Here is a 253,762-nt window from a genome sequence, read left to right as displayed (position 1 = left end):
ACCCTCCAGCCTAGACATTCCTGCCCAGACTTTCCAGCCTAGAACCTCCAGCCCAGACCCTCCAGCCTTGACTTACAGCCTAGACCCTCCAGCCACACCCTCCAGCCCAGACCCTCCAGCCCAGATCCTCCAGCCCACACCCTCTAGCCTAGACCATCCCGACCAGATCTTCCAGCCCAGACCCTCCAACCCACACCCTCCAGCCCACACCCTCCAGCCGAGACCCTCCAGCCCAGACCCCCAGCCCACACCCTCCAGCCCACACCCTCCAGCCCACACCCTCCAGCCCACACCCTCCAGCTCAGACACTCCAGCTCAGACACTGCAGTTCAGAACCTCCAGCCCTGACCCTCCAGCCCAGATCCTCCAGCCCACACCCTCCAGCCTAGACCATCCCAACCAGATCCTCCTGCCCAGACCCTCCAGCCCACATACTCCCCCAGACCATCCAGCCCAGACTCTCCAACCCAGACCCTCCAGCCCAAACCCTCCAACACAGACCCTACAGCTCAGACCCTCCAGCCTACACCCTCCCCCTGACCCTCCCCTGACCCTTCAGCCCAGACATTCCAGCCCAGACCCTCCAGTACTGACCCTCCAGCTCAGACCCTACAGCCCAGATCCTCCAGCCTAGACATTCCTGCCCAGACTTTCTAGCCTAGAACCTCCAGCAAAGACCATTCAGCTCAGACCCTTCAGTCCAGACTCTCAGCTCAGACCCTCCAGCCTACACCTTCCCCAGACCATCCTCCGACCCTTCAGTCCAGACCTTCCAGCCCAGACCCTCCAGCTCAGACCCTCCAGCCCAGACCCTTCAGCCCAGACCCTCCAGCCCAGACCCTCCAGCTCAAACACTCCAGCTCAGACACTCCAGTTCAGAACCTCCAGCCCTGACCCTCCAGCCCAGACCCTCCAGCTGAGACCCTCAAGCCCAGAACATCCAGTTCAGATTCTCCATCCCGTACCCTCTAGCCCAAACCCTCCAGCCCACATCCCCAAGCCCAGACTCTCCAGCCCTGACCCTCCAGCCCAGACCCTTCAGCTCAGACCCTCCAGCCCAGATCCTCCAGCCCACACCCTCCAGCCTACACCCTCCAACCCACATCATCCCCCAGACCCTCCGGCCCAGTCACTACAGCCCACACCCTCCAGCTCAGACCCTCCAGCCCAGACCCTTCAGCTCAGGCCCTCCAGCCCAGACCTTACAGCTCAGACCCTCCAGCCGAAACCCGACAGCCCAGACCATCCAGCTCAGACCATTCAGCTCAGACCCTCCAGCCCACACCCTCCCCCACACCCTCCCCAAGACCATCCAGCTCAGACTCTCCAGCCCAGACTCTCCAGCCCAGACCCACTCCCAGACCCTCCAGCTCAGACTCTCCAGCCCAGACGCCCCAGCCCAGACCCTACAGACCAGACCCTCCCGCTCACACCCTCCAGCTCAGACACTCCAGCCCAGACCTCCATCCCAGACACTCCAGCTCAGACCCTGCAGCCCAGACTCTCCAGCCTAGACCCACCAGCCCAGACCCTCACGCTCAGACACTCCAGCCCAGACCCTCCAGCCCAGACCCTCCAGCCCAGACTCTCCAGCCCTGACCCTCCAGCCCAGACCCTTCAGCACAGACCCTCCAGTCCAGATCCTCCAGCCCACAACCTCCAGCCTACACCCTCCAACCCACATCATCCCCCAGACCCTCCAGCCCAGTCACTACAGCCCACACCCTCCAGCTCAGACCCTCCAGCCCAGACCCTTCAGCTCAGGCCCTCCAGCCCAGACCTTACAGCTCAGACCCTCCAGCCTAAACCCGACAGCCCAGACCATCCAGCTCAGACCATTCAGCTCAGACCCTCCAGCCCACACCCTCCCCCACACCCTCCCCCAGACCCTCCAGCTCAGACTCTCCAGCCCAGACTCTCCAGCCCAGACCCACTCCCAGACCCTCCAACTCAGACTCTCCAGCCCAAACCCTCCAGCTCAGACAATCCAGCCCAGACCTCCATCCCAGACACTCCAGCTCAGACCCTGCAGCCCAGACTCTCCAGCCTAGACCCACCAGCCCAGACCCTCACGCTCAGACACTCCAGCCCAGACCCTCCAGTCCAGACCATGCAGCTCAGACCCTCCAGCCCACACCCTCCAGCCCACACCTTCCATCCCAGACACTCCAACTCAGACCCTCACGCTCAGACACTCCAGCCCAGACCCTCCAGCCCAGATCATGCAGCTCAGACCCTCCAGCCCACACCCTCCAGCCCACACCTTCCATCCCAGACCCTCCAGCTCAGATTCTCCAGCCCAGACCCTCCAGCCTAGACACCTCAGCCCAGACTCTCCAGCACAGACCCTCCAGCTCAGACCCTCTAGCCCAGACCCTCCAGCCTAGACATTCCTGCCCAGACTTTCCAGCCTAGAACCTCCAGCCCAGACCCTCCAACCCACACCCTCCAGCCCACACCCTCCAGCCGAGACCCTCCAGCCCAGACCCCCAGCCCACACCCTCCAGCCCACACCCTCCAGCCCACACCCTCCAGCCCACACCCTCCAGCTCAGACACTCCAGCTCAGACACTGCAGTTCAGAACCTCCAGCCCTGACCCTCCAGCCCAGATCCTCCAGCCCACACCCTCCAGCCTAGACCATCCCAACCAGATCCTCCTGCCCAGACCCTCCAGCCCACATACTCCCCCAGACCATCCAGCCCAGACTCTCCAACCCAGACCCTCCAGCCCAAACCCTCCAACACAGACCCTACAGCTCAGACCCTCCAGCCTACACCCTCCCCCTGACCCTCCCCTGACCCTTCAGCCCAGACATTCCAGCCCAGACCCTCCAGTACTGACCCTCCAGCTCAGACCCTACAGCCCAGATCCTCCAGCCTAGACATTCCTGCCCAGACTTTCTAGCCTAGAACCTCCAGCAAAGACCATTCAGCTCAGACCCTTCAGTCCAGACTCTCAGCTCAGACCCTCCAGCCTACACCTTCCCCAGACCATCCTCCGACCCTTCAGTCCAGACCTTCCAGCCCAGACCCTCCAGCTCAGACCCTCCAGCCCAGACCCTTCAGCCCAGACCCTCCAGCCCAGACCCTCCAGCTCAAACACTCCAGCTCAGACACTCCAGTTCAGAACCTCCAGCCCTGACCCTCCAGCCCAGACCCTCCAGCTGAGACCCTCAAGCCCAGAACATCCAGTTCAGATTCTCCATCCCGTACCCTCTAGCCCAAACCCTCCAGCCCACATCCCCAAGCCCAGACTCTCCAGCCCTGACCCTCCAGCCCAGACCCTTCAGCTCAGACCCTCCAGCCCAGATCCTCCAGCCCACACCCTCCAGCCTACACCCTCCAACCCACATCATCCCCCAGACCCTCCGGCCCAGTCACTACAGCCCACACCCTCCAGCTCAGACCCTCCAGCCCAGACCCTTCAGCTCAGGCCCTCCAGCCCAGACCTTACAGCTCAGACCCTCCAGCCGAAACCCGACAGCCCAGACCATCCAGCTCAGACCATTCAGCTCAGACCCTCCAGCCCACACCCTCCCCCACACCCACCCCAAGACCATCCAGCTCAGACTCTCCAGCCCAGACTCTTCAGCCCAGACCCACTCCCAGACCCTCCAGCTCAGACTCTCCAGCCCAGACGCCCCAGCCCAGACCCTACAGACCAGACCCTCCCGCTCACACCCTCCAGCTCAGACACTCCAGCCCAGACCTCCATCCCAGACACTCCAGCTCAGACCCTGCAGCCCAGACTCTCCAGCCTAGACCCACCAGCCCAGACCCTCACGCTCAGACACTCCAGCCCAGACCCTCCAGCCCAGACCCTCCAGTCCAGACTCTCCAGCCCTGACCCTCCAGCCCAGACCCTTCAGCACAGACCCTCCAGTCCAGATCCTCCAGCCCACAACCTCCAGCCTACACCCTCCAACCCACATCATCCCCCAGACCCTCCAGCCCAGTCACTACAGCCCACACCCTCCAGCTCAGACCCTCCAGCCCAGACCCTTCAGCTCAGGCCCTCCAGCCCAGACCTTACAGCTCAGACCCTCCAGCCTAAACCCGACAGCCCAGACCATCCAGCTCAGACCATTCAGCTCAGACCCTCCAGCCCACACCCTCCCCCACACCCTCCCCCAGACCCTCCAGCTCAGACTCTCCAGCCCAGACTCTCCAGCCCAGACCCACTCCCAGACCCTCCAACTCAGACTCTCCAGCCCAAACCCTCCAGCTCAGACAATCCAGCCCAGACCTCCATCCCAGACACTCCAGCTCAGACCCTGCAGCCCAGACTCTCCAGCCTAGACCCACCAGCCCAGACCCTCACGCTCAGACACTCCAGCCCAGACCCTCCAGTCCAGACCATGCAGCTCAGACCCTCCAGCCCACACCCTCCAGCCCACACCTTCCATCCCAGACACTCCAACTCAGACCCTCACACTCAGACACTCCAGCCCAGACCCTCCAGCCCAGATCATGCAGCTCAGACCCTCCAGCCCACACCCTCCAGCCCACACCTTCCATCCCAGACCCTCCAGCTCAGATTCTCCAGCCCAGACCCTCCAGCCTAGACACCTCAGCCCAGACTCTCCAGCACAGACCCTCCAGCTCAGACCCTCTAGCCCAGACCCTCCAGCCTAGACATTCCTGCCCAGACTTTCCAGCCTAGAACCTCCAGCCCAGACCCTCAGCCTTGACTTACAGCGTAGACCCTCCAGCCCAGACCCTCCAGGTCAGACCCTCCAGCTCACACCCTCCAGCCCAGACCCTCCAGCCCAGACCCTCCAGCTCACACCCTCCAGCATAGACCATCCCGACCAGACTCTTCAGCCCAGGCCCTCCAGCTCAGACCATCTACCTCAGACCCTCCAGCCCACACCCTCCAGCCCAGACCCTCCAGCCAGACTCTCCAGCACAGACCCTCCAGCTCAGAACTTCTAGTCCAGACCCTCCAGCTCAGACCCTCTTCAGCCCAGACCCTCCAACTCAGACCATCTACCTCAGACCCTCCAGCCCACACCCTCCAGCTCAGACCCTCCAGCCAGACTCTCCAGCACAGACCCTCCAGCTCAGACCCTCTAGCCCAGACCCTCCAGCCTAGACATTCCTGCCCAGACTTTCCAGCCTAGACCCTCCAGCCACACCCTCCAGCCTAGACCCTCCAGCCCAGACTCTTCAGACCAGACCCTCCAGCTCAGACCATCTACCTCAGACCCTACAGCCCACACCCTCCAGCCTAGACCATCCCGACCAGATCTTCCAGCCCCGACCCTCCAACCCACACCCTCCAGCCCACACCCTCCAGCCTAGACCCTCCAGCCCAGACCCCCAGCCCACACCCTCCAGCCCACACCCTCCAGTCCACACCCTCCAGCCCAGACACTCCAGCTCACACCCTCTAGCCTAGACCATCCCGAACAGATCTTCCAGCCCAGACCCTCCAGCCCAGACCCTCCAGCCCACACCCTCCAGCCTAGACCCTCCAGCCCAGACTCTTCAGCTCAGACTATCTACCTCAGACCCTCCAGCCCAGACCCTCCAGCCCAGACCCTCCAGCTCACACCCTCCAGCCTAGACCATCCCGACCAGACTCTTCAGCCCAGACCCTCCAGCTCAGACCATCTACCTCAGACCCTCCAGCCCACACCCTCCAGCCCAGACCCTCCAGCCAGACTCTCCAGCACAGACCCTCCAGCTCAGAACTTCTAGTCCAGACCCTCCAGCTCAGACCCTCTTCAGCCCAGACCCTCCAGCTCAGACCATCTACCTCAGACCCTCCAGCCCACACCCTCCAGCTCAGACCCTCCAGCCAGACTCTCCAGCACAGACCCTCCAGCTCAGACCCTCTAGCCCAGACCCTCCAGCCTAGACATTCCTGCCCAGACTTTCCAGCCTAGACCCTCCAGCCACACCCTCCAGCCTAGACCCTCCAGCCCAGACTCTTCAGACCAGACCCTCCAGCTCAGACCATCTACCTCAGACCCTCCAGCCCACACCCTCCAGCCTAGACCATCCCGACCAGATCTTCCAGCCCCGACCCTCCAACCCACACCCTCCAGCCCACACCCTCCAGCCTAGACCCTCCAGCCCAGACCCCCAGCCCACACCCTCCAGCCCACACCCTCCAGCCCACACCCTCCAGCCTAGACCATCCCAACCAGATCCTCCAGCCCAGACCCTCCAGCCCACATACTCTCCCAGACCATCCAGCCCAGACCCTCCAACACAGACCATACAGCTCAGACCCTCCAGCCTACACCCTCCCCCTGACCCTCCCCTGACCCTTCAGCCCAGACATTCCAGCCCAGACCCTCCAGTACTGACCCTCCAGCTCAGACCCTACAGCCCAGATCCTCCAGCCTAGACATTCCTGCCCAGACTTTCCAGCCTAGAACCTCCAGCCCAGACCATTCAGCTCAGACCCTCCAGCACAGACCCTATAGCCAAGACCGTCCAGATCAGACATTGCAGCCCAGACTATGCAGTTCAGACCCTCCAGCTCAGTCTCTCCAGCTCAGACCCTCTAGCCCACACCCTCCAGCCCTGACCCTCCAGCCCAGACCCTCTAGCCCACACCCTACAGCCCTGACCCTGCAGCCCAGACCCTGCAGCACCAGACCCTCCAGCCCAGACACTCAAGCTCAAACCATGCAGTTCAGACCCTCCGACCCAGACCCTCCAGCCCAGACCCTCCTGCTCAGACCCTCCTGCCCAGACCCTCCAGCGCAGACCCTCCAGCCCAGACCCTCCAGCCCAGACCCTCCAGCTCAGACCCTCCTGCCCAGACCCTCCAGCACAGACCCTCCAGTCCAGACCCTCCAGCGCAGATCCTCCAGCTCAGACCTCCTGCCCAGACCCTCCAGCCCACATCCTCCCCCAGACCCTCCAGCCCAGACCATCTAGCCCAGAACATCCAGTTCAGATGCTCCAACCCGTACTCTCTAGCCCAAACCCTCCAGCCCAGACCCTTCAGCCAGGACTCTCCAGCCCAGACCCTACAGCCCAGACCCTTCAGCTCAGACCCTCCAGCCCAGATCCTCCAACCCACACCCTCCAGCCTACACCCTCCAACCCACATCCTCCCCTAGACCCTCCAGCCCAGTCACTACAGCCCACGCCCTCCAGCTCAGACCCTCCAGCCCAGACCCTTCAGCTCAGGCCCACCAGCCCAGACCTTACAGCTCAGACCCTCCAGCCTAAACCCTACAGCCCAGACCATCCAGCTCAGACCATTCAGCTCAGACCCTCCAGCCCAGACCTTCAAGCCCAGACCTTACAGCTCAGACCCTCCAGCCCAGACCCTCCAGTCCAGACCCTCCAGCTCAGACCCTCCAGCTGGACACCCTCCCCTGGACCTTCAGTTCTGACCCTCCAGCTCAGACCCTCCACCCACACCCTACCCCACACCCTCCCCCAGACCCTCCAGCTCAGACTCTCCAGCCCAGACCCTCCCGCTCACACCCTCCCGCTCAGACCCTCCAGCCCAGACTCTCCCGCTCACACCCTCACGCTCAGACCCTCCAGCCCAGACCCTCCAGCTCAGACCCTCCAGCCCACACCCTCCAGCCCACACCTTCCATCCCAGAACCTCCAGCCGAGATTCTCCAGCCCAGACCCTCCAGCCTAGACACCTCAGCCCAGACTCTCCAGCACAGACCCTCCAGCTCAGACCCTCTAGCCCAGACCCTCCAGCCTAGACATTCCTGCCCAGACTTTCCAGCCTAGAACCTCCAGCCTTGACTTACAGCCTAGACCCTCCAGCCACACCCTCCAGCCTAGACCCTCCAACCCAGACCCTCCAGCCCAGACCCTCCAGCCCAGACCCTCCAGCTCACATCCTCCAGCCTAGACCATCCCGACCAGATCTTCCAGCCCACACCCTCCAGCCTAGACCCTCCAGCCCATACTCTTCAGCCCAGACCCTCCAGCTCAGACCCTCCAGCCCACACCCTCCAGCCCACACCCTCCAGCCTAGACCATCCCGACCAGATCTTCCAGCCCAGACCCTTCAGCCCAGACCCTCCAGCCCAGACCCTCCAGCCCACACCCTCCAGGCTAGACCCTCCAGCCCAGACCCTCCAGCTCAGACCATCTACCTCAGACTCTCCAGCACAGACCCTCCAGCCTAGACAATCCCGACCAGACCCTCTTGCCCAGACCCTCCAGCCCACATCCTCCCCCAGACCATCCAGCCCAGACTCTCCAACCCAGACCCTCCAGCCCAGACATTCCAGCCCGGACCCTCCAGTACAGTCCCTCCAGCTCAGACCCTACAGCCCAGATCCTCCAGCCTAGACATTCCTGCCCAGACTTTCCAGCCTAGAACCTCCAGCCCACACCCTCCAACCCAGACCATTCAGCTCAGACCCTCCAGCCTACACCCTCCCCCAGACCCTCCCCCGACCCTCCAGCCCAGACCCTCCAGCTCAGACCCTCTAGCCCAGACCCTCCAGCCTAGACATTCCTGCCCAGACTTTCCAGCCTAGACCCTCCAGCCTAGACCCTCCAGCCCAGACCCTCCAGCCCAGACCCTCCAGCTCACATCCTCCAGCCTAGACCATCCCGACCAGATCTTCCAGCCCAGACCCTCCAGCCCACACCCTCCAGCCCACACCCTCCAGCCTAGACCCTCCAGCCCACACTCTTCAGCCCAGACCCTCCAGCTCAGACCATCTACCTCAGACCCTCCAGCCCAGACCCTCCAGCACAGACCCTCCAGCCCACACCCTCCAGCCTAGACCCTCCAGCCCAGACCCTCCAGCCTAGACCATCCCGACCAGACCATCCCGACCAGACCCTCCTGCCCAGACCATCCAGCCCAGACCCTCCAACACAGACCCGACAGCTCAGACCCTCCAGGCCAGGCCTTCCAGCCCAGACCCTACAGCTCTGACCCTCCAGCCCAGACCCTCCAGCTCAGACCCTCCAGCCGGACACCCTCCCCTGGACCTTCAGTTCTGACCCTCCAGCTCAGACCCTCCAGCCCACACCCTCCCCCACACCCTCCAGCTCAGACTCTCCAGCCCAGACCCTCCCGCTCACACCCTCCCGCTCAGACACTCCAGCCCAGACCTCCATCCCAGACACTCCAGCTCAGACCCTCCAGCCCAGACTCTCCAGCCTAGACCCACCAGCCCAGACCGTCACGCTCAGACACTCCAGCCCAGACCCTCCAGTCCAGACCATGCAGCTCAGACCGTCCAGCCCACACCCTCCAGCCCACACCTTCCATCCCAGACCCTCCAGCTCAGATTCTCCAGCCCAGACCCTCCAGCCTAGACACCTCAGCCCAGACTCTCCAGCACAGCCCCTCCAGCTCAGACCCTCTAGCCCAGACCCTCCAACCTAGACATTCCTGCCCACACCCTCCAGCCTAGAACCTCCAGCCCAGACTCTTCAGCCCAGACCCTCCAGCTCAGACTATCTACTTCAGACCCTCCAGCCCAGACCCTCCAACCCAGACCCTCCAGCTCACACCCTACAGCCTAGACCATCCCGACCAGACTCTTCAGCCCAGACTCTCCAGCTCAGACCATCTACCTCAGACCCTCCAGCCCACACCCTCCAGCCCAGACCCTCCAGCCAGACTCTCCAGCACAGACCCTCCAGCTCAGACCCTCTTCAGCCCAGACCCTCCAGCTCAGACCATCTACCTCAGACCCTCCAGCCCACACCCTCCAGCTCAGACCCTCCAGCCAGACTCTCCAGCACAGACCCTCCAGCTCAGACCCTCTAGCCCAGACCCTCCAGCCTAGACATTCCTGCCCAGACTTTCCAGCCTAGACCCTCCAGCCACACCCTCCAGCCTAGACCCTCCAGCCCAGACTCTTCAGACCAGACCCTCCAGCTCAGACCATCTACCTCAGACCCTCCAGCCCACACCCTCCAGCCTAGACCATCCCGACCAGATCTTCCAGCCCCGACCCTCCAACCCACACCCTCCAGCCCACACCCTCCAGCCTAGACCCTCCAGCCCAGACCCCCAGCCCACACCCTCCAGCCCACACCCTCCAGTCCACACCCTCCAGCCTAGACCATCCCAACCAGATCCTCCTGCCCAGACCCTCCAGCCCACACCCTCCAGCCCACATACTCTCCCAGACCATCCAGCCCAGACCCTCCAACACAGACCATACAGCTCAGACCCTCCAGCCTACACCCTCCCCCTGACCCTCCCCTGACCCTTCAGCCCAGACATTCCAGCCCAGACCCTCCAGTACTGACCCTCCAGCTCAGACCCTACAGCCCAGATCCTCCAGCCTAGACATTCCTGCCCAGACTTTCCAGCCTAGAACCTCCAGCCCAGACCATTCAGCTCAGACCCTCCAGCACAGACCCTACAGCCAAGACCGTCCAGATCAGACATTGCAGCCCAGACTATGCAGTTCAGACCCTCCAGCTCAGTCTCTCCAGCTCAGACCCTCTAGCCCACACCCTCCAGCCCTGACCCTCCAGCCCAGACCCTCTAGCCCACACCCTACAGCCCAGACCCTGCAGCCCAGACCCTGCAGCACCAGACCCTCCAGCCCAGACACTCAAGCTCAAACCATGCAGTTCAGACCCTCCGACCCAGACCCTCCAGCCCAGACCCTCCAGCTCAGACCCTCCTGCCCAGACCCTCCAGCGCAGACCCTCCAGCCCAGACCCTCCAGCCCAGACCCTCCAGCTCAGACCCTCCTGCCCAGACCCTCCAGCACAGACCCTCCAGTCCAGACCCTCCAGCGCAGATCCTCCAGCTCAGACCTCCTGCCCAGACCCTCCAGCCCACATCCTCCCCCAGACCCTCCAGCCCAGACCATCTAGCCCAGAACATCCAGTTCAGATGCTCCAACCCGTACTCTCTAGCCCAAACCCTCCAGCCCAGACCCTTCAGCCAGGACTCTCCAGCCCAGACCCTACAGCCCAGACCCTTCAGCTCAGACCCTCCAGCCCAGATCCTCCAGCCCACACCCTCCAGCCTACACCCTCCAACCCACATCCTCCCCTAGACCCTCCAGCCCAGTCACTACAGCCCACGCCCTCCAGCTCAGACCCTCCAGCCCAGACCCTTCAGCTCAGGCCCACCAGCCCAGACCTTACAGCTCAGACCCTCCAGCCTAAACCCTACAGCCCAGACCATCCAGTTCAGACCATTCAGCTCAGACCCTCCAGCCCAGACCTTCAAGCCCAGACCTTACAGCTCAGACCCTCCAGCCCATACCCTCCAGTCCAGACCCTCCAGCTCAGACCCTCCAGCTGGACACCCTCCCCTGGACCTTCAGTTCTGACCCTCCAGCTCAGACCCTCCAGCCCACACCCTACCCCACACCCTCCCCCAGACCCTCCAGCTCAGACTCTCCAGCCCAGACCCTCCCGCTCACACCCTCCCGCTCAGACACTCCAGCCCAGACCTCCATCTCAGACACTCCAGCTCAGACCCTCCAGCCCAGACCCTCCCGCTCACACCCTCACGCTCAGACCCTCCAGCCCAGACCCTCCCGCTCACACCCTCACGCTCAGACCCTCCATCCCAGACACTCCAGCTCAGACCCTCCAGCCCAGACCCTCCCGCTCACACCCTCACGCTCACACCCTCACGCTCAGACCCTCCAGCCCAGACCCTCCAGCCCAGACCCTCCAGCTCAGACCCTCCAGCCCACACCCTCCAGCCCACACCTTCCATCCCAGAACCTCCAGCCGAGTTTCTCCAGCCCAGACCCTCCAGCCTAGACACCTCAGCCCAGACTCTCCAGCACAGACCCTCCAGCTCAGACCCTCTAGCCCAGACCCTCCAGCCTAGACATTCCTGCCCAGACTTTCCAGCCTAGAACCTCCAGCCCAGACCCTCCAGCCTTGACTTACAGCCTAGACCCTCCAGCCACACGCTCCAGCCTAGACCCTCCAGCCCAGACCCTCCAGCCCAGACCCTCCAGCCCAGACCCTCCAGCTCACATCCTCCAGCCTAGACCATCCCGACCAGATCTTCCAGCCCACACCCTCCAGCCTAGACCCTCCAGCCCATACTCTTCAGCCCAGACCCTCCAGCTCAGACCCTCCAGCCCACACCCTCCAGCCCACACCCTCCAGCCTAGACCATCCCGACCAGATCTTCCAGCCCAGACCCTTCAGCCCAGACCCTCCAGCCCAGACCCTCCAGCCCACACCCTCCAGGCTGGACCCTCCAGCCCAGACCCTCCAGCTCAGACCATCTACCTCAGACTCTCCAGCCCAGACCCTCCAGCCTAGACCATCCCGACCAGACCCTCCTGCCCAGACTCTCCAGCCCACATCCTCCCCCAGACCATCCAGCCCAGACTCTCCAACCCAGACCCTCCAGCCCAGACATTCCAGCCCGGACCCTCCAGTACAGTCCCTCCAGCTCAGACCCTACAGTCCAGATCCTCCAGCCTAGACATTCCTGCCCAGACTTTCCAGCCTAGAACCTCCAGCCCACACCCTCCAACCCAGACCATTCAGCTCAGACCCTCCAGCCTACACCCTCCCCCAGACCCTCCCCCGACCCTCCAGCCCAGACCCTCCAGCTCAGACCCTCTAGCCCAGACCCTCCAGCCTAGACATTCCTGCCCAGACTTTCCAGCCTAGACCCTCCAGCCCAGACCCTCCAGCCCAGACCCTCCAGCTCACATCCTCCAGCCTAGACCATCCCGACCAGATCTTCCAGCCCAGACCCTCCAGCCCACATCCTCCAGCCCACACCCTCCAGCCTAGACCCTCCAGCCCACACTCTTCAGCCCAGACCCTCCAGCTCAGACCATCTACCTCAGACCCTCCAGCCCAGACCCTCCAGCACAGACCCTCCAGCCCACACCCTCCAGCCTAGACCCTCCAGCCCAGACCCTCCAGCTCAGACCATCTACCTCAGACCCTCCAGCCCAGACCCTCCAGCCTAGACCATCCCGACCAGACCATCCCGACCAGACCCTCCTGCCCAGACCATCCAGCCCAGACCCTCCAACACAGACCCTACAGCTCAGACCCTCCAGGCCAGGCCTTCCAGCCCAGACCCTACAGCTCTGACCCTCCAGCCCAGACCCTCCAGCTCAGACCCTCCAGCCGGACACCCTCCCCTGGACCTTCAGTTCTGACCCTCCAGCTCAGACCCTCCAGCCCACACCCTCCCCCACACCCTCCCGCTCAGACACTCCAGCCCAGACCTCCATCCCAGACACTCCAGCTCAGACCCTGCAGCCCAGACTCTCCAGCCTAGACCCACCAGCCCAGACCCTCACGCTCAGACACTCCAGCCCAGACCTTCCCGCTCACACCCTCAAGCTCAGACCCTCCAGCCCAGACCCTGCAGCCCAGACCCTCCAGCTCAGACCCTCCAGCCCACACCCTCCAGCCCACACCTTCCATCCCAGAACCTCCAGCCGAGATTCTCCAGCCCAGACCCTCCAGCCTAGACACCTCAGCCCAGACTCTCCAGCACAGACCCTCCAGCTCAGACCCTCTAGCCCAGACCCTCCAGCCTAGACATTCCTGCCCAGACTTTCCAGCCCAGAACCTCCAGCCCAGATCCTCCAGCCTTGACTTACAGCCTAGACCCTCCAGCCACACGCTCCAGCCTAGACCCTACAGCCCAGACTCTCCAGCCCCGACCCTCCAGCCCAGACCCTCCAGCTCACATCCTCCAGCCTAGACCATCCCGACCAGATCTTCCAGCCCAGACCCTCCAGCCCAGACCCTCCAGCCCAGACCCTCCAGCCCACACCCTCCAGGCTAGACCCTCCAGCCCAGACCCTCCAGCTCAGACCATCTACCTCAGACTCTCCAGCCCAGACCCTCCAGCCTAGACCATCCCGACCAGACCCTCCTGCCCAGACCCTCCAGCCCACATCCTCCCCCAGACCATCCAGCCCAGACTCTCCAACCCAGACCCTCCAGCCCAGACATTCCAGCCCGGACCCTCCAGTACAGTCCCTCCAGCTCAGACCCTACAGCCCAGATCCTCCAGCCTAGACATTCCTGCCCAGACTTTCCAGCCTAGAACCTCCAGCCTACACCCTCCAACCCAGACCATTCAGCTCAGACCCTCCAGCCTACACCCTCCCCCAGACCCTCCCCCGACCCTCCAGCCCAGACCCTCCAGCTCAGACCCTCTAGCCCAGACCCTCCAGCCTAGACATTCCTGCCCAGACTTTCCAGCCTAGACCCTCCAGCCCAGACCCTCCAGCCTAGACCCTCCAGCCCACACTCTTCAGCCCAGACCCTCCAGCTCAGACCATCTACCTCAGACCCTCCAGCCCAGACCCTCCAGCCCACACCCTCCAGGCTAGACCCTCCAGCCCAGACCCTCCAGCTCAGACCATCCACCTCAGACTCTCCAGCCCAGATCCCCATCCCAGACCCTCCAGCCCACACCCTCCAGCCTAGACCATCCAGACCAGACCCTGCAGCCCAGAATCTCCAGCCTACACCCTCCATTCCAGACCCTCTAGCTCAGACCATCCACCTCAGACCCTCCAGCCCAGACCCTCCCATCCCAGACCCTCCAGCCCACCCCCTCCAGCCTAGACAATCCCGACCAGACCTTAAAGCCCAGACGCTACAGCCCAGACCCTCCAGCCTAGCCCCTCCAGCCTACACCCTCCAGCCCAGAGAATCTAGCCCAGACCCTCCAGCTCAGACCCTCCAGCCTAGACCTTCCAGCCTAGACCCTCCAACCTCCACCCTGCAGCCTAGACCATCCAGCCCAGACTCTACAGCCCACACCCTCCAGCCCACACCCTCCAGCCCAGACCTTCCAGCCCTGACCCTCCAGCCTAGACCCTCCAGCCCAGACCCTTCAGCCCAGACCCTCCAGCCTAGACCCTCCAGCCCAGACCCTCCAGCCCAGACCATCCATCTCAGACCCTGCAGCCCAGACCCTCCAGCCTAGACCATCCATCCCAGACCCTGCAGCCCAGACCCTCCATCTCAGACTCTCCAGCACCGACCCACCCACTCAGACCCTCCAGCCCAGACCCTCCTGCTCAGATCCTCCAGCGCAGACCCTTCAGGCCAGACCATGCAGCTCTGGCCCTCCAGCCCACACCCTCCCCCAGACCCTACAGCCCAGACTCTTTAGCCCAGACCCTCCAGCCCAGACCCTCCAGCCCAGACCCTTCAGCCCAGACCCCCAGCCCAGACCCTCCCGCCCAGACCCTTCAGCCCAGACCCCCAGCCCAGACCCTCCCGCTCAGACCCTCCAGCTCAGACCCACCAACCCAGCCTTTCCAGCGTAGACCCTCCAGCCCCGACCCTCCAGCACAGACCCTCCAGATGAGACCCTACAGCCGAGACCCTACAGCGCAGACCCTCCCACTCGGACCCTCCAGCCTAGACGCACCAGCCTACATCCTCCAGCCCATACCCTCTGGCTCACACCTTCTAGCCCAGACCCTCCAGCATAGACCCTCCAGCCCAGTCCCTCCAGTCCACCCCCACTAGCTCACACCCTCCAACTCAGAACCTCCAGCCCAGACCCTCCAGTCGACCCTTTCCAGCCCAGATCCTCCAGCCCAGACCCTCTATTGCAGACCCTCCAGCCCTGACCCTCTAGCCCAGACCCTCCAGTCCAGGCCGCATTCTGGTACTTTGCACCCATCTCTAATTAGTTACAATCTTCCTATAATGTGGTGACCAGGAAGTGCATGCAGTACTCCTGTTGTAGCCAACCAACATTCTAGTCAGTCCTGACATAACACCTCTGCTCTCGTATACCATGCCCCACTAGTATAAGCAAGTATCCCATTTGCCACTGCTCTGCCCACCTGAGCAGTTCATTGATATCCTCTTGCAGTTCACGTTATTCTCCTCACTATTTAGCACCCCAACCAACTTTTGTGTCATCCATGAACTTCTTGATCATATCACCTACATTTTAGTCCAAAGCATTTATATATGCTAAATACAGCAGGGGCGGGGCAGCACCAAGCCCTGTGGAACCCGACTGCAAACACACTTGCACTTACAGGAACATACATCAACATCACCCTCTCCCTCCTGCCTCTCAGCCAATTTTGTCTTGGATTGCAAGGGCTTTTACTTTCTTGACCAGTCTTCCATGAGGAACCTTATCAAATGTCTTGCTAAACTACATATAGAGCATATCAAATGCATCATCCTCATCAATAGTCCTAGTTCCTTCTCAAAAGATTCAATCAAATTTGTCAAACATGACATTCCCTTAACAAATTAATGCTGACTATCCTTGACTAATCCATGTCTCTCCTAGTACAGATATATTCTGTCATAGAGTCATAGAGATGTACAGCATGGAAACAGACCCTTCGGTCCAACCTGCCCATGCCGACCAGATATCCCAACCCAATCTCGTCCCACCTGTCAGCACCCGGCCCATATCCCTCCAACCTGTCACTTGAAATTATTTCTAATAACTTACCCAATATTGAGGTTAGACTGACTGGCCTGTAATTTCCTAATGTATTATTTTCTCTCTTTTTTAACAGAATGACAACATTAGCAGTGCTCCAGTCCTCTAACGCTTCACCTGTGGCATATATAAATGCTTTAGACTAAAATGTAGGTGATATGATCAAGAGGTTCATGGATGACACAAAATTATCGCTAAGGCCCTTGACATGTCCCTTGCCTCCCTAGACAGCCTACTGATTTATTCACTTTGCACACAATTGTACCTCCTCACTCTAATGTTCACAGTCCTACACCCTTATGTTTACTCCTGCGTCATCCTTTTCCATTGCGAAGACAAATGCAAAGTATCCATCGAGGACTGTGCCCACTTCCTCCAGGTCCACCTCTTTTTTTCTAATGGACCTTACTCTTTCCCTAGTTATTATATATATGAAGAAAAAGCTCTATTGGATTGTCCTTTATTCTACCCACCAATATCTTAGTTTTCCTAATTTTGAGCTGTTTAAGCCTCCTTGCATTTTTCACATTCATCTAGGAACATGGCATCTACAATAAGCTTCTCGTTCTCTCCTAATCCGAACCTTTATGGCCCTGACACCCAGGGTTCTCCACTCTTGGGCTCACCTTTTATCCACATGGAACATTGTTGCCTGTACTCTTACTACATCCTCTGTGAATGTCTCCCACTGTTCTGACATAATTTTAGCTGCTCCCAGCCCATTTGGGCCAAATTCTACTCTATCTTTGTAAAATTTGCTTTTCCCCAGTTTAGAACTTCTATTCCCAGCCCTCCCATATTTTTTCCATAACTATCCTAAATCTAACTGAGTTATGGTCACTCACCTGCCCAAGTGCATTTCCAAAGATAGTACAGATCAGTTTCCTCCCTTATTGACCTTGAAACGTATTGGATGCAGTTTAAGAATGTTGCTCCCTACCTGACTTGGATACTAAAACCATTCCAGTTAATAGTTGAGTCATTAGCATTCCTTTTTATTACCAGTTTATGGGCAGCACGTTAGCACAGTGGTTAGCACTGCTGCCTCTCAGCGCTAGAGACCTGGGTTCAATTCCCGCCTCAGGCAACTGACTGTGTGGAGTTTGCACGTTCTCCCCGTGTCTGCGTGGGTTTCCTCCAGGTGGTCCGATTTCCTCCCACAGTCCAAAGATGTGCGGGCCATGCTAAATTGCCCGTAGTGTTAGATTAGGGGTATGGGTGGGTTGCGCTTCAGCGGGTTGGTGTGGACTTGTTGGGCCGAAGGGCCTGTTTCTACACTGTAAGTAATCTAATCTATTCAGTTTAGTATTTTTCCATTTCTCTGAAACCTGATTACATATTTGATCTCCTTTCTATCCCTTTTCTATTTGGTGGCCAATAACTCACATCCAATTGTGTGTTTGCTTCTTTTGTGTTTTTTACTTCTACACATATGACCTAATTTGGTGATCTTTCTAAGATATCATCCACCCTTACTGCAATAATTGTTTGATTGATCAATATTGCAAATCCCCTTCTCTTCTAACTGCCTCTCTATCCTGTTTGAAAACTCTATAAACCAAGAATGTTGAAATGCAAATTCTGTCCATCTTTTAGCCAAGTCTTAGTCGTAGCTGTGATATCATTCTTATATGTGCTTATCTGTGCCCTCAGCTCACTTCTTCCTCTTCCTGTCAGATGTGGGAGATCAGGGAGAGTTTAAATGATCCTAGAGACTATGTCTGCAGCAAGTGTGTTTGGTTGTGAATCCTATCAGACCATATAGATCAGTTGGAGGGGCAGTTAGAAGCAATGAAGAGCTTACAAGAGTAAATGGGTCTGATCAAAGGCATTTTCAGGAAGGTGGAGACATCAGACACAGTCAGGTAGATAATTGACAACTAAGAATGGTAGGAGAGGTAGCCAGGTAGTGCAGGAATTTCTTGTGGCTATCCCATCTCAAATCGGAGTAGGAGGATTGAGCAGATTAATGCATGGGAGAGGAGCTGGTGCAAGGGGCAAGAAGTCACATTTTTGGACCATTGGGATCTCTTTGGAGTAGAAATGAACTGTATAAAAGGGAAGGGTTCCACCTGAATTGGAATGGCTTCAATATCCTTATGGGGACATTTGTTAGTGTTATTTGAGAGTCCTTAAACTAGTTAAGGGGCGGTTGCAAACTAAAGTGATAGTGAGAAAGGCTGAGGCTAGTACAGTAGATAAGGAAGCAAGTCTAATAGTGAAGGCAGACAAGAACTTGGCAGAGAACAAGATAAGGCTGATGAGCTAAACTGCATTTACTTCAAGGCAAGAGGCCTGACAGGTAAGGCAGATGAACTTGGGACACGGTTGTGAACATGGGACAGAGATATCATAGCTATTCAAGAAATGTGGGTCAGGGTTGAACAGGACTGGCAGTTCTGGGGTATAGATACTATAGGAAAAATAGAAAGGAAGTAAGAGAGGAGAGGTAGTGGCATTTTTTGGTGAGGGAGAACATTACGGCTGTTCTCAGGGTGATATTCCTGGGAGATCATCAGTGAAGTTATATGGGTGGAACTGAGAAATAAAAAAGAGATGATCACCTTGTGGGGATTGTATTATAGAGCCTCCTGTAGTCACAGAGAAATTAAGAAGCAAATATCTATGAAGATATCAGATGTCGGAGCGCAGAGCCGGTTGGGAAGGTAAGTGATTGTTATTTAAGCAGTTACCTCGACACCAATGGTCTTTTTGCAGCAGAGAGCGGCGGGAGCTGGGCGGAAGTGAAGTCGGAGCGCAAAGCCGATTGGGAAAGTAAGTAATTGGTATTTGAGTGAGTGTGTTCTAGACCCCAGGTCCTACAAAGTGGGGCCTCCCTACCATCCTCCTCCTCTAACCTAAATTAAAAGTCCACAGACTTGCCCCAGAAAGAGAGTCCAAGGAAGTTCCTGTGGATTGAAGAGTGAGGCTTCAGCTCAGGAGTCTTTGACAAGGAGGTTGAGTGAAGTGATTACACCACAGTTGAAGAGGTTGAAGACATGACTGCCCAGCTGGTTCAGTGCGCTACGTGCTTGATGTGGGAGGTCAACGACTCTGGTGTGTCTAGCTCGTATATGTGTGGAAAGTGTGTGCACATTCAGCTATCGAACGAACATATTGCAGCGCTGATGAAAGAACTCAAGGACATTAGGGTCATCCGAGAGAATGAGATCTTTCTGGACAAGACCTTCAGCGAGATTATTACACCGACCATACCAGAAAAGAGCAGAAGCGAGCAGATGATGAGGAAGGCAGAGAGGAGACAGGTGCAAGAGACCCCGGGAGAAGTACCTGTCAGGAACAAGTTGAATCTTTTGGAAACTGTAGGGACAGATGACACTGCCAGTCCGCGAGGCGGCCAGGTCTGTCAATCAGAAGTTGGCGTGGAGGCAGAGTGGAAGAGTTAGACATCGCACAGAGCCGTGGTGATAGGGGACTCCATCGTGAGAGGAACTGAAAGGGGTTTTGTGGTAGCATACGGGACTTAAGGATGGTGTGTTGCCTTCCTGGTGCCAGGGTTAAAGACATCACAGAGTGCAGGAAATCCTCAAGGACGAAGGTGAAGAGCCAAAGGTGGTGGTACATGTCAATTTGTAACAAAGTCAGCATCTGAACGTAAGAACTGTTGAGAGAAATGGTATTATAATATTTTTGGAGGACTTTTTGACTTTACTCCTGTCCTGTGGCAGTCTGCATTCTCTCCCGGTTCCTACAGCTCTCTGTAGCAAACTTCTAAGCTTAGAATCATGGCTTCTCACAGGACGATGATTTGATGTGTGATATTGGCTATTGGTCCACACTGGAGACTGTTGAGTTCAACAAACAGTTTGGCTCATTCATTGTCAGAGTTTCCCAGATGTCCTTAAATAGAAAGGTGTTTGAATTCTCTCTGTGCAAAATGTATTTTGGTGGTCAATCTCTATTCCAACTAAATATGCAGTCATCTCCAGATATATCTGAAGCTCTCAATGTGAAGAATACAAACAGTGCAAGCTATACAGATAATGAATTTTAATACACAAGTAATTACCCTGGATATCTTTATCAGGGTGTGACAGACAGATGAAACACAGTGGCTATTTGAAAACAATAACGGGTCTTTTGCCTTGTTATGTAGAGTTCCTATTAAACGCGACTACCTTCAGGTCAAGTTACTTCGGCAGTCAGTTTAAAGTTTCTCAGATCATTTTAACTGTTTTATCTCAGGTACAAGACACTATGCCAAGGAGATTTAAAGACTGATAGTCCACATTTCACATCATCATAACAACTAGCAGCTGAATAAAGATAATTTAAACTCAGTGTTGAAGGTAGAAGGAGCACCAATTCTACTGGATTGCAGTTCCTCCACCAAATGCCCAAGAAACTCCACACAAAAAATGCCTCAATAGTTACAATGAGGGCAGAATGTTTATATATGAATTTTTTTATTCACATGGCTGAGGATGCAATTATAGGTCAATGTCAATATTAACAATCTCATCAAATAGTTTCAGCGGTGAATGGATGTGGTGTCACCAGAATGGCTCTGTCAGGACAGCAGCTTTGTACGTGCATAATGGATTGACTTGGATGGCCACAGCCACAGTTTGAGTTATCTTCATGTTCCACTTATGGAGCAAATGGTCACAGCTTCCCGCCTGTCCTCAAGCAATTGAAGATTGTCCTGCTTTTGTGCAGCAAGTTGAATCTGAGATGCCACTGCTTAAGTTACCAGGTTAATTCTTAGATATTCAAAACAAGTTGTACGCACATTGGCTATTGTATTACTGTCCGAAATTTGTTATTTAAAGTTGCAGTTAGCCAATGTTTGAAGCCAATCAGGATGTGCAACATTAAGAGTTGGGGCAGTTATTACTTTGTAGGTTGTGAACTGTATTCTATAGGGACTAAGGCATTTTAAAAGAGTACATGGGCTTGCTCTTTAAGGTCTCTGTTAATGGTAGTGCTTAGTTAGCTATCAGCCTGCAGTGTTCTTGAAGGAAGACGTTTTCCCTGTGGACTTCATGAAAGGTTCCATTCAAACTGTGCTGGTCTCAACTACAGAAGTGAAATGAATAATTGAGATCTTACACTTAGCTAATTCTTAAGTGAAACATATTTAAAATTATAATTCTGTTCATCTCAAGGCTTTTGTTTGCATTTTAAGTTGAAATTATGTTTTGATTATGGACTAGACTGCCAATTTTAAGTTACAATTTGGCTTGGGACCAATAATTTTTTTAAAGTTGATGAAATATGAGATCCCAGGTACTTACTCAGAGCATAAGTAACACAAAATTACAAGGTTTTGAACAAAGAACAATTAACTTTAAATAACAAAGTTTGAACAGTAATACAATAGAAAACGTGCATACAATTTGTTTCGAACATCTAAGAATTAACTTGTGGTAAATATGGGTAACAGACAAATTTTGATTGAACATCCCACAAAGCATTTCAAATAAAAATTGCAGTCATGATAGATTCCAGAGATTACTCAACAACCTTTGCAAGTGTTAGTACTGCTGTGGGTCACCTCATTTCACTGAACTTTACAAGGGATTCTAATTTCTTCTCTCTGCAAGTTTTAACTTCAGAACTCTTTTTGTATACCCCCTTACTCCTTGGATTTCCTCTGAGCCCTAATGGCTCAGAGCCGAGTATTAAAGCCCCTTATCTGGATGGAGTCCCTTTTTCCTGTTCCAAAGTACCTAACTGATCAGCTGCCTGAAGGTAACACTCTGACTGGCTCCCTCTGACTGAATAAACTGACTGTTTTGTAACCCTTGAACTGATCTGAGTACTTGACTGAAAATCTCACAACAAGCACCACCCCTGATCTTTGGCTGCACTGAATGTAACTGGTATTTTGGAACAGTCAAATGGAACAGATCCTTGGACCTGTCTGTTCCCTGAATGTTACCACTTTCATAGATTGCTGGTCTACGTAGTAGAAATTACATTCAACAAAATGTTTTTTATTGCAACTACTATTGGCGGCAATATTTCAATTGTAGAAATATTGTTATGATTTTGGTTACTTTGTTCTGACAAGGATGCAAAGGTATACTTGTTAGTTTTAATTGTGTTGTTGCTTTAAAATAGTTGCTAGCGTGTTATACTTATGATTTCTGATATGATAAAAAAATTCCCAGCTGTGATACACCAAGAACCAGAAAAAGAACCACTACCTGCAGAATGGGATTGATGACGTTTGGACTGTACTAATAAAGAAACTGTTATATATAGCACCAAGGTGCAGCAAGTCAATGAGTAGCTTGCAATGTGTAGCATTCTGATACTTTGGAGATTATTGTTTTGCCAAAATCATTTTCTTTTAAGGAGCGTTCATGTGCATTTGAATGAATGATCTAAAAGCATCAACTGGAAGGTGGGAATGTAGAATTTACGTAGATTAGTTTTCCTAACACTTCGAATATCAAGTTCAATGCTCATAAATTCATAAGATATAGGAGCAGAATTAGGCCATTCGGCCCATCGAGTCCACTCTGCCATTCAATCATGGCTGATATGTTCCTCACCTCCATTTTTCTGCCCTCTCTCCATATCCCTTCAACCCAATACCAATTAAAAATCTGTCTAACTCCTCTTTAAATTTACTCACTGTCCCAGCATCCACCCATGTCACTTTAGGGTAGCAAATTCCACAGATTCATAACCCTTTGCGAGAAATAGTTTCTCCTCAAGTTTGTTTTAAATTTGCTTCCCCTTATCCTAAGACTATGACCTCTCATTCAAGAATGCCCCACAAGAGAAAACATCCATTCCACGTCTATTTTATCCACACCTCTTATTAACTTGAAGACCTCAATTTGATCTCCCCTCATTCTTCTAAATTCCAGAGAGCATAGGCCTAAACTGTTCAGTCTCTCTTCATATGACAAATCCCTCACCTCTGGGATCAATCTAGTGAACCTTCTCTGAACTGCCTCCAACGACACTCCATCTTTCTTCAAATAAGAGGACCAAAACTGTGCACAATACTCCAGGTGCAGTCTCATCAATGCCTTACCTTTATATTCTATTCCTTGAGATACACAAACCAACATTCCATTCACTTTCTTTGTTATCTACCGTACCTGCATACTAGTTTTCTGTGACTCATGAACTCATGTATACATCTGGAGAGAGGATTGATACCAAGTCAACATGGATTTCTGGAGGTTTCCTTGGACAGAACTAGGGGTGGCACAATGGCTCAGTGGTTAGCACTGCTGTCTCACAGCGTCAGGGACCCAGGTTTAATTCCAGCCTCAGGTGACTGTCTGTGTGGCGTTTGCGCACTCTCCCCCGTGTCTGCACGGGTTTCCTCTAGGTGCTCTGGTTTCCTCCCACAGTCCAAAAAAATTGCCCATAGAGTTAGGTGCATTAGTCAGAGGAAAATAGGTCTGGGTGGGTTACTCTTCGGAGGGTCAGTGTGGACTTGTTGGGCCAAATGGCTGTTTCCACACTGTAGGGAATCTAATCTAACTCAATCTAAAATTTAGATTAGATTCCCTACAGTGTGGAAACAGGCCCTTCAGTCCAACCAGCCCATACTGACCCTCCGAAGAATAACCCACCCAGACCCATTTCTGATTAATGCACCTATCACTACGGGCAATTTAGCATGGCCAATTCACCTGACCTGCACATCTGTGGACTCTGGGAGGAAACCAGAGTACCCAGAGGAAACCCACGCAGACACGGGGAGAAACTCCACACAGGCAGTTGCCTGAGGCTGGAATCTGGGACCCTGGCGCTGTGAGGCAGCAGTGCTAACCATTGAGCCAATGTGCTGCCCCAAGTTAAGACTTGCTTCTCCGTTTGGAGAGGGTAATTAGCTCAAATGGCAGTGTGCTCAATTTGTACATTAGAGATAGCAGGATCCATGCTTCTATTCTCCTCAGGGAAGGTGATGGCCTAGTGATATTATTGCTAGATTATTATTCCAGAACCCCAACTAATACTCTGGGTTCAAATCCCGCCATAGCAGATCATGGAATTTAAAAAATACAAAAATCAACCCACAGACTCCCATGAATGTATTTGCCTGAAGCTTTCATTGGGTTCAATAAGCAATCCCTTGACCAGACTGACCAGACCCCAGATCGCTGTGCTTGCTACTCCCTGACTGACAGTACATGACTCCGCTGACTGCTTGTGATGCTCCTAAAGGACTGATCATTATCACTCTCCGGATTGTAGTTGAACATATCCCCAGATCGTGACCAGCATGAGCAGTTCGACTGACTGCAGCCATGCCCTGGGCCTGTAGGCAGATTGCACCTATATCTGATGGTACAGTAACACCCTGATGGACAGTGGATTCCCTCAAATGGACTGAAAACCAACCCTCACCTACTTTCTAACAAGGTGATTTGGTTGAATAAATGTACAGTGTGTAGGCAGCTGGTACCTGTTGTAAGTTTTAGATTTATAACTTGGTGTGTAGCACAGCAAGATGCTCTTCTCCTCCTTGGACAGATCCCTGCAGACAGTGCAGCTTGTCTGAGTGCTGCATAAAAAATGTGCATCAGTCCTGATAGTCTTTAGACTCAGACTGAAGTGATAACATACTAACAAGCCTAGCACAATGAGACATGGGTGCTGTGAGCTTGCAAGTAGACACTAAGAGAACACGGGAGCAGTTCTGAGATGCAGTTTGGACCAACTCGTGAGCTGAGAACCTATCCTTGTCAATGACGGTTGTTGATGTGCTCCACAATGCATCAACACCTGCATTTTGGAGCATCCTACATATGGATGGGGGACGTACCAGGAGGATCCTGAGAAACAGGCAATTCTCAGATGTCAACTTCCACAGATGAGCAGCATCCGTGGATAGTACTCTGAGATGCTGTTATGTGTTGAACAATATGCAAGCGCTTCACAGTCAGTGACAAGCTACAGTCACTAGATATCTCCTCTGATTCCGATGGTGTGAGTTCTGAGCGTCCAGTTTGCAGGAGGTGAGATTGGAAGCTGCATATTAATGAGGTGAGATGTGAAATCAATAAAGTTGATAGCAAGCAATTCGTTGTTGTCCTGCCGTAATCTGACCACGCTGTCCGGCAGTTGCATATAAGATCCAGCAAGCTGTTCCCAACGGCGAGTCAGGTCTCAGCAGAGTTCTCATGTGAGTCTGCTACAAATCTCATCCTAGCCCATGTTATTCAGGCCTCAACAGTTAGTCCCCCAATGTGTCAATTACAGTCAGTCACACAGTGTGCCTGTTCCAGTCACTTTGTCAGTTTGCATAGTTACAGTCTGTACCATGAGGTGCATTATGCTGTCCTGGGATGAAAATAATATTGTGAAGGAAGCTGGAAGAAATTGAAGTATTTGGATAATTTCTGTGTTGAGCAAAGGTTACTGTGTGACTTCTTGAAACTGAAAAGTCAAAAGTTAAAGTGTGTTGTGATTCACCTGCTGTTTACAAAAAAGCCAAATTGCTTTGTGGAGAGGAGGCTGGAGACAGATGAGAGCAGAGTTCAAGGGTTTTATTTCTTGGTCAAACTGGATTAGAACAGCTCTACTGCTGAAGGTGCCTGTGGACTGGAGTTGTCAGTTTTCCAGTTCACCTGTTTGGGTCAGTTGAAGAACTGGAAAGAGTCTGCCTGTCTGGAGAGGTAAGCAGAAAACCCTAAAATGGAACCAGTTAAAAAAGGCCTCTTTCTCTCAACTGAATTAATGTGAAGTCTCGATAAAGTTGAATATCAGGATTTGTAATGGGTTCTTAACTAATCTCAAGCCTGATTCAAAGATCCTGTTGATTCCATGGCAATCAGCATTTTGAACACACCAACATGGGGCCCACAGTGACTCAGTAGTTAATACTGCTTACTCACGGTGCCCAGGACTGGGTTTGAGTCCAGTCTCGGATGATTGTGTAGAGTTTGCATGTTCTCCCCACCTCTGCGGGGTTTGCAACAGGGATTCTGGTTTCCTCCCACAGTCCAAAGATGTGCAGGTTAGGTGGATTTGTCATGCTAAACTGCTCCAGAGTGTCCAGGGATGTGCAGGCTAGGTAGGTTAGCCATGGGAAATGTTAAGTTATGGGGAAAGGGTGGGGGTCTGGGTGGGATGCACTTCAAAACGTTGGTGCAGACTTGATGAGCTGATTGGTCTCTCTCTGCACTGCAGGGATTCTATGACATGGCAGCCACTGAACTATGAGAATTCTTCCCATTTTATTCTTTGAGTTTGAAATATTGGCTCATTGTGGTGTTTTCCTTTGTTTAAGCAAATATCATCTCTACAGAGCTATGTTATATTGTCTGTCGTGTCAATGTGTGTATTTAGGATTAACGGGACATTGTTCAATTCAATGAAGTAGCTCAGTTGTTAACCAGTTTTACCACAAATTGGAAGAATAAATTTGCTTCTATTTAATGAGTTATGTTTGAGATGATTGAAGAAACTTGCTGGTTAATAGTACAGATGCACAATCCTGTATCTGAAATGCTCGGGACAAGTTAGTGTTTGGAATTCAGAATTTTTCGAATTTCAGAATAAGTGACAGTTTGATGGTGAATTTTTTAAAAACCTTACCAGAGGAGCAGACATTGAGTAAAATGGGCCTTGAGAGAGAGTTGAGGCCTGCCAGTGCTGAGCCACGATCCCCCACACGTCGCAACTGAGTGACACGCATCGAATGGGTATTGACCTGGGTTAACTGTTTGAATGCCAAACAACCTTATTAATGAGAAAAAACACTTCACAAAAAAAACCTTCAGACTTTGGAGCTTTTTGGATGTGGGGATTTTGGATAAAGGATTGTCTACTTGTACCAAACTAGTACAATTGACAATTTTGATGATTACATCAACACATTTACATGACATCACAGCAATAGAATCAGGAGGAATATCTCAACTGCAGGAGAGAGGCTAAGGCTGGAATAAGGTAGCATGAGGAAAGGATGGTGGTGTGGGCTAAAACATGTGTTAAAATGTTCTTCAAACATATTTATAGGCAAACATTAGTGATGGATAGAGTGGGGCCGATTAGGAAGAAATAGAGTAAGCTGTTCACTCAAGCAAAGGATGTTGCAGGAGTATGAAGTGAATATTTTGCTTCTGTCTTTACCAACTTGGAAGATGGTGACAATGACCTATTTGAAAGGGTGGGTGTTGAGCAACTGAGCAATACAAAAGGCTGACATCATTGCAGAGAGGTAATGGAGCAAATCGTGGAGCCGTTGACAGAAATTCTCCAGGCCTCTCTGACATAGGATTAGTCAGAGGAGACTGGAGGTTTATAAATGTGACACTGTTGTTTAAGAAAGTGGTAAAGGTTAACCTCGGAATCTGTAGATCTATCGGTATGACCTCATTAGTGAAAGGATTGATGGAGGATAAGATAAATATACACTTAGAGAAAAATAAATTAATACTGGGCAGTCAGTTGTCTGACAAATGTAATTGAGTTATTTGATGAGGTGATGCAGGCAGTGGATGAGGGTAGCATTGAGGATGTAATATTTCACCAATCATGTGATACTGTGCCACATACTAAGTTGGTTGGCACATTAGTGTAGTGCTGGAAAAACACAGCAGGTCAGGCAGCATCCGAGGAACAGGAAGGGCTTATGGACAAAACCTCGATTCTCCTGCTCCTCGGAAGCTGCCTGGCCTGCTGTGCTTTTCTAGCACCACACTCTCAACTCTGACCTCCAGCGTCTGCAGTCCTCACTTTCCCCTGATTGGCAAATTAGAAATGTTTGGAATTGATGGGTTCTTGGCAGCATGGATTAGAAGCTGACTAAAAGATAGGAAACAGAGGGTAGGTATAGATGTCATTTTTCAGATTGGAGGAGAGTTGAAAGTGGTGTTCCCCATGTATTGGGGTTGGGACCCTTGCTGGTTCTGATCTTTATTAATAATTTGGAGATGGGCTTTGAGGGCAAAATCTCTAAAGTTGCACATGATACAAAGTTAAGGAGACTAATGAACTGTGAGGATGACACTGAGCAACTTCAGAGACAGTGATAAGTTGTTAAATAAGTAGACATCTGGCAGATGAGTTTCAGAAGAAACACAGAGAGACAATACAGACTCAATAACACAACTTTGAAGGAATACATGAGCAGAGGGACCTCGGGTTCATGTGCATGATTCTCTGAAGGTGGCCAGGTAAGTTGAAATAGTTGTTAAGGAGGTCTATCAGATCCTTGGGTTTATAAATACACGCATAGAGTATAAAAACAAGGAAGTGATGCTGCACCTCTATAAATCATTGATCATACCGTATTTGGATTATTGTGATCAGTCCTAAGCACCTTATTTAAGGAAGGATGTTAAAACTCTGGAAACAGATCAAAGGAGACTCACTGGAATAATACCATGAATGAGGGAATTTAGATACAAGGAAAGATAGAGAAATTGGGCTTATTTCTTTGGAGTAGAGAAGATTAAAAAGTGACCTTTTTGAGGTGTTCAAAATTATGAAGAATTTTGACAGGATAAAGAAGGATATCCTATTTCTACTGACTGGTATGTTAGTAATTAGGAATCACAATACCAAAACTGCCAGCAAGAGAACTAGGTGTGATATGTGGGAGAAAGTTCTTTACTCAGAGAGTTGTTAGGATGTGGAATGTGCTGCCTGGGAGAGTTGTGGAGCCAAATTCTATATGAGGTTTCAGAATACAGCTGGAAATATATTTGAAAGAGTTGAACTTAGAGGGTTACAGAGATAAGGCTGGAAAATGAGACCAGCTGGGTAGCTCTTTCAGGAGCAAGTTCAGACACGATGGGTCAAATGGCCTCCTTCTGTCAGACCTACAAATGAACATGTTACATCCAGTTACACTCAGTTCTAATGGAATTATATTTTTTGGATATCCACAGTAAAATGGGTTGGCAAAAGTATGACAGAAATTAATCATTAAAATTTGGGGAGGTTGAATAAAAGCTAAACTAGTGTGATATTATGATCAAGAAATGGTGTAGAGTCAATTGGCATAGAATCTGTGCAGGTAGAATTGAGGAACGGCAATGGGAAATGACCCTGATGGGAGTTGTATATAGACCTCCGAGCATTCGCCAGGATGTGGGGGGGACAAAATCTCAGGAGATAGACAAGGCGTGTAAAAAAGGCACTATTAGAATAATTATTGGGGGACTTCAATATGGGAAAATCAGGTTAGTAGCAGATGTCAAGAACAGAATTTGTGGATTGTCTACGAGATTTCTTTTGGATTAGCTTGTGATACAGCCCACTAGGGAACCGACAAGTTCTGGATTTGGTGATGTGTAATGAGGCAGACTTGATTAGGGAGCTTCAGGTGACATAATATAAGACCATAAGACATAAGAGTGGATGCAAGGTTACCCCCCCCCCCGGAGTCCTTAAATTCCTTGCGAGATTAAGAATTTATCAATCTCTGTCTTGAAGAAACCCAACGACCCGGCCTCCACTGCGCTCCGTGGCAATGAATTCCACAGGCCACTACTCCCTAGCTGAAGAATATGATAGAATTCTTCCTGCAGTTTGAGGAGGAGATGCTGGACCAAATGTAACAGTATTATAATTGAGTAAAGGTAACTACAAAGACATGAAGGAAGAGCTGGCCAGAGTTGATTGTAAGGGGAGCCTAGCAGGGAAGATGGTAGAACAGCAATGGCAGGAGTTTCTGGTGTAATTTAGGAGACACAGCAGACATTCATCCCAAGAAAGAACAAACATACTAAGGGGAGGATAAAGCAACCATTGCTGACAAGGGAAGACAGGGACATCAGCAAAACAAAAGAAAAAGCATACACTGTGGTGAAGATTAGTGGGAAGCCAGAGGATTGGGAAGCCTTTATAAACCAGCAAAGGACACCTAAAAAGCAGTGTGGGGAGAAGGTAAATATGAGAGTAAATTAGCTAGTGACATAAAAGAAGATTGCAAGAGCTGTTTTAGGTAAGAGAGAGGCAACAACGGACATTGGAAAATGAGGCTGGGGAAATAGTAATGGGGAAGAAGAAAGAAATAGCGGAGGAACTCAGTTGATACTTTATGTCAGGCTTTATGATGTGGGACACCAGGAACATACCAGAACTTTAAGAGAGTTGGTAGTGGTGAATGTAGCTGTCATCATTAAGAAGAAGGTGAAGGACTTGTGCCCAAAACATCGACTCTCCTGCTCCTCGGATGCTGCCTGATCTGCTGTGCTTTTCCAGTATCACACTTTTTGACTCTGATCCCCAATATCTGCAATCCTCATTTTCTCCGACTAAAGAGAAGGTGCCTGGGAAGCTGTAAGTTCTGAAAGTGGATAAATCATCCAGACCAGATGGAGTACCCTGGAGCTCAGAAGGAGCTAGCTGAGGAGATTTTGGAGGCATTTATGGTGGTTTCTCAGGAATCACTGGAGTCAGGGAGGGTCCCAGAGGTCCCGAATGTTAACAGTCCATTTTCAGGAATAAAGTTAAAAACCACACAACACCAGGTTATAGTCCAACAGATTTATTTGGAAGCACTAGCTTTCGGAACACTGCTCCTTCATCAGGTAGTTGTGGAGTATAAGATTCTAAGACACAGAATTTATAGCAAATGGTTACAGTGTGGTGTAACTGAAATTATATATTGAAAAAGACCTGGATTGTTTGTTGAGTCTCTCATCTTTTAGAATGGCCATTTTCATTTCAGTTCTTTCATCTGTAAATCCTAGAACATTTTTTAAAGTTACATTCTCAAGTAAACTTTAACAATAGGTATCATGTCAGATAATGCACTGAAAGTGTACAGTACCCTGTGTGAGGCTGTCTGTGTGCCAATGTTCAAACTGTTCTATTTCCAAAAAAGGGATTTACAGAATCTTACATGGATTCATACAGTTTTCCGAGCAAAAGAAAATGAATTCTGCAAGTACAAATTCAGCCCACAAACTTATGTGTGTGTGTACATATGGGTGTGTGTGTGTGTGTGTAGTGGGGGTGGGGGCGGGGGGTGCGTGGTATGAGTGTCTGAGAGAGAATATATGAATCAGTGTGAATGTAAAGGGGTATATGTCTGAGAGAAGGTGCATGTGTGGGTGTGATGTGTGAGCGTATGAGGGAGAGCTTGTGTATGAGAGAGGATCTGCGTGAGTGTATGTGTATGTGTCTGTGTGAGTGCGTAGTGCAGTCGGGTCACCTTAGTGTGACATGAACCCAAGGTCCCAGTTGAGGCCATCCCCATGGGTAGTGAACCACTCACACAGACCCTCTCTTATACACGAGTTGTCAGCCATGATCGAATGACAGAACAGACTCAATGGGCCAAATGGCCTAATTCTGCACCTGTATCTTATGGTCTTATAATAAAAGACTCCTTTCTCTCTCCCTCTCAGCTGCACATGTCCTGTGTCCTATCAATTGTATGGTTTTGAACCAGTTTTGAGTTAATGAGAACTGGCAGCACATTTCTATCTCCAATGTCTCACAAATTGGGAGTCTTTTCTATCAGTTGGCAGGCAGTCCCATTGGGCTGTCACTTTTTGATGTGGTTGAAGTACAAATAATAAATATAGTGAACACCAGTTTTTTCATCAGTTTTTGCATGTTAATGATTCATATGAATTTATATCAGTTTAAAGAAAGTATTCTGGTCTTAATTAGAATTTAAGCTGCGGCAACAAATTAGCCAAGTAGTTTTATAGTTTTTACATGTTTAGAAGGACAATTTCTGAGCTTGGATGATGGAGAGGGGGGCCTCAATGGCTTGGAGGTTAGAAGAGAGAAATAGCAGATGTTTTCCTTACAATTTTTGATTAATTACTTTTATCAGAATAACAATAACCAGATGGTGGATCAGAGGCACTGAGTGGAAATGATGCACGCAATACTGTAAGTTGCAGACCAGGAGTATTGTTAAGAGGCATGTACAGTAACTGAGTCATCAAATAGTGGCCCTGTAGGAGTCAGGTAACAGTGGGAAGATGGTGCTATTTATCTTTGTCGGGTGCAGAATATCATGAAAGTTCTTCCTGCACTGCTGGACAGCCTGCTTCATCCAGGGTACAGCACTGACCTGGGCTGCAATCAGCGTCCAGGCTGGCTGGGACTCAAGGCACGGCCTCCTGTAGCGGCCTGCAGGAAAATTGACTGCCCTTCTCTCCGACCAGCACCTCCATACCCCTGTCCATGGAGCAAGGAGCAAGTGTTCCTTCCCACTAGACTCTGCCCTCGATGATAATGGTTAAACACCACAGCGTGATAGGCAGCTCCTGGCTTGCTGACTTTGTAATGGTGTGCAGTGCGGCTTTCAATAGAGTTCTGGCAATGTGTATACCAGAAGGTCTGGGGAGTGGTGAGGACTTCCATCTCTCCTGCCACATAATTCCCTGAGAAAGATTGAGTAAGTCATGTGAGCATCTAGTGGGCCAAATACCGTGAACATCACTTGTCAATATACTGAACTGAAAAGTTAAAACTTCCACCCACAATATTCTGATTGAGGTCTAAGCAGGGTCTTGTACGAAAACATTCTTGTTATGAGTCTGAGTTATGCTGCAGAACATCACTTTTTATTAAACTCTAGAAACCTCACAGTCACCCCACAAGCTCAGAAAATCGACTTCTAAATAATTGTACTATAATATACATCCATTGAACTAAAATTGATGCAAGCTTGTAAAAGACAAATTTTATGCTTCTGTACTTAAATCTACACCAGTGCTTCCCAACCTTTTCAGTAGCAAGACACAATTCAATGAGACATACAATTCCACAGCACACCGCTGTTTCAGATGAACTGATTGCTCATAAATGTCACAATTACTTGCATTCACTCTGGTTACAGCCTTACCAGAGAGTGTTGCAACATAGTGCACACAGTAAGGGAAAGAAGGAGCAAAAGTATGAATGCTTTAAATCAAGCAACAAAATAACACTGTCTTCAAACTGCAAGCAAACACATTTTCCAAATCTGATCAACTCAACAATTTCCAACCATTCATGAACAATGGATCAGAGCCAAATGTGGTATTGTGTAAATGGCAAATTACTGCATTCATGGGAAACTGATGGCTCTTGGTGTGCACAGATCCTTCGGACTGGGGAGGAATTGATAAGAGGGTCATCCACAAATTGTGCTCCACTGATAATCACTCTTCCCTCTTGTATTTTGTGCGCGGCCATGTTGAAAATTCTAGCTTGCAAAGGTATGTTTCAGCACACAGAAGAGAACAGCATTAGCATGGTCAGAGATCATTGAATGCTCATGTACGTTAGTCAATCAGAATACTTGCTAGATCACCTCTCCAAACTTCAGTTTTATTGTGCTGCCCATCTGTAACTCTGCATATCGCTCTTTGTAGTGAAACTGAAGTCATCAAGATAAATGGACGATGTCTCCAGTCATAGTCACATTTTTTGAGGGGAAGTAGAACTTAAACTTCTCTTGCAGTGCTTTGAGTTGTTTGACTATGAGGCTGTGATCCTGACACTGACATTACTTGAGGAAACATCTCAGGTGAACTCTCTGCTACTGCCTACTACCAAAGGGCCAGTTTTGACCTGAAACCTTGAAGCTCATCTTTAACGGTCAAGATCATCTTGTTCTTCCCTTGTATTTTAGTATTCAGCTCATTCAGATCATTGTAAATGTCTGCGAGATATGCCAGCTTAGCCCACCAGTAATCATCAGAGAGTAACTTTCTATAACACAGCTCATATATTGTTGAAAACCCTTGTCAATTCCCTCCTGAGCTCATGACCATGGGAAAGAACCTCCCCCTGCGATAACCAATGTAATTACACTACATGGATGGATTTGAGAAACTGCTCTTTTGACAAATTGCTGATAGCTGTTCATTAAAAATGCATTATTTTGTTTTCCTTTTATTTACAGAATGCTCCAATTAATTACAGTCCTCAGTTTTGACGGATCAATTAAACGCTTAACAACATCTTTGAGGCTATTCTCTGTAATAGAGGCTGATGAATGAAAGATTTGAATAGCATTATTGCTTGTATGGTAATTATATGTTTGTACATATGAATAGACTGTGAAGAATCAGGGTAAAGCAGGTCAGAGCATTTGACAAAATGTAGAATCTTCAGGCAAGTATTTTTGTGCCTGAATTCGGCCATCATGGAATGCACTGTTGTGAAAATGGCATGGTGCATTTAGAATTTAGGAGAAAGGGAGGACTGTAAATGCTGGAGATCAGGGTTGAAAGGTGTGGTGCTAGAAAAGCACAGCCAGCGAGGCAGCATCCGAGGAACTGGAGAGTCGATGTTTCTCCTGCTCTTCAGATGCTGCTTGACCTACTGTGCTTTACCAGCACCACGTTTCGACCCACATTTAGAATATAAGTAATCAATAGTTTTATTCATAATGCACTCAGGTTAAAAGAAAATGTAGGTTTGCTGATAGTTCCTGCTTCTGATTCATTTGTTCCCCAATTGTTATTCATCAATTTACACGACCTCAAAATCTTCATCGTTCGGCTTTTTAAAAAAATGGCCTTTTGACTAATGATTTTTTTTCACTCTTAACAATACTTTTGAGCTTTGATGCTCTCAGATGTAATGGTACCTGATATAAGTATGGTTTGTAAATATGTGAGTTTTGAAAACAAGATGATTTTCTTAAAAAACATTGGACTGCATGAAGATAATTTAAGTTTCTGGATGTTTTCAACAAGTATCTTTTTATTTGCTTTATCTTCTATTTTCCTCAGTTTTAATTATTTTCAAGGAGTGAGACAGCTAGGCAGGAAACTCATATGCCAGTTAGTTTAACATCTGTCACAAGGAAGAAGTAGCAGGACATTTAGAAAAGCTTAATGCAATCAGAGTCAACATGCAATAGATGCAAGGTATTTGGATTCTCCGAAGGCATCTGATAAGGTGCCACATAGTTTTGCAGGTAATGTAATAGAATGGATTAAGGTTTGGTTCACACACTGAGGACAGAGTTAGGATTAATGCGTCATTTTCACATTGGAAGGCTGGGCGGCATGATGGCTTAGTGGTTAGCATGGCTGCCTCACAGCACCAAGCACCTGGGTTCCATTCTAGCCTTGGGTGACTGTGTGGAGTTTGCATGTTCTCCCTGTATTTGTGTGGGTTTCTGTCGGGTGTTCTGGTTTCCTCCCACATTACAAAGGTGGAGATTAGGTGGATTGGCCATGCTAAATTACTCAGAGTATCCAGGATTCTGTAGGCCAGATAGATTAGTCATGAGAAATGGGGGCAGAGGTGTTGGTTTGTGTGAGATACTGTTCAGGGGATTGGTGCAGATTCGATGGGCTAAATGGCTTCCTTCTGCACTGTAGGGATTCTATGAATTAATGAAGTGTAACAATAATCAGTTCTAGGACCTCACTTATTTACTATCTATATTAATTTGGAGGAGAGACAAAAGAGTGTAATATATCGAAATTTGCTGATGACACAAAATGAAGTGGGAGGGCATGTTGTGATGAATTGCAAAGGGATATAGATAGCGAGAGTGAATGGACAAAAACTTAACAGATGGAGTTTAATGCAGGAAAATGTGTGGCCATTCACTTTGGTAAGAAGAATCAAAGGGCAGACTATTATATAAATGGAGAGAGATTCCAAAAAAGTGCAGCATGGAGAAATCAGGGTATTCTTGTGCATGAAACATAAAAGGTTAGCATGCAGGCCATTAATTAAGTAGACAACTAGAATTTTGGTCTTCATTAATGGGAAATTGAAGTTTAAAAATAGGTAACTCTTGTTACGACTGTCAGGATGTTGGTGAAGCCACATCTGGAGTTCTGTGTATTGTTTTGGCCCCTATATTTAAGAAAGGATGTACTGCAATTGGAGAAAGTGAGGATAGCAGGTGCTGGAGGTCAGAGTCGGGATTGTGATGCTGGTAGAGCACAGCAGGTCAGGCAGTATCTGAGGAGCAGGAGAATTGATGTTTTGGGCAAGAGCCCTCCGCCAGGAATGAGTGTTGTGAGCCAAGGGGGTGGAGAGATAAATGGGAGGGGGTGGGGCCAGGTGGAAAGTAGCTGAGAGTGTGGTGGGTAGATGGAGGTGGGGGTAATGGTGATAGGTCAGAGAGGAAGGTGGAGCAGATAGTGGGGAATGGAAGATGGATAGGTAGGACAGGTCATGAGGGCGGTGCCAAGTTGGAAAGTTGGGACTGGGATAAGGTAGGGGGAGGGGAAATGAGGAAACTGGTGAAATCTTCATCCGCCCATCGCACTCTCTGCTACCTTCCACCCTGCACCCCCCCACCCTCCCATTTATCGCTCATATCCCTTGGCCCAAAAGCCTCATTCCTGATGAAGGACTCTTGTCCGAAATGTCGATTCTCCTACTCCTCGGATGCTGCCTGACCTGTTGTGCTGTTCCAGTACCATAACTCTCGATATTGGAATTGGAGGCAGTTCAAGTGAGTTTGATTAGGCTAACTTCTGGGATCAAAGTGTTGCTTTATCAGGACAGGTAAAGAAATTAGGCCTTTATTTATTGGAGTTTAGAAGAATGCAAGGTGATCTCATTGGGGAGCACAAGAGATTCTGGGGGTGCTTGACAGAGTAAACATGAAGCTTCCACTAATGGGGAAATCTCAAATTAAGCAACAGAGTTACACAATAAGAAAACACTCACTTAAAACTGAGATGCAGAGGAATTTGGTTTCTCAGAATTCCCTGCTGCAGACAGTTGTGGAAGCTTTATAACTGAAAGTATTTAAAAAAGTAATAGATATTTTGATATATTGGGGAATTAAGGACTATGGTGAACTTTTATGAAAGAGGTGAGGTCTAGGACAGATCAGTCATGATCTTAAAGAAAAGTCAGGCCAAATGGCCTACTCCTCCTAGTTCTTTTGTTCTTGTGGAGTGATTGAGTATCCTCTAGGTTTTGTATAGTTGATATTGTATAGAAATTTGAAATCCAAATACAGTCAAACTGTGTCTTGTTTTGTTTGAAGACTTCATTGCCATCGCGGAGTCAACAGTGAACATAACGTCATGTTTCAATTTGGACTTTATAAGCTGTAACTCCTTTTTAAAGTTTCTGAGATGTCAGCATTTGTATTTCCTTCCTGGATGAATGAGTCTAACTTGGATACATGGGCAGGATTTTACCATAGGCTTTGAGGCCCTGACATTGGAAACACTTGGCATATTGGGACTACCAGTTTGTCAATCCTCCTGAAGGTTTTCTCTAAACTGGCCACCTCTACAATCACCAGCAGGTTTGGAGACATATCAGAGATCATGAGGCCATCTCAACATGGAGATAGATTAACTGGCTACAATATCAACATATATGAAAGCAGCAAATAGAAATGCAATTGAATCACAGGGGAGGATACACTCTATACTTCAGGCTGTGTGCACACCATAATGGTCACAATATATTAGGCATGCAGCCTTTAGAGGCAGCCACCACGTAAGTCAAGGGCTCTGAAGGAATACCAGTGAACCTTGTGGGGACCTAAAAACAACTTCCCTCCTTTATTAAGTGGGCAGTCAATTCATCTCCTGGACTAACCCCATAAGACTTTCCTGCTGATGGGAATGTATCCGAAAGTCGTCCTGACATTGCCCTATACTATTTTGCAGGACTAGTTCCAATCTTGCCACCACATGAATATTCAGCCTTCTTTATTCAAAACCAGCTAATTAGAAAATTAACATTTTCTGACTTTAACTCAATTTCATTTAATCTAGCAAAATGCTGCTGAAAATTAAAATTGAGATCACTTGGATGAACTTTGCAATTATTAGTAATTTTATGAATAGATTATATATCCATCACAGTGCATATAAATATATAGAATACAAACATTACAGATGAGAACTTGAGAAGCAGAATATGAGAACACTCAACTGCTTATTTATTTATTGTGTTTTCTTCATGGGTTCAAGATTTCAATAAAGGTCAGACACCTATTAAATGAAAATCATTCATCATTTACCCATTACTGTATTGACTGCAGACAATTTAATTCTGTAAGTTATGATTGAAAACAAAAACTTCTTTGGTCTTGTAAGGCTGGTTTGGTAACAAATAATGAAGTCTTCAATGTCAGGCAGAAAGAACAAAAAAAAATTATTTTCTCTGAAGCATACAAAGTGTAGAGGAAATTTAGCAGGTCTGCTAGCATCTGTGAAAGAAAGCACAGTTGATGTAAAGGCCCCTCAGTAGAGTACAAACCTCCAGAACCCTGTGGAATCTCAATATCATTGAAATTTTGTTGCTCTTCCATGGTGTACTTACCTGCCTGGGTGTATTCCCATTAATTGCAAAGTTGAAAGCATTTATCTTTTTTTAAATATCTTGCATCTCTTGAAGGCTTCAGACCAATGCACACCCAACATCCTGCTTTGTAAACTCTGCTCACATTTTGACTTTGTAACATTGTCCAACACAGCAACTGAGGCAATTCACAGCATTCGAAAAGAATCAACAATATGGTGAATAAAACAACCTACATTCTTAAGAAAAAAGTCAATTTGTCTAAAAAAGCAATGTTAACAATTTTTTTTTAAAAATCCAGGATCTTAAACCTCTCCAAAATGGAATGGCTCTACCTGTACCAAGTTTTGTTGATGTCTGTCCATTAGCTTGTGCACTGTATTAGATTAGATTAGATTCCCTACAATGTGGAAACAGCCCCTACAGTTCAACAAGTCCCTCTGAAGAGTAACCCACCCATACCCATTTTCCTCTGACTAATGCACATAACACTAAGAACAATTTAGCATGGCCAATTCACCTGACCTGTACATCTTTGGACTGTGGGAGGAAACTGGAGCAAACCCACACAAACACAGGGAGAATGTGCAAACTCCACACAGTGTCACCCAAGGCTGGAAATGAACCTGGGATCTTGCTGCTGTGAGGCAGCAGTGCTAACCACTGAGCCACCATGCAGGAATGAGGATTTTAGATTCCTGGGACACTGGAATTATCTCCAGTGGATTACAACTGAACTGAGCTGGGCTGCATTCCCAGCATGGTGTTTTACTAATGTTCTTGGAAGGACTTGAAACTAATTTGGCAGGAGACTTGAATTGTGAATATTAGACAAGAATACAAAGGGTGACAAGAAGTTTGAAGAGACAGCACTAAGAAAGTGAGAATAGAAAGTTAATATGTGAAGCTGGAGTAAGGGAGAAAATGATGTCTAAATCAGGGTTACTGTTCTTGTATATGAATGCATGGAGTATAGTAAATAAGACTGGGGAATTACAGATTTGCAGAATGTGGAAATATAGTGAGGCAAAACAGAGATCTAGCAGAAGAACATTAAGACTGGGTGTTAAATATTCATGGGTACAAGTTGCAATGATTGTAATGAAGTCATAGACCTCATAAAATATGAGTTCGTTGATTGAGGCTGTTAATCTGATCCAATCAGGGAGCCTGGCTGACAGATAAATACAGGAATGTCAGACTCAGAGTCAGCAGTCTGGCTCTGAGGGAGCTCGATCAGTGTCAAGGACTTCCAATGTGTAAATAAAGGGTGACTTGGTAATGGGATACCGACCTCAGTGGAATTATTTTGTGCTGTGAGAGAAAGGCTGAAGAAATTCAATTGCAACAGTTGTCTTTCAGTTAGGATAAGCATTTCTGGCATCATGCTGTTATTTGAGAAGCTTGACTTGTTCAATCCTGCTGTTGAAGACTGGGCCCAGTATGTGGAAAGGGCAGATGAAAAACACCAAGTAGTTCTCATGGCAGCTTGTGGACCCGTAGCTTTTCTGATCATTTGGAGCCTAACTTTCCCTGAAGTACCAGATACTAAAATCTTTCAAGAATTGATGAATTTAGTAAAGGAATATTATGACCCCAAGCCTCCTCTTATTTCTCAAATGCTATTGGTTTTAATCAGCATTTCGAGAACCGGGGTATTCTGTATAAGGATTTTTGATTAGGTGAAAACAACTGGCAGAAATATGTAACTTTGGTTAACAATTTACGAGATTCGTAGAGACAATTTGATATGTGGGATTAATTATGTAACCTTGCAAAAGGGCTTACTGGCCGAAGCCCAACTGGCCTTCAAACAGGCACTACAACTGACTCTATTATCCGAAAATGCAGCAAGTGAAGCATATGAGTTGTAGGGTATTCCAATGGTAGTGGACACCCTTGCAAATCTGACTGAGCTTGGGGAACAGCTCTTGAGTGAAGGCAGTTGTATAGTCCCATTCACGACGTATCCTGAACAGATGGACTCGAGGTCAGCCCACAACAAAATCCCAAAATAAAGTCAAGCTTTGGCTGCTGCTCCACCAACATGGATGTGTGAAATGGCGTCAGAAATTCCAATGCCAGGCCCAAGACTCAGCCAAACAAGCGAAACAGTTTGATACAGGGGACAAAGTTTGTCATAAGACTTATGGAAATGGCCCCGCATGGCTAACGGGCAAGATCGACGCAAGGTCAGGGCCAATGACACATAAAGTTTGAGTGTGATGGTCCTGAATAAACATGTAAACCATACAAAAGCCGCAAATTCTCAAATGGTGTGGGAGCAAAACGTGCACTGCCACTTGGAATTGTTAGAGATGCTGTCAGAACTCATGGATTCACCTGTCAAACGCTGTTGAGTCCTTCAAGTCAGAGATGGACATGATGGATGTAACCACCTTGATGCCCTTGCTGCTGGAAGAGAGTGAAATTCTACTGAGGTGCTCCTAGTGCAGGAGTCGAGCTCCCATTGCTCATGGCAGATGCAAAATGGGAGTAACCTGACCCAGTGATGAAATGCCACAGGTGGGTCAGAATGCCACAGAAAAAGACCAGCCAATGTCCTCAAACTCAGAGGGAGGTTGATGTAGTGATTGTAATGAGATCAGCAAGCTGGACTTAATAGAATATGAGTTCCCTGACTGAGGCTTTAACCTGGTCCAATCAGGGAGCTCTAGTTGACAGATAAAAAGGATGAATGTCAGAGATACTGACACTCCGATGCCGGACTCTGAATGAGGCAGTACTATAAACAAACACCGTTCTTATGTGAATAAAGAGTGGTAAAAACAATGACTGCAGGTGATGGAAACCAGATTCTGGATTAGTGGTGCTGGAAAAGCACAGCAGTTCAGGCAGCATCCGAGGAGCAGTAAAATCAACATTTCGGGCAAAAGCCCTTCATCAGGACTTGTGGAGGTATCTAAACCAAATGAACTGTGGCAGCTCACCACCAAATGTCTAGGGGTAATTAGGGGTGGGTAATGAATACTGGCCCAGGTAACAATGCTCACATCGCCTGAAAGGATTTGAAAATAAAGCTGAGAACTGGCCAAAAGCAATTCAGTATGTCATGGCAGATAATCTCGGCTGGGAACATGATTCACAAGGCTTATCTTTTTGGGTGAAAGTGACATGCCAAATAACTTTATTACTCTTCCTCATCTCGACACACAGGGTGGTAATTCCATTTCAGAGTCAGATTCCTGTTGTCATGGTTATATTTAATTCCTCAGCTTGTAGTGCTTTTGCAGTGCAGAGATATGTTGCAAGTTCAACATATTAAGAAACGAATTGGCATTGCTGAAGTTGCTGCTGTCGAAAGGTTGAACAGAGATAATACAGAGGCACCCACTTTGCCATGTCTCACTGCAAGTGTTGTGGGAAGGGATGACTGAAGGCAGGAAGGCTTTGTTCCCTGCCAGCGGCAACAGAAAGCCTGCAAAGCTCACTCAGAATACTTAGCTGGAGGTGACTAACAAAGTCAGCAATAGACAAATGGTGAGGAGGAACTGGGAGCAGTGCCGTGAACAGTTCAATGATCTACATGGCTATGGAAACATAAATCCAAACATGGACCAAGATGGCATGCTCTCTGATCAGCAGTCACCAGAATACAAAAGAGAAGAGCATCTTCTGGGTACAGAGTTCTCCAGACCATGGGAGAGATGTGTGCTCAGCAGTTTCTATGATCGACTGACAGAAATCAGATCCCTAGTACTGCTGGACAGATTCTGCATTGTAAACTGCAGCAGTGGATTTGAAAGGCTGAGTGCTGTCCCCGAACAGGATCTTTTTCATCTTGCAGGCCACATGGAAGTTGAACACGAGGGAGAGAAGATACAGAAGCCACAGCTAATGTTTCTGGCAAACTTTCCTAACTGACCTTTCATAAAAGTATCAAGGAGGCTTAGGGAGAAATGGAATTCCATCACAGACTCAGTGAAACCATCTCATCATCTTCAAATTCAGAATTTGCATGGCAATAGTATGGTGCAACAAACTGTCATGGTATAAATTGCCATTTCATTGTGAATGCTATGAAAACAATGTCTTAGTGCTTTGTGCTCATTCAATGAGTGAGCAATCTCATGGGAGAGCCATTTAAGCAGCAGCCCTCAGAATAGATGGAATTCAGGCTCCACCCTGTAGCATTCTCTGGTCAGTCACACTAATGGAGCAACAAAGCAAGGAGTTTGTGCCAGTTTTGCTTTTGCTAATGCTAATGTTTAGAAGGATGAGAGGGGATCTGATTGAGACGTATAAAATTATTAATGGATTGGACACTCTGGAGGCAGGAAGCATGTTTCCACTGATGGGTGAGTCCAGAACCAGAGGACACAGTTTAAAAATAAGGGGTAGGCCATTTAGAACAGAGTTGAGGAGAAACGTCTTCGCCCAGGGAGTGGTGGATATATGGAATGCTCTGCCCCAGAAGGCAGTAGAGGTCAAGTCTCTGGATAATTTCAAGAAAGAGATGGACAGAGTTTTAGAGATAGTGGAATCAAGGGTAATGGGGATAGGCAGGAACAGGATACTGTTTGTGGATGATCAGCCATGATCATAATGAATGGCCTACTCCTGCATCTACTGTCTCTTGTCCCTCTAGTGATCAAGAGAGATGGGAAATGGCTGAGGTAAGAACATATAATGATGAGAGGGCTACTCACTTTGATATCACTCAAACATATGGCTCAGCTACCTATTTAGTGACTGTCCGGTGGGTTGGCTCTCTCAGCTCTTGCAAACCCTTTTTAAACTTGGGACACTCCAGATCCGTGTTACAAAACCAAACACCACTAAGGGCCAGGTATAAGCAACCACACACCTACAATTCCACCAACACTCAAATAAAAATCTCACTACCACAGTGCAGTCTAAAAGACTTGGAGGCTTACCTGAGATGTGCTTTGCCTCATTGCTAATCATAAAAACAAAACTTGGAAACACACACCAGCTACTGCAGCATTTTGGAGGAGAGTTAACATTTTAGGTCTGTGTCCTCACACTGAAGGTTGACATGAAATGTACTGTTTCTCCCTTCTCAGATGCTGCTTGATCTGCTGAACACTTCACGTTTTTATTTCAGAATTCCAGTACAGGTAGTATTTTACTTTTGTTTGACCTCATTAACACTGAGAATTAATTTGGCTGAAAAGAAAAAAAAGTTTCTTAACAAAGGAATGTGAAAATTAGGCTGCAAAGGCATTTTAACTGTCTTGAACACATTCTACGTTTGGCCGCAAGCATAAATACAACAAATTGTCTGGCTGGCTTAGTCTGAATTGAAATTTGAGTTATTTGAGTTAGATAAGACTAAAACTAAACTCTATTGAAGAAAGAAGAATGAGTTCAGGGTTTGGAAGGCTCTCCAGTGATAGGTTGGCTCTGATAATGTACACCCACCTGCTCCATGGGGAACAGGACCTTGTTCCAGGAGACTGCAGATGTCAGAAATGCCTTAAAGTCACATAGCACAGAAAAAAGACCCTTCCTTCCAACTCATTCACACTGAGCGGTTATCCCAATCTGACTTAGTCCTCTTGGCCCATATCCCTCTAACCCTTCCTACTCATATACTCATCCAGATGCCTTTTAAATGTTGCAATTATACTCACCTCTACCACTTCCTCTGGCAGCTCATTCTATTCACGCACTGGCCCCTGCGTGAAAAGGTCACCCTTCAGGTCCTTCTCAAATCTTTCCCCTCTCACCTTAAATCCATGCCCTCTAGTTTTAGATTTCTCTACCCGAGGAGAAAATCCTTAGCTGTCCATGCCCCTCATGATTTTATAAACCTCTTTAAAGGCCACCCCTCAGCCAACACTTCTTTTTCAAAAAAAAGTTAACAATAACTGTATTCATATATCAAGTTATAGGCAGAAGAAAACATCAAATTTAATCCTGAGATCACAGCATAAAATTACAATCTCCAATTGTGCTGGCTTATTCTGTTAAAAGATGTTGCATTTTTTATTGTAGAATTCTCACATTTCCACTGATGTACCTCTGAACTCTAGTTGTTGTAAGTTAGGCAAAACGTAGATATGGAATCGAGCATGCCACATGTATCATTTTAGCAAAATCAGGTATGACAAAACTGTTCAGGCCACAGGGAAGTAGCAGATGGATCTACTGGACAATTCATGATTTCTTTCTGCTAAACTTTAAACCAGAAGGAGCCAGGATTGGTCTTTTTTTTTGGATTATATCCCAAAAAATCCCTTTGATGTCTTAATCTGTGACAAAATGTGACCACACACAGAAATAACCTTGTAGATTTTGCTCTTGCTATATGAATACAGTTATTGTTAACTTTGTTTTGCTAAAGAAATGCACAGATCAATCAGCTATTTAAACTTTACTGTTGTCAAGGAGTACTCCACCTGATGCTGCCTGATCTGAGGGTTTGCATTTTGTTATGTTCGACTGCCAGCAACCACACTCCATTTTGCTTCTGTGTTATCTAAAACTCAATTACCCACATTCTATTCGATATTAAGCCTTGGTTATCTATTGTTACATTAATCTCTACTGGCTCCTCCACAGCTCAGGAAACTGACATAAAATTCTCCTAGTTCACAATCATGATCATATCCAACTGTATAATCTTCTCCAGCACTACACTTCACGTGCATAAAACAAATTTACTCATTGTAGTTGCTCCACAATTAGTGCATGGTGTGTTCATCATAGCTTTGCTTTGCACAATACTTTTCCTAAAATCTTTAACTTTGTTTCAGTACCTTCAATACTGACCACTTTCAGTTATGTTTTCTATCCTTTGTTTAATTTCCATTCTTAGCTTAAGTGTGAGCCTTAGATTCAAATTACACAATCAAATTATTTCATTCATAACATAATTCAAACCAGTTAAATTACAGGATCTTCAAACCTCCACATTGTCAGCGAATATAAACTATGAACTTGTTGTTTATCTGTTTGAACTGTTTTTGTAATAGGTTGATAAGAGTCCAAAGAGCTACTTTCTTAATCCCAAAAACAAAAATCCATATTTCTTTGAAAACATACAGGCTTATTACTGATTTATTTTCTAATCAGGTAAATGCAATTTAGAATAAAACAAAGTTATTTTAAATGCTCAGTAGCATGAGGAAAACAATGAAGTTAAAAACAAAAAGGCACCATGAGAGTCAACATATTATTTCTAACAAAATACAAGTAAAAGAAATACACAGCAGAATGAAGTAGCAACATTATCATCTAATTATCAAATGTCCATGCTTAAATTTGGAGGAAAGTCAATTCTATAAATATGTTGAAATATTTTGCATATTGATATTTTAGAATCGAGATAAACTATTCATATTTTGCATATTCTCTCCAAAAATTATTCAAATACACTTTGTTATAATTCAGTAAATGATGTGCAAACCAAACAATAAACACGACGGAATAACTTTTATTTAAAACATTTTACAGTCATACTTTAAACCACTAGCTTGCATCATTAATCAACCACAAACCAATAAGAACATTTAAAAATTGCTATATGAATTCATAACCAATGCTTTCATTCTTTCCCTGGCCTCAACTAAAATCAGCTTAAAACTAACATTGTTACATTTTATTTCGTTAAATAATTTCAGTAGAAAAGAGTGCTTTGTGTTCAACAATGGCGAAGTCAATAAAGGAATGGAAAATATTTTTAAATAAAAAAGCAAAACCCTTTCATCTATATGAAAATTATTCATGTGCATTTGGTGCAAGCAGTGTTTTAGTGCCTCTCTCTGCTCTGAAGTGCTCATCTAACTTATCTAAACCATTTTTGTGCATTCACAGCTATTAGAAATCCATACACTAGGTGATTTATTTATTCACCTCAGGCTCTTAAAACCATTATGGGCCATTGGCTTAAGGAACTGATTCCAAAGCGATAGAAAAAGAGCTTGTTGTAAAATTAAATGAAAATGAGTCACAATTTGACCATATTGCTCAATCATATTTGACATTTTGAATGATTTATTATTCACAAAATTTAAATATTGAACCCATTATTAAAAACTCTGCCATTAGGCTTTGACTATGAAACAATGCTTTGCTCCTTCTTGGAACTGAAGGGGTCAAAGATCCAATGGGACACAAGTGGCTCATGAATTCAAACAATAGTTTAAATAACCTGAAATACTTATTTGGCTTTTAAGCACTGGCATAATAATTTTGCTTTTGGCAGTCTTTCAACTCAACCAATCAATACTTGAAAGTTATTAACTTTAATATTTCAGAACTGCAGCATCTAAGATGTAATTATGTTAGCCACAAAAATTTGTTAAGGATAAAATGAGCTACCATGTAAAGAATGTTGAATTGTTGGTGTATACAAATGAGGCAGCTAATTCAAGGGGAGGAGATGGCCTTGTGGTGTTATCACTAGACTGTTAACCTAGAGACCCTGGTAATGCTCTGGGGAACTTGTTTCAAATCCTGCCATGGCAGAAGGTAGAATTTGAATTCAGTAAAAATCTAGAATTAAGAGTCTGCTGACTATTGATGGGAGGGGAGGGAAAAATAAACTGGCTTTTTCTTCTGCCTTACCTGGTCTGGCCTACACAGCTATGAGGCCAACTCAGAAATTGCCCTCTAGGCAATAAATGCATTTGTTGCTGGCTTAGCATGTGATGGCCTCAGTCCGCTAATGGCTAAACAAACAAAAGGTTCACGCCATCTCAAATGCCAGAAAACATTCGTATAACTCAGCGCTGGAAAGTTAATAGACCGTAAACTAATAATATTTGCCGAGACAAATTACATTTCATGAATTAAAACCTACTGACTTATTCAAGAACACTTATGCAGCTATGCAAATTAGTCTGAAACAAGTGAAACTGAAATGAGTAGTCTTCTGAACAGTTCTTTCCATTTACCTCTTCTGGTTTAAATTGGTTAGACCACCAAAACAAAACATGTATTCTTCAGGTAATCTCTCACTGATGGTCCAAAAGTAACCAGTGTCAGTCCAGCAATGGCAACATTCAACTTAATAATGTTTGCAAAACAAAAGCAGTATATATAAATAGATGCACATATATCTATAATATATAAAATATATTCCAACTGAATAAGGAGCTACAAATTACATGTTGATCAAATAGAACATAGAACAGTATAGCACAGTATAGGCCCTTTGGCCCACAATTTGTCAATAAATTTTAAAACTTTCCAACCAAAGTAGCTGAAATATAAAATAATGGTTATGTAAAAATCTCATTTAATCTTAAGTGGCCTCAGTTCTCATTTCCTATGAGGCTTTATCACTGTATTTTTTTTCCCATTTCACAATAGCCATAAGAACCAATGTTGACAGTAAGATCCTCCTGCTTATCACTGCTGCATTGCAGCGTTGCTTATAGCCATTTCCCTCTGTATTCTGATTTGTATCCCTGGATGCGACAATAGTTCTTTTATTTGATTAAGTTTGCACAGTACTGTAATGGTTTCTTTCTGCAGAGCATTCCTAATTACGTCAGAATCACGCTTTTTCCCTGAAGAAGAAAAGATAAAAATGTGTTTCATTTAACAAAAGCTGACTTGATTCTACTATTTATGATTCAAATTTTCTAAAAATGTAGAAGAAATGTAGACTATGTCACAAACACAACCATCATTATAAATAAATTCTGGTAGATTCCATGCACATAAACCAACTCAGCTTACATACAGTAGTTTTGTGAAATGAATAAATCCACTTCATCTTTTGCAAGAATTCAAACAGGTTTATATATGGACTATTTTCAATCATTTTAGATTTATTTTGTACTGTGTTTCACTCCCTTTGCTGCTTCAATAAAAAGAACTGTAGTTGTACAAATTAAATCCATGAAATTGGTGACATTAAGAACCAAATCAATATTTCGATATGCGAGACCCTTTTGACACTCGAGGTCCAAACACACGATTTAGCAGACGACCACTCTTTCCTGCTGTTGATTTGAGGAACCTTCTAAGGATAAATGTATTGGTCTTTGTTATTTTCATTTCAATTAAATTTTTCTCCCAGCTTTTTCATCCTCGGCATTCAATGCTTGACATAGTGACCATATGTTTTCATATAAATACTCTTTGCTCACACTAAACATGTGCTTTCAAATGTAACGTTTTCATTTCTTGTTCGCATTGTTTGAGTCAATGTCAGTAAAGGTAATTCTCTTCCCGTTCCAATTTGCTTTAGTTTGTGTTTCCTCTAGGTATTGCTGTACAGCCTTAATCACAGCGGTCTCCACTAGTTGTTTACTCAGACTGACCAGTTCTTCCTCATCAGGTTCTTTCTTTTGTCCTACACACCACAACAAACAAAACAAGTCAGGAACCACCTTCAGAGCAGGGCACACTAAATTCTTACCACATTCAGCTACAACAGTTTGCATTTATACAGCACCTTCAAAGAAAAAACAACACAAGGTGCTTCACAGAAGTACAATATAAGTTCTAACTTATGTTAAAACCTTAGATAATCAACTTCTCTGAGAAAGAGCTAGGACAATATTGCACATTTTGTCATGTCAAGATTTAGTCACTGGACGATGTATTTTTGTTCTTCAAAATTTTGGATCCAATACTAAATGTCACTTTTTTTATAAAGCAGATCAGGGTTAATGGTGAGGGAGGTCAGTATTGAGAAATGAAGATGTTCTCATTTTAGCTGCTAAGTGTTCAGTATCATTCACTCCTTGCTCTGCAACAGAATATTTATCTCCCCAGTTGAGATTATGGGCTGATTATTTCACGCCACCTTCTAATGCGCTTTTTATGTTGAGGCACAATAACTAAGTTAGGTGGCTAGCCTGCCACCTTCTCACCCATGCCCAAACACAACCGCAATGGAAAAGGTGGACAGATGTTGAAGTCAGTAGTCCATCCACCACAGATGAACAAGCTCAAGTGATTCCAATAAAATGCTGCCTGAGACATGGCTGGCATGGTTAGCTTGTTTTTAATGACCTCCATGAACAAAGGCAGGAAGCAAAGAGTTCACTTCATTTGGAGGATGCAATAGGCGCATTAGGGGCTTCCCCTCTTTCTTCCACTCCACCTGCCTGAGAAACCTGTCCCTGGGGTCTATGAACCCTCTTCATCCAAAACTCCAGCACTTATCTTATCAGGGCAGCCACGATCCTCTTCAGGCCTCTCCCTGCAGTCAGGGTAAGGGTAAGGGTAAGAAATCTGTCTAAATGTACTTTTCTGCCCTTTAGGTTTGAGGTGAATGCTTAAGCCTCAATAACAATTGCACTAAGACTGACAAAATTAACTTTATGTCTTACAGGCATTAAAGAAAGATACTTCATCCCATTAGTCTGGACTGGTTTAAACCATGGCAATTGTGTGATTACAGATGGAAGGGGCCACTCTGTAATTGTGCCATTCAGCTTTCCAATAACCTGAGTCTTATGAAAAAGCATACAGCTGAGTTGTCTTCAATGCAGATGTCGAGATTTATAATCTGATATTGTACAAATCTTATGCAATATCACGTAGGGGTTTGAGGTAATCAACAGGAATTTACATTAAGATTCAAGTCCTGGATTCTAAACGTCTTTTTATTGAGCAAACATGATCACATGGATTGTCCTTCACACCATGTAAAATACAGCCTTGCAGGAATTCATCTCTCAATTCTTTTCTTTAAAAATTTCAAATATGTCCTCCATGAAGAACAGGCTGCTAGTCAAGTCGTCTTTTAAAATACATTCTCAAAAATATTTTAAAAGATCATGCAATAAATAAATAAGCACACCTCAATCAGGTTTTATTATCAATAATATAATTCTCAAAAAATTATGTTACAAATTTATCAATCTAAAAATATTAAAACAAAGAAATCTATCAAAAATGTTGCCTTTTCATGCTTACACTTTCAAATAAGAAGCTGGATATGGAAATCCAACAGAATCAAGTACACAATTACCATATAAGAACTGGACCAAAGTGACCAGGACAATATGTATCTAAAGTACAACAGGCATTGAAAAAGGATTTAAACAAAAGGAACAAAGTTATCTAAGCTTACTGGCATCACCTAAGTGAGATATTATGACAATGCAGTATTGATCTGCAATATAGTTGATATCAATATAAATGACAGTGACAAACGTTGAAAAGACAAACTTTTGGTAAATAGACTGTTCTCGATTTGTGACCAGGGTGAGAGATGACTACACTATTCACTCAGTACCACACTTTGAAAACAAATTAGTTCTTCATTGGAGAACTACTCATTTCTCTATACTTACCTAATAACGTGACAAGTTAATCTGAGATAAAACAATTTAGTCACTTCTGAAAACAAGAAATTTAGTAGCATGTGCATTTCAAATTATTAGTTTAGCATACTTCTGTTTCCTACAAAACAATTCACATCAGGACAAACACATTAAAAGCGTGCATGAATATCCTAAATATTGCATCACACTACTTAGGAGTAACTGCAGGTCAGTACAACTATCCTTTATTTAGCATCTTTAGTGTATTCCTAACAAATCACATGCGAATGGAAACATCCTAAACAAAAACCTCTTCCCCATAAAAAGCTTGAAATATGGGTGGGTTACAGTCCTGACCTGTAATGTTTACATGAAGATCTTTTTGATTGCTACAATTTTACTGAATAAAAAATTCTCTTTTTACTACTCTTGCTTAATAACTTACTGCTTTTAGTATCAGACTCTAATTCACTGCTATTAAGTCAGTTGTTTACCATTCCTCTCGCTCCTTCTGGCATGACAGTTCCTATTCAGCACTTTCCACTTCTGATCCTCTCCTGCTCAGTGCCCTTGCTGCTTCTATCTCCCAGCTCCTTTCCACTCACAATTTTTCAGCTACTTCACTCTTCCAAACCATCCCCATTTGCCATTTTCCTCTCCTGACTCCCTCACAGGTTCTGTTTTACCCACCACCTCCTGCCCAAACTCTTGCTTCTGGAGAACAGTAATAAGCAGGAAGCAATGAAAGTCCAGGAGGAGGAAGTGCCACTGAGTTTAAAAAAATACAAACAACCCCGTCTGCATGCTTGAACTAACCACATGAAAAATAAAATAGAGGCAGTTCTATTTGTTTTTTTTGTTTGTGATTTTGTAATTTGCAGATCATGCTAAGACATAAAAAGGCATTATTAGAACATATTTTATATGTATAAGGAGGTTCAAGTCAAAAACTAAAACCAAAGATCATGTTTCTCAAGAGAATCTGGACAGTAAGGTTAGACGAATTTACATATACTTATTGGTAAGTTTATCAATTTTGGTGTTTTTAGAAGAAAATAAACCTAATGTTAGATTTAAAAGTGCTGTTTGAATGAATGAAGACAAGGAGAAAGTAAGGATTTATATAGTGCCTTTTCAGAACATCCCAAATGCCCTTTGCAGCTGACAGTTTAAGCAATTAGAGGCAAATTGTAGGCATAGCTAGAAAATTGGGGGCTTGATAGATGACAAACAGCAGGGGGAGGAGTAGGCTTTAGTTGGAAGGATGTGACTAGTGCGCCCAGTTAGTTAGGACCTCAACAATTGACCATATTCATTAACAGCCAATATTAGCTTTTCAAGGAGAAGTGGAACTGTAAACAATGTAGACAGAAGCACAAAATTAAAAAAATATTAAATGAACTTAGATTAACTGAACAGGCAAAATCGTGGCAAAGAGATTTCAATGTAGACAAGTGTGAGATCATCAACTTTGGATCAAGGAAGGATAGACGAGCAGTTTCTAAACAGTTAGAAATAATGGAGTTTCAAAGTGACTTAATGATCCATAGACTGTTTAACTGTCATAAATTAGTCCAGCAGATAATCAAAAAGGATAATGAAATACTGGCATTTATATTCAGAGAACTTGAATATATTGGGGTAGAAGTCATGATACATCTGTACAAAACCCTGGTTAGCCCATATGTAAAGCAGTACAATGTTCTCTTCTGGTCACAACTTGACTCCATCTGCTCTTCCCTCTGCTTTGGGAAAGCAATCAACATAACCAAAGACCACTCCCACCCTGATTATACTCTCTTCCACCATCGGGCGCAAGATACAAAGGTTTGAAAACACATACCAACAGATTCAAGAACAGCTTCTTCCCCACTGTTATCCGACTTATGAAAAGACCCTGAATATTAGAGTTGATCTTTCTCTGCACCTTCTCTGTAGCTGCAACACGCTCTTCTGCATTTTGTTCTATTTTTCTGATGCACTTATGTAAAATATGATTTGTTTGGTTAGTGCACAAAACAATACTTCTCACTGTATCTTGGAACATGTGACGTATTAAAAAAACATATGTAGAGTTTATTAATGACCCATACAAATGGAATCGTTCATAGTGAAAGTATTTTCCTCAACACAGTATCATTCGATCAAGCTAATCTTACTTTTGGAAGTGTTTATGAGTGAAGATAAGGAGGGTTGGAAGAAGGAAATTGTGCAATCTCATTTAGAAAATCTCAACGTCCCAGCCAACAAAGTAATTTTGATGTATAGTCATATAGGCATGGTAGCAATTAGTTAAAAGCAAGCTCTCACAAACATAAAATAGGTAACTAACCAAACAACCTGTTTGTTATTTTGATTAGGTGTCTGGAAAAGTAACACTTCTTCTTTGTCAGATACCACCATGGCATCTTGAACATGCATCTGATTGAGCAGATAGGGCCTGAGCTTAATGGCTCATCCAAAATTCAGCACATCTGAGTGTGCAAACTCCCTCAGCACTGCAACATGGGTACTCAATGTGGTGTGAACACCCATGACCAAGGACAGTTAAGCTTATCTCTGGCTATATTTATGTTGTCATAATGGAGGAGTATTGTCATAATAGATTAAATTACAGGCAAGACAATTATCTAATAAGTAACATCTAAAAGCTCCCAAAGCTCTCCACAGAAGAGTTATAAAGAAAATCTGATGCTGAACCACATAAGGAGAAGACATCAGAGCAGGCAACCAAGAGGTAGGTTGTCACAATCGTTTTTAAGGAAGAGAAAGACAACAGAGAGCTGGAGACATATTGGGAGGGAGTGCAAGAGCTTATGACCGTGGTAGCTGCAAATGGGTGGAGTGATTAAAATCTATCACAAGTTCAGAATTGGTGAAGTGCAAAGATCACTCAGGGTTACCTGGCTACAGAAGGTTATAGAGATAGCGATGGACAAAGCAAGGGTGAGAATCTTAATATGGAGGCAGTGCTAGACAGTGAACCAACAAATCAACAAACACATTGAGATGTTTGAATAAACGTAGAGTAAGGTTACAAATAGCAGTATTTTTGGATGAAGTTACATTTACAGAACATACAATGGGTAGCAAAATTGCAGTTCTTCAACACTGTCCTTTAATTTACATATGGGTATAGTTTATGAATTTGCTGTTCAGAAACATATGGCAGGAATTCATTAACAGAAACGACCATGCAATGCAAGAACTGTTGGATGCTCTAAGCTCTAATTACTCCATCACAATTCCTCCTATGTATTCTTGCCAGCTGAAAACTCATGTCAGAAACAGAAATTTGAAAACTCCACTTTTTAGACCAGGGGATTACTCATGCAGTTTGTGGTTTGTACTGAGTAAGGCAGTACTAATGAACATTGGTGTTCCTAGGCCAGAGTGGAACATAATTCAGGATTCCCACTCTGTCACTAACCTTTGCTCTAATGTTTGTTTGTGAAACTGTGTGTGCAAGTAAATCTTGCTCTCTGCATATGTGTATGCCTGAATATAAGAAGTGGGAAGGGAGTGGTGACAAATACAATGTAGTGATTGGGAAACCTGTTAAGTACAAATTTCTCTCAGATCGTATCAGAAAGATTGGATTATGTTTGGCATCCGTTTCCTAAGCACAATCAGCCAGGTGAGAGGTTGTGTTGACTAGCTGTAGGATTGGTAAGCTTGTGGTACCAGATTGCTACCAGTGAGACTAGAGGAGGAAAGAGAGAACAGGGAAAACACATTGTTTTGCAGGGATGGGAAAGTGTTCTTGGAAAGGCACAAGAAGACATCCATGTGTTGGGGGAGGTTACCTAGAGAAATTGAGGGGAACAAGAGAATCAAGGGGCAGAGATATCAGAAGGTGGTTGTGGTCTGTGAGACACTGCATGGGAACCATGGAACAGAGTCGAAGATCGTGAATGGCATATCTGGGGGTTTGGAGGAGATCAGAAGAGTAAACAATTGCAGAGAAAGTGCCTTCAGGTGCTAGGAGGTTTATAAGGTAGCCTGCCAGCCTAGTGGTTTCTCATCGTCTGCAAACAGTCCTGAAGGAACCATTCAGCATACTCTGAGATAAAAATATTAGGCATGCACTCTCATTCCAACGGAAGGTTAAATTTTGCCTTGGGACTTCTAAAGGTTTTAAAATGTTAATTTCCCACCTCATCTGAACTCACCCATTGTCCCTAGCATTTAAAATTACTGTATTTTTATCTGTACGGGAGGAACTTTTAAGTTTGACAGTAAGTTTCCTTTATGGTTGAATGATATGATCTATGGTTAGTTTGCTGAGATACACATCAAAGATGAGCATTGGGTGAGGTACAGCAGGCCTGTCTGACACAGAATGAACTAAATTCTAGTAAAAAAAAGTGATACATTCATAACAGGAAATGAAAAAGGAAAACAGCTTGTAATTGAAGATCTACAGAAAAGCATGTGAAAGACTAACAACGGTTAAGGTGAATGAGAGACATTAATGAAACCTTTCATGTCAGACTGCTTAGGAACATATCACATGGTTTAATTACTCATTGTTAGTTCATCACAACAAGGAACCCAATGTAAACAATAGCTTTTCCCCCATAATGCAATGGCACAACAATTCTGATACATTTTATGCTCATTCTAATTTCCCTAGCAACATTCCCATCTCAACATCAAACACAAAATCATTTACAGTGACAGGATAATATGTCCAATTTTACAGATAATTATTTCCAGGCATCAGGAAGTGGAACCATTTTATGCCCAATGTGCACTGTTGAAGAGATCAGTTTAAAGCCAAAGGTCAGACCCAATTCCAATATATAAAGATAAAAAGAGGAGGGCTCTTTTAGTAAAGTCCCTACATCTGGGTAAGAAGGCCTTGATTTCACCTGCTCCAGATATGTATCATATCTGAACAGGTTGATTAAAAATATCTACAAATAAAGCATTTACAGAGATAATGAAAAAAAAATCAAGATTTCAGGGTGGAACTAAATCACTGATACTTTGATTGTTATCAATAATCAAACACTAATAGCTAATGAATTTGAATGTTTTTTTGTTGTAAGTCACCACAAAAGTATTACTGCAAGAGGAGGATATGTAATAATGTTCACTTTTACCAGTGACAAAGTTGATTTATATGCATCTCCCGGCTGCCACATTCAGAATCCTACAAATAACATACTCAATTGTCTCTTTAGTGAGACATATCACTTATAGGTGAGTACAAAAGAATATTGAAATAACTTCACAGACGCTGGTACCCCATCACCATGTTACCCTTTATATATGTCAAGTGTTCGTGATACTGACCCAGCTCTCTCAGAGTGCCAAGATGTCAGTCACTCCTGTTCTTATTTGTCAATCAGATTGACTGCCCCAATCAGGGAACCCATATTCTATGATGTCCACTTGGCTGACCTTGTTACACTCACTACATCCCTCGTCCTCTGAGTCCGAGGACATACGCTGGTTCTTTTTTCTGTCACTCATCCTGAGGCATTTTAGCACTGGGTCAGGTTCCTCCAATTTTGACTCTGGTACAACAGCATGTAAAGCACAGTGTCTCACATCTTGCGCCCAGAGCATCTCTGAAAAAATTCATTCTCTTCTTCAGGCAGAAAAGGCGTTGAGATGGCAATATCCACCACGTCCATCTCACATCCTGAGATATCTTCAAGGCTTGTCGGAAGGGAGAACCCATGGGTTATGGAAGATTCGGAAAAGCTATCGAGGAGTTGAGCACATTTTGCTTTCCTACTATTGGCACATTTGCAGTTTTCATATGGTCCACATGCTTTCTTCAGCACTCTCACACCTACCCCAATTTTATACATCACTGGACCTGACCTCGCAACGACCATGCCACTTACCCATGCAGGGCCATTCCCATGGTTCCTACACCAAACTTTGTCCCCTGAAGTAAACAGTCTCTCTCTCATGCTTAGTGAAGTCTTGTGTCCAGTATTGGCATTCCTGATGCTGTTTCACCCACCCTCCCCCAGGTCTGGGATGATCAGGATTAACCAAATGCGACGTCTTCTCCCCATTGTAACTCTGCTGGAGGTATCCCTGTAGTTGCAAGAGGGGTGGTCTGATAATCAAAAAGGAACCAAGACATTTTGGTATCTAGTGAAACTGCAGGCTGCTCTTTAAGCCTGACTTCAAAGCTTGGATTGCTGTTTCTGCTAGACCATTATGGATGATAGGGAGTTGTCCTTATATAACAAATACCATTCAACTTTAGGAAGTACTCAAATTCTCTGCTGGCGAACAATGGCCAATTATCTGTAACCATCATTTCCAGGAGTTGCGTATTGTAAAAGATGCGCGCAGTTTTTATATCATCATCCCCATGTTTAACGAATGAACTCTATACATGCCCAGCCACTTTGAGTAAGTATCCACAATGACTAAGAACATTGAACTTATGAAAGGACCTGCAGTCAGGTGTAACTGAGTCCAGGGTTTAGCTAATTATTCCCATGTATGTGGAGGAACTGTTGGCGGCAATTAATCTCTTTGTTGGCAATCTGAATACGTTCCCACCAACATGGCTATGCAAGCATCTAATCCTGACAACCAGATATAATGTCTTGCTATCATCTTCATTCTGTAAACCCCTGAATAAAATAGGTGGGGTTCAGCCGGTAACTGGCAGCAACCTTTGCTCGCGACAATTACACTTCCATTCCATATTCAACTGCTGTCCTCTACTGTGATCTGGTCTCTCTGGGTTCGAAAAGGTTTCCAATCTGGTTGCTACAGCCTTTTGGTTTCCCACATCACCACCAGGTGTCTCAGTTTTGAAAGGACTGAACCTTTCTGCATCCTAAGTCTGATACTGTCAGCTGTGACTGGAAGTGTGTTCAGAAAATTTAAAACAATTAAAACCATCCAGTGGTGGTACCATTGGTGTTGCTTCTGCCAGTGGGAGGTGACTCAGTGCATCCATATTCGCTAACTTGGTCTTGTCGACTCTGTAGCACAAGTAAGTCACTTGGGATGCCTGGAACACACATCTTTCCCTTCCAAGTTTCTTGGATGGTGTTCCAAATTGTAATTATACGCAATTAATATTAGAGCCCACCACTGAATCTGGCCTGAAACTATGGGCAGCACTGCCTTGTCCTCTTTAAATAGATTTTAAAGTGGCTCGTGGTCTGTTTAGATTAGATTACTTACAGTGTGGATACAGGCCCTTCGGCCCAACAAGTCCACACCGACCTGCTGAAGCGCAACCCCATACCCTATATTTACCCCTTACCTAACACTACGGGCAATTTAGCATGGCCAATTCACCTGACCCGCACATCTTTGGACTGTGGGAGGAAACCGGAGCACCTGGAGGAAACCCACGCAGACACGGGGAGAACGTGCAAACTCCACACAGTCAGTCGCCTGAGTCGGGAATTGAACCCGGGTCTCAGGCGCTGTGAGACAGCAGTGCTAACCACTGTGCCACCGTGCCGCCCATAATAATGTTATTATTACAAATTTACATCTGCAAAGATATTGGTGGAACTTCCTGACTCCAAATATGACTGGCAAATGTCCTTGTCTATCTGGGTGTATTAACGCACTGCATTAGCCAAAGTCCTAGAAGCATATGCTATTGGGTGTTCCTTTTCATTTGGCCACCTAAGAGCTGGTACTACCCCAACAGGAAGGCATTTCATGTCAATAGCAGATCTCACTTGGGATTATAGCGTGTCAACACCTGAGAGGAGCTGTCATTTTCCTGAAAGCTATGGCTTTGCTGCACAACCATTTCCCAGGCCACAACCATTTTTTAGAGTTGATGCAAAGGTGTTCGGGGGGTGGGGTGGGGTGGGGAGGCAGGTTATGTATGAACATTACATAATAATTCACCGATCCAAGGAAAGATTTGAGGTCCAATACAGATGTGGGAGCTGGGGCACTTTTGACTGTGCTCACTTTACCTTCCAATGGGTGTAACCTGGTCTTGTCCACTCCATAACACAAGTAAGTCACTTGGGATGCCCGGAACACACATCTTTCTCTTCTAAGGCATACGCTCACCTGGGAGAAACCCTCAAGGACTACATCCAAGTTCTCTCAGTACTCATTATTAATTTTTCCTGTTGTTAACACATCATCTAGATAAATGGCTACCTGGGGCAGACCTCGTTAAATGTCATGATATCCGATGACAAATTGCAAAAATTGCAGTCTCGTATATTGATTCAAACTCTTATGGGTATCAATTGTAGCATACCTCTGGGAATCCTTCTCTAACCGCGATTGCAAGTACATGTGGTTCATGTCCAGGTTTGTGAAGGGGTGGGGGTTTGGGTATTCATCCAGCTGTAAAAAGCATTTGTTTAACATTTGTTTAAAATCCCCACAAAGGCAAATTGACCCATCGGCTTCACAGGCTGCCCTTTCTGTAGACTGCACTGGTTTGATGATTCCTGCGCTTTTCAGCCTCCTGATTTCTGCCTGTACATTTGCCTATAAGGCAAATGGAATTGTGCAGGCCTTGCAGAAGTATGTAATTGCTTCCTGGTCAACATGCAAGGTGGCTTTGGCTCCTTTGATAGCCCCTAGACCTTCCTGAAAAATGTCCAGGTATTTAATTCACTCAGCAGCCATTTTCTAATAGAAAAATGTTGAGCCAATTTAGGTGAATTTTTCTCAACCAATTTCCCCACACCAAGATTAGGCCCGAACCTTTTACTATAATCAGTGGTAACTGAACCAGCTGCTTCTCGTATGAAACTGGAACTGAAGTTGTACCCTTAATCTGTACAGGTTCTCTGGTATAGGTTCTCAGTCTAGCTATGGTCTAGTGTAAACTTAAGATTTGGAGGTCAGAGTGAATTTTTTAAGAGACTGGTTCTATGATCACTGATACAGCCATGTCGGTATTGACATCCATTAGAACAGGGTGAACACTTAACCAGGTGTTTATTTAGATTGGTTCTAATTTGGATGTTGCTAAGTAATTTAACTGTTCCAAATCAGATGTAGGTGGTCTTTCCAGGGTGTGCACTCACTTAGACCTAATGGGACTATCTTGCTGTCTTGAGTTCACATACTGGCAACAACTACAATGGCTTGGATTCTGAAGAACATTTTGCCAAGACTTGGCTTTGTTTTGGGGTTTTGCTGTGGGCTGACCTAGAATGCTTCTGTTCAAGATATGTCCTGAGTGAGGCTATGTAATTGCCTTCACTCAAGTGGTGTTCCTTCCAAGCTCAGTCAGCCTGGCAAGGCTATCCACTTGCATCAGAGTACCCTGCAACTCATATGCTCGACTTACTATATTTTCCAATGATAAAGCCAGCTTTATTACAGGTGGGCTTCAGCCAGTTTGCACTTTTACATTGTTGCATCATTAATTCCCCAATACCAAACAGTCTCTTGGCGTCTAATGAAGTGCTAAACCAAAGCCACGTGCCTCTGCCAATCATTTTAACCTTGTCAAAAATCCTGATATGTACTCCCCTGGTTCTTGAATTGCCGAGTAAAACTGATAGCATTTCAGAATCAGAAGAGACTTGGGATTGTAACACTCCTTAACTAAATCCTATCAACTTTTGAAAGGTTTTAGTATCTCATGTCTCAGGAAATGGTAGACTCTTCATAACCAAGAAAGCTGCAAGTCCACAAGCTGTTGGGAGGGTAACTCATTGCTTTTCATCTGCCCTGTCATTTACTCAGAAAAAAAACATTTTTTCCACATACTGCTTCCTGTCTTCAATAGCAGGATCAAACGAGTCAAACTTCCCAAATAATGGCATCATGCCAGAAATGCTTACCTGAACTCAAAGATGACTTCTGTGTGCAAATTTCTTCAGAAGCAAGCTTTTCTCTTGTTGCTAATTCAATAACTGCACAGAGGCCGATATTTCAGAAACAAGTCACACTTTACTTACACATGGAGCGTCTTTGACGTTGATCCAGCAGCCTCTGAGCCAGCTTTCAGCCTGAATGAAAACACTGACACTCCTGCTTTATCTGACAGCAGGGCTTCCTAATTGGACCAGATTAACAGCCCCAATCAGAGAACTCATATTCTCTGTTGTCAACCTGGCTGACTTTATTACAATCACTACAAACATAAAACATAACTTAGGTATTCACCATCATTCCATTCATCTGTGCAGTCCTCCGTTGTGCTCCACATTCAAATCTTTCCAACACACAACCAACTTGGCATATCACTGTCCTTTAACTTCATTATTTAAACTTAACTAGGAAATAACAAATTTTATTTGTATCTTGATTTTTTGTTTGAGGCATTGAACTGAATGACTTTCGGATATTGTTACTTTGTACCACTAACCACAATTTAAAATTTAAGGGCAGCCAATGAAAGTCTGGGTTGAGAGACATAAAGGACACAAGTTTAGAAAACACTGTATGGTGACTAATTAATCACCAAACCATTTGACAGAATAAACTTGCCATGTCAAATGTATTTTCCCATTTTGCAATTATTTTTGACCTTAATACTCAGCATATTTATGGAAAGGAATGTTTTAATAGCTCAATTAACTTGAGCGCTTAGGGACATAAACACAATCTATCATAAATTAATGAAAATAAATTGTTAGTTGTTAGCAAGAGTAGGCAATGAAACATTGTTCTGTTATTCTTATAAAGCGGTCTATCTTGGTCAACAGACAACACCTACCATTGCAGAGCCAAAAAATGCAGCTTGATTTACACAGATGTCAAATAGATTTTCATCATCATCACATGAAAAATGTTGAACTAAACCTCAAAAGTAAGCCATATAAAGTACTCTTCCTGGAAGATTAAACTATAATTGGCAAAAGTTATTTCAGTATGATGAGCTTTATTATTTTAGAAGATATACAATTTTCTAAGGAAATGAACAACTATCAATAAAGTTATGCCAACTTAACAAACTAAATTGCAAGGAAGAGTCATAGAGATGTACAGCACGGAAATAGATCCTTCGACCCAACTTGTCCATGCCTGCCAGATATCCTAACCTAATCCAGTCCCATTTGCCAGGACTTGGCCCATATCCCTCCAAACCCTTCCTATTCATATACCCATCTAGATTCCTTTTAAATGTTGTAATTGTACCAATCTCCACCACGTCCTCTGGCAGCTCATTCCATACACACTGCACCCTTTGTGTGAAAAACTTGCCCCTTAGGTCCCTTTTATATCTTTTCCCTCTCATCCTAAACCTATGCTGTACTGGACACTAGTACTGGACATCCCGACCCCTGGGAAAAGACCTCGCTTATTTACCCTATTGCTTATGATTTTATAAACCTCTATAAGGGCATCTCTCAGCCTCCGACACTCCAGGGAAAATAGCCCCAGCCTATTCAACCTCTCTCTGTAGCTTGCTACGACATGGGTAAACCCCCTGCTTAATTTAATCCAGAAACAGAGAAATGATTATCTTGTGCAGTAATCTGTGAAAATTCAAGAGGCCAAGAACTATCCCAAAGGTCACTATTTAAAATAAATATTAACAACTTATTTCTTAAAATATAATAGAGAGTAATTAACAACTATTACAACTCCTTTCTCTAACCTAGCTTTTACCTTCCTCTTCTCCAATAATAGTCCGATAAAACCCCCGATTAAGATTTACCAAACATTCAAATTTCAAAACCAGACAACTGTTGAATCTTTGTATCTTCCTCTGTCTTCTTATCTTCTTCTTAAGGACTATGTTTCACAGGTGACTGATAGATATAGGTACCTTTAGGAGAGTTATTCTGCTGGCATTCTGCATGCGTTGGTAGCTTGGCAGCTCTCCCCAAACTGTTTAATTTTTCCTGGTCTTATATCCCCAAAGCATTGGATTGTGTCATTGCCTTTCAATATTGTTAATATACTAAATTCAAATTTGAGAATAATTTAAAGTGATTGGCCTAGTTTCAATTTGTTTTTCTGATCTATAGGCAACCAGCTACCCTAGCTGCTGGACCAAAAGGTAAAATTGTATCTTTTTCAGAACACTTGGTGCTGTCAGGTAGTTCTGCGAGCTTTAAACTTTCTTAAAGGTATAGTACACCCACATCTTCATAACACCTCCCCTCTCAAGAAAAAAATGAACCATCATAATGAAAACGTGGCTTATTTTCTTTCTGTGCTTTAAATACATTACCCTAACATGCAGATAACTTTAATACAGGTTCACCTTAACTTCTTCCCATATACCTGCATGCATATAACATTAAATAATTACAAGTATCATATTTGTAATTAAACTTTATCAGTTAAGTCCGCGATAACGCATCTGCGATTACATTTTTACGACCTGCTACATGTACGATTTTTAAATTAAAAGCCTGTAACATAAGACTTCAATGAAATTGTCTCATATTCCTGCCTTCACAGCATTCTAAGGATGTAAATGCATTGTGATCAGTGTATACCACCGTCTCCGACACATTGTGACATACACATTAAAATGCTATAAAGCCAGCAGCAAATCAATAGTTCTTTTTCGATCGTGGAGCATTTCCTCTGGTGAATGTTTATCTTCTTCGAAAAATAACCAACTGGCAGTTCAATCCCATCCTCATCTCCCTGTAAAAATACAGCTCCAACCCCTACATTACAAGCATGAATGGTGACTTTAAAAGGTTTTGAAAGGTCGGTGGTTAACATTGATTTCAAATAGTCAAATGCCTTCTGGCACTGTTCTGTCCAACAAAACTTTGTGTTCTTCTTCAGCAATTTGGCTAACGGTGCCACAACACTGCTGAAGTTTGGAACAAACATCCAATAGAATCCGCTGAGTCCTAAGAATCGAAGCATGTCTTTCTTCGAGGTTGGTCATGGAAACTCCTCGATGGCCTTCGTCTTTGCGTTCCATGGGGTCAACCTTCCATAATCGATGTTATGTCCCAACAACGTTACCTCTGTTTTTGCGAATTCAGTTTTCTTTATGTTTATCACACGGTTTTGCTTCTTGCAGTCGTTCAAAGAGCTCTGCCAACTGCACCATGCAATCTTTCCAGGACTTACTAAGAATTACTTCACCGTTCAAATCCACTGCACAGTTAACCCAGCCACAACTCTATTCATGAGTCTTTGGAATGTCCCGGGTGCCTTCTTCATTCCAAAGGGCATCACTTTAAACTAATATAGCCCATCTGGGATTACAAATGCAGAAATTTCTTTCACCATCTCTGATAAAGGTACCTGCCAGTAACCACGCATTAAGTCCAACTTGTTGATGTAACAGGCTTGCCCAACTTTGTTGATACAGTCCTTCAATCTAGGAATTGGATATGAATCCGATTTGTGACAGCATTGACCTTCTGATAATCCATGCAGAATCGTTGAGTCCCAGCCAGTTTGGGAACTAAGACGATCGGCGAACTCCACTCGCTCTGGCTTGGGTCGATGATGTCCTCATAGAGCACGGCCTCCACCTCCATCTGGACCGGTCTGGCTTTGAAAGGATTTTGCCAATAGGGGTGTTGTTTTGCCGGAGCAGTATTCCCTACGCCTACTTCATGTACAATAGCATTAGTCCTCCCCAGCTGATTCTTACATATGTCCTTGTACTGCAGTAACAAATCTTTCAGTTGTATTCTATGCTCCTGAAGCAGACAGCTTACTAACCTATCCCACTCCTCAAGAACATCTTCATTTTTTAATCTATTTTGAGGCACATAAAATCCACCTCATCTGGATTTGATTCCTCACCCTGCAGGGCAGTAACTAACACCTGTTTCTCCAGTTCTTTCTCTCTAGTATAATACGGTTTCAGCATGTTCACATGACATACCCAATACCTTTTTTTCTATCTGGCATCTTTACTAAATAGCTCACTTGACTCAACCTTTTCTCAATTTGATAGGGGCCACTAAACCTGGCTTTGAAGGGATTTCCTATGACTGGTAACAGCACTAACATGTTTTCCCCTTGGGAAAGTGTCCGAGTCTCAGAGCTTTTATCTGCCACCTTCTTCATTCTGTATGGGGCCTCTTTAGGTGCTGTTTACTTAACTCATCTATTCGATTTAATCTCTCCCTCACCTCCGTTACATGCTCTAAGTGCGAGATCTCTGCCTTTGGTCATGTCAATTTTTCTTTCAGTAATTTCAAACAGCCTCTAACTTCATGCCCGAATATTAACTCGAAGGGAGTGAACTGAGTAGATTTGTTTGGGGCATCTCTAATGGCAAACAATTCGAATGGGATACCATTATCCCAATCATTCTGGTAACCCTGACAGTATGTTCTCAACATTGTCTTCAAGATCTGATGCCATCTTTCTAAAGTTCCCTGGGATTCACAATGATATGCATTGGATTTAAAGTGCCGTATACCTAAGCTATCTATAACCTACTTAAGCTGCCTAGCAGTAAAATTTGACCCTTGGTCTGACTGAATCTCTCTGGGTAGCCCAGACTGTGTGAAGAAAGCTAACAACTCCTCTACCACATTTTTTGCCTTGATACTCTGTAATGGAATTGCCTCTGGAAATCTGGTAGATTATGGTTAGCAAGTACTAGTTCTCACTTTTAGGATTTGGGAGGGGACCTACACAATATTTATAACCCACGTGAAAGGTTCTTCAGATGTGGGAATTGGCAACAAAGGTGCTGGTTTTATTACCGCCTGTGGCTTATCTACCATTTGGCATTTATGATATGTACAGCATCATTGTGCATTCCAGGCCAATAAAAATGTTTTTACTCCTTAGCCTGAGTTTTTCGTATCCAGAGATGACATCCTACATGCAATTCATGTGCTACCCATAACACCTCCTGTCTATATGCTACCGACAACACAATCTGGTGCACTTCGGCCCATTTCTCCTCTGCATTAACCTGCCATGGTCTCCATTTCCATCTTAGGATTCTATCTTTCAGATAGTAACCCTCCAGAATATTCTCTGCCTCCTCTTCGGTGTACACATCCACATATATACCTTTTATTATCTTGTCTTGCTGTTGCAAGTCTCTTAGCCTTTCAGGACTAAACACCTCTGTCTGTTCAGGTTTTTCCTGCACCATTACGTCAAACAGGGTATCCGCTAACTGAATAGGAGAAAGCGAGGACTGCAGATACTGGAGATCAGAGCTGAAAAATGTGTTGCTGGAAAACCGCAGCAGGTCAGGCAGCATCAAAGGAGCAGGAGAATCGACATTTCGGGCATAAGCCCTTCTTCACGAACTGAATCTCAACTCCTTCATCTTTCTCTTTACTTCTCACTTCGTATTGTGACTTATGATAGATACTACACAGTTTGGGAAAAAATAAAACCGGATATTTCTGCTTTAACTCCTCAGTTTCTTAGTCTTCCTTGGGCTTCACCATAAAAAGGGTGTCACTCTCACCTTAGATCCTGCCAAATCATTCCCAAGAACAAACTGAATTCCTGGAACTGACACTTGGTCTATCACTCCCACTGTAACTTCCCCAGACTTGAGTTGGCACTCCAACCTGATCTTACATAGGGGAACGCTAAATTTCTGTCCATCCATCTCACAAATAACCACACTCTCAGGTAACAGATCAGAAAGAGTGCATATTTGCTCATCTCTTACTATCAGCAACTGGTTAGATCCTGTATCTCAAAATTATAACTTTTTGTCCTTATCCCTCTGTTCTTTCTGAATAAACTTTACCCACAGAGGTGAATCCTTTGTAGTGATCAAGTACTAACTCCATACCCACCCCGTGCCTAGGCTGTGCACTCTCTTGCATCTCCTTGGCTCTTGTTGGGGTCTCCCTTACTACCCTCACTAATGCCACTGGCTTAGCTTCTTTTACCACATTGTTTTCCTACAGTACCTTTCTTTGATGACGAGCACGATGACTTTACATGTCCCATTTTACCACAGTGGAAACACCTAAGGCCTTTCACCTCCTTTCCACCCTCTTGGGCTTCTTTTACCTCTGGTAAACTCTTACCAGCACTCTCTACTCGTGGTTTCATGGTGGAGGATCTCCGCTTCACCCAACTTCTATCCCTCACAGGATGAAATTCTGGCCGGAAGCTTCTCTTCTGCACCAACATGTATTCATCTGCTAATTCTGCGGCCCTCCTCACTTCCTGAACTTTCTGTTTCTCTACATGAATCCTTACCATCTCTGAAAGTGAGTTTTTAAACTCCTCCTCAGAATAATCTGTCTTAGGGCCTCAAACGTCCTACCTATTTTCAAAGCATGCACCCATCTATAAAAATGACTGTGTTTAGTTCTTTCGAACTCAACGTAAGTCTGACCTGGTTGCTTCTTTGTGTTTCTGCACAGCTGTCTATATGCGTCTGGTACCAATTCATAAGCACTTAAAATAGCCTGGTTAACCTCATCATAATCTCTTGATTCCTCATCTGACAGTGTGGCAAATACCTCACCAACTCGGCCTATCAGTTTAGTCTTAACTAGCATTACCCATAAATTCTCGGATCACTCCAACTGCCTCGCCAATTTTTCAAAAGAAATAAAGAAAGCTTCAACACCTTTCTCATCAAAATATGCAGAGTGTTGACATATTTGTATATATCACTGCCTTCTCTCTTTTAATCTCTGTCCTGTTAACTTGATTTTGCTGATTAAGTCGCAACTTCTCAAGTTCAAATTCTCTCATTTCGCTCAGCTAAGAACCTTCTTTCTCTTTCTTTTTCCTCTCTCTCTTTCTTCTCTCCCTCTGCTCAGCCAAGAACCTTCTCTCTCTCTTTGTCTTTCCCTCTCCTCTTGTTTATCTTTTGACTCCATTTTTCTCAATTGTAATTTAAGTTTTTCTCCCTCTACTGCACTTGTCTGTTTCTCTGACACATCTACGTGTTTGAGTAACTCCTTTATAATTTCAGCTTTACTTTTCTCCTTGGTTAAACTCAAATCTAACTTATTAGCTAATTCTAAAAGTATGGCCTTTTTCTTTGCTTCTAAACATTCTTGGCAAAGTTGAGAATCATCTTCAAATCCCAGAACCTCTTTAGCAATTTTAAGAGCCATTTTTCTCACCTCTAATTTAACCAATCACAAATCACCGAAATTAAATAAATGGTCTCACCTACATTTTATTTAGGGATCTAGGACACTAACCTGCAAGTGTTTAAATCTACTGGGCTTTTTCATACCCCAAATCTATTCAAATCTGTCTAAACCTGTCACGGCACGGTGACTCAGTGCACGTTCTCCCCGTGTCTGTGTGGGTTTCCTCCCACAGTCCAAAGATGTGCAGGTCAGGTGAACTGGCCATGCTAAATTGCCCATAGTGTTAGGTGCATTAGTCAGAGGGACTCTTTGAAGGGTCGATGTGGACTTGTTGGGCCGAAGGGCCTGTTTCCACACTGTAGGGAATCTAATCTAATCTAAAACCTGTTCAAATCATGAATCCGAGACCCAAACTGTTCAAATCGCAGACAAAAGCCCTCAACCTGTTCAAATCCTGACAACGTGCTCCCGAACTGTTACAAAACAGGTAAACACCCCTGCTTAATTTAAACCAGGAACACAGAAAAGATTATCTCATGGCAGTAATCTGTCAAAATTCAAGAGGCCAAGAACTACCCCAAAGGTCACGATTTGAAGTAAAAAGTAACAACTTTAGTTCATTAAAGTATAACAGAGAGTAATTAACTAACAAGTACTTACAATTCCTTTCTCTACTACAATCATAGAGATGCACAGCACAGAAACAACCCGTCCATGCCGATCAGATATCCCAACCGAATCTAGTCCCACCTGCCAGCACCCGGTCCACATCCCTCCAAATCCTTCCTGTTCATATACCCATGCAAATGCCTTTTAAATGTTGCAATTGTACCAGCCTCCACCACTTCCTCTGCACTCATTCCATACACGTACCACTCTCTGCATGAAAAAGTTGCCCCTTAGGTCTCTTTTATATCATTCCCCTCTCACCCTAAACCAATGCCCTTTTGTTCTGGACTCCCCGACCCCTGGGAAAAGACTTTGCCTATTAACCTTATTCATGCCCCTCATAATTTTGTAAACCTCTATACAGCCTCCGACACTCCAGGGAAAACAGCCCCAGCCTGTTCAGTCTCTCCCAATAGCTCAAATCCTCCAACCCTGGCAACATCCTTGTAAATCTTTTCTGAACCCTTTCAAGTTTCACAACATCTTTCCAATAGGAAGGAGACCAGAATTGCATGCAATATTCCAACAGTGGCCTAACCAATGTCCTGTACAGCCACAACATGACCTCCCTATAGCTCAAATCCTGTTGCTCTGACCAACAAAGGAAAGCTTACCAAACGCCTTCTTCACTATCCTATCTACCCACGACTCCACTTTCAAGGAGCTATGAACCTGCACTCCAAGGTCTCTTTGTTCAGCAACACTCCCTAGGACCTTACCATTAAGTGTATAAGTCCTGCTAACATTTGCTTTCCCAAAAATGCAGCACCTCATTTATCTGAATTAAACCTCATCTGCCACTTCTCAGCCCATTGGCCCATCTGATCAAGATCTTGTTGTAATCTGAGGTAACCTTCTTCGCTGTCCACTACACCTCCAATTTTGGTGTCATCTGCAAACTTACTAACTATACCTCTTATTTTCACATCCAAATCATTTATATAAATGACAAAATGTAGAGGACCCAGCGCCGATCCTTGTGGCACTCCACTGGTCACAGACCTCCAGTATGAAAAACAACCCTCCACCACCACGTTCTGTCTTCTACCTATGAGCCAGTTCTATATCCAAATGGCTAGTTCTCCCTTATTCCTTGAGATATAACTTTGCTAACCAGTCTCCCATCGGGAACATCGTCGAATGCCTTACATCTACCGCTCTGCCCTCATCAATCCTCTTTGTTACTTCTTCAAAAAACTCAATCAAGTTTGTGAGACATGATTTCCCATGTACAAAGTCATGTTGACTATCCCTAATCAGTCCTTGCCTTTCCAAATACATGTACATCTTGTCCCTCAGGATTCCTTTCAACAACTTGCCCACCACCGACGTCAGGCTCACTGGTCTATATTTCCCTGGCTTGTCTTTACCACCCTTTTAGCTGAGATCTCCTTACAAGTTTGTTTCTCAATTTCCCTCTGACTATTAGAGGGTCTTTAATAAAATCCCAATAAGGTGATCATCCCTTTCTTATTTCTCAGTTCCACCCAAATAACTTCCCTGGATGCATTTCTGGGAATATCCTCCCTCAGCACAGCTGTAATGCTATCCCTTATCAAAAATGCCATTCCCCCTCCTCTCTTGCCTCCCTTTCAATCTCTTCTGTAGCCTTTGCATCCTGGAACATTAACCTGCCAATCCTGCCCATCCCTGAGCCATGTTTCTGTAATTGCTATGATATCCCAGTCCCATGTTCCTAACCATGCCCTGAGTTCATCTGCCTTTCCTGTTAGGCCCCTCGCATTGAAATAAACGCAGTTTAATTTATCAGTCCTATCTTGTCCCTGACTGTTTGACTCGCTTCTGTTCTCAACTGTACCAGTCTCAGATTGATCTCTTTTCTCACTATCTCCCTGGGTCCCACCCCGCCACCTTACCAGTTTAAATCCTCCCGAGCAATTCTCCCCTTCCAATTTAGGTGGAATCTGTCCTTCTTGTACAGGTCACTTCTACCCCAAAAGAGATTTCAATGATCCAAAAATGTGAATCCTTCTCCCATACACCAGCTCCTCAGCCATGCATTCATCTGCTCTATCCTCCAATTCCTGCCCTCACTAGCTCGTAGCACCGAGAGTAATCCAGATATTACTATTCTCAAGGACCTCCTTTTTAAATTTCTGCCTAAATCTCTGTAATCTATCTTTTACCTTCACCTTCTACAATACGAGTCTGATAAAAGCCCTGATTAAGGTTTACCAAAAATTCAAATTTCAAAATCAGCCAGCTGTTGAATCTTCTCTTTGTATCTTCCTCTATCTTCTATTCTTCTTCTTCGGGATTATGTTCCACAGGTCACTGATAGATTAAGGTATCTTTAAGAGAGGTATTCCCGGGCAGTCTGCATGTGTTGGTAGCTTGGGCAGCTCTCCTCCAACTGTTCAATTTTCTCCAACCTTATATCCCGAAACCATCAGATTGTCATTGGCGTTGAATATTGTCAATAGACTAGATTCAAACTTGATTAGATTTTGGCATTTTTTGGTGTATAATTTAAACAGATTGGCCTAATACGAATTTTTTTTTGTTCCAGGCAACCAGCTTTATTAGCTGCTGGACCAAAATGTTACATTGTAACTTGTTCAGAAAACATGGTACTGTCAGGCAGTTCTGCTAGCTTTTAACTTTCTGAAAGGTATAGTACACCAACATCTTCATAACAAGCTCAAATCCTCCAAACCCGACAATATCCTTGTAAATCTTTTCTGAATCCTTTCAAGTTTCACAACATCCTTCTGATGGGAAGGAAACCAGATGACATTGTTAACTACAAAACTAAAACTCCGACAGTGTGCAGTACATAAATTTCAGGTCAACTGCATAAGTGTGTTAAGGGTGGGTCTCCACCCCTTATATAGGGTCAAGCACGCTATTGTAGTCTGCCCTGCAATTCAATAAAATCACAGTCGATCTGATAATTTTCAAATCCACTTTCCTGCCTTTTCCCCAAAACTCTTAATTCCCTGATTGATTGAAACATCTGTCTATCTCAGCCTTGAATATACTTAATGACTCAGCCTTGACAGTCCTCTACGGCAAATTATTCCACAGATTCACTACCCTCTGAGAGGACATTTTCCTCATTTCTGTCTTAAATGGGTAACCCCTTATTCTGAGATTATGTTTTCTGGTCCTAGATTCCCACATAAGTAGAAACAATCTATTCACATCTACCTTGTCAAGGTCCCTAACAACCTTGCATGTTTTTCAATAAGGCCGCCTCTAAATCCCAATGAATACAGGCCCAACCTACTCAATCTCTTATCATAAAATAGTCTTCCTTTGCCTAGAATGAGCTTAGTGAACCTTCTCTGTACTGCATCCAATGCCAGTGCAGGTGCACAATCCTTTATCTGAAATGTTCTGGACCAGCTGGTTATTGGAATTCAGAATTTTTCGAATTTCAGAATAAGTGACAGGTAGATGGTGAAATTTTAAAACATCTTATCTAACTGTGAGTGAAACTGGCCCTGAAACAGCTTTGAGGCTTGTCAGTGCGGGGCCATGCACCCCCATGTCACATCTGAGTGACATGCATTGAGTGGGTGTGGAGTTGGGTTAACTGTTTGCATGCCAAACAACCTTGCTAATGAGAAAAAAAATTCACAAAAAAACCCCTTGGATTTCAGAGCTTTTGGATTTTGGAAAAAGGACTGTCTATCCATATCACTTTCCTTAGATGAGGAGACCAAAACTGTTCACAGTATTCCAGCTGTCATCTGACTAGTGTCTTGTCTAGTTTTAGCAAAACCTCTCTTCTTCTACACCTCACTCCCTTTGAAATAAAGACCAACATTTCATTTGGTTTCTCTGATACCCATTAAACTTGGATGCCGTATATTTTTGCAATTTGTGCTTCAGGACTCCCAAATCTCTCTTGTCAGTAGCTTTCTGAAGACATCTCCATTTAAGTATTATCTAGCTCCTCATAATCTGGTGAGTATTTGCAGTTTTATTGCTTCTGAAAGTGCATAATCTCACATTTTCCCATGTTATACTTCATCTGCCAGGATTTTGTCCTAATCACTTAACCTGGTGGCTCAGTGATTAGCACTGCTACCTCACAGCACCGGGGACCTGGTTTCAAGTCCACCCTCGGATGACTGCCTGTGTGGAGTTTGCATATTTGCCCCATGTCTGCGTGGGTTGCCTCCCACAGTCCAAAGTCGTAGAGGTGAACCATGGGAATGCAGGATTACAGGGTTGGGGATGGGATGCTCTTCAGAGGTTGGTGTGAACTCGATGGGCTGAATATCCTGCTTCCACATTGTAGGGATTCTACCTATATCTACGTGCATCTTGTGTCATCCTCGCCTCTTGCTCTCCCACCTACTTTCATGTCAACAATGAACATTTACTACATTCACTTTCCTCATACAAGTCATTAATATATATTGTAATTAAATGCCACCCAGCGACATGTGATACTCCACTCATTACAGGTTTTCATCATGAAAATGCCCAACCCTCTGTCTTCTTAGCCAATACTTTATCCAGGCCAATATACTATCTCCACCACATGTGCTCTTATCTTGTTAAGTAGGTCTAATATGTGATAGCTTATACTTTCTGAAAATCTAACTTTATCTATCCTGCTTGTTACCTCCTCAAACAGTCCCAGTAAATTTGTCAGGTATTATCTTAGAACTTGTAAAAACCGCTGTATTTAAAAAAAATGTTCATTATAATAATATGTTCATGTGTTGCAATCTGTAAGAATCATTCACACAATGAATTACTTGCACATCCTGTGTTTGTTAATTAGATAACATTTTTAAAAATCTGCACCTCCTGGATGTTCCAGAAACAGCAATGATATGAATGAACAGAATTTTTTGGTTTGAAGTTTGGTTACAAAAGAATGTTATTCAGGACAACAAGAGAGCATTTTGCTTTGCTTGGCACAGTACAATGGAATTTTTAACATAAACTGAGACGCTTGAACTAGCACACTGTACCTCAGTTTCCAAATTATCCAAAAGATAGCATCGTTGTTTACATGGTAGAGCACTGGATCACAAGTTTAGACAATAAAGGGTTTGAACCTCAAGTAGCACTTAGCCTTGTAGCCTAAGATACTTCTACAAGTTAATTCCTCCTCAGTCAGGCAATGGTAAAATTAGAGGAATACTGCACTTTAGATATCAGAAGAACTATTCTGCTGTTGTGGCTTTGTTGTTGCAACATTAAAATTTATCATTGAGCTTGTTTAATCAACTCATTCAATTATAATTGCGTCCAATTTCTATATGCAGGACTAGAAAACAGTGTATTATTCAAGCTACCAATCACATTAACTATTTAACATTCATTAAAACTTAATGTCACCCATTTTGCTTAAAAACAAAGTTCAGCTGATGTTGAAGATTTGAAATTAAAAACATAGAAAAAAAACGGGAACCGAGGGAGAATGGTATCGGACTTGAGACATTAACTTAGTTTCTCCTTCTGCAGATACTGTCAGACTAGCTGAATTTCGCCAACCATTTTTATTTCATTGTTTTTGAATTGCTTTGAAATATTTCTGAAGCACAACAAACTGAAATTTCAGTAGACAAACTCCCCACAAAAATGTTCAACTATGTTCTTTTGTGTACTGTTTTCAGATATGCATTAATCCATTAATTTTGCTTCTGGAAAGAGTGCTAACAGAAACATTGCAATCTTGTCAAGCTTTCATATAAACAGCTTCTGTTTTAATAGATGCTCTACATAAATACAAGATCTCTTTCATTTTCATGCATCTCTGAATAACCAAGTAAGCTTCACATCTCTAAGCCTTAGACAAAGTTGAGTCATAACAACTAAAAGGTACAAAATATCAATAAAATAATTTCAATGTACGATCATACTTCAAGAAGATTTATTTAACTTAGTTAGGAATCCAGGTATGCAAGTTTTGTGTATGACACTGAGTATAATCAACAACTCGGTATAAGACTTGCAGCTGTGATTCCTTTCATAGTCATGCAAGAGGTACACTAAGGTTTATGTTTCTGACCCACTTTATGGTTGGTTTTGCAATTGTAAGGTTTGTCATTCCCAAATGTATCACTTATTCAGTCAAGAATTTATAGAAAACTATCAGCTAAGGAAAGGAAAGACTGGGTGCAGGTTATTTAAAAATAAATCCACTTAACAATTAGCTGATGACTTTAAAACCAAATTAAAACAGTATTTTCGTACTTGGAACATTCAGTACTGAGCTAAGCCTTGTGATAAAATGTGTTTAGGGTTGAAGGAATAGGAGTGAGCCTTTGTAGATTTTATTGCTGAAAATGTGTTGCTGGAAAAGCGCAGCAGGTCAGACAGCATCCAAAGAGCAGGAGAATCGACGTTTCGGGCATGAGCCCTTCTTCAGGCTTAAGCTTTGTAGATTTTATTGCCTTGATGGAACAACTTCAATTCAATTAATGCCCCCAATTCAAAATCAATATATGATATTTTATTTAATTTTACTACTTGTTCCAGTCATGAAAGATTGATCTTTATTAGTTCAAGATTTATGACCCCAGTGGCATATTCTAAGCCCTGTGCAGCATAAGGAAATATATATGACACACATTGGGTTCAATTTTTCAAGGAAATCTGGATTGGGAATTTGAGGTGAGGCAACCCATGATTTGACCCCAAAGGACATCATGTTGGTGTGGCACCACAACTCTGAACCTGAGTTGTTTTCTAGGAGCAAGGATCAGATCTTATTAGCTACAAGCAGTGGATTGTCAATTTAAAGCTAATTAGTCTAATTAGAACCCTATGCCTGTGCAGATGAGAATTTCCATTAAGACGGCCCCAACATTGGCTTAAAACTTGAGGCCAATGTAGTTGGGATCATGTCAGAAGTAGGTTGATCGCACTTGAATCCACAAGTAACTGCCATTTTTGCACATTAAATAGCCTTCCAATGGAGTTATTGCCCTCCAAGAAGAAAAACAGTCTTATCTGGGTTTCTCCCGATCTCCCAAATATTATGCCAGCAGCTCTCGCTTCAGCTAGTGGGTTGCTTATCTCTGCGCGCCAAAGGCTTTTGAGCATCAGAAGCCTGCTTTCTGTCTCTAACTGGACAGCAAGCCCACTCCCTGAAATTGAATTGCTCTGATCACTACAGCCAGAACACGTTGTGTAGGGTCTGGTCTCCTCATCAGATTCCCATCCCATAAATGAAAATTCAGTCCATTGTATTGAGTGCAATGAAAGATAGTGAACACATGACTGTTGAAGAGTTATTACCATTTATTTTGTTTGTAGTATAGGGCTAGCCATTTACTATCCTATCACTGCCTCTTGGAACCTGTCACCCATTAATTCTTCAACATCACCCATTTATCCTGAACCTTTGTCAGGTTTTCCACGCTCAAAGTACCCTGACAAAATACCATCCCAATAGAGATATGCTGACTTCCCTCATAAAGAGGAAGGTCCAGCAGCCTCATTTTGTTCAATTGTATGATTTTATTCTCTGTTCTTCCATCTCACTCTTTTAAAAAAAAAGCACGTACTGCAGATTTTCACCTCAGATCTAAAAATAACTCCCTCTTCAAATGGAATGCGGCAATGTTTCAACAATGCATCAGTTTTCCTTTGCTGTTCACTAAATCTGATACTCTATACAGCACCTGCTCTAATTACCAGCATTTAATCACAGAAGTGGAAAACTAGTACATCATTATACCCTTGTAAAAGAAATAGCTGACTTTCACCTTGTTCCCTGTGCTTTTTAAACAATAATTCTTCACCCCCCCCACTTCTCATCCACTGGGTCTTCCAAGCAAGAGCATTCACTGAATTAAGAATATAATTTCTCTCAATTCTTTATCTGCAAACTCACTCAAACAAAGAGAAGAACTGCCTCCGAAATTAGCACTCTTACCGTAACAGAATCGAAAGCAGCACAGCTGGCCCATAGCAGCCTGTGGTTTCCACGTTGTTCTCTTTAACCACTCCAAGCCACTGATCAATGATCTGCACAGCTTTGGAAAAAAGCTTTCCTTCACTTTCACAGGGAGGGAACTCAAGGCAGTGACTTGCAAAGAGCTCCACCTCCCTGTCAAGCTTACTCATGTAATTGCTTTAAGATTGACAGCAAAGCAGCCATCCTCCTTCTCTCTCTCCCCCCATCTCTCTCACTCGCTCTCTGTCTCTCTCCCTGGTCCCACCCTCATGCCAAATATGGTCTCCTTATTAATGATGCAATCTCTCAGTAATTAATTTAAAATTGTGGCACACAGCGAGTAAATGCACTGTAACTTTCTCTTTTAAACAATAAAAATCATTGAGTTTCACTGTATCAGTGCTGGGAATTATGCTTGAATTGGAAAGGTTAATCCAAGGATTAACTCTTCACATCTCAACAGCTCATCCCTTCTAGTCTTCAAAACAGAATTCTGCAAAGTAGCACGTATACATATCTCAGAGATTGAACAAAGAATCAGCAGAAATTGTCAGAATCGTATAGTTTTCTCCACCCAGTTTTGTCCTCTTACACACTTTGCTTGGAGATAGTAAGGCTGATTTTCCTGTGCTTTTGACAGTCATGCTACTTCCGAAGTACAGGGAAAAGGGGTGAAAAGCTATGATATCAGGAGTCTGCTCCTTTTACAGTAAAAGCAGCATAACCCCAAGGTGGAGCACACCTGGAGGAAGATGCACACAAGTCCATTGTTTGCAGATACTAAAGGAAGACTCTAATAACACATACTCTGCCAGACAGGTGACCATTCAGTTTAGAGATGAACTCAAGCAACCCTGATCTGCTGTGGCTCGTCAAAAATGGAACCAACAGAAAGTTAATTACCTTTTCCTTTCAATACCAGAAGAGGCCTGACGATCTTTTGGCTGCTGTTACTTCTTACAGTAACATCTCCTCTGGTTAGATGCACTTGCTAACTGTAGGCGTTTTCATGAAATGTTAGCCTCAATTTCCTTTCTTCAGAAAAAAATGGTGCGGAACTGCATTTTAGCTGTTCTCTATTCATCTCACCATCACATAAGCACAGATGTTTTAGGCAAGTCTCTTTGCAGGAAGATTTTACAAACAGAAATCAATGTCGCAAGGTTGATCTTTGGTAGCTGGTAGTCAGAAGCCATTGCTTACTTTTCTCCCAACTTCCAATTCTGTCAGACTGGAGGTTCTGAACCAGGAAAGCATCAGGTGATCAAATCATGTCAGATGGAGTGTATTTTGCCTGACTAGTGCTGAAGCTATGTATTATATAATTTGAAATTAATGATGGGTTACATAATTAATAAGGACACCATATTTGGTAGAGGGATGGAAAGAGGGTGAGAGGTACAGAGAGCAAGAGAGGTTAGGAGAGAAGGGGAATGGGCATATTTCCTGTTGAATCATAAGTTGATTAAAATGCTTATCAATAGACATCAGAAGATGATGAAATAATAATTCTGCTTCCCAGAAGCAATAAAATTCAGCTTCTCTCACAGGACTTTTGTTGTACCCATTTCCTGAGGTTTGCTAAGGTGATTAAGACCCAGAAAGATTACCCCTTCTTTGTTTGCCTGTGGTAATAATGTGCCCCCATGAAGAACAGGTACTAATACTGCTGTTCCATCAGTGTGTAATTTAGCAACACTGAGATAGTAATAGGTCTTTGGTGCTGGCGCAAAATGGGCAATAACAAATTGACAATTAGCAAAAGGAAACTGGATGGTGTGTAAAACCTGCTCTCAATATATGATCACAAATCTTCACAACTATTCATCACAAATTTCACCCCACAGCCAAACAGCGTCATCTTACTACTTGCCTTATTATGGGGGAGTAGTCTAGTATATTTATATTCATATAGCACTTCTCAGACTCAATGCTTATGAGAAAGAGATATAATACATCTAATATTATTTAGTGTTCGGGATAAGGTCTTTAATTTTAACAATAGCAGCTTAACTTAGACCTCTTTCTCAATGACTTAAAAGAGGTGAGCTAACTATAACATTTAGGTTAAATGTTAACATCTCTAAGAGCATTTCATGCCAGTATTCTTGCTTGTGGATGAAAAGCAGTATCCTTCCTCTCTAGCTGTCGTGAAGACCAACTTCACTTCAGCTCTGATGAAGAGTCAACTAGACTTGAAATATTACCTTGCTCTCTATGTATGAATGCCGCCTGATCTGCAGTGATCTCCAGCATTTTTTGATTTCAGTACAGATTCCAGCATCTGCTGTAATTTGCTCCTTCTTCCTCTTTATACTAGTCTGACACCACCTCTCAAGTACATTTCCTGGAATCTGTTTTCTGCTGTTGCTACTGTAAATTATGGATGTACAACATTTCTGCAGACATAGAAAATCTGCTGACAGCAGTATTCAGCCCCTAAAGAAATAAACACCTGATACCGACAACAGAGTTTGGAAGAAGAGAATTCAATACAAATGCTATTCTGAGGGTAATCCAAGATGGAGGATGGGAAAAATTTCTGGCTATAACAGGCTGCTCCTTTTTCGAGATATTTTATGTTTTGGAGGCAATTGCCTTGAATTCCACGAGCAGCAATTACTGTTTTATATGCTGTTGCATTGCTTTGGAACTTTGGAGAAAAAAATGTCAAAACAACAGCAGTTTTAAAAAGGAGAGGGACAGAAAAAGGCAGGACATGCTGAGGTCAGTGCAGGAGAGAGAGAGAGAGAGAGAGAGAGAGAGAGAGAAAGGAAAAAAAAACTACACTGCTAACTGACACAGCAGTGAACCTGTGCAGTTACTGTCTTTGCTGTTTGAATTCAGGTATCTCTGAACATCGGAATGCATCTGTGAAAATTAACAAAAAGTGAAATTCACAACTGATCTTGGAGGAACCTGTTTGGGAGAGGTCACAGCACAGAGACAGTTAAGTGAATAGTTTTAAGTGTGGCCTTGGGAAGTCTGCAGTAGTGAATAGAGTGGTTCTTTCTTGATTATATGTTTTATTGAGATATGTCTCTTGATTAAACTTAAAAATATAAGCCATAAATATGAAGTTAGCCTGGAGTAGAGGAATAAGACGGGGCTATTGTTTGGGTCTGCAGATTTCAAGAAGCAAAAATGGCCTTACGTAGAGTGATATGCTCTTCTTGTCGGATGTGGGAGCTTAGGGAGAGTTTACGTGTTACGTAGGATTATATCTGCAATAAATGCAATTGGTTGCAAATCTTATCAAATCGAATGGAATGGTTGGAGAGACAGGCAATGAGAATTTACAGGAGCAAAGGGTATGATGGATGGCAGTTATAGGAAGGGTGAAAAGTTGCAGAGATGGTCACATAGATGGGTTAACTCTAGGAAGGGTAAGAGAGGTAGGCAGATAGTCAGGAGTCTTCTACTTTCAAACAAGTGTGCTGTTTGGAAAATAAAAGGGCTGATGGATTATCAGGGGAATGTAGCACAAATGGCCAAGTTTCAGGGATTGAGACTGGCTCTAATGCAATGAGGAGTACGTCGGGTTCCAAAAGATCAACTGTGTTAGGGACTCTCTAGTCCGAAGCACAGACAGACGTTTCTGTGGCCAGCAGCAAAAAATCGGAATGGTGTGTTGCTCCCTGGTACCAGCATGAAGGATGTCTCAGAGAGGGTACAGAGTGCTCTCAAGGGGGAGAGGGACCAGCAAGAGGTCATTGTTCACATTGGAACCAACAACATAGGAAGGGAAAAGGTTGAGATTCTGAAGGGAGAATACAGAGAGTTAGGCAGGAATTTAAAAAGGAGGTCCTCGAGAGTAGTAATATCTGGATTACTCCCAGTGCTACAAGCTACTGAGGATAGGAATAGGAGGATGGAGCAGATGAATTCATGGCTGAGAAGCTGGTGTATGGGAGAAGGATTCACATTTTTGGATCATTGGAATCTCTCTGGAGTAGAAGTGACCTGTACAAGAAGGATAAGTTGCACCTAATATGGAAGGGGACGAATATACTGGCAGGGAAATTTGCTAGAGCTGCTGAGGAGGATTTAAACTAGTAAGGGAGGGGTGAAGGGGTGGGGAGGGGGGGTTGGCACTCAGGGAGATAGAGAGGAAAGAGATCAATCTGAGACTGGTACAGTTGAGAAAAGAAGCGATCCAAACAGTCAGAGCAGGCAGGGACAAAGCAGCGAACAAGGTAGGACTGATAAATTAAACTACATTTATTTCAATGCAAGGGCCCGAACAGGAAAGGCAGATGGGACTGGGATATCACTGCAATGAGAGAAACATAGCTAAGGGCTGGACAGGACTAGCAGCTTAACATTCCAGGATACAAATGCTACAGGAAGGACAGAAAGGAAGGACAGAAAGGAGGGGAAGTGGCATTTTTAAAAAAGGATAGCATTACGACTGCACTGAGGGAGGATATTCCTGGAAATACATCCAGGGAAGTTATTTGGGTGGAATTGAGAAATATGAAAGGGATGATCACCTTATTCGGTTTGTATTTGATTCAAACCTCGATTATCCGAAAGTGAAGGGCGGGCACTATTTCGTTTAGATAATCAATTATTCAGTTAACTGATTTTCTCTGGGGCTCAGAGTTTTTAAAGTCTGCTCCCCGTTTAGGAGATGAGGCAGCAGGACACAGTACGGGAGGCCCCACCCACAACACCACCCCGCCCCAACCCAGTGCAACACCGCCCCCACTCCCAACCCTGTGCAACACCGCTCCGCCCTCAACCCCGTGCAACACCGCCCCCGCCCCCAAACCCGTGCAACCCCACCCCCGCCCCCATGCAACACCGCTTCGCCCTCAACCCCGTGCAACACCGCCCCCACGCCAACCCAGTGCAACACTGCCCCCGCCCCAGTGCAACACCGCCCCGCCCTCAACCCCGTGCAACACCGCCCCCGCGCAACACCGCCCTGCCCACAACCCCGTGCAACACCGCCCCCGCCCCCGTGCAACACCGCACCCGCCCTCAACCCCGTGCAACACCGCCCCCGCCCCCGCGCAACACCGCCCTGCCCACAACCCCGTGCAACACCGCCCCCGCCCCCGTGCAACACTGCACCCGCCCTCAACCCCGTGCAACACCGCCCCCGCCCCCGCGCAACACCGCCCTGCCCACAACCCCGTGCAACACCGCCCCCGCCCCCGTGCAACACCGCACCCGCCCTCAACCCTGTGCAACTCTGCCCCCACGCCCAACCCAGTGCAACACCACCCCCACCACCGTGCAACACCGCCCCCACCCCCAACCCCGTGTAACACCATCCCCGCCCCAACTCAGTGCAACTCTGCCCCGCCCCAACCCCTTGCAACAGCGCCCTCCCCGCCCCCAACCCCGTGCAACACCTTCCCCGCCACCAACCCAGTGCAACATTGCCCCCACCCCCGCCCAAACCCAGTGCAACACCGCCCCCACGCCCAAACCCAGTGCAACACCGCCCCCACGCCCAACCCCAAGCAACACCGCCCCCACGTCCAACCCAGTGCAACACCGCCCCCACGCCCAACCCAGTGCAACACCGCCCCCACGCCCAACCCAGTGCTACACTGCTCCGCCCCAACCCAGTGCAACACCGCCCCCACGCCCAACCCAGTGCAACACTGCTCCGCCCCAACCCAGTGCAACACCGCCCCCACGCCCAACCCCGTGCAACATCGCCCCCACGCCCAACCCCGTGCAACACGCCCACGCCCCCAACCCCGTGCAACACGCCCACGCCCCCAACCCCAAGCAACACCGCCCCCACGCCCAACCCCGTGCAACATCGCCCCCACGCCCAACCCCGTGCAACACGCCCACGCCCACAACCCCGTGCAACACGCCCACGCCCCCAACCCCAAGCAACACCGCCCCCACGCCCAACCCCAAGCAACATCGCCCCCACGCCCAACCCCGTGCAACACTGCCCACGCCCCCAACCCCATGCAACACCGCCCCCACGCCCAACCCAGTGCTACACTGCTCCGCCCCAACCCAGTGCAACACCGCCCCCACGTCCAACCCAGTGCAACACTGCTCCGCCCCAACCCAGTGCAACACCGCCCCCACGCCCAACCCCGTGCAACATCGCCCCCACGCCCAACCCCGTGCAACACGCCCACGCCCCCAACCCCAAGCAACACCGCCCCCACGCCCAACCCCGTGCAACATCGCCCCCACGCCCAACCCCGTGCAACACGCCCACGCCCCCAACCCCGTGCAACACGCCCACGCCCCCAACCCCAAGCAACACCGCCCCCACGCCCAACCCCAAGCAACATCGCCCCCACGCCCAACCCCGTGCAACACTGCCCACGCCCCCAACCCCATGCAACACGCCCACGCCCCCAACCCCGTGCAATACCGCCCACGCCCCCAACCCCGTGCAACTCCGCCTCACGCCCAACTCCGTGCAACACCACACCCACCTCCAACCCCATGCAACATCGCCCCCGCCCCCAACCCCGTGCAACACCGCTCTCCCTGTCCCCAACCCCGTGCAACACCACTCCCGCCCTAACTTAGTGCAACACCGCCCCCAACCCCTTGCAACACCGCCCTCCCTGTCCCCAACCCAGTGCAACACCGCCTCGCCCCCAACCATGTGCAACACCGCCCCCACCCCCAACCCCGTGCAACACCGCCCCTGCCCCCAACCCTGTGCAACACCGCCCCCACCCCCAACCCCATACAAAACCGCCCTCCCTGCCCCCAACCCCGTGTAACACCGCCCCCGCCGCCAACCTCGTACAACACAGCCCTCCCTGCCCCCAACCCCTTGCAACACCGCCCCCGTCCCCAACACCGTGCAACACCACTCCCGCCCTAACCTAGTGCAACATCGCCCCCGCCCCCAACCCCGTGCAACACCGCTATCCCTGCCCCCAACCCAGTGCAACACCGCCCATGCCCCCAACCCCGTGCAACACCGTTCCTGCCCCCAACCCCATGCAACTCCACATCACCAACCCCAACCCCATGCAACACTGCCCCCACACCCCACCCTGTGCAATACTGCCCCCCCCCAACCCCGCCCCCTCTCCGGGACAGCCAGACTGTACACCGACAAGACCGCTGCTGCTGCTGCCTTTGTGAGATAAGTCTCCAAATAGCGCAAACACACACAACTTGTTACTGCAACGTTTTGACAGGTTTCACCTTTGCCCTGTACAGGACAACGTTGGAGAGATTATCTGGGGAACAGGCGGCCGGGCAGGGGTGGCAGTTTAGGGTACGCCACTGTGTAAAACTCCACAGAATGTGTGGGGAGAGAGAGGGGGGCGATACACAGTCATTTGGAGACGGTGCCTGTTTAATCATTGTAAACAAAAGACGCGATCATTGTCGGAAACACGTCTTTGATGTAATATTTCCAAAACTGATCTGGAGATCTTCTTCGGATAATCCGATTTTTGGACAATTGGTATTCGGATAATCAAGGTTCCTCTGTACAGATTGCCTAATATCAGAGAGAAATTGACAGACAAGCATGTAAGGAGATTTCAACTATCTGTAAGAATAATACGGTGGTTATGGTCGGGGATTTTAACTTTCCAAACATAGACAGGGACTACCATCATGTTAAGGGTTTAGATGGACAGGAATTTGTTAAGTATGTACAAGAAAATTTTCTGATTCACGATGTGGATGTACCTGCCAGAGAAGGTGCAAAACTTGACCTACTCTTGGGAAATAAGGCAGGGCAAGTAATTGAGGTGTTGAGGTGTCACTTTGGGGCCAGCAACCATAATTCTATTAGTTTTAAAATAGTGATGGGAAAAGATGGACCAGATTTAAAAGTTGACGTTCTAAATTGGAAGAAGGCCAATTTTGACGTTATTAGGCAAGAACTTTTAAAAGCTGATTGGGGGCAGATGTTTGAAGGTAAAGGGACGGCTGGAAAATGGGAATCCTTCCGAAATCAGATAATGAGAGTGCAGGAACAGTATATTGCTGTTAGGGTGAAATGAAAGGCTGGTATAGAGAATGCTGGATGACTAAAGAAATTGACGGTTTGGTTAAGAAAAAGAAAGAAGCATATGTCAGGTGTAGACAGGATAGATCAAGTGAATCCTTAGAAGAGTGTAAAGGCAGTAGAAGTACATTTAAGAGGGAAATTATTCCTGATGAAGGGCTTTTGCCCAAAGCATCGATTTTCCTGCTCCTCGGATGCTGCCTGACCTGCTGTGCTTTTCCAGTCTAATCTTGACTCTGTCTGCAGTATCTGCAATCCACTTTCCTCCTCAAAGATTATTAAGGAGGCCTTCATGTGGAGCTGCAGTAAATGAGGTGGGATACTAAACAAGTATTTTGCATCAGTGTTTACTGTGGAAAAGGACATGGAAGATATAGAATGTAGGGAAATAGATGACATCTTGAAAAATGAGAACGTTTTTTTAACAGAGGAGGAAGTGCTGAATGTCTTGAAATGATTAAAAGTGGATAAGTCCTCAGGACCTGGTCAGGTGTACCCTTGTACTCTATGGGAAGATAAGGAAGTGGTTGCTGGGACCCTTGCTCAAATATTTGTATCATCGATAATCACAGGTGAGGTGCCAGAAGACTGGAGATTCAGAACGAATACAGAACTAATGTTGTGTAATTATTTAAGAAAGCTGGTAAGGACAAGCCAGGGAACTATAGACCAGTGAGCCTGATGTCGGTGGTGGGCAAGTTGTTGGAGGATGTATATGTATTTGGAAAGGTAAGGACTGATTAGGGATAGTCAACATGCCTTTGTCCATGGGAAATCATGTCTCACAAACTTGATTGGGTTTTCTGAAGCAGTAACAGAGGATTAATGAGGGCAGAGCGGTAGATGTGATCTATATGGACTTCAGTAAGCCATTTGACAAGGTTTCCCATGGGAGACTAGTTAGCAAGTTTAGATCTCATGGAATACAGGGAGAACTAGCCATTTAGATACAGAACTAGCTCAAAGGTAGAAGATAGAAGGTGGTGGTGGAGGGTTGTTTTTCAGACTGGAGGCCTGTGACCAGTGGAGTGCCACAAGGATCGGTGCTGGGTCCACTATGTTTTATCATTTATATAAATGATTTGGATGTGAGCATAAGAGGTATAGTCAGTAAGTTTGCAGATGACACCGAAATTGGAGGTGTAGTGGACAGCGAAGAGGGTTACCTCAGATTACAACAGGATCTGGACCAGATGGGCCAATGGGCTGAGAAGTGGCAGATGGAATTTAATTTAGATAAATGCAAGGTGCTGCATTTTGGGAAAGCAAATCTTAGCAGGACTTATACACGTAATGGTAAGGTCCTAGGGAGTGTTGCTGAACAAAGAGACCTTGGAGTGCAGGTGCATAGCTCCTTGAAAGTGGAGTCACAGGTAGATAGGATAGTGAAGAAGGCGATTGGTATGCTTTCCTTTATTGGTCAGAGTATTGAGTACAAGAGTTAGGAGGTCATGTTGCAGCTGTACAGAACTTTGGCTAGGCCACTTTTGGAATATTGCGTGCAATTCTGGTCTCCTTCCTATTGGAAGGGTGTTGTGAAACTTGTAAGGGTTCAGAAAAGATTTACAAGGATGTTGCCAGTGTTGGAGGATTTGAGGTATAGGGAGAGGTTGAATAAGCTAGGGCTGTTTTCCCTGGAGCGTCTGAGGCCAAGGTTTATAAAATCATGAGGGATATGGATAGGGTCAATAGACATGGTCTTTTTACTGGGGTTGGGGAGTCTAGAACTAGAGGGCATAGGTTTAGGGTGAGAGGGAAAAGATATAAAAGAGACCTAAGGGGTAACATTTTCACGCAGAAGGTGGTGCGCGTGTGGAATGGATTGCCAGAGGAAGTGGTGGAGGCTGGTACAATTGCAACATTTAAAAGACATCTGGATGGGTATATGAATAGGAAGGGTTTGGAGGGATATGGGCCGGGTGCTGGTGGGACTAGACTGGGTTGGGATATCTGGTGGGCATGGACAAGTGGTCCGAAGGCTCTGTTTTCATGCTGTACATCTCTATCACTCTACATTTGGAAGCACACAGCAACACTATATGTCCCCAGTAGCCCATAATTTCTCTGCACAGCTGAACGTATATCAAACAATACGAAGGGCACCCCTCAGCCTGCCTTTCCTCTTCAAAGTCTTTGAACTTGTCGTTATTTTTCCTGAATTTGTGACCACCTTTCTTCAAACTTAATAATTGAACGGAGACAATAGCATATTGGTAATTTTCCTGGATTTGTATTCCAGAGGTTTGTTATTAGTACTCAAGGTCAATCTCACCAAGGCAGCTGAGAAATTTAAATTCAATTAATGAATTTGGAATCAAATTCTCGTCTCATCAATAATGATGGTGGATTGTTGTAAAAACCCATCAGGTTCACTCATTTCTGTGAGGGGAGGAAGTCCTTAGCAAGACTGGCTTACATGTGACTCCAGACCAACAGTGACATGGTTGACTCAACTACCCACAGACATTGTTGCAAGGCAATTCAGATAGGACCATAAAATGCAAGCCTTGCTGGGAATACTCTCCTATTGCAAGATTAAAGAAAGAAAAAATTATTCCTCTGGTTGAGTTTCCACCCCAAAACACAACACCATTAAAGACATTTCATTAAAGCTACAAATTATATTCCATGATGCTGTGACAAAGGTAGACTCACCTCCACTGGACTGTTTGATAGGTTTAAGCATACCACTTCTTCTCATGCCTTTCCACAATCACCCAGCCTCATAAAACTGCAAGAGAATGACTGCATTCTTATCCATCTCATTGCAATCAAAGAATCATCTTCAATGATATCACCTTCCACTCCAGAACTGTCACTTCTGGCAAATATCAGGTTCTATCTTTGGCTCCCCACCGTGTCATCTTGAATTTACAGACTATACATATGTGACATTGTCCAAAAAGCACAGCATCCGTTTCCACAAGTATGCTGATGACACCATCTCCACAATGTCAACCAACCTGTCTGACATATAATTCTGAAAAAGAAAATCTTCCAAATGGGATATTAGGAAAACTAAAATATTTAGTCTGAATTTCATTGCAATGAAGAGTGGCTTCATTGTGACAAAGATGTTAGAAGAAGTCAGGAATATCAAGCCTGGCCATTGAACTTGGCATTTGTCATTTTCACAGGCCAGGTTGTAGTTTGTGCTTGCACAGTTCCCAGAGGCAGGTGGCCATTTAAATGACCAGATTCCTGCCGTCTGGAAATCAGATTACCAAAATTTGGCGAGGCAACAGCAAATCTTTTCTAAGTACTTTTGTTTAGATTTCTGGGGTAACTCTCTGGTGGGGTGGTGTAATATGGACAGGGGTTATCATGGGTCCTACGACGTTAGTGGGGATGGTGAGATCAGGAATCCTTTGGCTTTAGGTGTCAGAGATCCTTTGTAGGGTGGGGGTAGTAGTGGCAAGTCAGGCGCCTTTTGAGACTATGAGCTGCAAAGAAGATTTCACCTAAACTGTGCGTAAACCTTTTCGAACTAACCAACTTGTCAAGGATCGGTGCTACATGACTGATTTCCAAACTAATTTTCACAATGGAGTGACTACTGATAGCTCCAACTGCTATTGAATTGAAATGTTCGTTGACGTAAGTAATAATTGAAATTTTGTTTAGACAAGACATTGAGCACTTAAGTGGGATGCCTGTTTTCAAAAAGGGTTTGTTGAAGCAATTTCAATGTTTTAGATTATTATCTTTCAAGGAGAGCCAGTTTATTTCCCCAACAAACTGATAACTTAGTTCATTGTGAGGATGCTCATGCTGAATAACAAGTAAATTAACATTGAGAGGGAATGACAAAGGTATATGTGTAAGCTGATGCTATGGGACAGATAGATGGGTATGGGCATATTAGTGCCCATAAAGAATTGGTAGATGGGCACTGGATGGCATAGGGTATGAAGGTGTGTGTAGGTCTGTGGGGATGAGTACATGGACATTTCTTGGCATTGAAGGGGCATGGAAGCCAGGACGCTCAGGAGCAAGTCCCACCTACTCCAAATGTGTGTAATAATATTTCTGAATAGGTTGATTATAGAATATCGTGAAGGAGCATGAGGATTAAGGAGTGTGAGGGAGTGACATCAGGAAGGATGTTTTATGTTTCAATCTTTGTGTTTAAAACATTGAACCTGTTGTTGGAACCTGGAGGCAAACATTTCTCCCAGCCTGCCTCAGGAACTGGCAGTCTCCAGGGTGACCCGCTCCAGTTCCCAGGCCAGCCAGGACCCCAGATTTCTCCCGACTCTTCATGTCTGACACAGGAATAAGAATCCAGACCAATTGTGTTTAATTTCTCACAAGAACATCATTCCTGAGGTGCTGGCTCTATCCCTCTCCTTGGCAAATGCCCGATGTTGAACTAGACCATTTCCAATCTTGGTGTCATGTTTCACTTATCGATGAGCTCCCAATTACATGTCCATACATTGCTAACACTGCCTATGTCCAATTTTGGTAAATCACCCAACTTCGTCCTCCTTTTCACTGTACTCTTGTACTCGGTTACACATGAAATCTAATGTACAAAAAAAAATTTGCTGAGATCCTCATGCTTGCCTGTGTTATCTATAGATTGTATGTTTTTCTGTTCATTCACTGAATGTGGCCATTGCTGGCTGGGCCAGCATGCCTCGTTGCCCTTGAGAAGATGATGGTGAGCCATTCTGTACCTCTAGTCAGCACCCGTGATGAACCCTCTATAAACTTTGACGGCATCCAAATTCTACTGCCCGTATCTTAACGAGCAGCAATTCCTGGTCATCTATCACTTCTGTGCTCACTGACCTCCACTGGCTCCCAGTCATGAAACATCTCAAATTTTGTATTTATCATCTACAGACTACTGACTTGCAGAGCAAAAAAATATTCTCCAGCTCTGTCATAAAAGGGAGACCTTTTTTTTGACATGTTCCCAGATTTAGTCTCCCCGACAGGATGAAACATTCTCCTGGATCCATTCTCGTAGACCCCTCAAGATCTTATATTTTTAAGTAACATGACCTGTCATTCTTCTGATTTGTATAATTCTAATCTTTCGACCTTTCTCTATAATCATAAGCCCTCATCATAAGAACGAGTCAAGTGAATATTCTCTCGACAGCTACAGATAACTTTTTCAAATAAGGAGACGAAAACCGCACTGAGTACCTCAGGTTGTCTCACAAAGGACCCAAACAGCTGCAACAAAATATCCTGACTTTCATTTTCCTTTCCTCTTACAACAGAAACTACCTTCCCATTTGCTTTCTTAATCACTTGTACCTGCATATTTACATTTTGTGAATCACATATCAGGATAACCAGATCTTTGGCATCATTATGTCTCGGTGGCTAGCACTACTGCCTCACATTGCAAGGGACCTAGGTTTTATTCCATCATCAGGCGATTGTCTATGTGGAATTTGCACATCCTCCCCATGTCTGCTTTGGTTTCCTCTGGGTGCTCTGGTTTCCTCCCCTAGTAACAGAAGTGTGCAGGTTAGGGGGATAGGCCATGCTAAATTAATTTCCCATAGTGTCCAGGGATGAAAAGGCTAGGTGGATCAGCCAAGGGAAATGGAGGATTAAAATGTAGGAGGGGTGGGTGTGCTCTGTAGAGGGTTAGTGTGGACTCAACGGGTCGAATGGCCTGCTTCCACAATGTTGCAATTCTATGATCTCTCAGTTCTTTAGTGTTCTGTATTCTCTGATCAATATGTTTTCTTTTCTATTCATTCTATTCTTCCTGCTAAAGCAGACAGCTTCATATTTTCCCACATTAAATGCCATCTGCTAAGTATTGTCTACTCACTTAACCTCTCTAAATTCCTTTGTAGGCTCTTTACCTTGGCTCTTGGTAACTTTCTTACCTTTCTTGGTGCTCATTTACAAACTTAGCCACAACATGTTCAGTCCTTCAACCCCTTCACTGAAATAAATCTCAAATAATTGATATCTATGGTACGGTACTAGATACAGCATGCCAACCTGCAAAAAAAACATTTATTGCGACTGTCTACTTCCTGTTAGTTAACAATCCTCATTCTGTTAACATACTAGTCCCTGAAAGATACCTCCCTAATTCTGATCCTCTTCAGTCCGACAACCTTCCAAGATATTACTCCAATTCTTCGTTCTCAAACATTCAAAATTTTAATTGCTCCACCAATGACAGCCATATCTTCAACTACTTAGGCCCTGAGTTCTATGTTTCATCTCACTAAACCATACTGCCTTTCAACCACTTTTTCATTTTCAGAAGTCACCTTAAAATCTACTTTATTGACTGAATGTTTGATCATCTTCCCAAACGCCACCTTATCTGACTGTGTTTTTAATTCTTTTACCTAACCTGTGAAGTCTGAGGACAAAGAGTTCTGCTTCCACTGCTGCCTCCCAATGCCAAGGACCTGGGTTCGATTCCAGTGTCAGGTGACTGCCTGTATGGAGGTTGCACATTCTCCCTGTGTCTGTGTGGGTTTCTTCCAGGTACTCCAGTTTCCACCTACAGTCCAAAGCTGTGCAGGTCAGGTGGAGTGGCCATGCTGAATTGTTGTGTAGTGTCCAGGGATGTATTGGCTAGGTGAATTGGCATAGTTAATGTGGGGCTTCAGGGATACAGCGACAGGAAAAGACGCTCTTCGGAGGTTTGGTACAGACTCAGTGGGCAGATTGTCCTCCATCTGCTCTATAAGGATTCTTTGATTACATCAGGCATCATTTCAATGATATGTTTGCCTGAGATTGTAGTCAACTACAATCAGAATTTGGCAGAAATTAAGGGGAACCATATCTTCAGCTACTTAGGCCCTGAGGTCTGGAATTTACCTCGCTAAACCATGCTGCCTTTCTACAACTTTTCCACTTTAAGATGCTACCTTAAATCTACCTTGTTAACTGATTATTAGATCATCTTCCCAAATAGCACCTTATCTGATACCATGTTTAATTATTTTATCTAACTTCTGAAGTCTGAGGAAAAATTTAAAAAAAATTGAAAAGCATCACTGGAAGGCTCAAGAGTCGAGTCAAAGCAATAACATAATTCAGGACTTTTTAAACTCCAAAACCGGAAATGAAAAAGAAAAAGTTGTGCAGGTAGACAGTGTGGTCTTGATGATGAGAGGTTGTACTTTAAGGTACAATTTTCTCCTGTTACTTTGAATAACCCTTGGAAAATTTGTTTATGAAGTCAGGTCAATATCACATACAGATGGGAGACACAATATACAAATTGTTATCTTGTATGCACCATTAATGTATTAAAAAGTCCAAAAGCACTTCACAGGGGCATCATAAAACAACATTTTCCTAGGATTCAGGTACCTCAGTACTCACAGCTCTGGAGGGGAAGTAAATAATTCTTGAGGAACAGATTAAAAAAAATATGGCTAAATATGTCAAAGGCAATAATCTGGTTGCAAAAATTTAAGAAAATAAATTTCTGTTTGTTACAGGTACATTAGATATAATTTATGATTTTGATATGAACTGGTTACTATGATCAGGGTAGATTTTGAATCAGAGGGTTTCGAACAAGGAGTTTCTGGAAAGATGGGCATGGATTTGAGACACAACCTAACTCATTAATTAGGTTTTAACATCTTTGCTAACAGCCCCTTCTTTGGTTCAGTATCCAATTATGCATCTATACTTTAAAAACCTTCCAAAGAAGTTAATGAAATGGAAAATTGATTTAGGGCTTGAGTGGAGTTAATCCAGTACTGCTATTTGACTCTCTATTAAAATTCAATTTAATTCTATTTTGACTGTCTTGAAAAAACAATCCAAGTCAAGGTATTTACTGCAGACATTTTCTTTTACTGCCTTATAATATCAATTAGATATTTTATAATTCTATGTTAGGAATTTACACGAACACCTACAGCAGGTGAACGTAAGCAAAGAACAAATACTGTATAATGCATTGCGCAAATAATTAAACACACCCTCTGGTTAAAACTGGTAGGACACCTAATTGATCATTGCCAGTTTCCTAGCAAGAATTAAAAAGGGGCAATTCAATCATCAAATGCTCTGTTAAAAATTGCTAAGAATCTACTCAGCAGAGTGATGTCATTGTTAACCAGTCTGTTTCTTCCCTTTCAGACTTTGCACTTGCTGTTAATTACTCAATCAGCTACCTTGAAACTGGTGGCAACAAATTGTGTATGATTCACAGAGACTGGCTTGTCAGTTACTTGTCTGGTTTAAGTACAACAAAGAAGACATATTATGATTGAAGTTGTGCTGATTCATGGATCTTTTGTAAGGGCCGAAAATTCTGAAACAAGTCAATTAGTTGTGTCTAAATTGGACTGAAAATGAATACTTTACACATATTTTGTTTTAATTTAACAGGTTTTATCACAAACAGAGCTGTCCTTTTAACAGGAACTTGGAAATATTGTTTATTCACCTTGAAGTGAGAGGTCAACTTTCACATGTATATTGTCCATACTCTTCTACAACTGTTCATAACACCATAAGCTGTTGGAGTATACGTTGGCCATTCAGCCCATTTAATCTTTTGCACCATTCAATGAGATCAAGGCTGATCTGATATGATAACAATCTCTCCCTCAATATCAGCAAAACAAAAGAGCTTAGGAAGAGTCACTTGACTCGAAACATTAACTCTGATTTCTCTCCAGTAATTTCAATTTTTGTTGCAAATAATCCTCAACTTCACTTTCCTGCTGCTTCACTCTAATGTTTGATTCTAAACATATTAATGACTATCTTCAATGACTAAGACTACACTAACAGCCACTTGCCATAATTGGTGAACAAACCAGAACATTAGCAAATCCAATATTGATAAAGTTGAAGTCTTCCTACCTAATTGGCTCCCACTGAAAAGGTATCTGTCCTACTCTCTGCTGCCACTTACTGCTTCTGCTGTGTACTCAGACAGAACCAGATAGTATATAATTATTTGGCTGTAGATTCATGTTTTATCACAAACAATCCACGTACACTGCTCCAATATCATTGCTTCTAATCTCACTTTACCTTCAGTGTTGCTTTTTCATTTTGAATCTGAAAGCTGGATCTTCTGGCTCAAAGTTAGGAATTGAGAGCATCACTTAATTAAGACAAAGTTAAAAATCACACAACACTAAATTATAGTCCAACAGGTTTATTTGGAAGCACTAGCTTTCGAAGTGCTGCTCCATCGTCAGGTAGCTAGGTGGGGCAGGATCATAGGATACAGAATTTATGCTAAACAAAAAATCAAAGTATCATGTAACTGATGCGATGTATTGAACAAACCTAGATTGCTGTTAAGTCTTTCATCTTTTAGAATGGGTTACAGGTTTCAATTCATTAATATGTAAATCCCAGGACTTCTTTCAAGTTACATTCCTGAAATAAGTTAAGGTTTTAGATATTTCAGCTCAGATAATGCATTAAGGGTGAGGTTAGAGTCTGTCTTTATTCCAACCTTGAGTCAGACCAGTTCTATTTCCAAAGTAGGAATTTATAAAATGTCACATGGACTGACTGCCTACAGATTGTGTACTTTTTAAACAAAATAGAATGGATCTGCAAATACAAATCTGCAAATGCAAATTCACTCCATGTGTGTGTACATGCGTGAGGGAGTGAGAGAGTGACAGCATGTGTGAGAGAGGGAGTGAGAGTGTGTATGTGTGTAGTGTAGTAAGGTCGCCTGTAGTATGACATAAAACTAAGGTCCCGATTGAGGCCATTCTCATGGGTAACAAACTTGGCTATCAGTGTCTGCTAGGCCACTCTGCGTTGTTACATACCCCAAAGCCCCCATTGGAGGATGGTCACCTGAAGATCCAAGGCAAAATGTTCCTGACTGCTGATGTGTACCCCGATACTCAACTCATCAATTGCCAATTCCGAAATCAAGAAAATGTAATGACCTCCTCAGGAGACAGACATGGGAAATGACTGACAGCCTACCCTTCAATGTCCAGAACTGCCCACAAGTGGAGAAACTATGCCATGTTCTTCACAGCCTGCAACACATTATCAATGAAAATTAGCACCCCACCAAGATCATCCCTACGCCTCCACTTCTCGCCTTTAAACAACGCTAAACAGTCCATTGTTCACAGCAAACTGCCCAACCTTGAAGACATCGACCACAGATCATACAACACTGCCATGGCAACCACTGCAATACGTGTCAGAGTGTCAACATGGCTACTACCATTACACATGGGGACATTACCCACCACATGCATGGCAGGTACTCATGTGACTTGGCCAACTTGGTCTATCTCATACACTGCAGGCAGGAATGTCCCGAGGCATGGTACATTGGTGAGACTAAGCAGGCGCTATGACAATGGAGGAATGGACATCGCACAACAATAGCCAGACAAGGATATTTCATCCCAGTAGGGAACATTTCAGCAGTCAAGGACATTTGGTCTCGGATTTTCAGGTGACTGTCTTCCAAGGCAGACTTCCGGATACATAACAATGCAGAATGGCCGAGCTGAGAGCCAAGTTCATTACTCATTAGGATGGCCTCAACCGGGAGCTTGGTTTCATATCACACGACAGGTGACCTTACTACACTATATACACACACACACACACACACAATCATACTCACGCAGACCCTCTCTCATATACTCTCTCTCAGAAACACACACCTCACCCCAACACTCACACTGATGCACACACCCACATTCAGGCATCTACTCCGTCATACTTGCGCGTGTGCGCGCACACACACACACACACACACACACACACACACACACACACACACACACACACACACACACACACACATTCTCTGTCTTGATTTCTCTCCCTCACATGCATATAAGTCTGTGGAGTGAATTTATATTTGCAGATTTGTATTTGCAGATAGATGCACGGTTGGTGTGTTGCCTCCCAGGTGCCAGGGTTCGTGATGTCTCTGATCGTGTTTTTGGGATCCTAAAGGGGAGGGGGAGTAGCCCCAAGTCGCGGTCCACATAGACACCAATGACGTAAGTAGGAAGAGAGATGGGAATTTAAGGTAGAAGTTCAGGGAGCTAGGATGGAAGCTTAGAGCTAGGACGAACAGATTTGTTGTCTCTGGTTTGTTGCCCGTGCCACGTGCTAGTGAGGTGAGGAATAGGGAGAGAGAGGAGTTGAACATGTGGCTACAGGGATGGCGCAAGAGGGAGGGTTTTGGATTCTTGGATAATTGGGGCTCTTTCTGGGGTAGGTGGGACCTCTACAAGCAGGATGGTCTTCATCTGAACCAGAGGGGTACCAATATCCTGGGGGAGGAAATTCGCTAAGGCTATTGGGGTGGGTTTAAACTAATCCAGCAGGGGGAGGGGAACCAAAATTGTAGTTCGAATATAGAAAAGGTTGAGAGTAGGGAGGTCCGAAATCAAGTTTCAGGGACACAAGATGGCAATGGCAAGCAAGATGTTGGTTTGAAGTGTGTTTACGTCAATCCCAGGCGCATCCAGAATAAGGTGGGTGAACTTGCAGCATGGGTTGGTACCTGGGACTTCGATGTTGTGGCCATTTCGGAGACATGGATAGACCAGGATCAGGAATGGTTGTTGCAGGTTCCAGGATTGATGTTTCAGTAAGAACAGAGAAGATGGTAAAAGAGGGGGAGGTGTGGCATTGTTGGTCAAGGACAGTATTACAGTTGCAGAAAGGATTTAGGGACTCGTCAACTGAGATAGTATGGGCTTAAGTTAGAAACAGGAAAGGAGAGGTCACCCTGTTGTGAGTTTTCTATAGGCCTCCGAAAAGTTCCAGAGATGTAGAGGAAAGGAGAGCAAAGATGATTCTCGATAGGAGTGAGGGAGACAGGGTAGTTGCCATAGGGGACTTCAACTTTCCAAATATTGACTGGGAACGCTATAGTATGAGTACTATAGATGGGTCAGTTTTTGTCCAGTGTATGGAGGAGGGCTTCCTGACACAGTATGCAGACAGGCCAATAAGGGACGAAGCCACATTAGATTTGGTACTGGATAATGAGCCCGGCCAGGTGCGAGCACTTTGGTGATAGCGATCACAATTCTGTTATGTTTACTTTAGTGATAGAAAGGGATAGGTGTATACCACTGGGCAAGAGTTACAGCTGGGGGAAATGCAATTACGATGCGATTAGGCAAGATTTAGGAAGCATAGGATGGGGAAGGAAACTGCAGGGGGATGGGAACATTAGAAATGTGGAGCTTATTCAAAGAAAGGCTCCTGATTGTCCTAGATAAGTATGTACCTGTCTGGCAGGGAGGAAGCTGTAGAGCACGGGAGCTGTGGTTTATGAAGGAAGTGGGATCTCTGGTCAAGAGGAAGAAGAAGGCTTATGTTAGGAGGAGATGTGAAGGCACAGTTAGGGCACTTGAGGGTTACAAGGTAGTCAGGAAAGACCTAAAGAGAGAGCTCATAAGAGCCAGGAGGAGACATGAGAAGTTGTTGGCGGATAGGATCAGGGTAAACCCTAAGGCTTTCTATAGGTATTTAAGGAATAAAAGAATGACGAGAGCAAGATTACGGCCAATCAAGGATAGTAGTGGGAAGTTGTGTGTGGAGTCAGAGAAGATAGGGGAAACACTAAATGAATATTTTTCGACAGTATTCACTCTAGAAAATGACAATGTTGTTGAAGAGAATATTGAGATACAGGCTACTGAGTAGGTGGGATTGAGATTCACAAGGAAGAGGCATTAGAAATCCTGCAGAGTGTGAAAATAGATAAGTCCCCTGGGCCAGATGGGATTTATCCTAGGATCCTCTGGGAAGCCAGGGAGGAGATTGCCGAGCCTTTGGCATTGATCTTTAAGTCATCATTGTCTGCAGGAATAGTGGAGGATAGCAAATGTGGTTCCCCTGTTCAAGAAAGGGAGTAGAGACAACCCTGGTAATTATAGACCAGTGAGCCTTACTTCAGTTGTTGGTAAAGTGTTGGAAAAGGTTATAAGAGATAGGATTTATAATCATCTAGAAAATAATAATTTGGTGAGGGATAGTCAGCACAGTTTTGTGAAGGTTGGTCGTGCCCCACAAACCTTATTGAGTTCTTTGAGAAGGTGACCAAACCGGTTGATGTGGTGTATATGAATTTCAGCAAAGCATTCGATAAGGTTCCCCACAGTAGGCTATTGTACAAAATGCAGAGGAATGGGATTGTGGGAGATATAGCAGTTTGGATCAGTAATTGGCTTTCTGAAAGAAGACAGAGGGTGGTGGTTGATGGGAAATGTTCATCCTGGAGTCCAGTTACCAGTGGTGTACTGCAAGGGTTGGTGTTGGGTCCACTGCTGTTCGTTATTTTTATAAATGACCTGGATGAGGGCGGAGAAGGGTGGGTTAGTAAATTTGCAGGCAACACTAAGGTCGGTGGAGTTGTGGATAGTGACGAAGGATGTTGAAGGGTACAGAGAGACATAGATAAGCTGCAGAGCTGGGTTGAGAGGTGGCAAATGGAGTTTAATGTGGACAAGTGTGAGGTGATTCACTTTGGTCAGAGTAACCGGAATGCAAAGTACTGGGCTAATTGTAAGACTCTTGGTAGTGTAGATGAGCAGAGAGATCTCGATGCACAGGTACACAGACCCTTGAAAGGTGCCACCCAGGTTGACAGGGTTGTTTAGAAGACATACAGTGTTTTAGCTTTTATTAATAGAGGGATCGAGTTCCGGAACCATGAGGTTATGCTATAGCTGTACAAAACTCTGGTGCGGCCACACTTGGGAATATTGTGTACAGTTCTGGTCACTGCATTATAAGAAGGACGTGGAAGCTTTAGAAAGGGTGCAGAGGAGATTTACTAGGATGTTGCCTGGTATGGAGGGAAGGTCTTACGAGGAAAGATTGAGGGACTTGAGGCTGTTTTCGTTGGAGAGAAGGAGGTTGAGAGGTGACTTAATAGAGACATATAAGATAATCAGAGGGTTAGATAAGGTGGATAGGGAGAGCCTTTTTCCAAGTAGGGTGATGGTGAGTACAAGGGGGCATAGCTTTAAATTGAGGAGTGATAGATATAGGACAGATGTCAGAGGTAGTTTCTTTACTCAAAGAGTAGGAAGGGTATGGAATGCTTTGCCTGAAACGGTAGTAGATTCGCAAACTTTAAGTACATTTAAGTCGTCATTGGACAAGCATATGGACATACATGGAATAGTGTAGGTTAGATGAGCTTCAGATTGGTATGACAGGTCGGCGCAACATCGAGGGCCAAAGGGCCTGTACTGCACTGTAATGTTCTATTCTATTTTGTTCAAAAAGCACACAATCTGTAGGCAGTCAGTCCATGTGACATTTTATAAATTCCAACTTTGGAAACAAGACCTGTCTGACTCAAGGTTGGAATACAGACAGACTCTAACCTCACACCTTTCATGCATTGTCTGAGCTGAAATATCATTTCTTCTAAAACCTTAAGTTATGTTGGGAATGTGACTTGAAAGATGTTCTGGGATTTATATATTAGTGAATCGAAACCTGCAATCCATTCTAAGTGGTTAAAATTTAACAGCAATCTAGGTTTGTTCAATACATCGTATTAGTTGTATAAAACTCTGATCATTTACAATGAATTCTGGGTCTTATGATCTTGCCCCACAGCTAAATAAACCTGTTGGACAATAATCTGGTGTTGTGTGATTCTTAACCTTGTCCACCCCAGTCTAATACCGGCTCCTCCACAACCTAATTCAGACAGGCACCAATACACATATATACATACACAAGTTGTTGCTGGTTAGGATAACATAATTGTAAACTTTGCATAACATATTTGATAGAGAACTAAACTCCTAATAAATTTACTTTTCATTGTATTAATTTAGAGTGAAAAGTCTTCTGGTTCTTGTGTTTCTTTAAGAAACATAAAGTCACATTATGATGGTTACTTTAGTAGCTGCATTTAAAGGGTCTTCAGAAGTCAAAGAAAATAATACAACAGAAGAAAAACATTAAAACTGAGATAAACCACTGTTTCCATGGATACAGCTTTCTTCTGATGTGATGCCCTGCAGCATGAGCTTTCTGATACATTTATTGGCATTCTCAGTGTGCCTTCAAAACTGCAAGTGCTGCAGATACACTGTGAACCTTCCAACACTGGATTCATTAGATCTCAAGGAGCAATTCTACCTGTGTTCTTTGGTATAAACAATTGCTGCACTTACAAATATTTTACAAACATTTTTCATGGATGCATCTGATTTACACAGTAGATTTTTTTATTAAATGTTGGAGACCCAATGTGTTTTATGTCTGCTCTGAAAACCGTTAAGCACTACAGTATTGGATTAAGTTCAAGCTAACAATAATGTAGAGCAAGATACATTTAGAAAATAAAACAGGAATCCACCCACATGGCCTTTTCTAGAATGTGTAGTTTAGTTTTGTTGCAATGGGAAGACTTTAAGCAAAATATTTTGTGTAGCATATTTCAGCACAATTTATTTTGGAATCGACAGAATTTTTAATTCATGCCATGAAGTTCAAAGCTAGTACTAGCATTACGAAGAAACAAGATTGGATATGATTTGGCCAGATCCTTGTTCTTGTATTCGACTAAGAATCTTCTAGTATAACTTTGACAGATGCTAGAAGAGCCTTTTCAGCAGTGGCTGGGTGAAAGCCATCTATTCAATCATTCCTCAAGATTGTCATTCGTGGTGATTTGCTGTCATTTGTGATTAAATATAATGATCTGCATAATGACAACTGTGACCTTTCCCTTTGTCAGGTCCAATTTACAGTGTCTATCTCCCATCAGTCCGCTGTCACGATGCAGGAGCGGAAAGAGGGTTAAACAGAGGGGATCCCTCACTATGAAGATGCACCATTTTATGTGTCTTGTGCATTCACCAGCAGCTCAGATGCACATGCCTTGGCAGGTAGCTATGTTGTCCCATGGTGAGTCAAACATCACAAGTGTGCAGAAGATTATATTAAAGATGGATGGCAGTGGACAATCCCCTTTGGATGGCACAAAGCACTCCAAGCTCAGATCAGTGGACACAGATGCTGACCCTCAGGCTTCCAGTGAAGCAAACCATTCTGGACGGCCAAGTAAAAAATTGTTAATGGTTCTGGCATGTTCAGAGATACTGCACATGATGACAGAGACATTGGAGGAGTCCATCTCTGCTACTGTCACAGCATTTGTGCTGATGTCCACTACCATGCAAGGGATGGCCACTTGAGTGGACCATCAGACATAGCGTGAATGTTTGCTCACACCAATGACCAGCATACTCAGTCTGTTAGCTTAAATGGGCCAAAGGAAATTCCATACCTTGCTGAAGTTCAACAAAGTGTGCTCTAGCTTCTCATTTTCATTCTTTCCAAAGCTGCAGCACAGTCACTGTACTCTTCAGCACCTCTGGTCCTCTCATATTTACCATGCTATGCAAAACACAGCAAACACACACAATTTGGGGCACCCTTGCAGGTGCACACTGAAAGGTACATCCTCAGACTATTAGCTTGCTCAATAAACACTTGTGCTCATGTGGCTTCTGTGATGGAGCTCTTTACAAGTGCTATCGCATGTCCAGGGGTGATGCTAGCTTCAAAGCTGGTCTCCATTGGCTGTGTTTGAAGCTTGAAAAATCGATGATGCATTGGACAGACCCAGGATGAAGGCATTGTGAAATCTTCCTGGATATCTTATACAGATTGCATGAGTATCTTTCAATGGTTACACTACATCTAAATATTAACAAATTCACTCTCAATTGACTGAATACTCCTAGTTTATTTGAGGCCCCCTTGATTGCCAAATGGATACAACCTCTGATTCTCCAAATATGTGAAGACCCAGCCAATGTTAATTCTGATGGCCCGATTGTTTTGACTGGCCTTATCTGTGTCACAGTGAATGCCAAACGTGGTATCACTCACCTGCAAGATTCATTTGCATTCAGTGAATGGCAAAATCCAACAGATGCGAGTGAGAAATCCCTGGAAGGAGCAGAGGAGGAAACATTCAAGGCTGGAGTGATTTTAATAGATGCCTACATGATCTGCTAGGCAAGAGGTCTTGTTCTAGGAAGGTTGCAGATATTAGCAATAACCAAGCATACCACCACTTCTCAACCAACTCTGTCCTCCACTCCCATGCTAGAGCTGTATCGCCATCCCTTCTGTCCTGTGAAGTGGCAGATGACTGAGCAGACAGCATGTGGTCCTGTTGTAGCTGCTGGTTAGCCTCATCAAAGACTCAAAGTAGAGCTGCATTAGCTGCTTTCATGCCCCTGTGAAGGCTGGCAGCTAGTAAGAACTGATCAAAAACGTAGATGTTGACAGAGATGACCCCCAAAGAACTGCAGTAAAAGTACAGTCTCAGAATAAATCTTACAGACAAAAGCCTGTAAATATGTGTAATGCTGTCAGAATATAAAAGCTTTCAGCTTGCCAATTTCACTGCCCTGTCATAGAACACAGAACAGTACAGCACAGTACAGGCCCATCGGCTCTCAGTGTTGTGCCGGTCTTTTATTTTACTCTAAGTTCAGACTAACCTACATAGCCTTCATTGTACTAGCTTGAACGCACCTATCCAAGAGTTGCTTTAATGTCCTTAATGTATCTGACTCTACTTCCACTGCTGGCAGTGCATTCCAGACAGCCACCACTCTCTCTGTAAAGAACTTCCCTCTCACATCTCCCCTAAATCTTCCTCCAATTACCTAAATATTATGTCCCCTCATGATAGCTATTTCCCTCATGGGAGAAAGCCTCTGTCTATTCACTCTAAGCCTCTCAACATCTTGTACGCCTCTACCAAATCACCTCTCATCCTCCTTCGCTCCAATGAGAAAAGCCCTAGCTCCCTCAACCTTTTTCATAAGACATGCCCTTCAGGTCAGACAGCATCCTGGTAAATCTCGTCTGCACCCTCTCTAAAGCTTCCACATCTTTCCTATAATAAGGTGACCAGAACTGAACACAATATTCCAAGTGTGGTCTAATCAGGGCTCTATACAGATGCAGCATAACCTCGCAGCTCTTAAACTCAATCCCGCTGCTAATGAAAGCCAACACATTATATGCCTTCTTAACAACCCTATCAACTTGGGTAGCAACTTTGAGGGACCTAAGGACACGGACCCCAAGATCCATCTGTTCCTCCACACTGCAAGAATCCTGCCTTTAACCCTGTATTATGCATTCAAATTCGACCTTACAAAGTGAATCAATTCACACTTTTCCAGGTTGAACTCCATCTGCCACAAATCAGCCCAGTTCTGCATCCTGTCAACGTCCCGCTGCAAACTACAACAGCCCTCCACACCATCCACAACTCCACTGACCTTCATGTCGTCGGCAAACTTACTAACCCACCCTTCCACTTCCTCATCCAAGTCATTTATAAATATCACAAACAGCAGAAGTCCCAGAACTGTTCCTTGTGGAACACCACTGGTCACCAAGCTCCAGGCTGAATAGTTTCCATCTACCACCATCTGCTGTCTTCTATGGACCAGCCAATTCTGTATCCAGACAGCCAGATTTCCCTGTATCCCATGCCTCCTTAATTTCTGAATGAGCCTGCCTTGAGGAACCTTACCAAATGATTTGCTAAAATCCATATACAGAGGGACCTCGATTATCCAGACAACATGGTGGGGAGTATTTTGTTCAGCTAAGTGAATGTTCAAATAATCAAACGCTGGATAGCACAGTTTAGCCAAGCATCAGGACTTTGCGATCTTGTTCGGATAATCCGAAATTCAGATAATTGAATGCTGGATAATCAAGGTTCCTCTGTACACCACATTCACTGCTCTGCCTTCATCAATGTGTTTTATCACACCCTCAAAGAATTCAATAAGGTTTGTGAGGCATGACCCGCCCCTCACAAAGCCATGCTGTCTATCTTTAATCAAACTGTGGTTTTCCAAGTAATCATAAATCCTTTCTCTCAGAATCCTCTCTAATACTTTACCCACCACTGACATAAGACTGGCTGGTCTGCAATTTCCAGGATTATCCCTATTCCCTTTCTTGAACAAGGGAATACCAACCTCTGATCATCTGGCACTATTTCAGTGGACAGTGAGAATGCAATGATCATTGCCAAACTCTTCCCTCGCTTCCTGTATGGCGTATCCCATCTGGCCCAGGGGATTTATCTCTCCTTAAATTTTTCAAAATTTTCAGCACATCCTCCTTCCTAACATCAACCTGTACTAGCATAGCAATCTCTTTCATGCTGCCCTCTTAGTAGTGAATACTGAAGTAAAGTATTCATTAAGGACCTCCCCACTTCCTCTGACTCCAGGCATGAGTTCCCCTACGATCCTTGATCAGCCCTATCCTCACTCTAGCCATCATCTTGTTCTTAACGTAAGTGTACAACTCCTTAGGGTTTTCCTTAATCCTACCCACTACAGCTTTTCCATACCCCTTTCTAGCTCTCCTAAGTCCATTCTTCAGTTCCTTCCTGGCTAGCTTGTAACCCACCAAAGCCCTGTCTGATCCTTGCCTCCTCAACCTTAAGCAAGCTTCCTGCTTTCTTTTGACTAGCTGTTCCACATCCCTTATCGCCCAAGGTTCTTTCAAACTACCATCACTTCCTTGCTTCAATGTCTAGCACTGTCAGCACTAAACAACCACCACATTTCTGTTGTGCATTTCCCTGAGAACATCTGTTCCCAATTCAGTCACCCTAGTTCCTTTCTAATAACATTATAATTCCCCATCCCCCAATTAAATACTTTCCCATACTGTCTGATCCTATCCCTGCCCATCATGACCATAGCAGATTTCAGGGAGTTGTGGTCACTATCACCGAAATGCTCTCCCACTGAGAGATCTGACACCTGGCATGGTTTGTTGCCAAGCAGCAAATCCAATATGACCTCCCCTCTAGATGGCCTATCTACATATTGCATCAGGAACCCTTCTTATACATACCTGACAAAACTGCTTCATCCAACATATTTGAACTAAGGAAGTTCAAATCAATATTAGAAAAGTTAAAGTCACCCATGATGACAACCCTATAACTTTCCAAAATCTGCCCCCAATCTGTTTCGCTATTGCTATCAGATCTGTAGAAAACTCCCAATAAAGTGAATGCTCCTTTCCTGTTTCTGACATTTGCCCATACTGACTCTGTAGATAAACCCTCCTTGATGGCCCTTTCTGCAGCTATGACACTATCCTTGATTGGCAATGCCGCTCCTCCACCTCTCTTACCTTCCCCCCCCACCCCCCATTTCCTTTGAAACATCTAAACCCTGGAACATCGAAAAACCATTCCTGCCCCTGTAATATCCAAATCTCTGTAACGGCCACAACATCATAGTTCCAAGTACTGATCTATGTCAATCTCTGTTGTGCTTTTGCCTGATTGAACCTGACAAATTGGGAACAGTTTGGGAAGGGTGTGTACAGGCAGTTAAAGCCAGTTGGTTTTTAGATATTTAAAACCGCCTCGACTGCGTCATGGAGTGTCCTTGTTGGCAAGTTGGTAAAGTCTCAATGCTGCAAAATGCTCTAAAACTCAATGTAATTATGAGCTGACAGCTATTACAAAGCGGGCATAACGGTGGCACAGTGGTTAGCACTGCTGCCTCACTGCGCCAGAGACCTGGTTCAATTTCCATCTCAGGTAACTGACTGTGTGGAGTTTGCACATTCTCCCCATGTCTGCGTGGGTTTCCTCCAGGTGCTCCGGTTTCCTCCCACAGTCCAAAGATGTGCAGATTAGGTGAATTGCCCGCACTGTTAGGTGAAGGGGTAAATGTAGGGGAATGGGTCTGGATGGGTTGCGATTCGGCGGGTCGGTGTGGACTTGTTGGGCCGAAGGGCCTGTTTCCACACTGTAAGTAATCTAATCTAAAAGTACGTGGAATTTGTGTTCAAGTCAAACAATAGAGTTAAAAAAAGTGAATGAAAATTTGAGATTTTAGTTCTTGGCATCCAAGGTTAATCCCAACTTCTAAACATTCTCAGGATTTGTTTAATTCAGACATTTTCACATTTGTCTGTTACATGACAAGTCAGTAGTCTGTCAACATGTAACATGAGACAACTCTGAATGGAGAATCAGAAGTCAGACTCACGGGCCGCTTGGACCAGACAGAGAAAGTATCCCTGGCTGCCAGGAAAGTGTGTGAAAATGAGGTGAATCTGAAGATATAGTTGAAGCACCTGATGCCTATATCTTCATATTCAGCAAATGGCTATAATGAAGGGTGGAACAGAATTTGTGTGGCTTGTGTGGCAGAGAGTTAGAAAGCCTTTTGAAAGACCTTGCGTTGTCATTATTCATCTATTTACAGAAAAAAACTCCAGTGACCAGCTTCACTGAGTGATTCCTCTCAACTTGAAACGAAAATGAAATTATACTTCCACACTTTATTCTAATTAAATAGTTCACTTTGTGTTTCTTTAAATTACTAAAATGAATTACAAGGAATGAAACTAGCACTCATGTTTCATGCACTTATTGTTGTGAGGTTGGACTGTAACTATCTGGTAACTGCCTCTCTCAAATTATATTCACTGACATAGTTGTAAATACTGTTGAACATGTAAGAATCCTATCACTTGTCTCTACAGATATCCTTCTATTTAACACCCAGGAGAACATTATAAACAACTTGTCATTCTGCAGAATGGAATACCTCTAAGATTATTTACAATACCTTAGCGTTACTAATCGCAAAATGTTTTGTTTATCTATCTCGTGTTTAATGACCAGTCAACAAAGCAGTCAGGAGTTTAAGTCTCTAACTTTAATGACTCATGTTTGATTTCAGTTAGAATCAGTTGAAGGCCCAAATAATAATTCCTTAAACATTAAATAAATACACAAATATGGTCAAACATTTTCACCGTTGTAACATATGGGGCCAGAGTTTGAGTATATATCAAATACATTAGACTTACAAAATCAGAATGGTTATAGCAGAGAAGTACAGAAAGAGGCTATTCAGCCTGTTGTATTGTGCCAGCTCTCTGGAAGAGAATTCAGCTTTTCTATTCTCTAAAATAGCTGATTATACTTGTTCTAAAATAAAGACTACAATTTGGTGCAACTGGATGCTAGAGAAAGAAATACCCGTCCCCAAAGTGTTTGATCTCTGTGAATTTAAAGAGAAAGAAAGCTATATTATCTATTTTCTGATCTGCCAAGCTTCAAGGTTATTTTCTGCTCCATGCAGAAGAACTTACAGGCACACGTAAGCTTCTTGTAATTAATGTTATCAGTGATGCTAATGTGAATGTCCCATGTTGTCACAATGAAGGAGATTATTTGGATTATCACAACTCCTAACATGCTTATTTATGAAGCTTCCACAGAGAAAGACATTATGAAACTCTCAGCTAGATAGATCTTCCTCTATCAATAGAATTGGAAATTGGGAAATGCTCCAGCATTGCTAAATCAGTATGCTGCTCACATTTCAGACAGTTGGCAAATTTGTATTTATCTCAGAGTTAACAACCTGGCAAATTCTGCTGGCAACATGATGAATTATTATTTTCTTAGTATAATGTAGTTGCTTTATGACATATGCTTTTACCTCCCTCATCTGAATCTTAATGCAGCAAGATTACAGAAACGTTATACTTTTGGCTGAAAATATGCAGCTTATTTGCTCTCAGTAAATGCCTTTGGCCTTGCATGATGAATATTAACAAAGAAAACTGTGTACTTCAACACATTTAGCATTCTGTACCATGAAAAAATATACTGTATCTGAAAGATAAGTCACTTTATTTAAAAGAAATTGATATGAGATAATAGTTTGCAGATAAAAGTATAGCTCAGTGGTGTGATGAAAAGAGGATATTATTTACTCCATTGTGCTGGAATTAAAGTTGCCTCTGATCCCAAGGTACCAGCGTAGGAAACTGTTAGATATTTTCTGTTGTTTAACCTGTTGCGCCACTTCAGATAGAATGCTGTGGGACATCCTTGAGTACTAATGACTTGAATGTAAGCTTTCAACATGCATACATCTGTTCTTTCTTGAGTTTTGAAATGAAGCATTATTATGATCTCTCTCCCACTCTTAAAGTAGATGTAATTTTAAATTCCAGAGTCCCTTAATAGGAAGTGTAAAAAATTCATATGGTGCTGTGCTGTACCTCATATCGTTGCTAAGCTACATAACTGTTTGTGAATATAAAGTGCCAAGTGCCATTTAATTAAATTAACTTGAAGATTTGATTATTTTCAGATTAACAGCTGAGTTCAGCACTTCCTACTCAACAATCAACCAATCTATTCACCCTGGCTCATTCATAGAAAATAAGTTCCTTGTACGAATTGGTCCCCACACTCCATGTTCCTCAGAACAACTTCCAGCAGAATAATTTCCATTTGTGGTCTATTTGTGGATTAAGCAAAAATGCGTCAAAGATTAAATGGCCATTTCATAAATAAAGGTTCATTGAAGATGTATTTTCACGATGTATAATAAATTACATACATAATAATGTAACTTTTCATTTATGGAAAGCTAAACTTTTATCCTCAGCTGTTTGATTTTATAGAATGAAGCAGATAATTTAAGAAGAAAACAAAATGGCATGAATAAAAGAATGCAACAGTTCTACCATTTCTTATTTCTCTTCCCTTTCACTCCTAAACTGCACTGTGAGCATCAGGTTAAAGAACAGTATGGAGATTGATTCCCTAGTCTACAGCAAACCTGCTCCAGGAATAGTCAAAGGAAGGTATTTAGACTTGCCTCCTTTCTTGTAAGGAAACAGAGTAATAAACTTCTTAAGGAGGAGAGGAATTGAAGTGGGAAAGATATTTCAACTGTTAATCAGCTTTGCTAATCTTGTGGACGATGGAGAGTTGGGAGAGTCTGAGCCCATTAATGACAAAGTGCTAAGTGCAGGTACAGCAGATTAATAAAGAAAATGAATGGAATGTTGGTTTTTATAATTAAAGGAATAAATATAAAGGTAAGGAAGTATTGTTGCAATGATACAAGACATTGATGAGACCGCACCTATTGTACTGTGTGCAGTTTTAGTCCTCTTACTTGAGGAAAGATATAGCAGCATTGGAGGCAGTTCAGAGGAAGTTCACTCGATTGATCGCAGATGAGGGGTTTGCTGTATGAAGAGAGATTGAACAGTTTCAGCCTCTTCTTTCTGGAATTTCGAAGAATTAGGGGAGATCAGATTGAGGTATTCAAGATGATGAAAGGTATGGATAAGGTATGGAGTGGATACTTTGTCCTGTCAAGCATTCTAGGACGAGAAGTCATAGTTTTAGAATAAGGGGTAGCAAATTTAAAACAGAGTTGAGGAGAAACTACTTCTTCCAAAGAGTTGTGAACCTTTGGAATTTGCTACCCCAAAGTACAGTGGATGCTGGGACAGTGAGTAAATTTAAGGTAGAGTTAGATTTTTGATTAGTAATGGATTGAAAGTATATGGAGAGAAGGCAGGAAAGTGGGCGTGAGGTGCGTTTCAGCCATGTTCGAATGGCGGAGCAGACTCGATGGGCCAAATGGCCTAATTCTGCTTGTGTAACTTGCATATATGAACTGAAAGAACTGCAGATGCTGTAAATCAGAAACAGAAACTGCAGGAAAAGCTCAGTATTCTCTGGTAGTATCTCTGTAGAGAAATCAGAGTTAATGTTTTAGGGGAAGAGGAGGGGATTGAGCGACCCTTCCTCACAGCAATGACAAAGTGTTGCTTGTCAAAGCAGCAGGTTAGATTGAGTCGACAGCTGGGGAGGAGGCTGTTCAGTGTTTTGTTGATGCAGACTTGATGGGCTAAAGAGCCTCTTTCTGTGCTGTATGATTCTATGACCGTGTGTCTATGTCAGTTGAAAAGAGCTTTCCAGCGTAGTTTAGTTTCTAACCATTGGTCTGCAGCCTTGTACATTGCACCACCTAATTTCACATCCAACAATATTTTAAATGTAATGGGAGTTTCTGTCCCTATCCAGATCCTGACCAGCCTCTGAGTGAAAACTCCTCAATTTGCCTTGAAATCTTCTATCAATCTCATTTCAGCCTTGCCTTGTCATGCTCAATCAGCTACAGACTACCTAATCTCTCCCTGTAATTAATTCTCCAGTGATGAAAAACTTCCTTGTAACACCCTTATGAATCTCTAATGTGCTCTTAACTAGTGAGATCACATCGAACTGGGTGCAGTACTCCAGCTACAGCCTAATATTTTATAACATAACTTTGTTGATCTTATGACCAAGGTGACATGCCTACGTGATTATAATATTGGATTGAATCAGTCAAGGGTCTGAGCAACATAGACGATCGCAAGATTTGCACAGAAGCAGACAAGACCTGATATGCCTATCTTGATGTCAGAGAATCTCATTCTAGCATTTATGTTTATGATAAGCAAACTGATGAGCTTTTTGATGTGCAAGTTGCCAATTAAGGGGCATTATAGCTTGTTAAACACTTTATTGATGTCCAATTTGCTCATTAATATCCAGCTTTGCAGCTTATAAAGCATGTAAAGGTTGGGACTGAGGTAAGGTGGGGAGAGGGGAAATGAGACAACTGGTGAAATCCGTATTGATCCTGTGTGGTTGGACCATGTGCTCACTTTCTCCTGCAGCTTAGGGTGGCATGGTGGCTCAGTGGCTAGCACTGCTGCCTCACAGCACTAGGGACCCGGGTTCGATTCCAGCCTGGGCAATTGTCTGTGTGGAGCTTGCACATTCTCCCTATGTCTGTGTGGGTTTGATCTGGTTTCCTCCAGCAGGTCAGGTAAGTTAGCCATGCTAAATTGCCCATAGTGTTAGGTGCATTAGTCAGAGGGAAATGAATCTGGGTGGGTTAATCTTCGGAGGGTCGGTGTGGACTTGTTGGGCCGAAGGGCTGATTTCCACACTGTAGGGAATCTAATCTTAGGAATTTGTCCTCTGGTCCTAGATTCTCCCACAGGGGAAATAACTTCAACCCATCAACCCGGTCATGCTCTCTAAGAGCCTTTTATGTTTCAATAACTACCATTCTTCCAAACTCAAATGAGGTCCATACTATTAAACCTTTTTTCATAAGAAAGTCCCACATATCCAAGAACCAACTGAGCAAAACCTTTTGGGTTCCCCAATGCCAGTAATTCCTTCCTTAGATAAAGGGACAAAAACTGTTTACAGTATTATCATTTTAAAAAGGCCTCCCCATTTTTCTACTCCAATCCCTTTGAAATAAAGGCCGACATTTCATTTGCCTTCCCTGCTGAATTCAGATGCTAGCATTTTTTGTGATTCATGCACAAGAACTCCCAAATCTCTCAATGCTGCAGCTTTCTATAGTCTTTATTACCTTAATGAATATTCTTCTTGCTGAAATGCATAACCTCACATTTTACCACATTACACTCCATCCACCAAGTTTTTGTCCATTCACTTGTGTCATCCTCAAGACTTGTCTTCCCATCTGTTTTTGCATCATCTGAAAACTTGGCAACAGACATTCTCTTTCCTCATCCGAGTCATTAATATATATGGTAAATAACTGTGGTCCCACCATTGATCCCTATGGCATTCCACAGGTTGCTATATAAAAATGTCCCTTTTACCACAATCCTCTGTCCTCTATGAGTTAGCCATTCACCTATCCATGCCAGTCTCCATGCCAACACGACCAAGGACTCTTATCTTGTTAGGTAGCCTAAAGTATGGTACCTCATCAAATGCTGTTATCGCATTAATTCATTCTGAGCGCACAAACATGCTCACAGAATCCTTGCCTTGTATTGCACTTGTTTGCCTTGTTTTTGTGAGCTGCGCCCGTCAGCCAAAGCTGTAGGTTCATATTACTTCTGAAACAAACAAAAACAGAAAGTGCAGGAGAAACTCAGTCATGCAAAGAAGCAGTGGAATAGTAATGCTGAGAGAGAGTCACAGAGTCAGAGAGATGTATAGCACGGTCCAACTTGCCAACGCCGACCAGATATCCCAACCCAATATAGTCCCACCTGCCAGCATCCGGCCCGAATCCCTCCAAACCCTTTATATTCATATATCCAACCAGATACCTTTTAAATGTTGTAATTGTACTAGCCTCCACCACTTCCTCTGCCAGCTCATTCCATATGCATACCACCCTCTACGTGAAAACGTTGCCCCTAAGGTCCCTGTTATACCTTTCCCTTCTCACCCTAAACCTATGCCCTCTAGTTCTGGACTCCCTCACCCCTTTTTCTATTTATCCTATCCATGCCCCTCATGATTTTATAAACCTCTGTAAGGTCACCCCCAGCCTCCGACATTCCAGGGAAAACAGCCCTGGCCTATTCAACCTCTCCCTACAGCTTAAATCCTCCAACCCTGGCAATGTCTTCGTAAATCTTTTCTGAACTCTTTGAAATTTCACAACCTCTTTCCAAAAGGAAGGAGACCAGAATTGCACACAATATTCCAACAGTGGCCATACCAATGTCCTGTACAGCTGCAACATCACCTCCCCATTCCTGCACTCAATACTCTGACCAATAAAGGAAAGCATACCAAACGCCTTCTTCACTATCCTATCTACCTGCGACTCCACTTTCAAGGAGCTATGAACCTACACTCCAAGGTCTCTTTATTAAACACTCCCTACCTTATCATTAAGTGTATAAGTCCTGCTAAGATTTGCTTTCCCAAAATGCAACACCTCGCATTTATCTAAATTAAACTCCATTTGCCACGCCTCAGCCCACTGGCCCATCTGATCAAGATCCTTTTATAATTTGAGGTAACCTTCTTCGCTGTCCACTACAGCTCCAATTTTGGTGTCATCTGCAAACTTATTAACTATATCTCTTAAGCTTAATCCAAATCATTTATATAAATGATGAAAAGTAATAGACCCAGTACTGATCCATGTGGCACTCCACTGGTCACAGGCCTACAGTCTGAAAAGCAACCTCCCGCCACCACCCTCTGTCGTCTACCTTTGAGCCAGTTCTGTATCCGAGTGGCTAGTTCCTCCTGTATTTCATGAGAGCTAATCTAACTAACTGGTTTCCCATGGGGAACCTTGTCAAACGCCTTACTGAAGTCCAAATAGATCACATCTACCCCTCTGCCCTCATCAATCCTTTTTGTTACTTCCTCAAAAAACTCAAGATTGTGAGACATGATTTCCCATGGACAAAGTCATGTTAACTATCCCTAATCAGTCATTGCCTTTCCAAATACATCTACATTCTGTCCCTCAGGTTTCCTTCCAACAACCTGTTGACCACTGACATCAGGCTCACTGGTCTATAGTTCCCTGGCTTGTCCTTACCACTTTTCTTAAACAGTGGCACCAGGTTAGCCAAACTCCAGTCTTCTGGCACCTCACCTGTGACTATCAATAATACAAATATCTCAGCAAGAGGCCCAGCAATCACTTCCCCAGCTTCCTACAGAGTTCTACGGAACACCTGATCAGGTCCTTCTTTAATGTGAACTGCTATGTTTCATTGTGCTGTTAGATAGAGGCTTGTAACTTTCCAGTGACATGAGTTAGACCACAAACGTTCACAGAAATTTGTTGGAATTTTGTACTAATGATGCCATCGTGCCTGAGATTAGCACCCACTTACCTTTGCACCTTTCCCTTTTCATGATGTGTTTAAATCATTTTACATATTTCCTCAACTCTAAAAGAATAAAGAGCAGAATATTTATCAGGCAGAAAATGTCTAAATATTCTTTTTGGTTCCAATATCGAACTCTCCCTCCCCTTCTTGCATATATTCATCACATTCACACCCTACCAAATCATCTGAATTTTAGAAGACATTTTTTTTTCCCAAAGCTAAACTTTGTCTTTGCTACAATTAAGAACCATCTGATAATTTTGGAAAATGCACACTTTAATAACTTATATTGGCCTGGTTAAACTTCAGCCAATAAACCTAACTCAGCCATGATTGAGTTTTTTTTTAAGTAACAAAGAGGATTGGTGAGGGCAGAGTGGTATAAGTGATCTATATATACTTCAGTCAGGCATTTGACAAGGGAAGCTGGTTAGCTAGGCATCACGTCATAGCAAAAGTAAATGCTTCATCTTCTGCTGCCTGAAAGTTGCTGTCTTTAGTCATTTCTATAGGATTTTTATACGTTTTTCTTTCATTCATTTCCTTTCTTGCTTTTATCCCTCATTATCTATCAAGCCGCATGAAACATTTCAATTTCCTCTTCTACCACATCCAATTTTTTTTTATTGACTGATCACAGACATCCTTTTACTTTTTTTAGCTGTCTTCAGTCAGTCAATTATTGTGGATTTCTGTCACTTATCTGTTAGAAACAGTAGCAGATGCAAAAACAGGGCAAAGTTAAAAGCAGATAAATGAACAGTTTGGCTTAAAGATGCAGCAGTAGGCAGACTAACTGAAAAGTTGTCAATGCTCCACTCTATGCATAACCGCAAATCTATTTTTACAAACATCGAAGTATTGCCAGTTATGGGTCAGTACAAATCCAATATAATCTATGCTTGCGAAAGCATTCCTAATTATATTAGTATCTATACCTCTGTGCCTTGAGTTTTACATGTTCATTTTCATCTTTAAGTACCTTCCCTTCCCCAAAACTTGGTTGGCTTGCTACATCATCTTGACTCCTCTTCATTCCTCATGACTTCAGCCTCCACTGCACTCACATTTGTTTTGCCTCGCCATTGCTGTGCTGCCTTCGGACAACCAAATCCTGATCTCTGAAGCTCTATTTGCATTTTTTTGGTCTTTTGCTATTAAATTTTGTATCAAAATCCACTTGGTCAAACAAACTATTTGTTGCTACCAAATCTTGCCATGCTCTTCTTTCTTGTCATGGTGGTCACTTTCTGTGTGACTATGTATGAAACACATTCTGTGCTGCATACGATTGCTAGTGCAGGCAGAATATTTTTGTTTTGGAATTTTATGTGCAAGATGGAACATGTAGAAACAAATAGCATATGAAGGAATTAATATGTGATCAAAAATGTTATGCCGACTGTAACATTATTGAGTATGGATGTCAGAGGCAATGCAGTCCCATTGTGGTCAGTGCAATGCTGAAAATGCAACAACTATTTCTAATTGCCATAAAGAAACAGTCCTTCAGGCTAACCAATTTTTGGGAGGCTAATCCCTTTTTCAGGACAACTTATATCAATCCATTAATGCATGCAAGCATCAAGAGGCCTTGATGTGCCATTGTCTGAACTGTCCTTTTCCTTCCTATCACAAAAACACAACATTAATCCACAAGCAGTTTGTGTGGCTCGCCACATTCACCTGAGATCTGGACAGCACTGGATCAGTGGTTAGCACTGCTACCTCACAGTGCCAGGGACCCGGGTTTGATGCTAGCCTCGGGTGACTGTGCAGAGGTTGCACATTCTCCCTGTGCCTGCGTGATTTTCTCAGGGTGCTCTAGTTTCCTCCCACAATCCAAAGATGAACATGTTAGGTGAATTGTCCATGCTAAATTGCCCATGGTATTAGGTGCAGGGGTAAATGTAGGGGAATGGGTCTGGGTGGGTGCGCTTCGGCGGGTCGGTGTGGACGTGTTGGGCCGAAGGGCCTGTTTCCACACTGTAAGTAATCTAATCTAATCTAGTCTTTGTAGAGGACTAGATTAATTAAAATTAATCCCACTGTGTCTGCGTTGATACTGCCTACCACCAAAGCAAATTACATTAATCCCAGTAGTTCCCTGATGTTTGCTCATACTTGTTTCTGAAAGCTGATCTTTTTTCACCAATTGCTACAGGAGAACAGACCATTCTTGTTCATCATTCAGAGATAATCCAGCTATGTATGTTTAATTAACAGGAGAAAGGCTCCAAATAGTTTATGTCACAATTCTTAACCCTTCGCTTCATTAAAAAAAACTAGGTATTCTAGGCAATACTGGTACATTAACTAATGCCTTGTTGTCCATGACTCAGTTGAACAGGTTCTCTTTAGCATTTCCACATACAGTGAAAAGTAATATACTTCAAGAAACCATCTACAAGACAACACTGTCAACATAGTGGAAGCAAAGATGTAAATATACTGACTGGTTCAATAATATTTCCATCTTTGCGTCCGGTGTGTGTTTTCAGAACATCAGATGAGCTACAACTGAAATTTTCTCATCAGTTAGAAGAGAGAAACTGTGAAGAAAGAAGGCTACTTTTTATTGCCTTCATGTCAGCAAATGTGGTCTATAGGTGACTGAATAAAAGTGGTAGCTCACCAAAACTACTCAATGTGATCTCCTCTTTCCATAACAACATAATGGATGAGGTCAGCTATGGCAGAACTCTTTTGGAGTTCTAAAGTTGGGTGAAACTTAAAAAAAGAAACAGGTTAGCCTATTCTTCCTGTGTATATCAGATACTATCTCTTTTTTAAGCTTATTATCTGTGTCCGATGTTGCACCTTTAATTACTTTTTCAGGGTTAGTATACAATAGTCATAATTCTCCTTGGAGGGCTACTGAGCTTCTTCTTTATCTATGATTATCTTTGATTTCTTACATCTGAGAAAGCCTTGTAATTTGGCCTGATCATTTTAATCTAGCTAATTATGTTTTAAACAAACTGTGATAGCTGTGTGCGAAGAAGATGATGAAAATATTTGTTACGACCGACTGAGAGAGGAAAAAGAACAAAAAGATGATTGCCCCTGGTCATAACAAGTGACAAATGTAAAGGGTTTTATCTGAACATGCAACAGGATGACAAACGTCCTGGTCCACAACATTGCCATCTTTCCATCTGTCAGCAGTGTGCTGGTTGTTGATAGCTTCATATTTCTAGGCTTGACAATCACCAGCTAGCTGTCACTAGATACTGAAATCAACACAAACATCACAAAAAACTGCAGCTATTATGCTCAAGCTGAGTAAGAGTGTGGAATAACAGCAACTTGACTGGGAATACCAAACTGTGAGTCTACCTGGTTTATATCCTCAGTACACAGTGCTGAGGCCTGGATAACATACGCAAGACAGGAACAAAGACTGAATAGTTTCCACCTTTGCTGTCTTAGACATATCCTTGGCATCATTTGGAGGAACAAGTGCAGCTTAGAGAGCGCTTTGGATGCCAATGTTATAGCTGAATGGAAACAGCATAGCTAGGGGTGCAGGAGGTTCTGGAGCACATCTTCAGTACTTTTGCTGTAATGTTGCCATAGCCTTAGCCTTAGCCTTTGCAGTGTCCAGTTGTCAACTATTTCTTGATATTATGTGGTGTGAACCAAATTTAAGGGCGGCACGGTGGCACAGTGGTTAGCACTGCTGCCTCACAGCGCCAGAGACCCGGGTTCGATTACTGCCTCAGGCGACTGACTGTGTGGAGTTTGCACATTCTCCCCTGTCTGCGTGGGTTTCCTCCGGGTGCTCCGGTTTCCTCCCACAGTCACAAAGATGTGCAGGTTAGGTGAATTGGCCGTGCTAAATTGCCCGTAGTGTTAGGTGCAGGGGTATGGGTGGGTTGCGCTTCGGCGGGTGGGTGTGGACTTGTTGGGCCGAAGGGCCTCTTTCCACACTGTAGGTAATCTAATCTAAATTGTAATGTTTTCCTTTATATTAATTTCCCAATTCATTTTGCCTGCCATTTCACACAATTATTTTTAATTGCCTTATTATTATTATTCTTTCATTTCCTTCTTTGGTGATAATTCTTGTTCTTCTGTCTTTTCTCACTTTTCTGTCATAAGCTGCACAGTGGCTCAGTGGGTAGCACTGTACTCACAGCGTCAGGGACCCGAGTTCGATCCCACTCTTTGGCAACTGTCTGTGTGGAGTTGGCACATTCTCCCTGTGTCAGCGTGGGTTTCCTCTGGGTACTCTGGTTTCTTCCCACAATCCAAAGATGTGCAGGTCAGGTGAATCGGTCATGCTCAATTGCCCATAATGTTAGACGCGTTAGTCAGGGGTAAATATAGGGGAATGGGTCTGGGTGGGTTACTCTTTGGAGGGTCAGTGTGGACTTGTTCGACCAAAGGGCCTGTTTCAATGCTGTAGGGAATCTAACCTAACAAGCCCCTGTTTAATCTACTATCACCAATAAACATTTTACCTCTTGGTTCCCTAGCAAAACGTTGTTGAGGATGGTCTTCTATCTAAGTCATCAGTCACCCTCATTCAACTGTACACTCTGCCGGCTTGTGTCTCCCAGCTCCTCACTCTTCACATGTGACAAAGTGGTGGTGCCAGCAGCTTAGACATGCGTTACAGCACAGCCAGCTGCATCCTTCTTTCTCTTTTTCTTTCTCCTTTTCTCTTTCACCATCATTGTCTTCATGTTTTTGGTAGCAGAAGGAGGATCAGACAACCTGGGGTGGCTGGTCGTGAGAGTGGGATCAGCCCCTGGGCAGTGAGAGTGGGATCAGGCAGCCCCCGGGCAGTGAGAGTGGGATCAGGCAGCCCCCGGGCAGTGAGAGTGGGATTAGCCCAGGGCAGTGAAAGTGGGATCAGGCAGCCCCCGGGCAGTGAGAGTGGGATCAGCCCAGGGCAGTGAGAGTGGGATCAGGCAGCCCCAGGGCAGTGAGAGTGGGATCAGGCAGCCCCGGGGCAGAGAGAGTGGGATCAGGCAGCCCCCAGGGCAGTGAGAGTGGGATCAGGTAGCCCTGGGACAGTGAGAGTGGGATCAGGCAGCCCCGGGGCAGTGAGAGTGGGATCAGGCAGCCCCAGGGCAGTGAGACTGGGATCAGCCCTGAGGCAGTGAGAGTGGGATCAGGCAGCCCCCGGGCAGTGAGAGTGGGATCAGCCCCGGGCAGTGAGAGTGGGATCAGGCAGCACCAGGGCAGTGAGAGTGGGATCAGGCAGCACCAGGGCAGTGAGAGTGGGATCAGGCAGCCCCGGGGCAGTGAGAGTGGGATCAGGCAGCCCCGGGGCAGAGAGAGTGGGATCAGCCCCGGGCAGTGAGAGTGGGATCAGGCAGCACCAGGGCAGTGAGTTGGGGGATCAGGCAGCCCCGGGGCAGCTACCAAAGTGAAGCCTGAAGCTGGGGAGGTCAAACCCTCATGAGCAGTGTGACTCCAGTATGGTCAGGCACTTCTGAACTGCAGTGTTGAACTATTATCTGTGTTTCTTTACTCTTCTACTTTTTACTAAGAAGGATTGTAAATTTTAACTTTGTTTTCCTTATTTTCTGCTTTGTACTTAGGACTCTTTTATACCTAAGATGGTGCTATAAGTGACAACTTGTAAACTTTTCACTGTACTCCTCTAAGTATATTTGACAATAAACCTGAACCTTCTTGCATCATTTGTCCCCTCAATACAATCCTTTTTCACTTCAATGCTGACCACTGTACCATTCGTTATAAACTAAGGTTTCCAACACTTCCCTCACTAATTTCCTAATTACAGCTGAACTTTCTGTTGAACATTTCAGTAGTTATTCCTTGAGCTCATGCCATTAAAGGTTTCAAAGGGAGAACATGTGATGCACTAGTTTACATCATATCTACTTTATACTGGTTGTGGTCTGCCTTGTAGATAAAAGTAAGTCTCATGTGTGATCATGTGAAAAAGCTATGAAATCTCAGGATCCAATTTCAAACCTGGAGTGATTTCTTATATTAGCACTATAACATTAAACAACATTTTAGCTCACTTCTGAGGGACAGCAACACAATCACGTAATATTGAAAGTAAATCTTCCTTCCTCCCTCAACAGCATCTTTTGCAGCTCACTCTTAATGCCCAAATGCTCATTCTTTTCAATTTCTACAATACTCAATACACCCAACATTTGAATTGTGTTGCAATGACTGAAAATTGCTTCAGTCCTATTCATGCACTGTTTACAGGATACAAGGAAAGTCCATTATCTGACAGTTAATCATCCATCTGTAGCTTGCTGTATCTACATGTGCATCATTAAGTCCCTATCGTTCCCTATGACTTTCTCTGCTGCTCAGTTTCCATCAGTGTCTCTCTTTGGTTGACTCTATCTTGGGCTAACTTTCTCTTCCTATCTATTTCTTATTCTCCCTGTTCCTTTGTTGTCTCTTTACATGTGTATCTCTCTCTCTCTGTCACCCTGCCTGCTTTTATATTATATGGTTGGGGATATTATATATTGATCTTGCACATCTTCATTTGTCATTCTCACTGTAAATGAACCCATGTTCTAGGATGTGCAAGTAGATAGAGAAGAAACAACCAACAGCAAACCACCTACTTTATGTAAATTAAAAGTCATACTCAATTTTATAACATTTTAAGCTACAGAACTGCTGACTTAAATATAACTTGCCCAGAAACCCATCTTATTCATCAATCCCACAAAACAGGGTATCAAGCTGGTAAACATTTTCCTTAGTCCGCTGAGACGAAACGCACAAGTGATAAGAAGTACTATTTCAAAAGTTTTTCGTTAAACAACTTCTTAATGAAGCAGTTTCTATAAAGAGCTCTGACCCATTAGAGATTTAGTAAGCCACAAGATTATCTCTTAATTTAAGAATTAGTGAGTTGGCATGCCTGCAAACCTCATTTTCACTGTTTCTATGAAACAACCATTTCAGTTTTCAATGAGATAGGCATCAAGCAAAAAGGCACTAACAAGGTCAGTTTAGCTGATAAAAACAGATTTAGTTCCTCCAAGATATAGAATTAAAGAATAGCTACACAATGGAAGGAGGTCTTGTTGTTCTGTTTCCATGCCAGGTCTCTACAACATTAAAACAGCGAGACTCACTTCCTGCCCTTTCCTTGCATCTTGAAAGCTTTACTATTCATGTAAATATCCAATTACCTTTCACAGCAACGATTAAATCTGCATCCCTCATATTCTCAGGCAATGCACTTCAGATTCTAATCATTTGCTACATGAGTAGCTTTTCTCTATGCTCGATTGACATAAAGCTTAAAGCAGTATTTCTGATTCTTGAATCTTCCACCAATGATAACGGTTTCCAGATCCCTCATGATTTACAATATCTCTATCAAATCTACTCTAAATCTTCTCATGTCAAATCCCAGCTTTCCTACTCTATCTATCTAAATGAATCCCTAATCCCAAGAACCATCTCTGTACAACTTTTCTCCACTCTCCTATATATTCATATCAAATTTGCACATACAAAGCTCCTACAAAGAATAATGAAATCAATGACCCATTCTCTATTTTAAGTATTGGTTGAAGGAGAAGTATTAGCCAGGGTAAATCTCCTTCTCTTCAACTGTATTATACACAGAGGTGAGGAGGAATTTCATTTCAGCATCGTGAATCCATGGAATTCTTCACTGAAGTGAGTTTCAAGAATATTCAATGCGGAGATAGACATATTTTTAATCAACATGGGAATAAAGAGATATGGGGAAATGGCATTATAATGGGGTTGAGGATTATCAGATCACCTGTGATATCAATGAATGGCAGAGCAACTTGATGGGCCAATGGCCTACTCCTACTCTTACATCTTATGGCATTATGGTGTTATAGGATTTTCACATAGATCTCAGACTGTAGACATGTTTTATGATGTCATAACTATGGATCATAATTCCCATCACTATATCGAGTTTTTAAATTCTAACATGTTTTTTAAAAACAGGCCTGAAACAGCCTAAATGACTTTGATTGTAAATCCAGTGGTCTTCTGGAGAGGAACTTTAGAACCTCACACTTGGTGTCAAAGAAACCAAGTGTAAACTCTCCTGCTTCATTTAAAACCAACAACACACCAAAGCTTTATCCTGTGCAGTAATCTATAAAACTTAAATAGGCCAAGAACTAGTTTAAGCAAAAATTAACAACTTTATTTCTTAAAGGAAATAGAGAATACCATTTGGCATGTATGACATGTATGGCAAATGTTAACCACATCCTTGGGCACTCCAGGCCAATAAAAATGTTTTTGTACCTTAGCCTGAGTCTTTGTTACCCCTAGGAGACCTCTTATTGGTAGTTCATGTGCTACCCATAACACTTCCTGTCTGTATGCTATCGGCAACACAATCTGGTGCACTCCAGCCTATTTTTCTTCTGCAGTAACTTGCCGTGGTCTCCATTTCCGTCTTAGGATTTTATCTTTCAGATAACGGCCCTCTGGAATATTCTCTGCCTCCTTTTCAGAGTATGCACCCACATATGTCTCTTTTATCTTCTTGCCTTGCTGTTGCAAGTCTCTCAGTCTTTCAGGAGTAAATACTTCTGTCTGACCCTCTGTCTGTTCAGGTTTTTCCTGCACCATTACGTCAAACAGGGTTTCCGCTAACTGAACCTCAACACCTTCATCTTTTCCTTTACCTTCACTTTGTGCTGTGACTTATGATCGTGAGATCTGGCTACCACGCTGTCTGTGAAAACACCAGGACATTTCTTTTTTAACTCTTCAGTTTCTTGGTTTTCCTTGGGCTTCTCCACCACAAGGGGTATCACTCGCACCTTGGATGCTGCCAAAATATTCCTAAGAACAAACTGAATTCCTGGAACTGACACTCTGTCAATCACTCCCAATGTAACTTCCCTAGTCTTGAGTTGGCACTCCAACCAACCTTACATAGGGGAACGCTAAATTTCTGTCCATCTATCTCACAAATTACCACACTTGGGTAACAGATCAGAAAGAGTGCATATTCGCTCATCCCTTAAGGGACTGGTTAGATCCTGTATCTCTCAAAATTATAACTTGTTGCCCTTCTCCCCTGCCCCTGTGAGTAAACATTACTCACAGAGGTGAATTCTTTGTAGAGGTCAGATACTAACTCCATACCCAGCCTCTGCCCTGGTTGTGCACTCTCCTTCAGCTCCTCGGCTTTTCTTGGGGTCTCCTTTACTACCTTCACGAATGTTGCTGGCTTAGCTTCTTATATCACATTTTTTCCACAGAGCCTTTCTATCACGACCAGCACTGTGTTTTTACATGTCCCACCTTCAGGCTGTGAAAACAGCGTTTCCCAGTGCCCTTCTGAAACGACCGGCACTGTAATTTTCTGTGTACCACTCCATTACAGCGAAAACACCCGAGGCTGTTTACCTCCTGTCCACCCTCTTGGGTTTCTTTAACATGTGGTAAATTATTACAAGCGCTCTCCACTCTTGGCTTTGTAGTGTAGGATCTCCCCTTCTCCCAACGTCTATCCCTCACAGAACAAAATTCTGGCCAGAAGCTTGTCAACATGTACTCATCCACCAACATGTACTCATCCACTAATTCTGCTACACTTCCTGAACTTTCTGTTCCTCCATGTGAATTCTTACCATCTCTAGAATTGAGTTTTTAAACTCCTCCAGCAGAATAATCTCTCTTACAGCCTCAAAAGTCTTATCTATTTTCAAAGCATGTACCCATCGATCAAAATGACTATGTTCAATTCTTTTGAACTCAACACAAGTCTGACCTGGTTCCTACTTTATGTTTCTGAACCGCTGTCTATATGCTTCTGGTGCCAATTCGTAAGCACTTAAAATAGCCTGGTTAACCTCTTCACAATCTCTTGATACTTCATCTGACCGTGCAGCAAGTACCTCACTAGCTCTGCCGACCAGTTTAGTCTGAACTAGCATTACCCAAAAATCTTCAGGCTATTCCATCTGCCTAGCCAATTTTTCAGTGAAATAAAGAAGGCTTCAACATCATTCTCATCAAAATATGGCAGAGTCTTGACCTATTTTTATATATCATTACCTTCCCTTTTAATCTCTATCCTGTTTACCTTGCTCACGCAATTTCTCAAGTTCAAATTCTCTCTCTTTTTGTCTCTCCCTTTGTTCTCTCTCTCTTTGCTCAGCTAAGAACCTTCTCTCTATTTTTTTCTTCTCTGTTTTTTCCTCTCTCTCTTTTCTCTCCCTTCGTTTATCTTCTAACTCCATTTTCCTCAATTGTAATTTAAGTTTTTCTACTTCAACTGCATTTGTCTGTTTCTCTGATACACCTAAGTGTTTGAGTAATTCCCTTACAATTTCAGTTTTACTTTTGTCTTTAATTAAACCCAAATTTAATGTATTTGCTATTTCTAAAAGTATGGCCTTTTTCATTCCTTTTAAACTTTCTTGGCAAATTTGAGAAACATCTTCAAATCCCAGAACCTTTTTTTAGCAATTTTAAGAGTAATTTCTCTCACTTTTAATTTAATCAACCAGAAGTCACCAAAATTGAACAAGTTGCTTCACTTACGTTTTATTTAAAGATCTAGGACACTAACCTGCAAGTGTTTAAATCTGCTGGGACTTTTCATACCCCCAAATCTATTCAAATCTGTCTAAACCTATTCAAATCATGGACCCGAGCCCCCAGACAGTTACACCACGGTGTAAACTTTCCTGCTTAATTTAAAACCAGCAATACAGTAAAGATTTATCCCATGCAGTAATCTGTAAAATTCTGAAATAAAAATTAACAACTTTATTTCTTAAGGTATGATAGAGAATAATTAACTAGCAACTATTTACCATTCCTTACTCTAACCAATCTATTACTTTCCCTTCTATAATACTAAACTCCCAATTATAATTTACAAAACTAAACTTCTTATCTCAAAACCAGGCAGCTTTCGTTTTCTCTGAATTCTGGTCTTCTTTTCTTCTTCTTAAGGATTTCTGCTTCACTGATCGATAAAGGTACCTTTTAAGAGAGCTATTTCTTGGGCAGTCTGTTTACATGCTGGGCTTGGCAGTTCTCCTCCCAATTGTTCAATTTTCCCTGGTCTTAAACCCCCAAAGCATTGAATTGTGTCACTGGCTTTTAAGATCATCAATATACTAAATTCAAACTGGATTGGAGTTTGGTATTTTTCGGGGTATAATTTAAACTGATTGGCCAAATTCGAATCTATTTTGTCGCTTCCAGGCAAACAGCTAATCGAGTTGTTCGACCAAATGTTATATTATATTTAGCTTCAGAACACTTAGTTCTGTCAGGTTGCTCTGTTGCTTTTAACTTTCTTAAAGGTACAGTACACCCACATCTTCATATCAAACTTCAAGCGGAGAAATGCACTACAAGCTGAACTTTCAAGCCCTCTGGGTATTTCAGACTACCAACAATATGGGTGAAGAACATATTTGTATTTTCCCTTTTCAAGAATACACGGACAGGAATTAAAAGCAGACTGCAGCCCAGGTTTACATGTGTTAGTGACATGATGCCCCGGTCCAATATGAACTGGATTGCAATGAAGTTCACAGCTTTGTGAAAATCCATTAAATACCCCTGTTTGGCAGAGAAGTCTCTCTCGCTCTGCATGACAGAAGTCAGCAAGTCAGTCAAAAGAATTTTAATCACCTACAACGTCAAGAATCTTTAAGTGGAGGAGCAGGTATTGGACTGGGGTGGACAAAGTTAAAAATCACACAGGTTACAGTCCAATAGATTTATTTGGAACTACTAGTTTTTGGAGTACTGCTCCTTCAGCTACCTAATGAAGCTCCAAAAGTTAGTGCTTTCAAATAAATCATTGGACTATAACCTGGTGTCGCGTGATTTTTAACTAAAAGAACCTTGAAAACGGAAGAGACCTGGAGAGCAGCTCAGTGATTCTCCAATTTAAAATAAAATCCCAAAACATACCTGCAACCCGGAGAAAGATTTCTAGAAAATGAGTTCCTTCAAAGGGATCATTCAAATTAATTCAACAGATATGTATGTGCACAAATGACAGGATTACTTACGTTGTACACCATCTACAAAAGACTCATGCAAACATCACATTACATCTGCATAGTTACATCAGTAAAAGAGCAGAGAAATAAGATGTAAATAACAGAGAAGGAAGAAAAACAGGCATAATGTTTGTGGAAACAAGCCTCATCCAAAAATTTGACCTGTGAAACCAATATTACACTCATTTCATAAAAAAACAATGTGATTTTCTGGCCCTATACTACATGCAAAAAAGAACAAAGAGGCAAAAGTCATCCATTACAACGCATTCAGTCAATGTCATTTAAATAACTGTGGCACCTCCTTGCCCCACAACATTGTTTGAAATGATTGTCATCAAAACCTGAAAATAATGTATAAATTTTAGTTTACTTCCTCAAGATAATTAATGAGTAACATTGAGAGGCATAGATTTTTCTGTTGATGTAGATCAATTTGGAGTTTAAATCAATACATAAACACAAGCTGCAGGGAAAATGACTCTCAAAATGTCTTCGGTCTGAAACCTAAAAGTCAAACAATAAAATGCATTATTCACAGTTTAAGGGGTATGTGGTTACTTTGAGTGGCTTATTTTATATAGCTCCCTTCTGCTACTCCACCAGTTGCCTCTCTCTACACTACCCCACCCCCAGTCACTAATCTCAAACAGTTTAAAAGGTTTGTTTAATTTTACAGTGCCTGGGAGACCAGAAAGAATGCATCAATAAAAATCCAAAGCTGCTGCTTGAACACATGTCTTATATTCACTAAAGACAAGCAATTGGCAGAAGAATGCAAACAAAAGCAGCAAAACTTTTACAATCAAAGGACTGAGGAAAGCCTGGACCCAAGATGGTGGTAGCCTGGAGATAGAAGTTCAAAAAATGTCATCCCATATATTGAAGTACCAATGTTTTTATTAAAAATAACAGTTGACAAGCAAATAGATGCAGTGCCTCTTGGGTATGAAAAGAGCTAAGCTCTACATAGCGTGAATAAAACTCATCAAATACAAATCTCAGAAGAATTCCAGTTTGCAGCTGGCAGTCATACGGAATGCACTTCAGGAAATTGCAAGACTGTAGCCCATCGTTTCCCATCCAATTTTACTGGTTTCTTATTAATTGTGAAATTTTCTCTGAACCGTGGGTCTTGATGACAACATATGCCAAAAGAGTAAAACATAAAACATGCATAGTTTCACCAAAGCCCAGAAATCACATCAGTATCCTACAGTACAAATTCCAAATGTTTGTAAAAAAAAGTGAAATATTAACTATTTTCTACAGTTCAGTTATTTGATGACATTAAGTGATTGCTTTCCAACAATATGGATAAAGCAAGTGACTTGGTTCTGAAATGAACATAAGAAACAAGAGATGAATAGGCCATACAAACTGAGCCAGTTGTACTGTTCAATAAGGCCAAGGCTAAACTTTTATATCATTCCACTTTTCTGCCCTTTACCCATATCTCTTAACTCTCTTATCCCCAAATTTAAATATTAATTTGACTACTGAATATACTCAATGACTGATCATCCACAGTCCTCTGGAGTAACAAAATTCAAAGCCTCAAAATCCTCTAATTAAAGGAATTCCTTTCCATCATTGCTGTAAATGTAAGCCTCCTGTTCTGATACCATAACTTGAAATATAGACTCTCCAGTCAGGGAAACAGACGTTTAGCACCTATCCTGTCAAATTACACTGAGAATGTAATATATTTCAGTGAGATTATATCCTAATCTCTCACAAATATCCCTCATCCCAGGAATCAAACTAGTGAACTATTCTTGCATTTTAGTGGGAAATATGTTCACCATCAAAGGAGGATAAAGACCTCCATGTCCTCTACACTGAGCATGCCAGAAACATAATATTGCAATGCAACAATGGGTGAGGGAATTTTTACGTGTTTTAACCAACCAAGAATTTTGTTTGCTGAATAAATTTTCAAAACCATCTGCAAAATAGCAAAGTCACAGACATATTTGTTAATGTTCCAAATGTGGAAAATATTAATTAGTTGTAGACAGTGTGGCTCTGGTCAATGCGCAAAAGTTATAATTACACAATTATCCATTATAATCCATTTCTCAAACAAATGATTTTGGGAAGATTTTAAATTTACCATCTGCTGGAAACCACATGAATTAACTATTAGAGTGCTTGTAAGAAGCAATTTCAACCTCAGTTTAAATTTCTTGATTCTTAAAATAATTTCAGGGAATTGAGAAACTGCAACTGTAACCACTAGGCAATGAAGGCAGGAGATGGAAAATGGGAAGGTAGGCTAACATCAGTCATGGGAAAGATGCTAAAATCCATTATTAAGCAGGCAGGAGTTGGAAGTTTAGTACAGAACCCATCAAAGTCAACATACTTTTGTCAAAGGGAAGTAATGTTTGACAAATTTACTAAGTCCTTTAAGCAGGATAGATTATGGGTAACAAATAAATGTGGCATATTTGAATTTCCAAAAGGAGTCCAAACAAGTACCACATACATTTTGCTGCTGCTATGAGCAGCTTGGGATAGTGCACTGATTCTCCACATCACTACTCCTAGAGTCACCAGAAGAATTTATAATTTAATCCAAGTCCATGATTTACCTGTCTGATGCAATCAAGTTAACAGATCAGGTATTACTATTTAACATAAGTAAGTAAATTCTAATCATAAGTAAACAGCTATGAACTATCAACATGTGGCTCTATTGAATGGCATTCTGTCCTTTTTTCTAAAACATCTACACACACATATAAACAGACACGGACAAACAAAGCATCAGTTTTATGGGTGGAGAGGGAAACAAAAACTGGCAACCACAGTTCAATTGCACACAGGGTTTGCTGAGACAATCCTTGTGCTTCCATGGCTTTCTGTTCTTTAACCTCTTCTCTCCGGGTTATTTATCTTCTTTGCAGGAAGAGCAGGCATTGAGCACACTAATTACAAAGTCTCCTAGTTACTGGTCAAACACTGTGGCCTAAAGCAATTAGTGGGAGAAATTAACTGGCTTTCTTCAGACTTGAAGTAATTTTACTGATCAGAGAAAAACACAACCCTTCCAGTTCAGGATAAAAAGATGCTACCCCTTATCATTCAAGCTGTTCAGCTGCTTAGGATCCAAATCAGAGGGCCACCATCAGACTGATGACCTTTGGCCGTCAATGACTGGTTACAATTATACAAACCAACCAGCTATTTGTTGTCATCCAAAACTCACTCTGTGTACATAGTCCCAGTACTGTGCCATCAATTTACATCTTTCCCCACTCCTTGCAGAGCAACAGTGTAATCATAACTTCTAATTTCAATAATTTATTTTCAAAACTTCAAAAATTGCCTTCCACAATCCCTAACTTTAAAACAGTCCTCTTCCAATTTCAGTCTACAATCAAAATGTAGAAATGTGGGGGGCATGGTGGCACAGTGGTTAGCACTGCTGCCTCACAGCGCCTGAGACCCAGGTTCAATTCCCGACTCAGGTGACTGACTGTGTGGAGTTTGCACGTTCTCCCCGTGTCTGCGTGGGTTTCCTCCGGGTGCTCCGGTTTCTTCCCACAGTCCAAGGATGTGCGGGTCAGGTGAATTGGCCATGCTAAATTGCCCGTAGTGTTAGGGGTATGGGTGGGTTGCGCTTCGGCGGGTCGGTGTGGACTTGTTTCCACATGGTAAGTAATCTAATCTAATCTAAGTAAAGTCTTCATGCTGTGCAGGAGAAGAATGATCTGTCAGTATGCACAGAGGATTGCCCAACTAACCGAAAATAAAACATTGGAATAAATCAGTCCCTTCAGGTTGACAATCTGCAATTAGTGGAATGTTACAGGGCATTAGGGCTTCATCAATTTGTAATCTATACTAATTATTTGGGTGAAGGGACAGATTGCCTTGTTGTTAAATTTACTTTTGGTAGAGAGAGATAATCGAAAAGCAAGGTGTGAGGAGGATGAAATCTGTAAAGAGATAAAACAAACCACCCTGCCGAATGCCATTTTCCAGCAATTGGTCTGTTAAGGTAGATAGGCTTTCAGTGGTCGAAGGATTGCCAGATGGAGTATAATGTGAGAAAATATGAAGTTGTCCACTTTGCTAGGCAGAATAAAAAACAGAATATTATCTGAATGGAGAGAGATGAGAGAACGCTGCATTGGGGCTGAGGTTTCCCCATCCATGAGTTATAAAAAGATAGCTTGCAGATACAGCAAGTAATTAGAAAGGGAAATGGAATGTTTTTCCTTATTGCAAAGAGAGATGGAATATCAAAGTGGGAAAGTTTTGCTACAACTGTACACCACAAGTATACTGTGTACAGTTTGGTTTTCATACATATGTCCTTTCATTGGAAGCAGTGAGGGAAGGTTAACTCGACTAATTTCTGGGACAAAAGTGTTGTCATTTAAAGAATGGTTGAGTAGAGGCTGCCGAGTGATTTTATTGAAATATACAAAAGGGTAGATGCTGTGAGGATCTAACCAGGTACAGTTTCAGCATAAGTAGTCTTCCAATTAAAACTGAGATTAGGATGATTTTTGACTCTGAGTGAAGAATCATTAGCATTTGGCATGCTTTCCTCCACCAAACAGTGGAGGCTGAGTCACAGAACATATTCAAGTCTAGATTGGATATAGTTTTAATCAGCAAAGAGGTCAAGGGTTCTGGTGGGCAGGCACGAAGGTCGAATGGCAGCCACAAGCAGATGTGTCATAATCCTACTGAATGGCTAGGTGACCAACTCTACTTTTAGTTTTGACAATGTCATGATCATTATGATCTTAATGGATATCTTTAGAAAGGTTGCCATTTTGCTTTCCAAACCCAATGAGGTATTAACTCATCTGCTATTTGTGGTCCAAAGGTAAAAATGGACTCCAGCAGCAATTCTAACTTTGGTGTGAGCAGGTTGGTCAGCACAGTTTTCACACCAGGCAATGGTTACTGTGAAGAAATTTGTAATGCAGATGCAAAATCTGCCAGACAAGTCAGTGCTGCAAAATTCAAGAATGTATTACTTTTATTTTCTGAACTACAGGTATTGCTTCAGTCCAAAATAAGGTCCACAGCACCAGACTTCATAGGTGTTGATTTCAAACTGCATGTTCCACATAACACCTACTCTAAAGTTGCAGCAAGAAGGATCCTATCACTTATGCAATCTTAAGGAATCATTAAATAGTTATAGATTAGTTGTTAATAGATTTCTACTACCTGTTGTTGGATTAGAAGAATCAGTTTTCTTTTTATTCTTTCATGGAATGTTTATGTCAACAGCAAGACAAAACTTTGTTACCCATCTTTTATGTCCTGAACGAAATAGTTTTCTAGGTCATTTCAGATGGGTGTTAAGTCAATCTATTCTATGAAGAGTCAATAGACCCAAAATGGTAACTCTGCTTTCTCTCCATAGATGCTGCCAGACCTGCTGAATTTCTCCAGAAATGTCTTTTTTGTTTGTTTCAGAGTCAACCATGTTGCTTTGAGTCTGCAGTAATATGCAGGCCAAAACAGATACTGACCACAAATTTCTCTCTCCAAAGGCCATTAGTGAGTTAGATGAATTTGTACAACACGGAATGAGTTTCATAGTTAGCTTTCAATTCCAGATTTATTCATTAACCAAATTTAAAAATTCCACCAAGGAGTGGTGTGGCTTAGAGTCATAGAATCATAGTCATACAGCATGGATACAGATTCTTTGGTCTAACGAGTCCACGCCGACCAAGTTCCCGAACTAAACCAGTCCCACTTGCCTGTGTTTGGCCCAAATACCTTCAAGTCTATGAGCTTGTGCAAATGTCTTTTAAATGTTGTAACTGTTGTAAATGTTGTAACTGCCACTTTCTGTGGCAGTTTCTCCTCTCATCTTAAAAATTTGCCACGTAGTTTTCAATTCCCCTATTCTAGGGAAAAGACTCTTGTTATTCACCTTATCCATGCCCCTCATGATTGTATAACCCTCAATAAGGTCATCCCTCCTACGCTCCAGTGAAAAAGATCTCAGCGTTTCCAGTCTATTTTTAGATCTCTAACCCTCTATTCCTGGCAACATCCTGGTAAATCTTTCTTGAACCCTTTCCAGTTCAATAATAACCTTTCTATAACAGGGCGGCCAGAACTGCACACAATACTCCAGAAGAGGCCTCACCAATGTCCTGTACAACCTCAAAATGATGTCCCAACTCCTTTACTCAAAGGTCTGAGCAATGGAGATAAGCGTGATAAACACCTTCTTAATTAGCCTGTCTACCGGAATGGTTGAAGGTCGCAGTTTACACTTCAAGGCTTCTGCTCAGAACACTTGCTCCCAGTCAAAAGTAACACCGGTCAAGAAAGCTGCTCAAAAGGGAGAATGAGGAAAAGTGGGCAGAGGGGATCCAAGTTCACTTCACCATGTGCTACATCTTATGTGCTGGCACTACTTGATGACACTACTTGACTAAAATGAGTCTTGTATCTCATCTCTGGCTGAATCACTGACATTGCATACTTGAGATCATTCCACCATATTGGAAGCATGAAGACAATCTTGAAAAGACAACAGGCAGACAGAGATTTGTTGTTTTAGATAAATTTAGCTGAATACATATGTTGTCTAAATGTACATATTCTGTCCCTCAACTTTAATTAAACCTTTAACTGGTTAACTGTCACTTAAATCCATTAATGCTTCAATGAGATAGAAGTCCTTACTTTTGTTACTAACCATTACTATTTGTGTTCCTACTCTTTACTTCAGTTGCTGCCACTCAGTCTTCATTATATTGATAAAGAAGGCCGTTTGACCCATTTTGCTATTTCTTGTGAAGAGCAATTCACTCATCGCCAACATCATTATTTGTTCTCCACATACCTGTATGTAGTGCTCTTCAGATATTTAGAATAATTTAAAAATATGAAAATCTTTACAGCAAGAAGTCCACACTGCCCATCATGATTGCACCTACTAGAAAACACCCAACCGATTCCCATTTTCCAACACTTGGTCTGTATCCCTAAATGTTACAAGACTTCAGTCACATGTCCAGATACCTTTTAAATGAGTTGGCATTTCTGCTTCTACTACTCCTCCAGACAGTGAGTTCCTGATATTTACCAAACTCTGTATAAAAACTTTTCATCACTTTCCCTCTAATCCTTTTATCAATCGTTTTAAATCAATGTCCCGTAGTTACCTCTATGAAGGAAATCGGTCCTTCCCATCCACTCTATCCAGGTCCCTGAGAGCCTTGTGAAACTCAATCAAACCTCCTCTCAGCCTCCTCTTTCTAAAGAAAGTAATCCCAGGCTATCCAAACCTTCCTCACAACTACAAATTTCCTGACGACATCCTCAAAAGTCTCCTCTGTACCCTTTTTAGTGCAATTGCATTCTTTCTATAATGAGGTAATGAGAACTGTACACATTTGTGGCCTTCGTAGCATCTTATAAAGCTCCACAAAAGCTTTCCTTCAGTAATCTCAGCTATTAAAGGAAAGCATTTCATATGCCTTCTCAACCATCTTATCATCCTGTTCTGCCACATCTTTCATGCCCTGAAGCAAATAGTTTGCTTGTCATTTCAGACGGCTGTTAAGAGTCAATCTACTCTGAAGAAGGATCAATGGACCTGAAACTTTAACTCTGCTTTCTCTCCACACACACTGTCAGGCCTGCTGAGTTTCTCCAGCAAATTCTGTTTGTGTTTCTTGACTTCAAGTATCTGCAGCTCTTTGTTTTGTTTTTGAATCAGCGTCAATCATGTTGTTCCGAGTCCTCAGTAACATGCAGGCCAAACCAGGTAAATACCATAACCTTCCCTCTCCAAAGGACATTAGTGAGTCATATGGATTTTTACAACAAACAATTAGCTTTCAATTTCAGATTTATTCATTAAGCAGATATGGGTGAACATGCAGGTGAAGGTCACTCACTTCCTCCACACCTCCCAGTATCTTCACATCGCTTCTGTATTTACTTGCCTAGTTTGACCTCCTTAAATGCATCACTTCATATTTCTCCAGATTAAAGTTCCATTTTCTGCCCACCTGACTAGTCAATTGATATTCTCCTGCTGTCTACAACTTCCTTCCATATAGAATAATTGCCAACCATGCAACCAATTTTCATATTATCTATAACTTCCTGATCATGCCCCTGGACTAAGGTCCAATCATTAATATACACCATGAAAAGCAAGGATCAAGTACTGAATCTTGCGGAATCCCACAGGAAACAGCGTTCCAGTCAAAAAAGCATCCATCAAACAATACCATTTGTTTCCTGCTGCTGTAATCAGCTTGTTAGTTCTCCTGATCCCATGAGCTCTTGCTTTTTTAACCAGTCTGTCCTGTGGAATTTGACACTAACTTTGCCAAAATACATGTAGACTATCTCAACATTATTAATCCTCCTTGTTACCTCCTCATAAAATTCAATCAAGTTAGTCAGAGACTTCACTGGACAAATCTATGCTGACAGTTTTATTGATTACTCAGTGATGGCATTTCCCATCTATTATAATTGATTTTAACAATTTGCCTAACACTGAAGTTAGATTGACCTACATGTAAATATTTTATCTGCACCTCACATGGTCATAGCATCCACTATTTTCATCCTGACTTCTTTTAACAACAGAGTAAAAAGTGAGGTCTGCAGATGCTGGAGATCAGAGCTGAAAATGTGTTGCTGGTTAAAGCACAGCAGGTCAGGCAGCATCCAAGGAACAGGAAATTCGATGTTTCGGGCAAAAGCCCTTCCTGATGAAGGGCTTTTGCCCGAAACATCGAATTTCCTGTTCCTTGGATGCTGCCTGACCTGCTGTGCTTTAACCAGCAACACATTTTCAGTTCTTTTAACAACAGCCTGGGATACATTTAAGTTGGACCTATTGATATGTCCACTTTCAAGGATGTTAATTCCCTGAATACTACCTCTCTTCTGACATTTATCAAGCCAATATTTCACACTCTTCCTCAAGTAGTGTCTGTATCATCCCTTCTTTTATCAGAACAGACGGAAAATATTCATCAAGAACCATATCCACAATTTTTCCCATCTAAACACATCATATTTTTGGTGTTTAAAGGATCCTACTGTTTTCTTAATTATCCTCTTAATGTATTGATAAAACATCTTTGAGTTCTCTTGGATTTCACATGCCAATATTACTATTATGCTCTCATTATTTCTCCAATTTCCTTTTCAATTTCACTTACTGCACTTTCTACACTTCTTTTGGCATTCTGCTGGATTGAGTTCTGTGTGTGACATAGCTTTCCAGCCTTATCCTGTTTGCTCTTTGATATCCAAGGAGACTGGATTTAGCTTCCCCACCCCTTTACTTTGTGGAAATATAACATTTACTCTGTTCTCTTTAACTTTCTCTTTGAACACCTCTCAATGCTCAGGCACTGATGTTCCTTTAAGTATCTGTTTTTTGTCCTTTTTTTTGCTGAATCACTCCTCACCTCAATTTATAACTTTAATTCCCACTCTTTGCTTTTTTCCAAAATAATGTTAAAACTAACTGAATTATGATCATTAGCACCAAAATGCTCCCCACGCCAAACTTAGTTTCCTAAAACTAAATCCAGAACTGCATCCTCTCTTGTTGGATTACCTGCAAGCAGGCTAAAAGCATTCTCATGAATGTACTTCAATTCTGGTCCCTCTACTCCTTTTACACTACAGAAATCCCAGTCAATACTGTGATGGCTAAAAATCCCTTATAATGACTGTCCTTTCTCTTTCCTATTCTCAGAGATTTAGCGACGTACCTGTTCTTCTCTTTCCCCTCTGGATCTATGGTACATTCCTAGTTGTGTGATTACCGCTTCTTCATTTCATAGCTCAAGCCCCCCCCCACCCCAGCCCCCCACAAGTGCAATTGTCTTTGACCAAACTATGTCTGCGCCCCTTTTTAATTTCACTATCCCATCTGAAAATGTTGTAACTAGAAACATTGCTTTTCTTGTCCCTCTTTAAGCTATGTTTCTGTGACATCTAGTTAACATTTCCACATTTCTATCTACATCCTTAGCCTGACTTAGTTTGCTAAACTCCTTGCACTGGAGTAGGTATCGTTGAATGTTGACATTTTTAAAAAAACTTTCATTTCCTCTGTCTTCCAGGCTGATCTATTAATTTTCTGTCTTCATTTTTATTTCTGAATTTGATCCATCTGAATTCACTCTTGGGTTCTCATTCCCATACTGAGTTAGTTTAAATCCTGCCTAGCATCACCAACAAAACTCCCTGCAAAGATATTTTTCCTGGTTCAGTTGAGGTGCAAACAGCACAGACTGCACACATCCCAACTTCCCCGATCCAGTTCTAATCCCTCAGGAATTGAAAGGCCTCCCACCTGTACCATTTCTTTAGCTAAGAATTAGTCTGCTTTATAACATTCTAGTTCAAATCTCACTAGCATGTGACTATGGTAATTCAGAAATTACCAATTTTAAGATCCTGCTTTTTAATGTTTTTCTAGCTGTTTAAATTCTACAGACAGGTCCTCATCCCCTTAATTTGTCTATATCTCTAATACAGAACACAACCTGTTCAGCTTTGTCTGCCAGAATCTTATGTAGTCACATAGTGGTAAGGTGGTACGGTAGATTCATGTCTGCAGCTGCAAAAGCACCTGCCTGTCTCACCTGGCTGTAGAATCCCCTACTATCATTGCCCCTCAGCTCCTTCTCATACCCCACACCATGTCCCACAGACCCTACGGATCTGATTCTGCCTGCAACCCCACACTGACTTCACTCTGCCCGATCAACCATCTCGCTCATCACTGTTCAATCTACACTTTTCTGGGTAACACAACTGGCTCATCCTTTAGCCAACTCCAATCTTTTAACACAGTTCTGTTGAAGGGTCTACACTTAAAACATCAAGCAAGTTTTTTTTCTCTATGCATACATTAAGACCAGTATTTTCTGTTGCTTTTCGATTTAATCACTCACATAAATGTAAAAGAATGTCACCAACAGTATGATATTGATTCATCACCATGTTTGTATTCATTTCTCAGGAGATCTGAACATGAAATCTTACCGATCTTATATCTTCGCCTTATGTTAGCCCAATTTGGGAGTAGAACATTCGTGTAAAAATAACAACAGGTTTTAGGTGACACAATGGCCCATACTGCTGATGTTCCACATGAATGTGCGTTTTCACAGAAATTACGCACTACATTTGTTATAACATCAAGGAATGCTGGAAAGTCTTGGTCAAATGAATTCTCCATGAGAAGGGAGGGATAGGCAAAAAATAATCTAAAATTGATGAGCCTCAACACTGCATTTTGAAATTCACTAATTTCTGTGTGTTCTGCCCAAAGGCAGATCCCGGACTCATTGCCTGCTGATTCTATGTCCCCAGCCTTTTTCTGAGCAAGGTTTGTTCACTGGTGACTTGCCATTGCCTTCTCTCTTTGGAGCAAGGTGAAAAGACATACCTCAAGGGTATCTGTAAAGACGACATCTTTTTATCTTTCTATAAATGAATGCCTTCCCAATCTTTCCCTCCATCCATAAGACACTGTATTTATGTGTGTGTGTGTGTGTGTGTGTGTGTGTGTGTATGTGTGTGTGTATATGTGTATGAGTGAGAGATTGAGTGTGACGGATGTGTGAGTGGGTGTGGTATATGCAACAGTTCATGATTGTTTACCCACAGTTACAATCTTTTCATTTGTAATTAATGGTCATTCTTGCTCAGTACAGAAATCTGGTCTGTACTTTCTATCAGCCTGGGTTAAAAGATAGCTAGAATGGGGAATTTCACATATCATTTAAAATCTTTAACTTCTGTGATGACTCAGGAATAATGGGGTCTTGATTTCCAGCATCCTACCTTCGTGAGGCATATCATACCTCAGAAAGAATAGGAATTGAACCCATGCTGCTACCATAATGTTGAACCACAAAACAGTCAAGCAGTGGCTGAGTGCACCCAACCTCCATGTTTCGAAATAACAAGTTCAAGTGTATTGAGAAGATCCGAAAGCAAGATGTTACCTTAATCCTTTAACACTAAGAAAAATGCATTGTGGTGTGACCAAGAACAGGGCAGAAATAGGAAATGAGGGCACATCTCCATGGTTAAGTGACATACTGATACCTGCTTTTATTTTGCAACTGCAAGAATTTATATATTGGACATTACAATAATGTTCATATCCAAGAAGGGAATTTCCTCTCATGGTGACCACAGCCCGATTTTGCAAGCCAATTTGTGGTTAAATGGACAGATAAATGAATTTTAATGCACAGAAGGGTGGAGTCACAGATTTTGGTGGAAAGAATGAGAGCCATAATAAAATTAAGGTTACAACTTTAAAGAGGATGTTATGCATTGAAGAACCTACTGCATATTTGCAAAAATCTTTAAAAGTGGCAGATCAAGTTGACAAAGTGATTAACTGATATAGGAGATCCAGGGCTTTAACAAGGGAGACAAAGAGCACAAAAGCTAAACAAAAATGAACATTTATAAGACACTGATTCATTCTCAGTTAGAATACTGTGTTCAATTCTGTGCACCATACTTCAGTAAGGGTATGAAGGAATTGGAAACGATTTAAGAGAATGGTTCCAGAGATGAGGGAATTGAGTTAGGAAGACAGTTTGGAAAAATTGAGGAAGAAAAGGCTGAAAGCAGATTTGATTAAAGTACTCAAAGTCACAAAGTGGCCTTGACCGAGTAGAAAGGAAGAAACTTTCCCTTTTGGTAAAAGGTCCAAGGACAAAGCTGGCAGGAGGAGAAATCTCTGGAATGCACTAAAACTACACTGAGGCAGATTTAATTATGCCTTAAAAAATTGAACTGGCCGCTTTTCTGAAGAGAAAGTATTTGTGGAGCTAATGGGAAAGGGCAGAGAAGAAGGACTGAGTTATTTTTATTTACTTATGGGACGTGAGCACCGCTGGCTGGCCAGCATTTATTGCCCATCCCCCAAATTTCAAAAGCTTCATTCAACTAATTTTTCTGCTGATTATTTATCAAACTCAGGGATTATAAACATCAGAGAAAAGCAATCCAGTGCTTATTGTTTTATTTTAAACCTTTCAGAAATTATAGTAAATTAAGCTAAAGATTGACAAGACCTGCAGTAACTACATTCCAACATAAAGACTTGACGCTCACTGCTGAATTCACAAATGTTTAGAAAATTAGTGGGACTTGGATAGTAAATTGCAACAAAATAGTGATCACTCAAAGAGGTGAGTCTCAGGACACATCTACTGGAAGAAATTGTGAAAAATGAAGAATATAAAAGAAGAAGCCAATAATATAAAGGAGGATAGTAAAAGCTTTTTCAAGTATGTGCAAGGCAAAAAAATGGTTAGGACTAAAATTGGGCCTTTGAAGACAGAAACAGGGGAATATATTACAGGGAACAATGAAATGGCAGAAGAATTAACTAGGTACTTCGGATCTGTGTTCACTGGGGAAGACACAAGCAATCTCCCTGAGGTAACAGTGACTGAAGGACCTGAACTTAAGGGAATCTGTATTTGCCAGGATTTGGTGTTGGAGAGACTGTTAGGTCTGAAAGTTGATAAGTCCCCGGGGCCTGATGGTCTACATCCCAGGGTACTGAAGGAGGTGGCTCGGGAAATCGTGGATGCGTTGGTGATTATTTTCCAGAATTCGATAGATTCGGAATCGGTACCTGAGGATTGGAGAGTGGCTAATGTTATAACACTTTTTAAGAAAGGTGGGAGAGAGAAAGCAGGAAATTATAGACCAGTTAGTCTGACCTCAGTGGTGGGAAAGATGCTGGAGTCTATTATAAGGGATGAGATTACGGCACATCTGGATAGTAGTAACAGGATAGGACAGAGTCAGCATGGGTTTATGAAGGGGAAATCGTGCTTGACTAATCTTCTGGAGTTTTTTGAGGATGTAACTCTGAAGATGGACGAGGGAGTAGATGTAGTGTACCTGGACTTTCAGAAAGCTTTTGATAAAGTCCCACATAGGAGGTTAGTGAGTAAACTTAGGGCGCATGGTATTGGGGGCAAAGTACTAGATTGGATTGAAAATTGGTTGGCTGATAGGAAACAAAGGGGAGTGATAAACGGCTCCATTTCGGAATGGCAGGCAGTGACCAGTGGGGTACCGCAGGGATCAGTACTGGGACCGTAGCCTTTTACAATATATGTTAATAATATAGAAGATGGTATCAGCAATAACATTAGCAAATTTGCTGATGATACAAAGCTGGGTGGCAGGGTGAAATGTGATGAGGATGTTAGGAGATTACAGGGTGACCTGGACAAGTTAGGTGAGTGGGCAGACGCATGGTAGATGCAGTTTAATGTGGATAAGAGTATGGTTATCCACTTTGGTGGCAAGAACAGGAAGGCAGATTACTACCTCAATGGAATTAATTTAGGTAAAGGGGCAGTACAGAGAGATCTGGGTGTTCTTGTATACCAGTCAATGAAGGCAAACATGCAGGTACAGAAGGTAGTGAAGAAGTATAATAGCATGCTGGCCTTCATAACAAGAGGGATTGAGTATAGAAGCAAAGAGGTGCTTCTGCAGCTGTACAGGGCCCTGGTGAGACCACACCTGGAGTATTGTGTGCAGTTCTGGTCTCCAAATTTGAGGAAAGATATTCTGGCTATTGAGGGAGTGCAGCATAGGTTCACAAGGTCAATTCCTGGAATGGAGGGATTACCTTACACTGAAAGACTGAAGCAACTGGGCTTGTATACCCTTGAGTTTAGAAGACTGAGAGGGGATCTGATTGAGACATATAAGATTATGAAAGAATTGGATACTCTGGCAGCAGGAAACATGTTTCCGCTGATGGGCGAGTGCCGAATCAGAGGACACAGCTTAAAAATACGGGGTAGACCATTTAGGACAGAGATGAGGAGAAACTTCTTCACCCCGAGAGTGGTGGCTGTGTGGAATGCTCTGCCCCAGAGGGCAGTGGAGGCCCAGTCTCTGGATTCATTTAAGAAAGAGTTGGATAGAGCTCTCAAAGACAGTGGAATCAAGGGTTATGGAGATAAGGCAGGAAGCGGATACTGATTAGGAGTGATCAGCCATGATCACATTGAATGGCGGTGCAGGCTCGAAGGGCTGAATGGCCTACTCCTGCACCTATTGTCTATTGTCTATTGCAGTAGAAATGAAATTACATCAGTGTTGATGTCGTACTAACTTTGTACCAGCAGATGGAGTCAGTACCCTTTTGGTTAAAATCAGATGTAGTAATGTCAATTAAATTTTGTTGAGGTACACTTTAAATGTTATTAGGAAATCTTTTGAAGGATGTTGTCTTTACTCTTAACTCTATCCAGCCTTGGCAAACTAAGTACTGGTTAGAGGTTTTTGAAGCCTAAAAACCAGGGTTGGACTTGTGTTTCCAGTTGCACCGCTAGTGCCATCCTGCCACTGGTAATCCATGTGGCAGTCAGTTAATGAAGGCAATTCTAGTGGTCACAATACTTTAGAAATAAATGTAGATTTTGCATACTCCTACTGGTTTAACACACACGTATCTGGGTCACAGTGCCCCATGGCAATACCAGCTCGACTGTATGTTGTAGCTTGTGGTCAGAGTGAAACAGTGAAACAAGGGGAGGAGGGAAGGTGATGGCCAAGTGATATTATTGCTAGACTATTAATCCAGAAACACAGGTAATGTTCTAGGGACCAGAGTTCAAATCCCACCATGGCAGAAGGTGGAATTTGAATTCAATAAAAGTCTGGAAATAAGAATGAAGATTAATGAAGATCATGTTGTTGATTGTCATAAAAATCCCCATCTGGTTAAGTAACCTCCTTCATGGCAGGAAACAGCCATCTTTACTTAGTCTGGCCGACATGTGACTCTAGACCCGTGGCAACATGGACAATTAGGGATAGTCAATAAATACTGGCCTAGCCAACAGCACCCACACCCTATAAACATATTAAAACAAATGGCATTGCAAAACAGTTAGGGAAATGAACCTTCAATTCCAGGACATAACCCATCTATCACAACACATTAGAATAATAGTGTTGTGGCATCAATTAATTAAACTCAGTGGAGTAGCAATTAAAATTTCAAAACCCAATAACACTGAATTCAATAAAATCAGATATGTGGGTTTGGAGCATCTCACTTGATCACTGGTGCACTTCATTAAATGGAATGTTGTACCCTTTATGGGGTGCACTTGACTTCAATCTCAAATACTCATAGTCAACCTTTAATGCTCCCAAGCCAATAAAACTTGACAATAAGCACTGTAAGTCAACCCCTCTCACAAAAGCTAGAAAAGATTGTGGTTTAGCAACCCTTTTCCAGTCTTTGCCCTCTTTTCGATCAAATTTGGCTCCAGTTAGTGGCAGCCTTGATGCATTAAGCAAATGACCATGTTTTAAATCTTCTTTTACAGGATTCAGGCACCATTTGCTAGACCAACTTTAATTGCCCATTCAAACTGCTCTCCAGTGGTAATGAGGCACCTTCTTGAATTGCATTTGACTCTTGCGAGTAGAGACTCCAACAACGCTGTTAGAAAGGAAGCTGCTCTAGTATTTTGACTCGGTGATACTTAAGGAATAGCAAGGAAGTTCCCAGATAAGATAATGCGTGCCTTAGAAAGGAGCTTGCAGGTGGTGTTATTCCCATGAATCTGCTTCCATTATCCTTCCAGGTGGTATTTCATGGTGAGAGAACCATTGGTAAGTTATTGCAGTGCATCTTATAGATGTTATACACTGCTGTTACTGTGCGTCACTGGTGGAGGGAATGCATATTTAAGGTAGATGTGTTGCCAGTCAAGCAGTCTGCTGTGTCCTGGGTAGTGTCAAACCTCTGGAATGTTGATCGAACTGCACTCATCCAGGCAAATGAGAAGAGTATTCGATCACATTTCTGACTTTTGTCTTGTCGATAAGGTTTGGGGACTCAGGAGGTAAGCTATTTACTGCAGAGTTCTTAGCCTCTCATTTGCTCTTGTAGCCACAGTATTAATCTAGCTAGTCCAGTTCAGAATATGGTCAATGGCAAATCCCAGGATACTGGGGGGACTTGGCAAAGGTGATCCCATTGAATGAAATGCTGAGGTGACCAGATTCTTCATTTGCCACAATTACTGTCTGGCACTGCCATTTGATAGTCCTAATTTGGATGCTATCCAGGTCTTGCTACACATCTACAAGGATTGCTCCATTATTTGTTACTGATGAGCCTAGACAGTGAGTGTTAACAGAGAACTGGACCACATAGGGAAGCCCAGCCAAGTTCAACTTTGCATAATCTGACACTCACACCCATACATCCCAATAGCAGTCAAAAATAACGAAAAGGAGTAGAGAACCGGAGGTTTCCTCTTCCTACCTCAGAAGCACCACAACTGTTATGTGTGCTGACGCCAACAAACTTTGCTTAGAACAGAACTGCAACGTGGGTTTTCCTGGTTTAGGAACATTGTGACATGTTCTGCTTTATAATGAAGAGTGAGGGGGAAGCCATTCACCCCTACAGTGAGATAAATTTAAACCAAGTTTACAGGATGCAATCCTTTGTGTGACGGGTCAATCAGACATCACTAGTATCCCAAAATAAATTATAAGTTACATTTTAATTTTTCTAATTTACAGACCAACTGGTGTAAATTACTTCAAAAAATAAATTCAAATATGAATAGTCCAAAGGCTAGTTCATTATCAGCGATTATATATTATCAGCAGTTCAAAAGGCTCAGACTTTCAGCAATCCTATGGCTGTCAAAACAATGGTTTGAAACACATTACCATTGAAACACAGCACAGATATCCTAAAAGATGTACTTTTATAAAGACGATCAAAAATAACAGATAGAATAAGTTAGCAGCTGCAGCCTAATTTTCTGACGTTTTGGTTTTTAATTGCGCAAACTTCACACTCAGGTTTTCAACATCTACTCTGAAGAAAATCTTAGCTTTGGTTCAATTAATAAATTGATTCAGCTATGAAGAGAGACAAGACAACCTCAGGATTTTATATTCGAGCCAAGAAGGCTGAGGGAGCAATCTGACTGAGGTATACAAAACCCTGAGCAGCATAGGGTCGGCAGACATGGAGAAACATTTCTTTTTAGGAAAGGGCTCAAAAACCAAGGGGCACAGTTTTAAGGTAAGGAGAAGGATTTGAGGAAATTTCTTTTCACCCACAGGATGCTGGGTGCCTGGAGTTTACTGCCCAACAAGTTGGTAGGGGTGGGAACGCTCAAGATATTTAAGTACTTCAATAAGAATTTGAAATGCCATAGCAGACAAGGATACCAGGCAAGTGCTGGAAAATGGGATTAGAATAGATAGGTGATCGATAATCAGCATAAGTATGCTGGATTGAAGACCTTTCCCCGTGTGGCAACGGCTCTGGCTGACCAAAGAGCAACAGATGTTTCAGCAGGTTGGTGGTGCAGGTCACCACCCTACCCCGCCTCCCATTTATCCCTCCACCCCCAGGGCTCCCAGCCTCACTCCTGATGAAGGGCTCTGGCCCAAAAAGCCGAATTTCCTGCTCCTCGGATGCTGCCTGACCTGCTGTGCTTTTCCAGCACCACACACAGAAGAGTGAAGGCAGAGGCAGAAAACCTCAGGATTCCACAACTCCCAACAAGCCACCGTCCCCTCCTGGCACCTTCCCCAGCCACCTCAGGAATTGCAAAACATATGCCCACACCTCCCCCTTACCTCCATCCAAGGCCACAAAGGAGCCTTCCACTTCCATCAAAGTTTCACCTGCACTTCCACCAATGTTATTTATTATATCTGTTGGTCCTGATGCGGTCTCCACTACATTGGAGAGACTGGATGCCTTCTTGCAGAGTGCTTTAGAGAACACCTCCAGGACACCCGCACCAACCAACCCCACTATCCCATAGCTGAACATTTCAACTCCACCTCCCACTCTGCTGAGGACATGTACGCCCTGGGACTCCTCCATCGCCACTCCCTCACTACCCGATGCCTGGAGGAAGAACGGCTTATCTTCTGCCTCGGAACCCTTCAACCCCAGGGCATCAATGTGGACTTCACCAGTTTCCTCATTTCTCTCCCCTCACCTTATCCCAGTTCCAACCTTCGAGTTCAGCACCACCCTCCTGACCTGTCCCACCTGTCAATCTTCCTTCACACCTACCCGCTCCACCCTTCTCTCCGACCTATCACCTCCATCCACCTATTGCATTCTCAGCTACCTTCCCCCATCCCCCCCCCAACCCATTTATGTTTCCACCCGTGAGGCTCCTATCCTCATTCCTGATGAAGGGCTCCTGCCCGATGCGTTGATTCTCCAGCTCCTCGGATGCTGACTGACCTGCTATGCTTTTCCAGCACCACACTCTCAACTCTGATCTCCAGCAACTGCAGACCTCACTGTCTCCTATGTGCATGTTTTAGACAGTCTCTTGTAAATTTAAAATATAAAGAAATTTGTGATCTCTCACTAGTTCTGCTTGGCGATAAGCCAACGTGACCTGGTTAAAAGCAAGATTAAGCCATCAAGATCTACTGAATCCACGTTTTGAAACTTAACAAAACATCAGAAACAGTGAGATGGAGAGAATGAAAATGGAGTGGGGCAGAGAGAAACATGCAAGAGAGAGGGGAGAGAGATTAACAAAGGTAAAGAGTTAAGCAAGTGAGGATAGACAGTGTTACAGTGAGAGGTGGAGGGACCAAAGGAGTGGAGGAAAGCAAGGGATTAGCGAGATAGAGGAAGGGGAAAGGAGAGAGTGTAAATGGTGGAGGGAGAGGGAAGGGAGGAAAAAAATGAATTGCACAGTAAAGGCACAGACTATTTCTGCTGGGGCAGAATGTTAGTTGGGACTGATTCTCTTCGTGAAAAATGGATATTTATGTGGCCAGAAGAGGAACCTTTGCAGTTCAGGGATTTCCAGACAACTACAGGAAACAACTAATATCTGACATTACGACTCAGCAGAAGGGAAAGTAGCAAACTCGATGGATGTGAGAGTAACTTGAGTAGTTCCTTTAAAACTATACATTGACAGCATGGTGTTACATATAACTGTGGTGTGAGGATTGTGTTGCAAAACAAGCACGAAAACTTTACTCTAAACAGTTTATAGTATTAATTGCAGTCTCCCAAGTTATCTTATTTTTATTCATTCATGGGACGTGAATGTCGCTAGCTGGGCCAGAATTTACTGTCCATCTCTAATTGCCCTTAAGAAGGTGGTGGTGAACTACCATCTTGAACTGCGATTTCCAAGTCATGATAGTGTGTGGTTTGGACAGAAACTTGCAGGTGGCGTTCCCATGTATCTGTTGTCTTTGACCTTCAGTAGTTATGGTTCAGTAGTCTAAGGAGTCTTGGTGAATTTCTGCAGTGCTTCTTGTAGATGGTACACACTGCTGCTACCTAAATGTTAGTAATGGAAGCATGTTTGTGGATGTGGTACCAATCAATCAATAAGAATGCTTTGTGCTTGATGGTGTCAAGCTCCTTGAGTGTTTTTGGAGCAGCAAGTAGGAGTATTCCTTCACAGATGGCTTGTGCCTTGTAGATGCTGTGGGGAGTTAGGCGATATGCTATTCTAGGAATCCTGCAGCAAGAAAGAGACAATTGGTCGTGGTTTAACTTGAGGGTCACCCTGCTTCAGGCAAGAGAAGAGGTTGAGAAGGAGAATCCTTTGTGGTAAACTCAGCCATTGCAGGGATTGAACGTATGCTGTTGACATCATTGTGCATCACAAACCAACTAACTGAGCTCAATCAACCTCAAGGTCGTGATCTTGAACCACCAACCTTTCGGCTAACAGTCAAACCTGCTGACCAATTCTGCCACTGATTTCTCTCTTGTTGAAGATGATCATTACTTGGCATTTGTGTGGCACAAATGTGACGTGCTACATGTCAGAACAAGCCTTGACATTCTCCATGTTATCTTCCCTTGTTCTAGGTATGACTTCAACCAGGGCAGAGACACCCCATCCAATTTCGAACGACTCTAGTTTTAGTAGGGTTCCTTGGTGCCACAGTCTAACATTTACCAAGTAATATCTTGTCAATAGTTACCTTATCGCTCATTATAGTAAGTCCTGGAAATTACAATCTTGTGGTGAGTTTTCTTCAAGCAAATTGCTGAAAATTCAATTTTTTTCAAAAACTCCAATGATTGGCCTCAATGGAGATCATAAAGTACTGAAAAATGCAAACAATGCTGAACTTCTATCCCAACACTTACTTTATTTCTTTCACTTTTCTTTTTTGACATCTCTGCAACTATGTACAAATTGTGACAATTATAATGAGAGAATTATTAATATTTGTCTTTGATCATGCATTGTAAGCCAGTACTTATTACACATCCCTAATTGTCATTGAGAACATGGTAGTAAGGTGCTCTCTTGAATTGGTGCAGTCCATATCAATTGGCATATGCACATTGATATTAGGGAAGGAGGAAGTTCCAAGATTTTGGGCTAGTGTTAGTGAACAAATGGCAATATAGGTCCAAGTCAGGATGCTTCATGGCTTGGTGGGAAATAGCATTATTACAATGCATATTATAAAATCACAATTAATATTATAAATAACTATAAAGACGCATCTGAGTCATGAGACATTAGCAGAATGTGTAATGAGAATGTCAGTTTCACTTGGATGTAGTGAACAGAGTTACAGACAAAGCAAGGTCAAGAAATTGTACACCACAAAACCAGGGAAAAACAATCCTCGGAGAAATCAAACATTCTGGGAATGAGTACTGGAATGTTAAATTGGAAGTAAATGAGCAGACTACAGCTCTATATTCGTCAGTGTCTCAGTGTTATCAAACTAGTTTAAACAGTTTAGAGAAAGATTAAATTGCGATCATCCTCAATGAAAGCACAGGGACCTGGGGGAGTATTATGGAGACCAAAAGACTAAATCATAGCAAAGCTCAGATGTAAGGGAGGAGAAATTCAAGTAACTTTATTTTTTTAAATCCAGATGTTCTCTATTATACAGCAATGTGCACTTCAACAGGAAATTAATTCACAAGGTCAATGAGATTGCACATGCAGACCGAGAAGTGAATTTTGAAAGGCGTGTTCTCAAGATTGTTAACATCTGCAATATTTTTAAGAGAGACTACTATATTAGCTTCAGTGATAAGGCTGAAATGCAATTATGCCTGTAATGACCAAGTGCCATATCCACTTTTGTATAAAACTGAAGATGAAATTGATTCTATGGTGAGGCAAAAAGTAATTTCACTAGTAACAGTACCAACAAGACTATGTTCCAGAATGGTTATGGTAATAATTCAATAAGAACCTGTGTGGATCTAACTTAACTAAACAAAGCAATGAAATGATATTCACTTAATAGCTTCAAGTGGATGTTGGTTTAAGAAAACTAGCTAAGAGTATCCTTTTTAACCAAACTGGGGTTGAACAGCAGATTCTGGCAATTACCTCAGGATCAAGACTACAATGATGACCTATAAACATATTTTTGGATATTATAACTTCAATAAATTACCCTTGGAATAATATCCACAGAGCCAAACACATTAGAAAGCATTTTTGGATTAACACAAATTTTGGACAAGATACCAATGTTTGGAGCCACAAAAACAAAGCAGAAACAAATAATTAGAACAGCTATGAAAGTATTTCAGAAACAAAAATCTAACATGAATAAAAATCAAGAGTCTGCGCAACTATGAATAAAATTTCTTTGGCACATATTTGAAGTGACCAATATCACAGGCGAGAAGGTTTTTTCTAAAGTTAGCAGAGATAAATTAACCTCCAAGAAAGATGAAAGGGTCAACAATAATGATAAACAAAATCAAAGAAATCCTAGCACATTATGACTGACGTCTACCCTACCCAATAGCAGCTAATGCATCTTCATTAGGATCAGGGAATCTTTCAGATGCAGAAGGATAGAAAGACAGACTAGTTTATTGTACTTCTAGATCGCAGTGATTTGGCAACATGAACATGTGAACAAATTATGGATTTTGTATTGGGCCTACATTTGAATTTGAAAATAGATCATAAACCATTGGTCACTCATCTGAATACAAAACAAAACTAAAATGCCACCAAGATTCAATGTCAAGATTAGAGTGTTGCTGGAAAAGTACAGCAAGTCAGGCAGCAGCTGAGAAGCAGGAAAATCGATGTTTTGGGCAAAAGCCCTTCATCAGGAATGAGGCTGGGAGCCTTGGGTGTGGAGAGATAAATGGGAAGGGGATGGGGCTGGGGGGGACGGGGGAAGTAGCTGAGAGTGCAATAGGTGGATGGAAGTGGGGGTTGGTGAAGGTTTAGGTCGGAAAGCGGGATGGAGGGGATAGGTGGAAGGATGATTGACAGATGGGACAGGTCATGAGAATGGTGCTCAGTTGGAAGGTTGGCACTTCACCAGTTTCCTCATCTCCCCTCCCCCTACCTTACTCCACTTCCATCCTTCCAGCTCATCACTGTCCTCCTGACCTGTCCCATCTGTCAATCTTCCTTCCCACCTATTCACTCCACCCTGTTCTCCAACCTATCACCTTCAGCCCCACCTCCATCCAGCTATTGCACTCTCAGCTACCTTCCCCCACAGCTCCAACCCCTCTCCCATTTATCTCTCCACCCCCGAGGCTCCCAGTCTCATTCATGATGAAGGGCTTTTGCCCAAAACATCAATTTTCACGCTCCTCAGATGTTGCCTGACCTGCTGTGCTTTTCCAGCCCCAGACTAACCTTGACTCTGATCTCCTGCATCTGCAGTTCTCATTTTCACCAAGATTCAATGTGTCAGCATGAGGCTAATGAGGTATAACTTAACAACTGAATACATACACGGGAACTACTAGACAACAACAGACACACTTTCAAGAATACCAAAAAATACAACAGAGAAAATAAACTCACAGCACAGAACAGCTTGAAGCTTGCAAACCAGAAGTCATAGAACATTTATTGGCTACATAAAGAAAATTTCAAGTAATTGGGGAAGAATAAAAAATGTTTTTTAATTCATTCACTGGATGTGAGCATTGCTGGCCAGGCCAGCATTTATGGCCTATTCCTTGCAGCCCTTAAGAAGGTGGTGGTGACCTGCCTTCTTGAACTGCTGCAGTCTATTTCATATAGGTGCACCCACAAGGCTGTCAAGAAGGGAGTTCCATGATTTTCACACAATAACATGAAGAAACAGAAATATATTTCCAAGTTAGGATCACAAGTGTTTTGGAGGGGAATGTGCAGGTGCTGTTGATCCCATTTGTTTGCTGCCCTTGTCCATTTAGATGGCTGTGGTCATAGGTCTGGAAAGTCCATTCTAAGGAACCTTGACATATTTCTCTAGCACATCCTGTTGACAGCACATATAGCTGCTATTGTGCGTTGGTGAAGCAGCTGTGATCTCCAATAATCATAACTATCTTCCTATGTGCAAAGTAGAATGTCCATCAGTGGAGAGTTTCTCACCCTATTCCTGATTTCTATTGACTCTGATGTAACAGGGATTCTTGATATGGCCTTGAATATCAAGGAGAGAAATTCCCAACTCTCCTGGGGAGTTTAGTTCTTTTTTTCATGTTGGAACGAAGGCTACGATAAGGCTAGGAGTTGCATAGCTCTGAATGAATCCAAACTGAACATGTGAGCAGATTATTGCAATGCAATTGCTGTTTGATAGCTTTTTAGTTTCTTTCAACCACTTTAAAAATGAGTCAATGTAGACTGATGAGGCAAAGATAAAAGTTCTTCGTTATTGTCATGGATTACTACACAGGGTGGACTGAGGAAAATAATCGACACAAATATTTTGACAGAAGCACTCAAGAAAATCTTGGAAAGACACAACACTCCGAACGTTCTATTCCAAGACAATGGTCTACAGTTTACAAATGAGTAGTTCAAGCAATTTGTATGTGAATACAATTTTGTTCAATTCGCAAGTTAGCACGGCCATCCTCATTCAAGTGGAGAAGCTGAATAAGTAGATTGTACAATCAAGATATTATTGAAAAAGAACAAAACATTTATATCTTGAATTGTTAAATACAAATCAACATCACCGTAGGGTATCACCAACACTGACGATGGGTAGGAGATTGAAAGCATGAGTTACATCTCTGTCACAGAGCTACAGCCAAACATCACTGAGAATGACCATAAAAGGGGAAAGGCATTAAGATCAAAGCAACAAACAGGCTAGAAATTTTAATACAAGGTACAGAACACAATTGTTACCAAAGTTACACATGCAGAGAGAGCATGGATAAGAGATTCATGGAAAGGGGGAAAAAATCATATAACCAAGATCATATTAGGGTCGAAATAGATCAAGAGATAATTATAGCACACTAATATAACTGAACAAGAAACTAATCGGAATATGGAACTATCCTCAAGACAAGAGAAACAAGAGACCTCAACAACCGATCCAGGAAAGGGAAAAAAAATCAGAAAGGAAGAGTGAAGAGCATTAACGATCTCATAATTAAAATAAAACAACATCAGACTGGCCAAGTTTCCAAGAAGATCAACTCATTGAGGTATGAGACTTTGGAGGAGAAGATGTTTGCGAGTGGTAGAGATGGGGTGGTTAAAGGGATAAAGACTTTGGGTCAGATGTAGTAATGTTGCATGAGCAAAAAGTATAATGATGTAATGTTAAACTTAGAGTCATATGATTACTTAGAGTGATCTGGAAGTAAGCAGAAACCATGCCAGAGTGTATATGATCATGTGTATTTACCAAAGTGTGAATAAAGATCTTTAAGGGAAGCATTTTAGATTAAAAATAGTACTTAGCAAAATAGGACTGAAGAATAGGAGTAGGCTATTCTGCCCTTTGAACCTGCTCCACCTGCAACCAAGATCAGGCTGCTCAGATTGTGGTCTCAGCTTCACTTACTTGCCAACAGTGCAAGCCTCGATTTGCTCGTTGATCAGAAACATATTGAACTCAGCCTTAAAAAGATTTGAAGTTCCAGCTTCTACAACTTTCTAAGAAATTTCACACCCTAATGACTTTCCAAGAAAAATAATTCTTCTATGCTGCCTTAAAAGGGAGACCTCTATCCTTAAACTATAACCCCTAGTTTTAGTCTTCCTCCACAACAGCAAATATCCTCCCAGTATCTATCCTCTCAAACTGCCTCAAAATCTTATGTTTCAATAAGGCTACCTCTCATTGTTCTAAACTTTAATGACTACAGGTCTAACCTTCTCAAACTGACATCGTAAGATAAGTCCATCATCATCCCAGGAATGAGTCAAGTGAACCTTCTCTAAATGACTTTATTTGAAAATCATACTGTTTTTTAAAGAGACTAGAACTGTACACTTTCCCATATATGGCCTCAGCAACACCATGTATAGCTCCAGTAAAAGATCCCCATGTCGATATGCCATTCCCTTTGCAATAAACAACTTTCCATTTGCCTTCCTAATCACTTTTTTTTAAATCAGGCCACCCAAATATTTCAGTGCCACTGAATTCTGCAATCTTTCTCCACTTGCTAATGCTTTTCTGTTCTTGCCAAAATGGACAAGATCACCTTTATCCACGTTATACTCAGTTTGCCAAACTTTTGTCCACGTAACCTGTCTCTATCCCTTTGCAGACTCTCTACTTCCTCTTGCCAGCTGTGTCTTGTTTAGTTCTAGAATGTAGGACTCAAAGAAATTTCCCGGAAAGACTCCACAAAGTAACCTTTCAGGCTTCTTTTGAAAATGTGATTCATCTAACCTAGTTGTAAGTTAAAGTCAACCATGATTCTTATATGTGCCCTAATTTATTTCTTCCTGCATGCTGGACTACGGTATAACTACTGTTCAGAGGACCTCTTATCTTTACTATTTTTTGGCTCCAATCAAAATGATTCTGCAGCTTGCCCTTTTGAGCTAAATTAATCTATCACTACTGTACTAATTTCATCCTTTACTAACAGAGCTATCCCATCATATCTGAACTTCTTGTGATTCTAACTTGTCAAATTTCCTGTAATATTCATGCCCAGCTTTGTCAACTTTCAACCATGTCTTTGTAAAGCAAACCAGGTCACAAAGATTAGTCTCTGTCAGCTTTAACAATTCATTCCTCTTTGTTCCCTTACAGGTCCATTACCCACCTCAGATGCATTTCTCCCCTCCTGTCAATGACCACTTTCCAAATCAGAAAACCATTTTTTGGTTCAATTGCTGGATGTGAGCATTGCTGGCTGGCCTGCATTTTATTAGCTGTCCCAATTGCATTTGAGAAGGTGGTAGCGAGCTGCCCTTCTTGAAACGCTGGCGAGTCAGGAGGTGAGTTACACACTGCGGCATTCCCAGCCTCTAACTTGCTCTTGCAGCCACAGTATCTATATGGCAAGCTCAGTTGAGTTTCTGGTCATGATAACCTCCAGGATGTTGATAGTGAAGGAATTCAGTGATGGTAACACCAATAAATAATGAGGGACAATGGTTAGATTGTATCTTATTAGAAATAGCCATTGCCTGACATTTGTGTGGCATGAATGTTGTCCAGATCTTGTTGCATTTGAACACAGACAGCTTCAGTGTCTGAGGAGTCGCAAATGGTGCTGAACATTGTGCAATCCCCACTTACGATAGAGAGAAGGTCATTGATGAGGCAGCTGAAAGTGGTTAGACCTAGGATTCCATCCTGAGGAACATCTGCAGATGTCCTGGAACTGAGGTGACTGACTCTAACAACCACAAGCATCTTCCAAAGTGTCAGGTATGACTCCAACCAAGACAGTTTGCCCTGATACCTACTAATTACAACTTTTCTAGGGCTACTTGATGCCACACTCAGTCAACTGTCGCCTTGATGTTGGGATATCACTCTCACAGTTTAAGGTGTACAATCATCTCTTCAAACAAAATGTCCAGGTAAATTTCCTTTTGCTGAGGTAGTGCAGTGTCTGTAACTCAGTCCCCAGGCCAATGATTCTGAGCTGAAGTCACAGGCACTTACTGCAGACGTGTTTTTCCAAGTTGACACTGGTATCTAGAAGCTCTCACATTCTTCAACAGGAATCTGTCCTACGTTTCATTATTTAATTACAATAAACAGCCCCGTATCCGGCTCATGTTGGATGAATGTGTTGATTGTGGCTGGGACCACTGATAAGTACCATCAGTGAGATGTGTTGAAAAGGACAGAGATGGTACCCAAACAGTCAGTTTCCCGTATGAGGAAACCTACTCCTCTTGACTGCTGGTTGCATGAGAAATCCAGATAAAAGCAACTTCACTCTATTTGAGCATTTTATTTATTACTTTCATATGTTTAATTTTAATGCCTCTTCTTGCTAATTACTGTATTACTAAGTTGTATTAATACAAAGACCTTCGTCATTTCAAATGAGTAATTTACACTTACATTTTGTTCTAAATTCCAGCTATTTATGCACGCTCCCAAGAAAATATACCCACCAGGCAATAAGATTTGGGCTTATTGTCCAGCTGGCATAATAATCAAATTGTTAACATCCAAGAACACCTAATCTTCCATCACCTCACATTAATTTATGCTCTTTTAAAAAATTTATTCACAGCTTTGCCTGTCCCCTGTCTCTGCGCCTCTTCCTCAGCAGAATCCCTATCCACCACCTCAAACTGCCTTTCTTTCTTGGCTCCACCATGAGCAGCTGTATAGATGCTACCTAAAATCTAAATCTTCCATAATCCTCAGCAACTTTCCACCATCCCCTCTTATCTTAAGACCATTCTTAAATGCCGAAGAGCAGAATAACAAGATGCTTCAGTCACAGCTCCCTTCCCTTGATAGTAGACTGCTGTTACATATTTATCAGAACAGCCTGCCAAACTCCATTCACCATCATTCTACAAGGAAAACATTGTGCAGTACAATGGCACAAGAGCAGTGATGTTGAACATACACTGCCAAATGAAACCATTGCCAGCAACAGTGCAACTTCCTGCTTAGTTCATAACACAGCAGACCCTGAATGAGGTTATTTTACTCTCAAATGCTATGGTTTCAGCCCAACCTCCCTTGTGATAGAACAAATACACTTAGGACAACATCACGGATGTTGTAATGCAGGCCTTGCATTTTATCTGCAACGCACAGAATTAAAACAAATATTTTCGTTAGACCTGTCCCTAGAACCTGCATGATAAAACAAATGAAGAGCTTTTTATGTAGAATCAGAAGAAAGCATTTTAATAATGCATGCAAATTAAAACGGCTGTGGAATGAAAATAAGATTAAATTTAAAGGTAAACTCTTGCTCCACAAAATTGAACTTTTCAAATTTGAAATAACTTCAAGATGTGATAAACCATTTAACAGCAAATTAAATGTAGTTAATGAGTAATCACTATCTTAATGCATGAAAACATGTTTAGTAATGTGCAGGATTCCTAAGACAACAATCAAATCAAAGACCTGATCATCTCCTTTTGGTGTTGATAGAAGGTTATATTCGAAACATGTCAAACTCCTCTTCTTCAAATAAAACTAAGAAAAAAAACCTTACAAAGGTGCAGGAGTGATCAGGTGTGTGGCTGCCTGGACAGTACCAGATAGACGTTTTTCCATGATCAAGACTAGTTTAAAGGGACAACACTGAAATAGCGTCAGTATGCAAAAACCAATGGAACACTAGTGCTATGCGACCTTGTATATTCTGCTGAAAGCCCTACAATGGGCCGCAGTTTAATATCTCAAACAAAAGCAACACATCTTGGACAATGCAGCATTCCTTCAACATGGCACATAATGTACTTCTGAGCAAGAGGAAATTGAATGTTGGGTATACCATAGTTTTGTAACTCAGAATTAAGATTGAAATTTCAATATTCACAAAGCCTGATTTTGATTAAAGGGGTAGGGGGAAGAGGGAGAGACACGGTGGGGGGGGGGGGAAGGGGTGAAGAGAGAGACACAGAGAGAGAGAGAGAAAAACTGAAAAAGGTGGGGGCGGAGAAAGAGGTGGGAGGAAGAGAGAGAGAGAGCAAGACAGAGTGTGGGCAAAGAGAGAGAGGGAGACAGAGAAAGAAAGAGGGAAAAAAGGAAATACAGAGAGAGGGAAAGAGAGAAATGGGACAGAGGGAGAAAGAGACGGGGAAAGAGGAAAAGGGGTAAAATGGAATGAGGGGAGAGGGAAAGAGGGTGTGGGAAAGAGGGGGAGGGGGAAAAGGAGAGAAGAAAGGGGGAGGAAAGAGGGGAGGGAAAGAGGAGAGGGGTAGCGAAAGGAAGGGAGGAGTGAAAGCGGGGGGGGGGCGAGAGAAAGAGTGAGAGGGTAGGAGAAAGAGGGAGGGAGCAAGACAGAGAGACAGGGAGGGAGCAAGTGGAGAGCAAGAAAGAAAAGTATGAACAAGAGACTTTGTTCTTTATGCCATTGAATAATAGCACAGATCATGTAAAATATGGTACATTAATTTCAAACTCCATGTGAGTTCAAAGCATTGCTATACACTTACCCACGGGAACTGATGTCTCACAGTGATAATAGCCATTTGGTTGCTTTTTCTTCTGCATTGAGCAAAGATGGAGACAAGTCACAATCTCATCACCCAAATAATGATCTTCAAAATTTTTATACAGTTCTGGAGAAAATTTCTTAATTCCCTGCAAAAGGTAAATAATTTTGTAGTGTTAATAGCAACGATCATAAGTCTGCGATCACTTCAACAGCAATAGTAGATATCACATAATCTGTGTTTGAAAGCTTATACAAATTTTGTAATTAATTTAACTATTCACATTGCACCAAAACAATTTAATGATAAAATTGCAATTCTCATTTTTCTTCTATAGGTACATTTCCAAAGGAAAACCTGTTTAGTTGTCTAATATATAAAAATTGGTGAGAGGAGGATTTAAGGTGGTCAGTTAGCTCAGTTGGTTAGATGGCTGCTTTGTAATGCAGAGTAACAGCAACAGCATGGATTCAATTCCCACACAAGCTAAGATTGCCTTAAAGACTCTCCTTCTCAACCTCTCCCCTTGCCTGAGACATGATGACCCTCAGGCTAAACCACTACCAGTCATTCTCGCTCTGATGCAAGGTGGTTGGGTAAGAGTATGGTACTTTGCGTGAATCAGTTGGAAATGCTGTATTTGTGCTGATACAGGATCCATATGCCATGTTGGTGGCTCGCAGCCTAAAAGTTTGTGAAAAGAAGAAAGAGAGCAGAAGATTTAGGGAGGGAATTGCAGCTAAAGTCAATGGTGTACCAAATAAAATCATAAATGCTGAAGAGACCAGATTAAAAAACTTCTGTTTTAATTTATTCATGGGATGAGAGTGTCAATGAAACGGTCGGCAACTTCTGCTCACCCCTAAATAACTTAGAAAAGGTGTCGTTGATCTGGCTCCTTGAAGTGCTCCTCCATGTGGCGGAGGTCTACCTAAAGTGCTGTTAGGAAGGAAGTTCACGGACTTTGATCCAATGACAGTGAAGACAAGGCAACATAGTTCTGGTTGGCATGATTGGGTGAGGCTCAGAGAGAAACCTGCAGGTGGCATTGTTGAACTTGGAGGGTGCCAGTGACGACCCTAAATAGGTTTCACTATTCTCTCTTGTCGGTGGTATACACTGCTGTTCCTGAGTATCAGTGGTGGAGGGGGTGGATGTTTGTGGATATGGGCTGATTTGTTCTGATGATGTTAAATTTCAAGTGTTGTTTGAACTGTACCTATCCAGGCACAAGAGGAGTATTCAACCAAATTCCTAACATAGATGTTAGACAGGATTTGGGGAAATCAGGAGCTCAGTTACTTGCAGCGGAATTCTAAGTCTTCAAGCTTGTAATTGGTGTATTAATGTGCTCATTTCAGTTAAGGCTCAGATCCACAGGAATGTTGATGGTTGAGTATATTACAAAGATAATGGTGTTGTTAATTTCTGTAAAAGTCAAAGAGCTATGGGTGTATTCTGCCTTGTTGGATATAGACACATGCTGCGAATGTTACTTGTTACTCATCATTCCAAGCCTGGCTGTTATCAAAGTCTAGCTGCAGATGTTCATGGAATATTTCATATCTTGGGAGTCATGAATCAGACTAAAGATTGCATGTATCAATAATCATACCCATTTCTGACCTTATGGTAAAGGGATGTTCATTGATGAAGCAGCTGAAGGTGATTGGAGCTCTGACCTTACCTTGAGGAACTGGGACTCTTATAGTACAGTGATAATGTCTATACTCTTGAGTGTGGACACACAAATTCAAACCACACCTGCTTCAGAAGTGTGTAATAACATCTCTGAACAGGTTGATTAGAAAATATCTACTCTGAGGAACTAGGGCTCTTGTGGTATAGTGATAAAGTCCCAGCTCCTGTGCTCGGAAGCCTGGGATCAAGTTCCACCTGCTCCAGAGGTATGTTATAACATCAGAGTCAAGATTAGAGCGGTATTGGAAAAACACAGCAGGTCAGGCAGCATCCAAGGAGCAGGAAAATCAACGTTTTGGGCAAAAGTCCTTCATCAGGAATAGTATGTTATAATATCTCTAGATTAGAAAGTATCGACCCTGAGAAACTGCTGGATTCTTGAAGCTGAGATGATTAACCTCCAAACACTATAGCCAATCTTCTAATGTATTCGGTGTAACTCCAAGGAATAGATCTCCATCGTCATTAATTTTTAGAAGGCTTTTTTAAAAGTTTCAGTTATTGTCCAACCCCAATTGCTCGAGAGGATGGTGGTGACCTGCCGTCTTGAACCACTGTGCTCCACTTGACGTAGGTACACCCATAATGCTGTGAAGGAAAGTGTTCAAAGGTTTTGAACCAGCAATAGTGAAGGAATGGTTTGGCTAGGATGCAGCTAGTGCTCCAGCACAATTCTGCAATACTACTCCCAGGTTGCTAAGGACCAATAGGCTCTGCTGTGTCCAATGCTTCCTGCTACTTCCTGATATCATGCAAATCAAATTGGATGAAGACTGACATTTGACTTATAGGGGAACTCAGGATAGGGAGTGCAGATATCTCAAAGATTTCTGGGACTGGAGGATACAACAGACATTTGTGAGTGGTGAGGCAATGGAAGAATTTATAAAACAAAGGTGAGAATTATAAACCAATGCATTATGGAGAGGAGAAGACAGGAATCTAGCAGGATTGCTTTGGGATGGCAGGTTTAGTGACATACTGAGTGAGTTCAAAGACTGCTGCTTGGGTCTCGGACTATTCAGACAGCCAGTTTGCAGTGTTACTTTGAAAACTTACTTGCAGAAATTGGGACACCAATATTCTGTGAAAACATGCAAATATATGAGAGAAAAAATCTTAATCCAGTCCCCTCAACAATGGAGAAGTGAGTCATAGACTTTTAATTCCACCTAATTGTGTGTGTGTGTGTGTGTGTGTGTGTGTGTGTGTGTGTGTGTGTGTGAGAGAGAGAGAGAGAGAGAGAGAGAGAGAGAGACAGACAGACAGACAGACAGACAAAGACAGTGTTTATTGTTGCAAGAATGGGCAAAACAGTGTTTGCATTCACTGAATACAGGGTCATGGGCACCTACATGAAGTTGGTACACATCTGTACCAGTAGCAACACAGCTTAGAGTTACCTAAATAGGCTGGAAGAAAACGAAGAATGCAGGTCAGCCTCTGGAATGCAGAGGTAGCAACAGTTTGAGAATCTAGTTTTATTTCTTGACCAACACAAAGAATATACTTCTTCCAGGATTTATGTGAACTTATGCTAACAGATTTGTGATATTTCAGTGCATCATATGAAAACCTCATAATAAAAATGTTAAAAATGTTTAATAACTGGTGACATGTTTGCACACTGCATTTCAACGTTAACATAGTTATTAAACGAAAATTCAATTCCCACCATATTTCTGATCTTTCCTTCATTGCCTTTGACATTTTATCTTCTTAGGTTCTCTGCACAATAGCTGGTTCTTGACATTCATGAAAGGGTGAAATGGCTTACTCCTGCTCCCGGGTCCTATGTCCCTGCTTACTGAACCACAAAGTACCATGATGCTTTACTAGTAATAGGGCAAGGAGACAGGCATCAAGTCTACCTCAGCCAGAACAGGGATCAAAAACCATAACAAGCACATTAATCTGACCTGCAAGCTAGTTATCCAGACAATTTAGCAAACCAGCCAGGTACATAGCGACTGAAAGCAAATTCAGAGGCAAATTAATTTTTGGTGACCCTTTGCACAGTTTCTGGTGGGGCTCTGAGTTACAAGGTAATTGCGTGGGCTCAGTTGGGATGAGATTATTCTAATCTGTTTATTTAAAATATTGAATATATCAATTATCTTTCAAAAATGGGGCAATGTAACTTTATGTTTATTCATAAATCATCAACCAAACTTATGTTTGCTACTAGTTTACAACTGAAAACCTGATCATTTGAATACATGGTCTACCACAAATTTAAGCACTGTTCTCAAGTCAATCATTTTTTCACCTACTCCAATTTTAAGTCCATTACTTAAAAAGAATACAATTTCCAATCCAGTCAGAGTGTCACAGATATAAAGAAAATGTTCAATTTACCATAACCTTCCTTGAAGAATAAAACAAAATGTCAAGTCCATTTATAAATTTTATCTAACATATCAAACACTTTAATTTATCATTATGCACAATTAAATTATCGGTTGACAAAAGCTCAACAATTATAAATGATGTAGTAACTGGGTGACCTTGAACCACTTTGCTTATTAATAACTAAGTTCAAACTGTAAACAATTGATTGTACAACTCATTTAAAAATGGATAAATGGTATGGTGAACCTGTTGAGACCTAGAATACAAAGCATTGCGTAGACAAAAGTACAAAGTTAGATAAGGTATATGGAAAATAAAAAAATTGTTCTTCCTGTTTATATTAAGATGATTACAGTTATACGTGTAGAATGTTACAAATTTGGCAGGCCTATAAAAAATGCAATATTGAACTGAGCCCATCGTTTCCCAGATCTGATTGAAGTTAACAAGGAGTTCAATGAAAATTAAAATCCTGGATGGAAAATCAAAGACTCGTGTGGTTTGGTATCCTGCTAAAGTTTACAGATTCATTGTTTGATTCTAGTGACTTCAAGTGAACTGAGGAAAATTTCTGTTGGACTAGAATATAAATGATAGTTGATGAAAGGGAAAAGTGTATTTCTTAAACGTCATTGACTATTAAATTACCACCTGTGCCGAAAGTGTCTGTGGCAAAAAAAACTATTGAAAAACAAAAGCTTCCATTTACACTTCAAATATTATGTGTGCAGCAAAACAATAGAATACAAAGTGCAGACAAGAATCTCACATAAATATCAGAGCCCATGTTAAGTGTCTTTTCACCACATAATTATTTTCTACTAGCAGCATGTTCTTTATATAACATATAGCTGAGAGGGAATTGATTGAAGAGATGTCAATGGCCTAATGGATATCATACTAATTTATGGAATTAAATTAACCAAGTAATAATACATGCAACCAATGGTGAGAATATTATTTCAAAGGACGTTAGCAAAGATTCTAATTAGTTTCTCTGGCATGATTTCTCTACCGTACACAGTCATTATGTGAAACTAGTAGATCTCCTGTGGCATGAGTTGAAGGATACACAATATGAAATGTGAAGCACTTGCCTCATAGGTGCAAAAACTTGGAGAGACACAACCTGGAGCTGAATTCTTATTTGTTCATTATTGGGAGTGGGGAAGAGTGAATAACAGGATGATCTTATCGATTCCTCTCTACACCTGAGCCACAGTGACACATTAAAGAGCTGATTTGGAGGTGCCAGTCTTGAACTGGAGTGTACAAAGTTAAAAATCACACAACACCAGGATGTAGTCCAACAGGTTTATTTGGAAGCACTAGCTTTCAGAGCGCTGCTCCTTTATCAGGTGGTTGTGGAGTATACAGTGTGGAGTTGTGGGAGCCACGGTTTCCAAATAAACCTGTTTGACTATAGCCTGGTGTTGTGTGATTTTTAATATTAAAGAGAGAGGAAGGGAAATGGACGTTAGTCATTATAGGGACTCTTATGTTTTGCAGTGCTTGGAGCAATATTTGGTAAAATTGTTTGGTATTCAAAGTTATAAAGTTTTGTCATTTTAGTTCGTTAAGTTCCAGCACAATCTCTGCACAACATTTCTGACTCCCTAAGCTTAAATAGGATATTCCTTTCATGAACAAAAATTGCAAGTACAAGTTGCTACAAGCTCTTAAACAGTAATGAGTTTCTTTGTGTCTGCAAGACACTTTGTTGAGAAATTCTGGTTGCTATATGTAATAAAATTGTAAATATAAAATTTACAGGAGTCCTACCAGGAAATTGGTGGAACCTCCAAGAAATGAGGCATAAGAATTTTCTCAGAATTTAAGGACCATTCTTTCTGAATGCATGTCAGATGTTGGTGGATTGAAAAGCAAGCACAATTCTCCTTTCCAAAGTTACTTAAATAGTTAATATTGTTTATAGTATTATTCAAGTTAACAAGGTGCCTAATTCAATCAAATGTGATGACTTGTTTTCTGCAATCATGGTCACACTGGCAAAAAAGGTTACTTTTTTTGCAATTATAGCATTCATCTTTGATCTGCTTACTGCACAGTTGAACAAGTCACACTGAATTACATGTACCCACGAGCAAAATTTATTTCTTGTTGACAGAATGAAAGAGTTATTCAAGGCTCACCATTACATTTCAAACTACTCAAGGGACAGATGGGTTTACTTTAAAAGAAAATAGCATAGAATATGTCATTCCAACCTGGAGTATAGCCAGGAAAAGAAATCATGGACCCCTCTGCTTCTCCTATTTCCACGTACCTCTCCTTATCCATGACCTTAACCATCGACAGGTCTGATCAAGCACCTTTGCGATGTGTTTTGGTAAGTAGAATCAAAAACTGCCACACAGGAGGCAGCCAGTCAGCAATTGAAACTGTACCAGTTCTTTTGAAGAGAAATCCAGTCAGTCCTTCCAACGGACTGGTTCTTTTGCCAATAACTTCAAATGAAGCTAAATCAATGTTGTCTTATTATTGAGATTTCTGCCATTGGAAACAATTTCCATTTAATTCAGTTGAAACCGTTCATAACTTTACATACCTCCATCAAACCCTCTTAGGCTTATTTGCTCTTCAGGGAGCAACTTCAGCTTCTCATAATTCCTTTGGGGTGGTTTTAGTAAATTCCATCTGAGCGCTCTACAATGAAGTCATACAGTAACAATACGTTCTATATTTGAATTGACATATGATGTACTTGAATTCTCACAGAAGGAGTAGAGGAATTCATTGACATTCTGAATTATCAGCTCCCCATTAAAATCACAATACAGAGGAAGACATTAATTTCGGTGAAACCGCAGATTTTAAATAAGAACATTTGTCTCATCAATCCTGTCTGTCAATCTATAAAATCTGTTTTAAAGGCTCTCTATCCCGGGCATCAAATTCTGTGTAGTGCCAGTGCCTCATTGTCCTCAAATCCTCAATATTTCAAAATCCATTTCCTCTTAAAGGGTAAAAGGCAGGATTATTGGCAGTGTGGTGGAACGGAGGGATTTTGGGGTTCATGTCCCTAGAACCCTCAAAGTTGCCACCCAAGTTGATAGGGTTGTTAAGAAGGTGTATGATGTGTTGGCTTTCATTAGCAGGGGGATTGAGTTTAAGAGCCACAAGGTTATGCTGCAGATCTATAGAACCCTGGTTAGACCATACTTGGAATATTATGTTCAGTTCTGGTTGCCTCATTATAGGAAGGATGTGGAAGCTTTAGAGAGAGTGCAGAGGAGATTTACCAAGATGCTGCCTGGGCTGGAGGGCATGTCTTATGAAGAAAGGTTGAGAGTGCTAGGGCTTTTCTCATTGGAGTGAAGAAGGACGAGAGGTGACTTGATATAGGTGTACAAGATGATGAGAGGCAGAGATAGAGTGAATAGTCAGAGATTTTCTCCAGGGCAGAAATAGATGTCCCAAGAGGGCATAATTTTAAGGCAATTGGAGGAAGGTTTAGGGGAGATGTCAGAGGTCAGTTCTTTATTCAGAGAGTGGTGGAATACACTGCTAGTGGTGGTAGTGGAGTCAGATGCATTAGGGACATTTAAGCGATTTTTGGATAGGCACATGAATGATAGTAAAGTGAAGGTTATGTAGGTTAGTTTGACCTTAGAGTCGGATAAATAGTTGGATAGAGTCGGCACAACATCAAGGGCCGAAGGGCCTGTACTGTGCTATACTGTTCTATGTTCAATGTGCGTTCACTAGTCTCCTCACACTGGGTTAGTGAATTCCAGCCATTACTTCCTTCAGAAAATAAATTCTTTCACATTTCAATTTGAAATGAATATCTCCTTATCCTGTAATTATGTCCCCCAGTTCAAACTCTCCCACTGGTAGAAACACCTATTCAACATCTACCCTGTTAAGTTCACTCAGAATCCTCAATGTTTCAAAAAGATCAAATCTCTTTCTTCTAAACTCCAATGAATAAAGGCCTAATCTATGTAATCATGCTTGATAAGTCAAACACTGCATCCCAGGAATCAGCCAAAGGAATCTCTTTTGAATAGCCTCCAATGCTAGTATATCCTTTCTTAAACATGGGGATTGAAACTGTACACAGTAACCCAAATGCAGCCTCACAAACACTGTACAGTTGTAACAAGACTTCCTCATTTTTAATCTCCAACATCCAATGAAGATCAAAATTCAATTTGCCTTCTTAATTACCTGCTGCACCTGCTTGCTGACTTGTGGTATTTCATGCACAAGGACACTCAAATCCCTCTGATACACTTTGGAGTCTCTCTCATTTAAATAATAATTTGCCTTTTGATTCTTCTTACCAAAATACAAGAGCTCACACTTTCATACATTAAGCTCACCTGACCATTCTCTCAATCTTATCTCACAGTATCATAGAATTGTTACTGCTCAGAGCCATTCAGTTCATTACGCCTGCACAGCTCTTAAAATGAGCATCATTACCTAGTGTCCATTTCCTGGTTTTTAACCCTGCCAGACCTTTGCATACTATTTCCATCCAATGCCCTATTGAATGCCTCAATTGAACCGAATTCCACATTTCAAGGCATGTATCTCATACCCTAACTACTCGCTACATGAACAAGTCTTTCTCACATCATCTTTGTATCTTTTGCATATCACTTTAAATCTATGCCCCCTATTCTTATTCTTTTCATGAATGAGAATAGCTTCCATCTGCATACCTCATCCAGCCTGCTCATTATTTTGAAAACTTCTATTAGATCTCCTTTCAGCCTTCTTCTCTCGAAGAAGAACATCCCCAACTTCCTCAATCTATCCTCATTAGTGAAGTTTCTCATTCCTGGAAGTATTCTTGTAAATCACTTCTGCATTCAACCCAATGCATTCATATCTTTCCTACAACATGAGCCACAGTATAACAAATGAGGTCCAACAAGTGTCTTATACAAGTTTAACATCAGGCCCTCTGCTCCTGTATTTCCTTTGGAGTTGTACTCTCTATTTTGTATTGTCCTTCAATATTCTTTCTTCCAGAAGTAGATTAACTCACACTTTTCCACACTGAATCTCAGCTGCCAGCTATCTGCTCACACTAGCCATCTGTCAATATCCTTTTGGAGTTCCACACTTACAATTTTTCTAAGTTTCATGTCATCTGCATTTGTAGAAATTGTCCCCTGTATACCAAGGTCCTGATCAGTACTATTAGGAAAAGCAAGGGTCTTAATACAGATTCCTGGAAAACTCCATTACAAACATTCTGCCAGCCTAAAAAAACACCCATTAACCATGTTTTCTATCATGCAAATAATTTTGTATCCATGTTGCTACTGTCCCTTTTATACCATGACACAGAACTTTCTTCAGTTCTATTGTATGGCACTTGTTATGGACCAGACTAAACTCTCTCAAAATATAAGAAGAAGATAGCATTGACCCTAACTTTACTTATTTCAAAGGCAAGTGCCACGGGTTGTCTTCCTGATGTAATTTGATTGGTCAAACTACCAGTCTTGAAGCAAACATACATTATTCATACACTGTAGTTAAAATACAACAAAAACAATTGCAATAATTCTAATTGAAAACTTAACAGGATAATAGATTATTTAACTACTAAACAGTAACTGTTCCAATAGTAACATCCCATAACCACACCCTGAGCAAAGGCGAAAGCAATATAATAGATTGTCTCATGTGCAATTCTAGCAGCAGGGAGAGAACCCCCAGCTTTTAGCTGTCACAGAGAAAGGAAAAACAGATTCCATGTCCAGATTCAAGACCCCAGCACCTGCTACTGAATGCTAAAAATAAACAAAAATCTTCATTCTGTGGGAGCTTGACCCCACCCAGTCAGGCTGCTTCTACTGTTGCAATTTTTTAAAAAAGCCACAAGGCCTCGCAAGTTGTTTACTCCATTGGCTTTCTTCACCACTGTCACAACCTTTCTACATAAAAGAAACAGGACAAAATACACTTCTTAAAGCCAAAGTATCACCACACACTGCATCAACAACTTTCTAGAAATCAATTTAACCATCAATAGCATTACCCTCATTGAGCCTGTGAACTTTTCAAAAAAGTCTAGTTAAGTTTATAAATAGATCCTTGAGACACTCTGAGTGCTATCAACCTGGAAAAGACCCATCTCCGTCTTCGATATTAACCAAGCCTCAATACATGCCTATACATTAGCCTCAATACTGTGAAATTCTATTTTGTGCAATAATCTTTTGTCAAAGTTAATTGTGACACATGAGCACCACTGGTTACAGCAGCAATTCATTGTCTTAATATTTGTAAAGGAGGCAGTCTAAAGTCAACCACATTGTTGTGGTTCTGAAGTCATATGTAGGCCTGACCAGGTAAGGACAGCAGATTTCTTGCCCTTAAAAAAGATAGTAGTGAGCCAGATCATCTCTTACTACAATTGATAGTGGTTAGGTGGTCACCATTAGAGCAGTTTTGTGTCCCAGATTTTTGTTGACTAAGTGGCACTTTATCAAATGTCTTCTGGAAATCCAACTACAATACACTGACTAGTAATCCAATTATCATGTCTGCTTCTTATATCCTCAAAAGAACTCAAGCAAATTTATCAAACATATCAGCCCTTTTTTAAAAAATTACATTTTGGAATTACAAGATTAGTACTTCTAGGTTCTGACCCATGACCCAATGCACAGATTAGAAATGTTAAAAATAAAAGAAAAAAAAATCAAAGGGACGAACCCATCATCTACGACTATCTAGAAATGTCAAAAATAGTATCAAACCAATCCAAAAGCACATAATTGTGCAACAATAGGTGGTAGGTCAGAGGATTGTTTTTTTAAAAATATTCTAACCAAAGGTAGAGGCTGGATAAGCTGGGACTTTTTTCATTAGAGCATAGGAGGTTTGAGGACTGATCTTATAGAGGCTTAAAAAGTCATGAGTGGCATGGATAAGATGAATAGCAATGGTCTTTTCCCAAGGTCAGGGGACTTCAAAACTAGGCAGCATACATTTAAGGTGAGAGGGGAAAGATTTAACAGGGACCAGAGAGGTAATGTTTTCACACAGAGGGTGGTGAGTATATGGAGGAACTGCCAGAGGAAGTGGTAGATGTGGGTACAATTTCAATGTTTAAAAGACATTTGGACAGGTACATGAATAACAAAGGTTTAGATAGCCTAAAGCAGGCAAGTGTGACCAGCTTACTTTGGGAACCTTGGTCGGCATGCTCCATGATTTTCCTTTCACAAATTTCACATTCTACCATTCTTCCAATTACCGATGTTACATAGCTGACCTATAACTTCCTGCTTTGCATTTTCCTCCTGTCTGGAACAGGTCCATCACATTAGAGGTTTTCCAATCTACTTGTACCCTCCTGGAATGCTAATATTTTGACCAATGCCCCCACTATCTCTGCAGCCACTTCCTTTAAAACTGTTGGATGCAAGTTTACCTACAACGAATTAGTTTGTCAAATACTTTGTCCATCCCAATAGAGACTTACAAAATCTTTCCTCCTATTAATACTTTGCTTATAATGCCAATCATCATGAAGACTCATGCAAAAATATTGATTTAATTTACCTGCCATTTTCCTATTCTCCATTATCAATTATCCAGTCTCATCTTACAAACATTCTGCACTCAGTTTACCTGTTTTTAATACACATACGAAAGACAACAGGCATAAGTTAGCAGTCTTACTTAAATAACTGACAGACAAGAATACATAAAGTTATGACTTTCACAGACTGGTGAGGTCAACAATGAATGCATTTCCACCACTTAAGTACAAAGCTGGAACATTTTGAGAAGGCTACCCTATTTATTGCATCTCAGATCTTGATTGAAGTAATAATTGTTACATTTCTTACACTACTGACAATGAATACCAGTTAAGTAATGTTTTTCAGTTTACCTGAAAATATTTTGCAGGTTTATTGAACTGCTCAGACTACAACTTGTAGTTGCAGGTATATATTTAAGCATCCTCATTCAGTGTTACTGCTATACTGCACATGACAGTCTCTCGTGCAATCTCATTACTTGAGGAGGGATGTAGTTGTGTTGAGGTAGCTTAGGAGGTTCCAGAGCTATACTGATTCCAGAGCTGAGGGGTTTGCCTTATGAAGAGAGTGAACAGTTTATGCATATATTCTCTGAATTTTAGAAAAATGAGGAACGATCTAATTGAGCTACACAGGATACAAAAAAGGGTTGACAAAGCAGATGTAGAAAAGATGTAGGATTAGGAGTAGCAGATTTAAAATAGAGATGAGGAAACATTATTTCTGTCAAAGGGTCATAAATCTCTAGAATTCACAGTCCAGAGCGTGATGAATGTTGGGACATTGAATAGGTTTAAGAAGATTGTCGGATTTTTAAATTAGTAATGGATTGAAGGGTTATGGGAGTGGGTTGGCAAGTGGAATTAAGGCAGAGATGAGATTAGCCATGATCGTATCAAATGGTGGAGCAGGTCCCAGGTGCTGAATAATCTACTCCTGGTCCTAATCCTTATGTTTTTTATAACGTATACAAATCGAAACTAGTGCTTTCAGCTTCAATTTCAAGGAATTCATAATCTCAGTGTTTTCAAAGTCATAACCATAGATTCATAAATTCAGCGCAGAGAAAGCCCTATGGCCGATTGAGTCTGTACAAACAATATCTACCATTAGGGGGCACTAATCCCAATTTCCTCCACTTGCCCCATATCCTTGAATGTTATAATATTTCAAGTGCTCATCCAAATATTTTTTAAAAGGTTGCACAGTTTCTGGCGTCCACTATCTTTCCAGGCAGTGCACTCCAGATTCCCAGCACCCTGAGTGGATTTTCTTTCCTCAATTCCCCTCTGAAACTCCCACACTCTAATATTTTGCTCCCTCATGACAATGAACCCCAGTTAAGTAGTGTTAAGTAGTCTGAGCAGTTCAATAAACCTGCAAAATATTTCAGGTAAACTGAAAAACACTACTTAACTTGGGTTCATTGTCAGTAGTGTAACCCCAGTCCCTCATGACCCCGCCTCAACCGTTGTGAACAGATGCTCTCTATTCACCCTGTCCATATTTCTCAATCTTATATACCTCAATCATGACCCCCTTCAGCCTTCTCTGCTGAAAAGAAAACAATCAAAGCCTTTCTGGCCTCCCCATATAGCTCGATTTCATCATCTCAGGCAATATCTTGATGAAAACTGAAAGAGCTGCGCAGTCATAGAGATGTACCGTGCAGAAACAGATCCTTCAGTCTAACTCGTCCATGCTGACCAGATATCCTAAATTAATCTAGTCCCATTTGCTCGGAATTGGTCCATATCTCTTCCTATTCATATACCCATCCAGATATCTTCTAAATGTTGTAATTGTACCAGCACACTCCACTTCCTCTGGCAGCTCATTCCATTCACACACATCACCCTCTATGTGAAAAGTTTGCCCCTCAGGTCCCTTTTACATCTTTCCCCTCTCACTTTAAACCTATGGCATCTAGTTTTGGACTTCCCCACCCTGGGGAAAAGATCTTGCCCATTTACCCTATCCTTGCCCCTCATTTTATAAACCTCTATAAGGTCACCCCTCAGTCTCTGACGCTCCAGAGAAAACAGCCCCAGACTACTCAGCCTCTACCTGTAGCTCAAACCCTCCAACCCTGGCAATATGCTTGTAAATCTTTTCTGAACACAGTGTTAAACAAATTTTCCTGGAAGGACTTGAAATATATAAACTATAACTTCTAATTAACAGCCAATTAGCTTGGAGTCATTCCACTGAAATTCCAAATAACCTAAATACCCTTGAACCTCAGTTATAATTACATTAGTATCAATTTCACTCAAATAAAACTAGAAAACCAGTCAGTTCCAAAGGACTTATAAATTAGTGCAATCTGTCTTGTTCTTCCAGAAACCTGCTCTATCATGTAAAAAAATTATGTAGCATTTAATTATATATCATGTCAAAGGTTGCCATCAAATTTAATATGGCCAAATTTGAGAATACTGAATTCAGCTAAATGAAGTGGAAACTTGAAAAATCGGATGCAGAAGTTGACACAAAATTATGTAAATCATGACCAAGGATAGTGCTCATACCATTGAATTCAGTTAAAGGGCAAAAATGAATTCTATTAACGAAACAACAGTAATCTTTTAAGCAGTGGCAAAATTATAATACAATTACATGCAGAAACATAATCTGCATAGAATACAGAACATGTGTAATTACTCCAAATTGAACTAAGTGACTTCCTCAACGGAGTCTCAAAAACTGGAAATATTGAAAAAGAAAATTCAGATTCAAAGATGCATTAACTCAATCATCATGAACGTTCAGAAGAATTAAAATTGATGTTGCATGGAAAATATGCCAGTATAGCAATTATACGATATTAGGAAATAAGCAAATTATGAAAGCAAATTGCAAGTTGCACCTACATTAAGTTATACAAAACACTTCAAATTTCAGTCTGATAATACATTTTATCACGACCATTTTATTGAATGCAAATAATCTTCTAAAAAGTCTCAAATTAAGATTCGGATTATACTCCATGTAGCAAATTTAATTTGACCGTATAGCTGAATTTGAAAAACAACTATTGCTATATTGACATTGGATCAAGAAGTCATTTTGCAACTAATCTAACATGAATCTGTAATGCTAATCAAAAACTGAAGCAAGTTATTCCTAGTATGAGAAAATAATGAATTCACACTATGAAAATTCCAGAAGAAAACACCAATTTTACTAGGATACCAGAGTCCGCAAGGACACCAGAGTCCGCAAGGACACATTAGCCTTCCACAAATATATTTATGTTAATAATGATCAGGAATGAGGTAAGGCTTACAAAGGATCTAAATGAGCAGGATGGGCCCCAGCTAATGTAAGTAGAGACTTACCAAACGTTTTCCTTCCATTGATGTGTCAGCTTGATCTTTGCAACCTCAAAGAATTCCTTAATTTCTCTTTCATATAACCCGGAAATATAGTCTACATAGTTCTTATTCAATCCTTCATCTATACAAATTACCAGAACAACCCTACTTTTGAGTACAAAACCATGTGGAATGTTTGTACACCTGACTATATTTCCAGACTAAGTAAAGCTTTCACAATATTTGCTTCTTGTATTGCTAATAGCAATAGTTGGATCAATTCCAAGGATAAAAATTAAGATATCACTAAAAAAAATCTTTTAAAGTGCTGAAAGACATTTAAGTAGTATTTAGACAAGCACTTGAAACACCATTGCATGCAAAGATTTGAGCCATATGCTGGAAAATGGGATTAGAATAGATGCTTAATAATGTGTGCAGACACAATGGGCCAAACGGCCTCTTTCCACACTGTTTAAAAAAAAACTTTATGACTCAATGACTCATATTTGGTGATTGGTGAGTTGTTCTGGAAACAGCAAAAGGTAAGAAGGGGCTAGTATCAGATGAAAGGGACACCATAAGGGTGGTGAAGGTAGTTAATGAGCTGAGTTTGGCAAGATACAGCAAAAGTCTCTCAGGCTCACAGTGAAAGTCCTCCAAAAAGCTTGTCGCATTTACCCAAAGATCAAGATTCCAAATATAAACAAACTCTGTTGCTCAAGCACAATGATCTGTTTCCCAGAAAGTTGACTAATATTACAATTTCAAGTCCAAAATGATTACTTATATTAAAATGATTTTCAGATATGGGCCTTGCTGGCAAGACCAACATTAATTGCCTATCCTCAGGAGCCCATTTAAACGTAGTGTTGGGCCACCTTCTTGAACTGCTGCAGTGTCTGGTGGAGGAATACAGTCTACCCCATCCCTGTCACCATCCCCACACAGATATAAAGAAGGAGTTTTAGATATCTAACCAAGCAATGATGAAAGAAAATATCTTTAAGTTAGGATTGGATGTAACTTTAAGGAATCAGGGAGTTGATGATATCCCCATACTGCTCTTGTCTTTCTAGGTGCTAGAGATCATGGTTTGGAAGATGCTCTTCAAGTAAGAGACCAGGAAAGGAAGCCATTAAAGGTGATTCTTAGTCTATGACAGGAGAGATAGAAATCAAATTAGTTGAAAGCAATCCCACCTGGACCAACTGGACAAATTCAGAGAGACACTGTAGGAGGGTAATGTCAAATACAGTTCATTCTGCTATAACACGCATTTCATTAACGCTAATTCATGTAACATGACTGACACATTAGGAACCCTGTTTCTAAAGCATGAACTTTTTGAATGTGTGCTGGCTGTAAAGTGATTCTATCACCAACACTTTAAGCACTATTTCTAAAGCGCAATTTTTCTGTAATGCAGTATTGCACAAGAACAGAACCATAGCATTATAGGAGAACTAACTGTATAGTAAAAAAACTACAATGGTCAAGAAGAATGCAGACAGATGTTTGCCTTTGTCACAATCACAAGGATGTCACTTGCAACATTGAGACAAGCCATTCTGGTAGGATGGCAGGGCAGAAAACTGACTCGAGAGGTTAACAAGTGGCTTCAGATGAGCATGGATTTATGATACAATACATCCAAGATCTTTGGAGAGTACAGACAGATTGGAGATATTTGCAAGGTTGCTGGGATCGAGAGAACTGTGATGACGTCAGATTCAGATGAGAAGGGAACATGATTTGGAGAGAGAAGTACGATCAATACTTGTTCACTTTGGAACCACAAAGGGAAGTTATCCGGTCAGCAGTTTGATGGGAATAGAATTGAATAAATAGGAAGTGTGTCACGTGGACCAGATTAGATCAGACAATGCATATGGGGAGATGGGAGAGAAACGAGAGAAGGAAATACAATCACAAATTGTTGCAGGGTAAACCAAGAAAATTTTGGCTTGGTGGGCTCTGGGAAGGGAGGGAAATGATAATAGCAGTTAATCGGATGGTCTGACATCAGTGTGACAAAGACGTTCATAAGTTCCTTAGACCCATTGGAGGAGAGGGGGCATCGAGCTCAAGACAGACAGTTTGCAGTGCAGTAAAACAAAAGGGTTTATATTTGAAAAGAAAAGATATTAAAAGGTAATTGGCAAAGTAGACATACAGCAGATGTTTCCTCTTTTGGAAAATTTATAACAACATATTTTAGAATTGGAGTAGCAGATTTAAAACAGAGATAATGAGGAATTGTTTCTCTCAAAGAGTTGTGAATGTGTGGATAATGGAAAGTGAAATAATTTAAAGAGAAGATAGACATATTTTTACTTAGCAATAGTCTGAAGGATAATGGAGAGTGGCAGGAATGTGGAGTTGAGGCAAAGGTGAGATCAGCCATGATTGAATTGAACAGCAGAGCAGGCTCGAGAGGCAGAATTGCCTCCTCCTGTTCCTAGTTATTATGTTTGTGCTTCTGAATAATCAGCAATTTTTGAAGATGTCAATAGATTCTGATTGTGCTTTAAGTGGTCCAGCCAGATGTGATAGTGATTAACTGAAGATGTTGGTCATAAACATTCAAGGCTGCCCTTGTGGAGTCAAGGGAGCTTCCTTCACCACTGCAGATGACGGATTGGTCTTCCTGAGAGTAAACCCAAAGAAAGCGAATGGTCCAGACAAACTCCCCAGCTTTGCATTTATTTTCTGAATGTATCAGCTGCCGGAGGCATTCGATGACATCTTTAACCTTTCCTTGCTGCAATCTGAAGTCCCCACCTGCTTCAAAAAGACCACCATCATCCCAGTACCAAAGAAAACATATGCATCGTGCCTCAACAAGTACTGCCCAGTGGCTCTGACCTCCATAGTCATGAGGTGCTTTGAAAGGGTGGCCATGGCTCACATCAACTCTTGTCTTCCAGCCTGCCTCAATCCCATGAAATTTGTCTACCAACGTAACAGGTCAACAGCAGCTGCCATTTCGTTAGCCTTACACTCAACCTTGGAACATCTACATAACAAGGCCACCTGTGTCACGCTCCTACTTATCGACTACAGCTTGGCTTCCAACACCATAATCCCTACCAGCCTAATCTCAAAAGCTCCAAGATCTAGGTCTCTGCTCTGCCCTCTGACTGAATCCTCAGCTTCTTGACCCACAGACTACAAATCAGTGTGAATAGGTAACTTCACCTCCGCCACGATAATCCTCAACACTGACACCCTGCAGGATGCATTCTGAGCCCTCTTCTGTACTCCCCATACACCCATGAATGTAGCCAAATTCCATACGAGCACTAAATACAAATTTGCTGATGACACCACCATGGTAGGCTAGATGTCAAACAACGAGTCAGAATACAGGAAGGAGAAAGAGTGCTCTCTTAATGTCGGAAAAACAAAAGAACTGATCATTGACTTCAAGAAGAAAGGAGGAGGTCACACCCCTATCTACATCAAGGGAACTGGGGTGCAGAGTGTAGATGAGGTCTTAGGAGCGACAATAAACAACAATCTGTCCTGGATCTCTCATGTAGATGCAACGGTTAAGAAGGCACAACAATGCCTTTTCTTCCTCGGGGGCTTAGGAAATTTGGCATGTCCATAAGGAACCGCACCAATCTTTGCTGATGTACCACAGAAAGCATTCTATCCAAGTGCATAATGGCCTGGTAAGGCAACTGCTCCACCCAGGACTGTAAGAAACAACAGAAAGTTGTGTGCACAGCTCAGACCATCACGGTAGCCAATCTCCTATCCTTGGACTCCATTTAGACTTCTCATTGCTGCATAAAGGCTGCCAGTGTCATTCTTCCCAGCCCAGTAATGCTCTCTTCTAACCTCTTACATTAGGCAGAAGATACAAAAGCTTAAACACATGCACCAACAGTTTTAAGAACAGCTTCTTTCCTGATGTTATTAGACTACTGAATGGACCTCTCTAACTTCAAATAATGTTGATCTTGCTTTGTGCATCTCCTCTGCAGCCGTAACCTTGGATGCCTCGCTCTGTCTAAGTATTCCTTGATCTGTATGCCCTTGTTTGCATGATCTACCTGTACTGCTCACAAAACAAAACTCATCACTGTTCTTAGGTACATGTGACCACAATAAATCAAATTAAGTCAATAAAGGGTGATACTAAAAGGGAGAAGAAGCATTGAACGCAGGAGAGAAAGCATGCTAAGTGTAGAGGCTGAATGAGTTTGCTGTGAAGCTATCATTGTAAAATATTTTTTATACTTGGACAGCAGCAGAAAATGAGGATTTGAAAGGCCAGGTGAGGGAATCAGAACAACAACTGACATTTATAAAACTCCTCAAACGTAATAGAACATCCAAACAAGCCTTGCGGGAGCATTATAGAATGAATAAAAGTGAGGTATTAAGCTATAGATAATGATATCAGATTGGATGACCAAAACCTTGATCAAAGAGAAGTAGAGAGATGGAGAAGAAATGCATGGACAGTATTCCTAAACTTATAACCTGGGCTACTGGAGGCATAGTCTTTGGCATTAGAGCAATTAAAATCCAGGATGTAAAAATAAGAGCAGGAACACAGAGACCTGAGGGTTTTGGGGATGGAAGAGATTTTGGACATAGAGAGAGGTGAGGTCATGCAGGATTTGAAAACAAAGATGAAAATTTTAAAATCAAGACATTGCTTGACGCAGTGATCCAACTTAGGTCAGTAAATAGAGGGTAGCAGGGTAGGGGACTTGCTGCGCATTAAGACACTGGCAGTGGGGAGATGTGGATAATATCAAGTTTATGGAGGGCAGAGTATGGGAGACCAGGTAGGAGTGTGTTGGAAAAGTAAAGTGTACAGGAAGTTTCAGCAGCAAATGAGTTCACAGAGGGGTAAAGGTGTTAGGAAGGTGGAAATACCAATAATAAAATGTTTTACATAAAACTATTCTTTGGCTTATAAGATCTCATTGCTGGAACAAAGTATTGTATGTTCTACCTCTGCTATACAGTACCAAGCCCTGTTTTTCAAAAGGGACTGAATGTATGACATACCAAATGTAAACTAGCAGTATTTTTAAAGCCAGCTACACTATAACTGTGCATTGATCACATTTGCTTATATTTTAAATGCAATTATGTCATCACTGTATCATTGAAAAAGAGTACCACCAAATCCAATACATATCACACTTCTTGCCTACAGTCATGCTTTTCACAGAACAAGTGTAGAGCTCGATTAGCACAGTTTCTCACAATGTGAGCATCAGCATAACTCACTTCTCCTGGTTTAGCTAGTTCTATTATTCCATGCACAAAGAGGGTTTTCAAGGTTTGTAGTTCAATGTGTTAGAAAAGCTTGTTTTGTTTAAGACCACTGACTGAACTCTAACAGAATGCAAAAGAAAGATCACAAATTTAGGAATTGGATAGTGCAGTGGGTTAGAGGCTGAATTTGCTTCTGTCCTGTTGATTGAATTGAAATGCTCTTCTATTTGTATGCTATAAGGGTTCAGTGTAAAACAAGTATAGAAGACAGAAAATCAGTTCCAAATGCATTAGCACAAATTACCAGGCATTCAGAATTGTCAGACAAATGCTCGCTTGAGTAATAGATGTGTAGTTTCAAGAACAAATGCTTCCTTGAACCTCAAATTAAGGTACTGTACTGGCTTAAAATACCCAATATTGATGTTAAAAAATATTTTTCTTTACAAAGTCTACATTGCTGAGATCCCTTACTGTAATGAAATCAAAAATAAACTGTTCATGTGATGTCAATTGATTTAGCATGCTCTAAAGATGAATATTCTACCAAAACAAGTCCACACTTTCAGCAATGTCAGTCTTTCATCCACCTCAACTCCTTTTTCATTTTTGTAAGATACAGAAATAAAAAGGACATACCTCATGTAAGAAAAGATTATGAACCAACACACGTCTATTAAGGGCAGCATTCATTAAATGTTCTGTACAGCAGCAGCATTAAGAGACAATTAACTCCAGAGTTTTATATTGGTTCTACTTATATATCTACTTGTGATTGATTGGAAATGTGATCTGACCTGGTGACGTAGTTTTGGTGCCCTTGATAGTTTCATAAAGGTCAAGTGTGGTTTAAAAGCTTTGCTGTCTCCAGTCAAAATGCCATTTGCTTGGAACCTTGTCTTCACAGTCTCTGTGGGATAAACAGATTGAGATTTAGTTATTTCTGGATAAAACGTCCATCTAATACATCTCCTAACCTGTCTTTTGTCTGTCACAGCACAAAAATAATCAATAGTTTCAGGAAGAGTTGTATCAGTTACTTGGCTAAATAACCATGCATTAAATTAAATAGAATATGCATTACATTCTGTAGGTCCATACATTTTTAATTATCATAACAGTTTTCCAAGAGATATTCAATACAAATCTGATTTCCTATCTGCAGAGATGCTCTGACAAGAAAGTGATCAGCATTTGTCTCGTCCTACTTCAGGCACTAAAAACATTGTAAACTCTGCAATTAATCATTTTTTCAAAATAAATAAATGCTTTATCCCACAAATGATTTGAGTTTTTTGTGGAATTTGTTTTTAATTAGGACCAAAGATCTTGTGGAAAATATACAGCACTTTCTTTCTGACCCTATCCTTTCCCCCTCCCACTGCTGCCCCCACCACCACCATCACCATCACTAAGGAGCAGAAAACATCTACTTAATTCTTTCAATTGAAAATATGAACGATTAACAACACTACACAGAGGAATACACAGTATTGGGTTATCCTAGAGGTAAATGCATTGACCTTATGTCTCTAAGGCCACAACAACTTAATTTGTATAGCGCCTTTAACATAATAAAGCATCATAAGGTGCTTGACAATGGGAAATTGACACTAACTATATACTACAATATTAGAATAGACTTTGAAGTTGGGAATGAAGATTTAGATTTTAAGAGATGGTGTCTTCAAAGTGAAAAAATTAGTGAAGAGGTGGAACTATTTCGGGAGGGAATTCCAGAGGTTAGGGACTTGGCAGCTGAACATTATTCAATAAAAACTAGAATTAGAGGATTGAAGAATTTGTTGTAGAAATCTTGTGGGAAGAGAGAATGGTGTCTTCAAAGGAAAGGCACAGGGTGAAATAAGGTATGATATTCAAAGAAGGCAATAATGTATGAGGTGCAAGAGTCCAGACCAAAGTATGGACACCCAAGGAAACCTAAACACACAAGTAGAAAGCGGGCTATGCCACCAGTGCTTCATCCGAAGGCTCACTGATGATGTTACCTAGTATGGTGATGAAATGTCTGAAAACGAACCTTCCAGCACAGCAAGCAAACCTACATCCAGAGTGTGGTGAATTTGATGATCAAGCCCCATCTCCAACATGCAGGAACATTGGGAAGAGTAGCGGGAACAAGGCTTCTTTTGTGGAAAATATATCATCAACCCCCAAATCAGATTTCCAATAAGATTATATTGATGAAATTACCACCCACAGCAAGCTCATGAAGGGCAAGGAGCATGTTCACAAATGAATCAACTTTCTGAAGGGAGGAGTGGAATGGGGCACTGATAGTTGATCCTTTGGCAATCTACACAGACAGCAATGGAAGGGGGTGTTGAACAAGGAGGAAGTTAACAAGATTAGCCCTAATGGACATAGTGGGCAGGAAGAACAGGATGGTGCATTTGTGGTTACTATTCAAAATGTAATTGTGCTGTTTGCCTCGATGGACCCTCCAGAGGATGCAAGGAGAAACACAGAAGGAAGGTGTAGGCTTATCGAAGAGGGAATCAAACCTGGGTATATGCATCATTTATCACAGAAAGAAAGACTTTATAAACTCTGATACAGCTATGACCTTATACAGCTGAAAATTAATACTTAAGGGACATTGCACAATAGCCCATAATCTGGCACATACCTGACAGGAATACTTAAGACCAACTAATGGAGGAAATGAAAAGGAAAAGAGAAATGCCACATTAGAGCCCTCCTGGGCTGGGAACTAAGACACAAATGTGTTGGGAAACAATATGGGAAATTTTACTCACTGTTGGCTCAATTAATCCATCTGATGTTAAAATGTTTTTAACAATTGCTCGAGGATCATTGAAATGGGTGCAGAATTGATTATTTTTCCAAGAGAAAAAGGATGCAGGTGTTCCCTCAAAACGTATTACACTTCTACATTTTATTCTCCCATCTCCAAAAATAATTTCCATAGCCCTCACTCATATGAATTGAGTATACATTTCTTTACATATGCAATATCTGTGAAGTCAGAGATCATTCTTGGTGATGTATTTAGCTTGCTGTAAATGACACAAGCCCTCTCATGATATCCTAGAATTAAGAAAGCTGAAGAGAAAAACATTCTGAGATCATGGTTTAGACTGTAAGTAACAGAACAAACTTCTTCAAAATAACATAATCAGTAGCAAAAAAAATAGTTCCCCAGTTTGAATTGTTTTTACAGAATATTTTCATTCAGGCTCTCTCCTTGGATGCAAATACAAATTGTTGAACACAATACAAATCATTATCTCAAATGATACTGAACCTATCTTTCTAAAATAGCATAACATTCATTGCATTTCTCCCTCAAGTCAAAAATAACTGCTGAACTGGAGCACAATGTTCAATTCCTAATTCCAGTACCATTGAAGTTTACCAACAACACATAAAGCATTATTTCTCCAGATACAATAAAGCTAGCAAACAAAGATAAACCACTCAGCTCAACAATAAATTCACTTGAAGTACCATCTGGACAATGAAGGAAATCACAGAGCAAATAATGGTCAACTAAAAACCATCTCTGCTTAATGTGTTTCATCAGAGAAAAATATTTACAGGGAATGAATGTGCGATTTGTTCAACTGGATATGAACCTATGGATGTCACCTGCATTATAATTTTGTGCTGCATACCAATTGTGGGGCAATAAATATTTAAAATGATTGTTAGTTTTTCACACTTAGATAATTAAAATAAAGATTTATAGCTAACACTAAAATCCTCTACTCATCTCACACAATTAAACTCAAAGTCAAACCCAACAGTTAATCATAATCATAACTGATTCTGCATAATGAATAGTTGTATGTGTGCTTGTGATGTTTTTGCCTTACTACTTACATTTGCTATTCATGATATTAAAATATTCCTGTGAAAAAAAACTGCACAAACTTTTATTTGAATGAAGCCCAGCAGCTATACGTCCATAATTTTGTCAATTAAAAACTCCCTGTTAAGACTGTAATCTCTCATGGACAAAAAAGCATGTTAGTTACATAACACAATACAAGCTCCCTACTTATGCAACACAAATTTCCTATTTCAAATGAAGCTTGGAGAATGTTTTCTTTTTTCCAAATTCCAGTCATCTCTCTCTCTCTCACACACACACACACACACACACACACACACACACACACACACACACACACACACACGTTCATCTTCCATATGTGTTTCAATTTGGTATTAAAATCCTCATTTCATGTTCTATTTTAAAAGGTAATATAAATTGTGTTAGCCGTTTCCTTCTCTTTTGTCACCACTTGCTCCTGACCTCCAGAAAAAGCATAGCAGCTTCAATTCACACATGAAGTGTTGGCTACTTCAATACACTACACAAGAAACTTCAGAAGGTTAATGACCACAACTGGATCTGCACTCTGTATACTAATTACTGCGATTCAAAAGGTGGAATTTCATAATTATGCAGGTTATATCAATTCTGTGACATAGATCAATAAGTGAAATAAATTTCACTGATACAGAACACACACATCTGCTGCACATTATTCCACAAATAACATCATGGTACAATATTATCATCACATCCTCCAGAGATCTTACACATCCATAAATCTCTTGGTCTGTAATTCTTAGTAATGGAATTTGACTCTGGTGTAAAAATTGTTTAACCAATATCTTACTATGTTTTCCTTTTTTTTGTTTTACATGTGCATGTACAATTACTGAAATAAAACTGTCAAACTGAAAGAAAATGATTGATGACCAGTGAAGTTAAATGACTCCAGCATTGGAGTTGTACAATACATGCCTCACCCACACTATATGTGTAATTTTTGATAAGGAGAATTTTTTAATTAGAACAGATATGAAGCAACAACAAATATTAACCAAAGGCATCAACAATGTTCTTATCACATAACATATCTGCCTCTCACACAGGAAGTCAGATCAAATATCAAGGAGCACAGATTTAAGGTAAAAGGCAGAAGGTTTAGAGGCGATGTGCAGAAAATCATTCTTCATGGAGATAGTGGTGGGTATCTAGACCTCACGCCTACAAGGTCAGTAGTGGGAGAAACCCTCATAACATTGAAGAAATAGCTAGATGTGCATTTGTGCTGCATAAGACTATAGGTCAAGTGCTGGAAAATGGGGTTAAAGTAGATAGGTGGTTGTTTTTGATGGGTGCAGACACAATTGGCCAAAGAACCTTTTTCCTTGCTGTCAATCTCTATGACTATGAATATTCAAGTGGGTAGAACAATGGAATATTAAATTTTGCACAGAAGAGTAGAAAGTACACTTCAGCAGTCATATACGCATGTTGGTGATAAAGTGACATTAGAACATAAAGACCAAAGGCCCCATGAACATATTTCCTCAATCATCAAGATTGTGACTAATTTGATTGTGGTCTTAATTTCACTTTTCTACTTGACCTCCAATACCTTATACACCCTTGTAGGTCAAAAATCTATCTAACCAAGCTTTGAATATATTCAATGACTCCACCTCTCCGGCTCTTTCTGGAGGAAAATTCCATAGATTACTGAATTTTACCAAAAAATCAACAGGAAACTGCATCTTCAATGGGAGACAGCTCATATTTGAATGGTACACCCAGATCTACATTCACCAAAAGGGGGAGACATTCTTTCTACACAATCAGCTACTGTTCCTCAGATACTGCCTGAACTGCTGTGCTCTTCTTGCACCACTAATCCAGAATCTGGTTTCCAGCATCTGCAGTCATTATTTATACCTTTCTACACAATCAGCCAATACAGAGACAAAGCCAATGAACTATAGAGCCAGAATAGTAGAATATAATTTAAAGGAGGTGGTAAGCAAGCTGTATGAACTCTGGGCAGGTTGCATGTGCAGTACTGTGTTGAATTCTAATTTAATCAATTCTAATTATAGAGACAACAAGGAAAAATTCTAAAAGTCATAAACAGTTCAGAATGAGGCACAAGTTTAATCTATTCTGTCAAAACTCTGATGTTACAGTGAAAGGTTGGAATAACTTCAGATTTTCAGCCTTGAAAGGAATATCTACAGGTGGTCTGACAGATGTGTGAAAAAAAGGTAAGGTCACCCAAGTCCTACTGCACTGTAGGACTGCTTTCTCATTAGACAGAGACAAAGGGTCACCATACCCTAGGCGAGGGGAAAGACTGAGGACAGTCCTTTATGGTAAGCCAGTGCGAGAATTGAAACCACATTGCTGCATCACAAACCAGCTGTCCGGCCAAATGAGTTAATCAATCCCCACACAGAGGTATATAACACAGGAAACAGTATACAGAAAGATCTATCAAGAAGATTGCTTTCAACTAAATTACATAAGGAACACCAGAGCAAAAATACTTAAATTCATAAAAAAGGGAAATTTAGAACTGAAAAAAGAACATAAAAAACAAGGAGCAGGAATAGGCCATCAAGCTTGTTCTGCCATTCAGTAAGATCTTGGCTGAATTCCTAAAACTCCACATTCAAAAAGTATTCTTCTCCTGTGAAATCTACAAGCAGAGAGGTTAGGCATCCTTAACTCCTTTCAGGATCCACAAAAATCATCCATATTTTTTATTTATGCTACAGATTTTAGAAACCATAAATTTTCCTGTCTTCCTTCCTGTCAAAAAAATATGACGCAGAAAAACTAACAACTAACAGCCAGGGCATAGTAAACCACGACAAAGTGCAAGTAAATGGGATTAGTGTAGTTTGGTATTTGTTGGTCAGCTTTGACATGTTGGGCTGAAGGGCTTATTCTGAAAATAAGACAAAGTATTACCTCTGTCTTTCAATGAAGTCAATGCCCCTGAATATCCCATTACCAAGCCTTCTGAGGATTCTTCATTTTGTTAGTCTGCACTTTATATTTTATTCAATCTTTTCAAGCTAACAAGTTTGCAGCTAAAGACCTGAAGTGGAATTCCAAATAAATAGCCTCAAATCCTGTAATACCATCTAATGAATGTTGCATGCTTCCAGGACATGTGCCTGCCTTAATGTACAATGAGAAATATAATTGAAAAAATCATATTCATTACCATGGGTGCATTCACCAGCAATGTAAGGAGCAGAGAAGAGCTAAAAACTGGTAAAGATGTGAGTTAGAATCATATAAGGTACAAAATTAGATGAAGTTTCAGAGCAGAGCTCAAAGCTATTGAGTACAATTTATTAGCAATGTTTGAGAAGATTTGTAGCTCAGGTTGATAATAATTATGTAATTTAGCTTGCTGAGCTTGAAGGTTTGTTTTCAGACGTTTTGTCACCATGACTAGGCAACATCATCAGTGACAGTCTCCGGTGAAGCACTGGTGGTAGGTCCCACCTCTCTATTTATAGTTCTTGGTTTCTTAAGGTGGGTGATGCCATTTCCGGTTCTTTTTTTTCAAGGGAAGGTTGATAGGATCTAAATCGATGTATTTATTGATGGAGTTCTAGTTAGAATGCCATGCTTCTAAGAGTTCTCGTGTGTGTTTTTGTTTCGCCTGTCCTAGGATGTGTGTGTTGTCTCAGTCAAAGTGATGTCCTTCTTTGTCTGTATGTATAGAAACTAGTGATAGTGGGTTGTATGTTTTAGTGGCTAGTTGGTGTTCATGTATTGCTATGAAGATGTGGGTGAACATCACCTTTTAACAGAGAGTTAAAAGCTAGCAGTGACAGCACCAAGTGTTCTTAATAAGACACAATGTAACTTGTATTCCAGCTACTGGAGTAGCTGGTTGCCTGGCAATGACAAAAAAAAACAGATTCAAATTAGGCCAATCAGTTTAAATTATTCCCCGAAAAATACCAAATTCCAATCAAGTTTGAATTGAGTATATTGACAATCTCAAAAGCTAATGACACAATCCATTGTTCTGGGGTATAAGACGGGGGGACAATTGAACAGTTGGAGGAGAACTGCCCAGCTACCAGCATGTAAAGACAGTCTGAAAAATAGCTCACTTAAAAGTACCTTTATCGATCAGTAACCTGTGACGTAGAAATTCCTAAGAAGAAGAAAAGATAACATAGGAAGATCCAAATAGAGGAACCAAAAGCTGCCTAGTTTTGAGATAAGAAGTTTTGTTTTGTAAATTTAAGTGGGAGATTTATCGGACTAGTATTATAGAAGGGAAGGTAAAGGATAAGTTAGAGTGAGGACTTGTGAATAGTTGTTAGTTAATCATTTTCTGTTATACTTTAAGAAATAAAGTCATCCATTTTATTTTAAATAATTCTTAGCAGCTCAAATTTTTATAGATTACTGCACGGGATAGACCTTTTCTGTGTTGTTGGTTTTACATTAAGCAGGAGGGTTTACCCCGTGTCGTAACAGTAACCTGATGGCAAGTTTCCTGCTTGTTTATCCAATGTAGTGCTTTTTTACAGTTCTTGCATGGTATTTTGTAAATGAGGTTAGTTTTGTGGCAGTATCTAATGGATCCTTTAGGGTCACTGTTTAAGTGTGTTGGTAGGTTTATGGGCGACCATGATGCCAAGGAATCTGAGTAGTCTGGAAGTCATTTCTGATATGTCTTTGATGTAAGGTAATGTGGCAATAGTTTTTGGTTGCGTTGTGTCTGCTTGTTTGGGTTTGTTTTTGAGGAATTGGCGGATTGTGTTTATTGGGTACCCCTGTTTTTTTCTTGAAAACGTTGTATAGATATTTTTTCTTCTACTGTTTGTAGTTCTTGGGTGCTGCAGTCTGATGTAGTTTTTCAAATAATGTCTTGATGCAGCTCCGTTTGTGGGTGTTGGGGTGATTGCTTCTGAAGTTAAACGTTATAAAGAAAATTGCGCAATAGCCACACCACTTAAACTAATGCATACAGAATAGCATTATAGCTAATAGATAAGGAGAGTTCGCATTCTGCAAATAATGGTCTAAATTCTTCAATCATGTTAAAGCTAATTTGCGTTGAAGAAACACACGTTAAATCAGAACCGACTGTACTGAAAAGAAATAATTAGAATTTGTCAAAAAGACAACTCATTAACCATGGCAGACTTTAATCTTCAAATGGACTAGGCAAATCAAGGAATGCTATTTTTCAGGATCCTTAGGTGACCGTTTCCTAGGGCATCGTGGAACAACTAGGCATAATACTATTCTAGATCTAGCATTAATGCAACAAGGCAATTTGTAACCTCATTGTAAATGACACTTTGCAAAACAAAATCATAATACAAGTGATTCATATTAAGTTTGAAAGGGCTGTACTCCAGTCCAAAGTACCAATTTTGAACTTGAGCAAAGTTAATTACATTGTACTATGGGGAAAGCAGGGCATGGCCAATTGGGTATCTCGACTAAAAGGTTTGGTGATAAGTACAGAATGGGAAACACAAAGAAAAGCTTTTCAAAAATACATTCTATTATAAAACAATAACTAAGCTAGAACTACAGACTTGTAGTTCACAAGGGTTCAGATAGTATTAGGTATAAAAAAGACATGTAATGTTCAAAGAACAGAAGTGAGCCTGAGAATTGAGAAAGTTTTAGAGACAAGGACAAGTAAAAAGGTTGATAAGAAAGGGGAAAACAAAAGACTAAACTAGCCAGGAGTATAAAAATACACACTACAAGCTTTTACTAGTATATAAAATGAATAAAAGTTAAATGTTGTCCTTTAGGAGGTGGAGAAAAATGTTACATGGATTGAGGAAATGGCATAGACATTGATTAAATACTTTGTATTTACTTTAGAGTAGCAAGAACAAATTATATACCAGAAATAGATAGTTAGCCAAGGACTAAAGTGAGGAACTTCAAGTAATTTCAGTACCAATGACATGAATAATGCTTACTTTCAGAAAAGGTAAAAAAAAAGAAAACTTGAAGGGAATGAAATCTGACAAATTATCAGGACCCAATGGCCTTCACCATGGGGTTCTGAAAGAAATATCTGCAGAGACAGTGGATACAATGGTTAGAACTTTCCAAAATTTCCTAGTTTCTAGAACAATCCAGCAGAGTGGTCATTAGAAAATATAACTCAACTTTTCAAGAAAAGTGAATGAAAACAAGTAACTACAGGCCAGTTAGCCTGGCAACAGACAAAACTAAAATCTATTATTAATTTAGCAGTACAGAACTTGAGTAGCACTGAAAAAAAACCATCTTGCTGAAGCTAATGGTGAAGAATTAATCTTTTTATATTTCTGTATTTTTGATTGAGGACCGAAATAGAAAATAAAGCCCTCTAAAAATCAAGGATTGTAAAAGGATTCCAGCACACTTTAAAAGCAGTGAAGCTGACTCTCATTGCAAGTACTGTTTATACAGCTGCTTGTTAAAGCATTGGTGGTAGACTGGTTACAGACAAGTTGGAGCCCAGGGATGTGTAAGAATGGAGCTTTGACTGGCAACTGGGTTGTTGCAGATTAATGACCAGTTACCATTGATAAAGATCTCCTGCCTGCCAACAACAATGTGATTGTTTCCATGTTAGTTGAACAGTTTGGTGGGGGGGGGGCTGTGAAAGTTTTGGCAGAAATCAATCAGACTACGCGATAAGAGGGACTGTTTTGGACTGGAGCAAAAAGCATGTCAGGCCTGAAAATAGCCAGCTTATTTCCCATTTTCAGTTGCTGTAAGCTATGACTTTTAGTTGAGGAGTCAAAGACCTTTACATGTGCAAACCAATAACCATATCCCCTGTAAACGGATAGAAGTATCTGGAGACGGAGTATCAACAAGCAACATTCTAATCAGCACAAGAATTATTTTAGCAAATCCTGTGGACTGGTACACCTAATTACCTTTCCAATCATTCTCTCCACTCACAACATCCATGTTGTTCTTCCTGTCTGTGTTAGAGGGGGAGTTTATAATGAAGTTAGAGTAACTAGGTCTAACTAGCCGAGTTATTTATTGACAGTTCATGATTATTGTAGTTAGAACTTGTAGTAAATAGCAATTCTTATCAAGTGCAAAAATCTGGTCCTTACTTTGTCAAACTGGGTCTGAATGTCAGATAAATTGGGGAATCCTTTTTACAAGTAGCTTATCTTCTATGACAATTGCAGGAATAGAGGAGCTTGATTTACCCAGTTATAAGTACCATTATTGTCTTGCACAGTTTACAGCAATTTGCAAGAACTATGAAAGTGAAGGAAAAACACCACTTACACTACAATAAAAGGGGAGTGCTGATTGGTAAGCAATTGGAAACTAAATAGTGAAGGTTCACTAGATTGATTTGTGAGATGAGAGGATTATCCCATGATGAGAAGCTGAAAAATTAGGAGCTAAACTCTTGAGTTTAGAAGCGTGAGAGGTAATTTCATTGAAACATAGGTGACTTTGAAGGGGCTTATTAGAATAGAAAGTTCCAAGTGATTAACTCCTTCACCTAAGATGAGAAACTTCTCCACTCAGAGGGTTGAGAATCTAAGAATTCCCTACACCAGAAGATTGTGGATATTCCATTGTTGAATATATTCAAGGTTGAGATGGACAAACTTTTTGTCTCTCAAAGAGTAGGAAAATGGAGTGAAGAGTGAAAAATCAGCAATAATCATACTGAATGGCAAAGTAGTTTAAGTGTCTATTCCTGCTCCTTCTATATTTTTGTAAATTCAAAATATTACTTTTAGAATTGACCTAAAATTTTATATTAAGTATTATTATGGAATTATTATTAATGGAATAGTATCATATATATTTGGACACTCAATGTTCCATAAATCGACGCAGTTGATATTTATACAAACTAGAAACATCATTGAATCAGCCAACAGGTCAGCCTTCAATTCTATCAAAGCTATAAACACAGGCCAGGACACTTCTAAATACAGCAAAACAAGATACAAACCTTTTATTAACTAGTACCTATGTAAAAACAAAAACTAATGTAAGGCAGGGTAAACATATCACTGTTCTACTTAATTTGCAGAATAAACTATTTAAATCATAATGCAACTTTGCCTTCAATAAAACTTAGCAGCAGAGAGCCTTCCCACTCGAACACTCAACCGACAACTTGGAGATCATGATAACACAGTAAACTTCTGGTACTTCAGGTAAATATATTTTGTTGATTTATTGAGAACGCTGGTTAAAACAAAGTTTTCTGACATAAAAGGTAAATTTTACATAGAAGTAACAAATAAAATCCAATACAACTGGGATCAAACCAAGGCTAAGGTGCCAACCTTGACCTTATAAATATCAATCAATCCTGCAATGATTAACGAAAATGCACATTGTATGACCTTCTAATTCTGACTGGAAATGTAGATGGTTAGCATCATAATGAGCCAAAATATTGGTTGGCATAGTGCTTATGTAAAAACATAAATATTCAGGAGTTATTGAAAAATTGCTGCAAGATTGAAGGAGGCAAACTTAAATAAGGAACAAACTCGCAGGAGTTACTCTAAAATGATAATGTGAAGGTGTCGGTGTTGGATTGGGGTTGACAAAGTTAAAAATCACACAGCACCAGATTAAAGTCCTACAGGTTTATTTGGAAGTACTAGCTTTGCGAGTGCAGCTCCTTCATCAGGTAACTGTGGAGCAGGATAAGACACAGCATTTACAGCAAAAGGTCACAGTGTTTTGCAACTGAAATGATATATTGAACAAGGCTAGATTGCTGTTAAGCCTTTCATCTTTTAAAATGCTTTTCAGGCTTCGATTCATTAATATGTAAACCCCAGAACTTCTTCCAAATCACATTCTCAAGATAATGATTATCTTAAGGTTATATAAAAAAAAGAGGACAGCTCAGACAATGCATTAAAGGTGTGTGGTTAGAGTCTGGGTGTATCCCAATCTTGAGTCAGACTGGTTCTATTTCCAAAGTAGGAATTTATAAAATGTTACATGGATTGACTGCCCACATTAACAGCCTGCAGACTGTGTGCTTATTGAACAAAATAGAATGTATCTGCAAATACAAATTCACCCCGCAAACTTAAGTATGTGTTTGTATGTGAGGGAGACAGCGAGAGAGAGGTGTGAGTGTGTGCGCGACTCTCAGGGGATGTATGTATGTGTGTCTGAGAGAAAGCATGTGTACGAGAGAGAGTCTACGTGAGTGTGTGAGTATATGAGAGTGTGCGCATGGGTGTGTAAGAGTGTATAGTTTAGTGGGGTCACCTGTGGTGTGACATGAACCTCAAACTTGAGGCTATCCTCATGGGTACCAAACTTGGCTATCAGCTTCTGCCCAGCATTCTACATTGTTGCGTATCCCAAAGTTTGCATTGGAGAATGGTCACCTGAAGATCTGAGGCCGAATATCCCTGACCGCTGAAGTGTTCCCCAAATGGGATGGCACATCACTGTCTGGCAATTGTTGCATGGTGTCCGTTCAACTGTTGCTGCAGTATCTGCTTGGTCTCGCCATTGTTCCATGCCTCAGGGCATCCTTGCCTGCAGCATATGAGATAGACAATATTGGCCAAGTCACATGTGTACTTGCCATGTACATGGTGGGTAGTGTCCCCACATATAATGGTGGTATCTGTGTCGACGCTCTGACACGTCTCGCACCAGTTTCCATGACAGGGTTGTGTGGTGTTATGGTCGACGCTGTCCTCAAGGCTGGGCAGTTTGCTGCGAACAATGGTCTGATTAAGGATTGGCGGTTGTCTAAAGGCGAGATAACCGTAAGTTCTCGAGAATGTGATTTGAAAGAATTTCTGGGATTTACATATTAATAAACTGAAACCTGCAACCCATTCTAAAAGATGAAAGACTTAACAGCAATCAAGGTTTGTTCAATATATCGTGGCAGTTGTAACCATAACACTGTGATCATTTGCTATAAATTCTGTGTCTTATGATCCTGCTCCACAGCTACCTGATGAAGAAGCAGTGCTCCGAAAGCTAGTGCTTCCAAATAAACCTGTTGGACTATAACCTGGTGTTGTGTGATGTTTAATTAAAATGATAAGAACTATTTATTGTCCCATTCAACATAATCATCTCCCCTATCCCTGATCTATTGCCCAGCAATAGAGCATTTACTTAAATCAACTAGCGGGCATATTGCACAAAGCAGACTTCCATAATGGTGCATAGGAATAGGTTTTCAATTTAGGGAACTATTGAATGGAGCTTGTACCTGCTTCCAGCTCAAGTGGGTGGCCTGAAGCCCTGCAGTCTTGATTCCATTCTCAGCCTCCAGACACCTAGAAATGGAGCCAAGTCTTCAGCTGGCTGGCTTGTCAAAGTCTCTACTGGGGGAAATAATCTACACGTACTTCACTGTCTTCTATCATTAGGAGCAAACCTCAATCCTTGTAGAAGCCTCAAGCCCCCATTGGACAAATTGGAAATTTTAAACCAGTGCAAGTCACTGAATCACAACACACGTTTTCATCCATCACAAATTTTTCACCAACCACTGTAAAAATGCAAAACCATTTCAATAATATTGTAGTGTAAAGACTAAGCATGTCATAGCTAATGCTTCAATCAGAAAATATGTTGTGATCATTTTCAATCACAAGAAAACACAATATACATATTTACTACACACCCAGATCTTTCAATGGAGAAGATTTACAAGAGATTTTACACAGGTGTGAATATGAAGTCAGTCAGATACTTTTGAAAATTACAAGAGATTGCCTGCTTCTGGATACTACACATTCTCATTACTCAGCTGGAATGAGGATTTTCGATTGAACACAATTGACCTCTGCAACTCAAGCAGGAAATAAAACAAAATTCAGACAGAATATCTGGTCGTAATTATACATTCTATCACCAGGAATGAATAGCAGATATCAGAAGAGGAGATAACTGATTCTTTACGTCCTGAGAGTACAGAATTGCAACAATTACTGCCTTCCTAATGCTGCCCAATCCCAACAATAAATCCAAAATGTCAATGTGAAGACCCTCACAGCTGAACAGACACGCCAACAAAGATGGCTACTGAGACAGAAAACCACCATCCACTGAAACATACAGTAACTAAACTCATAACCTCAATAAAAGAGATGCATAATATTGATTATCCACTTGTGGGACATGAAATAGTTTTATTAGGTAGAGTCATAGAGATGTACAGCACGAAAACAGGCCCTTCGGTCCAACTCATCCATGCCGACCAGATATCCCAACCCAATGTAGTTCCACCTACCAGGACCCGGCCCAAAACCCTCCAAACCCTTCCTATTCATATACCCATCCAGATGCCTTTTAAATATTGCAATTTTACCAGCCTCCACCACTTCCTCTGGCAGCTCAGTCCATATAGGCAGTACCCTCTGCATGAAAAAGTTGCCCCTTAGGTCTCTTTTAAATCTTTCCCCTCTCACGCTAATCCTATGCTCTCTAGTTCTGGACTTCCACACCCTTGGGAAAAGAACTTGTCTATTTATCCTATCCATGCCCCTCATGATTTTATAAACCTCTATAAGGTCACCCCTCAGCCTTCGATGCTCCAGGAAAGCAGCCCCAGCCTATTCAACCTCTCCTTCTCGCTCAAATCCTCTAACCCTGGCAACATCCTTGTAAGTTTTTTCTGAACCCTTTCAAGTTTCACAACATCCTTCCGATAGGAAGGAGACTCAAACTGCATGCAATATTTCAAAAGTCGCCTCACCAACATCCTGCACAGCTGCAACATAGACCTTTCAACTACTATTGCCAATGCTCTGTCCAATAAAGGAATGCATATTAAATGCGTTGTTCACTATTCTATCTACCCGCGACTCCATTTTCAAGGAACTGTGAACCTGCACTCCAAGGTCTCTTTGTTCAGCAACACTCCCTAGGACCTTATCATTAAGTGGATAAGTCCTACTAAGATTTGCTTTACCAAAATGCAGCATCTCGCATTTATCAGAATTAAACACCATCTGCCACTTCTCAGTCCATTGACTCATCTGGTCAAGATTCCGTTGTAATCTGAGGTAACCTTCTTCGCTGTCCACTATACTCCCAATTTTGGGGTCATCTGCAAACTTACTAACCATAAATCTTATGTTCATATCCAATCATTTATATAAATGAAAAAAGTAGTGGATCCAATACTGATCCTTGTGGCACTCCACTGGTCACAGCCTCCAGTCTGAAAAACAACCCTCTACCAACACCCTGTCTTCCACCTTCAAGCCAGTTCTATATCCAAACGGCTAGTTCTCCCTGTATTTCATGAGATCTAAACTTGCTAACCATGGGGAACCTTGTTGAATACCTTACTGAAATCCATATAGATCATGTCCACCACTCTGCCCTCATCAATCCTCTTTGTTACTTTTTCAAAAAACTCAATCAAGTTCATGAGATATGATTTCCCAAGCACAAAGCCATGTTGACTATCCATAATCAGTCCTTGTCTTTCCAAATATGTGTAAATCATGTCCATCAGGATTCCCTCCAACAACTGGCCCACCACCGATGTCAGGCTTACTGGTCTAGAGTTCCCTGGCTTGTCCTTACCACCTTTATTAAACAGTGGCACCATGTTAGCCAAACTCCAGTCTTCCAGCACCTCACCTGTGACTAACAATGATACAAATATCTCAGCAAGGGGCCCAGCAATCACTTCCCTCACTTCACAAAGAGTTCTAGGGTACACCTGATCAGGTCCTGTGGATTTATCCACCTTTATGTGTTTCAAGACATCCAGCACTTCCTCCTCTGTAATATGGACAATTTTCAAGATGTCACCATCTATTTCCCTACATTCTATATCACCCATGTCCTTTTCCACAGTAAACACTGATGCTAAATACACGTTAGTATCTCCCCCATCTCCTGCGTCTCCACAAAAAGGCCGCCTTACTGATCTCTGAGGGATCCTATTCTCTCCGTAGTTTCTGTTTGTCCTTAATTTATTTGTAAAAACCCTTCAGGTTCTCCTGCTGACTATTAGGGATTCTATAATACAATCCCAATAAGGTGACCATCCCTTTCGTATTTCTCAGTTCCATCCAAATAACCTCCCTGGATGTATTTCTAGAAATATCCTCCCTCAGTACAGCTGTAATGCTATCCCTTATCAAAAATGCCACTCCCCCTCCTCTCCTGCCTCCCTTTCTACCCTTCCGGTAGCCTTTGCATCCTGGACATTAAGCTGCCAGTCCTGTCCATCCCTGAGCCACGTTTCTGTATTTGCCAAGGTATCCCAGCCCCATGTTCCTAACCATGCCCCGAGTTCATCTGCCTTTCCTGTTGGACCGCTTGTATTTAGGTAAATGTAGTTTAATTTATCAGTCCTGCCTTGTTCTCTGCTTTGTCCCTGCCTGCCCTGACTGTTTGACTCGCTTCTTTTCTCAACTGTACCAGTCTCAGATTGATCTCTTTCCTCATTATCCACCCTGGTTCTTACCCCTCTACCCCCCCCCCCCCCCCCCGCCCCCAATCCACCTTACTAAATTTAAATCCTCCCAAGCAACTCTAGCAAATCTCCCTGTCAGTATATTAGTCCCCTTCCAATTTAGGCGCAAACCGTCCTTCGATTCCAGAAGAGATTCCAATGATCCAAAAATGTGAATCCTTCTCCCATACACCAGCTCCTCAGCCATGCATTCATCGGCTCTATCCTCCTATTCCTGCCCTTATTAGCTTATAGCACTGGGAGTATTCTAGATATTACTACTCTCAAGGACCTCCTTTTTAAATTCCTGCAACTCTATATTCTCCCTTCAGAATCTCATCCTTTTCCTTTCCTATGTTGTTGCTACCAATGTGTACATTGACCTCCTGCTGGTCCCTCTCCTCTTTGAGAACATTCTGCACCCTCTCTGAAATATGTTTGATCCAGGCACCAGGGAAGCAACACACCATTCTGATTTTTTGCTGTTGGCCACAGAAATGTCTGTCTGTGCCCCTGAGTAGAGAGTCCCCTGTCACAAATTGATCGCTTGGAACCCGACATACCCCTCATTACATTACAGCCTGTCTTGATACCAGAAACTTGACTGTTTGTGCTACATTCCCCTGAAAGTCCATCACCCCCTACATTTTCCAAAACAGCATACTTGTTTCAAATAGGAATAGCCACAGAAGACTCCTGTACTACCTACCTAACTCTCTTGCCTTTCCTGGAGTTAATCCATCTACCTGACTCTATCTGCAGCTTTTCTCCCTTCCGATAACTGACAACCCTCACCTCCCCCCTCAGTTCTTGTAAACACCTCACTGCGTCTAACTGTCACTCCAACTGATCCACTTGATCTGACAGGATTCGCAACCAACAACATTTATTGCAGATATAATCCTCAGTAACCCGTAAACTCTCTCGAAACTCCCACATCTGATAAGAAGAGTATATCACTCTACTAAAGGCCATTTTGCTCCTTCCAATCTACAGACCCAGAAAATAGCACTATCTTATTGTTCTACAAAACACTGCTCTAAGCTAACTTAATACTAATGGCTTAGATTTTTAAAATTTAATCAAGAGACAGATCCCAACAAAAACATATAATCAAGAAATAACCCCCTCTACTCACTATTGTAGATTTACAGCAAGGTTATACTTTAAAACTATTCACTTTTCTGTTTCTGTGCCATGACCTCTCCCAAACAGGTTCCTCCAAGATCAGTTGTGAATTTCGCTGTTTGTTAAGTTTTCCTAGGCACTTCAATGTGTCACACTTCCCTGTTTGATTTTTGTGACATTTGAACTTACATAAGCTGCCAAATTCTGATTTAATGAGTTCATTCAGAAATATTTATAGAGTGACTGATTTGGCCTTGAGAGGTACAGACTTCCACATCCTTAGCCCAATGCAAAAACAAATTGGAGAGAGCAAACCATAGAGGCCATTTTCCCTAATTTGTACATTTATGTATCTAAACAGTGTCACCTCCATTTACTCACGTGATCATAATATTCAAGTTACAAAGGTTTTAAATGGTCTACTGAATTTTGAACATATGTCGGCCTCCATCCTCCAATCTCCAACAAACAGCTTATCCAAAAGTCTAATCAAGACACATTCACTCATCGTGCCTATCCTTGTTGATGTACACTGATTGGCCTGAATTGCCTCAGTTTAAAATCAAAATGCTAAAAACTTTTTTCTCCCAAGGGTAGAGGACTTCTGCAATTCTCTACCCCAGAGAGTTGTGGAAGCTAGACAAGTGAAGGTATTCAAAAAGCAGAGGTATATAAATGGATATTTTAAATATTGGGGTTTATGAGGAGGTGGCATGAAAGAGTAGTTGAGGCCTGGGACAGATTAGCCATGATGTCACTGAATACTGAGGCACGTTTAACAGAAAAAATGGCATACTTCTACTCCTAATGTTATGTTCAGGACTGAATTATATACAGGAGAAACCTAACAAACCTACCAAGCAACAACAGCCTTGTTGTAAATTTATTTGGGTAATGTACACAGTTCAGCACAGTTGGTCACTGAAGTAGCCTGGTTAAAGTCTAAAGTTAACATGCACTGTGGAAAAAGTAAAGTTCTCAATTTTAAGAAACAAAAGACAAACACGAGATATAGCCAAATCTTCAAGCTCAAATTAAAAATGTCAGCCTAACTCATATGTTTTACTAATTTGGCTAGATTAGAAAAATTTTAAATGGTTCAATTTTTTTTACTAATACACTTCTATCTTGAAATGAAACCAAAGTTGCTGGAAATACTCAGCAAGTCGGGCAGCATCAGTGCAGACAGATACAGAGTTAATGTTTCAAGGAAGAAACACATCTTTCAAAAAAAAAGCAGAAAGGTGTGCTATTAAACCAACTGAAAACAATTAAAATTGGAAGAGATTTAAGAGATCAGGTTTAACAAAGTCTGAAAACCGAAGCATTCAATAAATGGCATGTGCACATAGTCATAATTTGTGGATTTGCGCTATTCCAATTTTTATATTCATACACAAACATTAGTAGCCAATTAAGAAGAAGAATGGACTTTGGGCTTTCAGATTTGATAGATCACAAATTAGTTAATTGATCAATTATTCTGGAGTGAGATCAAGATACCTTGGCCCCATCATCTTGCTGTTCGTGCTGAGGACAAAAGTGACAGATTGCAAGTATGTGAGTATATCCAGCAGAGACTAAGTGTGTTGGATCTGACTGTCCATGGCAGCCACTAACCAGTCCATGGAGGCAGGCAGAACATAACAGATAGTGCTGATGGAGTCCTCCAACCTGCTTGTCAGATTTTCTACTGCCTCCAACAAAACTGCCAGCTACTCTCAACTCTGCTTGTGCATTTATATGAATTTGTTAACTGTCAATACCACGGGGTCATCTCCAGCCTGGGGCCGAACAGCTGCTGCTCTCTGCCAATATTGAGACTGGCAGTGACACTGGCTTTTTCTTCTCAATTAGCGGCAGTGATCTGCTCACCAGCATTTGTTTCCAACTCTATTCCAGTTCGAATATCCACTGAGGTGGCAGTTTTTAAACTAGTGGAGGGTGCACGAGACAGCCTGGTCAATGAGAATTCTGGTCTCTGAGGATTCTGTGGGTTCCCCTTCAGAGGCCAGGGAGGATGTGTCTTGTGGAGCTACCTCTTGAAGGCAAAGAATGTGCAGGTTCCACCAGTACCTGCTGGAGATTAACGAGAATGCATCACAAAGAAAGGGGTATAAGTTTAGTCATATTAAGATTACATTCATATTGGCAGTAATGGGATAGCACGCCAGCAATGGACAATTCTTACTTAGTTGAGTGAATAGGGAGATTTTGGCATTACCAAAGGTCACCTGAGGTCAGAGTCCTCAGCGGCTAGGGCAAGAATGCTCTCCTCAAAAGGGATAAGATGATGAATATCAGGTGCACAACCTTGGATCTTTCTGCCTTATTCTAGGCTGTTTTCTAGAGAATGAGACAAAGGGAGGGTTTGAGTCAGATTAAAGTAGCTATTAGTCTTGGTGCAGATGTGGGAAGGGTGTTGAAATGTCCCAAGTGAGTGAGTGTGGCAGCGCTGAGGTCTTGCACAGTTAGTAGTGTGGGAGTGGCGATGAAGATGTTGTTATGTGCAATAGTGACCGTGAGTTTTGGTGGAAGGTTGGTGTAATAACAAAGGTTGAGTGAGTGCAAGGTAGCACTTACCTTGTGGAGAGCAGGTGGTCAACGATGTCCTTGTGGCATTTTATTGGGTATTCCTTCAGACAACAAACACAGCACAGATCACAGTGACTAAGGTCTGGAAGTATGGCCGCCACCAAGGATTTCCAGGTCACTAAGAGCAAATTCGGAATGCCAACCAGCCTCTGTCCATCATCTCTGGAGCAATTCTTCAGATGAAGAAAATGTGTGCTGGGCAGTTCTTGACCAGGTTCACAATTGCATTTTAAACACGATGCCACTACTGAGAATCCCAGAACAAGCCAGCAGTGATGAGTATTTCCGACTGGCAACAAGGAAGATAAGACAAGCAAAGTGCCATCAAGGCTTGATGTGTAGCTAATGAGACAAGTTTCATAGAATAGTCTGAGAAATCTTCCTAGGATTCATGGAGAGAAACCCTCTATAAAACTCACAAAAATCACCATTTTGCCTATTTCTGGTAAAATTCAGCCTATTGTTTCCAACACTGATACTTTGTAATGGAGTGTTCAGATGCAAAGTCATTTTACTGTACTTTTAAGTAAAATGGTATACAATTTTTTATGATATTGACATTTTAAAGGTATTCATATCCTTCAATATTTTGTAATATTTTAATTAGATCTTTTGTAGGAGTCAAAGAGAAATTAACATTGATTTAGTTACAAGCAGTACAGTAATCAATTCATCTAATATATTATTCTACTTAATTGTAATCAATGTAGATCTCAGTATCTTAATAGCATGCAAGTCTGCTTAGCTTCGCTTGACAAAGATATGTACCATGTGCTCACGAACATGGTAAAGACAATATCCTAACTTTTTAAGAGTGATAGTCTCAAGGCCAATGGGCCCCATTTAGCTTACTTTCATATAAGGTCCAGACTACCCAGGTTGAGTAAACCATCCCAGCTTGTTAGCCATTAAGAAATCATAACCACTGCAGTGCCCTTGTAGTGGTGTTATTTTAACTTGTTTTACAAGTGAAGTAATTGACTAAATGTAACTTCAGTATTATTAGAGTTAATGTTGTGATGTTTGTCAATTGCATAGTCTTTTAGACATTTATCACTCAAATCTATGTATTGAAGAATACTTCATTACTTACATACTCTGTATAACAACTTGTTCAGATTCATACCTTGTGATCTTCTGTATTTATTTAATATTATTTTGAGATTATGAGCAACTTCTGGTACTATTTTTTAAAGTCAAAAGATAAGATTTTAAAACTCTTTCCAAGTATTCAAACACTACACAGGAAAAAAATTGCAACAAATGGCATAAAAAGGAGCAAATGATCAGTGATAGCTAAGTATCTGATATAATGGGAACGTCACCAAATAAGCAAGATTGAGACAGGAGTTCAAAAGTATCAAGCATACTGTCCTGACTGCATGTGTCTTCTTTTCTCAAAAAGGAGTAAAGGATATTTCAAACTATCAATAAGTCATAAGGCAACACCGTGAAGTGTATGTGTCCATGGATAACACACAAATTAAGGAACCAGTCAGGAGATGGTAGGAGGTGATATTAGTCAATGTCCATCACCCTTACAAGCCAATTAGAGATTGCTAATATATCCCTTAAACCTCACCTAACTCTGACCAATACAATGTAACTGATTATTCTGTGAATTGTGACTTGGAAAGAGTTATTAAGCAGCAGGTTTGAGTGATCAGAGTACACATCAAGTTTGAAACATAAGATTTTCAAGATGTGAAGAAAGAGCAAAGGCGGAGTGTCCCCCTAAATTGAACGAGAAAGCATAAAATCTGTGAAGTTGCTGCTCTGCTTCAAAAGGTATTATTTATAACGAAAGTGAAGTTTCCTGAGTTATTGTGCTCGACTGTCTTGTTGGTTAAAGTCTTAAATGAACAAAATAATATTAGTATTTGGATTTAAATCCAAACATGCTCAGTAAAATAGGTCATCACCACTACTAATTATTGAATAGTAATATGCACTCAAGGCTACTTATTTACAATTAATATTGATATCAGGTGATAAATAAGCCTTTTAAATCAAAAGTCTGATCTTCTATGTCAGGGCTTTTATTTTCAAAACTTCACTTCATTCTTTGTGGTGTCACTAAATAATGAGTGTTGCTTTTTTTCTGACTAAAAAGATCATTTGATGTGTCCTTAACAGGTGTGTTCTGTCTTGCCTCTCTTGCAGAGGGGTGATGTCATAGTGGTAATGAAATGTTTCTTTCTGACAGGCAGTTGGTAAGCAGCTTGAGTTCTCCCTGGCCTTTTCATTTATAAGACAAATTAATCATGAGGAGGTGAGAATTTTGGTATTGCTTTTGGTTAGTTTGTAGGCTTTTGGATGCTGTAGCTGAAAGCTTTAGTTGTCTGCTGCTAGAGTGAAGCCCTAGAGGGGCTTCTGCTTAAAAATCAAAAGGGCAGATTATTTCTTCTGTGACCAGTGGAGTGCCTGGGTTCGCTACTTCTCATTATTTATATAAACGATTTGGACATGAGCATAAGAAGTATAGTTAGTAAGTTTGTAGATGACACCAAAATTGGTGTAGTGGACATTGAAAAAGGTTACAACTGGATCTTGATCAGATAAACCGATGGGCCAGAAATGGTAGATGGCGTTTAATTTAGATATACACGCTGCATTTTGGGAAAGTAAATTAGTGTAGGACATACACACTTTAATGGTATGATTCTAGGTAGTCTTACTGAACAAAGAGACCCTGGAGTGCAGGTTCATAGCTCCTTGAGAGCAGAGTTGCAGGTAGATAGGATGGTGAAGAAGGCATTTGGTATGCTTTCCTCTTATTGGTCAGAGCATTCACTACAGGAGTTGGAAGGTCATGTTGCAGTTGTACAGGACATTGGTTGGGCCACTTTTAGAATATTGTGTGCAACTCTGATCTCCTTCCTATCAGAACGATGTTGTGAAACTTGAAAGGGCTCGGAAAGATTTACAAGGATGTTGCCAGGGTTGGAGGATTTGAGCTATAGGGAGATGTTGAATAAGCTAGGGCTGTTTTCCCTGGAGTGTTGGAGGCTGAGGGGTGGCCTTATTGAGGTCTATAAAATCATAAGGCATGGTAACTATACAAAGTCTTTTCCCTGGGGTGGGGGAGCCCAGAACAAGAGGATGTAAACGTAGGCTGAGAGGGGGGGAAAAAATAAGAGACCTAAGGGGCAACCTTTTCAGAGTGGTGCGTGTGTGGAATGGGCTGTCAGAGGACATGGTGGAGGCTAGTACAATTGCAACATTTAAAAGGCCTCCGGATGGGTATACGAATAGGAAAGGTTTGGAGGGATATGCACCAGGTGCTGGCAGGTGGGATTAGATTGGGTTGGGATATCTGGTTGGCATGGACGAGTTGGACTGAAGGCTCTGTTTCTGTGCTGTACATCTCTATAACTATGATTATTACTATGAACTGGAGAGAGACCACATGTGAGAATAGTAACTTTTGCAAAAGTATGTTTATGGGATGCTGCTTATATTGGAACAGTTGATAATTAGTAGTTAAATAATACATTTAATATTTCAATGAAGTTATGCAAATTCTTATTCTATTTTAACTGATGTAAGGATAAGTGTTTTTGATCAATGTGGTGGATCAATCAAATTGTAATTGGAACACAGCACCTTACACTTTAACTTTTTCTTTTTTTTTAAGAAGAACAGTCTAGGCTATCTCTTTGCGGCATCTGGTTGGGTCTACAACTATAAAATTAACTTTCAGCAACCATGTCACAGATTTGCAGACAGTTACCTGTGGTCTGAGTTATGCCCTGTGCCTAAGAGGCAAATGCTAAATGTATACTTCTAAATGAAATATAGAACCAAGTCAACAGTCACACAGCCTCCATAAGCAAAACTCTGCAGATGTTGGAAACTTTTTTTTCCTCTAAAAATTAAAGCAGAAAATGCCAGAAATACTCAGCAAGTCAGATTGCATCTGCAGACAGAGGAAGTTTTATAATTAACAATCATGCCTTTTGATCAGAACTAGTACAACTTCAGAATGGAATTGGTTTTGAACAAGGAGGGTTATGAGGCCAGAAACAAAACAAAAGATGAGCTGAGAGAAGGTGTGCTCCTGAAACAAGTGGATTTAAAAAAAAACTGAAATGAGATGCACTTTCTCTAATGTCCTGATCAACTATACCACCACCCCATTACCATTTCCTCATCCCATTGCATATTTTCAAGCAATTGAAGGAGATATAATGCCTGCTCCTTTACCTCTCCTCCTCACTATCCAGAGCTCAAAACATCTTTCACGGTGAAGCAGCAATTATATCGGTATTTCTTTTCATCCAGGCTACTGTGCTCATACTCCAATGTGGTCTTGAGATTGACAAGACAAATGCAAATTGGGTGGCTACTTCGCAAATGTTTTCCTCTATTTCCAAGCATAATCCTGTGCTTCTACTGGCTTTTTTGATTTGTTTTAAGTGCTCCAATTGACTATCTTGTGGTCAGCCTACTATCCCATTCCAGTGAAACCTGATTAAATCTTAAGAAACATCACCACCTCTTTTCATGAGTCACTTCACAACCTACTGAGCTCAACACCGTTCAATAACTTCAGGCCACACTATCTGTATTCTTTATTGCCTTTTTCTTTCCTTGTTTTGGTTTTTCTCTTACCTTAGTTTTGTCCCTTGAGCGGATATGCTGCTGATGTTTTAAACTTTTAATATTTTAAAGTGCTCAAGAAACTCAGCAGGTCCTTCAACATCTATGGAGAGAGAAAACCAATTAATGTTTTGAATTTTAATGAGACACTCAATCCATTCTGAAGAAGAGGAATATTGGACTTGAAATGTGAATAGTTTCTGTTTCCACAGAAAATCTGGACTGAAAGGAGCACCAATCGTAAAACCATGACCATACAGTACTTAAGCCAACATTCTTGAAAGAATTTGTTGAGAAATTAATCAAGCTGAAAAATTTAAAGTTGACCACACTTGCTAAAAGCTAACATTTTGTCACAAACATTCAAAAATCGTACAGAATGGTCACTGAACAATTTTTTTTCTTAAATAAAATAAAAGAACCTTTTGGATGTGAATTTAAAGCAAATCACTTACCTGCAATGAGTGCTAATGTTGTCAGGTGTTCATTTTGCACCAGTTGGGCAAAAACAACTTCACCTCTAAAATCAGCAATCCCTTGAAATCGCAGAGTCAGCTGTTTTCCCTGCAGGATTTCCTGCACTGTCTCCTTGCATTCTTCAACAGCATTTACTGCTCTGACAGAAACAAATTATACTGCTTAGTGAACAAACAGCTTCAACTACAATCACTCTGTTCCAATCATGCAAAAGCTTTAACAATAGTGAAGTGCCAATTGTAAAAGATTTAAGAAAATGTCAGACAGCAATTTTAAATATATGGGTGTCATTTGCATCTTTGCAAAATGTACTGGAAATAATATTGATCATAACAGTGTAGTTTGAAATAGAACAATTTATAAGTTTAAGTACAACATTTTAGCAATGAGAAAGGGTAAACAACTGTTTCTCTTTGATCTACAAAGTGGAATATCAATGCCTTGTTTTAATTTGTATTAATGTCCAATAACATGCTGGTTATAAGTTGCTAATAGAGGGATGCTGCAGGATTGGGGGCCAGAGCAGGAAGTAAAGATTGGAAAGTCTAAAGTCTGTGACAGAAAGCAAATAACTAGGACCTGGAGTTTCCATTTGAAAATGTATCTGTCTTGCTCACTTTGCCAGTCAAGTTCTGTCAAAATATCCTCCAATCCAATATTTTTAACATGACTGAAAATAGCAATCGTTGTACAAAGAAAATGTCAAAGCCAGGTCATCTATTCATTTAATGTATGACTATTTAAATTTCAACTCAGCTGGTATTCTTATATCAGGCATAGCTGTTACAAAGCTGTATTTATGAAACTTACTAAAAGAAACAAAATATTGTAGTTGTTTGAGGATGAGATTTTTTTAAAAACCCATTATTCTCATGCTATAACTGAGAACTTGTTTTTAATGTGAATGGTGTAAAACAGATCACTACCTATATGCTGTGTTGAGCAGCAAAGACTACCAGTGATTAACCAGGGTTTCATACAAATCTACAGTTAACTAAATTGCACTTTCCACTTTACCCTTCTGGATCTATTCCATTTCACAAAGCAACCCCCAAGTGAGAAGAACCAAGCTCTGAATGAGCACTGTCTGCATCAATCAATTCTGGATCTACTGGGTTTACCCCTAAAAAGGGACAAGCATTTCTAACATTAACAAACTGATCCTCTGATTTCAACTAGAGAATACACTCCAATTTGGAAGCTTGAAGGATGAGATTGTTCACAATTGAGGAAACCTAGAGATATAGTTTTGTCATAACTGCATAACTTCTCATACCTGAAATTGATCAACTTTTTCCTGTCATGTAGTTGCTTTATGTTCAGATTATGCATGTTATGGGTAGTAATGCAGAAGGGGTTCAAGCTTGAAGTTTATTTATAGATATCTTTCCCACACAAAATTAGTATATTCTCTTAAACATTTCTAACAGTTAACTGAAACATAGTGGGAAACTGGAAACTATGAACATTTCTGGATCAAGAGGAGAGATTAATGGATCAAATAGAAAGCAAAAACCACAAAATGAAATGGTAATTAAACCAGCAAGAGGATAATAGCAGCAAGTTGGTCAGGTAACAACTTTTGGTTAAGCTACATTCTGTTTATGCTCTCCGATCACTCATTTGCAGATGGAGTAAATGATTTTACTGTAGTCTTTCCTTTATATTTTGGAATACTCTGACAAGCAATTAGTCTGAGAATTGTATACAAATGGATGAAGTGGGAAAATAAATAGTTTAAAAAAAACCAGCATTGAATAGCTATTTTGTGATGACTCAATGTCATCACTGAACAGGAAGCAGCCAGTTGGTCAATCAATTCAATTTACTTCTACAAATGCAGCACAACTGAATGTTAGCAGCAAGTTAAGCACTCCATTCTGAGAAGCTCTTAAGATACTCACTTGTTTACCTCTACCTCATTTGCGAGGTGCATCACAAGAAGGGTAACATGGAGACAGGCAACTGGTATCATGGCCTTCGACAGTCTTTCATCTGCTTGTACTACAAGGTGTTGCACAGCCTTGATGCCATCTGCAATCTTGCATAATCAGAATTTTAAAATGTAAATTAAAAGTTACCTACTAAGAAACTTTTGATTTATGATCCATTAGCAGTTAAATGCAATGATATGTAAATGAATGATTGATTGCAAAGCAATGACAACTAGGAGGAATCACAAACCAGAACAAGGAGGAAAAGCCTCTCCCAGCCATGTCATGGAACATCTTTGCTGCTTCAATAAGTGAAATAATTAACAATAGGGAACTTTCACAGAAGTTTTCGCCTGATACATCTCAACCTACTGAAATTAATTGTATGTTTACAAAAGCATGAGGTAGTTTTTCCCCAAACATCTTAGGTCATCAACTGCAATTTTCAGATGAACTTTAGGTTTTGACTTCCTTTTCTCTTTCCTGCCCTAATGTAGACAAAGTAAAGGGTTTGTAACTTTATTCCATAAAACTGATGCAGTATTCTGAAAGATAAGGGAGTGGGCATAGGGGTGAACAGTACATGTTTTCAGCCTTTTATAAAAACAAACGTAACATCTTGCAGAATACTCTTGAAATGAAAAGGCAAATATTATTTTGATTTGTACACAAACTAGCCTATAGAGGGAGCTGGCTAACAAACACTTATTGTATGCTCAGCTGGAGATTCTGCTTAACTATTATAAGCATCGACTAATGATCTTGTTTTGCAGTTGGAATGAATGTCATGAAACTTGTGACCAGTATTCATAGAATGTCCAAGCTCATCCATGATGGTACACAAAATAATATTTGATATGGACAAATGTTCAACAAATCAGGATAAATGAATCTATGTAGTCGCCAATTTAAAATATTACTTTTATCAGATAAGACAATTCAAAGGTTGGATTAAACTATGGGTTTTAAGAAGGTCAATGTTATCTGATCAAGACTTATAATTCAAGAAGCAGGCTCCTGTGGATTTAAAAAGCATGATTTTAATATTTCAAAACATTGCACAGATTAAGAACACCGTGGTAACAAGTTGGATGTGCGCCACCACTAGAAATAAAAAGCTCAATATAATAATCTTAAAATGTTACTATTGGTGTTAAAGAAGAATATCACCTCCAGCTACTAACAGAGTTAGCATAAAACTCCAAAATTAACACGTTCACTGAATTCAAATTAAATTTACCATGGTGGCAGTTGAACCTCCTAGGTTTTAAGTTGACCACTACATTACCGTACACAAGAAAACTTTAAGCTTTTATAAAGTATTCTTGTCATTTGATATAAGAAAATTTGAATTGGTTACAATAGTCTGAGATCAGAGCAGGGTCTTTTGTTTCTACTTGATCAACTTGGAAAGAGCAAAGAGTGCTTGATTTTTTAATTGATAAAAAATAAGTGAAAGGCAACTTTTAATTTTTCAGCTTCTTTCAAACTTACAATGGCTTTGAACAGTGAAGAAACTAACGTAGTAATTATTTGACTTTAATAAGCAAGTGTACAGACATAAAATATTCTTCAGAATATTTGAAAGGTTTAACTGAAGGGTGAAGGTCAGAAGAAAAAAAACGTAACCTGCAAATTAAACAATATTGCAGGGGAGAATTATATAACAATTGCAAGATCAAAGGAAGGATACCTCCCCTACTGAGTGGGAAATCTAAAACCACCGGTCACAATCTCAGAATAAGGGTAGACCACTTTTTGAAAATCTGTCCCTGAGGTCTCTCTCTCACTGAATATGTTCAAAACTGAGAGCAATAGACTTCAAAAAATTCAAAAGAACTGTGGGTGCTGGAAATCAGAAACAAAACAGAAATTGCTGGAAAAGTTGAGCAGGTCTAGCAGAATATGTGAAGAGAAATCAGAATTAACCTTTCAGGTCCAGGTCCTCCTTCTGAAGATGGGTCACTAGACCTGAAACATTAACTCTGATTTCTCTCCACAGATTCTGCCAGACCTGCTGAACTTTTCCAGCAATTTGTTTTATTTGGCAATAGACGCCTACCTATTCAAACAGCAAGGGACCCAAGGATCCAGCAGGAAAATGGTGAAATAGAAGATCTGTCATGATCACACTAAATGTTGGAGTAGATACAAACACCTTAATGATCTACTCTGTTCCTATTCCTTCATGCTCATCTCTAAACTGAAGAATGGTGCATTGCAGTGAAGAAAGGATGGAATCCCAGGATAGAAAATAATTGTTGACATAGTTTTTGGGGAAGCTGTGGCATTTAATTCACCTACACTTTTATTCTGTAGATTAAAAATCCATGAATTGTGAAGTAATAAAATAGTAAATGAAGTGTCTTTTTTTTAACAAATTGGAGACAGGTAGTATTTTGAAGTTTTTTTTTCATGGTTTAAAATGTCTCAACTGAACCTCAAGAAGCTTTATTACTGTTTCACGATGTGGGCTACGAATCCAAACCTTTTCACAAACTTTGGAGAAACATCTGAGTTTTCATGTGCCAAATATTTTTGGGATCAATCTTGTTTCAGTGATTGATTTAGTCGTTCTGCTTTTCAATCATATCAACTGGCACAAGTCCTCTAATTAATCTTGCTCTTTCTTAACTTAATCATCAATTTGTAACATTATTAACTCTATAATGCTTTCCTCCTTTTCACCATGTCCCAAACCACCTGCTCGCTACCTCTTCTAACTTGGCCAATTATCTGGTTACAGACAATTAATGTGCATTTTACCAGTACCACTTAGTCCCTACACAGCCCACATATAAACAATAGTGCTGAACTCCAGAGACCAAAAGGTGAAAGTGACAGATTGACTTAATGTTTAAGGCAATGATGGATATGGCATCAAGGGGCCCATGCAAAACTGCAATCAATCAGAGTTAAGAAAACTCTCTGCTGGTTGGAGACATAACTACTGCAGAGTTTGTGGTTGTTGGGGGTCAATAATCCTGAGACATCACTGTAAAGTCCCTTGGTGTGTGGACTAGACCCAACCATCTTCAGTTGCTTCATTAATAATGTTTCTTCATGATAATGTCAGAGATGGAAATGTTAGTTGATGGTTGCAAAATGTTCAACACTTTTTGTGACTCCTCAGATAAGAGAAGCAGCTTACATTCGGATTGGAAAGTGCTGTACAAGATACAGGCTTGAGCTGAAAAGTGACCAGCATTATTTGTGCCACCTCCAACATATTAGCATCTAACATCCCACTTTGACATTCAATGGCATTACTGCCACCATGAACATCCTACAGGTTATCTTTGATCAGGAACTGAAGAAAGGTAGCCGTAGAAGGAATGTGGCTACAAGAGCAAGTCAGAGGGTCAGAATTCTAAACAATCTAAATCACCACCTATCTCCGCAATGCTCCTCTACCATCTACAAGGCAGATGTCAGCATTCAACACTTGGCTGGTTGAAGGCAGCTCCAACTTCAAGAAATTCAACACCATCTAGCACTAAGCAGCCTGCTTGACTAATCCCTTTAACCATCTTCAAAATGCACATATTTCTCCACTGAGACTCCGTAGCAGCTATACGCACCATCTGCAAGATGTACCACAACAACACACCCGGGCTCCTTTGCCAGCACCTTCTAAAATCATGATCTCTACCACCTGAAAGGACAAAGGGCAGCAGATGCAAGGAACACCTCCAACTACAAACTTCATTCCAATCTACACACTATCTTGACTTATCATTCCTTCACTGTTGCTGTCTTAAAGGACTGAAACTCCTTTCCTAACAGCATTGAGTAGCTACCTACCATGAACTACAGCAGTTCAAGAAGGCAGTTCACTGCCACCTTTGAGGGCAATTATGGATGGGTCAGCCAGTGACACCCACATTCTATGCATGATTAACCAAACTGCAGAGGACTATGGGCAGAAACCTGTGTCCTATAACTTAAAAAAAATCACACATTCCAATTTCACGTTTGTGATTTTTTTTTAAGAAGATTTGTAGCTCAGGTTGAGGTTAAGATTGTAAGTTTGCTCGCTCAACTGGTAGGTTTGTTCTCCAACATTTTGTCGCCATGCTAGGTAACATCATCAGTGAGCCTCTGTTGAAACGCTGCACCGGAGGCACACTGTTGTTACATAGCCTGGTGATGAAACATTGAAAACAAACCTACCAGCTCAGCGAGCAAACTTACAAACAGTTTCATGTTTGTTCTCCTCTGCAGGTCATTTCTTCTTTCTGGGAAGTTGTAAACTATCTAAGTCATGAACAATAGCTTAAATTTTTTTTAAAGTTCTGCTTTTCCAACAGACATGGCAGTAAAGAACTGCAAAATCTCACTATTTTTGACAGTGCAAAAAGGAGGTCACTTGGCCTGATGTATCTTTTGGTCCCAACAAGAGCAAATGTAGCTTAGATTTGATAGTACAGAAGGAAAATAGAGAAATAAAATTAAGAGCAATTTATATGCTTAGGGTCTCAACAAACTGAACCACCAGGTAGTTGTCACTGTACCAGAATTTGCTGGGAAAATGATAACAAATTAAACATGCCTTTTCATGTGTAAAAAGAGCAGGAACTTAGAGAAATATGTGCTGTGTTGAGAGTCATAACAACTCCTAGGTGATTTACAATGTTTTGTTGTTAGTTTCAAGGACACTCTCTCCCAAATTTCAAGCATTTACTAGATTTGTACTTAAATACAAACTCATCTTGTTGCAAAATGTTACAGCTGGCATTTATAATGCAAGCACACTTTTCAAGGTGGAGCCACACTTTTGATAAAACCACTTAACCTCAGAAGCCCAGAAAAGCAACATGTAAAGCAGTAAATTCAGTCCTGCAGAAAGCAAATTGATCCTATGTTTTCTTCACTTTGCCTTCATATCCTTTTCTTCCATCTTAATCTAAATTTTCTTTTCTTATTTTTACTTCTAATTCATTTCATTTGTTTTACTATTACTCCCTTTTTTTTCCATCCACTAGAATGAAACTTATTCCAGTGACCAGACACTCAACTGTACTCATTCCATAATCACAGTGGTTACAAGAGCAAGTGAGAGGTTAGGAATACTGTGGTGAGCAACTCACCTCCTGACTCCTCAAAGTCTGTCACTATCTACAAGGCACAGGTCAGGAGTTTGATGGAATACTCCCTGCTTGCTTGGATAGGTGCAGCTCCAACAACAAACAAGGAATTTCACACCATCCAGGACAAAGCAGCCTGCTTAATTGACACCATATCCACAAGCATCCATTCCCTCCACCACTGACACTGGGAAGCAGCAGTATGCACTTTTTGCAAGATGCATCATAGAAATTCACCAAAGATCTTCAAATAACACGTTCCAATCTCACCAATCACTTCTATCTAGAAGGACAATGACAGCAGATTCATAGGAACACACAATCTGCAAGTTCCTCTCCAAGCTGCTCCCCATTCTGGATGGGCAGTTAAGCACTGACCAGCCAACGACGCCCACGCCCCATGAATAAATAAAAAGAATTAGGCAGAAGTGAGAACTGCAAACGCAGAGATGAGAATCAAGAGTGTGGCCCTGGAAAAGCAGAGCAGGTCAGGCTGCATCCGAGGAGCAGGAAAATCGACATTTTGGGCGGGAGCATCACTCATTCCTGATTCCAGCATTACAGTCCTCACTTTTGCCTGGTTGATTTTAACCTCACTGCAAAGCTATTCTTTGCCAACTCCATGCATTTGTGTGCTTTATAAAGTAGTACAATTTTAAGAGGTAAGACCTTGCTTACAAATAAACTCTATACAGGATGAGATAGGTAACACTCTACACTCCTTCTTGGTTCTAAAAAAAGAAATAGTTTTGACTGTTAAGTTAATGCTTTTGTAAACCTAAAGTCATTATCTTTTGTATTAAATTATTTTTATAATGTAAACAGCAAATTATTTACCTTTGGGTTTGTTATTGGGATAGATACAAAGTAATTTGGATGAACCTTTTTCTTCTTTTTTTGACCTGCATCATCTTCATTCTCACCACCTAAAGTCCGCTTTCTCTTTTTCTTGGAAGTCTTTTCAGGAAGTGTTGTGACTGAAAATAAAAGCACCAAAAAGTAGAAATCATGGAGTATTCGGAACTATTCTTTGTAGTGAGACCTAAACTTAGTACAGACAAAACTTCCTTGAGTGACTTCAAATCATATCACTGGATACCCTACCCTTTATCAATCTCAAAGATTTTCAAATTAACCAATCCAGAATTTAAGAATGTCTCACCAATTTGTACTTGCAAAAAAAAAGCCAAATTGAAGGGTCTGAAAACCTTGTCACAGAACATTGAAAATATATTTATTAACCATGACTTTTTATCATTTCAAAAAATGTTCATACAAAATAACTAACTTGTACTTTGCAGACTAATGTTCAAGTCCTAGTACTAACTTCTAAACTCTTTTGTCTGCAACTCATCCTTTAAAATCTTGTAAGGTGACTCAGCAGAAATGCAAACAAAATGATTTTTAACCAGCATTAAGTACTGTATCACTGCACTTAGAATTTCTCAGAATATGCAAATTGAATGTACATGTCTGTTACGGATTTCAGTCAGTTACTGTAACATAAGGATACAATCTCAGCTGACACTTCAGTGCAGTACCAGGGCAATGTGACTGTGTTGGGGATGCTGTTGGTCAAATGAAGTATTAATCAAAGACCTGTAGGCCCTCTCATAGATGTAAAAGAAAATCAAGGCGTAAATCAATAAAAACTTCTCCAGTATAAAGCCAACATTCATCCCTGAATCAGCTTCACTGAAACAGATTATTGAATCTTATTGTTGGTCTTCATCATTTACAATTTAGCTGCCACTTTGAACATTAGTGGAGCAGGTTAACTAGACGAACATGCAACCAAGGAGATCAGTTCTGTGACAGTGAGAATGTGAGGTTTCTTTCTTCATAAATGACAGATAGAAAGGCAATTCTCAGGCTGTTGTCATAATAAAGAACAATGTCAGTACAAAATGGGAGTTTGGCCTGTAAAGACGAGGAACTCATGTTGTTCATACCTACAGCCAGCAAAATCTTTCGCAAGTCCTGCAAATTCAACTAGATTATTGCACTCCTGCAAATTCAAATGACTGTCAAGCTTCCCCCTTAAGATGGAGTAGCCAATTATAAATAAGTAAGTGGAAAAAAACAGATGCACCTATTGCAATTGGAACTTGATAGATTATCTGGTATCAATCTGACCTGCAGATGCCTAGATAATGGCCTGGATTTTACTCTCAGGAGGACAAAAAATGTTAAGTGCCTTTCATTAAACTTGTTTCATGCTTAGAATTTTCTGGTATTTTCAGTAGCAATAAATGGTTATTGCCTGCCAGAAACAATGCTACACACCCTACATGGGAGCTGAGACATGTGAGAACACAGAGTCTCTTTGATCCATCAGACTTTGTTTTGAGTGATACAGAACCCAAGTTTAAAGTCTTGTACAGAAAGCAAGGGCAAAAGATGAAGAGGAAGAAAGCAAAAAAAAGAAAAAAAACTTTATATATACACATATATAAAACATTGTATTAAATATGAAGGAATATTACCCTACACTCTTGTAAAAGTTTATGGTCAGTGTCAGGAACATTCTTTGAGAGTAAATATGACTCAACCGACAACTAAAAATTCACTTACTTGGAGGTACAAGATCCAACATTTGCTGACATGGATAACCAGTGAATAAGTACTGCAACTTCACGTCCTCAAATGTGTTTCAATGCCAGGGATGATGATTTATCACCCAGGCTATTAACCGAAGCCACAATTAATGTACCAAAAACTGAAACTAACTATATCACCAACACAAATATACAAAACTTACAGCCATACTCTTCCCGAATTTCAGCTTTTGGAAATGGAAGTTCTGCCAGAAGACATTTGACTTCATTTTTAGCAGATTGATTTTTCTTCTGCTTTTTTGGTTTCAATCTCTTTTCTTTTGTTTCCTCTGTTTTTTCTGTACTTTCAGGAACATCTGTGTAAGAATTAAATTCATTAAATAACTTTGCAGGTAACAAGAATATTTCTATAAAATTAATCTGATTGAATAAGGAACTGGGTTAAAATAAGCAGCAGAGGTCATATAGAGTAAAACTAAGAAATTATAACAATGTGATTTATATATATACAGGTTTGGAGGTGGCAACCAGAACAGGATTTATTTTACATGTGGAAAACTACAAGAGAAGACACACCCGAAATTAGTAAACCAAATACAGCACTCGGTCCAATTTTTAAAGGTTGAGATTTTTTTTTAAATAAAGAGTTTTAAGCTACGTCTGTCTAATGTAAATTTCCAGATTTTCATCCCACGAAGTAACTATAATTTGTAAACAGTAGAAGTCTTACAATACAGACGGTTCTGATATAATGCGATAGTTCAGTTCTCACATTGTAAGAAAATTGCTCAAAAGCTGCAGTATTTAAACTAATGGGGCCGGAATCACATTATACCCAGTACAGGTGAGGGAAATTAGTGTTCTACAAATAACAGTCTAAATTTGTTATAGCACAGAAACAGAGCCTTCAGTAAATCTTTTCTGAACCCTTTGAAGTTTCACAACTTCCGATAAGAAGGAGACCAAAATTGCACACAGTATTCCAAAAGCAACCTAACCTATATCTTGTACAGCCACAACATGACCTCCCAACACTTTTGGCTCCTCTCAACCCTTATACTCAATGTTCTGACCAATAAAGGAAAGCATATTAAATGCCTTCTTTACTATTCTATCTACCTGCGACTCTACTTTCAAGGAATTACAAACCTGCAATCCAAGGTCTCTCTTTTTTTTTTCAGCAACACTCCCTATGATATCCCATTAAGTGTATAAGTCCTGCTCTGATTTATTTTTCCAAAATGCAGCACCTCACATTTATCCAAATTAAACTCCATCTGCCACTCCTCAGTCCATTGGGGGTCCATATGATCAAGATCCCATTGTGATCTGAGGTAACCTCCTTCACTGTCCACTGCATCTCCAATTTTGGTGTCAGGTGCAAACTTACTAACAATACCTTCTATTTATATAAATGACAAAACAGTGGATCCAGCACCGATCCTTGTGGCACATTACTGGTCACAGGCCTCCAGTCTGAAAAGCAAACTTTCACCACCACCCTCTGTCTTCTACCTTTGAGCCATTTCTGTTTCCAAATGTGATCTAACTTTGCTAACCAGCCTCCCATGAGGAATCTTGTCGAACGCCTTACTGTAAGTCCATATAGATCACATATACTGCTTTGCCCTCATAATCCTCGTTACTTCTTCAAAAAATTCAATGAAGTTTGTGAAACACAATCTCCCACGCACAAAGCCATGTTGACTATCCCTAATCAGTCCTTGCCTTTCCAAATACATGTACATCCCGTCTACCAGGATTCCCTCCAACAAATTGTCCACCAATGTCAGGCTCACTGGTCTTTAGTTCCCTTGTTTCTCCTTAATTTTCTTAAATAGCGGCACCATGTTAGCCCGACTCCAATCTTCTGACACCTCACCCGTGACTATCAATGATACAAAATATCTCAGCAAGGAGCCCAGCAATCACTTCCCTAGCTTCTCAGAATTCAAGGGTACACCTGATTAGGTCCTGAAGATCTATCCATCTTTATGCATTTCAAGACATCCAGCACTTCCTCCTTTGTAGTATGGATTTTTTTTACGATATCACCATCTATTTCCCCACATTCTATATCTTCTCATGTCCTTCTTCACAGTAGACACTGATGCAAAATACCTGTTTAGTATCTCCCCTATCTCCTGTCGCTCCACAGATAGGCTGCCTTGCTGATCTTTGAGGGGTCTTATTCTCTCCCTAGTTACCCTTTTGTCCTTAATGTATTTATAAAAAAAACCCTTTGAATTCTCCTTACCCCTATTTGCCAAAGCTATCTCATGTTCCCTTTTTGCCCTCCTGATTTCCCTCTTACGTATATTCCTACTCCCTTTATACTCTTCTATACTCGATCTCTCCTGTCTATGCTTGTCATATACTTCCTTCTTTTTTCTTAACCAGAACCTCAATTGCTGTGGTTATCCAGCCTTCCTTTTATCCTAAAAAGAATACTCTGTCTCTGGATTCTTGTTATCACCTTTTTGAAGGCTTCCCATTTTCAGCCATCCTTTTACCTGCAAACATTGTCCCCCACCCATCACCTTTTGAAAGTTCTGGCCTAATACCATCAAAATTAGCCTCTTCCAATTTAGAACTTCAACTTTTAGATCCAGTCTATCCTTTTCTCCATCACGATTTTAAAGCTAATAGAATTATGGTCTCTTACTTGGCTCTGCACCGCAAAATACTGCAGGGTCATAGTTACGGATTTGTCTCTTGCAATGCTCGTTCATATGTATAAAAATTAAAGAACTCTGTAGCAGAGCATTACTTACTACTCGTGGGTATCTTTAAAATCCATCAAGTACAAACAGCAGCATAAACAAAAATGCTACTTACCACGCATGAATTATGCACAAAATACTGTTTGCAAAGCCAAACTGTTGAACTCAACAATCTCAGTTACTATTTAGAGTTCTGGTGTTGAAATTGTAGTGGTTCTCAGAGTACAGCATTGTCTTCTACGCTACATAGTCAGTCACACCAATTTTGTTTGGGTTTGAGTCGTACAAAGATTTCACAGAGCTGCAGTGCGGCTGGTTTTCCCTACAATTCAGTAAGGTGTGTGCAGCTGGTTTTCCCTACAATTCAGTAAGGTGTAATAGTGTGCATGTAAAAAATGCATTGTAGGGGATCCAGGATGGCCGTGATCTAAGAAGATCGCACTGCAGAGCTCTGCATCACAGCACAAGCAAGACAAACCTTTAACCCCGCCCAACCCAGACCAGTGTGACATCTTGGGACTCCAGAAAGATTGCAGAGTCCAAAGAAACTTCTAAAAATTAACTTACCTGCATTTCCAGCCATCCAGAGATGCCGAAAAAGGTAGGAGGAGCATCCGAGGCCGGATCTGCAGTTCAGTCTGCAGGATCCTCAGAGTCGACTACTTTTCAGGCCCTGGTGAATGAGCTCACAAAATCTCACGAAATGCTGGAGAAACAGATTGAAGAGAAACTGGCTCCAATTTCTCTCATGCTGCAGAAGCATGAGCAGCAGCTGGGAGACCTGGAGAAGAAGACGGATGAGATGGAGCACAGGCTCACAGTGGTGGAAGCTGATGCCAGTTCATCCAAGGACAGACTCCAAGCCCTGGAGACGCAAGTCCGTAATTTGTGCGGTCAAGTAGATGCTCTCGAGAACAAGGGCAGGAGAAAGGAAGGGTAAAGAAAGTGAGTGGCCCGCGGAATTTGTTGAAGATTGGCTGCCAAAATTCCTTGACTTTGGAGGGTGGCATGAGAGGATTTTGTACACGACATTGGTTTTGCTCATGCTGGGTATCGAGTCCTTCATTCTGGTGACTTGTTGTCTGAGAGTGGCTGTTGGTTTGTGTGCTGTTATGAGTCCTAGTGGTCGCAGTAGTCTGGCTGTCACTTCAGAAATGTTCTTGATGTATGGTAGTGTGGCTAGTCCTTTGGGTTGTGGCATGTCCTCATTCTGTTGTCTTTCCCTTAGGCATCTGTTGATGAAATTGCGTGGGTATCCGTTTTTGGCAAATACATTGTATAGGTGTTCTTCTTCCTCTTTTTTGCAGTGTAGTGTACAAAATCCCATGCAAGGACTGCACAAAACACTACATAGGACAAACAGGAAGACAGCTAACAATCCGCATCCATGAACACCAACTAGCCACGAAACGACACGACCTGCTATCCTTAGTAGCCACACACGCAGATGACAAGCAACATGAATTTGACTGGGGCAACACTACTATTATAGGACAAGCCAAACAGAGAACAGCCAGGGAATTCCTAGAGGCATGGCACTCATCCACAGATTCAATCAATAAGCACATCGACTTGGACCCAATATACCGACCACTGCAGCGGACAGCTGGAACTGACAACCGGAAGCGGCAGATTCAAACAACTACAAATGCTGGAGGAAAGATCACAGAAGCGCTTCACAGGAGGCTCCCAAGCACTGAGGATGTCACCTAGACAGGGGACGAAACGTTTGCAACACAAATTCCCAGCTCAGCGAACAGAACCACAACAATGAGCACCCGAGCTACAAATCTTCTCACAAACTTTGAATGGTAGTTTGTTTTTTGGTTTTTGTTGTTTTTAATTTTCAATACATTTGTAGGTCTGTTAAATGTAGTGGTTTTAATGTTTGGTGGATCATGTGAACTAAGGCTCAACAGTTTGTGGTTCGGGTTCCTCTTCTCCGGAATTTAAATGTTATTGCAGAAGGTTATGGCTAATGAGTTGATTAAATGGTGTATCTGGAAAATCAAGGAAAGTCACTCACCAATGAAGAGGAAGAAGGTACTCTTGAGCCTTAGAAAGGAGCAGGTGGATATTGCTTTGTTACAGGAGACATACTTGGATAACAAGAAGCATCTGAAATTACATCAGAATGGCTGTTACTGAATTTATGTTTCATCGTTTAATGCCAGAAGTAGGGGAGTGACTATATTGGTTAGGAAGAATCTCGTATTTAAGTTGTTAGAGTGTTAAAGACACACGAGAGGTTTGTAATTCTTAAAGCCTTGATCAAAGGGGAAGAATATGGTTGTTTTAACTGTTTATTGCCCTCCAGCTCACCCCTTACATTTTTGGTAGACGCTTTTGCTAAACTGATAAGTCTCAAGTCCCGGCACATCATTATAGGGGAAGATTTTAAATGTCTTATGGATCCCACAGTAGACAGGTTGCCCAAAGGTCCCTCCATACCCTCTGTACAAACTAAACAGTTAGTGGGTCTGTGTGGGGAGTTAGGGTTGGTGAACGTCGGAGGCATCTCCACTCTACAGGTAGGGCTTTTACATTTTTTTTCATCAATCTGTACAGATGTTACACTCAATGATTTTTTTCTGACCCCTGTGGTAGCCCTGGATTTGGTGACATCTTGTATGATTGGTAATATTACCATCTCTGATCATGCACCAGTGTACGTTATGGTTAAGATTAAGGAATTACAGTGGGTTCGAAGTACTAGCAAATGGCTCCCTTTATCCTCAAGGGTAATAAATTGGTGGAATATTTCTCTAGGGAATTTCGGGCATTCCTAGACATCAACTTAGGCTCAGTTGGTAGCTCATCTGTCCTCTGGGAAACTGCCAAAGCCTATGCCAGGGGGTTAGTTATTTCATATTCCGCCAGTGGGAAATGTCAGAAGGGTAAGCAGCAAAGTCTCCTTGAAGCACGGTTGAAGGCAGCCGAGAAGGCCTACTTTGACAGACCCTCTTTGGTCAAACTACGGCACTGCAGTCTGCGTTAAATTCCGTGCTCACGCAGATGACAAAGAAGGAGCTGGCCTTTGCAAAGCAAAGGTTATATGAGCATGGTGACAAGCCAAGCAAATACTTAGTGTATCCCGCCAGAAAAAGGAGTGCTCCACAAGCCATTATGGCGATTAGGGAAGGGTCTGGGAACCTAATATGTGATTCTAAAAAGATTAATGTGGCGTTCCAGAAATTTTACTCTAAGTTATACCAATCCGAGAATTGTGAGAAGGGCCAGGCCAAAAACGGAATCTAAGGATTTGGAGCTCCCGGGTGTGACTCCCGAACAGCAGTCCTTTCTAAATGCCCCATTATCACAGCAAGAAGTACATGAAGCTGTGATGGAGCTTCAGAATGAAAAGCTTCCGGTCCTGACGGACTTCCCAGTGAATTCTATAAGGAATTTATAAGTAGAGTGTCAGGCCCAATGTCAATATGTTTAATGATTCGTACCGTCATGATTGTCTCCCATCATCTGAGAGAGGCCAATATTTCACTTATCCTTAAAAAAAGGGAAGGACCCGGAAGACTGCTTCGTACAGGCCCATTTCTTAAATATGGACTTTAAAATCCTCTCTAAGACTCTCGTGTTAAGGCTGGAGACTGTTACCTTTTATTATTAAAGAGGAACAGACGGGCTTCATAAAGGGTTGCAGATTCTCCAATAATGTTAGGAGGCTGCTTAACATAACTCAAGTGTGTCAACAGCAGTCAATACAGGGATTGGTGATTTCTCTCGATGCAGAGAAGGCATTTGACGGAGTTGAGTGGCCGTACCTTTTCTATACTCTGGAGCAGTTTGGATAAAGGTTCTCTACGGTGGCCCTTTTGCAGTGGTCATCAGCAACGATCAAGCAATTTAAAATATTTTTAGGGTCAGCCAGCAGGGCTGTTCCCTTTTACCATTGCTTTTTACGTTGGAGATTGAACCATTGGCGGAGGCCATTCGTGGGGATCCCAATATATCAGCTCCAGAAGTGGGGTCAAAATTACATGAGATTTTGATATATGCAGACAATGTCCTAATGTTTTTGACAAATCCAGCAACTTCAGTGCCTCGCCTGATACAATGCATTTGTGTATTTGGCGCTTTTTTGGGGTACAAGATTAATTTTGAAAAATCAGAAGGTATGCCTATGGATGGTCTTATGAAAGAGCTAGGTCTTGAGGGTGACTATAGATTCCTCTTAGGTGGTCACAGGGTTTTTTTTGTCTATTTGGGCATATTCATTACTCCAGTTCTGGATTGGCTGTTCAACACCAATAATGGGAAGCCCCTCCTGTCTTGTGGTTGGGTCGGATAACGTTTATTAAGATTAATATTCTCCTCCATTTGCTATACCCTATACGGATGCTCCCCCTGATTTTCAGTAAGGAAACTCTCAGGAGGCTAAACGGTTGGTTCAGCTCCTTTCTTTGGGTCCATAAGCAACCCCTTATTAAATTAGCCAAGCTGCAAGTACCTCTCACATTTCTTTTATTTTGGGGTGGGGGTGGTGGTCATTCTAGACATTACGAATGACCAATTAAGCTCGCTTTTGTCCTATGTGAGGGATTGGGTTTGTGGAGATCCTGTTTCAATATGGCTAGATATCAAAGCCTCCTAGGCAAGGTGCCCCTTTACCAGTTTGCTGTTTTTGGACAAAATGATAACAGGTAGGGAATACTGCCATAATCCAACGGTTATCAATATTGTTAAAGCATGGAGGGCAATATTGGCAAAACATCTTTGTTTACACCTTTAATGAGTGTGCCGGGTTTTCAAGCGGGTATGATAGATTCAGGATTTAAACGTTGGGCAGCTAGGGGTGTATCTTGCATGAGTGACTTATTTGAGGGAGACGTAATGATGTCCATCGATCAGTTAGCATGGAAGTAAGTAAAAGTTATCTGATAGAGACTTCTTTAATTTTTTTTCAAGTTAGGGATTTTATTCAAAAGACTACACTTTTGACCGATCCCTACAAATCAGGCATTAGGTTGGGGGGGTGCTAAGAGTATACTTTCTGACAGTACTTTCAGCATGTCCCAAGTGCAAGGTCTATACGGCACTCTTACCCATCGTCTCTGATCTTGTGATAGGTTTCAAACATATTGGAGTGCTGCGATGGGCACAATGGAGGAGATTTTGGGTCTAAGGATGGAGAAGGACTCGCTTGAATATCCGAAACCCCCCCCAGGCCTGTCAGGTCGATGGAAGATCATAATGGAGCATATTCCATTGGATTTTCGCACAAACATGGTACACCACAAAACTGAGAATTTTTATAAGACATGGCAGCCCTTTTTGGAATACCTGGTCACAGATTTATCTGCCACATCAACATGGGCTTTTATATAGCCATAACAATATCCAGGGAGGAGGAACTGTGAACGTATGAGTGTTTTGTTTGGCTGGGCTGAGTTATTACTATTTATTTATTAGTTTGTTGTTCATTATTTATTTATTTAGTTAAATAGCCAGTTTGGGTTTTTTTATTTTATACATTTGTATGTGAGGGTGGGTTGGGTTTTTTTTCTTAGGTTTTTGTAATGTTTTGAATTGTATTGTTTTGTACTTGTAATATTAAAAAATGTATTTTTCCAATAAAAATATATTTTGAAAAATGTATTGTACCACCTGAACTGTGGAACTGCACTACATTGTGACATACATCTGTCTTTAAAAATGTAACTGGTGTTTTGAGAGTACATTTTGAGCTCTGTTGTACTTCTAACAGCAGGGCTAGCTACAACTTGGTCAGTGACCTCAGTATTTTGAGGTGATGAGTAAAGAAACAATGTTCACACCAAAGTAATAGGACAACAGAAAAAAAGGTTTGCGACGGTCTTAGCAATCTTGCAGTTCCAAAGATCAGAATTCACCAGCTATTTCAGTTTTCCAATGTTTCATTTTAATATTTCAAACCATACTCATAAATTACAAGTAATGTATTTTCAATTACAATAAAGCAAAAGAAATGCCCACATGTAGACAACCACCATATTCTGTACAGTGCCAACATCTTTCTCATCGGAAGATTATCTTAAAGTGGTCACATAAGAAAGTATTGTGCGTGTTCATTTATTTTCCCGTTATCATGAATAGCTCAGGCTTTGTATAATACATTCACATAGTTATTTCTTTGTTAGGTTATCAACCCTGAGTGATAAAATGTGACAGATGCCCAGATGGGACTGTTTACTTATAATCCACTTAACCAGATTATATCTCAGTAAGCATTTGTTTAGACCCCTTCGGTCTTTCATGTGTTACGTCAGCTGTGGATACTTATGCTTATGAACTTAGAGCAACTTTATTGTACAATTCTACCAGCATCTTGAAATTAGTGTAGTTTAATAAAAGTTGAAAATCTGGACAGAATATGGATAGAGAAAATATAGATAATTGGTCTTAGTCAAGGAACTGACTGCATCACTAACAAATACAATTGACTCAAAAAGATGTGGTATTGAGGGGTGCACCCTGATTACATCACAAACTAGCTTAACACCTGTCAGCCTAAAAAAATTCAATTTGCACATTTAGTGCCTTTCACAATGATGTTCCAAAGCACATTACACCAATGAAGTATTCTAAGTGCAGTTACTGTTGTAATGTAGGAAACATGGTAGCCAACTTGTGCACTGCAAACTTCTATAAACATTATTATACTTCTGGCTGAATTGTGTGTGAATTTTCATCTATTAGCTCAGAATCTTCAAATGTGTTTCTATTTCCTACAAAACAACAAAAAGCACACCACTTACAAGCAATTCTAATTAAACAATCTTTTGCCCAGCCATCTGTCACCATTTAGCTTTAAATCCTTTATTATGGTTGAATGTTCAATCAGATTAGAACATTTGCTAAATATTATATTACAGAGGGAAAACCAAATTACTATGCTACACATGCCCAAACTAGTAAAAACCTGAACATGGCTGAATTTCATTCTTTCCTGTTGAACACAAAACACCCACATCTACAAACCAGTCTCGATTCTCTAATCCAAAATGTTAATTTTATGTATTAAGTAATTTTGGATATTAGACCACAAAAGTATGCTTAGGAAAAAGGTAAAAGTCATAAAATGATCTTCGAGCTCTGACTACCAATAGCTGAACTTCTTTTGTTTAGTCAAATTTCCTTTTAAAACATTTTGGTACAAACACTTCGTGAAACCCAGAAATCAGAGAGAAAAAAATTTGTTCCCAAAAACTTTCCTGCATACAGTTTTTGCCACAAAGTACAACCACAGCCCTTGATACAAACAACCTCGTTATACCAATTCAGTCTGGTAATAATAGTCGAAAGGTTTGCTCCTATTTATTGTGTTCACTTGATTACTGCCTCACAGAAATGATTGTGTCCTGCAAGTGCTTATTTGATTTCCACTGATGCACTAATAATGAAACATTGGGAATAGGAAATATCATGGAGAGTTGTGAGGTGCTGATGATGATAGTGCAACAGAACACAATACAAAAAGCAGAACTTTGGTAGAGCTGAAACTTACCCAGAGTGACAGTGGCATAGTTAAGTCAGGAAATAACAAGACAGTGAATGAGAGATTGAGACTGAGGTGGCAGTAGGCAACATTATGCATTTGGAAACAACTAGCTTTTAGGATAGCGAACACAGACCAAAATTCACCATGGGTTCAGCAAAACGCCAAAGATAATGAGTTTGGCTCAACTAAGATGATGGCTAAGAAGGTGATACAAATGACATCCAGTGTACACAGGTTCTGGACCAGCACAATGTCAATAACTTTGTTACAGGAAATTAGAAATTCTCCAAAATTGGTAGACATACAAGTTGTCCGACAATGCAGAGTGATGTTGGAGACGACACGTTGCGTATTATTAAGACATATCTGGTATCTGCACATGATGCTATCAAACAATAGTAGGTATGTGGCAAAGAAGAGGTGTTCCTAAATAGGTTAGGATGTAAGCAGGATTGTCTTGACGTCATCATTGGAAATTCTCCTGCAGTGTTTAAATTGACAAATGTGAAAGCCGCCATGCTGGACAACATGGAAAAACAGTGGAGAAAGGTGACATCAAGAAGAAAAGTATATGGCAGTCACAGTAAGTTTTATCTGTAACTGATTAACATTATCACAGTCAGTAGTAGAATATATGTTTTATCTCACTCATGTATTCCTTCTGTTTGTCATCAGTGAGGGAAGGCACAGCATCAGGCAGAGACAACATTTGGGAGCAAGGGGGTGAGGTGAAGTCTCCAGGCTTACTGATTTTCATGGTTCACTTTCAAAGATGCCATCAAAGCACTGATGCTTTGTAATTGGGAATGGAAGGATTAGAGTCTCTGCCTCTCTCTATCCCACAACAGTTCATAATTAAAAACATTTTCACATTTTAAACCATCAAAACATATCATAATTACAAACGGTTTTCCCTGGAGTGTCAGAGACTGAGAGGTGACCTTATAGATATTTAGAAAATCATGAGGGACATGGATTGGGTAAGTGGTCTTTTCTCTGGGGTGGGGGAAGTCTAGAACTAAAGGGCATAGGTTTAGGGTGACAGTGGAAAGATTTAGATGGGACCCAACGGGCAATATTTTCATTCAGGGGGAGGTGAATGACCTGCCAGAGGAAGTGGTGGAGGCTGGTACATTCACAACATTTAAAAGGCATCTGGATGGGTACAAGAATAGGAGGAGATTACAGGGATATGGACCAGATGCTGGCAAATGGGAGTAGATTAATTTAGAATATCTGATTGTCATGGACGAGTTGCACCGGAAAGTCTGTTTCGGTACTGTACATCTCTATCATTCTTTGTTTCAGAAAAACACATTCCACCCAAATCAAATAACAAAGACACTGCCTCTGCACATCAGATTCCATTACTCACATTCTGAAGTATTCAAAACATATGACTGGCAATTACTTTCGGCAGTATTTCTTCATTCTCTTGACTCAACCTCACTTTGAAAATGCTTCAAAGTTCACTTGAACAAACAACATAAGATAGATCACTAGGCCATGGAGCAGCTCAAGCCTGTTCTACTCTTCATTATGATCAAGCTGATCTTTGGACTCAACTCCACTCTCTCCTATCTGGTCCCCTGTTCAACTGCAAGAAATCAAAAAATTGCCTGTCTCAAATCGAGCAGCAACAACTCTGTGGGGTAGAAAATCAAAGATTTATTGAAGGTACTTTTCACTGCAATCCTAAATGATAGTTCCTTTATCCAGAGAATATGCCTCAGTGCTTATTTGAGATACCTTGACAGTGGAAGTAACCGCTCATCGATTACCCTGTCAAGACTCTTCAAAGTCTTATACATTTCTTTGAAATCATAGAATCCCTACAGTGTGGAAACACGCCATTCAGCCCATTGCCACACTAACGTTCTGAACAGCATCCCACCCAGACTCACTCTCTACTCTATTCCTGTAATCCTGTTTCTGAACTCCAGACAGTAGAAGCTCAGGATGTAGGTTTGTTCACTGAACTGCAAGGTTTGTTTTCAGATGTTTCGTCACCATACTAGGTAACATCTTCAGTGAGCTGCTGAATGAAGCACTGGTGGTGTAATCCACTTTCTATTTAATGTTTGCATTTCCTTGGGTTGGTGATGTTATTTTCTGTGGTGACATCATTTCCTATGGTGATGTCATTTCCTGTTCTTTTTCTCAGTGGGTGGTAAATGGGATCTAAGTCAATGTGTTTGTTGATAGAAGCATAGCATTCCGATCAGAATTCTAGGAATTTTCGTGTCTCTGTTTGGCTTGTCCTAGCATGGATGTGTTGTCCCAGTCAAAGTGGTATCCTTCCTCATCCTTATATAAGGATACTAGTGAGAGTGGGTCATGTCGTTTTGTGGCTAGTTTATGTTCATGTACTCTGGTGGCTAGTTTTCTGCCTGTTTGTCCAATGTAGTGTTTGTTACAGTTCTTGCAAGGTATTTTGTAAATGATATATGCAGACAGCAAGCAAAACTAATATCAACCTGAGCTACAAGTCTTCTCAAAACTTACTAGAAGAAGCTCAATTTACTCAGCCTTGCATCACAGAACAATTGTCTCAGCCCAGGTACCCAAATTAGCAAATCTTCAGTGCACCATCTCTAATACAAGCAAGGCCCAAACTGTATTCCACGTGCAACGTTTCAAAATTCTGTACAACTTATTACAACACTTTATTTATATATTCTAAACCATAGCAAATCAGGGCCAACATACCACTTGCCTTCATAGCTGGACATGCATATTAACCTTGTGTTCCTTACACAAATACACTCAAGTGCCTCTGGGTAATGTTTACAAGTTTAATACATTTTCAAAAACATTGTTTCTTTACTCTTATGAACAAAGTGAATAACTTCACGTTTCGCCACATTATATTCCATCTGCCACATTGTTATCTATTCATTTGAGTTAATAACGTCAGCTTGCATTCACAACTTGCACTCACACACCGTTTTGTATCAACTGCAAAAATATACATTTCTTTCTGTATCATTAAATCATTAATATTTATTGTAAATAACTGAGAACCAAGCACTGATCCTTGCAGCACAACACTGGGAGTAGAAAGTATGAGGCTTTTTGCCAGGGTGGAGGGGTCAATTATGAGGAGACACAGGTGCAAGATGGGGTCGGGTGGGGGAAAAGAGTTTAAAAGAGGTGGCCAAAGGGTGTTGAGTGCCTGGAACGTGTTGCCAGAGGAGGTGGTGAAAGTAGACACAAGAACAGAATTCAAGAATTACCTGGAAGAATGCACGAATAGGAAAGGAATAGAGGGATACGGATCCTGGAAGTGCAGACAGTTTTAGTATGGAATGACAAAACGTGTCAGCACAGGCTTGAAGGGCCTGTTCCTGTGCTGTACTGCTCTTTGTCCTTTGTTCACTAGCCACAGTCTGTCAACTTGAAAGCAGCCTGTTTATCCACACTCTTTGCTTCCTGTTCATTAACCTAGCCTCTCTCCATGCTGATACATTATCCCAACTTCATGAGCCCTAATCTTGTGTACTGTGTGTATGGCTCCTCATCTTTTAGAAATTACACACATCATAACAACCAGCTCCCCTTTATCCATCCACTAAAGTTTTGAAGATGTGACTAGTACATTTGTATAACAGAATTTCACTTTTACAAAAAAGGTGTTGACTTCGTCAGACTGAGATGCCATTTTCTAAAAGGTTTCTATGATTTGTTTACTAGGCTTTAGATATTGTTCAAATACAAATAAATGATCATATGATAGATGAGCAGAATTAAGTCAGTTGGTCCATCAAGTCTGCTCTGTTATTTGATCATGGCTCGTGGTTCTCGACCCCTAAACCCTCGATTCCCTTACTAATCAAGAACCTATCTCTGTCTTAAGTACACTCAATCACTTGGCTCCACAGTATTCTGCTGCAATGAGTTCTATAGATTCGCCACACTCTAGCTGGAGAAATTCCTCCTCATCTGAGTTCTAAAGAATTGTCCTTTCACTGAGGCTTAGCCCTCCTGCTCTTGGAAACATCATCTCCACATCCACTCTATCCAGGTCTCAGTATTTTCTAAGTTTCAATGAGGTACACTCTCAACCTTCTAAACTCCATCGATTTAGGGAAGGCAATGGCCTAGTGGTATTATCACTAAACTATTAATCCAGAAACCCAGGTAATATTCTGGGCACCCGGATTCAAGTCTCGCCATGGCAGATGGTGGAATGTGAACTCGTAAAATAAAAGAAATCTGGAATTAGAGTCTAATAATGTTCATGAAATCATTTTCAAATGTTGGAGAAACCCATCTCATTCATTAATGTCCTTTAGGGAAGGAAATATCCCGTCTTTAACTGGCTTGGCTATACGTGATTCCAGATCCGCAATGTGGTTCACTCTCAACGGCCCTCTGGGCAATTTATTCTGGCCTGGCCAGTGACATCCACAGCCCATGAATGAATACAATCTATAAAAACTCCTCCTCATACGTCAATCCCTTCATTCCAGAATCATTCACACAAACTTCCTCTGGACCCTCCCCAAAGCCAGCATGTTCTTCCTTCGATACAGGACCTAACACTGCTCACAACATTCCAGATACGATCAGACCAGAGCCTTATATAGCCTCAGCAGTACATCACTGTTCCTATATTCTTGCCCTCTTGAAATGAATGCAAACATTGCATTTGCCTTCCTAATGATGAACTGAACCAGCATGTTAACCTTAACAGAGTCCTGAATTAGGACTCCCAAATCCTTTTGTGCTTCAGGTTATGAAGCCTTTCCCCGTTTGGAAAATATTTTTTTGTCTATATTCTTCCTACCAAAGTACAAAAGCTAGAACTTCCCAGATTGTATCCCGTCTGCCACTTCTTTGCCCACAATCTAGGCCTAAGTCCTTCTGCAGCCTCCCCACTTCCTCAACATTGCCTGTCCCTCCAGCTAGCTTTGTGTCACCTACAAACATAGTAACAATGCCCTCAGTTCCTTCATCTAGATTGTTAAATGTATCATGTGAATAGCAGTGGTCCCAAAACTGACCCTGTGGAATTCCACTAATCATCGGTTGCCATCCTGAATCTCTGTGTTCTGCCAGTTAGCCAGTCCTTTATTCATACCAGTATATTTCCTCAGCACTATGGGCTCTTATCTTATTTAGCAGCCTCCTGTGTGGCACCTTGTTAAAGACCAGCTGGAAATTCAAAAAGATCACATCCACTGGCTCTCCTTTGTCTACCTTGCTTGTCAATTCTTCAAAGAATTTTAAAACAGGTTTGCCAGGCATGACCACCTCTCAAGGAAACTATGCTGACTTAGATCTATTTTATCATGCACTTCCAAGTGTTCTGCAATCTCTTCCCTAATAAGAAATTCTCAAATCTTACAGATGGTTGCAGTCAGGCTATCCTGCCTATAGTTTCTTATCTTCTGCCCCCCTCCCTAATCATAAGTTACATTAACCAGTTTCCTAGTCCTCTGAGATCCCCCCTGACCTGTGATTCCCTCAAAGATCACCAACAATGCCTCCACAATCTGCTTCACAACTTTGGACTGTAGTTCATCTGGTGTGGGTGATTTACCCACCTTCAGACCTTTCAGTTTCCTAGCACCTTCTCCTCAGTGATGGCCACTACACTTACTACTGCCCCGATTCTCTTTGGATTTCTGATATGCTAGGTGTCTTCCGTAGTGATGACTGATGCAAAGTCTCTATTCAGTTCTCCATCATTTCTTTCTTTCCCATTACTACTACTCCAACCTAATTTTCTAGCGGCCCAATGTCCACTCTTGTCTCTGCCTTACTTTTTATATGTCTTAAAAAAACTTTTGTAGCCTTCTTTGTATTACTAGGTAGGCTACCCTAATAGGAGAAAGAGCGGACTGCAGATGCTGGCAATCAAAGTCAAAAAGTGTGACGCTGGAAAAGCACAGCCAGTTAGGCAGCTAGAGGAACAGCATCCAAGGAACATAATCTCTTCATCATGTTCCTGATGAAGACATTATGCTCAAAACATCGACTATCCTACTCCTCGGATGCTGCCTGAACAGCTGTGCTTTTCAAGCACCACATGTTTTGACTCAGAGTACCGTAATATTTCATCCTCCCCTCCCCATGCTTTTTTTAAAAAAAGTTACCCTCTGCTTGTTTTTAAAAGGTTTCCCAATTCTCTGCTTTCCAGCTAATCTTCAACATATTGGACGCTTTTTCTTTTGTTTTTATATTATGATTTCCCTTTGCCTTGTCCTCCCTTTAGACTGTTCCTTCTTTCTTGGAATGAATTTCTGTTGTGCATCCTGAATTACCCAGAGAAACACCAACGACTGCTGGTCCACCACCTTCCCTGCTGGATCATCTTCCAATCAACACTGGCCTGCTCCTCCTCATGCCTTTAGGTTGGAAACAGTCAGTCAACGAAACTGAAATAGTCTATGACTTGACAATGTCACAGAAACTGACTGTGCTGCATATGCTCAGACTGTAAGAATGTCCTTTAGCTAATGACATCACCACTCCAGGCAAAATGGAGTCTGAGCCCAGAGGTTTGGAAGGCTTAAGGCCTCTATGTAAAAACTTTAATGGAACGATTTAAAGCAATAATAAAGAGAATTCATTTGGTAAATTTCTCTTATTTAAATTCATTTTATAAAGCATTACTAAAATCAGAAATGTCAGTTTGAAATTAAAAACTAGACTTTCCAAAAAGCTGTTTCGATTGACTGAGTCGATTCCTCAAGATTTGGAACATAGAACATAGAACAGTACAGCACAGAACAGGCCCTTCAGCCCACGATGTTGTGCCAACCACTGATCCTCATGTACGCACCTCAAATTTCTGTGACCATATGCATGTCCAGGAGTCTCTTAAATGTCCCCAATGCCCCTGCCTCCACAACTGTTGCCGGCAACGCATTCCATGCTCTCACAACTCTCTGTAAAGAACCCGCCTCTGAACTTTCCTCCAACCAGCTTAAAACTACGACCCCTCGTGTTAGTCATTTCTGCCCTGGGAACTGGTCTCTGACTATTGACTCTATCTATGCCTCTCATTATCTTGTATACCTCAATTAGGTCCCCTCTTCTCCAATGAAAAACGTCCGAGCTCAGTCAACCTCTCCTCATAAGATAAGCCCTCCAGTCCAGGCATCATCCTGGTAAACCTCCTCTGAACCCTCTCCAAAGCATCCACATCTTTCTTATAATAGGGCGACCAGAACTGGACGCAGTATTCCATGTGCGGTTTAACCAAAGTTTTATAGAGCTGCAACAAGATCTCACGACTCTTAAACTCAATCCCCCTGTTAATGAAAGCCAAAACACCATGTGCTTTCTTAACAACCCTGTCCACTTGGGTGGCCATTTTAAGGGATCTATGTACTTTCACCCCAAGATCCCTCTGTTCCTCCACACTACTAAGAATCTTATCCTTAATCTTGTACTCAGCATTCAAAATCGACCTTCCAAAATGCATCACCTCGCGTTTATCCAGGTTGAACTCCATCTGCCACCTCTCAGCCCATCTCTGCACCCTGTCACTGTCCCGCTACAGCCTACAAAAGCCCTCTATAAAAAGTAGTAAGAGATTTGTGATGTGGGTTGCCATTGAAAATCCACATATATGAAATATTTATAATGTTGAATATTCACAGAAAGTAACTCAGTTGAGATTTGTGAACAATTAAGTGGCATTTGTAAAATCAATGCATACGTGCCGCCAGTTAGAAGTATCACCATAAGTGAGCTTGACAACACATCAGTAGTAAAGTGACACTGCATAAGTATAGGTCCTTTTTCTCACCATGATAATGCCACAGATGTTTTATATTATAAACTAACATCTTGATGGTAGGGTGCAGTTTCAGAAAAAAATGTTTTTGTGCTGCTGTTATAATTGGTTGAAAAACGTTATAAATAAGCGTTTCTCAAATGATTAAATGAAAGCATTTACGATTTCAATAAATTATAAGCGATTCTCACCATTTTGTAGATGCCCTTTATCATTTAAATCTGAAAGTAACCAGCCTGAGTTAGCAGGCAAATCCCTTACGCAAGTTGTAGGCTCAGGTATTAATTCTGCCTGATGTTCTTCATTGCTTTGCAAATCACAATCCATAAGTATCATCGTAGTATCTTCCGTATTTGAAGACACTGCTTCCATTGCCCTAAAAAAGACTGAACGCAAAGACTCTGCTGCAAAGTACCTAGTGTCCGGTTCACACTCTTTAAAAACAGGTCCTAGAAGTAAAACTGAATAATGGCGTACAAAGTTTAAAAGATAAGAGATTAAGTTTTTTTCCAAACAATACGTTGTTTTGGAACACTTAAATTTATCGGGGCAGTCCAACCTCGTAAAACACTGAGATAATGCAAACTTTCCACAACACTGCAAGTCCCGCTTCTCCCCAGGAACACTGCAAAGTATCCAAGCTGCAAGTCGCAAATGCGTTGACCTTTCACATTCTAATTCTGGCACATGGATCACACAACACTGGTTTCCAGGAGCCGGGTACAAACTGCAGCCAGCGTGACTCGCAAGGACAGGGGGCCAGCAACTCCACGTTCTTCTGCTGAGCGAGAGCGGTGACGGACTGCAGGAGCACCTGAATATCCTGCTGGCGTCCGGATCGCCCCTGCGACATGTTGCAAGCTGACGGACGGCTAAGAAGCAGCAGCAACGGATACGGCCGAGCATTGAGCGCGAGAACCTGCCGGGGAAGGTGGCGGGCTCTGACCTCGGGTCCGGAGTCCGAGAGGCGCGAGCGGCCCGGGCCCGGGTTCCAATCCGGGAGAGGGGCGGAGATGGTCCTCCAGCTACGGCGGCGCGCGAGGGCCGCACGCGGTCACATTCGGATCCTGTTCCCAGGCTCTGTTTGCTGCAGCCTCAGGTGCGACTGTGGCACGGCCACATTTCTCGCAAGAGGAAAGAATGTCAGCCAAATGAGCGGAGAGCCCCATATCTGTCCACGCATGGCACAGGCTTTCCCAAGTTTCTTTTTTTAACCGATAATTTACATAATATAGATTCTAGATGTTGCACTGCCACAATAAGCAACGAGATAAGCAATTTCAGTTGTTATCCCATCCCAGTAATTAGTCTGGATTGGTATACGGTGATCTTGCAATTACAAGCCTACACGGTAATTCATTCGGAAATTGAAAAGTAACGCGAACTCTATGTCATCTTTCACACCTACAAGATGAGGAGAATTTCTTCATTCAAGATGTTGATCTGTGAAGTTCTCTACCACAAAATGCTAAGGAGGTCTAGCCAGAAATAGACTGAATAGATGTAGATAAGCAAAATACTGCAGATGCGGGTAATCTGAAATAAGAACTACAAAAATGCCAGACAATGTCAACAGTTCAGACAACATATATGAAGATAAGAGTTAACATTTAGAGTCATAGAGATGTACAGCATGGAAACAGACCCTTCGGTTCAATCCGTCCATGCCGACCAGATATTCCAACCCAATCTAGTCCCATCTGCCAGCACCCGGCCCATATCCCTCCAAACCCTTCCTATTCATAAACCCATCCAAATGCCTCTTAAATGTTGCATTTGTACCAGCCTCCACCACATCCTCTGGCAGCTCATTCCATACACGTGCCACCCTCTCCGTGAAAAAGTTGCCCCTTAGGTCCCTTTTATATCTTTCTCCTCTCACCCTAAACCTATGCCCTCTAGTTCTGGACTCCCCGACCCCAGGGAAAAGACTTTGCCTATCTATCCTATCCATGTCCCTCATAATTTTGTAAACCTCTATAAGATCACCCCTCAGCCTCCGACGCTCCAGGGAAAACAGCCCCAGCCTGTTCAGCCTCTCCTTGTAGCTCAGATCCTCCAATCCTGGCAACATCCTTGTAAATCTTTTCTGAACCCTTTCAAGTTTCACAACATCTTTCCGATAGGAAGGAGACCAGAATTGCACGCAATATTCCAACAGTGGCCTAACCAAAGTCCTGTAGAGCCACAACATGACCTCCCAACTCCTATACTCAATACTCTGACCAATAAAGGAAAGCATACCAAACGCCTTCTTCACTATCCTATCTACCTGCGACTCCACTTTCAAGGAGCTATGAACCTGCACTCCAAGGTCTCTTTGTTCAGCAACACTCCCTAGGACCTTACCATTAAGTGTATAAGTCCTGCTAAGATTTGCTTTCCCAAAATGCAGCATCTCGCATTTATCTGAATTAAACTCCATCTGCCATTTCTCAGCCCATTGGCCCATCAGGTCCAGATCCTGTTGTAAGCTGAGGTAACCCTCTTTGCTGTCCACTACACCTCCAATTTTGGCGTCATCTGCAAACTTACTAACTATACCTAAATGCATTTATGTTAATGACAAAAAGTAGGGATCAATGATGTTTCAAAAGAACCAACCAACCAATCCCCAAGGGAACCTTACAATAATAATTTATTCAAATTTGATAAATAACCTATCACTCTAACTCTCTTTCCTGTTACAAGACCAAAGTTGGTGATGACACTTTGCTATCAAGTACATTACATGGCAAAAGTGAGAGATTAGAGTTGAGAGTGTGGTGCTGGAAAAGCACAGCAGGGCAAGCGGCATCCGAGGAGCAGGAGAATCTCCTGCTCCTCGGATGCTGTCTGACCTGCTGTGCTTTTCTAGCACCCCACTCTCGAGTCCATTATAAGGCCCATTGTCAAAAGATCTTTGAAGTCCATATACTTTACAATTAATGAAATGTTTGGCACAGGAGCCAAGTTGTTCATAGCAGGGTCCAACAAAGAGCAAAATCATCATGATCATGTAAATTGTTTCAAAGGTGCAGTTTGACAGATAACCAGGACACCAAGAAGAACACTCTCAATCATTTAAATAGTATCATTTTTACGTATACCTGAGAGAGCAGACACCATTTACATTCTCACTAATCGTGCAGTACTGCACTGAAGGTTCTGAAGTGGGACATGAACACGAAACTTTCCAAAAAGACCAGGGAAACAGTACTGAAACTAAATGCAAAATTTTACATATGTTGAAAATCTTAATACTGAAAATGCTGTAAACCCTTTATAAAATAGACAAGCAGCAGGCTGGAAGAACACAGCAAGTCAGGCAGCATTAGGAGGTGGAGAAGTCAATGTTTTGGGTGTAACCCTTTTTCAGGCCGTGGGGGTGGCTGTAGGGGGAGCTGCAGATAAAGGGGTTGGTGGGGGCAGGGTGGTGAAATGGGGATAGGTGAAGACAGGTAGAGGGTACAACCTGGTTGGTCAATGGAAGGAATGAATCCAGTTGGTGGCAGGGAGCAGTGAAAAGGAGGGGGAGGGAGGCTATTTGAAACTGGGAAACTCAATGTTGAGTCCGCCGGGCTTTAGGCTGGCATCCTATTTTGAGCAAAATCCATCAACAAACATCCTTTGGATCAAGGAATGGGAAACGCTGGAAGTGAACACTTCAGTTTACTTGTGACTAACCTCATTTGTCCAATGACAGGCTTTAAAATCACAAGAAAAGCAAAGGTTCAGGACAAACTTTCACTGTGAAAGCCTCAGTGCAACCACCTCATGAATTTAAGAAGAGAAATAAGATGCAAGTTTTGTGTTAAGACACTGAAATTTGGCCAAGCGGGCTTTTGGAAAAAGAGGAAACCAGTAGAGGCAGCTAATCAACTGGTCTTGTTCTTAGTGACAAAGAAGTCTCAAGAGCTTGCTGCACTAAACTAAAGATGACAGAAGGATGTTTGACCCAACTCAGCTCATTCTCCCTCTCTGTTCCCACTATAGCACCCAACTGCATTACGAACTCCCCTTTGTTTCTGTCTCCATTGCCTAGTCACCAGATTCTTACACAAAAAAAATCTAAAAAATATGTATTACCCTTTGCAGAGGGAAATACATCCTAATATTTCATTCAAATTCAAAACTTGTATATGTTGCTGTGACATCTGTGACCTGTGTTTTTTTTCAGCCTTGAAAGTCTTTTATTTATTTCGTTCATGGCAACTCAGAACTTTGCAGCATTGTAAGAAGTTTAAAATGTCTGTATGAGCTAGAAGATCAGTTTGTTTCCCTGTATTGCAGGAAATACACTTGTTGACTAACTTTAATGGGCAGTCTCAGCTCCTCACAGGGTGAATTGTTTAACAGGTATAAAGATATATGCTATCATCGGTGCTGCCAGGCCAATGTTTGGGACAAGCTATCTTGCTGCATTGTTTCAAGGTATAAACTTTAAAATCAAGAAAACTTCTCAGGCAATTTCTGTATTGTATTTGGGCCTCAGCGTTTTACAATTTGAAGTTGGCAGTTAGGAAGGCAAATCCAATGTTTTAGGTTAGATTACTTACAGTGTGGAAACAGGCTGTTCGGCCCAACAAGTCCATACCGACTCTCCGAAGAGCAACCCACCCAGACCCATTCCCCTACATTTACCCTTCACCTAACTCTACGGGCAATTTAGCACGACCAATTCACCTAACCTGCACGTTTTTGGACTGTGGGAGGAAACCGGAGCACCCGGAGTAAATCCATGCAGACACGGGGAGAATGTGCAAACTCCACACAGACAGCCTGAGGTGGGAAATGAACCTGGGTCTCTGGCACTGTGAGGCAGCAGTGCTAACCACTGCGCCACTGTACCGCCCATGTTGTCATTCATCTTGAGAGGACTAGGATATAAAAGCAGGGATGGGCTTTTGAAGCTTTATAAAACTCTGGTCAGACCACATTTCGAGTATTGTGAGCAGTTTTGGGCCCCATATCTCAGGAAAGATGTACTGGACCTGCAGTGGATCCAGAGGAGGTTCACAAGAATGATCCCAAGAATGAAATGCTTAACGTATGAGGAACGTTTGAGGACTCTGAGACTATTCTCGATGGAGTTTAGAAAGATGGAGTGGGGGGGGATCTGATGAAACTCACAGAATACTGAATGGCCTGGACAGAGTGGACATTGGGAAGATGATTCCATTAGCAAAGGAGATGACCCAAGCTCACAGCCTTCGAGGTTCTTTATCTAAATGCATATAACATTATAACAAGATAGATTAGTTGACAGTCCAAATCAAAATTAATACATTAATAATTATAATTAATTATTAATTACAATTATTAATTGAGATGTGGATATAGGATAACCAAAATTGAGAACTCAATTTTCAAGAGTATTCTGCATTCCAGAAGAACAGACAGAAAGGAAAAGGAAGGTATGAGTGCAGTTGTGAATAGTGATATCAGTCATAATGTAGATTCAGTCTGGGTGGAAACAAAGAGTAGAAAAGAAAAGAGTCTATAAATGGGATTTTCATATCGGCTTTTGAAGAGTTACATCAATTCAGACAAAGTACAAATCAGGAAACAATGTACAGAAAGGGCACTACAACCATCATAGGTGATATTGGTCTTCATTTTAACTAGACAAATCAAATTCACAAAGATGATTGTTCTTATAAAAAGGCACCAATTTAAGACTGAAATAAGAAGGAATTGCTTCTCTCAAAGGGATAAGAGTCTTTGGAACTCCTTGCCACAGACAGCTGCGGAAGCAGAGCCCTTGTTAATATTTAAGGCTGAGATAGTAAGATCCTTGATCACCTTTCCCTAGATCCTGTTCTTCCTAAACCTTGTACCTTTCAATAACCTACAGCTGACAATTGGTCCTTAGCTAGGAAACATAGAAATCTGAAATTAAAGCAGAAAATGCTGGAAATACTCAGGCAGTAACTGTAGAGACAGAAAGAGCTATTGGTATTTTCTGATTTATTTTCAAAACATGATGGCAGGTGCAAAAAACACGCAAGAACCCCTGGCCATCATAAGCAGCAAAAGCTGCAACCTCATGTCTATCATAGCTAAGAAATTGTTTGATGGGTTTCTCAGCACATCACTGTCTCATCCTGCCTGAAGCTGCCAGGCAATCAGTGGCCAATAGCCACTCTGCACAGCAGTACTAATTTAAAGACTAAGCTGGTGGCAGCACAGCAGTGTTAAATTCTAGGAACAGCAAATAAGGATGGTGATTTTTTTTTGAGGGGACATCTTGCAGAAGGGGCCATGGAGAAAGGATATCAGATTCAAGGACAGAGGATTGACTGTCAACAGCCAATCCCTAAACTCAACCATCCCCACAATTATCACTGGATTGGGGGGGGAAGGGAGGGAGGTGGGGGTGAAGGCAATATTCCCCAACCCCAGTAATCAGACCGTACCGTTTTCCCAATTGGAATGGCTGCACCTGTTGTTGCCAGCCAGGAACACAGTTATTTGCAGCTTGAAGCAGTCCTTAAGTCATCAGCAGCCAGATAAGAGTCAAGTTTAAGCTTTCCTGCTCAGAATTTCTGTGGTGATTGAAGACAATGAGTATCTTCTCAATGCTAATCCACTTAGTTATCTTCCCCTGCTACCACCTTCCACAGTATGTCTTGCAAGGAGAAGATTCTGTTCAGAGTTTCAACTGATAACCGCATTAACCCAACATGTGAACGTTGTTTCTCTTGTCCAGATGTTGTCTGGCCCACTGAGTATTTTCAGCATGTTTTGTTCTTACATTAGTGCTGAGTTAGGACGAGTTCTGACATAAGCTTGTGTTACATAAGGAAGCTTAGCCGCCAGAAAGTGGAACTGCCCTCGTTATCAATCAGGGCTGGGCTTCAAAATGTCATTTTGAATTGTTTGTTTCTAATCCCCCGCACCATCTGCTATCCATGACTGGGGTCACTAGTTTATGGTGATTCCCTCAGGATTTTGTGGAATTTCAATTTTTTTTATCAATGTTTTGGAGTTTTTTTCTATTCTGTCACTTCTCAATGAGCATTAAAAGCCTGTCACCTTTTTCAGAACATATGTTCTCAATCTAAATATTTATTTGAACATCTTAAGTCAAGTTTATAAATATTATTTCATTTATATTCAAATAAATTGTCCCTTAAGAAGTAAAATAATCCTAAGAACAGTTTGTGTGAATGGCTGCCATGTTACCTTAGTGAACCTTGTGTTTGTTCAAAATTAGAGCTGAAAATGTGTTGCTGGAAAAGCGCAGCAGGTCAGGCAGCATCCAAGGGGCAGGAGAATCGATGTTTCAGGCATGAATCCTTCTTCAGGAAGGGCTTATTTTGTTCAAAATTAAAACATTAATGATCCAAAGTCACTCCATTTTGGGAATTTAAGTCATTGAGAAGTCATAAACCAGAAGAGATCACGTTTGAACAACCTGCTTCTTATTATTGATTACAGAATGTTGATACTGTGCATGGGTTATTATCTTCTACATGTTTGCATTCCACTCAGTGAACCCAAGCTATGTCAAGTACTTAAGTCTTTGAAATTGACTTTGGAACTATACCTCATTCACTAGGGACTAAAGAGGAAATCAAATAAAAATGCACTGATAGAGTCCTTAAGTCAGATGATTTGTGTCTATTTCTCATTCTTATGTTCCATAGTACTTTTTCTTATTTGCACCTGAAATGGTAAGTGAAGAATGCAAATGGGATCCATCGGAGTTCATGAAATTAAAATGCTTCAAGTATTGATTACTTTTTATTAATGAATTATCAGCATTGAATTACTTAACTTTTTATCTGAAATGTAATAAATCTGTAAGGGGATATGTTTCATACCAACAACATACTCATGGCTAATTTCAGTTTTAGCTTGAACATGGATATTATCTGAACTGTAGTTCAGAGATAAGTCCGTGAATAATTTATCAGTTATCAGAACTCCATTTCATAGTTCAAAACTAACCATTGTAGTTGTTTCTGTACCCATTGTATATTTGCAGAGGGAGTCATACTAAATTTGTTGAAGCTATTCGCTTGCTTATCCATTGGTGCAATCATTAGCACTTAAATGCCATGTAAATTTGATATCAGCAGCCAAACGACCTGGAAATCTGTGCATTCACTATAAAGATAGTCGAGTCTGGACCATACAAAAGCAAACTGATAGACATGCAAGCAAAAGAGAAACAGTTCTGGAGTTTTGCATTTCACTCTCTGGTAACAATATAATATTATTCAATAATATTTTCTGTCCTTGTATAGAATTAACATCACTGAAGCACGATTTCTTTCCACAGGCAATGGCACAAGGGCAGAAAAATTAATCTTTCAAATCTTCCTTTGGAAAATTAAAGAAACATAGGTAGAATTATCTGAGGTACTCAGTAAACTTGATCAAAGGGTAGAGGAGACCATCAATATTATCAGGACTGTGATATGTCCAACTGGCTCCATGGATATCTGGTTGATCACCATGGAGTAGTGTCTGCCAGATATGCACACGAACTTGGTCAATAGTGTTCTGCACCTGGGTGAAAATCTCCAACATCTCAGAGGAAGACTATGAAGAACTACACTGTGGAGAAAATGGTGTCAGTGATATCCCTGAAGCATCAAAGGTCAAAGATTGGGAAATGTTATAGAGGTCCTCAGTGTTTCCTTTAAAAAAGCAGCTAAAGTGTGATTGCTACTGAGTCCTACACACCACAAATTCTCCTCCATCAGATGAGAAATCATGGGTTAGACCTTCCTTAATTCAGACAGTTGTAGAAAATAACAAGATGGCTTGCTAGATTCGGAAGATTACTGTTCTTCCTGGGTTTTTCTAATTGTCTAATTCTCACTGTTGCGCTAAGTGCACAAGGATTCCAGTGACAGCATTCACCATTTTAGATCTGTGAACATAATATCTGTGTAGTATGTCAGAAAGTTAACACAGTTTTATCTAATGAACTCTTACCGCACATTCATCACAATGAAGTCTCATGTTACACGCACATATAGTGCAGCATGGAGTCTTCTCAAGGAGGACACTGTCACATTTTCATAAGGAGCTGTGAGAAATGTCACCTTATAAAACTGTACAACAAAACTTTGTACAACAAAATTTAAATGCTACACTGGAAAGAAGAATGCTGCTAGTAAGTCACTGTGATAATAAACACTCCCAAGAAAAGAATCCCTTACAAATCACAGACCTTTACTCCTTGACTCAAAATTCAGTGTGTGAATCAGGCAGCTGTAAACCATTGTCTTCTAGTGCTAACTATGAATGAGGTTGTGAAGTGAAAACATCACGTTCTGCTTTGAGGTGCCTTGTTCTCATTTCAGTCACTTGGCTGACTTGACAAGAAGGCAATTAGAGTGCAAAATGCTTGGGACAATAATTTGTGTGCATTATTGGATAATGGATGACCTGTTCACAAACTGCAGAGTGAAGCCAAATGGGTGGCATTTCTTAATCAGCAGAGGGATGATTACTGCTATTGATGCTAATAGAACCTCAAATTACAAAAGTTTTACTCTGCCCCTTAAAGAAAAACTTTATAGGAGAAGGAGGAAAGGCATCTGGGTGAGCATATGAATAGGAAGGGTTTTGAGGGCTGTGGATCAAGTGCTGGCAAATGGGACTAGATTAATTTGGGATATCTGGTTGGCATGGATGCATTGGACTGAAGGATCTGTTTCTGTGCTGTACACCTCTATGCCCCTAAGGAGGAGAAGGAGAAGAGCATTATGGGCCAGAAATATTAACTCTGTTTCTATCTTCATAGAAGCTGTCAGACCTGCTGTGATGTTCTATTTTTAACTTCAGATTTCCTGTTTCTGCTGTATCTTGCTTCTGTTATAGCCACAATTTACTCTGCCTCTTTGGATGTGGTGTCAGCCATTTTGTGCAGCTGTTGCACACCTTATTTTTGATTCAACATAGTAAGGGTCCACCTTTGTTGCAGGACCCACCTATGACATCCAAATGTTGCCCACCTCATCCTTCATGGTCTCTGTTCTGTTCCTTATTTATGTCCATATGACCTTACACTCTTTCCTCTTACCCCTGTTTAGGATGAGCCACTTTGAAATAACTATTACTTTCCTCACTTTACCCCCAGAACCCATCACTTTGGAAGTTCCCAAGCCCTTCTTGGCCCTACATCCACCCCTTGCAAAGGGCAGAATTACTGTGACCTGTTTGGCTCCCCTTTTTGGACCTCATATTCTTTCCAATTTATGATGACATAATGTTATCCCTTATCAAAAACATGACTCCCCCTCCTCTCTTTCCCCCCTTTCTATCCTTCCTATCGCTTTTATATCCTAGAACATTAAGCTGCCAGTCCTGTCCATCCCTGAGCTACATCTCTGTAATTGCTATGAAATCCTAGTCCCATGTTCCTAGCCATGCCCTGAGTTCATCTGCCTTTCCTGTTAGGCCTCTTGCATTGAAATAAATGCAGTTTAATTCACCTTGTTCTCTGCTTTGTTCCTGCCTGTCCTGACTGTGCAACTTGCTCCTTTTCCCAATGGTCCCAGTCTCAGACTGAACTCTTTCCTCACTATTTCCCTGGGTTCCATCCCCCCCCCACCTTACTAGCTTAATTTCTCCCAAACAACTCTAGCAAATCCCCTGCCAGTATTTTAATCCCCTTCCAATTCAGGTTCAATCCATCCTTCTTATACAGGTCACTCATACCCCAAAGGAAATTCCAGTGATCCAAAAATGTGAACCCTTTTCCCCTGCACCAGCTCCTCAGCCACGCATTCATCTGGGTAAAAACAATGACTGCAGATGCTGGAAACCAGATCCTGATGAAGGACTTTTGCCCGAAACGTCGATTTCACTGCTCATTGAATGCTGCCTGAACTGCTGTGCTCTTCCAGCACCACTGATCCAGAATCCATGCATTCATCTGCTCTATCCTCCTATTCCTAAACTCACTAGCTCATAGCACCGAGAGTAATCCAGATATTACTACCCTCAAGGATCTCCTTTTTAAATTCCTGCCTAACTTCCTATGTTTTCCCTTCAGAATCTCATTCTTTTTCCTTCCTATGTTGTTAGTTGCATTGAGTACAATTGATGTTGGTCCAATTCCCCTTTAAGAATATTCTGTCGAGAGTACCTTGATCCTGGCATCAGGGAGGCAACACACCATTCTAATTTCTCGCTGCTGGCCACTGAAACGTCTGCCTCTGACTAGATAGCCCCCTATTTCAATGGATCGCTTGGAACTTGACGTACTACTCATACATTAGAGCCTTTCTTGGTACCAGAAACTTGGCTGTTCATGCTACATTCCCTCGAGAGTCCATCACACCCTGCATTTTCCAAAACAGCATACTTGTTTGAGATGAGGATAGCAACAGGAGGCTCCTGCACTACCTGCCTCCTTCTCCTACCATACATAGAATCATAGAATCCCTACAGTGTGGAAACAAGCCATTTGGTCCAACAAGTCCACACCGACCCTCCAAAGAGAAATCCTTCCAAACCCATTCCACTACTAGTCTACATTTATCCCTGACTAATAGAGCCTAAACACCCCTGAACACTATGGTCAATTTAGCATGGCCAATTCACCTTTGGATTGTGGGAAGAAACTGGAGTACTCGAAGAAAACCAACACAGACACTCAGAAAATGTGCAAACTCCATACAGACAGTCACCTGAGGCTGGAGTTGAACCAGGTACCTGGCACTGTGAGGCAGCAGTGCTAACCGCTGAGCCACCATGCTGTTTTCTTGATACACTGAAAAAAAATGTAAGTATCATAAAAGACAGTTTAAACCACATGTAGATGTAAAAAAGGTTTGGATATGGTATTGCTTTGTGGATGAGTTATTTGCCCAATCTTCCAAGGATCTCACTGCAACGTGAAGCAGCAGTAATCTGTACCACATTGTCTCCCAAATAACATAAGCAAAAAATGAAGCAAATTCAGCATTCATTTTCGTGCTCGCTTTGGGTGCTTGCTCTGAACAAATTTGGTATTTTTGCAAATAGCCAACCATGAATACATTTGAAAAGTAATTAATCATCTGTGAACTGCCTTGAATAATTTAGATACTGTAAACATGCAAGATGCTTTGTTTTCATTTTAACATCTCACTATGATGAGCAATCCTAAAATAAATGGGAAGATTAGGAAATTGATACAAATTGAAAGGATACTCCTCACTGCCGCGAATGTCTACCACTAGTAGTTTGGGCTTCCCTGATTTTGTCTTTGTGATGAGCATCTTGGAGCTTGTGGCTCCCGACAAGTCACAAAGATTAATTCGATCCTTTGCAGAAGTCCGTGGTGATAGTTCAGTCTTCAGTTCATTTAATCGAGTGGATTCACGAGAGAGATCAGTCCTGGCTGTAACCCATCTACCTGACTGTGTCTGCAGTTTTTCTCCCTTCCTAAGACTGCCATCCATCACACCCCCTAGCTTCTGTAAATTCCTCATTGCCTCTAACTGCCGATCCAACCCACCCATGCAATCTGATAGGATTTGCAACCAAACACACTTAATGCAGGCATAATCATCGGTAACATGGAAACTCTCCCTAATCTCCCACATCCAACAGGAAGAGCATGTCACTCTATTAGAGGTCACCCTTTGCATCTTAACAGTCTGCAGAAAATAGCACTGTAATACTGCTCTAAAAAACATTACTCCAGGCTCACTTACTACCTATGTTTTATATTTTTTAATTTTAATCAAGAGACAGATTTCAATTAAACATATAACTATAAAGAACCCACTCTACTTACTATTAAAAGCCATCCACTTATCTGTTCCTGTGCTAAGTACTCCCTTACAAAGGTTCCTCTAAGGTCAGCTGTGAATTTAACTGTTTGTTAATTATTTTTAGATGAACTCCGATGTCAGAAGTATTTGAACTCAAACAGCAAAGGCAGTAGCTGTGCAGATCCACTCCTGTGTCAGACAGCAGTGTTTGTTTGTTTCTTCCTTCCTTCCTTTCTTTCTTTCTTTCTCTCACTAACCATGTGGTCTCTGCCTACATTCTCCTCCTCCTCTTTAAAGTGCCGTTGTTTTGATCAATATTCCCCAACGTTCCAAAACAATGCACCATCTTACAAAACAGTAATTACTGCTCCTGGGATTTGAGGAAATCACTTCCAACACCTAAAATACCTCAAAAAAGGAGCAGCTCTTACAGCCACAATTTTTCCCTGTCTCTATGTTGAAATATCCAGAATCCTGTGTCTACTTGTGAGGCCTTTAGGCTTTTTTCATTTGGAACAATGGAAGCAGCCTGGCTAGCTCTCATAGACCAGGCTTCCCAGTTTTGTTTTTAGTTTTCAGGCTGAGTTTAATCAGAAGCTCTTTGGGGTCTCAAAAGAGTTGGAAGATTCAGTGAATGATTCCTAGCTGCTATTCTCTCTGAAACTTCTTTCGATGTTTCTTCCTTCTGGATTGGAGAACTGCATGTAAGAATCTGTGTCCTAATTTGCCTTTTTTGCCAAGGAGTGTGTTTATGGGATGTTACTACATTTGAACAGTGAATTAGTGATATAACTATTACTGTAACTATTATTCAGTTAAGTTTACCAATAGTTAAGTTATTCCAAATTCCTCTATCTTTTGTGTGCATTTTAACAATAGTGTTTAAATAAATTGTGTTTTGCTTAACTTCAAGTAGTTTGCTCAGTCGCATCGCATCTGGAACACAGCACTTCACATCTACCTTTAAAATAAGAAAAAGTTAGGTTCTAAGCTACCTTCTTAAAAAATCTTGAGGGGGTCTGCTCTGGTCCATAACACTTGTCATCAGGTGATGACAAACAGCTCTAAAGAAACTCAAGCATGAAGGGCACGATCTGTGTACAGAGAAACAGAATTAATGTTTCAAGGTCTTCATTTTGTTTCCTCCACAACCCCAACCCCATCAGTATCTGGTTTTTTGGTTTTGCTTTCAGCAGAACCAATCTATGTTCTGTTATTAACATTTATTCTGGCTATATCACTCTTCTTTGTAACCAATTGCCACAGTCTTTTGTTCCATGATAGTGTAATGTCTAACCTCCCTCATCTTTTAACCTTTCCTTGATCTTCCCTTCTCTACTGCTGGTTCCTTCCCACCATTTTTTAAAAATAGGTTAAACTACTTTTTCCTTCCGTTCTGAACAAGTGTTATATTGGAGTTAAGATGTTTACTCAATATACCGTGGACACTGGAAACTGAAATAAAAACAGAACAGTCTGGCAGCATCTGGGCTGTGAGATATAGAGTTTATATTTCATAACAGCTCTTCTTCATAACTGAAGGAAGTGGAATAGCGATAGGTTAATTGCCAGCTAAATAAGCTAGCAAGCCACTCTGATGTGTCTAGCAGCTAGTAAGTCCCAGTAAATGTCTGAAACTGGTCGGAGCACCCGGCAACATCTGGGAATTGGAAACAGCATGGCAAACCCAGAACTGTTAACCCTGAAAAGCACTCCTTACTTACAGCAGGGGAATAGATCAAAATTGAGAGAAATATCTCACAGATCAGCCTGACATTGTCAAAGTTGCACAATCATACCTTACAGGAAAAGCCGTCTCCATCCCTGGGTATATCATGTCCCATCATCAAGACAAATCCAGCCAATGGGCATCCAAATCTCATGAAGTCTTGTGAAGGAAGTCAAATATGGGCAAGAAAACCTCCTGCTGAACACAACTCAGTGATCATTGTGGGTAATGAAATCAGAACTCATCCATGTTGTGCATCACTTGGAAGAAGCACCGAGGATGGCAAGGGCACAGAATATATTCTGGATGGGGAGCATCAATGTCCATCACCAAGGTGTCTCAGCAGCACCACAACTGATTTGACTAGTTGAGTCCTAAAGGACGTAGCTGCTAACTGGGTCTGTCAGAAATCACACAACACCAGGCCATAATTCAAAAAGTCTATTTGAGATCACAAGCTTAGAGAGCACTGCTCCTTTGTCAGATGAAGTCACTGGCACCTCCAGAATTGGGTCTGTGGCAGGTGATGGTGGAACTAACAAGAGGAGAAAACATAATTGACCTCATCCTCAATAATATGCCTGTCACCAGTACATCTGTCCATGACAGTATTAGTAAGCGTAACCACTGCAAAGTCTGAGTGGAGACAACATTCCATATTTACTTTCAGGAAACCCTCCATTGTGTTGAGTGGTGCTACCAACAAATCTAGTCCCTCAAAATAGGCACTGTGGGTTATTAGCTACAGCTCCACACATCTGAAAAATGTGTTGCTCGAAAAGCTCAGCAGGTCAGACAGCATCCAAGGAGCAGGAGAATCGACGTTTCGGGCATAAGCCCCTGAAGAAGGGCTTATGCCCGAAACGTCGATTCTCCTGCTCCTTGCATGCTGCCTGACCTGCTGCGCTTTTCCAGCAACACATTTTTCAGCTCTGATCTCCAGCATCTGCAGTCCTCACTTACCCCTAGCTCCACACATCTGCAACCTCACAGCTTGCTATATCCCCACTGTACCATTAACATCAACCAGTGGATCAATCTCAGTTCAAAGGAGAGTGCAGGAGGGCATGCCAGAAACAGTTCCAGGCATACCTGAAAAATTAGGTGTCAACTTGGTGAAGCTACAAAGCAGAACTACTTGCGTGTCAAACAGCATAAGCAGAAACTGATAGACAGAGCTAAGCAATTCCTCAATCAATAAATTGATCTGAACTCTGCTGCTCTGATGCATCCAGTTGTGAATGGTGATGAATCGTTAAATAATTGACTGCAAAAAGACACTCCAGAAATACACTCATCATCCGTGATGCAGTAACTCACTCAGGACAAAAACAAGACTGAATCATTTACAAGCATTTTCAGCTAAAAGTACCGAATGATTGTTCTATCTCAGCATCTTCCAGAGGTCCCCAGCTTTACAGATGCCAGTCTTCATCCTACTTGATGCACTGCATATGAAATGATGAAGGCACTGCATGCTGCAAAGGCTATGGGCTCTGATAATAGTTCCAGCTATAGTCCTCCACATCGTGCTCTGCAGTTAGCCACCCTAGCCAAGCTGCTCCAATTCAGTCACAACACTGACAATGTGGAAAATTGCCCACATATGCCCTTGTCCTGGAAGGAAGGGCTATTTCAACTCAGCCAATCAATGCTCCATCAGATTATTGGTAACCATGAGCTGAACATAAAAACACTACCACACTTACTTTAAACTATAAATCCTAAACTGAAGTTCTGTTTCTGCTTTCTGTCTTGCCTCCAGAAAGGCATTGGCTAATTGTTAGGCTCTTGAGACTTTTCCTGGGACCAACATGAGGATATGCAACAACTTACACAATCATAGAGCCATACAGCATAGAAACAGACTTTGATCCAACCAGTTCAGGACGAACACAATCCCACTTCTAATTTCTCCTCAGTGTTTCAGTTATTCACTAACATATGGTGATCCTTCCAAGCACTTGTAGTTGAGCAATCCTCCACTTTCTCTTCAAAACCTTGCAATCATGGATTTCCCAGATGAATCTTAGGTTTCACTGCACTCTTGCATAGTTCCTGAGTTGTGCAACTTATTTTTGATAGTCCTTTTGCAACTGGCCTACAGCTTCTTTATAGCTCTTAACAAACTGTTTTTCTCTACCTGCAGAACTCAGAATTCAAACCATCAATTTGAGTGCTCTAACACCAAAGACCCTTTAGAAAAATCCCACAGAATTCTAGAATTCCAACCAAGGTTCTACACTTAAATATTCATCTCTTTGGCAACAGAGCTAATGGAGATGTCCGATATATATTTACTTGACTTAACTTACTTTCTTCAAAATCAAAGCTCTGATTCTAGGGTTTTTCCAATTCTAATTAAGTGCTGTGCTCAGATTTCCGGAAGGAATTTGCTCAGGTGTCACATCAAAGATTATAGCTGAAAATAAAACTCATGTTGTTGGCTTTAACATATTGGCATGGATAGAAGATTGGCTTTCTAACAGTAAACAGAGAGTAGGAGTAAGTGAATCTTTTTCAGGCTGATAGGATCTCATAAATCATGTGCCACATGTATCAGTGCTGGGACCTCAACTCTTCACAGTTTATATAAATGATTTGGATGAAGAGACCAAATGATTCATAGCTAAAGTTGCTGATGACATAAGAATAAATAGGAAAGTGATTGATGAAGAGGACATAAGGAGCTGGATGGACCCTACCCTAAAGAAAGTTGAACACAAGGTGAAAAGATACAACTGAACATCTGGCACTGGGGCATCAAGTGAAAATTCTTCATCTACTGTTATTGGCAAAATTAGGCAACAACTTTTGGGTTAAACAGAAAGCCTTAACAATTAAGAATAAGAAATTGGTTAAAAATGCTTGGAAAAAAGTGATGCAACTGAAGGGTTTCTTAAACCTCCCTGAGGAGCAGCAAGCCAGACTAGAGACATTTTGAAGCCCTTAAATATACCTATTGAAGGTACTACTGATATTGTTTATAAATTGTGTGTGTTTAACATCAGAGGCCAGGAAAAGAGACAGAATATTGATCTAAATGTGACTGCAGTGAGATGTCAAGTGAATCTTTACACTAAAACATCACGTTTCATGATGTCATCTAACTGTCTAAAAGTATGCTACCTTTTTGGGATCTACGCAACATCCTCACTTTTTCTTATAAAGATTGAGAATCATTTTCAGATGAACATATACAAAGATGCACATAGATACATTGTATTTATGGAAGGATGTTCATACATTGGAAGTACTTGACAGAAAGTTTACTAGACTGATACCTGAAATAAGCAATTGCCTTATGAGGGAAGGTTTGAGAGGCTGGGCCGGTTTAGAAGAATCTGATATGATTTAATTGAACCATCTTCTGAGGGGATTTGACCTGTAGATGTTAAAAGCATGTTTCCTCTTAAGGAAGAAACTAGGACAAGAGGGTCATAGTTTAAAAATAAAGAGGTACCCATTTAAAACAGGGTAGAGGAAACAATTTTTCTCTCAGAGATTGTTTGTATTTGGACTTCCCTTCCTCAAATGGCAGAAGATGCAAAATCTTTAAATATTTTTAAGGCAAAGGTAGGTAGATTCTTGATGACCATGGGGCTGAAAGAGTATTTGAGAATATACAAGCATATAGAGTTGAGATTCAAATCAGATCAGCCATGATCTTATTGAATGTCAGAGCAGGCTTGAAGGCCCAAGTGATTTACTCTTGTTCCTTGTTCACATGTAACTTGGTGAAATAGTGAATCACCAGAATGTAAAGGTGTGATATAGAAAATGCTGTGCATTTCAATTCAGAAGAAACCTCATAGAGAAGGACAGGTTCTGTTGATTTTTGAGGTTGATGGAATTGACGTGTTTCACATAACATGATCAACTGATCAATGTCCTTATTGCTACCAGGCCATAAGGTGGACGTGCCAATGTCTTAACTTTTTCTCGTGTATTCATTAGACCTATATATAAATGATCCAGCATGTTTTGACATAGACCATCTAGAATTATCACTTGTTTACATTTGAAAATTACATTCCTAGGCAGCTCGAGATAACCTCTAGAAAACAGATGCTTGCTCAGGGACCACTTGACTGCGTTAAGGTCACCCACTAATGATCAGTTTTTGACCTGTAGCAGCTGTTTTCATTAAACATAGCTTTCTGAAGCTGTCCTGTATTGCTGTGACCAAAACAAATGAAGACTATTATCTAACTCAACCTCTATAATGTCCACTTGTATGACTAAGGGGATATCTTTGTCTTAGTACTTTTAATGCTTGAATAAGAGCATCATAAATAATTTGGTTTGTATTGTACTTCTAGATCTTCACAAGTAGCTGGTGAGGTTGTGGAGGTGCAATTGTGAGTGGCTTCTGACAAGTTATTTCCAATGCCTTGTTGTCAGTATGAACAATGTGGAATCATTGCATTCCAAAAACTAGAACAAGAGGGTTCTTTCATTGTTGGAGTACTTTATCAGAGCTGTCATAAGAAGCTTGGAACAAACACAATAAGCTTGTCATCCAGTATAAACAAGTTCCGAGGTCTCCTGAGAAGCATCTACTCCCAAAATGCTAAGCATAAAGGGGTCATAGTATTTAAGAAGATACTTGCCAAAGAATAAAGCATTTTTGAGATTCCGAAAATATGCTGGTGGTCTTCCTGCAATACTTATGGTGTATTTTTGCAAATGGATCTCAAAGAAATAAGACTTTAATTACAAAATTCAGAATATATAGGGATTAAGAAAAAGAATTGAAGAAGATTACATTGGAATATCTCTCAATGACTCTATGACTATGACTCTATGAGTTGCAATGCCATTGTAAGTCAGCTTTTTCTTGTTATTTAGGTACTTTTGCACATTTTAAAATTTAATAGGAATAATGTCTACCACCATTTGATGAGTAAATTTATCCAAGATAATTGATTTGGACCATGTTGAATAGAGAAACTTGTTTTTTGAGGACTGAAATGTCATCTGGGATACAGAGAAAAACTAATAAAATTCACAGTAATAAACTTAAGTGTTGTTGAAATATATCTTGGCTAACAAATAATCCAAATGGTAATCAAAGAAAATAATATCTACCAAAACGTATTCTAAAAGTTGTCAGATCCTGTGACTCTGGGGAAACGTGTATGGGCCAATATCCTTTCTTGGCATCAAGCTTGGAAAATTGCTTTGGAGCCGAGACATGGGATTAAGCTTTCCAGGGTGGAAATTTTGTGTAGGTATCTCTTCGGTGTAATATTCAGTAGCCTTGGCTATAAACATACAAATATCATGCCATCTCTCTTAAAAATACAGGCAATGAAGCCATACTAATCAGTCTCATATTCAACTGTTTGACAATGTTGTTTTGTATCATTGAATCTATTTCCAGTTTATGATTCTTCTGAATGTGAATACTTGCAAGGAGTATTGATGATGAGTTCATCATCATCTATCAAATGTTACATTGCATCACTTGTAAGATGGTCATTCAAATCAAACCATCTGCGTAAAGATTAGTCAGATCACAGATAAGCTCCATTTTGCGGTCTGGAATATTTGACATGTCTGGATTTGACATATTTGTTACTTTGTGGATTATAATATATTGATCTGTGTTTGTTAGTAGCCCAGTGCAGCTAGTTCATTGGTTTCAATGATATGAATGGTTTCAAATGTCTGTCTTGAGAAGTTGTATTGTCACTTAAGATGGATAATGCCAATGCAGGGGATGTTGGAACAATTGTAACTCTGCCTGTTTCCCAAGAACACTTCATGAAAGATGTGTAAAGGGTTGATGGTATGTTCCATGGCTTTGTTTGGAATTTCCTTTTGGAAGGAGATCATGGATGTACGGGCAATGATCAGTTCCATAGCCATTTCAGCTGAGTTAACTTTCAGTGAAATTACATTCTCTACCTTTGTGTGTCAATACCTGTGTAGAGATTGGTTGCTTGTTAACATGGCCATTGTTGGCATGACATTAAATTTCAAGATTAGAGTAGTGCTGGAAAAGCACAGCAGGTCGGGCAGCATCTGAGGATCAGGAAAATTGACATTTTGGGCCAAAGCCCTTCATCAGGAACTTAAGTTTGTAGATCTTGAAGTTGACTCAGACATTAAGCTGATCTTCCCAAAGCTGGTATATGTTGTAAGGATCTTTGCGGTCACCATTGGAGTTATGGGAAGGTTTTTATTCTTCTTATCCTTTCATTTCCTTAAGCAGTAAGAAACTTGACTCTATCTTTTTTATCAGCTACTTATTGATCTATGACATAAAGGTTTATCCTTTCCTTAAATATCTGAACTTCTGACACCATGTCAGTAGAGTACCAGTCATGTATAAGTGTTTTCTTTTCATCTGTACTATGCAATTTGATGTTCTTTAAAATTGTCAGTATTAAATGGATCTATGTTTAAGTGTAGTCCTTTTGTTTTGTTTTAAGTACCTTGGTAACTCTTTGTTATTCTTAATGCATGAAAACTTTCTGCTTTATATAAGATGTCAGTGACACCACACCTGACTCTCTTGCTGCTGTCATGCTGTTTCTGAAAAAAAAACAAAATGATGGAAGGACTGGACATGGGAATAATAGAAAACAGTTTTTTTTTCCTAGCATTTTTGGCTATACTTCATTCTGTGATTGATTTGCCAGGTTGGGGGTATCCTTACAAAGCTGCAATTATTTTAATCGGGTACACTTTGGTCTCCTGGTATTTAAATCGTCATTTAAGTGTGTTTCTGTATTTTTAAATATTTAAGCTTGTCTCATGCTCGAGTGACTCTTAGAATCTTTGCCAAAGTTGCAGCTGTAAAATACACCATTAATTTCTCCACAGAGTGGAAATTTGTTTTCATTACCATTGTAGAGATTTCCCCAATTACACAATCTCAATGTTGAGAGGAGAAATACTTTCCCAGAAATAATGTGGAAAATTGAGGTACAACTAATCTTTGTTCCATTCATGTGCATTCTTAACAGCAAACTGACAGCAACTTGTCCAAGGATGATTATATAGGAACGGTCACCAAAAAAAAATGAAAGGAATTTTTAAAAAATCTTTTCAGATTTGGCAAAAAGTGGCTCTGATCATGGACTTAAAGAATAGATAAGCACGACTTGTATGGTTTCCTGTTTTCTTATTTTGTCAGGGTATCTCACTATTGTGACTGGAATTAGACCAGTTTGTTTTGAATAATGTTTGTTATTGAAAGACATTATTTGAATGAATCCAGGTTTTACAGTCTGGCAGTCAGTTGTCACTTTCGGTTTAAAGAAAGACTACAAGCATTAAATATGTTTTGAACTGTTGCCAAACAATCATATTTAATATTTCCTGTTAATCTGCAGGCATGATTATCCAGGTTGTCTTCATCAGTTGGCATGGCCACTGGCTTCCATCCATAGGTAAAAAATCTCACCCTTCTGTCCTGGATAGCCTTCAGAAGAAGCATTGTTAAAGTGTGGAGCTCTCGGAATACAGGAAGAACTAGCCAGAGTGTGGTGGTGTAGGGTTGTTTTTCAGACTGGAGGCGTGTGACCAGTGGAGTGCCACAAGGATCGTTGCTGGGTCCACTACTTTTCGTCATTTATATAAATGATTTGTATGTGAGCATAAAAGGTATAGTTAGTAAGTTTGCAGTTGACACCAAAATTGGAGGTGTAGTGGACAGTGGAGAAGGTTACCTCAGATTACAACAGGATCTTGATCAGATGGACCGATGGGCTGAGAAGTGGCAGATGGAGTTTAATTCAGATAAATGTGAGGTGCTGCATTTTGGGAAAGCAAATCTTAGCAGGACTTATACACTTAATGGTAAGGTCCTAGGGAGTGTTGCTGAACAAAGAGACGTTGGAGTGCAGGTTCATAGCTCCTTGAAAGTGGAGTCGCAGGTAGATAGGATAGTGAAGAAGGCACTTGGTATGCTTTCCTTTATCGGTCAGAGTATTGAGTAAAGGAGTTGGGAGGTCATGTTGCGGCTGTACAGGTCATTGTTTAGGCCACTGTTGGAATATTGCATGCAATTCAGGTCTACTTTCTACCAGAAAGGTGTTGTGAAACTTGAAAGGGTTCAGAAAAGATTTACAAGGATGTTGCCAGGGTTGGGGGATTTGAGCTATCAGAAGAGGCTGAACAAAGAGACCTTGGAGGACAGGTTCATAGCTCCTTGAAAGTGGACTGGGGCTGGGGCTGTTTTCCCTGGCGCGTCGGAGGCTGAAGGGTGATCTTATAGAGGTTTACAAAATTATGAGGGGCATGGATAGGATAAATAGAGAAAGTCTTTTCCCTGGGGTGGAACTCGAGAGCATAGGTTTAGGATGAGTGGGGAAAGCTATAAAAGAGACCTCAGGGGCAAGTTTTTCACACAGAGGGTGGTACGTATATGGGAAGAACTGCCAGAAGAAGTAGTGGAGACAGGAACAATATATAAAAGGTATTTGGATGGTATATGAATAGGAAGAGTTTGGAGGGATTTGGGCCGGGTGCTGGCAGGTGGGACTAGATTGGGTTGGGATATCTGGTTGGCATGGACAGGTTGGACCAAAGGGTCTGTTTCTGTGCTGTACATCTCTATGACTCTATGACAATGTTTGTAAGGTCTTTTAACATCTCCAGGCTTTGGTGCAGCTGCATAAATCTGTTCCACATGTTAAATTGGGCATGGTGTAGTGACTCAACTTGATTATGATCTGATGTGGTGGGAAATGGCCAATTACTAGTGTTTGTTCATCATATTAAAATAATGAACGCAGAAGAGGGACTGTGATATTATGGATTTCAGAAGTTTAATAATTGTTGATGGACTGAATTAATCAACAAAACATAAGCTATTACACACAGTAATAACTCTGTCTGGGATAAACTATTAGAAGATAACGGACAAACTTATGCAGAAATTGAAAGCAATTAGCCATGTATGGGAGTGAAAGCTACATACACAAAACTGCAGTGACACCTGCTTGATAAACTGGAGGCTTTATGCCACAAGGATAACTGATCATCCTGCAGAAGAATTTAAGGTGTTAATGACAGAAAAGCTGTGTCTTCAAACAGTCTGTCAATGCCAATATCAAGTGGTACTTGAAATTCCAAGAGTACAGTTAATTGTTTCATTACTGCTGGACTCAAACCCACATGTAGCTTGTCCAGTTCTGTGAACGGTATAGGGTCAAACAGTAGTTTTATCAGTCTGTTGTCATTCCTTAAGTGCTGTCCCTATAAGTCTTCCTCTTTTTCTACTGCATAAGGTAGAACCTCTTTAACTCTCATATAAAGATTTTACTTAAAGTTCCTGTCCCACGAGTTAATTTCCTTAATTTACTGGCATCAATTCATATGGGAATTTTTCCCATTTTTATTTGCATGCTGTACATACTACACAAGGTTACATTTATTTGATGTTGACCGCTCTTTCCTGCTTCCTGTATTAACACGTTCGTCGTGCCAGCATGTGATTCTTAGATGTTAACAATACGAAATGCAGTGCTGTTCATGTTGTCACCTGCCTTACTACTAAGTTTAGTGATATCATTCATCACACCCAGTATATATTTAACTTGTGAAGTTAATTGATTTAATCAACCACTTATAACACTGATTCTATGCCATTAACTGCAGAGACACCTGCACCCTAAATGCCTGTATCTTCTATCAAATTCCTGCACTTCCTGTTTTTGCCCTTCTCTTGATTAACAACATTGACTAATTCTTAATGAATGCCAAGTAAAGCTTTTGGACACCATGATGGTAACTGAATGCCTGATAGATTCAGAATAACTGGTATCAATTCATGATGGACATTCTCATACAACACTTTACCTGTGTTTCGCATAGCCATTCCTCATCTGTGTCCTTCTTTTCTTAAAGGACAGTGCAGGGTTTTCAGTCACTTCTGATGTAAGTGCAAGTGTGATCAGAAACTCTGTGCATATCATCGACACAAATAGATTTGACTTCTATGTCACATGTAAAATTAATGTTTGAAGTTGTGGGCAGAGGCATCTCCCAGTGTTGTCAGTCTACACATGTTAGTGTTTGATTATGTATACATATCATGTCCACTTCCACTGAGCATTGAATTCTGACTGCTGACTCTATACTTCACTTGCAAAAGCCAAGCCAGCATTACAATTCCAATAATCAGCTTCAGTGTTTATCTAAAGCTCAAAACCAAAAGATCAAGGTAGTTCCTGCTCTTATTTACCATTTATCAATTTACACAGATCTTTAATTTGAATTTTGTTCCTCCAAAATTTGTCCTCATCAGTCTTGTTGCCTGTGACATATTGTGTACAGACACTTCAATCAATTTGTTAATCCAAAGAACATGTGTACTCTTTATGAGGCAAAGTTAGTCTTAATCCCTTTATTTTCTCTCTCTCTTTCCCTTGACATACTCTCTCTCTCTGATACAGTCACTGACTCTTTCTCTCTTCCTAAAGTTTGTCACAG

The 253,762-nt window shown here is 41.7% G+C and overlaps 1 protein-coding gene across 1 annotated transcript; it reads right to left on the bottom strand.

The window, feature by feature from the left end:
- Positions 1 to 45,933: 45,933 nt before the first annotated feature.
- On the bottom strand, positions 45,934 to 253,245 carry LOC132835556 (uncharacterized). Its single transcript, XM_060854836.1, has 9 exons — positions 253,130 to 253,245; positions 229,069 to 229,964; positions 211,113 to 211,265; positions 209,189 to 209,328; positions 203,235 to 203,371; positions 201,309 to 201,469; positions 176,047 to 176,159; positions 155,092 to 155,239; positions 45,934 to 48,022 (listed from the first exon to the last, which is right to left on the bottom strand). Exons 1-9 carry the CDS (start codon positions 253,243 to 253,245, stop codon positions 47,862 to 47,864), a joined length of 2,025 nt encoding a protein of 674 aa, XP_060710819.1. The 3' UTR covers positions 45,934 to 47,861.
- Between the last annotated feature and the right edge of the window lie 517 nt (positions 253,246 to 253,762).

This window comes from Hemiscyllium ocellatum, chromosome 3 (genome assembly GCF_020745735.1).
Source record: "Hemiscyllium ocellatum isolate sHemOce1 chromosome 3, sHemOce1.pat.X.cur, whole genome shotgun sequence".
NCBI classification, from domain to species: domain Eukaryota; kingdom Metazoa; phylum Chordata; class Chondrichthyes; order Orectolobiformes; family Hemiscylliidae; genus Hemiscyllium; species Hemiscyllium ocellatum.
Note: the sequence above shows the minus strand (reverse complement) of the source record. Positions and strands in the feature narration are given on the sequence as shown.

Coding starts and splice junctions, on each gene's coding strand:
- LOC132835556 (XM_060854836.1), bottom strand. CDS start 253,245: ATGATATGCACAGAGTTTCTGATCACACTTGCACTTACATCAGAAGTG. Junction 229,965..253,129: donor AATGGCTATGCGAAACACAG/GTAAAGTGTTGT, acceptor CTGAGGCTGCAG/CAAACAGAGCCTGGGAACAG. Junction 209,329..211,112: donor AATTCGGGAAGAGTATGGCT/GTAAGTTTTGTA, acceptor TTTTATTTTCAG/TCACAACACTTCCTGAAAAG.